The sequence below is a fragment of the Sminthopsis crassicaudata genome, chromosome 2 (genome assembly GCF_048593235.1).
Source record: "Sminthopsis crassicaudata isolate SCR6 chromosome 2, ASM4859323v1, whole genome shotgun sequence".
NCBI classification, from domain to species: domain Eukaryota; kingdom Metazoa; phylum Chordata; class Mammalia; order Dasyuromorphia; family Dasyuridae; genus Sminthopsis; species Sminthopsis crassicaudata.
In genome coordinates this window covers 127226627-127504126 of record NC_133618.1, presented here as the reverse complement: position 1 = coordinate 127504126, position 277500 = coordinate 127226627, and the positions used below count along the sequence as shown (strand labels likewise).

General features: G+C 33.9%; 1 pseudogene; it reads left to right on the top strand.

Annotated features, from left to right (window-relative positions):
- Positions 1-75131: 75131 nt before the first annotated feature.
- Positions 75132-191131, top strand: LOC141552678 (GDP-L-fucose synthase pseudogene; annotated as a pseudogene).
- The last annotated feature ends 86369 nt before the right edge of the window (positions 191132-277500 follow it).

The window sequence follows — 277500 nt, the reverse complement described above, 5'->3', positions numbered from 1 at the left end:
GACTCTGGGAAAGTTGGTAAAAGGGTTTTAATCACAGCAAATTAATAACTAAGACCCTCAGTCCTGACTCAGTAGAATAACAGACCATTGGGGGGCAGTTTCTAGTTCTATCTCAGAAAGCAAATTCTGGGAAACCAGGCTGTTTGCTGAAAAGAACAGGCAAAGCTACCCCTGCAAACACAAACCTCAATTCCAAGGCTCAAAATTTGCACAGGAAATTTGGGACAGCACACCTTTTATCCCAGGACCAAAGTTCAGTCATAAAAGTAAAAAAAAAAATAAAATAAAATAAAAAATAGGAAATACCAAAAGAAAAGGAAAAAACAATGACCAAGAAACAGAAAAGAAACTTGGCCAAACACAAACTCAGAAAAAGACAGAATGTCCACAGAACAAATCTCAAAAAGTGATATGAATTGATCTGAAGCCCAAGCAGATTTCTTGGAAGTACTCACATAAGACTTTAAAAGGCAAATAAGAGAGGTAGAAGAAAAGATGAGGAAAAAAATGAGAAGTATGCATGAGAGAGCCAATAGTTTATAAAAGGAAGAAAAAATTTGAAGAAAATAACTCCTTAAAAAAGTAGAATTCATTAAATGAAAAAAGAAATAAAAAAATCTAACTGAAGAAAATCACACATTAAAAATTAGAATGGAGCAAATGCAAGCTAGTAACTCTGTGAGACAGCAAGAATCAGTCAAACAAATGAAAAATAAATAAAAAATGGAAGAAAATGTGATATAACTCATTGGAAAATAATCAACTTGGAAAAATATTCAGAAGAAAAAAAAAAGGCCTTCCTGAAGGCTATAAGCAAAAAAGAGCATGGATAATATTTTTAAAGAGATCATTAATGAATATTTACCTAAGATTCTAAAAAAACAGAAGGGAAAATATACATTAAAATAATCCATCTGTCACATCTGGAAAGAGATCCCACAAAGAAAGCCACAAGGAACTGTGAAATTTGTGAATCTCCAGAATTAAAATCTCAAAGAAAAAAATACTGCAAGCAGTAAGACAAAATCCAAAATTAAGCAGCAATAGTCAGGATTATCCATGATGTAGCAGCTTCTACGATCAAGGATAAGAGTCATATTTCAAAAAAGAAAGGATGTAGAATTACAACCAAAAATTAACCCCCCAAGCAAGACTCAGCATCATATTTCAGGGAAGGAAATGGATCTTCCATGAAGAAAGAGCTTTTCAATTATTTCTATTGAAAAAGTCAGAATTAAATAGAAAATTTAATATACAAACACATGACTCAAAGAAACATAGAGAAGTAAGCAGGAAAATATACATTATGTAAAGATTAAATTCAATGGAAAAATGATACATATAACTGTTAAGAATTATATCTGACTCTGGAGCAGACAGACAGAGGCATTACATGGACTGAGAGTATGGTTGTGAAAGGACTCTGATGTAATGACATCAAAAAAAAAATTTTTATTGAGTGATAAAAAAGGTCTGTATTGGGAAAAAGATTAAAGAGGAAGTATAATAGGACAATTAGTTCATATAAACTGGTACAAAAGACCTATTATAATTGAGGGAAAGAAGATGGTGAGCATTGCTTAAAATTGATTTCATCAGTTTGGTCTCTAAAAGGGAATAACTTAATCATTCAGTTCAGTATAGAAATTTATCTTACCCTATAAGGAAGTAGGAGAAGAAAGGGAAAAGAAAAGAGAGGAATATAGGGGGCCAGAAACAATAGGATAAAAAAAGAGAATGGGGTAAGGGGTGATAGAAGATAAGGTAGAGAGTGGGGTGAGAAAAAATGCTAGTAAAAGAAGGGAGAGTAGTGATAGGAGATAAAGTAGTGGAGGGGGGATAAAACACATGATTAAGGACAAAGTGGAAAAAGAGAAGAAAAGTATATACAGGGGACTAAATTGGATGGAGGGAAATTCAAACTTAGTAATCATAATTATGATTGTGAATGGAATGAACTCTCCCATAAAACAGAAGCAAATAGCAGACTGGATTTTAAAATACTACAATATGTTGTTTGCAAGAAACACATTTAGCACAGAAAGATACAAATTTATTATGCTTCAGCTGAAGTAAAAAAAAATAGGTGTTGCAATTCTAATCTCAGACAAACAAAATTAAAAATAGATCTTTTTTAAAGAGATAAGAAGGGAAAGTACATCTTGATAAAGAGGACCAAAAATAATGAAGCATTAACATTACTAAATGTGAATGCATCAAGTGATAGAAGTTAAATTCAAACAGAAGATTTTAAGTTAGTTACAGGAAGAAATAAATAGCAAAATTATTCTAGTGGGAGACCTCAACCTTTGCCTCTCAGAATCAGACAAATCTAATAACAAAATAAGACAGAAAGAAACTGGGGAGGTTAATAAAATCTAAGAAACCTTAGATATCATAGACTTCTGGAGAAAATTAAATAAGGACATAAAGAAATACACATTTTTTTATCAGCAGTACATGGCACCTACACAAAATTGATCATTTATTAGGGCATAAAAACTTCACAATTAAATGAAAAAAAAAAAAAAACAGAAATAGTGAATGCTTCCTTTTTCAGACCACAATGCAATAGAAATTTTATTCAATAAAGGGGAAGGAAAAGATAAACTAAAAACCAAATGGAAATTAAATCATTCTAAAGAATGAATGGATCAAACAACAAATCACAACAACAATCCATAATTCATCCAAGAGAATAACAATAATGAGACAACATACCAAAACCTATGGGATGCAGCCAAAGAAGTAATTAGGGGAAATTTTATATCTCTAAATAGCTATATAAAAAATAGAAAAATAAATCAATGAATTAGTCATGTAACTTAAAAAGCTAGAAAGAGAACAAATTATAAACTTTCCATTAAATATCAAATTAGAATATTTGAAACTCAAAGCAGATATTAATAAAATAGAAACTAAGAAATCTATTAAACTAATAAAGAAAACAGAATTGTTTGTATTAAAAAAAATTAACAAAATGCATAAATTGTTGGTTATTTTGATAAAAAAAAAAAAAGAAAGAAAGAAACCAAATTACCTGCATCAAAAAAATGAAAGGAGTGACAAAAAAAAAAAATTAAAGCAATTATTAGGAGCTATTTTGCCTAACTGTATGGCAGCAAGTGTGACAATCTAACTGAAATGAATGAATAATTACTGAAATACAAATTGCCTAGATTAATAGAAAAGGAAATAAATTACCTAAATAGACCCATTTTAGAAAAAATGATATTGAACAAGTCATTAATGAACTCCTTAAAAAATATTTCCAGAGCTGGGACACAGATACATTGTTGATGCAGATGTGAACAAATGAAACCAATCTGGAGAGCAATTTGGAATTACGCTCAAAAAGTTATCAAACTGTGCATACCCTTTGATCCAGCAGTGTTACTACTGGGCTTATATCCCAAAGAGATCTTAAAAGAGGGAAAAGGACCCACATGTGCAAAAATTATATATATTTGTGATACCCCTTTTTGTAATGGCAACAAACTGGAACCTGAGTCAATGCCCATCAGTTGGAGAATGGTTGAATAAGTTATGGTAAGTATATGAAAGTTATGGAATATTATTGTTGTGTAAGAAACAACCAACAGAATGCTTTCAGAGAGGCCTGGAGAGACTTACATGAACCGATGCTAAGTGAAATGAGCAGAACTAGGAGATCATTATACTTGGCAATAATAAGACTAATTGATGATCAATTATGATGGATGTGGCTCCCTTCAACAATGAGATAATTTAAACCAGTTCCAATTTCTCAGTAATGAAGAGAGCCATCTACACCCAGAGAAAGGACTATGGGAACTGAGTGTGGATCACAATATAGCTTTTTCACTCTTTTTTGGTATTGTTTGTATTTTTGTTTTCCTTCTCAGGTTTTTTTTTCTAGATCCAATTTTTTCTTGTGCAACTAGACAATTGTATAAATATTTATACATATATTGGATTTAATATATATTTTAACATATTTAACATGTATTGGACTACCTTCTATCTAGGAGAGGGGATGGGGGAAGAAGGGGAAAATTTGGAACAGAAGACTTTGCAAGAGTCAATGTTGAAAAAATTACCCATGCATATATTTTGTAAATTAAAAAGTGATAATAAAAAAGAAAGAAAAAGAAAATATCTCTAGGACCAGATGGATTCACCAGTGAATTCTGCTAAATATTGAAAGAACAATAAATTCTAATGCTATAAGTAAAAAAGGAGTACTGACGAATACCTTCCATGACACAAATATGCCACTGTTACCTAAACCAGGAAGGGCCAAAACAGAGAAAGAAAATTATAGACCATTTTCTCTAATGAATGTAGAAGCAAGCATTGTGAATAAAATATTATCAAAGAGATTACAGCAAATTATCAGCAGGATAATATACTATTGCCAAGTGAAATTTACACTAGGAATGCAGGGCTAGTTCAATGGCAAGTAAACTATTAACATAATTGACTATCACTATTGAAACCAACAGAAAACATATAACAACCTCAATATCTGCAGAAAAAGCTTTTGACAAAACACAGCACCCATTCCTATTTAAAAACACTAAAGAGATTAGGGATAAAGAGAGCTTTACCTATAATAATAAGCAGTATCTATAGAAGCATTATTTGTAATGGAGAGAAGCTGGATGCATTCCCAATAAGATCAGGTATGAAACAAAAATGCCTATTATTTCCACTTTTATTCAACATCTTAGAAAATAAACAAACAAACAAACAAATACATAAATAAATAAATAGATAGATAAATAAATAAATAAATGTTGTCTTTAACATTAGAAAAGAAAAAAAAATAAAGGAATTAGAATAGGCAGCACGGAATTAAAACTATCACTCTTTGCAGATGATATGATAATGTACTCAGAGAATTCTAGAAAATCATACCAAAACCCACTGGAAACAATTCATAATTTTGGCAAAGTTTCAGAATATAAAATAAATCCTCACAAATCATCAGCGGTTTCTATATATTACTGACAAAGCCAATTAGTAAGACATAAAAAGAAAAATTCCATTTCCATTCTGTAGAAAAAATAAAATATTTGAGGGGTCTACCTGCCAAGACAAACCCAAGGTCTATATGAATACAATTCTCACATTAGTAAAATCAGATTTAAGCAATTGAAAAAATAGCACCTTTTCATGACTAGGCCAAGTTAACATAAAATGACAATTTTGCCTAAATTGATCTAGATGTTCAGTACCATACCAATCAAACTGCCAAAACATTATTTTATAGAATGAGAAAAAATAATAACAAAATTCATTAGTTATTATAAAAGGTCAAGAATATCAAGGGAATTAATGAAAAAATAATAAAAAGGATGGTAGCTTAGCACTACCAAAACTAAAATTTTATTATAAAACAGCAGTCATCAAAACCATTTAATACTCACTAAGAAATAGAGAGGTGGATCAGTGGAATAGATTAGATACACATAATACAATCATTAAGACCTATAGCAATCTAGTATTTGATAAATCCCCAAACTCCTGCTTCTTAAATAACTTACTATTTGACAAAAATTGCTAGGAAAACTGAACATATATCGGAAAGTAAGTATAGATTACATCACACACTACATACTAAAATGGATGCATAATTTGGGCAGAAAGGATGATATCATAAACAAATTAGCAGAATAAGGGATAATTTACCTTTCAGACTTTTGGAGAAGAGAGAAATTTATGACCAAAGAAAAATTAGATAACATTATGAAAGGGAAAATGGACAACTTTGATTACATTAAATTTAAAAGGTTTTGCATAAAGAAAACCAATAGAAATGAGATTAAAAGGGAAGTATAAAGCTGGGGAAAATGTTTACAGACTATTTCTGCTAAAATTCTCATTTCTAATTAGATATGGATCCACACTTAACACCATATACCAAGATAAGATCAAAATGGGTCCATGATTTAGGCATAAAGAGGGAGATAATGAATAGATTAGAGGAACAGAGGATAATCTACCTCTCAGACTTGTGGAGGAGGAAGGAATTTATGACCAGAGGAGAACTAGAGATCATTATTGATCACAAAATAGAAGATTTTGATTACATCAAACTAAAAAGTTTCTGTACAAATAATACTAATGCAAACAAGATTAGAAGGGAAGTAACAAATTGGGAAAATATTTTTAAAAACAAAGGTTCTGACAAAGGTCTCATTTCCAAAATATATAGAGAACTGACCCTAATTTATAAGAAACCGAACCATTCTCCAATTGATAAATGGTCAAAGGATATGAACAGACAATTCTCAGAGGAAGAAATTGAAACTATATCCACTCACATGAAAGAGTGTTCCAAATCACTACTGATCAGAGAAATGCAAATTAAGACCACTCTGAGATACCACTACACACCTGTCAGATTGGCTAAGATGACAGGAACAAATAATGACAAATGTTGGAGGGGATGTGGGGAAATTGGGACACTAATACATTGCTGGTGGAGTTGTGAAAGAATCCAGCCATTCTGGAGAGCAATCTGGAATTATGCCCAAAAAGTTATCAAACTGTGCATACCCTTTGACCCAGCAGCGCTACTACTGGGATTATATCCCAAAGAAATACTAAAGAGCGGAAAGAGACATATATGTCCCAAAATGTTTGTGGCAGCTCTTTTTGTTGTAGCTAGAAACTGGAAGATGAATGGATGTCCATTAGTTGGAGAATGGTTGGGTAAATTGTGGTATATGAAGGTTATGGAATATTATTGCTCGGTAAGAAATGACCAGCAGGAGGAATATAGAGAGGCCTGGAGAGACTTAAATCAACTGATGCTGAGTGAAATGAGCAGAACCAGAAGATCACTGTACACTTCAACAACAATACTGTATGAGGATGTATTCTGATGGAAGTGGAAATCTTCAACCTAAAGAAGATCCAACTCACTTCCAGTTGATCAATGATGGACAGAGGTAGCTACACCCAGAGAAGAAACACTGGGAGGGGAATGAAAATTGTTAGCACTAATATCTGTCTGCCCAGGTTGCATGTACCTTCAGATTCTAATGTTTATTGTGCAACAAGAAAATGATATTCACACACATGTATTGTACCTAGACTATATTGTAACACATGTAAAATGTATGGGATTGCCTGTCATTGGGGGGAGGGAATAGAGGGAGGGGGGGTAATTTGGAAAAATGAATACAAGGGATAATATTATAAAATATATATATATATATAATAAAAAAAAATTCTCATTTCTAAAATATATCAAAATCTATGTAAAATGTATAAGACTACAAGTCATTCCCCAACTGATAAATCATCAAAGGATATGAACAGACAAATTTTAAATGATGAAATTAAAAGCATTTATTGTCATATGAAAAAATGTTCCAAATTGATTATTGATTAGAGAAATACAAATTAAAACAATTCTGAGATATTACTTCACACCTCTCAGGTCGGCTAAGATGATAGGAAAAGATAATGATAAATATTGGAGGGGATATGGGAAACCTGTCACACTGGTGCATTGTTGGTGGAGTTGTAAAATTTTCCAACTGTTCTGGAGAGCAATCTGGAATTATGTCCAAAGGGCTATAAAACTGCTTGACCTTTGATCCAGCCATTACTGTGCCTGTATCTCAAGGAAATCATAAAGGAGAGTAAAAGTCCCATATTTGCAAAAAATATTTGTAGTATGTCTTTTTGTGGTAGTAAAGAATTGGAAAAAGAGAGGATGCCCATCAATTGGGGAATATCTGAAAAAGTTGTGCTACATAGGGTAATGGAATATTATTGTTCTATTAAAAAAAAAAAAAAAAGATGAACAAGCTGATTACGGAAAGGCCTGAAAATATTAAGTGAACTTATGCTGAGCAAAACAAACAGAACCAAGGCTACATTGTACTCAATAACGACAAGAATGTGCAATAATCAACTATGAAAATCTTGCTTCTTCTTAGTGGTTTAGGAATCCAAAGCAATCCCAATAGACTTTGGACAGAAAATGTCATCTGCTTCCAGAGAAAGAACTAAGAAGACTGAGTGTAAATCAACGCATGCTATGTTCACTTCTTTATTCTTTATTTTTTTTATCTCTCCCATGGCTTGTCCTCTTTTCTCTAATTTTTCTCTCCCAATATAATTCATTAAAAAAATTGTATTTTAGGGACACGTAGGTGGTGCAGTGGATAGAGTACCAGCCCTGAATTCCAAAAGATCTGAATTCAAATCTGACCTCAGATACTTAATACTTCCTACCTGTGTGACTCTGGGCAATTCACTTATTCCCAATTGCCTCAGAAGAAGAAAAAAAAAAAAAAAGAAAGAAAGAAATTTTGTTTCAACAAAGCCAAAAAAAAAAAAAAATAAAATTGTACATTCTGCAAAAGTTGGCAAATATTTAAATTTTATCAAAATGCTTAAAGAAAAGTTATAGTGCTTTCTGTTGCTGCCTGAATAGAAGCTGATTTCAGAGTATTGAGCTTCTTCTGTAAAAGTTGGAGATATCTTTATAGAAAATAGCAGGTTGTATTCCTAAGTGGTAATGATGTCATCTGCTAGCTGTCAGAAATTACAAGAAGTTCACACTAAGACCTTGGCAAGAAAGTCAAGGAAGAATTGATTGGTGTTGTTGTTAGTTAATTAGTTAGTTAATGTACCTTCTTGATGTAGTGAATCTTAACAAGCATTTGGAATTCAATCCTTTATTAAAAGGGATTTACTGTGTGTTTAGCTTATACTGGAGCTACCAGACCAACTGATAGGACTATGTCATTATTAGCACTATTTATTTTCTGCTTTGGAAAGCTCATTTCCTTCCCAAATTACTGAGCATAAATGGAGGCATATGAAAATTCCTGCTGAACTATTCAGAGGTCTTAATGAAGATTTAAATGTGCTAAAAAAAAGTCTATTGGGATTGCACTGAACTGCTGAAAAGAACCAAGTATTTCATAGTTGACCATTGCACATTCTTACTGTTATTGTATACAATGTGCTTCTCATTTTGCTTGTTTCACTCAGCATCATTTCATGTAAATCGTCCCAGGCCTTTCTATAATCAGCTTGTTCATTATTTTTTATAGATGAATAATATCCCGTTACTTTCATGTACGACAGTTCCTTCAGCTATTTCCTAATTGATGGCAACTACTCATTTTCCATTTCTTTGCTATTAAAAAAAGAATTGCTACAAACATTTTTGCATATGTCAGTTTTTTTCCCTCCTTTATGATTTCTTTGTTATACAGACCCAGTAATGGCACTGCTGGGTCAAATGTTATGCATAGTTTTATAACCCTTTAGGCATAGTTCCAGATTCTTCTCCAGAATGGATGGATCATTTCACAACTCTAACAACAATGCATTAGTGTCCTAGTTTTCCCACATCCCCTTCAACAATTATCATTATTTTTCCTATCATCTTAGCCAATCTGAGAGGTGTGAGGTGGTACCTCAAAATTGTTTCAAATTGCATTTCTCTAATCAATAGTGATTTAGAGCATTTTTTCATATAACTATAAATGTCTTAATTTTATCATCTGAAAATTATCTGTTTATATTCTTTGATCATTAATCAACTGGGAAATGACTTGTATACTTATAAATTTTACACAGTTCTTTATATATTTTAAAAAGGAGATCTTTATCAGAAACATTGTAAAAAATTTTCCCAGCTTTGTACTTCTCTTTTAATCTTGTTTCTGTTGGTTCTATGTTTGTGCAAAATCTTTTTAATTTAGTGCAAAGTCCATTTTGCCTTTCATAATATTCTCCAGTTCTTATTTGATCATAAATTTCTCCATTCTCCAAAGAAAGATCTTTGTAAAATGTCACCTTGTTCTCCTTATTTGTTTATGCTATCATCATTTATACCCAAATCATGTGTCCATATTGATCTTTTTTTTTTTGGTATGGCTTGTGAGATGTATATTTGTGCCAATTTTCTGACATTATTTCCCAGTTTTTCCAGCAATTTTTGTCAAATAGTGAGTTATTATTCCAGAAGCTGAAGTTTCGGGATTATTGTTTTGTGTATATCTAATCTATTCTACTGATCCACTACTCTATTTCTTAACCAGTATCAAATGGTTTTGATAGGACTCCACTTGTATTACTATTTGTGCATGGCATAAATAATTTTCAGATGTAGACATATTTACTCAGTTTACCATGAATAAGAATTCTCCCCAGACTATTCTGGTTAGATTTCTTTCTGGTTTTCCTAGATTTTTCATAGTTTCCCAAGTCTCTATTTTAAAATAGTGAGTAAAAACAATAAGATAAAAAGAAACATCTTGACATTTCTTTTTTTTATTATCCACATGAACTGCATATGTATTTATTTGAATGCTGTGTGTATCAGAATATAGGACTGTGAAGAGGAGAGATTGTGCCCATATCATTCTTTTTTTTGGTAATTCCTAATGTAAGAAATACAGTTATATGTGAAATTAATGTTCATTGTTGTATTTCAATGAAAATTATTACAATATGCCCAAGACAAGAATTACCACAAGGCATTCATTTACCCTTAATACATTTTTATTATATATATTTGTATCAATTACATTTTTAAAAATATCTCACACATTTCTCCCTCAAAAAGAATAATTTAGTATAACAAAGTTTTAAATCAATATAGAACTCTACATTATGGAAACAGTAAAAAAAAAAATTCTGATATTATATATAGTGTTCCACACAACTGCAAACTCATTTCAAATTCAGAGAGGTCATTTCTCATATTTGATCTTTGAATAAAACTCAGTTATAATCATTTTCTGCTTTCCTTCTAATTTTGATGGCATTGGATTTGTCAATAAACTTTTTTAATGTAATCAAATTATCTAATTTTCATTTTTATATTGTTCTCTATTTTTAATCGTAAATCTTTCACTTTTCCATAGATATGACAAATACATCATTCCTTGTTCTCCTTACTTTCTTATGGTTTTACCCTTTACATCTAAATTATGTGCCCATTTTGATCTTATTTAGGTATATGGTGTGAGATGTTGATCATTGCCTAGTTTCTGCCATACTGTTTTTTCAACATTCCCAGAAATTTTGATCAAATAATATGAGTTCTTATCTGAGAATCTGGAGTCTTTAGATGTATCAAACAGTAGATGAGTATAATCTGATTATTTTGTGTTGTATACCTAAACTATTCCATTAATATACAATTCTACATCTTAGTACCAATTTGTTTTCATGATTGCTGCTTTATAATATAGTTTTAGATCTAGGTTATTTTCCTTTGCAGTTTTAATTTTTATTTCACTTTATATTCTCAAATGTTTGCTCTTTCAAATTAATTTTATTATTTTTTCTAGCTCTATAAATATTTTGGCATTTTTATTGGTATAGGTACTGAATACAAATTAATTTACTTAGAATGATAATTTTAAAGGGGAGTTGAACTGTGTATATCATTTGATCCACCAATACCACTATTAGTCTGAATCCCAAAGAGATCATTAAAAATGATCATAAACAATATTTATGGAACATGTTTCTGTGGTGGCTGTAATTTAGAAGTGATGCAAAAATTGAAATTTAAAGTGATGGCCATCAATAGGGGAATAGTTGAACAAGTTGTGGTATATGAACATAATAAAATACTATTGTACTATAAGAAATTATGAGCTGATATAATTTAGAAAATCCTGGAAAAAATTACATGAACTGACACAAAATGAAAGTTAATTGAGCAGAACCACCAGAACATTGTACACAATAACAGTGACACTGGGTACTGATCAAACATGACTAACCTCTCTTTTCAGAAATACAATGATCCAAGAAAATTTGATAACACTTAGGATACAAAATGTCATACACAACTTGATAAAGAAGTGATGGAATCTGAATGCAGATTAAATCATATTATTTTCATTTTATTTTTAATGTTTTCTACATACCTTGTTTCTTCTTTTACAACATAATTAAAATGAGAATATGTTTTACATGCTTGTGTGTATGTGTGTATATATATATATATATATATATATATATATATGTTTATAATGTTCAATTACTTACTGTAAGGATAGGGGTTAATAAAGTGAGGGAGAAAAACTGTATAAATATTGAAGGTTTAAAATTATCTTTACATATAATTGAAAAAAACTATTAAAAACATAGAATGTTATTACATAAAAGTGCTTTTAGAGATTATCTTTTCAAATTTATATAGAAAAGGAAACTGAGCCCCAGGGAAGGAAATAAATTAATGAAAATCACAAGTCATCTGTTCCCTCTACATCTTCTTTTAAATTTCTGTATGTGAGGAGGCGGAGCCAAGATGGCAGAGAAGATACATGCGACTCTGTGAGCTCCCTCCTTCCCTCAGTACCAATTAGATAAATTCAGCCTCAAAAATAGCACTGGACTGATAGAAACGACAAGGACTGGAAGCACGACTTACCAGCTGAAGAGAAGTTTCAACAGGAAAGGTCAGTTCCCAGGGGAGGAAGAAGAAAGGCCAGCACAGACAGTTGGGTGGTGGCACGCTGCACCGATCGCGATGGGGAGGGCTCTGGGATCAGAGAAGCCGCTGTGATAGAAGAATCTGGCATAGGCTGTTAGCTCTTCTCTGCTTATAAAACAGCAGTTCAGAAGAGAAATCAAGCCACTTTAAAATTTAAAGCCAGAGACTGGATCTTCCCCAATCCTGAGGGTGACTCACCAGATCTTGGCACTGTGGGTGTGGCCGACTTACTCTGTCCAGGCATTCACCTGGGGATAGTTAAGAGATTGAAAAGTGAGCAGACATGGGCAAAGGTAACACATAGTGCCTTGCTTGGCTGGAGGCTGTGGAACTCAGCCCCGGAAGTCCCAGAGAAGCAAAACCTTTGAAATAGGGACCGCGGTTTCAGGGCAGACACTTCCAGTTTGAGCGCAGGGGCTTTTCACATCATCTTCTGCTGACATCCACGCCCCACTGGGACAAATAGGCTGGGCTTGTATCGTCTTTACTATTCAGTCTTAAACCTCAGGAAAGTTGCTAGGACACAGCGCCCTCAAAGCACAGAAGTGCTAATCACCTCTGAGGCACTTCCAGGGAGGAGGTGGGGAACTCTCTCTCAGAGCTCTCTCTTAGCTCAGGAGTAGGAACCTCTGCATCCATCCAGTCTGGGAGGAATCTGGTAAAGAAATAAATAAATAATTTCCTACCCCAGGGACAGACCCCAAAAGATTTTTTAAGTATGAGTAAAAAGCAAAAAAGAAGCATTGATTCCTTCTACACAGAGAAAGAATGGGTATCCAACCCCGAGGAAGTTAACAGCAGAGAGTCAGCAGATAACAGCCTAAAGGGGAACAATACCTACCCCACATCACATAACTATCTCCTAGAAGAGACCATTAAAAAATTAAGAGAGTTTGAAGAAAAATGAGGAAAGGAAAAGGAAGCTATGATAGAGAATAACAACATCCTGAAATTGGAGTTGGAAAAAATAAAGAATTCACAGGAGGTGCAGGGAAACAAAATTTGTGAATAAGAAAAGGTTAAAAAATCACAGGAAAATAGGATTTCTGAATTGGAAAAGACAAAATAGTCTCAAGAAAATAGGATTTCTGAATTGGAAAAAGAAAATAATTCTCTAAAAAAATTAGGGAAATGGAAAAAATTCAATAGAGCAAAATAATTCATTGAAAAACAAAATCGGGCATTTAAAAAAAGAACTAAAAACTGTGAATTCAGAAAATAACTCCTTAAAATTCAGGATGGAACAAATAGAAATGAATGATTCATTGAGAAACCAACAATCAGTTAAACAAAACAAAAAAAAAAAAATGAAAAGCTGGAGAATAACGTCAAATACTTACTGGGAAAATCTATAGACCTGGAAAATAGATCTAGGAGAGATAATCTGTGGATCATTGGACTTCCCAAAAACTATGACCAAAAAAAGAGCCTAGATTCTATTTTACAGAAAATTATCAAAGAGAACTGTCCAGAGATAATAGAAACAGAAGGGAAAGTAGATGTCAAAAGAATTCATCTAACTCCTTCTGAAATAGACCCTAAAAATAGAACACCATGGAATATGGTGGCTAAGCTGCAGAATTACCACACAAAGGAGAAAATCTTCAAGCAGCTAGAAAAAAACAATTTAAAGACCAAGGTGCCACAATAAGAGTCACTCAAGATCTGGCTGCCTCCACATTAAAAGATAGAAGGGCCTGGAACCTGATATTCCTTAAGGCAAAAAATCAAGGACTGCAACCAAGAATAAACTACCCAGCTAAGTTTAGCATCTTTTTCCATGGAAGAAGATGGTCATTCAATGAAATAGAGGAATTCCATATGTTTCTAAGAAAAAAACCAGACTTAAACAAAAAATTTGATCTACATCCACAAGACTGAAGAGAAACAGAAAAAGGTACACAGAACCCTTGAGAACTGTAACTCTGTTGTGGGTATATAGAAAGTACGCATTGATAATTTGATTTTACTGATATAAAAGAAAAAAGGGGGGTGTAGTAAAGGGAAGGGGGTAGTATCGGAAAAAGGGGAAGGAATGAAAAAAGAGGGAAACTACATCCCTGGAAGAGGCATAGAAAATACACCATATCTGAGGGAATTTAGAGAGGGGGAGAATCATTGTGTAAATCTTAATCTCATCAGAAGAGGCTGAAAGAGTAAATAATTGTCATATTTGTTTTTCAGAGAATTCTCTCTCACCTCATTAAAAGGGGGGAGAGGAAAAGGGAAAAGGAAAAGAAGAATAAGGGAAGGGACTTGGAGGGAGGGGGAGGGATACTACAAAAAAAGGGAGGGCTATGCGTCACAAGTTGGGTCTGTAAATTAAACATCTGGGAAGGGGTTCAGGGGGGTCAAGGAAAAAAAGCATAATCTGTGGATAATATGATGGCAGGAAATACAGATTTAGTAATTTTAGCTGTAAATGTGAATGGGATGAATGCTCCCATCAAATGGAGACAGATAGCAGACTGGATCAAAAATCAGAACCCTACAATATGTTGTTTACAGGAAACACACTTAAAGCAGGGAGATATATACGGACTAAAGGTAAAAGCTTGGAGGAGAATCTATTATGCATCAGGTAAAGCCAAAAAAAGCAGGGGTAGCTATCCTTATCTCAGATCAAGCAAAAGCAGAAGTTGATCTAGTTAAAAGAGATAAGGAAGGAAACTATATCCTGATGAAAGGTAGCATAAATGATGAAGCCATGAGGGGCAGAGCCAAGATGGCGTAGAAGATACACGCCACTGTGTAAGCTCCTTTCTTCCCTCACAAGCAACTAGATTTAATCAGCCTCAGAAATAGCGTTGGACTGATAGAATCCACAAGGACTGGAAGCACGACTTACCAGCTGAAGAGAATCTGGAGTTTCAGCAGGAAAGGTCAGCTCCCAGGGGAGGAAGAAGAGAGGCCAGAACAGACTGTGGGGTAGTGGCACACTGCGCCGGTCGCACTGGGGAGGGCTCTGGGATCAGAGAATCCACTGACATAAAAGTATCTGGCACAGGCTGTTAGCTCTTCTCTGCTTATAAAACAGCAGATCAGAGGAGAAATATAAACCACTTTAAAATTTAAAACTAGATTGGATCTTCCCAGATCCCAGGGGTGACTCAGCAGATCTCGGCACCGGGACATAGGCAATCCAGGCTTATGCATCGGGGTAGTTAAGAGATTGAAGAGTGGGCAGGGCGGTAACTCATAGTGCCTGGCTCTGCTGGCGGCTGTGGAACGGAAGTCGCAGAGAAGCAGAACCTTTGAACTAGGGACTGTGGTTTCTGGCAGACACTTCCAGTTTGAGCGCAGGGGCTTTTCACGTCACCTGCTTCAGACATCCACGCCCCACTGGGACGCCTAGGCTAGGCTTTGAGTCCCCTTTGCTGTTCAGTCTCAACCTCAGGGAAGCCGCTAAAACACAGCTCCCTCGGGGCACAGCAGTGCTGGTCACTTCTGAGGCATTTCCAGGGAGGGGATGGGGAACTCTTTCCCAGAGCTCTCTCTTAGCTCAGGCACGGGGGCCGCTACATCCATCTGGTCTGGGAGGAAGCTGGTAAAGAAGTAAATAAATAATTTCCTACCCCAGGGACAGACCCCAAAAGATTTTTTAAGTATGAGCAAGAAGCCCAAAAAAACCATACATTCCTTCTACCCAGAGAAAGAGCGGGGCAGCTAGGTGGCACAGTGGATAGAGCACCAGCCTTGAATTCAGGAGGACCGGAGTTCAAATCTGGTCTCAGACACTTAACACTTCCTAGCTGTGTGACCCTGGGCAAGTCACTTAACCCCAGCCTCAAAAAAAAAAAAAAAAAAAAAAAAAAAAAAAAAAAAGAGAAAGAGCGGGTATCAAACCCCGAGGAAGTTAACAGCAGAGAGTCAGCAGATAACAATCTAAAGGGGAACGATTCCTGTGCCCCATCACATAACTCTCTCCATGAAGAGCCTATTAAAAAGTTAAGAGAGTTTGAAGAAAAATGGGGAAAGGAAAGGGAAGCTATAATAGAGAATAACAACATCCTGAAATTGGAGTTGGAAAAAATAAAGAATTCACAGGAGATGTAGGGAAACAAAATTAGTGAATTAGAAAAGGTAAAAAAATCACAGGAAAATAGGATTTCTGAATTGGAGAAGATAAAAAAGTCCCAAGAAAATAAGAGTTCTGAATTGGAAAAAAAAAATAATTCTCAAAAAAAAAAAAATTAGGGAAATGGAAAAAAATTCAATAGAGCAAAATAATTCGTTTAAAAATGAAATTGGGCATTTACAAAAAGAACTAAAAACTGTGAAAGAAGAAAATAACTCCTTAAAAGTCAGGATGGAACAAATAGAAATGAATGATTCACAGAGAACCCAAGAATCAGTCAAACAAAACAAAAACAAACAAGCAAAAAAAAACAAAACGAGAAGTTGGAGAACAACATCAAATACTTACTGGGAAAATCTATAGACCTGGAAAATAGATCTAGGAGAGATAATCTGTGGATCATTGGACTTCCCGAAAACTATGACCAAAAAAGAGCCTAGATTCTATTTTACAGGAAATTATTAAAGAGAACTGTCCAGAGATAATAGAAACAGAGGGGAAAGTAGATGTTGAAAGAATTCATCGAACTCCTTCTGAAATAGACCCTAAAAAAAGAACACCACGGAATATTGTGGCTAAGCTGAAGAATTACCACACAAAGGAGAAAATCCTGCAAGCAGCTAGAAAAAAAAAATTTTAAATACCAAGGTGCCACAACTAAGGGTCACACAAGATCTGGCTGCCTCCAAATTAAAAGACAGAAGGGCCTGGAACCTGATATTCCGTAAGGCAAAAGATCAAGGATTGCAATGAAGAATAAACTACCCAGCTAAGTTTAGCAACTTTTTCCATGGAAGAAGACGGTTATTCAATGAAATAGAGTAATTCAATATGTTTCTAAGAAAAAAACCAGACTTAAACAAAAAATTTGATCTACATCCACAAGACTGAAGAAAAACAGAAAAAGGTACACAGAACCCTTGAGAACTGTAACTCTGTTGTGGGTATATAGAAAATACGCATTGATAATTTGATTTTACTGATATAAAAGAAAGAAAAAAGGAGGGGGTGTAGTAAAGGGGAGGTAGTATCAGAAAAAGGGGAAGGAATGATAAAAATAGGAAACTACATCCCAGGAAGAGGCATAGAAAATACACCATATCTGAGGAAATTTAGAGAGGGGGAGAATCATTGTGTAAATCTTAATCTCATCAGAAGAGGCTGAAAGAGTAAATAATTGTCATATTTGTTTTTCAGAGAATTCTCTCTCACCTCATTAAAAGGGGGGAGAGGAAAAGGGAAAAGGAAAAGAAGAATAAGGGAAGGGACGTGGAGGGAGAGGGAAGGGATACTAAAAAAAAAAAGGGGAGGGCTGTGCGTCACAAGGGGGATCTATAAATTAAATATTGGGGAAGGGGTTCAGGGGGATCAAGGGAAAAAGCATAATCTGGGGATAATATGATGGCAGGAAATACAGAATTAGTAATTTTAACTGTAAATGTGAATGGGATGAACGCTCCCATCAAACGGAGACGGATAGCACACTGGATCAAAAATCAGAACCCTACAATATGTTGTTTACAGGAAACACACTTAAAGCAGGGAGATACATATAGAGTAAATGTAAAAGGTTGGAGCAGAATCTATTATGCTTCAGGTAAAGCCAAAAAAGCAGGGGTAGCTATCCTTATCTCAGATCAAGCAAAAGCAGAAGTTGATCTAATTAAAAGAGATAAGGAAGGAAACTATATCCTGATGAAAGGTAGCATAAATAATGGACCCATATCGATACTAAACATATATGCACCAAGTGGTATAACATCTAACTTTCTAAAGGAAAAGTTAAGACAGTTGCAGGAAGAAATAGACAGTAAAACTATAATAGTGGGAGATCTCAACCTTGCACTCTCAGATTTAGACAAACCAAACCACAAAACAAAAAAGAAAGAAATTTAAAAAGTAAATAGAACATTAGAAAAACTAGGTATGATAGACCTATGGAGAAAACTGAATGGCAATAGAAAGGAATGTACTTTCTTCTCAGCAGTTCATGGATCCTATACAAAAATGGACCATATATTAGGACATAAAGATCTCAAAATTAAATGTAGGAAGGCAGAAGTAATAAATACCTTCTTCTCAGACCACAATGCAATAAAATCTACATTCAGTAAAAAGTTAAGGATAAATAGACCAACAAGTAATTGGAAACTGAATAATCTCATCTTAAAGAATGACTGGGTGAAAGAGCAAATTATAGAAACAATTAATAATTTCACCCAAGATAATGACAATGATGAGACATACCAAAATCTGTGGGATGCAGCTAAAGCAGTAATAAGGGGAAATTTTATATCTTTAGAGGCTTATTTGAAGAAAATAGAGAAAGAGAAGATTAAAGAATTGGGCTTACAACTTAAAAGGCTAGAAAAAGACCAAATTATAAACCCCCAACCAAAAATTAAACTTGAAATACAAAAATTAAAAGGAGAAATCAATAATATTGAAAGTAAAAAAACTATTGAATTAATAAATAAAACCAAGAGTTGGTTTTATGAAAAAGCCAATAAAACAGATAAACCTTTGGTAAATTTGATCAGAAAAAAGAAAGAGGAAAATCAAATTGTTAGTCTTACAAATGAAAAGGGGGATCTTTCCACCAATGAAGAGGAAATTAGAGAAATAATAAGGAATTACTTTGCCCAACTTTATGCCAATAAATTTGATAACTTATGTGAAATGGATGACTTCCTCCAAAAATATAGGCTTCCTAGATTAACAGAGGAGGAGATAAATTGCTTAAATAGTCCCATTTCAGAAAAAGAAATAGAACAAGCTATTAATCAACTCCCCATGAAAAAATCCCCAGGACCAGATGGATTTACATGTGAATTCTACCAAACATTTAAAGAACAATTAACCCCACTGTTATATAAACTATTTGAAAAAATAGGGGATGAAGGTGTCCTACCAAACTCCTTTTATGACACAGACATGGCACTGATACCTAAACCAGGTAGATTGAAAACTGAGATAGAAAACTATAGAAAAATTTCCTTAATGAATATTGATGCTAAAATCTTAAATAAGATATTAGCAAAAAGACTTCAGAAAATCATCCCCAGGACAATACACTATGACCAAGTAGGATTTATACCAGGAATGCAGGGCTGGTTTAATATTAGGAAAACTATTAGTATAATTGACCATATTAATAATCAAATTAATAAAAACCATATGATCATCTTAATAGATGCAGAAAAAGCATTTGACAAAATCCACCATCCATTCCTATCAAAATCTCTTGAGAGTATAGGAATAAATGGATTATTCCTTAGAATAATCAGGAGCATATATTTAAGACCGTCAGTAAGCATAATATGCAATAGAAATATACTGCAACCTTTCCCAGTAAGATCAGGAGTGAAACAAGGTTGCCCACTATAACCATTACTATTCAATATAGTACTGGAAATGCTAGCCTCGACAATAAGAGCCAAGAAAGAGATTCAAGGAATTAAAGTAGGAAATGAGGAAATTAAACTATCACTCTTTGCAGATGATGTGATGGTATACTTAGAGAACCCCAAAGACTCTGCTAAAAAGCTATTAGAAATAATTCAGAATTTTAGCAAAGTGGCAGGATACAAAATAAATCCACACAAATCCTCAGCATTTTTATATATCACCAACAAAATGCAACAGCAAGAGATACAAAGAGAAATTCCATTCCAAACAAATGTTGAGAGTATAAAATATTTGGGAATCTATCTATAAAAGGAGAATCAGGAATTATATGAACAAAACTACGAAACACTTGACACAAAAATAAAGTCAGATTTAAATAATTGGAAAGACATTCAGTGCTCTTGGATAGGCCGAGCAAATATAATAAAGATGATAATACAACCCAAACTAATCTATTTATTTAGTGCTATACCAATCAGACTCCCAAGAAACTATTTTAATGACCTAGAAAAAATAACAACAAAATTCATATGGAAGAATAAAAGGTCGAGAATTGCAAGGGAACTAATGAAAAGAAAAAAAAAAAAAAAAACTCAGAGGAAGGTGGTCTAAGTGTACCTGATCTAAAGCTATATTATATAGCAGCAGTCACCAAAACCATTTGGTATTGGCTAAGAAATAGACCGGTAGATGAGTGGAAAAGATTAGACACAAAGGACAAAAAAGGGTACATCTATAGCAATCTAATCTTTGACAAACCCAAAGATACCAACATTAGGGACAAAAATTCATTATTTGGAAAAAAAAAAGTGTTGGGAAAACTAAAAATTAGTATGGCATAAATTAGATATGGATACACACTTAACACCATATACCAAGATAAGATCAAAATGGGTCCATGATTTAGGCATAAAGAATGAGATCATAAATAGATTAGAGGAACAGAGGATAGTCTACCTCTCAGACCTGTGGAGGAGGAAGGAATTTATGACCAGAGGAGAACTAGAGATCATTACTGATCACCCTAATTTATAAGAAATCAAACCATTCTCCAATTGATAAATGGTCAAAGGATATGAACAGACAATTCTCAGATGATGAAATTGAAACTATATCCACTTGTATGAAAGAGTGTTCCAAATCACTACTGATCAGAGAAATGCAAATTAAGACAACTCTGAGATACCACTATAAACCTGTCAGAATTGGCTAAAATGACAGGAACAAATAATAATGAATGTTGGAGGGGATGTGGATACATTGTTGGTGGAGTTGTGAAAGAATCCAGCCATTCTGGAGAGCAATTTGGAACTATGCCCAAAAAGTTATCAAAAAGTGCATACCTTTGACACAACATTGCTGCTACTGGGCTTATATCCCAAAGAAATACTAAGGAAGTTAAAGGTACCTGTATGTGCCAAAATGTTTGTGGCAGCTTGTAAGAGCCCTTTAAAGGGGCGCCACAGTGCTTTGGGAGATTGAGTGGTCCAGAAGTAATTTCTGTGGATATTAGGACTGCCTTGTAGGTGGGATCCTGTCCATGATGAGATAGCTTCGTAATGGATTACTCTCGCTGATTGGCTGTGTGTGTGACCTCACAGGCCCTATATAAGCCCACTGCAGGCAGCAGTCGCTCTCTTTAACCTGGCGCTCTTCACCCTGGCTCCCTATACTGGGTGGCCAAGCCAAGATGGTTAGCCAAAAGAGGTAAAGAACACATGGGTCTTCTTACCAGGTGTTCACTTGAGAACCAACAAGTCAGGGCATCAGTCAGGGCATTATGTGAGTATGTATAATAAACGATTTTAAGATTACATGTGGCTGTTCTTGAGTGTGCTACCGGTTATTAAGCTATAGATTCAAGAGATTGTGGCCAGAGACCTTTGAAGGCCTCAGAGGAGGCGAGCCAGGTAGAGTTCACACTGCTAAGCACAGTGGTCAAAGGTACTCTGGTGGGTATAGGACAGACTAGTAATAGTAACTGCCAGGAGAGCATGTTACAGCAGCTCTTTTTGTTGTAGCTAGAAACTGGAAGTTGAATGGATGCCCATCAATTAGAGAATGGTTGGGTAAATTATGGTATATGAAGGTTATGGAATACTATTGCTCTGTAAGAAATGACCAGCAGGAGGAATTCAGAAAGGCTTGGAGAGACTTACATCAACTGATGCTGAGTGAAATGAATAGAACCAGAAGATCGCTGTACACTTCAATGTTGTATGAAGATGTATTCTGATGGAAGTGGATATCTTCAACATCAAGAAGATCCAACTCACTTCCAGTTGATCAATGATGGACAGAAATATCTACACCCAGAGAAGGAACACTGGGAAGTGAATGTAAATTGTTAGCACTACTGTAAATTGTTAGCACTACTGTCTATCTACACAGGTTACTTATACCTTTGGAATCTAATACTTAATGTGCAACAAGAAAATGGTATTTACACACATATATTGTATCTAAGTTTTATTGTAACACATGTAAAGTGTATGGGATTGCCTGTCATCGGGGAGAGGGAGTGGAAGGAGGGAGGGGATAATTTGGAAAAATGAATGCAAGGGATAATATTATAAAAAAAATTACTCATGCATATATACTGTGAAAAAAAATTCTAAATACATAAAAAAAGAATATAAAAAAATTTCTGTATGTGCAAGTACATGTTATTTTTTCAATTAATAAATATTTTATTTTATATTCTAAGTACATCATCTCTCTACATATATATATATATATATATATATATATATATATATATATATACAGAGAGAGAGAGAGAGAGAGTTTCAATTTCATCATCTGAGAATTGTCTGTTCATATTGTTTGACCATTTATCAATTGGAGAATGGCTTGATTTCTTATAAATTAGTCAGTTCTCTATATATTTTAAATATGAGGCCTTTATCAGAACATTTAACTGTAAAAATGTTTTCCAAGTTTGTTACTTCCCTTCTAATTTTGTTTGCATTAGTTTTGTTTGTACAAAAAGCTTTTTAATTTGATACAATCAAAATTTTCTATTTTGTGATCAATAATGATCTCTAGTTCTCCTTTGGTCACAAATTCCTTCCTCCTCCTCCAGAAGTCTGAGAGGTAAACTATCCTATGTTCCTCTAATTTATTTATGATCTCATTCTTTATGCCTAAATTATGGAACCATTTTGATCTTATCTTGGTATGTGGTGTTAAGATTGGGTCCATGCCTAATTTCTGCCATACTAATTTCCAGTTTTCCCAGCAGTTTTTCTCAAATAATGAATTCTTATATCAAAAGTTGTGATCTTTGGGTTTGTCAAAGACTAGATTGCTATAGTTATTCATTATTTTGTCCTATGAATCTAACCTATTGCACTGATCGACTAGTCTATTTCTGAGCCAATACAAATGTTTTTGGTGACTGCTGCTTTATAATATAGTTTAGTTTTAAATCAGGTATAGCTAGGCCACCTTCATTTGATTTTTTTTTTCATTACTTCCCTTGAAATTCTCGATGTTTTGTTTTTCCATATGAATTTTGATGTGATTTTTTTCTAGGCCATTAAAATAGTTTCTTGGGAATCTGATTGGTATAGCACTAAATAAATAGATTAGTTTAGGGAGTATTGTTATCTTTATTATATTCGCTCAGCCTATCCCAAGAGCACTTAATATTTTACCAATTATTTATATCTGACTTTATTTTTGTGACAACTGTTTTGTAATTTTGCTCATATAATTGCTGACTTTCCTTTGATAGACAGATTCCCAAATATTTTATACTATTGATAGTTATTTTGAATGGAATTTCTCTTTGTTTCTCTAGCTGTTGGGTTTTGTTGGTAAAATTCTGAGGATTTATGTGGATTTATTTTGCTGCAACTTTGCTAAAGTTATAAATTATGTCTAATAGCTTTTTAGTGGAATCTTTGGGGTTCTCTAAGTATACCATCATATCATCTGCAAAGAGTGATAGTTTGGTTTCCTCATTACCTACTCTAACTCCTTTAATCTCTTTCTTGACTCTTATTGCTGAGGCTAACGTTTCTAATACAATATTGAATAGTAATGGTGATAGTGGATAACCTTGTTTCACTTCTGATCTTAATAGGAAAGGTTCCAGTTTATCGCCATTACATATGATGTTTACTGACGGTTTTAAATACATGCTCCTGATTATTTTAAGGAATTGTCCCTTTATTCCTATACTCTCAAGTGTTTTTAGTAGGAATGGATGTTGTATTTTATCAAATGCTTTTTCTGCATCTATTGAGATGATCATATGTTTTTTTTGTTAATTTAGTTATTGATATAGTCCATTATGCTAATAGTTTTCCTAATATTGAACCAGCCCTGCAGTTCTGTATAAATCCCACTTGGTCATAGTGTATTATCCTGGCAATGATTTTTTGTAGTCTTTTTGCTAATATTTTATTTAAAATTTTAGCATCAATATTCATTAAAGAGATTGGTCTATAGCTTTCTTTCTCAGTTTTCAATCTACCTGGTTTAGTTATCGGTAACATGTCTGTGTCATGAAAGGAATTTGGTAGGACTCCTTCATTCCCTATTTTTTCAAATGGTTTATATAACATTAGGGCTAATTGTTCTTTAAATGTTTGGTAGAATTCACATGTAAATCCATCTGATACTGGGAATTTTTCTTATGGAGGTGAATAACTTGTTCTATACCAAACACTATTTCATTGAATTCCTATACCATAATTCATTCAGTCATTCCCAATTGATGATATTTCCAAAAATTTTACTCATATACTTCTACAATAGTTACTATGAATATTTTTTTGTAAAAATAGTTCTTTTTTTTCTCTTTCTTTTTTGGGGGATAATGACATAAAAACTGTGAAGTCTTATTTTGGGGCCAAAGTATATGCACAATTCGCAACATTTTTTTTATTACAGATCCAGAAAAATTATACAAATTAACAGTTTCAATAAAATTGTAACATGTGCCTGTTTTTCACAAAATTCCTGACACACTTGTCATTTCCATTGTTATCAATTTTATAAATCAGATGCAGGTGATGTAGAACCTCAGAGTCATTTTAACTTTCACTTCTCTGGTTATTAATGACTTGGAGAATTATTTTTTCATTTGTCTATTGATAGTTTGAATTTTCCTTGGACATTTCCCTGTTCATATGTTTCTCCCTTTACCAACAGGAGAATGGCTTTTATTCTTTTAGATTTCAAGTAGACTCTTATATGACTTAGAAAGAAGAACTTAATTAATGAAACTTGCTACAAAGACTTTTTCCTCCAATTATGTTTCCCTTCTATTTTTTATTTATTTTTTCCAAATGTGGTTTTCTAATCTACATTTTATAGATATAGGAAGGTAGAAACAATGTTTTCTAATTTTATTTTACATTTTTTTAATTTTAATTTCCCCTTGGAATAATGAATTAATTTGACTTTCAGGGGAATCTCAATATATTTACTTATTAACTACGACCTGTTAATTTCTTCCTACTCTTTGCCATCCATTACATATCCTGTATCTCTAACTTGAAATAAAATACTTTCCAGGCTCTACAGAATTTCATTTCTGTTGGAGAAATGCTCAGGAAAAAGCCCCTTTATGGTAGTAATAAGAGGAAAGTCCTAAATCAAAAAAGCAAAAAGAAGAGTAAGGGATTGAAACTCCTTTTTAATCAAAACTTTCAGTAATCAGAACCTCAAACCATGTGGGACTGTTTTGTAGCCTTTATTGTACAGTAATTTCACAGATTTGACTTTTATTTGTTGTAACTTAGATTTGACTGGTAGGTTTTTTCTAGTCTGTCCCACCAACCTGTGTTGGAAACAGTTTTTGAAGTAAATTAAAGATATATCAGTTGCCTAGAGCAAAAATAATGTTTGCCACCTCTCTGTACCAAAAGCAAGAGCGGGACACTAATGCGATTTTATTTAAGTGTAATAAAAACAGCTGACATATTTAGAGAGTCTTTGCCAGTTGAATAACTGAACATATTTTTCCTGGGTCATCTTGCCTGATCATTTAAAGCCTATGGGATCTGTGTTTAGAGATTCTGAGGATGGGCAGGTAACATTGTGATCAGTCATAATGGGAATAAGAGAGCATATTATTTATTTCATTTCTAGGAAAACACATCCCTATTCAAGAGTTTACTTTTGGTGAAATTTCATGGCTAAGAGAGATGGGCTGAAATGGCATAATGTAAGATATTGCATTTTCCAATGCAAGATAAAACAGAGTCTACCTGTATTTTGGAAGAGGAAAGCAATATACTTGGAACATGACAGTTCATAAATATGATGGTCATTTCAGTGAGCATTATAACATGAATCATCTTTTTTGTAGGAACTATAAGATGTTCATTTCTGTACAGAAAATTTAATCACAGTGAACCCACTTAAAAGCTATGGTGTTTCAATAGATATCCCCAAGGATATCACTGTTCCTTCACCCAGAAAAAATTTCAACCCCAGGGCTAATTGTTAAAATGGGTTTCCCATTCAATGAATTACTTTCTTTTTCTGCAGTATTTCTGGTCTACTTCAGGAGGAGGTTCATAAATTTTCCCTCTGCTGATGGGCTGCTTAATTCTCCAGCCACTATGTGAGGAGTTGGAAATTTATGAGAAAGAAACTACACCAGATGCTCTCCCCATTTGGTTGAATGGGACTCCATTTAGATAATTAACTGTTTTAAAAGGGGATGGCAAATAAGCAGTGTAAACTGTTAGGAAAGAAAACACCAGTGACATGTGCTGTGAATTTCAGAGTTCCAAATCACTATGATGGTGGATAGACAGTTTGTAGAAGTACTTGTTTCTGGAGATTTTGAAGCCAATGCCATGGATGTTTTGTCTGCTACTAATTTATATACTCTTATGAGCTTCTGAGAAAGGAGCAGGCATGGCTCAATGGAAAAAGTACAGGTCTCAAAGGCAGAAAACAGTTTTTTATTCTGGCTCTATAATTACTTTGTGACCTTGTGAAAGTTATTTTTTTCTTTCTAGGACTCAATTTTCTCAGTTGCAATGTAAAGAAGATGAGCTGAGGGAACTCTAAAATCCTTTCTTGTCCTGATATTCTGTCTATTTGTGATTATGTTTGGACCTTTCTTCTTGCTCAAAAATTTTAAAATAGTCAGTAAAGGGAATTAACCCTAGATGCATAGGATTTTGTATTTATTCTATTCAATGTGAACCCACTTGAGAAAAGGGGTTAGGGTATGGAGATAAAAAAGAGGTATATGTCATTAACTTCAAAGGGCTTGATATGAAAAATATAAGTCAGGGGGCAGAGCCAAGATGGCGGAGAAGATACACGTGAATTTGTAAACTGCCTTCTTCCCTCAATACCAACTAGTTAAATCATCCTCAAAAATAACACTGGACTGAATAAAAACCACAAGGATTAGAAGCACAACTTACCAGCTGAAGAGATTCTGGAATTTCAACAAAAAAGGTCGGTTCCGAGGGGAGGAAAAAAGATCAGCAAGGACAGGGTTAGGTGCTAGCACACTGTACCAAATGAGCTGGGGAGGACTCTGAGAAGCCACTGAGATAGAGGAGTCTGGCACAGGCTGATAGCTCTACTCTGCTTATAAAACACCAGATCAGAAGAGAAATCAAGCTACTTTAAAATATAAAGCCAGATTGTAGACCCACCCCAATCTGGAAGTGGCCTAGCACCAATCTCAGCATGGCTGTGCAGCCGCCTTCTGCTGCCTGGGGCTTCTCCTTGGTGTAGTTGAGAGCCTAAACAGGGGTGACACAGCATGGAGAAGCCCATAATCCACATAGTGTGGGGCTCAGCCTGAGGCAGTGGAATTCTAGCAGCAGCAGAAGTCCCAGAAAAGTGGAAACTTTGAAGTAGAGACTGTGGTTTCCAGGCAGACAATTCCAGTTTGAGTGCAGGGACTTTTTGTATCATCAGTTGATATCCACAGGCCCATGGAAGGCTTTGGCTGGGGTTTGTGACACTTTCACTGTTCAGCCTTAAACCTCAGGGCAGTTGCTAGGTCACACAGCAGGTGTCCTTCACTTGGCATTCTTCACAGAGCAGCAGAGCTAACTGCCTCTGAAGCATTTCTGGGGATGGGGGAGGGGAACTCTCTCCCAGAGCTCTCTTTTAGCCCAGGCACAGGGCTGTTGCATTCTACCCCTGGTCTGAGAGGAAGCTGATAAATAAATTTCTTATACCAAGGGCAGATCCCCACAGAGTGTTAAAAATGAGTGAGAAGCTGAAGAGAACGATTGACATTTTCTATACAGAGAAAGAGTGGGTATCCAACCCCGAGGAGGCTAACAGCAGAGAGTCTCCAGATAATACCCTAAAGGGGAATGATACCTGCTCCCCATCACATAACTCTCTCCTAGAAGACACTATTAAAAAGTTAAGAGAGTTTGAAGAAAAACAGGGAGAGGAAAGAGAAGCTATGATAGAGAATAACAATGTCCTGAAATTTGAGTTGGAAAAAAATAAAGAATTCACAGGAGGTGCAGGGAAACAAAATTTGTGAATTGGAAAAGGTTAAAAAATCACAGAAAAGTAAAATTTCTGAATTGGAAAAGATAAAAAATTCTCAAGAAAGTAGGATTTGTGAGTTGGAAAAAGAAAATAACTCACTAAAAAAATAGTAAAATGGAAAAAATTCAACAGAGCAAAATAATTCATTTAAAAATTCAATTGGGCATATACAAAAAAAAAATAAAAAAATATGAAGGAAGAAAATAACTCATTAAAAATCAGGACTGAACAAATAGAAATTTATGATTCATTGAGAAACCAAGAATCAGTCAAACAAAACAAAACAAAACAAAACAAAAAAGAAAAAAAAAAAAAAGCTAGAGAATAACATCAAATATTTACTGAGAAAATCTATAGACCTGGAAAATAGATCTAGGAGAGATAATCTGAGCCTAGATTCTATTTTACAGGAAATAATCAAAGAGAACTGTCCAGAGATAATAGAAACAGAAGGGAAAATAGGCGTTGAAGGAATTCATCCAACACCTTCTGAAAAAGACCCTAAAAGGGAGCCAAGATGGCGGAGAAGAAACACACGACTCAGTGAACGTCCTCACTCCCTCGCAACCAATTAGATAAATTAAGTCTCAGAATTAGCCCAGGACTGACAGATACCACAAGGACTGGAAGCACGACTTACCAGCTGAAGAGAATCTGGAGTTTCAACAGAGAAGGTCAGTTCTCAGGGGAGGAAGAAGAGAGACCAGCACAGACGGTGGGGTAGTGGCACACTGCGCCCATTGCGCTGGGAAGGGCTCTGGGATCAGAGAAGCCACTGAAGTAAAGGAATCTGGCACAGGCTGTTAGCTCTTCTCTGCTAATTATTTAGCAGTTCAGAAGAGAAAGCCAAAATATTTTAAAACTCAGATTAGATTTCCCCCCCCGCCCCCCCATCCTGCACCAGGAGGCGTGGCCTCAGCTACCACCTGAGAATAGTTAAGAGATTGACAAGTGGGTGGATACGGCCCAAGGCAACACACACTGCCTAGCTTAGCTGGAGGGAGTGGAACTCAGCTCCAGGAAGTCCCAGAGAAGCAGAACCTTTGAACTAGGGACCACGGTTTCTGGCAGATACTTCCAGTTTGAGCACAGGGGCTTTTCATGTCACCTGCTGCAGACATCCACTCCCCACCCGGACACTTAGGCTGGGTTTTGTGCTGTCTTTACTATTCTACGCCCTCGAAGCACAGTAGTGCTAATCACCTCTGAGGCACCTCCAGGGAGGGGGTGGGGAACTCTTTCCCAGAGCTCTATCTTAGCTCAGGCGCAGGAGCCGCTGCATCCATCCGGTCTGGGAGGAAGCTGGTAAAGGAGTAAATAAATAATTTCCTACCCCAGGGACAGACCCCAAAACATTTTTTAAGTATGAGCAAAAAAGGCAAAAAAACTATAGATTCCTTCTACACAGAGAAAGAGCGGGTATCCAACCCCGAGGAAGTTAACAGCAGAGAGTAAGCAGACAACAACCTAAAGGGGAACGATTCCTGCCCCCCATCACATAACTCTCTCCTAGAAGAAGCTCTTAAAAAATTAAGGGAGATTGAAGAAAAATGGGGAAAGGAAAGGGAAGCTATGATAGAGAATAACAACGTCCTGAAATTGGAGTTGGAAAAAATAAAGAATTCACAGGAGATACAGGGAAACAAAATTTATGAATTGGAAAAGGTTAAAAAAACACAGGAAAGTAGGATTTCTGAATTGGAAAAGATAAAAAAGTCTCAAGAAAATAGAATTTCTGAATTTGAAAAAGAAAATAATTCTCAAAAAAAAAATTAGGGAAATGGAAAAAAATTCAATAGAGCAAAATAATTCATTTAAAAACGAAATTGAGCATTTACAAAAAGAACTAAAAACTGTGAAAGAAGAAAATAACTCCTTAAAAGTCAGGATGGAACAAATAGAAATGAATGATTCACAGAGAACCCAAGAATCAGTCAAACAAAACAAAAAAAATGAGAAGCAGGAGAACAACGTCAAATATTTACTGGGAAAATCTATAGACCTGGAAAATAGATCTAGGAGAGATAATCTGTGGATCATTGGACTTCCCGAAAACTATGACCAAAAAAAGAGCCTAGATTCTATTTTACAGGAAATTATCAAAGAGAACTGTCCAGAGATAATAGAAACAGAAGGGAAAGTAGATGTGGAAAGAATTCATCGAACTCCTTCTGAAATAGACCCTAAAAAAAGAACACCACGGAATATTGTGGCTAAGCTGCAGAATTACCACACAAAGGAGAAAATCCTGCAAGCAGCTAGAAAAAAACAATTTAAATACCAAGGTGCCACAATAAGGGTCACCCAAGATCTGGCTGCCTCCACATTAAAAGATAGAAGGGCCTGGAACCTGATATTCCGTAAGGCAAAAGATCAAGGACTGCAACCACGAATGAACTACCCAGCTAAGTTTAGCATCTTTTTCCATGGAAGAAGATGGTCATTCAATGAAACAGAGGAATTCTATATGTTTCTAAGAAAAAAACCAGACTTAAACAAAAAATTTGATCTACATCCACAAGACTGAAGAGAAACAGAAAAAGGTACACAGAACCCTTGAGAACTGTAACTCTGTTGTGGGTATATAAAAAGTACTCAAGGATAATTTGATTTAACTGATATAAAAGAAAAAAAGGGGGGTGTAGTAAAGGGAAGGAGGTCAGTTCAGAAAAAGGGATAGGAATGATAAAAAGAGGGAAACTACATACCAGGAAGAGGCATAGAAAATACACCATATCTGAGGGAACTTAGTGAGGGGGAGAATCATTGTGTGAATCTTACTCTCATCAGGAGAGGCTCAAAGAGTAAATAATTAACATATTTGTTTTTTAGAGAATTTTCTCTCACCTCATTAAAAGGGGGGAGAGGAAAAGGGAAAAGGAAAAGGAGAATAAGTGAAGGGATTTGGAGGGAGGGGGGAGGGATCCTAAAAAAAAAAAAAAAAAAAAAAACGAGGGAGGGTTGCGCGTCGCAAGGGGGGTCTGTAAATTAAATATAGGGGAGGGGGATCAGGGGGGTCAAGGGAAAAAGCATAATCTGGGGAATAATACGATGGCAGGAAATACAGAATTAGTAATTTTAACTGTAAATGTAAATGGGATGAACGATCCCATCAAACGGAGACGGATAGCAGATTGGATCAAAAAGCAGAACCCTACAATATGTTGTCTACAGGAAACACACTTAAAGCAGGGAGATACATACAGAGTAAAGGTAAAAGGTTGGAACAGAGCCTATTAAGCTTCAGGTAAAGCCAAAAAAGCAGGGGTAGCTATCCTTATCTCAGATCAAGCAAAAGCAGAAGTAGATCTCGTTAAAAAAGATAAGGAAGGCAATTATATCCTGCTGAAAGGTAGCATAAATAATGAAGCCATATCAATACTAAACATATATGCACCAAGTGGTATAGCATCTAACTTTCTAAAGGAAAAGTTAAGAGAACTGCAAAAAGAAATAGACAGTAAAACTATAATAGTGGGAGATCTCAACCTTGCACTCTCAGATTTAGACAAATCAAACCACAAAACAAACAAGAAAGAAATTAAAAAAGTAAATAGAACATTAGAAAAACTAGGTATGATAGACCTTTGGAGAAAACTGAATGGCAATAGAAAGGAATAAACTTTCTTCTCAGCAGTTCATGGATCCTATACAAAAAGAGACCATATATTAGGACATAAAGATCTCAAAATTAAATGTAGGAAGGCAGAAATAATAAACGCCTTCTTCTCAGATCACAATGCAATAAAAGCTACATTCAGTAAAAAGTTAGGGGTAAATAGACCAAAAAGTAATTGGAAACTGAATAATCTCATCTTAAAGAATGACTGGGTGAAAGAGCAAATTATAGAAACAATTAACAATTTCACCCAAGATAATGACAATGATGAGACATCATATCAAAATCTTTGGGATGCAGCTAAAGCAGTAATAAGGGGAAATTTTATATCTTTAGAGGATTATCTGAAGAAAATAGAGAAAGAGAAGATTAACGAATTGGGCTTACAACTTAAAAGGCTAGAAAAAGACCAAATTATAAACCCCCAACCAAAAATTAAACTTGAAATACAAAAATTAAAAGGAGAAATCAATAATATTGAAAGTAAAAATAGTATTGAATTAATAAATAAAACCAAGAGTTGGTTTTATGAAAAAGCCAATAAAATAGATAAACCTTTGGTAAATTTGATCAAAAAAAAGAAAGAGGAAAATCAAATTGATAGTCTTACAAATGAAAAGGGGGATCTTTCCACCAATGAAGAGGAAATTAGAGAAATAATAAGGAGTTACTTTGCCCAACTTTATGCCAATAAATTTGATAATTTAAGTGAAATGGATGACTTCCTCCAAAAATATAGGCTCCCTAGATTAACAGAGGAGGAGATAAATTGCTTAAATAGTCCCATTTCAGAATAAGAAATAGAACAAGCTATTAATCAACTCCCCAGGAAAAAATCCCCAGGGCCAGATGGATTCACATGTGAATTCTACCAAACATTTAAAGAACAAGTAGTCCCAATGTTATATAAATTATTTGAAAAAATAGGGGATGAAGGAGTCCTACCAAACTCCTTTTATGACACAGACATGGTACTGATACCTAAACCAGGTAGATCGAAAACTGAGAAAGAAAATTATAGACCAATCTCCTTAATGAATATTAATGCTAAAATCTTAAATAAGATATTAGCAAAAAGACTTCAGAAAATCATCTCCAGGATAATACACTATGATCAAGTAGGATTTATTCCAGGAATGCAGGACTGGTTTAATATTAGGAAAACTATTAATATAATTGACCATATTAATAATCAAATTAATAAGAACCATATGATCATCTCAATAGATGCAGAAAAAGCATTTGACAAAATCCAACATCCATTCCTACTAAAAACTCTTGAGAGTATAGGAATAAATGGACTATTCCTTAGAATAATCAGGAGCATATATTTAAGACCTTCAGTAAGCATAATATGCAATAGAAATAAACTGCAACCTTTCCCAGTAAGATCAGGGGTTAAACAAGGTTGCCCACTATCACCATTACTATTCAATATAGTACTAGAAACGCTAGCCTCGGCAATAAGAGCCGAGAAAGAGATTCAAGGAATTAGAGTAGGAAATGAGGAAATTAAACTGTCACTTTTTGCAGATGACATGATGGTATACTTAGAGAACCCCAAAGACTCTGCTAAAAAGCTACTAGAAATAATTCAAAATTTCAGCAAAGTGGCAGGATACAAAATAAATCCACATAAATCCTCGGCATTTTTATATATCACTAACAAAATGCAACAGCAAGAGATACAAAGAGAAATTCCATTCCAAACAAATGTTGAGAGTATAAAGTATTTGGGAATCCATCTACCAAAGAAAAGTCAGGAATTATATGAGAAAAATTACAAAACACTTGCCACAAAAATAAAATCAGTTTTAAATAATTGGAAAGACATTCAGTGCTCTTGGATAGGCCGAGCGAATATAATAAAGATGACAATACTCCCCAAACTAATCTATTTATTTAGTGCTATACCAATCAGACTCCCAAGAAACTATTTCAATGACCTAGAAAAAATAACAACAAAATTCATATGGAAGAATAAAAGGTCGAGAATTGCAAGGGAACTAATGAAAAAAAAGTCAGAGGAAGGTGGTCTAAGTGTACCTGATCTAAAGCTATATTATATAGCAGCAGTCACCAGAACCATTTGGTATTGGCTAAGAAATAGACCGGTAGATCAGTGGAACAGATTAGATACAAAGGACAAAAAAGGATACAGCAACCTAATCTTTGACAAACCCAAAGATACCAACATTAGGGATAAAAATTCATTATTCGGAAAAAACTGTTGGGAAAACTGGAAATTAGTATGGCAGAAATTAGATATGGATCCACACTTAACACCATATACCAAGATAAGATCAAAATGGGTCCATGATTTAGGCATAAAGAGGGAGATAATAAATAGATTAGAGGAACAGAGGATAATCTACCTCTCAGACTTGTGGAGGAGGAAGGAATTTATGACCAGAGGAGAACTAGAGATCATTATTGATCACAAAATAGAAGATTTTGATTACATCAAACTAAAAAGTTTCTGTACAAATAATACTAATGCAAACAAGATTAGAAGGGAAGTAACAAATTGGGAAAATATTTTTAAAAACAAAGGTTCTGACAAAGGTCTCATTTCCAAAATATATAGAGAACTGACCCTAATTTATAAGAAACCGAACCATTCTCCAATTGATGAATGGTCAAGGGATATGAACAGACAATTCTCAGAGGAAGAAATTGAAACTATATCCACTCACATGAAAGAGTTTTCCAAATCACTATTGATCAGAGAAAAGCAAATTAAGACCACTCTGAGATACCACTACACACCTGTCAGATTGGCTAAGATGACAGGAACAAATAATGATAAATGTTGGAGGGGATGTGGGGAAATTGGGACACTAATACATTGCTGGTGGAGTTGCGAAAGAATCCAGCCATTCTGGAGAGCAATCTGGAATTATGCCCAAAAAGTTATCAAACTGTGCATACCCTTTGACCCAGCAGCGCTACTACTGGGATTATATCCCAAAGAAATACTAAAGAGCGGAAAGAGACATATATGTGCCAAAATGTTTGTGGCAGCTCTTTTTGTTGTAGCTAGAAACTGGAAGATGAATGGATGTCCATCAGTTGGAGAATGGTTGGGTAAATTCTGGTATATGAAGGTTATGGAATATTATTGCTCTGTAAGAAATGACCAGTAGGAGGAATACAGAGAGGCCTGGAGAGACTTAAATCAACTGATGCTGAGTGAAATGAGCAGAACCAGAAGATCACTGTACACTTCAACAACAATACTGTATGAGGATGTATTCTGATGGAGGTGGAAATCTTCAACATAAAGAAGATACAACTCACTTCCAGTTGATCAATGATGGACAGAGGTAGCTACACCCAGAGAAGAAACACTGGGAAGTGAATGTAAATTGTTAGCACTAATATCTGTCTGCCCAGGTTGCATGTACCTTCGGATTCTAATGTTTATTGTGCAACAAGAAAATGATATTCACACACATGTATTGTACCTAGACTATATTGTAACACATGTAAAATGTATGGGATTGCCTGTCATCGGGGGGAGGGAATAGAGCGAGGGGGGGTATAATTTGAAAAAATTAATACAAGGGATAATATTATAAAAATATATATATAATAAAAAATTATAAAAAAAAAAAAAAAAAAGAAAGAAAAGAAAAAGACCCTAAAAAAAGACCTTCATGGAATATTGTGGCTAAGCTGCAGAATTACCAAACTAAGGAAAAAATATTGCAAGCCTGTAAGAAAAAAACAATTCAAATATCAAGGTGCCACAATAAGGGTCATGCAAGATCTGGCTGCCACCACATTAAAGGATCAAAGGGGCTGGAACCTGATATTCCGAAAGGCAATAGAACAAGGATTGCAACCAAAATTACCAAGCTAAGTTTAGCATTTTCTTCCATGGAAGAAGATAGTCATTTAATGAAACAGAGGAATTACATTTGATTCTAAGAAAAAAAAAAAAAAAACAAACTTAAAAAAAAATTTGATCTACATCCACAAGACTGAAGAGAAGCAGAAAAAGGTAAAAAGAACTCTTAAGAACTGTACCTCTGTTGTGGATATACAGAAAGTCCACATGGATAATTTGATTTTACTGATATAACATAAAAAAGGGAAGTAGTAAAGGGAAGGGGATAGTATCAGATAAAGAGAAAGGAGAGATAAAAAGAGGGAAACTAGATCCCAGGAAGAGGCACAGAAAATCTACCACATCTGAGAGAATTTAGAGAGGGGGAGAAACATTGTGTAAATCTTACTCTCATCAGAGTAGGCTCAAAGAGTAAATAATTGACATATTTGTTTTTCAGAGAATTCCCTCTCATCTAATTAAAAGGGAGGAGAGGAAAAGGGAAAAGGAAAAGGGGAATAAAGGAATGGTACAAGAAAGGGGAAGGGACTTAAAAGGAGGGAGGAGGGATACTAAAAAGGGAGGGCTGTACGTCACAACTGCGGTCCATAAATTAAATACTGGGGAAGGAGTTCGGGGGACAAGGGTAAAAAAGCATAATCAGGGGATAATATGATGGCAGGAAATACAGAATTAGTAATTTTAACTGTAAAGGGTAATGGGATGAACTCTCCCATTAAACAGAGGTGGATAGCAGACTGGATCAAAAGTCAGAACCTACAATATGTTGTTTACAGGAAACACACTTAAAGCAGGGAGATACAGACAGAGTAAAGGTAAAAGGTTGGAGCAGAATCTATTATGCCTCAGGTGAAGCGAAAAAAGCAGGGGAAGCCATTTTTATCTTAGATCAAGCAAAAGCAGAAATTGATCAAATTAAAAGAGATAAGGAAGGAAACTAAACTATATCCTGCTAAAAAGTAGCATAGACAATGAAGCCATATCGATACTAAACATGTGCACCAAGTGATATAGCATCTAACTTCCTAAAGGAAAAGTTAAGAGAGACACAAGAAGAAATAGACAGCAAAACTATAATAGTGGGAGATCTCAACCTTGCACTCGCAGAATTAGATAAATCAAACCGCAAAACAAATAAGAAAGAAATTAAAGAGGTAAATAGAACCTTAGAAAAACTAGCCATGATAGATCTTTGGAGAACACTGAATGGTGATAGAAAGGAGTATACTTTCTTCTCAGCAGTTCATGGAATCTATACAAAAATTGACCACATATTGGGACATAAAGATCTCAAAATTAATGCAGGAAGGCAGAAATAATAAATGCCTTCTTCTCAGATCACAATGCAATAAAAACTACATTCAACAAGAAATCAGGGGTAAATAGACCAAAAAGGAATTGGAAACTAAATAATCTCATCTTAAAGAATGACTGGGTGAAACAGCAAATTATAAAAAAATTAATAATTCCGTCAAAGATAATGACAACGATGAGACATCATACCAACATTTGTGGGATGCAGCTAAAGTGGTAATAAGGGGAAATGTTATATCTTTAGAGGTTTACTTGAATAAAATATAGAAAGAAAAGATTAATGAATTGGGCCTGCTACTAAAAAAGCTAGAAAAAGACCAAATTAAAAACCTCCTACCAAAAACTAAATTTGAAATTCTAAAATTAAAAGGAGAAATAAGTAATATTGAAAGTAAAAAAATATTGAATTAATAAATAAAACTAGGAGTTGGTTTTGTTAAAAAGCCAATAAAATAGATAAAACTTTGGTAATTCTGATCAGAAAAAGGAAAGAGGAAAATCAAATAGTTAGTCTTAAAAATGAAAAGGGGGATCTTTCACCAATGAAGAGGAAAGGAGAGAAATAATGAGTTACTTAGCACAACTTTATGCCAATAAATTTGTTAACTTCAGTGAAATGGATGACTACCTCCAAAAATATAGGCTTCCTAGATTAACATAGGAGGGGATAAATTGCTTAAATAGTCCCATTTAAGAAAAAGAAATAGAACAAGCTATTAATCAGCTCCCCAGGAAAAAATCCCCAGGACCAAATGGATTTACATGTGAATTCTACCAAACATTTAAGAACCATTAGCCCCAATGTTATATAAACTATTTGAAAAAATAGGGGATGAAGGAGTCCTACCAAACTCCTTTTATGACACAGACATGGTACTGATACCTAAACCAGGTCGATCGAAAACAGAGAAAGAAAATTATAGACCAATTTCCTTAATGAATATTGATGCTAAAATCTTAAATAAGATATTAGCAAAAAGACTTCAGAAAATCATCCCCAGAATAATACACTATGACCAAGTAGGATTTACACCAGAAATGCAGGACTGGTTTAATATTAGGAAAACTATTAGTATAATTCACCATATTAATAATAAAATTAATAAAAACCATATGATCATCTCAATAGATGCAGAAAAAGAATTTGATAAAATACAACATCCATTCCTACTAAAAACGTTTGAGAGTATTGGAATAATGGACTATTCCTTAAAATAGTCAGGAGCATATATTTAAGACAATCAGTAAGCATCATATGTAATGGGGATAAACTAGAACCTTTCCCTTTAAGATCAGAAGTGAAACAAGGTTGCCCACTATCACCATTACTATTCAATATTGTATTAGAAATGCTAGCCTCAGCAATAAGAGTCGAGAAAGAGATTAAAGGAATAAGAATAGGTAATGAGGAAATCAAACCGTCACTCTTTGCAGATGATATGATGGTATACTTAGAGAACCCCAAAGACTCTGCTAAAAAGCTATTAGAAATAATTCACAACTTTAGCAAAGTTTCTGGATACAAAATAAATCCACATAAATCCTCAGCATTTTTATACATCACCAACAAAATGCAACAGCAAGAGATACAAAGAGAAATTCCATTCCAAACAAATGTCAAGAGTATAAAGTATTTGGGAATCCAGCTACCAAAGAAAAGTCAGGAATTATGTGAGCAAAATTATAAAACTCTTGCCACAAAATAAAGTCAGATTTAAATAATTGGAAAGACATTCAGTGCTCATGGATAAGCTGAGCAAATATAATAAAGATGACAATACTCCCCTAACTAATCTATTTATTTAGTGCTATACCAATCAGACTATTTTAATGAACTAGAAAAAATAACAACAAAATTCATATGGAAGAATAAAAGGTCAAGAAATTCAAGGGAATTAATGAAAAAAAAGTCAGATGATGGTGGTCTTGCTATACCTGACCTAAAGCTATATTATAAAGCAGCAGTCACAAAAAGCATTTGGTATTGGCTAAGAAATAGACTAGTCGATCAGTGGAACAGATTAGGTACACAGGACAAAATAGAGTACAACTATAGCAATCTAGTGTTTGACAAACCCAATGATACCAACATTTTGGATAAGAATTCATTATTTGAAAGAAAAAAAAACTGTTGGGAAAACTGGAATTAGTATGGCAGAAATTAGATATGGACCCACACTTAACACCATATACCAAGATAAGATCAAAATGGGTCCAAGATTTAGGCATAAAGAATATGGTCATAAATCAATTAGAGGAACAGAGGATTGTCTACCTCTCAGACCTGTGGAGGAGGAAGGAATTTATGACCAAAGGAGAACTAGAGATCATTATTGGTCACAAAATAGAAGATTTTGATTACATCAAATTAAAAAGCTTTTGTACAAACAAAACTAATGCAAACAAGATTAGAAAGGAAATAACAAATTGGGAAAATATTGTTAAAGTTAAAGATTCTGATAAAGGCCTCCTTTCCAAAATCTATTGAGAACTGATCTTAATTGAAAAGAAATCAAACCATTCTCCAATTGATAAATGGTCAAAGTATATGAACAGGCAATTTTCAGATGATGAAATGGAAATTATATCCATTCATATGAAAGAGTGTTCCAAATCTCTACTGATCAGAGAAATGCAAATTAAGAGAACTCTGAGATACCACTACACACCTGTCAGATTGGCTAAGATGACAGAAACAAATAATGATGAATGTTGGAGGGGATGTGGGAAAACTGGGACACTAATGCATTGTTGGTGGAGTTCTGAAATAATCCAGCCATTCTGGAGAGCAATTTGAAACTATGCACAAAAAGTTATCCAAATGTGAATACCCTTTGCTCCAGCAGTGCTACTATTGGTCTTATATCCCAAAGAAATACTAAAGATGAGAAAGGGACCTGTATGTGCCAAAATGTTTGTGGCAGCTCTTTTTGTAGTGGCTAGAAACTGGAAAATGAATGGATGCCCTTCAATTGGAGAATGGTTGGGTAAATTATGGTATATGAATGTTATGGAATAATATTGCTCTGTAAGAAATGACCAGCAGGAGGAATTCAGAAAGGCTTGGAGAGACTTACACCAACTGATGCTGAGTGAAATATATAGAACCAGAAGATTGCTGTACACTTCAACAACAATACTGTATGAAGATATATTCTGATGGAACGATGTCTTCACCATAAAGAAGATCCAACTCACTTCCAGTTGATCAGTGATGGACAGAATCAGCTACACTCAGAGAAGGAACACTGGGAATTGAATGTAAACTGTTAGCACTACTGTCTTTCTACCCATGTTACTTATGCATTCAGAATCCCAAATCTTAACGTGCAACAAGAAAATTGGATTTACACGCATATATTGTATCTAGGTTATACTGTAACACATTTAATATGTATGGGATTGCCTGTCATCTGGGGGAGGGAGTAGAGGGAAGGAGGGGAAACTTTGGAAAAATGAATACAAGGGATAATGTTATTGAAAAAAATTACTCATGCATATGTACTGTCAAAAAATTTTATAAATATAAAATTTTAAAAAAATAAAAATATAGGTTAAGGAGATAGGCATATTTAGGGATAATAATATAGTGGTTATAAATTACAAGAGTCAAAGAGGCATTTACAATAGAAAGTAACAAATCTACACTGGTATTTCAATACAAAATATGAAAATGGTCTCAGATAAAGGTGATTTATTTATGCAGAACGGCTAGTAGTTAGCAGTAGAGAAAATAGAACTAAAATTTTAGAGCTTGAAGAGGATTTGGGATCATCAAATCCAATTCCCTCACTTCAATGATGAGAAAATTGAGAGAGTCAAAAGATGAAGAGACTTCTCCAAATTCATAGGGAAAATTTTCTCAACTCCGAATCTAAGGGTATATAGATTATATCACACTTCTTCAGCTTTCTGAGGCAAAGATGGAAACAAAGTCTATAGTCAAAGTCACACTAAAAATGGCAAAACAGAAAGGAATGATATGAACTTGTGCAAATAAACTGCTGTATTTTGGCACATTTGTTGCAATAACAATTAGAAGAAGATTGATTTCCAATGCAAGAAATATTTTCAATTACATTGAGGAGGGCACTAGCCTTTCTGACATTTGAAGGTTGTCTGCAGCCAATTAAAAAAAAATGTGAGGGGAAAGGGGAGCATGTTTCGTTGTCTAGCATTTAGTTGGCAGTAGTATAGCTGAGTATCTTGATAAGAAAAAGATCATGAAAGCCAGATGAAATAACTTTTAAGCAGAACAGTGCAGCTCAGTCGCCAAGCTACTAAGGTAGTTTTCCAGATACTTGTGTGCATGTGCATGTTTGTGTGTGTATAAGTGTAAGTGTGTGTGTGTGTGTGCACATGTGTGTTTTTAGATTTTCCTAGAAAGATGTGAACTAAGCTCTGCTGAAATTCTCCAAGAATTATTAGGCACAGAAAACACTTAGGGATTAGCAGATGGAATCTTATAGGATAGTAGACCATTGGAGGAATCCAGGGCAAAGCTAGTTTCCTAATTACCTTTACTAAAAACTCCAAATGGAGTTATCACCTCACTAATTTCAAATTTCTAATATCTCTGGTTTAGCCATACTCAAGACAAGGCAGAAAGACTTAGAAGTTTTCATTAAGAATACATGAGACCTTGTGATGGACAAAACTTACTGGTCTACCCTCTTCTGTTTCTTATTTGCCATCTTATGTGATCTAGCTCTTTTCTTCCACTTTGTTAAGACTAGAATGCTCTGCTTTCTCTACTCCCCCTACTGACTTCTCTAACTTTCATTAGTTAGTACATTCAGAGCACTGTGTTAAGCATGGAGGGAGATAAGCTTAGAATAGACATTGTTTCTGCCCTTATAGTGCTTAAAGTTCAATACTGTGATAAGTTATAAATGTAAGCCAGTACTATAGAATACCCAATATTACATATAGGATACGAAAGTGATAAATGAGCTTCAAGGCAGAGCTATTTAAGAAGTGGCATTTGTTTAGCATACTTTAAAAGCATTTTAAAACATATTAATCACATTCTAAAAAGCAGGGGGAAAAAAAGGAGAAAAAAAATCTAAACAAAAGGCAAAGTATGAGGAAATTAAGAGAGAAAGTGGGAGTCATGTTTGGAAGTCATAGATTAATTTAATTATATTTTAATACAGAATATGAATGAGAGCAATACAGAGAGCTTAGATTTTTATAGCCTTTTATGTATAGTTTCATTTCATTTGAGCTCAACCATATAAGGTAAATATTATGAGTATTATTGCTCTCATTTTACAAATGAAGAAACTGAGGATTAAAGAAGTAAAATGACTTACTCAAAAAAAACCTGACAGGATTTCAAGAAATTTTATACTTCCTCTGTGATTTCTTATGCTAAAAATTTCCTGAACTGAGGAGTTAAATGACTTGTCCATCATTACAGAGCAAGTATGTATCAAAATTCAGTTCTTCCTAGTTGAGGGAAGAGTATGCTAGCATTCTTAGCTCTCCATCTCTCTCTATTTCTCTCTTTCTGTTTCTCTGACTCTGACTCTGTCTGTCTCTCTCTCTCTCTGTCTCATTCTGTCTTTCTCTCTCTTCCCTCCTCTTCTTCCCTCTTCAACCATCCATTCATCTCTCAATCCTTCCTTCATTTGGAAAACTCCTGATATGAGACCACCATCCTTGAGAATTGTTTGGGGGTAAAAACAGGTTAAATAGTTTCCCCGGATATCACAGCTAATGTCAGTCATAGGGCTTAAACCCATCATAGCCTAAAGAGCATCCACTGTATTTATTCAGATGGAAAGAAGGAAGGAAGAAACAACAAAAGAATGACAGAAAGAAAGGAAGAAAGATGCATTTTTTCTCATCTCTACTCTTTATTTTTATCCATTTTCTTCTTGTTCTGTCTACAACATGTATGATTTTAGACTACTAAAGGATTTAAGGATTTTCTGTGTATAAAATTTGGGAGGAAAAACCTATCCATGTTCAGATAAATATTTTTGTCCAACTTCACTGAGTTATCTTCAAGATGAATTTGAACCCTCTTTTGGTTTGTGTGGTTTAGGATATGTTCACTATATGCCCAAAATGTATACATATATAGGAAGACAAGATATATAAATTTAAAAAAAAACTGAATATAGAAATTTAGGATAAATGGCTTTACCTATATCATAACAAATGTAAATCATACTCAAGGTCATGGCATGAATAGAGAATAGAAATAGGTTTAGGAAAAATTTATATACATTTTTAGATAGTAGATTCCTCCAATAATGTCGTTATAATCAACAGTTAAGCTGGTTAAAAACAACGCATGAAGACTACTAAGGCACAAAGGGGTCATTATGTATACTGGAGAAAATCATAGATTTCTGGATTATTGAAGTAGAGTAATTATAAGTTGTTAAGAGCATTTTCTTTATCAACATTTTGCTGAAAGCAAGTGCATTGTAAGATTCTGTATTAGAGATATTGTTTTATACCTTAATTGCTGGACATTATGGGGAAAAAGTTAAATTTTCTCTGCCACATTCAGGAGAGAACTCAGAACTAAAAAAGCTTTGCAGCAGTTCTCTTTAAACTATTTGTCCTTTTCTCTTTCATCTGACTTGGAACCATTCATGGTAAGTAAGCTGGTGCCAAAGGTATGGAAAATCTGAATTATAATTCTCAACATTATCAGCAACAATAGAAATGAAATATTGAGATTTGATTATGTGGAGAGGACTAGAAGAGCAAAATGGCACTGCAAAATGAAATCTTGAACTAGTAGTCAGGAGTTCTATCTGAACGTAGAACCTGAGTTCTATCTTCAATTCTTACACAAACTTTCTGTGTCACGGTAACCCATGGGGCATACTCCCAAATGAATTGTGTATAGTGTGATTTTTCAATTTTTCACATTACTTCAGATAAAATTATCAATGCATGTAAACTTTCCCAGTTCTAGAGCATGCAATTATATATTCAACAATGCAAAATCAACTCTTCTAGAAACAAAACATTGATCTGATTCCAAATGTCCCAGTAAGTGTGTCCTTCTATCCAGCCAAAGGTCATATGTCTCTCTCCATGGTGGCATCCTGATAAGATTCCTGCACAATGATAACATTCTGCACAAATCTCAGGCAAAAACAAATAGGTTAAATGCATGAATACAAAAAATGTAGGAGTCTACCCTTGTTGCACACATATAGTAGACTAATTACTAGAGTCTCTGGTATATTTTTGAAGTTATGGCTAAGCATATTTACAAGTTAGATAAAATTACTTGTTGTTTCTCACCTAGGTTTATGATGACAGAAAACTATCAATCAAAAATTTAGTTTCCTAACATCCATACAAGTGTTAGTCAGTTGTTTACTACTCTTGAGGAATATACATGTTTCCTAATAGGTTATCAGTTATTAAACAGATTTGGGGAAGACTTACACTATTGCCAAACTCTACTCAAATACTTGTATTAGAGAAAGAAAAATTACATAACTACTTGGTTACAAAATGAAGGTTTAAAACAAAAGAATTGCAAATGCTAAATTAACATACTTATTACAACTATGAAGTGACAGATTAAGGACTACTAGTCCCAAAACATATATGTGATTTCCAACTTGCCTCCATAGAGATTTTTTCCCCTCGGATGAGACAAGTGACTCTCTATCTTAGTTACACTTAGATATTTCACTGAGATGAAAAATTCTCTAGATTGGCTCATATTTTCTAATATTTTTAAGTTCTTTGATTTCTTTTTTTGTTATTTAGTGTTATGAACTGGTTCATTTCTTCTTAATTTTGTGATAAATTTTTGTGTAACATTTAGCAGGATTTAGTCAGTCCTTAGGATATAAGCTTGGAGTAACCCTTGTACTTAAAGGAATCATTTAAGGATAGTGACTAGGTAACCAATTTGAACCTAAAAATCAATTCTTCTAGAGTAATGATATTGGGATGGGGAGGCATACATATCTCTTTTCAATCTGATATGCCCTACTCTGAGGAGAGCAAAACAGTCATTCTAGTTTCCCCTAAGTCTTGGTCCCTTCTAGGAACAAATCACAGTTTATATTGGAGAAAGGCTGATGATCTTCTTGATATATTTAATCAGGCCTCCCTGTAAACCAAATTTAAACAACCCATGTGAATATATATAACATATCTGAGTGACATGCACACTTTATATTTATAACAGGCAGTATGACAAATGATAGAAATAGAAAGAAAGCTTGGAAAAGTCACCATCTAGGAGTTTACTTTCTAATGAAAGAAACAACATGTAAATAAGCAAGTATGTATAAGATATACACCATATGAATTGAGCATCTCAGAGGGAAAAGCACTAAAAACTGGAGAGACTGGGAAAGGTCTTTTATAGCTCTAACATTTGAAGAATCTGAGAAAAACCAATTCAATTTCTTCTAAATTGAAGGTGCTTCCCGATAGCAGAGAGCAATATGAGACTAGAGAAAGCTGAGAGAAGTCAGCTTTCATGAAGAATTTTGACATAGATAAGAAGTGGCTAGAATGCACCCTGGAGCCTATGATAACTTCGGAGTGTTTTAATGAAATGACAACTCTTGTTTTGTAAAGCTACTAATGGGTTGACAAGAGAATCATAGCTTCCATAGAAGCACACTAGCAGCTCCAATGAGTCTTTAACTTATTCACTGAGCCTGTCATATCCTCAGAATGCATGTTAGGAGCTGTATTCGACCAAATTCTTAATAAATTCAATAATCTTTTTACTAAATGTATTATCAATGCTCAGCCATGGTCTTGCAGGATGGTATTACTTAGATTACTTAATTAATCAATTAGAGGCAGCCCAATTGTTTCAAGTGAGTAGGAAAAAGAGACTATGCACTAATTGGTAGTAGTTCTTTTGGATTAGGATAAGGGCAACAGGCTTTACTGAGATGAAATTATTAAATTCAAATAAGTGTTTCAAATAAAAGTCCACCACAAAACTTTTGTTCAAAGGATTAGAAAAATAATTAAATAAAAACTTGGCCTTTCCTAATTGTTATCTATTGCCTGCTTCACAAAATAGGGTTGTACTTTTGCAAAGGGGGACTCAATGAGACTTTTCCCAATAATCAAAAGGCAAAAAATAGGGGTCTCTAAGCTTACAGTCAAAGTTTCAGTGTCTTCCTGTACTCTTAGATGACGGACAAGAGAATTTAAACTAATCTGTTAAAATAGTATTTGCTATGCAAATTTCCACTGGCCTATTGAACAAGGACTCAAAATGAGAGATTTTTTTTTACAAGCAAAAGGGGCATAATAAAATAATTTCAATATTGAAAGGCTGTAGAGTATCATTAAAAAAAGACACAAAAGTTAGTCAGAATATTTCATCTTAAGTCACAACTATTTGCAAGTTACTATCTCTGACTATCTGTTTCCTTAACTAGAAAATGAAGGCATTACTATTTACACTATGTATCCAATGGAATTATTGTTAATAATGTTTTACAGAGTTTTAAATATGTTAGATGTAAGATGTCATTCCCATCATTGTTATCATCAGTGGAGGGAGAGATCTAATAATACATTCTAGATCATTTTCTTTGGTCAAGTTCTTTTTAATATTTTTACTCATCCCATCTTTCCAATCTTCCACCTTGTTCCCTGACCCATACTCTTCAATCCAGTGTTACTTGTCTCCTTGCAGTTCCCCAAACAAGAAATTTCATCTCTATACTCAAGACCTTTTATTTGGCTGTTCCTCATGCATCTCATCTCACCTCTCCTCATCTCTATTTGTTGAATTTCCTAGTCTTTCAAACCTCAATTAAAATCCTATCTTTTATAAGAATCTTTTTCTGATCCCTCTAATGCTAGTACTTTCCTTAAGTAAATTATTTCCTATGTTTCCTATATATACCTGTTTTTTATAAATATTTGTTTGCTTGTTTTACCCATTAGATTAAGAGCCTTTTGCAATATGACTGTCTTCTGCTTCTCTTCTGTATACCCAGTGTTTTGCATAAATACTGCACATAGTAGGTATTTAATAATTGTTTATTGATTAATTGACCAAATGATCAGTAACTTCAATGAAAGAAAATGATGGCATACATACTAAATTTACAGATAAACTAATGGAGGGGAAAGTTACTATATATATATATATATATATATATATATATATATATATATATATATATATATATATGTATATATATATATATATATATATATATATATATATATATATATATATATAAATATATACAATATACTGGATAAAATAATGAATATCCCAAAAGAGCTCCACAAAATATGGACTGAGGCTAATAATATTAAAAATAGGATATAAAAATTTTGAGTATTATACCTAACCTCACAAAAATCAATAGTAAAGTTACAGTATTGTACAAGTATAGTATTGAGGGAATATAGTCAGGTAATTCATGTGAAAAATGTCTGGTAGTTTTCACTGTGCTACCGGCATGGTAAAAGTAAACATTGTAACATGGTAGCCTGAAAAACTACTGTTTCAAATTCTGTCACTTCTCTGATCTCAGTTTCCTCATTTATAAAATGAGGATTATGTATTAAATGGATTCTACATTTCCTTTGAACTCTAGATCTAAGATATCATGATCTAAAGTTACATTAAGAATACAAATAAATGATATCAAGATAATGCTTTATTGTTCACATAGGTTATAAAGTATATAATTAGCTAATTATTGTATATAATATGCTATATTTTGTGAAGTACAATTTCATTTGAGACTAACAGTAATTCTGTATAATAAATATACAGACATTATTATTATTACTTTACAAAAAGCCTTATATAGAGGTTAAGTTAATTTTCTAACTTTCTTTTTTTCTTTATTTCTTACTTCATGTCCAATGTTTTCTTCACAATGTTAATGTTCATAGTGAAAGAGTTTGATACAACTACTATATTCTACTCTGCTCCAAGTATCTCTGGTTTACTGTGCTTAGTTCTGAGGATCTTAATTTAAATATTATAAGTATAAATTGCAACCCAGTCCAAAGTCTCACAAATTCTTCATTGAAGGAATTATGAAATATTATTCTCCTATAGGAGAAATTCATTTTAATAATCTTAGCCATAATGAAATCAGGGTATGGTAGCTTTAGAAAAGTGATTAGGCAACATCTGGTATAATGTCTTCTCTTAAAGAGAGGGAAAATAAGACCCAGAAATGTAAATGTCCTCATCTGAGATCATAGAGATCATTGGTGGCAGATCTGGAATTGAAACTGAATTATTGCTTCTAAATGCATGATTCGTTGCATTTCAATATCTAAAATAACATATAATCATTACAGAGGTTCCTAATGAGAGCCCTTAAGCCCTGCAATGTCCTTAGACCCAAGGAAAAAAAAATGAAGCTTCTTTTAGCTTCCTTTCAGAAAACTTCTTTTCAAAAATTCCAATATGGCACAAGGGAAACCTCACAATGCTTGGTTCTTTCTGGGTTGTCTCTGTTATAACCAATTTTATCACCTTAGTATAAGCAGCTGTAGTAATGTAAAATATAAATAGAAATTAAAGTAAAATGGCCAGGATTCCAATTTGGACAAATCACTTAACCTCCCAGGGCCTCTACTTCCTCATTGATTAAAAATGACAATGTTGAACAATCTCTAGGGTCATATCCAGCTGTAGATCCTATGATTGTCTTTTCCAGTTCTAAAATTCACTCAGTTGCCTATGTTACATCCTTCCTTCCTTTGTGCTTCTGGTTATGTGCCTACTTGAGCAACTACAGGGAAAAACATATAAAACAAATTGGTCTCTGTTTCATAACATACAACTTTTAGTTAAAGAAGGATTGGGGAAAGGGGATTTCCTTGTTACCTTCAAATTGGTCTAGCAATCTCAACTTGCAGTGCAAATGCCTTCGAAATCCCCTCAGCATGCTTTTTAATATCCAAACACTATGAATCAATCCTGTCATTATGGCACGTATGTTCCCACTTATATATCATGTTGGTCCAAATATAAAGCACATTTAAATATAGCCAATGCTTGTAAAATAATTTCCTTTCCAAAGGAAGAGAAATGGAGGAGACAAGCATGGAGAGAGGGAGAGAGAAGAAGAAAAAGAAATGGATGGAGAAAGAAAGATAGACAGAGACAGAAACAGACAGAAAAAGACAGGCAGAGAAACAGAAAAAGGGGAAGAGAGAGAGAGAGAGAGAGAGAGAGAGAGAGAGAGAGAGAGAGAGAGAGAGAGAGAGAGAGAGAGTGAGAGAGAGAGAGAAAGAGAGAGAGAGAGAGAGAGAGAGAGAAAGAGAGGGAGAGAGAGAGGGGAAAGGAGGGAGGGAGAGAGATTTTATAGAAGCCAAACTTGAGGGGAAAGCACTGCATTTATTGACACCACATGGTATTTCTCTGTTATCACAGCCTGCATAGTCCAGAAGAGCTACTAAATAAGAGAAGGAATTCGAGGTGAGGCTAGGGGTATAGGAGAAAACATTTTACCTAATATATTTTCAATAAACAAAAGCATTGGCATTTATAGTTATCAAGACATGCAGTTGCAGTAGAGCAAGGAGGAAAAAGCTTTTCTAATCCACCAAAATGTCTATTTTCTTCCAACACAAATAATTGGATTACATATCCGATTAAATCAGAAAATGGGAAAAATCTTTGGATGTTCAACACCCTGAGTTTGCTAACTTAACCTACTACCTTACTGACAACTGGTAATATAGCAATTAGTGCCAGCAAAACTATATTTGCTTATAGACCTAATTAGAGATCAAGAGAGTGGTTCATTTTTGATAATTACATGGCCGTGGCCCATCTATCAACCATTGTTAAATTGTTGTTATATTAATGTAAAGCTTATAATCACTGCTGTTCTAAATTGAATAAAATGTTCTTGCCAATTCTCCAGTGCAATTAATTTACATAAAAGCCTCTGGAACCAAAATTAAAATGATATACATCTCTGCAAAGGCTTCAGTTAAAACAAAGCTAAGTAATAAGGAAATCATACATCTTTCCCCCCTGAATTTTTATGTTTACCCAAGTTAATGGCCAAACAATCGTTAAAATGGACCTAAAACTAATTTAGAATTGTTATAGTTGTACCTCATTTGCTATGTTCTGTGATTTATTATTCAAAACATTAATATTTTAAATTCCTTGTTCCAGAGTCAGGGGAGATTCCAGACAATGAAGATGGGGGTCAGGAGTTCACTTTACTTCCAGTAATCTGCATATAAATCACATTCATCTTGTTCAGGCAATTGATATTGGCTGTGAAGAACTGATGATCAGGTGCAGGATGGCCTTGTGCTTTGGCCTGTTTAAACTAACAAGCTAAAATAAAAACTGGGTGTCTCATCCTCAGAAGAGTTGTCCAAGGTTGATGGGCAAGAAAATTTACAAATGTTATCTGATCTAAGCCAAGCCAATAAGAATACATTAAGCACCTATTGTATACAAACCATTATGCTAAGCATTGAGAATAGAGAGACAAATGTTAAATTTCATTATTCCCACATTAAAAAATGTAATTTAGAAACTTTGCTTTCACATAATGAATTTTTAACATAATACAATCCACCCTCTTCTCTCACCTCACTTTTGCCCATCTCTTATATCAAACAATAAAAAGAGCAAAGAATTTATTTTTTTATATTTTAATAGTTTTTACTTACTAGATATATGCATGGGTAATTTTACAACATTGACAATTGCCAAACCTTTTGTTCTAATTTTTCCCCTCCTTCCCCCCCCCCAGATGACAGGTTGACCAATACATATTAAATATGTTAAAGTATAAATTAAATATAATATGTGTATACATGTCCAAACAGTTGTTTTGCTATACAAAAAGAATCAGACTTTGAAATAGTGTACAATTAGCCTATGAAGGAAATCCAAAATGCAGGCAGACAAAATTAGAAGGATTGGGAATTCTATGTAGTGGTTCATAATCATCTCCTACAGATCTTTTTTGCTGGGTGTAGCTGGTTCAGTTCATTATTGAAGAGCACAGAATTTAAGTGTTACTCAAAGGATGGAATATGTAAACAGATCAATAAATATATACATAATCAGAAGACTAAGAACAAACAATCAGGGAAATCAGGACTGGCTTCTAGTAGATGTTCCACAGGAGCAAAATTTTAAATACAATAACTTAGGGAATTTAAAGGATAGTGGGAAGAGAGTACATTCTAGGTATAAGTGACATCTTATGCAGATATAGTGTCTGGACATGGGATGCAATGTTTTAGGATGAGAAAATAGGACAATTTGACTTAGAATGAATGGGAAGAGTATATAATACATTTCTATGGTTAAACTAGAGTCAGATTTGTTAGAAGTTTTAAATGACAAGAGGAAGATTTTTGTATTTTATCCAAGAAGCCATATGGTTATTGATCAGGGAAATAACAATCAGATATATGCACTAGAAAATATATTTTGGCAGGGCTTGTAGAGAAAGGGTTAGAACATTAGATAGTGTAAGTCAGAAATCAATTAGAGATTCTTTTATGATTTTACCAAATTTCAACAATCTAACAAAGGGAGCTATAGGCTATATTTCCAGCTTAATCAGTGAACTAGCCTATATTATATATTTTTTTCTCTGCATCTTGACCTCTGGCATAGAGTTTGAGAACTTCAAAAATCTAATAATGTAGTCCTCCAACATACTCAAGTCTGGCAAACTCTATCTCCATTTTATTCACATTGGGATGATTCTCAGTGATGAAATTTCACTACAAAAGTCCACTTCTTCCATTTGATTTCTTTCAAGTTATTCAAATTAAACTTGATTTTTAATCTCATTATGATCTCTGGTCTTTTAGTCCTCTTCATATTCTTCTATATCTCCCCAATTATGGCTTTCTTGAATAAATTAACTAATAGTATTTATTAAGAACATATGATGTGTCTAGAATTATATGTTGCATAGCAGCAATATAAAAACAAAACTGAGGCAGTTCCCACCATAAAGGATTATATTCTGATAGAATTATATCTTTTTCTTTTTAATTTGTATGTCCAGCAATTAGCATAGTACTCATTTACAAAGAAAAATAATGATCAGAGAAAGAAGTTTTAGTCAAAGAAATCAAGGGGATGGTGCATGCCCTTTCTGGAAGCAATAGTAGCATTGATTCTATTATGCTTCCAAAAGCAAAAAGTTGAAGGTAGTAAAAAGAATAGGACAGAGTAGATCACAAGAACCTGACTGGATATGCTATGAGGGATTAGTTAGTCTATTCTGTAGAAAACTGTGAATTTGGTGGAAAATGGCAATTTATTCCTGTACTCAGGAATAGCATGAACAAGCACATACATAATTTAGTAGCATTTTATGATTCTTAATCTACCTTTTTCATATTATATCTATTTCACTTAATCCATCACTAACCTGTTGTTTCTCATCTTCTGCTAATCACTATCAGATTTTCCCTTATCTGTCCTCTGTCCCACTGTCTCTTCTCATATCTTCTCTTCTGCACCACTCTCCTTGCCTCTCCTCCATACTCCTCTCCCCTACTTTTCTTTTTCCATTCTCCTTTCCTCTCCTCTCTCTTCTTCTTCTTCTTCTTCTTTACCTCTTCCTTCTTTTCCCCTTTCTTCCCTTCTTCTCTCCTATCCTGCTCCTATAATTTGAAGTCTCCCAGACCCTTACTTCTATCCAGTAACTATTCAATGTTTAGGGATTTAGGGATTCCCCGGCAAGTCTCTCTCTCTCTCTCTCTCTCTCTCTCTCTCTCTCTCTCTCTCTCTCTCTCTCTCTCTCTCTCTCTCTCTCTCTCTCTCTCTCTCTCTCTCTCCTCAGAGCTGCCAATTCTATCATTTGTCCTTTTTTAAGGTTCATAAGGCCTACTTCCTACTTGATTGAGATAAGGCCATTGTCTCTCTTTATTCTTCAAAGCTGAAGTTTTTAACCCCTTTCCTCTCCTGTCTTAAAGAATGAAATAGTCTTTCTTCCCAGTAAGCTTTATTTCCCTCCATATATCCTTGATTCTAATGCTTCCCAAGAAGGCACAGTAGTTAAAGTGTTGGAATTATTTCAGGAAGTTCTGAAGCTGAATCTTTCTACTTACCAGTTGTATAGGCCTGGCAAGCCAGTTGTCATTTCTGGGTTTTAATTTTTTATCTATAAAATGAGGGGGTTGCATTTGGTGGCTTTTAAGGTCCCTTCCAATTTGTTCTTAGCATTATTTCTCCTATCCTATGATATTCCCATAAGTCATATATTATATCTATTATCAAATATATTTTCAATCTCTATTTACTTCACATGATTGCCATACAAACCTGTTCATTTTCAGGTTTCTCAATTTTTAAGAAGTTTCTACTGTGACCTTTCTATATCTTTCAACTGCTTTTTATCCTTTTTTCCTTCTCCTCATTGACAACTTGAAAAAGTTGTCTAAAACTTTTGTCTCTACTGCTTAACTTCCCATTCCTTCCTCTAACCCAGAGAATATTGCTTCTATTCCAATAATTTTACTGGTATTAACCTTCTAAAGGTCATCAATTACCTTCTAATTGTTAAATTCAAAAGACCTTTTCTTTCAGTCCTCATCCTACATTACTTGACCTTTCTACTGTTTTTGGCAAATGACCACCACATCCTTATAGATATAATGTCTTCCTTTTCCTTCAGAGAAATAACACTTCTCTCTCTTCCTCTCCCTCTAAATACACTTACATTGGCTCTTAAGAATTCCTGAAATTTGCATATTCTTGAGTATCCAATTCTTACTATTTGTCTCTTCTTTTTCTGCATATCCTTCCATGAGAATCTCCTTCACTCTTACAGATTACATTAGTATTTCTACACAAAAGACTCCCATTCATATAATTCCAGCTTTGACCTTTCTTCTTAACTAGACATCAGACATATTCATCAGGAAGGTACACAGTCACCTCAAACTAAATATGGTGAAAACTATACACTTTATCTTTATTTCCAAACCTATTCATGCTTCTGAATTTCCTTTTTCAAAATTTGTTACACAATTCACCTAGTCACTCATTTTGAGACCTTGGTGTAAGCTTTGATTTTCTTCCTTCTGCCTTATCTATTTTATACAATAAATTGTCAAGGCATACAATTTATATGGTTTCAATATCTCTATGTTCATGTGAAAGTGGTTTTAGGTAACCAAAATCTTAGCATATTTTCTCTTCTAATCCTACCATTGTACTATATATATATATATATATATATATATATATATATATATATATATATATATATATAACTATCATTTCAACAGGATAGAAATAGAAAGGATTGAGACACCCAAATTTTTTATTTCAAAGGTGAGGAAGCTAAATATAGCAGTGATTTGTCCAAGTACATACAGAGTCAGCAGTAGAGACAAGAACAAAACTTGGCACTCTTGACACCCACTATAAGTCTCCTTGCCTGAATATCTCAAAAAGAATTCTCCGATTTCTATTCAGCTTCCTTTCTTTCTTCAGGTTTTTGCTTAGAACAAAGGTAAGTCAAATTGAAATGACCACTTTATGATATATTAGGATACCTAAAGGTTTTATCATGACTTAGAAAATTATATTAACATAATTTATATTCTATTTATTTTAACTTTTTTTGGTTAAATATCTTTCAATTGCAATTTCATCTAGTCTTTCACTGGGAATGATACTGGGCTAACCACAACCAATTATTTGGCAGTATGCTTAAAATGCCATCATAGTGCATATGTTGGACTGGGCCACTTTAGTGTTTGATAGATCACCTAAAAGTCATTCTTCCCCTCTCCCTCAACTGGGAGAGTCTCAAAAAATAAACAGGGCTTCCATTCCTACATATGATCATGTATTCTAGGTTATCACATAGAAAATTGGATTATAACAAAAGTACTGGCTACTTCCATCTAGCCATAGTGACAGTTCTTGAATACCCTAATTGTCAATTGTCTAGACTTAAATGTCTAGACTTATAATGTAGAATAAACTTTTAAAATGTGACCTGTAAATAGTTTTTTTTTTTCCAGAGATCTAATTTTTATTTTTAGTTTTTTGTTTTTGTTTTTTACTTTTTAAAATACATGCAAAGATAGTTTTCAACATTCACCAAAAACTTGTAGTCTAAAAATTTCTACCTTCTTCCCCCCTTCCCTAAACAACAAGTAATCCAATATATGTTAGAAAGGTACAATTCTTCTCATGCTACACAATAAAAATCAGTTCATCAGGAAGGGGAAACACGAGAAAGAAGAAAAAAAAAAAGCAAGTAAATGACAACAAAAACAAAAAAGGTGAACATACTATGCTTTGATTCACATTCAGTGTCCATCATTATCTCTCTGGATGAAGATGGCTCTTTCCATCACAAGTCTATTAGAATTGCCTTCAGTATCTTTTATATTTTAGAAATGAAGCATTTATCAGAAACACTGGATGTAAATTGTTTCCCCAGCTTTTTGTTTTTCTTCTAATCTTGACTACTTGACTACATACATGGTTGGTTTTGTTTTGTTTTGTTTTGTTTTGTTTTTGACCAGAACCTTTTAATTTAATATACTCAAAATTACAAATTTGAGCTTCTGAATGTTCTTTAGTTCTTATTTGGCCATAAATTCCTCCCTTCTCCACAGATCTGAAAGGTAAATTATCCTTCATTCTCTTAATTTACTTTTACTGTCACTTTATATCTAAATCATGAATCCATTTTGACCTTATTTTGGTATGAGATGTTAGAGGTTGGTCATTACTGAGTGTCTGCTGTACTATTTTCCAGGTTTCCCAGCAATTTTAATCAAATTATGTGTTCTTATTCCAGAAGCTGGAGTCTTTGGGTTTATTAAATGTTATATTACTATAGTCATTTACTATTGTGTCTTGTGAACCTAACATACTTCACTATTCACTATTCTATTTCTTAGTCAGTACCAAATAGTTTTGATGGATGACTGCTACTTCATAAAATGGTTTTAGGTCAGATATCTAATTATTAAACATTTACTGGCAACCCCTGTAGCTAATGAATATATTTGGCTTAGTTAAGCCTCTATATAGGCTTTGAACTGATTTTTCTATGCTTGTTTCTATATCTGAGCTTAGAAGACTCACCATTAATGTGGGGTTATCTGATCAAATATATGTACTATTGAGGAATTTGTGAATTTCAGAGTTTCACCTCTTCCACTTCATTGAAAAGTGAGAGGGAAGGAGTAAGCTAAGGGGAAGGGAATACAGAAATTGTGAGGAAAAGGGGTAAAATAAGGGGAGAAACTTTAAGGTGGGGGAGGGATACTAAAAAGGGAGGGCTGTGAAAAGCAAGTGGTATTCACAAGTTTAATGCTGGGTAGGGGGGTAAGAGGGAAGGAAAGGGGAAAAGCATAAGTAGTGGTTAATAGGATGGCAAGCAATATAGAATTAGTCATTCGAACCATAAACATGAATGGGGCAAACTGCCTCAAAAAGAGGAAGCAGTTAGCAGACTGGATTAAAAGTCAGAATCCTACTATATGTTGTTTACAGGAAACAAATCTGAAACAGGGTGATACATTCAAACTAAAAGTAAAAGGGTGGAGCAGAATCTACTTTGCTTCAGGCAAAGCTAAAAAAGCAGGGTAGCCATCCTCATCTCAGATCAAGCAAAAACAAAAATTGATCTAATTAAAAGAGATAAGGAAGAGCATTATATCCTGCTAAAGGGCAGCATCAATAGTGAAGCAGTATCAATATTAAACATATATGCACCAAGTGGTGCAGCATCTAAATTCTTAAAAGAGAAATTAAAAGAGCTGCAAGAAGAAATAGACAGCAAAACTATAATAGTGGGAGATCTCAACCTTGCATTCTCAGAATTAGATAAATCAAACCAAAAAATAAATAAGAAAGAAGTCAAAGAGGTAAATAGAATACTAGAAAAGTTTGATATGATAGATCTTTGGTGAAAGCTAAATGGAGACAGAAAGGAATATACTTTATTCTCAGCAGTTCATGGAACCTATACAAAAATTGACCATATACGAGGGCATAAAAACCTCAAAATCAAATGCAGTCAGGCAGAAATAGTAAATGCATCCTTTTCAGACCACAATGCAATCAAAATTACATTTAATAAAAAGCCAGGGGAAAATAGACAAAAAAATAATTGGAAACTAAATAATCTTATACTAAAGAATGATTGTGTAAAACAGCAAATCATAGACATAATTAATAACTTCACCCAAGAAAATGACAATAATGAGACATCATACCAAAATGTGTGGGATACAGCCAAAGCAGTGATAAGGGGAAGTTTTATATCTCTAGAGCCCTACTTGCATAAAATAGAGAAAGAGAGGGTCAACAAATTGGGCTTACAACTAAAATTGCTAGAAAAGGAACAAATTAAAAAACCCCAAACAAACACGAAACTTGAAATTCAAAAAATAAAAGGTGAGATTAATAAAATTGAAAGTAAAAAAACTATTGAATTAAATAATAAAACTAAGAGTTGGTTCTATGAAAAAAACCAACAAAATAGACAAACCCTTAGTAAACCTGATTAAAAAAAGGAAAGAGAATTTCAGAGTTTCAGAGGTTTTATATCATTCAAACAGAATTGAGTCATGGCAGAGGAAATTTCTGGATTGGAAATAGCCAGAAAAAAAGAAGGAGCACAACTAATACCTGGCCTAGTCATCAGCCATTGACTAATGTGGCACATTGCAGAGTAGAAATGTTCAGCACAGGAATGAGTTATCCAAGTATATACAGAATCAGCAAGAACACATCTAGGTTCTCTTGTCTCCCACTTCAAAAGTCCTTGCTTGGATATCTCAAACAGAATTCTCCTACTCCCTTTATTTTCCCTTCTTCCTTTACTCTCCCTCTCCTCAGGGTATTCCAAATAGCAGGAGTATCAAACTATAAATGAAATATGACCACCAAATGATAAATAAGAAATAGTCTCAAAAACAACTTTATGTTTTGATAAGTGAACGTTTCAATCACTTGGTTCATTATAGATTATTATTACTGCTGCTCTTTCTTTAGTCGGCTATTTTAAGTTCTCTGTCAAAATGGGCTTGTGTTTTATCTTTAACATGTGTCTTTTTGTGAAAAATAAATATCTCCCCTAAACCTGATTCCTGTTTTGCATTAAGTACATTTCTACTGTTCTTTTTTGAGAACACCTTGCTAAGGAGCCACAGGATGATTTAACCAAATCAGTGTAGCAATATTAATAAGATGAAGACATAAAGAAGGAAGTATAAGTCTTCTCAGAAGCAAAGCTTCCTCAAAAATGTACCAGGAATGATGTATAGATGCAAGTTAGAAGGACCTTTTTTATTGTATAGTGAATGGTTTACAATGCCCTAGTCTTTTGGCCCAGAAGCAAGCTTTTAATATTAGATATCTTTATCTCAAAATTATCATTCTGAGCCCCCTTTGTCATGCTTTTTTACTGTAAAAATCTTATTCAAGAAAGCAGCCAGTGAAACATAGAATGTCAGTTTCATTCTTCAATATAAGAGAGCACCACCACAGCTTCATCTCATGTAGCAAAATAACTAATAATCAATAGAAAACACTTCCCACCTGTCTTTACTATACACACCCCTAACCTTCCATGTTCCATCAGGAGACAACATTTTCCAAAACAACAATACTAAGAGGCTGTGGTTGAAAGAGGTACAAAAGAGAAGAAAAAAAAAAAATCTAGCATTTTTGATCAGCCAAAGAAGTGTATTTACTCACACCAACAGCTGACCTTTACTGAAAAGGACATCCTTAGAAAGGTGATATTCTTGCTAATGGTGAATTGCCATTCTGTTCCTGGCTTATAGGCCTGCTCATATATCCTGTTGGTGTATGAATGAATAGCCTTGAGCAATTTAGAATAGAATGGAAATTTACCTAATATTTGTCTTTCCCATTTGAATTTCTGTCTCTTCTTTGGCAATGTGACTTGGCCGAAAGCTCTCACATTTCTTTATAACTCCATATATAGTGAATGACCCAGGGACAGGCTTGAGGCACTGATCCTCTCAGATCACATATGACTACTATCATCTTACCCTCAATGAGACTTTTATATTAAACGAAGAACAGAAGGGGCTCTAAGGTGTCAGAATGTCTACATTCAAGTGTAGATCACAGGCTCAAAATCAGGGGAAAAAAAATATTTTCCCCAGGAAAGGAATCTTAGAAATGTTTGCTAGACATTTGAAGGAATATGTATAATCCAGGGGGAAAGGTTGCATGAAAACTATACAATTTAGAGTCCTCTATATGGAGGAGCTATTTGAATTACATGAAAGTCATTGAGTCAGGTGGATTGGATTCTTGTCCTACTTCTGCCTCTAACTTCTGTGAAACCCCACACAGATCATTTCTTATATTAAATTGGTGTTCCCAAACTTGTTAGTCAAGTACCCTGAGGAGCTATGGAGTTATTACAAGGATAAGTGATTCCATATACACCTCAAGAACTGGTCATTTTGCTCTCTCTTTAGCTCCATGAAAATATACAGTATGATATAATAAATAAAAAAGCAAAAATAACTTCAGGAGAATTAATAAATAATATAGTCAGAACAAATATACATATATACACATAAAGATACATACATATATACATACATTCATACACACCTATATATATGCATAATTTTTAGCTATTATTGTTATTGTGATTAATAATAGATAAACTGGTTTTAGTGGCTATTAGATTCATATCAGAGTTATTTTTTTGCTTTGGTTTCATTTGGGGTTTTTTTGTGGTTGTTGCAATACATTTTTCTCAATCGTTGGATATTTAATAATGCAATTGTTAGTATGTGGGAGTCAATGACATTTTTAATGTTACATAAGGGGATAATGTTTATACATTTCTTGAAATAATCTTTATAGGCATAAAATCGGGAATTCATGTTTAAATAGTACTTTATCCTAAAGAGCAGAAAGGGACCTGTATGTGCCAAAATGTTTGTGGCAGCTCTTTTTGTTGTAGCTAGAAACTGGAAGTTGAATGGATGCCCATCAATTGGAGAATGGTTGGGTAAATTATGGTATATGAAGGTTATGGAATACTATTGCTCTATAAGAAATGGCCAGCAGGAGGAATACAGAGAGGCTTGGAGAGACTCACATCAACTGATGCTGAGTGAAATGAATAGAACCAGAAGCTCGCTGTACACTTCAATACTGTATGAAGATATATTCTGATGAAAGTGGATATCTTCAACATAAAGAAGACCCAACTCACTTCCAGTTGATCAATGATAGACAGAAATAACTATACCAAGAGAAGGAACACTGGGAAGTGAATGTAAATTGTTAGCACTACTGTATATCTACCCAGGTTACTTATACCTTCAGAATCTAATACTTAATGTGCAACAAGAAAATGGGATTTATCGTCAGTACGGTAAAAAACTGTTGGGAAAACTGGAAATTAGTATGGCAGAAATTAGATATGGATCCACACTTAACACCATATACCAAGATAAGATCAAAATGGGTCCATGATTTAGGCATAAAGAGGGAGATAATAAATAGATTAGAGGAACAGAGGATAATCTACCTCTCAGACTTGTGGAGGAGGAAGGAATTTATGACCAGAGGAGAACTAGAGATCATTATTGATCACAAAATAGAAGATTTTGATTACATCAAACTAAAAAGTTTCTGTACAAATAATACTAATGCAAACAAGATTAGAAGGGAAGTAACAAATTGGGAAAATATTTTTAAAAACAAAGGTTCTGACAAAGGTCTCATTTCCAAAATATATAGAGAACTGACCATAATTTATAAGAAACCAAACCATTCTCCAATTGATAAATGGTCAAAGGATATGAACAGACAATTCTCAGAGGAAGAAATTGAAACTATATCCACTCACATGAAAGAGTGTTCCAAATCACTACTGATCAGAGAAATGCAAATTAAGACCACTCTGAGATACCACTACACACCTGTCAGATTGGCTAAGATGACAGGAACAAATAATGACAAATGTTGGAGGGGATGTGGGGAAATTGGGACACTAATACATTGCTGGTGGAGTTGTGAAAGAATCCAGCCATTCTGGAGAGCAATCTGGAATTATGCCCAAAAAGTTATCAAACTGTGCATACCCTTTGACCCAGCAGCGCTACTACTGGGATTATATCCCAAAGAAATACTAAAGAGCGGAAAGAGACATATATGTGCCAAAATGTTTGTGGCAGCTCTTTTTGTTGTAGCTAGAAACTGGAAGATGAATGGATGTCCATCAGTTGGAGAATGGTTGGGTAAATTGTGGTATATGAAAGTTATGGAATATTATTGCTCAGTAAGAAATGACCAGCAGGAGGAATACAGAGAGGGTTGGAGAGACTTAAATCAACTGATGCTGAGTGAAATGAGCAGAACCAGAAGATCACTGTATACTTCAACAACGATACTGTATGAGGATGTATTCTGATGGAAGTGGAAATCTTCAACATAAAGAAGATCCAACTCACTTCCAGTTGATCAATGATGGACAGAGGTAGATACACCCAGAGAAGAAACACTGGGAGGGGAATGTAAATTGTTAGCACTAATATCTGTCTGCCCAGGTTGCATGTACCTTCGGATTCTAATGTTTATTGTGCAACAAGAAAATGATATTCACACACATGTATTGTACTTAGACTATATTGTAACACATGTAAAATGTATGGTATTGCCTGTCGTCGGGGGGAGGGAATAAGGGAGGGGGGGTAATTTGGAAAAATGAATACAAGGGATAATATTATAAAATATATATATATATATATATAATAAAAAAAAAATTTAAAAAAAAAAAAAAAAAAAAAAGAAAATGGGATTTGCACACATATATTGTATCTAGGTTTTATTGTAACACATGTAAAATGTATGGGATTGCCTGTCATTGGGGGGAGGGAGTAGAGGGAGGGGGGGGATAATTTGGAAAAATGAATACAAGGGATAATATTATAAAAAAAATTACTCATGCATATATACTGTGAAAAAAATCTAAATAAAAAAAATAGTACTTTATATGACAAAGATCTAAGAGTTTTAAGTGAATTGTTATATTCAACATAAATCAACATCATGATATGTTATACAAACAAACAAAAAAAAATGCTAGCACAACTTTGGGCTGCATTAAAAACAATATAGCTAGCTTCCAGGAATAAGGAAGTGATAGTCTGATTATACCTTGGTCTGATCAGATCTCTTCTGGAATATTATCTTCATTTCTGAGCTCTATATTTTAGAAAACTTATTGCTAAATTAGAAAACTTCCAGGGGGTAGAGCCAAGATAGCAGAGAAGATACACGTGAACTTCTAGGCTCTCCCTTATCCTCAATACCAATTAATTAATTCAGCCTCAAAAATAATGCTAGACTGGTAAAAATCACAAAGATTAGAAAACAACAACTTACCAGCTGAAGAGAATCTGGAACTTTGTCAGGAAAGGTCTGTAATGAAGGGAGGGGGAAAAGGAACAGCACAGACGGAGAAAGAGAGATTAAAGACTAGCTTACTGTGTCGATCAGGCTGGAGAGGTTTGGGGGATTAGAAAAGCTACTAAGACAGAGAATTCTGGCATAAGCTGATAGCTCTACTCTGCTTGCAAAAGAACAGACCAGCAGAGAAGCTAAGCCACTTAAAAAAACAAAACAAACAAACAAACAACAACAACAACAAAAAAGCCAGAAACTGCCTATAGCTACCCCAAACTGGAAGTGAGAGCACAAATTGTGGCACGCCTTCTGCTGTCTGGGGCTTTTCCTTGGGGAAATTAAGAACTGCAAGGCAGTGGTGGGGACACAGCCAGGGGCAGCCTCTAATGCCACAGTGGGGGGCTCAGCCCGAGGCAGTGAAACTTCCACAGCAGTGAAACCCCGGCAACAGTGACTGTGCTTCCCAGGGTGGAGACACTTCTGATCTGTGCACCAGGGCTAATATCCATGTCCCCACAGGGGCTTTGGCCTAGGGTTGTGAAACTTTCACTGTTCAGCCTCTAGCCTTAGGGCAGTCATGGGGCTACAAAGCTGGGGTCATTACTGGGCACACACACAGCCCAGCTCTGAACCACTTATCGGAGGAGGTGGAGGGAACTCTCTCCCAGAGTTGTACCTTTTCCACCCAGATCACAAAATAGCTGCCTTTCATATTTCTGTTCTGTAGAGGAAGCTGGGAACCCCTTAATGAGAAAGCATACCCCAAAGTTATTTTTAAAATGAGTAAGAAATTGAAGAAAATGATTGACAGCTTTCTGTATAGAAAAGCTGATCTTTAACCCTGAGGAGCTAACAGCAGACAGTCTCCTGAAGGGGAATGTTACCTGCCCCCCATCACATAACTCTCTCTTAAAAGAGACTATAAAAGACCTGAAAAGAGAGTTAGAATATAAATGAGCAAAGAAAAGAGAAGCTATGCTAGAGAGTAACAATGTCCTGAAATTTGAATAGGAAAAGATAAAGAATTCACAGGAAATGCAAGGAAACAAAATTTGTTAATTGGAAAAAATTAAAAAAACGCAAGAAAGTAGGATCTCTGAATTGGAAAAGATAAAGAACTCTCAAGAAAGTATGATTTGTGAATTGGAAAAAAGAAAATAACTCATTAAAAAATTAATGAAATGGAACAAAAATTCCACAAAGCAATATAATTCATTTAAAAACTCAATTGGATATATACAAAAATAATTAAAAATATGAATGAAGAAAATAACTTATTGAAAATCAGTACTGAACAAATAGAAATGAATGATTCATTGAGACACCAAGAATCAGTCAAACAAAATCAAAAAAATGAAAAGCTGGAGAATAATGCCAATATTTAATGGGAAGATCTATAGACCTAGAAAATAGATCTAGGAGAGATAATTTGAGAATCATTGGACTTCCCGAAAATTATGAAGAAAAAATAGAGCCTACATTCTATTTTACAGGAAATCATCAAAGAGAACTGTCCAGAGATAATACAAACAGAAGGGAAAATAGGCATTGAAAAAATTCCTTGAACACCTTCTGAAAAAGACCCTAAAAACAAAACAAAACAAAACAAAACAAAACAAAACAAACAAAAAAAAAAAAAAACACAAAAAAAACTCCATGCGGTATTGTGGCTAAGCTGCAGAACTATCAAACTAAGGAAAAAATATTTCAAGCAGTCAGGAAAAAAACAATTTAAATATCGAGGTGCCACAATAAGGGTCACTCAAGACCTGGCTGCAAAGACATTAAAGGATCAAAGGGCCTGAAATCTTATATTCCAAAAGGCAAAAGAACTTGGAATGCAGCCAAGAATAAACTACCCAACTAAGTTTAGCATTTTCTTCCATGGAAGAAGATGGACATTTAGTGAAACAGAAGAATTCCATTTGTTTCTAAGAAAAAAAACAGACTTAAACAAAAAAATTGATCTCCCTCCACAAGACTCAAGAGAAGCAGAAAAAGGTAAAAGGAACTCTTGAGCACTGTATTTCTATTGTGGATATACAGAAAGTCCACATGTATAAAGTGATTTTACTGATATAACATAAAAAGGGAAGTAGTAAGGGAAAGGGAATAGTATCAGAAAACAGGAAAGAAGAGATAAAAAGAGGGAAACTACATCCCAGCAAGAGGCAAAGAAAATTTACCACATCTGAGGGAATTTAAAGAGGGGGAGGAACATTGTGTGAATCTTACACTCATCAGAGTAGGCTCAAAGAGTAAATAATTGACATATTTGTTTTTCAGGAATTCTCTCTTTCCTCATTAAAAGTGGAGAGAGGAAAAGGGAAAAGGAAAAGAGGAATAAGGGAAGGGTACAAGAAAGGGGAAGGGACTTAAAAGGAGGGGGGAGGGATACTCAAAAAGGAGGACTGCGTTACATAAGTGGAGTCCAGAAATTTGATACTGGGGAAGCAGTTCATGGGGGACAAGGGGAAAAAAGCAAAATCAGGGAATAATATGTTGTCAAGAAATATAGAATTAGTAATTTTAACCGTAAATGTGAATGGGATGAACTCTCCCATTAAACAGAGGCTGATAGTAGACTGGATCAAAAGTCAGAACCCTACAATATGTTGTTTATAGAAAACACATTTAAAACAGGGAGATACTTACAAAGTAAAGGTAAAAGGCTGGAGCATAATATATTATGCTTCAAGTGAAGTAAAAAAAAGCAGGGGTGGCCATCCTTATCTCTGATCAAACAAAAGCAGTAAATGATCTAATTAAAAGAGATAAGGAAGGAAACTATAAATTTCTAAAGGGAAGCATAGACAATGAAGCCATATCAATACTAAACATATATGCACCAAGTGGTATAGCACCAAACTTCCTAAAGGAGAAGTTAAGAGACTTGCAAGAAGAAATAGACAGCAAAACTATAATAGTGGGAGATCTCAACCTTGCACTCTCAGAACTAGATAAATCAAACCACAAAACAAATAAGAAAGAAATTAAGGAGGCAAATAGAATATTGGAAAAATTAAGTATGATAGATTTTGGGAGAAAACTGAATGGTAATACAAAGGAGTACATTTTCTTCTCAGCAGTTCATGGAACCTATATAAAAATTGACCATATATTGGGACATAAAGATCTCAAAATTAAATGCAGGAAGGCAGAAATAGAAAATACTTTCTTCTCAGATCACAATGCAATAAAAGCTACATTCAACAACAAGTTAGGAATAAAGAGACACAAAAAGTCATTGGAAACTAAATAATCTCATCTTAAAGAATGATTGGGTGAAGCAGCAAATTATATAAACTATTGATAATTTCACCCAAGATAATGACAATGATGAGACATCATACCAAAATCTTTGGGATGCAGCTAAAGCGGTAATAAGGGGAAACTTTATATCTTTAGAGGCTTACTTAGATAAAATACAGAAAGACAAAATCAATGAATTGTGTCTGCAACTTAAAAAGCTAGAAAAAGACCAAATTAAAACCCCCCAACCAAATACTAAACTTGAAATTCTAAAAATAAAAGGAGAAATCAATAATATTGAAAGTGAAAAAAACTATTCAATTAATAAATAAAACCAAGAGTTGGTTTTATGAAAAAGCCAATAAAATAGATAAACTTTTGGCAAATCTGATCAGAAAAAGGAAAGAGCAAAATCAAATTGTTAATTTTAAAAATGAAAAGTGGGATCTTTCCACCAAGAAAATTAGAGCAAAAATAAGGAGTTACTTTTCCCAACTCTGTGCCAATAAATTTGATAACTTAAATGAAATGGATGACTATCTCCAAAAATATAGACTTTCCTAGATTAACAGAGGAGGAAGTAAATTGCTTAAATAGTCCCATTTCAGAAAAAGAAATAGAACAAGCTATTAATCAACTCCTAAAGAAAAAATCCATAGGACCAGATGGATTTACATGTTAATTCTACCAAACATTTAAAGAACAGTTACACCAATGTTATATAAACTATTTGAAAAAATAGGGGATGAAGGAGTCCTACTAAACTATTTTTATGACACAGACATGGTAGTGATACATAAACCAGATAGGTTGAAAATGGAGAAAGAATACTATAGAACATTCTCCTTAATGAATATTGATGCTAAAATCTTAAATAAGATATTAACAAAAAGACTTCAGAAAATCATCCCCAGGATAATACACTATGATCAAGTAGGATTTATACCAGGAATGCAGGGCTGGTTTAATATCAGGAAAACTATTAGCATAATCGACTATATCAATAACCAAATTAACAAAAAACATAGGATCATCTCAGTAGATGCAGAAAAAGCAATTGATAAAATGCAACATCCATTCCTACTGAAAACACTTGAAAGTATATGAATGAATGCCCAATTCCTTAAAATAGTCAGGAGCATATATTTAAAACTGTCAGTAAGCATCATATGTAATGGGGATAAACTGGAACCTTTCCCAGTAAGATCATTCAATATTATATTAGAAATGCTAGCCTTGGCAATAAGAGTAGAGAAAGAGATTAAAGGAATAAGAGCAGGTAATGAGGAAATCAAACTATCACTCTTTGCAGATGATATGATGGTATACTTAGAGAACCCCAGATTTCTAATAAAAAGTTATTAGAAATAATTCACAACTTTTGCAAAGTTGCTAGATACAAAATAAATTCATATAAATCCTGAGCATTTTTAAACATCACCAACAAAATGCAATAGCAAGAGATACAAAGAGAAATTTCATTCAAAACAACAGTCGAGAGTATAAAATATTTGGGAATCCATCTACCAAAGAAAAGTCAGGAATTATATGAGCAAAACTACAAAACACTTGCCACAAAAATAAAGTCAGATTTAAATAATTGGAAAGACATTGAGTGCTCTCGGATAGTCCGAGTGAATGTAATCAAGATGATAATACTTCCAAAACTAATCTATTTATTTAGTGCTATACCATTCAGACTCCCAAGAAACTATTTTAATGACCTAGAAAAAATAACAACAGAATTCATATGGAACAACAAAAGGTCTAGAATTTCAAGGGAATTAATGAAAAAAATATCAGATGAAAATGGTCTAGCTGTACCTGATCTAAAGCTATATTATAAAGGAGCCATCACCAAAAGCATTTGGTATTGGCTAAGAAATAGACTAGTTGATCAGTGGAACAGATTAGGTTTACAGGACAAAATAGTGTGCAACTATAGCAATCTAGTGTTTGACAAACCCAAAGATACCAACTTTTAGGATAAGAATTCGTTATTTGGGGAAAAAAAATTATTGGCAAAACTGGAAATTAGTATTGCAGAAATTAGATATGGACTGACACTTAATGCCATATACCAAGATAAGATCAAGATGGCAAAATGGGTTCATGATTTAGGCATAAAGAATGAGATCATAAATAGATTAGAGGAACATAGGATAGTTTACCTCTCAGACTTGTGGAGGAGGAAGGAATTTATGACCAAAGAAGAACTAGAGATCATTATTGATCACAAAATAGAGGATTTTGATTACATCAAATTAAAAAGCTTTTGTACAAACAAAACTAATGCAAATAATATTAGAAGGGAAGTAAGAAATTGGTAAAATATTTTTACAGTTAAAAGTTCTGATAAAGGCCTCATTTCCTAAATATATAGAGAAATCAGACCATTCTCCAGTTGATAAATGATCAAAGGATATGAACAGGCAATTTTCAGATCATGAAATTGAAACTATTTCCACTCATATGAAAGAGTGTTCCAAATCACTATTGATCACAGACATGCAAATTAAGACAATTCTGAGATACCACTATACTCCTATCAGATTGGGTAAGATGACAGGAACAAAAAATAATGAATGTTGGAGGTGATATGGGAAAACTGCAACACTGATGAATTGTTGGTGGAGTTGTGAAAAAATCCAACCATTCTGGAGAGCAATCTGGAATTATGCCCAAAAAGTTATTAAGCGGTGCATACCTTTTGATCCAGCAGGGCTACTATTGGTCTTATATCCCAAAGAAATACTAAAGAAGGGAAAGGGACCTATATGTGTCAAAATGTTTGTGGCAGCTCTTTTTGTAGTGGCTAGAAACTGGAAAATGAATAGATGTCCATCAATTGGAGAATTGTTGGGTAAATTATGATATATGAATGTTATAGAATATTATTGTTCTGTAAGAAATGACCACCAGGAGGAATATAGAGAGGCTTGGAGAGACTTACATCAACTGATGCTGAGTGAAATGACCAGAACCAGGAGACCACTATACACTTCAACAACGATACTTTATGAAGATATATTCTGAATGAAGTGGATATCTTCAACATAAAGAATATCTAATTCACTTGAATATCTAATTCACTTCCAGTTGATCAATGATGGACAGAAACAGCTACACCCAGAGAAGGAACACTGGGATTTGAGTGTAAACTGTTTGCACCATTGTCTTTCTACACAGGTTACTTATACCTTTGGAATCCAATTCTTACAGTGCAACAAGAAATTTGGTTTTACACACATATATTGTATCTAGGTTATACTGTAACACATTAAATATGTATTGATTGCTTGTCATGTAGGGGAAGGAGTAGAGAGAGGGAGGGGAAAATTTGGAAAAATGAATACAAGGGATAATGTTGTAAAAAAAATTACCCATGCATATGTATTGTCAAAAAAATTATAATTATAAAATTGTTTAAAAAAATAGAAAAAAAAAATTTCCAGAAAGGGCTTATATCCCAAAGAGATCTTAAAGAAGGGAAAGGGATCTGTATGTGCAAGAATGTTTGTGGCAGCCCTCTTTGTAGTGGTCAGAAACTGGAAACTAAGTAGATGCCCATCAATTGGAGAATGGCTGAATAAATTGTGGTATATGAATATTATGGAATATTATTGTATTGTAAGAAATAACCAACAGGATGATTTCAGAAAGGCCTAGAGAGACTTACATGAAATGATGCTGAGTGAAATGAGCAGGACCAAGAAATCATTATATACTTCAACAACAATACTCTATGGTGATCAATTGTGATGGATGTGGCCATCTTCAACAATGAAATGAACCAAATCAATTCCAATAGAGCAGTAATGAACTGAACCAGCTCTACCCAGCCAAGAACTCTGGGCGATGACTATGAACCACATATAGAATTCCCAATCCCTCTATTTTTGTCCGCTTGCATTTTTGATTTCCTTCACAAGCTAATTGTACACTATTTCATAATCTGATTCTTTTTGTACAGCAAAATAACTCTTTGGACATGCATACATATGTTGTATTAAATTTATACTTTAACATATTTAACATGTATCGGTCAACCTGCCATCTGAGGGTTGGGGGGGAAGGAGGAAAAAAAATTAGAACAAAAAGTTTGGCAATTGTCAATGCTGTAAAATTATCCATGCTTATAATGATAAATAAAAACTATAAAAATAAATTAATTAATTAAAAAGAAAAAAAGAAAAAAAAAAAAAAAAAAGAAAATTTTCAGAGAAAGAAAAAGAGAATGATAAGCACTCTGAACCTATACCATGTGGGCATTGTTTCACTGTGAAGACCCTCCACACTTCATATCTGGATTATTTTAATTGTGAACTTATTTATTTCTCTTCCTCAGGGCTCTTCTAACTCTAATCTATCTTCTACTCAGCTATCCCAGTGAACTGATCATATTATGCACACATACACACATACACGTGCGCACACACACACACACACACACACACACTTTTCAGTTCAATAGACTCCAAGAGCTCCCTGTTACATCAAAGATGGAATATAATATTCTGTTTGGCTTTCAATCCAATCTCTTCATATCTTACCAGTCAAGTTAAACTTTACTCCCCCTTTACTTACTCTGCAATTCATTGACACTGGCCTCCTTGATAGTCTTTTTTAATGATAATCTCATAACTGGTTTTTCTCTATGCCTGAAATATTTTCTCCCTCATTTCTCAGATTTCCTCACTTCCTTCAATTTTTAGCTGTCACATTTTCTTCAATTAGCCTTTCCCAGTAACTTTATTTATTTTATTATTTTTTTTTTATTTACAAAGCAGATGCATGGGTAATTTTTCCAACATTGATACTTGCATAACCTTTTGTTACAAAATTTCCACTGGCTTTTTTGGTCAGCTGTTTGTGCTAAGATGCCTCCCTCCTGTTTCCAGTTGAAAGATCTTTTCTGGCAATCTTTAAAATTATCTTCTGTTGATAATTTGTTGCACTCCCAATATCTGTAGGTTCCACTGGTCCAGAGCTAATTCAGAGGCTGGATTTCATAATTAGAGTGAGGGTTGTAGATAAAGTTGGAAAGAAATGTGTGTCATCTCTGCCATCTTGATTTTGCCCCTGGAAATTGAGCCCCGGTCACTTTTAAATTGTGTCCTATCCCAAACTTGTCAGTTTTGTAGACAGGTAAATAAATAGAAAATTCAGTTTTACATAGTTTCACATAGTTGTCTGTGCCATTAGACTGAACTCCTAAAGGGAAAGGACTAATTTTCTTTTTTGTTTTCTTTTTTGGCTTTTTTTTTTTTTTTTTTGCATTCCTAGACCAATACAGTGAATGGAATAAAGTTCATAGTTAAATGCTGCTGATTGACTAATTGACTGACTGAAGGAATTAGGTATAACATGACAAAAATAAATTTAAGGGCTCAGAGGAATATGATAGCTATCTTTAAGCTCTTGAAAAAGATGTCAAGTGAAAGTAGTTAGACTTGTTCCACTGAACTCAAAAAGCAGGACTATATGGTTAACTAAATAAGGTTTAATTTAAGAAACAACTTTCTAATACTTAGAACCTATTTTTTTTCATTCTTTGTTTTTTGAAGGCAACCTGTGACTTAATTGTGTATTTAAAGTGAGACAGTTGTCAGACTTACTCCCTCTTTCAGAATCAAATAAATCCAATGCCAGGACAAAAAGCCAAAACTTCTTGCTATGGCCCCTACCGGATGACTTTGGTGTCTTTCACATTTGACCAAGCTCTAAGTGCTCCACAAAACCTGATTCAGCTACTTAATGGCTATTAGAATGAATTGTTCTCATCCATGCAATTCACTAGTAGAAATCTTCACATGTTTGAGGTTTGCAATACTCACTGGTGGGTTTGAGGCATATCGGTTTCCCTAACTGATTTAGTCCATCTGCTCAGGGGGTTTACCAGTATATGACTCCTGAGCATGCTTCTGGGAATCAGAAGTATGCTCTGTCCCTCAGAGCTACCATTTTGAGTGATCTCAAAGTGGAATAGTCAATTTAGGGATATGGTGGGTTCAAGTAATGCTGGATTTATTTGGGGGACTTTTTTCCTTCCAAATTGAAATTCTTGGCTCTGTTTAGATGTGGACAAGAAAGACACTTTCTTAGGTTTAAGGTTTCACATTTCTAAAAGAAAAAGTTGCGACTAGATAGCTTTGGAAGTCCCTTTCACCTAGGAATCCATTAATTTATCAGCTTTTCTTCATTATCCAAAGAGTTGGTAACCACTTATCTATATGGCTCAAAGAGCAAATCCAACTGTGATATTCTTCAGTTCTAACTTAATTTTTTTTTGGAATTTTATCATAATTAAAATAATGTTTTTATATTGGAAATCATGTTAAAATTCCAGTATAGCTCTAACAAATCCAAATGGTAATCAGAAATGATCAGTGACATGGGCAATTTTTAAATACATATAGTTTCATTTTATGATTTAAGATATAGTTTTGAGTCAAGATATTTTCTATAGAATCATATTAAGCCATTTCATTTTTATGACCATAATGACTATTAGGATTTTAGGACATTCATTTCAAATCAAATGGAGTTGTAGGGTACCTGAAATTTGTAATAGAGATTGGAAAAATAACTTTTTTGAAAGTGCAAAATTACATTAGTATGGCAGATATTTTCTTCATTATAGATAAAAACTTGGAGGCAAAACTAAGCCCCAAATGAAGGCAAGATTGTCATGGTGCTGATGCTATTTTGAAATTGTGAATACTCTGTCCACAGATATTAACCATAGTTCACTATGTTTTAATAAATGGTCATTCCTGGCTTCATGTAGCCAAACAATATTTTATTTTACAAAAACATACTCAAGGAATATTTAGTCTTGTCATGAAAAAAAATGATTCTAATAATTAAAATTACACAACAGTAGAATGTGTTGGGTTTAGAGATATTAAGGTATTTTTCACTTGTGGTTTCACATACAAACTTTAATAACAAAATTGAATAGATAATATAGGAGATTTTCTTATTTAGTTATAGATTGTGTTAGACAGGGAGATATTGGACTTAGGATCAGAAAGACCTGAATTGGAATCCTGCCTCAGACATTTATTTTCAAGAACCTGTAGAAGAACCAGGTGTTTAAACACAGATTCCAGACAAGAAGTTCAAGATTGGTCATAAATTAAAATAAATGTATCACTGAGTTTGTCTCATTTCTACAACACCTAGCACAGTAAAGCTATACCTCAATTGCTCAAGTCTAGAGGCATAATTGAAAAAAGGCTGACTGTGGTGAACAGATGGATAAAGAGAGCAGAGGTACTTACTGCAAAGAATGAGAATGAGAAAGAGATTGAGATGGTCAAGGAATTGCTTCCACAAATTAAAGAAAATTCTCAACCTTAGTTTCCTCATGTGTAAAATAAGGATTATAATAAAACCTCATTCATAGATTTAAAGTGAAAAATAAAACTTTGGAAATATTAAAGAACAAGACAATAATATTTATTAATAACTAATATTTATTTAGCACAAACTATGTACCAGACACTTTGCTAAGAAAATGTTTTCATATTTATTCTTCCCAACAATTCTAGGTGGAAGATGCTTTTTAATGGGGTGAGAGAAGTTTCTCTGTTAAAAAAAAATGTCAATTATTTTTTCTTTGAGCCAACTCTAATGAGAGTAAGATTCACACAACATTCCTCCCCCTCCCTAAATTCCCTCAGATATGATAGATTTCCTTTGCCTCTTAGTGGGATGTAGTTTCCCTCTTTTTATCTCCTTTTTCCATTTTTCTGACACTATCCCCTTTCCATTTCTACTTCCTTTTGTATATTATATCAGTAAAATCAAATTATACACTTACTCTTTATGTATATCCACAACAGAAATACAGTTGTCAAGAGTTCTTTTTACCTTTTTCTGCTTCTCTTGAGTCCTATAGTTGGAGATCAATTTTTTTTGTTCAAATCTGTTTTTTTTTTTTTATTTGTGTGTTTGTTTTTCCCCTTAGAAACAAGTGGAATTCATCTGTATTATTAAATGTCCATCTTGTTCCATGGAAGAAAATGCTCAGCTTAGTTGGGTAGTTTATTCTTGGTTGCATTCCAAAATCTTTTTTTCTTTTGGAATATCAAATTCTACACCCTTTGATCCTTTAAAGTGGAAGCAGCCAGATCTTGAATGATTCTTATTGTGGCACCTGAGTATTTGAATTTTTTTTCCTGGCTAATCATTATTTTTTTTTCCTTAGTTTGATACTTCTGAAATTCTGACACAATATTCCTTGGAGTTTTTATTTTTGCATCTTCTTCAGAAGGTGTTCAATGAATTCTTTCAATGTCTATTTTACCTTCTGATTCTATTACATCTGGGCAGTTCTCTTTGATGATTTCCTATAAAATATTATCTAGGATCCTTTTTTCATTATAATTTTTGGGAAGTCCGGTGATCCTCAGATTATCTCCCCTAGATCTATTTTCCAGGTCTATTGTTTTTTCAAGTAGATATTTAATAATTTTTTTTTGGTATTGCTTGACTGATTCTTGATGTCTCAATGAATCATTCATTTCTATTTGTTCAGTTCTGATTTTTAATGTGTTATTTTCTTCATTAGCTTTTTTCTTTCTTTCTTTCTTTTTTTCTTTCTTTCTTTTTTTTTAACTTCTTTTTGTATATGTCCAAATGAGTTTTTAAAAGAGTTGTTTTGCTATATGGAATTTTTTTCAATTTCCTTATTTATTTATTTATTATTGAGTTATTTTCTTTTTCCAATTCACAAATCCTACTTTCTTGGGAGTTCTTTATCTTTTCCAATTCACAAATCCTGCTTCCCTGGAAGTTATTTACCTTTTCCAATTCACAAATTCTGTTTCCTTGCATTTCCTAGAACTTTTCTAATTCACATTTCAGGAAGTTGTTTCTCTCTTGCATAGCTTCTCTTTCCTTTCCTTTTTCTTCTACTTCTCTTTTAAGATTTTTTTATAATTTCTTCTAGGAGAGCCTTTTGTGTTGGGAACCAACAATTGACTGGAGACTGTCTGTTATTAGTCTCCTAGGAGTTAAAAACTGCTCTCTTTCAGTATAGAAGCTATTGATGGTTAACTTATGCTTTGCTTTTTTTACTCATTTTTCAAAAGCCCTTAGAGTCTGCCTTCAGGGTAAGGAGGTTACCAACTTCCTCTACAGAGCAGGTATAGATATATGGATAGTATATCTATATATACTATATATCTATAAATCTATATACATAGATATATAGATATATAGTATATCTATATGGACAGTAGCTATCCTTCAAATGGGCTTCTTCAAATGCAGCTGAGCAGTGGAAGTGCCCTTGAAAGAGCCCTGCACCAAAATGGTTTCTGCCCTGGCAAGCAGCCACACTGTGGAAGTTCTATTTGCCTGGATAGAGCCCTCCTGCTGTGCAGATTTGTGGCTTTCCCAGGCAGACCTACCCCACTTTCCCTGTGCAGATTTGAGGCTGCCCCAGCAGAGCCCTTTTGCAGTGCAAAAGTTGGCTGCCTCATGCAAAAGCCTCGTGCTGCAGAATGGGGCCGCATAACTGTGCTGTGGTCTGTGCTGAGTCACTTCCTGGTGCAGGGTGGGTATAGCCAAATCATTTTAGATTCTGGCACTTTTTGGAGTACACTCTACCTTTGGCTTTTTTGTAACTACTTTGCTGATCTAATGCTTTGCATCCAAAGCAGAGCACCCAAGATTCCTCCCTGTAAGATCTCCTCACTTGGACACTCAATGTGCTAGCCTCTATGTTCTACCTCCCTGTCTATGCTGGCTATGCTGGTCAATCAGGACAAACATTTTCTGGTGATATTCCAGATTATCATCAGCTGGTAATTTCTTGTACTCCCAATATTCATGGATTTCACCAGTTAAACACTATTTCTGAGGCTGAATTTGGTAATTAGTGGTGAAGGAAGAAGAAGAGCTTAGAATGATGGTGTGTCTTATATGAAAGAGTGTTCCAAATCACTACTGATCAGAGAAATGCAAATTAAGACAACTCTGAGATACCACTACACAACTCTCAGATAGGCTAAGATGACAGGAACAAATAATGATGAATGTTGGAGGAGATGTGGGAAAACTGGGACACTAATACATTGCTGGTGGAGTTGTGAAAGAATGGAACTATGCCCAAAAAGTTATCAAACTGTTCATACCCTTTGATCCAGCATTCCTGCTATTGGGATTATATCCCAAAGAAATAATGAGGAGGGGTTAAGGGACCTATATGTGCCAAAATGTTTGTGGCAGCTCTTTTCATAGTGGCTAGAAACTGGAAGATGAATGGATGTCCATTAATTGGAGAATGGTTGGGTAAATTATGGTATATGAAGGTTATAGAATATTATTGCTCTGTAAGAAATGACCAGCAAGAGGAATACAGAGAGGCTTGGAGAGACTCACATCAACTGATGCTGAGTGAAATGAATAGAACCAGGAGATCATTATACACTTCAAGAACAATACTGTTTGAGGATGTATTCTGATGAAAGCGGATATCTTCAACATAAAGAAGATCCAACTCACTTCCAGTTGAACAATGATGGACAGAAACAACTACACCCAGAGAAGGAACACTGGGAAATGAATGTAAATTGTTAGCACTACTGTCTATCTACCTAGGTTACTTACACCTTCAGAATCTAATACTTAATGTGCAACAAGAAAATGGGATTTACACACATATATTGTATCTAGGTTATATTGTAACACATGTAAAATGTATGGGATTGCCTGTCATGTAGGGGAGGGAGTAGAGGGAGGGAGGGGATAATTTGGAAAAATGAATACAAGGGATAATGTTATTAAAAAATACTCATGCATATATACTGTCAAAAAATTTATTTAAGGGGGGCGGAGCCAAGATGGCGGAGAAGAAACACATGACTCAGTGAACATCCTCACTCCCTCACAACCAATTAGATAAATTAAGTCTCAAAATTAGCTCAGGACTGATAGATACCAAAAGGACTGGAAGCACGACTTACCAGCTGAAGAGAATCTGGAGTTTCAACAGGAAAGGTCAGTTCTCAGGGGAGGAATAAGAGAGACCAGCACAGCCGGTGGGGTAGGAGCACACTGCGCCCATTGCGCTGGGAAGGGCTCTGGGATCAGAGAAGCCACTGAGGTAAAGGAATCTGGCACAGGCTGTTAGCTCTTCTCTGCTAATTATTTAGCAGTTCAGAAGAAAAAGCCAAAATATTTTAAAACTCAGATTAGATTTTCCCGGATCCTGGGGGTGACTCAGCAGAGACTCAGCACCAGGGGGTGTGGCCTCAGCTACCACCTGAGAATAGTTAAGAGATTGACAAGTGGGTGGATACGGCCCAAGGCAACACACACTGCCTAGCTTAGCTGGAGGGAGTGGAACTCAGCTCCAGGAAGTCCCAGAGAAGCGGAACCTTTGAACTAGGGACCGCGGTTTCTGGCAGACACTTCCAGTTTGAGCACAGGGGCTTTTCATGTCACCTGCTGCAGACATCCACTCCCCACCCGGACACATAGGCTGGGCTTTGTGCTGTCTTTACTATTCTACGCCCTTTAAGCACAGTAGTGCTAATCACCTCTGAGGCACTTCCAGGGAGGGGGTGGGGAACTCTCTCCCAGAGCTCTATCTTAGCTCAGGCGCAGGAGCCACTGCATCCATCCGGTCTGGGAGGAAGCTGGTAAAGAAGTAATTAAATAATTTCCTACCCCAGGGACAGACCCCAAAAGATTTTTTAAGTATGAGCAAAAAAGCTAGAAAAACCATAGATTCCTTCTATACAGAGAAAGAGAGGGTATCCAACCCCGAGGAAGTTAACAGCAGAGAGTCAGCAGATAACAACCTAAAGGGGAACGATCCCTGCCCCCCATCACATAACTCTCTCCTAGAAGAAACTCTTAAAAAAAGAGGGAGATTGAAGAAAAATGGGGAAAGGAAAGGGAAGCTATGATAGAGAATAACAACGTCCTGAAATTGGAGTTGGAAAAAATAAAGAATTCACAGGAGATGCAGGGAAATAAAATTTATGAATTAGAAAAGGTTAAAAAAACACAGGAAAGTAGGATTTCTGAATTGGAAAAGATAAAAAAGTCTCAAGAAAATAGAATTTCTGAATTGGAAAAAGAAAATAATTCTCAAAAAAAAATTAGGGAAATGGAAAAAAATTCAATAGAGCAAAATAATTCATTTAAAAACGAAATTGGGCATTTACAAAAAGAACTAAAAACTGTGAAAGAAGAAAATAACTCCTTAAAAGTCAGGATGGAACAAATAGAAATGAATGATTCACAGAGAACCCAAGAATCAGTCAAACAAAACAAAAAAAAAAAAAAATGAGAAGCTGGAGAACAACGTCAAATACTTACTGGGAAAATCTATAGACCTGGAAAATAGATCTAGGAGAGATAATCTGCGGATTATTGGACTTCCAGAAAACTATGACCAAAAAAAGAGCCTAGATTCTATTTTACAGGAAATTATCAAGGAGAACTGTCCAGAGATAATAGAAACAGAAGGGAAAGTAGATGTGGAAAGAATTCATCGAACTCCTTCTGAAATAGACCCTAAAAAAAGAACACCACGGAATATAGTGGCTAAGCTGCAGAATTACCACACAAAGGAGAAAATCCTGCAAGCAGGTAGAAAAAAACAATTTAAATACCAAGGTGCCACAATAAGGGTCACCCAAGATCTGGCTGCCTCCACATTAAAAGATAGAAGGGCCTGGAACCTGATATTCCGTAAGGCAAAAGATCAAGGACTGCAACCACGAATGAACTACCCAGCTAAGTTTAGCATCTTTTTCCATGGAAGAAGATGGTCACTCAAGGAAACAGAGGAATTCTATATGTTTCTAAGAAAAAAACCAGACTTAAACAAAAAATTTGATCTAAATCCACAAGACTGAAGAGAAACAGAAAAAGGTACACAGAACCCTTGAGAACTGTAACTCTGTTGTGGGTATATAAAAAAATACTCAAGGATAATTTGATTTTACTGATATAAAAGAAAAAAAAGGGGGGTGTAGTAAAGGGAAGGAGGTCGGGTCAGAAAAAGGGGAAGGAGTGATAAAAAGAGGGAAACTACATCCCAGGAAGAGGCATAGAAAATACACCATATCTGAGGGAACTTTGTGAGGTGGAGAATCATTGTGTGAATCTTACTCTCATCAGGAGAGGCTCAAAGAGTAAATAATTAACATATTTGTTTTTCAGAGAATTTTCTCTCACCTCATTAAAAGGGGGGAGAGGAAAAGGGAAAAGGAAAAGGAGAATAACTGAAGGGACTTGGAGGGAGGGGGGAGGGATCCTAAAAAAAAAAAAAAAAGAGGGAGGGTTGCGCGTCACAAGGGGGGTCTGTAAATTAAATATCGGGGAGGGGGATCAGGGGGGTCAAGGGAAAAAAGCATAATCTGGGGATAATACGATGGCAGGAAATACAGAATTAGTAATTTTAACTGTAAATGTAAATGGGATGAACGATCCCATCAAACGGATTGGATAGCAGATTGGATCAAAAAGCAGAACCCTACAATAAGTTGCCTACAGGAAACACACTTAAAGCAGGGAGATACATACAGAATAAAGGTAAAAGGTTGGAACAGAGCCTATTATGCTTCAGGTAAAGCCAAAAAAGCAGGGGTAGCTATCCTTATCTCAGATCAAGCAAAAACAGAAGTAGATCTCGTTAAAAAAGATAAGGAAGGAAACTATATCCTGCTGAAAGGTAGCATAAATAATGAAGCCATATCAATACTAAACATATATGCACCAAGTGGTATAGCATCTAACTTTCTAAAGGAAAAGTTAAGAGAACTGCAAGAAGAAATAGACAGTAAAACTATAATAGTGGGAGATCTCAACCTTGCACTCTCAGATTTAGACAAATCAAACCACAAAACAAACAAGAAAGAAATTAAAAAAGTAAATAGAATATTAGAAAAACTAGGTATGATAGACCTTTGGAGAAAACTGAATGGCAATAGAAAGGAATATACTTTCTTCTCAGCAGTTCATGGATCCTATACAAAAATTGACCATATATTAGGACATAAAGATCTCAAAATTAAATGTAGGAAGGCAGAAATAATAAATGCCTTCTTCTCAGATCACAATGCAATAAAAGCTACATTCAGTAAAAAGTTAGGGGTAAATAGACCAAAAAGTAATTGGAAACTGAATAATCTCATCTTAAAGAATGACTGGGTGAAAGAGCAAATTATAGAAACAATTAACCATTTCACCCAAGATAATGACAATGATGAGACATCATATCAAAATCTTTGGGATGCAGCTAAAGCAGTAATAAGGGGAAATTTTATATCTTTAGAGGCTTATTTGAAGAAAATTGAGAAAGAGAAGATTAACGAATTGGGCTTACAACTTAAAAGGCTAGAAAAAGACCAAATTATAAACCCCCAACCAAAAATTAAACTTGAAATACAAAAATTAAAAGGAGAAATCAATAAAATTGAAAGTAAAAAAACTATTGAATTAATAAATAAAACCAAGAGTTGGTTTTATGAAAAAGCCAATAAAATAGATAAACCTTTGGTAAATTTGATCAAAAAAAAGAAAGAGGAAAATCAAATTGATAGTCTTACAAATGAAAAGGGGGATCTTTCCACCAATGAAGAGGAAATTAGAGAAATAATAAGGAGTTACTTTGCCCAACTTTATGCCAATAAATTTGATAACTCAAGTGAAATGGATGACTTCCTCCAAAAATATAGGCTCCCTAGATTAACAGAGGAGGAGATAAATTGCTTAAATAGTCCCATTTCAGAAAAAGAAATAGAACAAGCTATTAATCAACTCCCCAGGAAAAAATCCCCAGCACCAGATGGATTCACATGTGAATTCTACCAAACATTTAAAGAACAATTAGCCCCAATGTTATATAAATTATTTGAAAAAATAGGGGATGAAGGAGTCCTACCAAACTCCTTTTATGACACAGACATGGTACTGATACCTAAACCAGGTAGATCGAAAACTGAGAAAGTAAATTGTAGACCAATCTCCTTAATGAATATTGATGCTAAAATCTTAAATAAGATATTAGCAAAAAGACTTCAGAAAATCATCTCCAAGATAATACACTATGATCAAGTAGGATTTATTCCAGGAATGCAGGGCTGGTTTAATATTAGGAAAACTATTAATATAATTGACCATATTAATAATCAAATTAGTAAGAACCATATGATCATCTCAATAGATGCAGAAAAAGCATTTGACAAAATCCAACATCCATTCCTACTAAAAACTCTTGAGAGTATAGGAATAAATGGACTATTCCTTAGAATAATCAGGAGCATATATTTAAGACCTTCAGTAAGCATAATATGCAATAGAAATAAACTGCAACCTTTCCCAGTAAGATCAGGAGTGAAACAAGGTTGCCCACTATCACCATTACTATTTAATATAGTACTAGAAACGCTAGCCTCGGCAATAAGAGCCGAGAAAGAGATTCAAGGAATTAGAGTAGGAAATGAGGAAATCAAACTATCACTTTTTGCAGATGTCATGATGGTATACTTAGAGAACCCCAAAGACTCTGCTAAAAAGCTACTAGAAATAATTCAAAATTTCAGCAAAGTGGCAGGATACAAAATAAATCCACATAAATCCTCGGCATTTTTATATATCACTAACAAAATGCAACAGCAAGAGATACAAAGAGAAATTCCATTCCAAACAAATGTTGAGAGTATAAAATATTTGGGAATCCATCTACCAAAGAAAAGTCAGCAATTATATGAGAAAAATTATAAAACACTTGCCACAAAAATAAAATCAGATTTAAATAATTGGAAAGACATTCAGTGCTCTTGCATAGGCCGAGCGAATATAATAAAGATGACAATACTCCCCAAACTAATCTATTTATTTAGTGCTATACCAATCAGACTCCCAAGAAACTATTTCAATGACCTAGAAAAAATAACAACAAAATTCATATGGAAGAATAAAAGGTCGAGAATTGCAAGGGAACTAATGAAAAAAAACTCAGAGGAAGGTGGTCTAAGTGTACCTGATCTAAAGCTATATTATATAGCAGCAGTCACCAAAACCATTTGGTATTGGCTAAGAAATAGACCGGTAGATCAGTGGAACAGATTAGATACAAAGGACAAAAAAGGGTACATCTATAGCAATCTAATCTTTGACAAACCCAAAGATTCCAACATTAGGGATAAAAATTCATTATTTGGAAAAAACTGTTGGGAAAACTGGAAATTAGTATGGCAGAAATTAGATATGGATCCACACTTAACACCATATACCAAGATAAGATCAAAATGGATCCATGATTTAGGCATAAAGAGGGAGATAATAAATAGATTAGAGGAACAGAGGATAATCTACCTCTCAGACTTGTGGAGGAGGAAGGAATTTATGACCAGAGGAGAACTAGAGATCATTATTGATCACAAAATAGAAGATTTTGATTACATCAAACTAAAAAGTTTCTGTACAAATAATACTAATGCAAACAAGATTAGAAGGGAAGTAACAAATTGGGAAAATATTTTTAAAAACAAAGGTTCTGACAAAGGTCTCATTTCCAAAATATATAGAGAACTGACCATAATTTATAAGAAACCGAACCATTCTCCAATTGATAAATGGTCAAAGGATATGAACAGACAATTCTCAGAGGGAGAAATTGAAACTATATCCACTCACATGAAAGAGTGTTCCAAATCACTACTGATCAGAGAAATGCAAATTAAGACCACTCTGAGATACCACTACACACCTGTCAGATTGGCTAAGATGACAGGAACAAATAATGATAAATGTTGGAGGGGATGTGGGGAAATTGGGACACTAATACATTGCTGGTGGAGTTGTGAAAGAATCCAGCCATTCTGGAGAGCAATCTGGAATTATGCCCAAAAAGTTATCAAACTGTGCATACCCTTTGACCCAGCAGCGCTACTACTGGGATTATATCCCAAAGAAATACTAAAGAGCGGAAAGAGTCATACATGTGCCAAAATGTTTGTGGCAGCTCTTTTTGTTGTAGCTAGAAACTGGAAGATGAATGGATGTCCATCAGTTGGAGAATGGTTGGGTAAATTGTGGTATATGAAGGTTATGGAATATTATTGCTCTGTAAGAAATGACCAGCAGGAGGAATACAGAGAGGCCTGGAGAGACTTAAATCAACTGATGCTGAGTGAAATGAGCAGAACCAGAAGATCACTGTACACTTCAACAACAATACTGTATGAGGATGTATTCTGATGGAAGTGGAAATCTTCAACATAAAGAAGGTCCAACTCACTTCCATTGATCAATGATGGACAGAGGTAGCTACACCCAGAGAAGAAACACTGGGAAGTGAATGTAAATTGTTAGCACTAATATCTGTCTGCCCAGGTTGCATGTACCTTCGGATTCTAATGTTTATTGTGCAACAAGAAAATGATATTCACACACATGTGTTGTACCTAGACTATATTGTAACACATGTAAAATGTATGAGATTGCCTGTCATCGGGGGGAGGGAATAGAGGGAGGGGGGGTAATTTGGAAAAATGAATACAAAAATAAAAAAAAAAGAAAAAAGAAAAAAGAGAAAAGAGAATTACTAGCACAAAAAAAAATTTATTTAAAAAAAATGATGAAATAATGTTGAAGATATCCACTTCCATCAGAATATATCTTCATACAGTATTGTTGTTGAAGTGTATAGTGATCCTCCTGGTTCTTGCTCATTTCACTCAGCATCAGTTCATGTAAGTTTCTCCAAGCCTCTCTGTATTCTTCCTGCTGGTCATTTCTTACAGAACAATAATAATCCATAACATTCATATATCACAATTTACCCAGCCATTCTCCAATTGATGGGCATCCATTCATTTTCCAGTTTCTAACCACTACAAAAGGGACTGCCACAAACATTTTGGCACATATAGGTCCCTTTCCCTTCTTTAGCATTTCTTTGGAATATAAGGCCAACAGTAGCACTGCTGGATCAAAGAGTATGCACGGGGGGGGGTGGGGGGGGGTGGGAGGGGAGAGCCAAGATGGCGGAGAAAATACACACGATACTGTGAGCTCCCTTCTTCCCTCAGTACCAATTAGTTAAATCAGCCTAAAAATAACGCTGGACTGATAGAAACCACAAGGACTGGAAGCATGACTTACCAGCTGAAGAGAATCTGGAGTTTCAACAGAAAAGGTTGGTTACCAGGGAGGAAAAAAAGAGGCCAGCACAGATGGTTGGGTGGTGGCACACTGCACCGATCGCACTGGGGAGGGCTCTGGGATCAGAGAAGCCACTGAGATAGAGGAATCTGGCACAGGCTGTTAGCTCTTCTCTGCTTATAAAACAGAAGTTCAGAAGAGAAATCAAGCCACTTTAAAATACAAAGCCAGATACTAAAACCACCCCAATCAGGAAGTGACCTAACAGATCTTGGCACTGTGGGTGTGGCTGACTTAAGCTGTCCAAGCTTTCACCTGGGGGTAGTTAAGAGATTGAAAAGTGGGAGGACACAGCCCAAGGTAACAGATAGTGCCTGGTTCGGCTGGAGGCTGTGGAACTCACCCCTGGAAGTCCCAGAGAAGCAAAACCTTTGAAATAGGGACTGCGGTTTCAGGGCAGACACTTCCAGTTTGAGCGCAGCGGCTTTTCACGTCAGCTGCTGACATCCATGCCCCACTGGGACACATTGGCTGGGTTTTGTGTCCCCTTTACTGTTCAGTCTTAAACCTCAGGGAAGTCGCTAGGACACACAGCACCCTCAAAGGGCAGTCCTGCTAATCACCTCCGAGGCACTTCTAGGGAGGGGGTGGGGAACTCTCTCCCAGAGCTCTCTCATAGCTCAGGCGCAGGAGCCGCTGCATCCATCCAGTCTGGGAGGAATCTGGTAAAGAAATAAATAAATAATTCCCTACCCCAGGGACAGACCCCAAAAGATTTTTAAAATATGAGTAAAAAGCCAAGAAAAACGATCAAGTCTTTCTACATAGAGAAAGTGTGGGTATCCAACCCCAAGGAAGTTAACAGCAGAGAGTCAGCAGATAACAGCCTAAAGGGGAATGATTCCTGCCCCCCATCACATAACTCTCTCCTAGAAGAGACTATTAAAAAATTCAGAGAGTTTGAAGAAAAATGGGGAAAGGAAAGAGAAGCTATGATAGAGAATAACAACATTCTGAAATTGGAGTTGGAAAAAATAAAGAATTCACAGGAGATTCAGGGAAACAAAATTTGTGAATTAGAAAAGGTTAAAAAATCACAGGAAAGTAGGATTTCTGAATTGGAAAAGATAAAAAAGTCTCAAGAAAATAAGATTTCTGAGTTGGAAAAAAATAATTCTCTAAAAAAATTAGGGAAATGGAAAAAAATTCAATAGAGCAAAATAGTTCATTTAAAAACTGATATAAAAAGGGGGGGTGTAGTAAAGGCAAGGGGGTAGTATCAGAAAAAGGGGAAGGAGTGATAAAAAGAGGGAAACTACATCCCAGGAAGAGTAATAGAAAATACACCATATCTGAGGGAATTAAGAGAGGGGGAGAAACATTGTGTGAATCTTTGGCTATTGAAATAGTCAATTATGCTAATGGTTTTCCTAATATTGAACCAGCCTTGCATTACCAGTATAAATCCTTCGTGGAATGATTTTCTGTAATCTTTTTGCTAATATTTTATTTAAGATTTTTTCATCAATATCCATTAGGAAGATTGGTATATAATTTTCTTTCTCTGTTTTCAACCTGCCTAGTTTAGCTATCAGTACCATGTCTGTGTCATAAAAGGAATTTGGTAGTACTCCTTCAATCCCTAATTTTTCAAATAGTTTATATAGCATTGCAGTTAATTGTTCTTTAAATATTTGGTAGAAATCACATGTAAATCCATCTAGTCCTGGGGATTTTTTCTTAGGAATTTGGTTAATAGCTTATTGTATTTCTTTTCCAAAATTGGGACTGTTTAGACCAGGGGTTCTCAAACTACAGCCTGCGGGCCCACCAGGTTATAGCAAATGGACTGAGGGGTGGAGACAAAATTTGAGCTCATACACATTAAATTAGCAAACATGCTCAAATATGAAACTTCAAATGATGAGGGGCCAATGGAATAATATTTTATTAGTGGACCTCTGAACTGATGTATGTATTCTCAAAAACAAATTTCAATTGTACTCATTCACTAAATTTTTTGTGACCATTGATCCAGGGAAATTACTATTAAGCATATATTCACTTAAAGTCAGCAACAAAGGAAAAAAAAAAAACATAACAACAAATATTTGTAAGAAAAGTCTTCTCTGTGCCAGCAAAATATGAAAAAAGATTGCCCATGAAATGAAGACTGGTTGACTAAATTTTGTCATGTGGATGTAGTGGAATGTTTTTATGTTATAAGAAATGCAAAAATAGACATACAAAAAGCAAAGAATTCATAGTAATTCATGAAACTTTATTCTTCAACAACTCTGAAAATTTGACTTGAGGAATTTGGGGAGTCCTCAAGACACTTTCAAGAGAGCTGGGAGGTCAAAGACTTTTACAAGATTACAAAGACTTTTAAAATTTCAATATAGTAAATATAAATAGTTAAAATCCATATTAAAAAAGGTTTTTGCTGTCTTCAATAATTTTAAGAACATAAAGAGTTCCTGAGACAGGTTTGAGAATCATTGTTCTATACTGAACTGATTTGAGGAAAGAAAAATAGAACCAAGAAAATAATTTATACAATGTCTGCCATAATCAAGTTCTCATTTGTGAAGTACTTATTCTGTACTAAGCACTGTGCCAAGCACTATGCAAAGCACTGCAAAATATTATGTATTGAAAAATGACCAATGTTTTGCTTTGGCAATTGGGGTTAAGTGACTTGCCCAGGGTCACACAGCTAAGAAGTATTAGGTGTCTGAGGCCAAATTTGAACTCAGGTCCTTCTCACTTCAGAACTAGTGCTCTATCCACTGCACCTGCTAACTGCCCCTGCGCCATCTAGCTACCCCCCCAAAAATGACCATTTATAAAATATCAACAGAACATTTTTGAAAAGAAAATCTCAGAATCTTTCAGACTGCTAACCCTTACTTAAAGACACAAGTTCTTTTATCAATCTTGAATTGACTTCTATCACAATCCTTTCCAAGGAACAATTCAAATCATTCTCTTTCTTGGGGTTGCCAACTCAATCTCTAGTACCTCTAGAAGAGATTGTATCTATATAATAAGGAAATTATTGCTTTCTTTAGCATGCTACCGGATCTCTCCTTCTTTACATCTTTACCCATTCCAATGGTCATTCTCCTTGCTAAAGGTAATTTCCCTGAATGTGCTCTTAACTCTATCCACCATTATTTCATCTTATCTTCTCTAGAATTTTTGCAACACCTTTTTCATTTTATAATTTGTTGTTCTATGTCCATTCCAGTAGAAAAATTAAGATTTCATCTATCCTAAAAAAAAAAAAAAAAAAAAAAAGATAAGCAGAACTTTTTTTTGAACCTGTCATTTTTTAAAGCAATTCTTTTCCATTTTCCCACTGTTATAAACTCCTAAAAAATTTATTCAGTTACCAAAATCTTGTTTTTTATTTGTGAAAATTCTATTTTTTTCTCATAAAGGTTACCCCTTTCTAAAACTTTACCTCTACTTGTATTTTTTATATTCTTATCCTCTAAGATTATTCTTCACTTTTTATTACTGATCATTCTCTCCCCTTGGATAGCTGTTATATTCTATTATTATATTCTATTTCACCTTCTGAAATATTACTCTGGTAATATTGTTCTTTCTTATTTTCCTCTTACCATTTTGAATGCCACTAATTCTTCTTCATTGACTTATCATTTTTCTCTCACTTCCAAACTCTAGCTATCTTCTAAGTTGTTATTTTTTCCTATTTTTTTCTTTCCATTTTCTTTTTTCATATTTTCTAACTTGAAAATTTCCTCAGTTTCCAAGGTCTTAATTATCACATTCAGATGCCTTCTAAATATCTTTAGTCGTGCTAGTATATCATCTTCAAATGGAAACTTGGGATTTCATTTGGATATCTTTTTACCATTAGTAACTCATCTTGCCCATATTGACCTCATCAGTTTTTTTCCTTCCAATCTTTTTTCTTCCAAGCCTCCTTTTGTTCTGTTGTCATAATCACTGCCCTCTTAATCAGACAGTTTTATTTTATTTTTTTAATTATAACTTTTTTATTGAAAGTACATATGCATGGGTAATTTTTTACATTATCCCTTGCACTCACTTCTGTTCCGAATTTTCCCCTCCTTCTTTCCACCCTTCCTCTAGATGGCAATCAGCCCCACACATGTTAAATATGTTATAATATATCATATATATGTGTGCAGAACTGAATTTCTTGTTGCACAGGAAGAATTGGATTCAGAAGGTAAAAATAACCTGGGAAGAAAAACAAAAATTCAAACAGTTTACATTCATTTCTCAGTGTTCCTTCCCTGGGTGTAGCTGATTCTGTCCATCATTGATCAATTGGAGTTGAATTAGATCTTCTCTTTGTTGAAGATATCCACTTCCATCAGAATACATCCTCAAACAGTATTGTTGTTGAAGTGTATAATGATCTCCTGGTTCTGCTCATTTCACTCAGCATCAGTTGATGTAAGTCTCTCCAAGCCTCTCTGTATTCATTCTGCTGGTAATTTCTTACAGAACAATAATATCCCATAACATTCATATAACACAATTTACTCAACCATTCTTCAATTGATGGGCATCCATTCATTTTCCAGTTTCTAGCCACTATGAAAAGGGCTTCCACAAATATTTTGGCACATATAGGTCTCTTTCCCTTCTTTAGCATTTCTTTGGGATATAAGCCCAGTAGTAGCACTGCTGTATCAAAGAGTATTCACAGTTTGATAACTTTTGGGGCATAATTCCAGATTGCTCTCCATAATGGTTGGATTCGTTAACAACTCCACCAGCAATGCATCAATGTCCCAGTTTTCCCACATCCCCTCCAACCTTCATCATTATTTTCTCCTGTCATTTAACCAATCTGACCGGCATGTAGTGGTATCTCAGAGTTGTCTTAATTTTCATTTCTCTGATCAATAGTGATTTGGAACATTCTTTCATATAAATGGAAATAGTTTCAATTTCATCCTCTGAAAATTGTCTGTTCATATCCTTTGACCATTTATCAATTGGATAATGGCTTGATTTCTTATAAATTAAAGTCAATTCTCTATATATTTTGGAAATGAGGCCTTTATCAGAATCTTTAACTGTAAAAATGTCTTCCCAGTTTGTTGCTTCCCTTCTAATCTTGTTTGCATTAGTTTTATTTGTAAAAACGTCTTTTAATTTGATGTAATCAAAAGTTTCTATTTTGTGAGCAATAATGATCTCTAGTTCTTTGGTCACAAATTCCTTTCTCCTCCAGAAGTATGAGAGGTAAACTATCCTATGTTCCTCTAATTTATTTATGATCTCGTTCTTTATGCCTAAATCGTGGACACATTTTGATCTTATCTTAATATATGGTGTTAAGTTTGGATCCATGCCTAATTTCTGCCATACTAATTTCCAGTTTTCCCAGCAGTTTTTGTCAAATAAGGAATTCTTATCCCAAAAGGTGGGATCTTTGGGTTTGTTAAATGCTAGATTGCTATAATTATTGACTATTATGTCTTTTGAACCTAACCTATTCCACTAATCAACTAGTCTATTTCTTAGCCAATTCCAAATGGTTTTGATGATTAATGCTTTATAACATGGTTTTAGATCCAATACAGCTAGGCCACCTTCATTTGTTTAATCAGAGAATTTTAGAACTGCAATCATTTCTGCAACACTCTCTTTCATCACTTACATCAAATTTGTAACTAGATCCTCTTTTATTCTAAATTATTATACTTTTCAATTATATATTCCCTTGCATTATGTCAACATATTTTAAAATCATCCAAACAATTAACATTTATTAACTTTCTACTATATCTCAATTTTTTTTTGCTTCTCAGTAAGCTAAATTATTAATTTCTTAGGTTTTTTTTTTTCTCCAGTCTTTTCCTTTTCCATTCTATCAATTACATTACTACCAAAGGAATCTTACAAAGGCAAAGATCACTATCCTCTTTAAAAAATCTTCAGGGAGAAGATGGCGGAGAAGAAACACACGACTCAGTGAACGTCCTCACTCCCTCACAACCAATTAGATAAATTAAGTCTCAAAATTAGCTCAGGACTGATAGATACCACAAGGACTGGAAGCACGACTTACCAGCTGAAGAGAATCTGGAGTATCAACAAGAAAGGTCAGTTCTCAGGGGAGGAATAAGAAAGACCAGCACAGATGGTGGGGTAGGGGCACACTGCGCCCATTGCGCTGGGAGGGGCTCTGGGATCAGAGAAGCCACTGAGGTAAAGGAATCTGGCACAGGCTGTTAGCTCTTCTCTGCTAATTATTTAGCAGTTCAGAAGAGAAAGCCAAAATATTTTAAAACTCAGATTAGATTTTCCCGACCCTGGGGGTGACTCAGGCACAGATCTGGGCACCAGGGGGTGTGGCCTCAGCTACCTCCTGAGAATAGTTAAGAGACTGACAAGTGGGTGGATACGGCCCAAGGCAACACACACGGCCTAGCTTAGCTGGAGGGAGTGGAACTCAGCTCCAGGAAGTCCCAGAGAAGCGGAACCTTTGAACTAGGGACCGCGGTTTCTGGCAGACACTTCCAGTTTGAGCGCAGGGGCTTCTCACGTCACCTGCTGCAGACATCCACTCCCCACCCGGACACATAGGCTGAGCTTCTTGCTGTCTTCACTATTCTACGCCCTCAAAGCACAGCAGTGCTAATCACCTCTGAGGCGCTTCCAGGGAGGGGGTGGGGAACTCTCTCCCAGAGCTCTCTCTTAGCGCGGGCGCAGGGGCCTCTGCATCCATCCGGTCTGGGAGGAAGCTGGTAAAGAAGTAAATAATTTCCTACCCCAGGGACAGACCCCAAAACATTTTTTAAGTATGAGCAAAAAAGCTAGAAACACTATAGATTCCTTCTATACAGAGAAAGAGCGGGTATCCAACCCCGAGGAAGTTAACAGCAAAGATTCAGAAGATAACAACCTAAAGGGGAATGATTCCTGCCCCCCATCACATAACTCTCTCCTAGAAGAAGCTCTTAAGAAATTGAGGGAGATCGAAGAAAAATGGGGCAAGGAAAGGGAAGTTATGATAGAGAATAATAACGTCCTGAAATTGGAGTTGGAAAAAATAAAGAATTCACAGGAGATGCAGGGAAACAAAATTAGTGAATTAGAAAAGGTTAAAAAAACACAGGAAAGTAGGATTTCTGAATTGGAAAAGATAAAAAAGTCTCAAGAAAATAGAATTTCTGAATTGGAAAAAGAAAATAATTCTCAAAAAAAAAAAAATTAGGGAAATGGAAAAAAATTCAATAGAGCAAAACAATTCATTTAAAAACGAAATTGGGCATTTACAAAAAGAACTAAAAACTGTGAAAGAAGAAAATAACTCCTTAAAAGTCAGGATGGAACAAATAGAAATGAATGATTCACAGAGAACCCAAGAATCAGTCAAACAAAACAAAAAAAATGAGAAGCTGGAGAACAACGTCAAATACTTACTGGGAAAATCTATAGACCTGGAAAATAGATCTAGGAGAGATAATCTGCGGATTATTGGACTTCCAGAAAACTATGACCAAAAAAAGAGCCTAGATTCTATTTTACAGGAAATTATCAAAGAGAACTGTCCAGAGATAATAGAAACAGAAGGGAAAGTAGATGTGGAAAGAATTCATCGAACTCCTTCTGAAATAGACCCTAAAAAAAGAACACCACGGAATACTGTGGCTAAGCTGCAGAATTACCACACAAAGGAGAAAATCCTGCAAGCAGCTAGAAAAAAACAATTTAAATACCAAGGTGCCACAATAAGGGTCACCCAAGATCTGGCTGCCTCCACATTAAAAGATAGAAGGGCCTGGAACCTGATATTCTGTAAGGCAAAAGATCAAGGACTGCAACCAAGAATGAACTACCCAGCTAAGTTTAGCATCTTTTTCCATGGAAGAAGATGGTCATTCAATGAAACAGAGGAATTCTATATGTTTCTAAGAAAAAAACCAGACTTAAACAAAAAATTTGATCTACATCCACAAGACTGAAGAGAAACAGAAAAAGGTACACAGAACCCTTGAGAACTGTAACTCTGTTGTGGGTATATAAAAAATACTCAAGGATAAGTTGATTTTACTGATATAAAAGAAAAAAAGGGGGGTGTAGTAAAGGGAAGGAGGTCGGTTCAGAAAAAGGGGAAGGAGTGATAAAAAGAGGGAAACTACATCCCAGGAAGAGACATAGAAAATACACCATATCTGAGGGAACTTAGTGAGGGGGAGAATCATTGTGTGAATCTTACTCTCATCAGAAGAGGCTCAAAGAGTAAATAATTAACATATTTGTTTTTCAGAGAATTTTCTCTCACCTCATTAAAAGGGGGGAGAGGAAAAGGGAAAAGGAAAAGGGGAATAAGTGAAGGGACTTGGAGGGAGGGGGGAGGGATCCTAAAAAAAAAAAAAAAAAAAAAAAGAGGGAGGGTTGCGCGTCACAAGGGGGGTCTGTAAATTAAATATCGGGGAGGGGGATCAGGGGGGTCAAGGGAAAAAAGCATAATCTGGGGATAATACGATGGCAGGAAATACAGAATTAGTAATTTTAACTGTAAATGTAAATGGGATGAACGATCCCATCAAACGGAGACGGATAGTAGATTGGATCAAAAAGCAGAACCCTACAATATGTTGCCTACAGGAAACACACTTAAAGCAGGGAGATACATACAGAGTAAAGGTAAAAGGTTGGAACAGAGCCTATTATGCTTCAGGTAAAGCCAAAAAAGCAGGGGTAGCTATCCTTATCTCAGATCAAGCAAAAGCAGAAGTAGATCTCGTTAAAAAAAGATAAGGAAGGAAACTATATCCTGCTGAAAGGTAGCATAAATAATGAAGCCATATCAATACTAAACATATATGCACCAAGTGGTATAGCATCTAACTTTCTAAAGGAAAAGTTAAGAGAACTGCAAGAAGAAATAGACAGTAAAACTATAATAGTGGGAGATCTCAACCTTGCACTCTCAGATTTAGACAAATCAAACCACAAAACAAACAAGAAAGAAATTAAAAAAGTAAATAGAACATTAGAAAAACTAGGTATGATAGACCTTTGGAGAAAACTGAATGGCAATAGGAAGGAATATACTTTCTTCTCAGCAGTTCATGGATCCTATACAAAAATTGACCATATACTAGGACATAAAGATCTCAAAATTAAATGTAGGAAGGCAGAAATAATAAATGCCTTCTTCTCAGATCACAATGCAATAAAAGCTACATTCAGTAAAAAGTTAGGGGTAAATAGACCAAAAAGTAATTGGAAACTGAATAATCTCATCTTAAAGAATGACTGGGTGAAAGAGCAAATTATAGAAACAATTAACAATTTCACCCAAGATAATGATAATGATGAGACATCATATCAAAATCTTTGGGATGCAGCTAAAGCGGTAATAAGGGGAAATTTTATATCTTTAGAGGCTTATTTGAAGAAAATTGAGAAAGAGAAGATTAACGAATTGGGCTTACAACTTAAAAGGCTAGAAAAAGACCAAATTATAAACCCCCAACCAAAAATTAAACTCGAAATACAAAAATTAAAAGGAGAAATCAATAAAATTGAAAGTAAAAAAACTATTGAATTAATAAATAAAACCAAGAGTTGGTTTTATGAAAAAGCCAATAAAATAGATAAACCTTTGGTAAATTTGATCAAAAAAAAGAAAGAGGAAAATCAAATTGATAGTCTTACAAATGAAAAGGGGGATCTTTCCACCAATGAAGAGGAAATTAGAGAAATAATAAGGAGTTACTTTGCCCAACTTTATGCCAATAAATTTGATAACTTAAGTGAAATGGATGACTTCCTCCAAAAATATAGGCTCCCTAGATTAACAGAGGAGGAGATAAATTGCTTAAATAGTCCCATTTCAGAAAAAGAAATAGAACAAGCTATTAATCAACTCCCCAGGAAAAAATCCCCAGCACCAGATGGATTCACATGTGAATTCTACCAAACATTTAAAGAACAATTAGCCCCAATGTTATATAAATTATTTGAAAAAATAGGGGATGAAGGAGTCCTACCAAATTCCTTTTATGACACAGACATGGTACTGATACCTAAACCTGGTAGATCGAAAACTGAGAAAGAAAATTATAGACCAATCTCCTTAATGAATATTGATGCTAAAATCTTAAATAAGATATTAGCAAAAAGACTTCAGAAAATCATCTCCAAGATAATACACTATGATCAAGTAGGATTTATTCCAGGAATGCAGGGCTGGTTTAATATTAGGAAAACTATTAATATAATTGACCATATTAATAATCAAATTAATAAGAACCATATGATCATCTCAATAGATGCAGAAAAAGCATTTGACAAAATCCAACATCCATTCCTACTAAAAACTCTTGAGAGTATAGGAATAAATGGATTATTCCTTAGAATAATCAGGAGTATATATTTAAGACCGTCAGTAAGCATAATATGCAATAGAAATAAACTGCAACCTTTCCCAGTAAGATCAGGAGTGAAACAAGGTTGCCCACTATCACCATTACTATTCAATATAGTACTAGAAACGCTAGCCTCGGCAATAAGAGCCGAGAAAGAGATTCAAGGAATTAGAGTAGGAAATGAGGAAATTAAACTATCACTTTTTGCAGATGACATGATGGTATACTTAGAGAACCCCAAAGACTCTGCTAAAAAGCTACTAGAAATAATTCAAAATTTCAGCAAAGTGGCAGGATACAAAATAAATCCACATAAATCCTCGGCATTTTTATATATCACTAGCAAAATGCAACAGCAAGAGATACAAAGAGAAATTCCATTCCAAACAAATGTTGAGAGTATAAAATATTTGGGAATCCATCTACCAAAGAAAAGTCAGGAATTATATGAGAAAAATTACAAAACACTTGCCACAAAAATAAAATCAGATTTAAATAATTGGAAAGACATTCAGTGCTCTTGGATAGGCCGAGCGAATATAATAAAGATGACAATACTCCCCAAACTAATCTATTTATTTAGTGCTATTCCAATCAGACTCCCAAGAAACTATTTTAATGACCTAGAAAAAATAACAACAAAATTCATATGGAAGAATAAAAGGTCAAGAATTGCAAGGGAACTAATGAAAAAAAACTCAGAGGAAGGTGGTCTAAGTGTACCTGATCTAAAGCTATACTATATAGCAGCAGTCACCAAAACCATTTGGTATTGGCTAAGAAATAGACCGGTAGATCAGTGGAACAGATTAGATACAAAGGACAAAAAAGGGTACATCTATAGCAATCTAATCTTTGACAAACCCAAAGATTCCAACATTAGGGATAAAAATTCATTATTCGGAAAAAACTGTTGGGAAAACTGGAAATTAGTATGGCAGAAATTAGATATGGATCCACACTTAACACCATATACCAAGATAAGATCAAAATGGATCCATGATTTAGGCATAAAGAGGGAGATAATAAATAGATTAGAGGAACAGAGGATAATCTACCTCTCAGACTTGTGGAGGAGGAAGGAATTTATGACCAGAGGAGAACTAGAGATCATTATTGATCACAAAATAGAAGATTTTGATTACATCAAACTAAAAAGTTTCTGTACAAATAATACTAATGCAAACAAGATTAGAAGGGAAGTAACAAATTGGGAAAATATTTTTAAAAACAAAGGTTCTGACAAAGGTCTCATTTCCAAAATATATAGAGAACTGACCATAATTTATAAGAAACCAAACCATTCTCCAATTGATAAATGGTCAAAGGATATGAACAGACAATTCTCAGAGGAAGAAATTGAAACTATTTCCACTCACATGAAAGAGTGTTCCAAATCACTACTGATCAGAGAAATGCAAATTAAGACCACTCTGAGATACCACTACACACCTGTCAGATTGGCTAAGATGACAGGAACAAATAATGACAAATGTTGGAGGGGATGTGGGGAAATTGGGACACTAATACATTGCTGGTGGAGTTGTGAAAGAATCCAGCCATTCTGGAGAGCAATCTGGAATTATGCCCAAAAAGTTATCAAACTGTGCATACCCTTTGACCCAGCAGCGCTACTACTGGGATTATATCCCAAAGAAATACTAAAGAGCGGAAAGAGACATATATGTGCCAAAATGTTTGTGGCAGCTCTTTTTGTTGTAGCTAGAAACTGGAAAATGAATGGATGTCCATCAGTTGGAGAATGGTTGGGTAAATTGTGGTATATGAAAGTTATGGAATATTATTGCTCAGTAAGAAATGACCAGCAGGAGGAATACAGAGAGGGTTGGAGAGACTTAAATCAACTGATGCTGAGTGAAATGAGCAGAACCAGAAGATCACTGTACACTTCAACAATGATACTGTATGAGGATGTATTCTGATGGAAGTGGAAATCTTCAACATAAAGAAGATCCAACTCACTTCCAGTTGATCAATGATGGACAGAGGTAGATACACCCAGAGAAGAAACACTGGGAGGGGAATGTAAATTGTTAGCACTAATATCTGTCTGCCCAGGTTGCATGTACCTTCGGATTCTAATGTTTATTGTGCAACAAGAAAATGATATTCACACACATGTATTGTACTTAGACTATACTGTAACACATGTAAAATGTATGGTATTGCCTGTCGTCGGGGGGAGGGAATAAGGGAGGGGGGGTAATTTGGAAAAATGAATACAAGGGATAATATTATAAAATATATATATATATAATAAAAAAAAAAATAAATAAAATAATAAAAAAAAATCTTCAGGGATACCTTCATTTCTTTAAGATAAAATGGAACTCTTTAGAACAGAATTTAAGGATCCATATTTTTAGCTCACATATGCTTTTTCAAAAATGCTATTCTACTTCATAGTTGCCTCTTTCTAGAAATATAGTTATTTCTAGTTATCATTTAACTTGTTAACTCTTGCCCATATGTGATATTATAACCAATGTGATATTATAACCAATTCTAAGCCAATTTTTTTTTCATGCCCATTTCTTCCTATTAAAATTTTATCTTAAGGTTCAGTTAAGGGGCAGTCTCTTCTATGTAATCCTAATATCACCCAATTGAACGTACTTTTATAAATTTCCCAAGAATACTTTATCTGATTTTTCTGTGCTCTTATAATACAGTATATTGCATTATATTCGAAGCTTCCATGTTTTCGATACTTTGAAATTTAAATAGTCAACTTGACACTTTGCAACTTCCATCGTGCATTACTGGCTTTTTGCTGAATATCTCCACTGATATGTTTTATAGACTCAAATTTAGTATGACTAAATCAAAAGTCATCATATCACTCCACAATGTTTGATCCCTTAATTCACTATTTATGTTGTGGGTACTACAATCCTTCCCTTAACTTTATAATTTCAAAAATCTCTGGCTCATTCTTCTCCCTTACTCTGTTCTCAATAATATAATGTGTTGTAAAAAACAAACAAACAAACAAAAAAAAAATGAAACAAAACAAAACAAACAAACAAAAAAAAAACAAGCATAACCTTGGAAAACTATATCTATTTTCCTCTTTTTTAAAAAACAGAGAAAACCATTCATGAACTTGAAATGAACTTCACTGAGATGTAAAAGAAATATACTAGATTTTCATCAACCTCTTTATATAGAGTCAATTTTATTTTTTGCCAACATCACCTGAAAAAGATAGGTTGTTGATTGTGCAGTAAGCAAATGTCTGCTTGAAATAAAGAGGTGAGGGCAGGAGCCCTTCAGGTTAGAAATAAGGTATGAATGTCACAAAGCTGAAATGAAGCAAAAAAAAAAAAAAAAAAAAAAGAATAACAAGATGTAACTAAATGATCTTTTCTCCTTAGCTGGTATAAAAGAGATAGTTTTTGTACAGTTCAGTTAAAGTATGATTCTAAGATATTTTAATTTAAAAAGTATAGAAATAAAATGAAAATAAAGTTTCATTACTTTGTTTCCTTTAAGGCTAAAATATTCAAAAGGAAATGAAGACTCAATGATTTCAATTCTGCCAACCAATATTATCTATTATAACGGATTTCCACCTGCACATACTAAACAGATTTCATAGATATTCTCCAATAAGTTTAGAGTAAATATTATAAAGGCCTTTCTCACTTTCTCCTGATGTCACAATAATACTTTCTCCCCACACTCTACATAAAGCTCTCCTTTATTTCTTTTTTTTTGAAATTCCTCATCTGCTATGTGTTGCAGCACACACTCACCCACCTGCCTCTCCACTGTCCTCCATATGATATATTTAAATATTCGGATTTCCTTTAAGTTTTATTTCATTTATTTCATCCTTTTCAGATCACGATGCAATTAAAATTACATTTAATAAAAAGCCAGGGGAAAATAGACCAAAAATAATTGAAAACTAAATAATCTTATACTAAAGAATGATTGGGTAAAACAGCAAATCATAGACATAATTAATAACTTAACCCAAGAAAATGACAATAATGAGACATCATACCAAAATGTGTGGGATACAGCCAAAGCAGTAATAAGGGGAAGTTTTATATCTCTAGAGGCCTACTTGCATAAAATAGAGAAAGAGAGGGTCAACGAAATGGGCTTACAACTAAAATTGCTATAAAAGGAACAAATTAAAAACCCCCAGACACGAAACTTGAAATTCTAAAAATAAAAGGTGAGATTAATAAAATTGAAAGTAAAAAAAAACAAAACAAAAAAAAAACCTATTGAATTAATTAATAAAACTAAGAGTTGGTTCTATGAAAAAAAAACAACAACAACAACAACAAAATAGACAAACCCTTAATAAATCTGATTAAAAAAAGGAAAGAGAAAAAGCAAATTGTTAGTCTTAGAAATGAAAGGGAAAACTCACCACTAATGAAGAGGAAATTATAACAATAGTTAGGAGCTACTTTGCTCAACTTTATGCCAATAAATTCGATAACTTAAATGAAATGGAAGAATACCTTCAAAAATATAGCTTGCCCAGATTAACAGAGGAAAATGTAAGTAGTCTAAATAGTCCCATTTCAGAAAAAGAAAGAGAAAAAGCTATTAACCAACTCCCTAAGAAAAAATCCCCAGGACATGATGAATTTACATGTGAATTCTACCAAACATTTAAAGAACAACTAACTCCAATGCTATATAAACTATTTGAAAAAATAGGGATTGAAGGAGTCCTACCAAATTCCTTTTATGACACAGACATGGTACTGATACCTAAACCAGGTAGATTAAAAACTGAGAAAGAAAACTATAGACCAATCTCCTTAATGAATATTGATGCTAAAATCTTAAATAAAATATTAGCAAAAAGACTACACAAAATCATCCCCAGGATAATAGACTATGATCAAGTAGAATTTATTCCAGGAATGCAGGGCTGGTACAATATCAGGAAAACTATTAGCATAACCAACTATATCAATAACCAAATTAACAAAAATCATATGATCATCTCAATAGATGCAGAAAAAGCACTTGATAAAATCCAACATCCATTCCTACTAAAAGCACTTGAGAGTATAAGAATAAGTAGACTATTCCTTAAAATAATAAGGAGCATATATTTAAAACCATCAGTAAACATCATATGTAATGGCAATGAACTGGAACCTTTCCCAGTAAGATCAGGAGTAAAACAAGGTTGCCCTCTATCCCCATTACTGTTCAATATAGTACTAGAAACACTAGCATCGGCAATAAGAGCCGAGAAACAGATTCAAGGAATTAGAGTAGGTAATGAGGAAATCAAACTATCACTCTTTACAGATGACATGATGGTATACTTAGAGAACCCCAAAGACTCTGATAAAAAGCTATTAGAAATAATTCAGAACTTTAGCAAACTTGCAGGATACAAAATAACTCCACATAAATCCCCAGCATTTTTATACATTACCAACACAATTTAACAGCAAGAAATATACAGAGAAATTCCATTCAAAATAACGGTCAATAGTATAAAATCTTTTGGGAATATATCTACCAAAGGAAAGTCAGGAATTATATGAGTAAAATTATGAATACTTCCTACAAAAACAAAGTAAGATTTAAATAACTGGAAAGACATTGAGTGCTCTTGGATAGGCCGAGAGAATATAATTAAGATGACAATACTCCCTAAACTGATCTATTTATTTAGTAGTATACCAATCAGACTCCCAAGAAACTCTTTTAGTGACCTAGAAAAAATAACAATAGAACTCATATGGGACAACAAAAGGCCGAGAATTTCAAGGGAAGTAATGAAAAAAAAAATTAAATAAAGGTGGTCTAGCTGTACCTGATATAGAACTATATTATAAAGCAACAGTCACCAAAACCATTTGGTATTGGTTAAGAAATAGACTAATTGATTAGTGGAATAGGTTAGGTTTACAGGGCAAGATAGTGAATAAAAATAGCAATCTAGTATTTGACAAAACCAAAGATCCAAACTTTTGGGATAAAAATTCATTATTTGACAAAAACTTCTTGGAAACCTGGAAATTAGTATGGCAGAAACTAGGCATGGACCTATATTTAACACCACATACTAAGATAAGATCAAAACGGGTCCAAGATTTAGGCATAAAGAATGAGATCATAAATAAATTAGAGGAACATAGGATAGTTTACCTCTCAGACTTGTGGAGGAAGAAGGAATTTGTGTCCAAAAGAGAACTAGAGATCATTATTGATCACAAAATAAAAAAAATTGATTACATCAAATTAAAAAGCTTTTGTACAAACAAAACTAATGCAAACAAGATTAGTAGAGAAGTAACAAATTGGCTAAACATTTTTACAGTTAAAGGTTCTAATAAAGGCCTCATTTCCAAAATATACAGAGAATTGACTTTAATTTATAAGAAATCAAGCCATTCTCCAATTGAAAAATGGTCAAAGGATATGAACAGACAATTTTCAGAGGATGAAATTGAAACTATTTCTACTTATATGAAAGTGTTCCAAATCACTATTGATCAGAGAAATGAAAATTAAGACAACTCTGAGATACCACTACATGCCTGTCAGATTGGCTAAGATGACAGGAACAAATAATGATGAATGTTGGAGGAGATGTGGAAAAACTGGGACACTGATGCATTGTTGGTGGAGTTGTGAAAGAATCCAACCATTATGGAGAACAATCTGGAACTATGCCCCAAAAATTATCAAACTGTGCATACCCTTTGATCCAGCAGTGCTACTACTGGGCTTATATCCCAAGGAAATATTAAAGAAGGGAAAGGGATCTGTATGTGCCAAAAGTTTTGTGGCAGCTCTTTTTGTAGTGGCTAGAAACTGGAAAATGAATGGATACCCATAAATTGGAGAATGGTTGTGTAAATTATGTTATATGAATGTTATAGAATATTATTATTCTGTAAGAAATGACCAACAGAATGAATACAGAGAGGCTTGGAGAGACTTACATCAACTGATGCTGAGTGAAATGAGCAGGATCAGGAGATCATTATACACATCAACAACAATACTGTATGAGGATGTATTCTGATGGAAGTGGATATCTTCAACATAGAGAAGAGCTAATCCAATTCCAATTGATCAATGATGCACAGAATCAGCTACACCCAGAAAAGGAACACTGGGAAATGAGTGTAAACTGTTAGCATTTGTTTTTCACCCCAGATTATTTTTACCTTCCGAATACAATTCTTACTTTGCATCAACAACAACAGAGTTCGGTTCTGCACATATATATTGTACCTAGGATATACTATAAGATATTTAATATGTATGGGAATGCCTGCTATCCACGGGAGGTAGTGGAGGGAAGGCGGGGAAAAATTCAGAACAGAAGGGAGTACAAAGGATAATGTTGTAAAAAAAATTACCTATGCATGTGTATTGTAAAAAAAAAAAAATTATAATTATAAAATTAATTTAAAAATACAAAATAAAAAAAGTTTTATTTAATTTAACAAATTTTTATTTTTTAATTTTGATTTCAAATTTAACTTCATAAAACTTGCCTCCAAAAGAAATTAGTGGGAATATAATGATATGGAAATATCAATATATTTTGTATAGGTATGAAAAGACTTCATACAAGGAAATTATTAAATATTTAGGAAACCTGTTGTTTTTATTGGTGTTTAGTCATTTCATTTATGTCTGATTTTTGTGTCCCCATTTAGAATTTTCTTGGCAAATATATTGGAATGATTGTCATTTCCTTCTCTAGCTCATTTTACAGATATGGAAACTAAAGCAAAAAGGTAAGTGACTTACTCAGGGTCACACCACTACTATGTATCTGAGGCTAGATTTAAACTCAGGAAAATGAACGTTTGTGACTTTAGGCCTACCAGTCTAAAACTATGCTATCTGGCTTCCCTTATTTATATTTTATAATTCAGCTAAAGGATGAAATATCATAAAAATGATTTTATTTTTATTTAAGTGAATATTAAACTTTAGTCATATAGTAGTCTTGAACAGCCTATAAGACATTACAAATGAATAATTGTATAAGAGAAGACATATCAAGGTTGCCATATAATAGATGTGTAGCCAAAAAGGAATGGATAGGACATATAAAAATAATGAAAAATGACAAGGAATGGTCCATATGTTTCACTTGTGTTCATATAAAATTAGAATTACTCAAAGGGGAAGAAATGGGTCAAAGCTTACCTCCTTAGTTCCATAAACTGTATGTTTTATGAATTAGCATCTGTGGAATTCATGTTCTCATTTACAAAATGTGTGTACCTATATCTAAATATCTTCTTCATAGGATTGCTACGAAACTCAAAGTATTTTAAAATGATATATTTTTAAGGAATTCCTTTTATTATTTAGTGTTCTTAGCCTGTTATTCAGAATGTGAATTCAGCCTTCTTCTTCCTTCTACTAGATATCCCTACATTCCAGTAAAACTGGAAGACTAGCCATTCTTTAACCTTGACCTGTTTTTTTTTTTAAACTGTGCATGTCAGTGTAAGCCATTTGTATCTCATACCTGGAATGAACTCTTACATATAGCCACTTTTCAATATTTTACTAATATTTCAAGAAATAATCCAGGTGATGCTTCCCCCCCTCCATTTACTCATTTCCTTATCCTTTGACCACCTTTTCTACTTTTCTAATAGCACTTTAGACTTCTGCTCTACTCTTGGTTCTTAACCATTTTACCCTTTTCTAGTTTTCTTATAGTACCTTGGAACTCTCTCTATCCTCATCATAGAAGAGAATATGGCAGTTTGCCTCAGTATCCCTAAAGAATATTTAATGTTTAACAGATGATTAATGAGTAGGTTTTGAAATGATTTGAATGATGGATAAATCTTTTTTTTTAAATCCCAGGCCTTTGAGAGAAAATACCATAGTATAGAGTCTTTTCTCATCTTTGCATCTCTATATTTTTCAAATAAGATAAAATTAATATCAATATATTGTGTCATAAATTATGGCTATGTTAGAAAAAATCTTCAAGATCAACTAGTGCAAATCCTTTATTTGAATTGAATAGATTAAAAGATCTAATTGGAATGATTTTTTTGTGAAATTGATTTTGTATTTATATTGTGTATAAAGAAGCTCAACATCACAGAATTGGACAGATATGACAATTGATGACTGTTAACCTCTATATCAAATAGCAAAAAGAAAAAATGAATCAGAAAGGCTGAGCATTAAACATATGGCCAATTATAATCCCATCAGAGCCTTCTTTATTTTTTCAAGTCTAATAGGGCATAAGAAGATCATAAGCAATAATCACCAATATCCATTATGATGTCCTAAAGATAGTGTGCAAGTTGAGTAGGTTGTTTATAATCCTTTTGGGGAATGATTAGTGTAGCAAAAAAGCTTTATACTGTTGAAAACATAACCTATTACTACTTGGGGCTATCTTAAAATGACAGCATTCCAAAAATATACCAAAACTAAACAATACAAGACCAAAAAAAATTTTTTTAAGAAAAATAAAAAAAAAATCATTAATTTTTGGACTTAAGATAAAAATAAGACATCAAGATAAGGTGAATTTTATAATCTCATCCTTTCTATATTCAGTCATTAGGGATAAGTACAATCTATTCACCAGAAAGCAGGAACACCAGTTTTCACATGTCAAATACAGATATTCATTAGGTTCATTTATACATCTGGTAGTGTTCCAAAGAATACATATTTTAAATAAATTCTAATTGGGCTGCATAATTTTGTATGAAGCAAGATTAAAAGTTAGATAGCAATTCAGGAAATTTTTCAAAATGGCTTATAATACCACCTTTCCCAAATAATAAAAGCAAATTTTCCCTTCTGGGTAATCAGTCCTATTCCCTCTCTATATTTTCTTTCTTTTTACCCTTTTTGACTTCAAAAATAGGGAAGAAATTGCATTTTCTTCCAAGTTGCCTAACCCTGTCAATTTTGCTATCAGCAACAATTACCTCTTCATACTATCCTACATAAGCCTGAGGGAAAACATTTCCACACCACCAAACAATGGAAACAACTGCTCCTCCAGTCCACAGCTGAACCTAATAAAAGCATTAATGTTAGAGCTTGCCAAGTTGCTTCCCAGGAATGCCACTTGCATAAAATCCTTCCATTCTGGCCATGGATGGCATTTTACTCTCCTCCTTATGTAGAACTATGCCATCTGCTAATAGACTAAATATATCACATGCCAGGTAACAATTTCCTTTAAATTCATTTTTGTCTGGGTATGTATGTAAATGTGTGTGTCTCTATATATTATTATAGATATAGACATACATAATAAATATATATATATACATATGTACATATGCTTGCATACACATATACAAATGCATATTCAATAATATAATGCATACCACAAATATATGTGTATTGCAATGCAATTGTGTGAGTATTACAATGCAATTGTGCATGTATTGCAATGCAATTGTGTATGCATAAGAACATCTATATACTGTCATATGTACATACAGAAATATATACATATATATTTATATGAGTTACTATAGTATATATGCCTATTTTGTACTTATATACATTACATATGTATATATATATTATGTATAGTATATACATGCATATATGTGTATATATACATATACATATACATATACATATATATATATATATATATATATGTGTGTGTGTGTGTGTGTGTGTGTGTGTGTGTGTGTGTGTGTGTGTGTGTATGTCTTCACCCAACAAGACAACATCTTGAGGAGGGAAAGAGCAAAAGCAGATCCAAATCCCACAAAGAACTGATCTCTGGCTCTTTGCTATTTATTAAGGAGTTGGTGTGTAATTTATGAGCAGGTATCCATGGAAATAAGTTTTTAGTTATGTAATAAAAAGCTCTGAGATCTGCTGTTCTAATAAACTGAGGAATAACTGTGGAGCTGAATTTAAAAAAAAAACAAAGAAAGAAGAATGTATCATTAAATCAAGAACATTGAGGTCTGATGGAACTATGCTGAAGACAATAATAAAGTTTTATAGTGACTCAAGTATGGGAACAAGTCATTACATGTGGCAAGTGATGGCAAAAAAAAAAATTACATCTGATGCATTTGACAGAACAAAGTAGATGATGGAGAGAAGTTGTCTAAGCTCTCCTGAATTTCTGTCTATATTGATATAAATGTAGATACAAACACACACACACACACGCATAGACATACAAATATATGCATGCACATTGATACATATTCACACTATAAATATGTGTATATTACACATAAATGTATGCTCATGTTTGTATGTGCATATTTATACACACAAATACACACATTTAACAAAATCCACAAAAAGACAGAATGAAACAGCTTCCCAAACAAAGATAACTTAGGACTTTAGGAAAGTTCTGTCTCACTTCAGTAAAGAGAAATATAGCCCAGCTTAGGCTGTGTCTGGACAAACTAGTGGGAGACTCTTAGACACAGCAGAGATTAGAATTTGAGATTCCATGGTCCTGGCCAATAGCACAGCAGATCAGAGGTATAGCAAGCTAAATATAAGGACCTAATTGTCCAGCCTCAGCACAATAGAGAAACTGATAGTCCTGTAAGCCAGTTCACATGAGATGACTAGTCTGTATCACCCTAGTGCAGTACACAAGCAATATCTCCAGAAGCACTGATGCAGAAAAATGACCAGGCCCCTGATCCTCAGTGAAAGAATATTGGGAGAGTGACCACAGGAGTAGAGCTCGACTTTTTAAAAATGAGAAAAAAAAAGTGCCCTGGCCATTAAAAAACTGCTTTGGAAAAAAAGAAACACAAACTCAGAAAAGCAAATCCCTACATGTGAAGCCTCAAAGGGGAATATGAATTGGTCCCAAACCCAAAAAGTCCTATCTTATAATCAAAAAAGAAAGATAGAGGAAAAAATTGGGAAAAGAAATGAGATTATGCAAAATATTTATTTTTAAACAGTCTACTGTTTGGAAAGGAAGCACAAAAACTGATTGAAGATTACTTAAAAATAGAATTGGGCAAATGGAAAAGTAAGTTGAAAAACTTACTAAAGTCTTTCTTAAAAGTTAGAATTGGGCAAGTAGAAACTAAAGACTTTGAGAAACATCAAGAATCACTCAAAAAAAATCAAAAGAGTGAAAAAAAGAGAAAAAAATAAAATGCTTTATTGAAAAAAAATAAAATAAATGATCTATAAAATAGATCTAGGACAGAAAACTTAAGAATTTTGGGGAAGCAGAAGCAAGAGGGTTGATAAAAGGCATGTATTTGCCTAAGTTCTTCCCAAAACCACTCAAAACACTTTTAATATTAATATAAAGTAATTCCTGAAGTGGAAGAACCCATAAAAGGATACAGTGAAAACAACTCAAAAACAACTAAAAAATGGGGCAGAGGCAAGATGGAAGAGAAGACACACCTGTCATTCCAAGCTCCCCTTCTATCCTCACTACTAATTACCAAATTCAGCCTCAGATATAGTGCTTGACTGATAAAATCCATAAGTATTGGAAGTACAACAGATTACCAGCAGAAGATAATCTGGAAGATCGCCAGCAAAGGTTTGCTCTGAGTAATGGGAGCAGGCCAATGCAGGCAGGAAAGCAGAACACAGAGGCTAGCAAACTGAGCCGATGGGGGTAGGGACAATCTCCATGCGTGGAAAATTTGCAGGGAGAACTCTACCACAGATTAACTGTTCTGCTTTGGTTCCAAAACAGTAGATTAGAAGAAAAGTTACACAAACACAAAAGGTAGAGTGTACTCCAAAAAACACAAGAATTTGACAGGATCTGGATACACCTAGAATGAGATTGTAAATAAATTAGAAGAACATAGGATGGTTTACCTCTCAGATCTGTGGAGGAGGAAGGAATTTGTGACCAAAGCAGAGCTAGAGACCATTATTGGTCACAAAATAGAAATTGTTGATTTTATCAATTTGAAAACTTTTGTACAAACAAAACTAATGCAAACAATTCTCAGGTGAATAAATTGAAATTATTTCTAGCCATATGAAAAGATGCTCCAAGTCATTATTAATCAGAGAAATGCAAATTAAGACAACTCTGAGATACCACTACACATCTGTCAGATTGGCTAGAATGACAGGGAAAGATATGCGGAATGTTGGAGGGGATGTGGGAAAACTGGGACACTGATACATTGTTGGTGGAACTGTGAATACATCCAACCATTCTGGAGAGCGATTTGGAACTATGTTCAAAAAATTAACAAACTGTGCATACTTTTTGATCTAACAGTATTACTAATGGGCTTCTATCCCAAAGAGATCTTGAAGAAGGGAAAGGGACTTGTATGTGCCAAAATGTTTGTTGCAGCTCTTTTTATAGTGGTTAGAAACTGGAAACTGAGTGGATGCCCATCAATTGGGGAATGGCTGAATAAATTGTGGTATATGAATATTACGGAATATTATTTTTCTGTAAGAAATGACCAGTAGGGTGATTTCAGAAAGGACTGGGGAGACTTACATGAATTGATGCTGAGTGAAATTAACAGGATTAGGAGATCATTATATACTTTAACAACAAAATTATATGATGATCAATTCTGATGGATATTGTTCAACAAAGAGATGAACCAAATCAGTTCCATTTGTTTAGTAATGAAGTTAGCTATATCCAGCTAAAGAACTCTGGGAAATGAGTCTGAACAACTATATAACATTTCCAATATCTTTGGTTTTGCCTGTTTGCATTTTTTATTTCCTTCACAGATTAATTGTATATTATTTCAAAGTCTGATTCTTGTTGTGTAGCAAAATAGCTGTATGGGTATGTATACTTATATTGTATTTTACATATATTTTAACAAAAAAAATAAAACATTGATTATTAGTGTTTCCTAGAATATTGAGAAAATTGCCCAACCAGCATAAATAGATAGATGCCTCTATAGATGTAAATATTTATCAGACACATAGGTTTTCCTTACTCCAAGGACACCTTTCTCTCTTTCCACTATTCTGATAGGATATTGGGATACAGAATCACTGAACCTCCTAATATATTAGTTTTCCAGGACTCCCCATATGATCCACAAATTTTGGAAAGAGGGGGTTTGACTCCAAAAATATGTTGGGATTTCAGGCTGACGTCCAAAAGTGTCTCAAAAAAAATTTTAGGGAAACCATATCTAAATCAAGAGGGAAAAGATTCTATTATTATGCCATTGACTGGTATGCTAAGTTCTAAAAGGGATTTGGCCATTAAGAAGGGAAGGACACACAATAAAATTCTTAGAAAAATCCATCATCAATTAGGGGGAAGACATTAGGCAGACTGTTCCAATAAACTTGCTGCCTTATGACCAATGGTCCTTTTTTTTTTATATATAATATTATCCCTTGTATTCATTTTTCCAAATTATCTGCCCCTCCCTCTACTCCCTCCCCCCGATGACAGGCAGTCCCATACATTTTACATGTGTTACAATATAACCTAGATACAATACATGTGTGTAAATACCATTTTCTTGTTTCACAATAAGCGTTAGATTCCAAAGGTACATGTAACCTGGGGAGACAGATATTAGTGCTAACAATTTACATTCACTTCCCATTGTTTCTTCTCTGGGTGTAGCCACCTCTGTCCATCATTGATCAACTGGAAGTGAGTTGGCTCTTGTTTATGTTGAAGATTTCCACTTCCATCAGAATACATCCTCATACAGTGTTGTTGTAGAAGTGTACTGGTTCTGCTCATTTCACTCAGCATCAATTGATGTAAGTCTCTCCAAGCCTCTCTGTATTGCTCCTGCTGGTCATTTCTTACAGAGCAATAATATTCCATAACCTTCATATACCATAATTTACCCAACCATTCTCAAACTGATGGACATCCATTCATCTTCCAGTTTCTAGCTACAACAAAAAGAGCTGCCACAAACATTTTGACACATACAGGTCTATTTCTGCTCTTTAGTATTTCTTTGGGATATAAGACCAGTAATAATACTGCTGGGTCAAAGGGTATGCACAGTTTGATAACTTTTTGGGCATAGTTCCAAATTGCTCTCCAGAATGGCTGGATTCTTTTACAACTCCACCAGCAATGCATTAGTGTCCCAGTTTTCCCACATCCCCTCCAACATTCATCATTATTTGTTCCTGTCATCTTAGCCAATCTGACAGGTGTATAGTGGTATTTCAGAATTGTCTTAATTTGCATTTCTCTGATCAGTAGTGATTTGGAACATTTTTTCATATGAGGGGATATAGTTTCAGATTCATCATCTGAAAATTGTCTGTTCATATCCTTTGACCATTTGTCAACTGGAGAATGGTTCGGTTTCTTATAAATTAGGGTCAGTTCTCTATATATTTTGGAAATGAGAACTTTGTCAGAACTTTTGCTTTTAAAAATATTTTCCCAATTTGTTACTTCCCTTCTAATCTTGTTTGCATTAGTATTGTTTGTACAGAAACTTTTTAGTTTGATGTAATCAAAATCTTCTATTTTGTGATCAATAATGATCTCTAGTTCTCCTGTGGTCATAAATTCCTTCCTCCTCCACAAGTCTGAGAGGTAAACTATCCTCTGTTCCTCTAATCTATTTATTATCTCCCTCTTTATGCCTAAATCATGGACCCATTTTGATTTTATCTTGGTATATGGTGTTAAGTGTGGGTCCATAACTAATTTCTGCCATATTAATTTCCAGTTTTTCCAAAGTTTTTTCCAAATAATGAATTTTTATTCCTTATGTTGGTATCTTTGGGTTTGTCAAAGATTAGATTGCTATAGATGTACCCTTTTTTGTCCTTTGTATCTAATCTGTTCCACTGATCTACTGCTCTATTTCTTAGCCAATACCAAATGGTTTTGGTGACTGCTGCTATATAATATAGCTTTAGATCAGGTACACTTAGACCACCTTCCTCTGAGTTTTTTTTTTCATTAGTTCCCTTGCAATTTTTGACATTTTATTCTTCCATATGAATTTTGTTGTTATTTTTTCTAGGTCATTGAAATAGTTTCTTGGGAGTATGATTGGTATAGCACTAAATAAATAGATTAGTTTGGGGAGTATTGTCATCTTTATTATATTCGCTCGGCCTATCCAAGAGCACTGAATGTCTTTCCAATTATTTAAATCTGACTTTATTTTTGCGGCAAGTGTTTTGTAATTTTTCTCATATAATTCCTGACTTTTCTTTGGTAGATGGATTCCCAAATACCTTATACTCTCAACATTTGTTTGGAATGGAATTTCTCTTTGTATCTCTTGCTGTTGCATTTTGTTAGTGATATATAAAAATGCTGAGGATTTATGTAGATTTATTTTGTATCCTGCCACTTTGCTGAAATTCTGAATTATTTCTAATAGCTTTTTAGCAGAGTCTTTGGGGTTCTCTAAGTATACCATCATGTCATCTGCAAAGAATGATAGTTTGATTTCCTCATTTCCTACTCTAATTCCTTGAATCTCTTTCTGGGCTCTTATTGCCGAGGCTAGCGTTTCTAGTACTATATTGAATAGTAATGGTGATAGTGGGTAACCTTGTTTCACTCCTGATCTTACTGGGAAAGGTTGCAGTTTATTTATATTGCATATTATGCTTACTGACGGTCTTAAATATATGCTCCTGATTATTCTAAGGAATAGTCCATTTATTCCTGTACTCTCAAGAGTTTTTAGTAGGAATGGATGTTGGATTTTGTCAAATGCATTTTCTGCATCTATTGAGATGATCATATGGTTCTTATTAATTTGATTATTAATACGGTCAATAATACTAATAGTTTTCCTAATATTAAACCAACCCTGCATTCCTGGAATAAATCCTACTTGATCATAGTGTATTGTCCTGGGGATGATTTTCTGAAGTCTTTTTGCTAATATCTTATTTAAGATTTTAGCATCAATATTCATTAAGGAAATTGGTCTATAATTTTCTTTCTCAGTTTTCGATAGACCTGGTTTAAGTATCAGTACCATGTCTGTGCCATAAAAGGAGTTTGGTAGGAATCCTTCATCCCCTATTTTTTCAAATAATTTATATAACATTGGGGCTAATTGTTCTTTAAATGTTTGGTAGAAGTCACATGTAAATCCATCTGGTCCAGGGGATTTTTTCCTGGGGAGTTGATTAATAGCTTGTTCTATTTCTTTTTCTGAAATGGGACTATTTAAGCAATTTATCTCCTCCTCTGTTAATCTAGGGAGCCTATATTTTTGGAGGAAGTCATCCATTTCACTTAAGTTATCAAATTCATTGGCATAAAGTTGGGCAAAGTAACTCCTTATTATTTCTCTAATTTCCCCTTCATTGGTGGAAAAATCCCCCTTTTCATTTGTAAGACTAACAATTTGATTTTCCTCCTTTTTTCTGATCAAATTTACCAAAGGTTTATCTATTTTATTGGCTTTTTCATAAAACCAACTCTTTGTTTTATTTGTTAATTCAATAGTTTTTGTTTTTTTTTTTTACTTTCAATATAATCGATTTCTCCTTTAAATTTTTGTATTTCAAGTTTAATTTTTAGTTGGGGGGGTTTTAATTTGGTCTTTTTCTAGCTTTTTAAGTTGCAGGCCCAATTCGTTAATTTTCTCTTTCTCTATTTTCTTCAAATAAGCCTCTAAAGATATAAAATTTCCCCTTATTATTGCTTTAGCTGCATCCCACAGATTTTGGTATGATGTCTCATCATTGTCATTATCTTGGGTGAAATTATTAATTGATTCTATAATTTGCTGTTTCACCCAGTCATTTGTTAAGATGAGATTGTTCATTTTCCAATTACTTTTTGGTCTATTTACCTCTAACTTTTAACTTAATGTAGGTTTTATTGCATTGTGCTCTGAGAAGAAGGTATTTATTATTTCTGCCTTCCTACATTTAATTTTGAGATCTTTCTGTCCTAATATATGGTCTATTTTTGTATAGGATCCATGAACTGCTGAGAAGAAAGTATATTCCTTTCTATTGAAATTCAATTTTCTCCAAAGATCTATCATACCTAGTTTTTCTAATGTTCTATTTACTTTTAAAATTTCTTTCTTATTTGTTTTGTGGTTTGATTTGTCTAATTCTGAGAGTGCAAGGTTGAGATCTCCCACTATTATAGTTTTACTGTCTATTTCTTCTTGCAATTCTCTTAACTTTTCCTTTAGAAAGTTAGATGCTATACCACTTGGTGCATATATGTTTAGAATTGATATGGCTTCATTATTTATGCTACCTTTCAGCAGGATATAGTTTCCTTCCTTATCTTTTTTAACTAGATCAACTTCTGCTTTTGCTTGATCTGAGATAAGGATAGCTACCCCTGCTTTTTTGGCTTTACCTGAAGCATAATAGGCTCTGTTCCAACCTTTTACCTTTACTCTGTATGTATCTCCCTGCTTTAAGTGTGTTTCCTGTAGACAACATATTGTAGGGTTCTGATTTTTGATCCAATCTGCTATCCGTCTCCGTTTGATGGGAGCGTTCATCCCATTCACATTTACAGTTAAAATTACTAATTCTGTATTTCCTGTCATCATATTATCCCCAGATTATGCTTTTTCCCTTTACCCCCCATATCCCCTTCCCCAATATTTAATTTATAGACCCCCCCTTGTGATGCGCATCCCTCCCTTTTTTTTAGTATCCCTCCCCCCTCCCTCCAAGTCCCTTCACTTATTGTCCTTTTCCTTTTCCCATTTCCTCTCCCCCCTTTTAATGAGGTGAGAGAAAATTCTCTGAAAAACAAATATGTTAATTATTTACTCTTTGAGCCTCTTCTAATGAGAGTAAGATTCACACAATGATTCTCCCCCTTATTAGTTCCCTCAGATATGGTGTATTTTCTATGCCTCTTCCTGGTATGTAGTTTCCCCCTTTTTATCATTACTTCCCCTTTTTCTGAAACGACCTCCTTCCCTTTACTACACCCCCCTTTTTTTCTTTTATATCAGTAAAATCAAATTATCCATGAGTACTTTTTATATACCCACAACAGAGTTACAGTTCTCAAGGGTTCTGTGTACCTTTTTCTGTTTCTCTTCAGTCTTGTGGATGTAGATCAAATTTTTGTTTAAGTCTGGTTTTTTTCTTAGAAACATATAGAATTCCTGTATTTCATTGAATGACCATCTTCTTCCATGGAAAAAGATGCTAAACTTAGCTAGGTAGTTCATTCTTGTTTGCAGTCCTTGATCTTTTGCCTTTTGGAATATCAGGTTCCAGGCCCTTCTATCTTTTAATGTGGAGGCAGTCAGATTTTGAGTGACCCTTATTGTGGCACCTTGGTATTTACATTGTTTTTTTCTAGCTGCTTGCAAGATTTTCTCCTTTGTGTGGTAATTCTGCAGCTTAGCCACAATATTCCGTGGTGTTCTTTTTTTAGGGTCTATTTCAGAAGGAGTTCGATGAATTCTTTCCACATCTACTTTCCCTTCTGTTTCTATTATCTCTGGACAGTTCTCTTTGATAATTTTCTGTAATATAGAATCTAGGCTCTTTTTTTGGTCATAGTTTTCGGGAAGTCCAATGATCCGCAGATTATCTCTCGTAGATCTATTTGACGTTATTCTCCAGCTTCTCATTTTTTTTTTTTGTTTTGTTTGACTGATTCTTGGGTTCTCTGTGAATCATTCATTTCTATTTCTTCCATCCTGATTTTTAAGGAGTTATTTTCTTCTTTCACAGTTTTTAGTTCTTTTTGTAAATGCCCAATTTCGTTTTTAAATGAATTATTTTGCTCTATTGAATTTTTTTCCATTTCCCTAATTTTTTTTGAGAATTATTTTCTTTTTCCAATTCAGAAATTCTATTTTCTTGAGACTTTTTTATCTTTTCCAATTCAGAAATCCTTCTTTCCTGTGATTTTTTAACCTTTTCTAATTCACAAATCTTGTTTCCCTGCATCTCCTGTGAATTCTTTATTTTTTCCAACTCCAATTTCAGGACGTTGTTATTCTCTATCATAGCTTCCCTTTCCTTTCCCCATTTTTCTTCAAACTCTCTTAGCTTTTTAATAGTCTCTTCAAGGAGTGAGTTATGTGATGGGGGGCAGGAATCATTCCCCTTTAGGTTGTTATCTGCTGACTCTCTGCTGTTAACTTCCTCGGGGTTGGATACCCGCTCTTTCTCTGTGTAGAAGGAATCTATAGTTTTTCTTGCCTTTTTGCTCATACTTAAAAAATCTTTTGGGGTCTGTCCCTGGGGTAGGAAATTATTTATTTATTTCTTTACCAGCTTCCTCCCAGACCAGATGGATGCAGAGGCTCCTGTGCCTGAGCTAAGAGAGAGCTCTGGGCGAGAGTTCCCCATCCCATTCCTGGAAGTGCCTCAGAGGTGATCAGCACTTCTGTACTTTGAGGGCGCTGTGTTCTAGCGGCTTCCCTGAGGTTTGAGGCTGAACAGTAAAGGCGACACAAAGCCCAGCCTATGCGTCCTGGTGGGGCATGGATGTTTGTAGCAGGTGACGTGAAAAGCCCCCGTGCTCAAACTGGAAGTGTCTGCCAGAAACCACGGTCCCTAGTTCAAAGGTTCTGCTTCTCTGGGACTTCCACAGCCTTCAGCTGAGCTAGGCAGTGTGTGTTGCCTTGGGTCGTGTCAGCCCACTTCTCAATCTCTTAACTAGTCACAGGTGAGAGCTAGGGGCCACACCCAACCTGCCGAGATCTGCTGAGTCACCCCAGGATCCGGGAAGATCTAATCTATCTTTGAATTTTTAAAGTGGTTTAGATTTAGATTTCTCTTCTGAACTGCTGTATTATAAGCAGAGAAGAGCTAACAACCTGTGCCAGATTTCTTTATCTCAGTGGCTTCTCTGATCCCAGAGCCCTTCCCAGCGAGATAAGCGCAGTATGCTAGCACCCAGCTGTCTGTGCTGGCCTCTCTTCATCCTCCCCTGGGAACTGACCTTTTCTGTTGAAACTCCACATTCTCTTCAGCTGGTAAGTCGTGATTCCAGTCCTTGTGGTATCTATCAGTCCAGCGCTATTTCTGAGGCTAATTTATCTAATTGGTTGTGAGGGAATAAGGACGTTCACAGAGTAATGTGTATCTTCTCCGCCATCTTGGCTCTGCCCCCCGGATCTCTTTAATGACCAATGGTTCTTAATGAACCCAGTACCCCATAACGGGTTTAAATTCCTTTTAAAAGTAGTTTGCAGGGAGATTAGAGTACTAGTAAATTATTTTAGAAGAGAAAAAACAACTCAAAAGTGCAGCAGGAAAAGTCTGCCAGCACCTGCATAAGTGGAAATCACTGTACAGACTGGGACCCAGTAAATCAGGAGCCGGCCTTGGGAGCTATTGAAACAGCAATGGTACCAGTTGCTTCCAGAGCTCCCAGTCCACAGATGGTAGAGAAAGTGAAAAACTGATTCAAATTGAACAAACCATCAGTGAAGAATAAAATCTTGAGGACAACATGGATTTATAAGTGAATTCTACCAAAAACTTAAAGAACAATTAATCCAATTCTATATAAATTAATTTAAAAAAAAAGGTGAAGAAATCCTATGAAATTCATTTTATGATATGGTGCTGATATCTGTAATGGGCAAACCAGGGAAAGAAAAATGTAGACTAATTTCCCTAAGGATTATTGCTACCAAAAATTAAAATATTAACAAAGAGATTACAGAAATTGACCACTAGGATAATGCACTATGACCAAGTGGGATTTATATTATAAATGCAGGACTGGTTCAATATTAGAAAAATTATCAACATAATTGGCTATATCAATAACAAATCCAACAAAAATCATTTCATTTTCTAAATCAATGCAGAAAAAGCGTTTAACAAAATAGAGCACCCATTATTATTAAAAACATGAAAGTATAACGATAAATGGGTTATGAAATCTAAGTGCGGATCAAAGAATATTATTTTCACTTTTTTTTGTCCCAGTTTTCCCAGATCCCCTTCAACATTCTGCATTATCTTTCCCTGTCATTCTAGACAATCAGACAGGTGTGTAGTGGAATCTCAAAGTTGTCTTAATTTGAATTTCTCTAATTAATAATGACTTGGAGCACCTTTTCAGAATTGTCTGTTCATATCCTTTGACCATTTATCAATTGGAGAATGGCTTGATTTCTTATAAATTAGAGTCAATTCTCTACATATTTTGGAAATGAGGCCTTTATCAGAACATTTGACTAAAAATGTTTTCCCAGTTTATTACTTCCCTTCTAATCTTGTCTACATTAGTTTTATTTCTACAAAATCTTTTTACTTTAATATAATCAAATTTTTCTATTTTGTGATCAATAATGAACTCTAGTTCTACTTTGCTCATGAATTCCTTCCTTTTCCACAGGTCTGATAGGAAAACTATCCTATGCTCATCTAATTTATTTATAATCTCATTCTTTATGCTAGGTCATGAACCCATTTTGACCTGAGCTTGGTGTATGGTGTTAAGTGTGGGTCAATGCCTAGTTTCTGCCATACTGATTTCCAATTTTCCCAGCAATTTTTGTCAAACAGTGAGTTTTTATCCCAAGAACTGGGGTCTTAGGGTTTGTCAAACACTAGATTATTGAAGTTATTGGCTGTTTTTTCCTTTGAACCTGACCTATTCCACTGATCAACTAGTCTATTTCTTAGCCAATACCAAATGGTTTTGGTAACTGCTGCTTTATAATATAATTTTAGATCTAGTACAGTAGCTAGATCATCTTCATTTGAATTTTTTCATTAATTTCCTTGAAATTATTGACCTTTTGTTTTTCCATATGAACTTTGTTATTATTTTTTCTAGGTCATGAAAATAGTTTTTTTTTTAGGAATCTGATTGGTATAGCGCTAAATAAATAGATTAGTTTAGGTATTATTGTCATCTTTATTGTATTTGCTTGCCCAATGCAAGAGCATTTAATATTTTTCCAATTGGTTAGATCTGACTTTATTTGTGTGGAAAGTGTTTTGTAGTTTTGCTCATATCATTTCTGATTTTCCCTTGGCAGATAGATTCCTTAATGTTTTATACTATCAGTAGTTACTAAAAATGCAATTTCTCTTTGTAGCTCTAACTGTTGGATTTTGTTAATGATATATAAGAATGCTGATGATTTATGGGGGTTTATTTTGTATTCTGCAACTTTGCTAAATGTGTGGATTATTTTTAATTGCTTTTTTAGTAGAATCTCTGGGTTCTCTAAGTTTACCATCATGTCACCTGCAAAGAGTGATAGTTTGGTTCCTCATTACCTATTCTAATTCCTTTAATTTCTTTCTCATCTCTTATTGCCAAAGCTAGAAAATCTAATACATTTTTGAATAGTAATAGTGAAACCTTGTTTCATTCCTGATCTTATTGGGAATGGTTGCAGTTTATCCCCATTACATATGATGCTTACTGATGGTTTTAAATAGATGCTACTGATAATTTAAGGGAAAGTCCATTTATTCCTATACTCTCAAGTGTTTTTAATAGGAATGGATGTGGATTTTATCAAATGCTATTTTCTGCATCTATTGAGATGATCCTGTGGTTTTTGTTAATTTGATTATTAATATGGCCTATTATACTGATAGTTTTCCTAATATTGAACCAGCCCTGCATTCCTGATATAAATCCTTCTTGATCATGGTGTATTATCCTGGGGATGATTTTCTGTAGTCTTTTTGCTATTTTTACTATTTTAATAGTTTTTAGTTGATTCTCTAGGGCTAAGTATAACATCATATCATCTGCAAAAAGTGATGCCTTTTTTTAAAAAAATTATAATTTTTTTATTGACAGAACGTATGCATGGGTAATTTTTACAACATTATCCCTTGTACTCATTTCTGTTCCAACTTTTTCCTTCCCTCCCTCCACCCCTTTCCTTAGATGGCAGGCAGTCTTATACATGTTAAACATGTTAAAGGATATCCTAGATACACTATATGTGCGTAGATCTGTACAGTTCTCTTATTGCACAAGAAGTATTGGATTCAGAAGGTAAAAATAACCTGGGAAGAAAAAACAAAAATGCAAGTAGTCCATATTCATTTCCCAGTGTTCCTTCTCTGAGTGTAGCTGATTCTGTCCATCATTAATCAATGGGAACTGAATTAGATCTTCTCTTTTTCAAAGATATCCACTTCCATCAGAATACACCCTTATACAGTACTGCTGTTGAAGTGTATAATGATGTCCTGGTTCTGCTCATTTCACACAGCATCAGTCGATGTAAGTCTCTCCAAGCCTCTCAGTATTCATTCTGCTGGTAATTTCTTACAGAACAATAATATTCCATTATATTCATATACCACAATTCACCCAACCATTCTCCAATTGATAAGCATGCATTCATTTTCCAATTTCTAGCCATTACAAAAAGGGCTACCACAAACATTTTGGCACATACAGGTCTCTTTCCCTTCTTTAATATTTCTTTGGCATAAAAGCCCAGTAGTAACACTGCTGGATCAAAGGGTATACACAGTTTGATAACTTTTGGGGCATAATTCCAAATTGCTCTCCAGAATGGTTGGATTCGTTTACAATTATCAGTATCCCAGTTTTCCCACATCCCCTCCAACATTCATCATTATCTTTTCCTGTCATCTGAGCCAATCTGACAGTGTGTAGTGGTATCTCAGAGTTGTCTTAATTTACATTTCTCTAATCAATAGTGATTTGGAACACCCTTTTATATGAGTAGAAATAGTTTCAATTTCATCATCTGAAAATTCTGTTGCATTTTTTGAGATAATTATAATTTTTTGTTAATTTGTTTATTGATATAGTTAATTATGCTATACCTTTTCCTAATATTGGAACAGCCCTACATTCCTGGTATAAATCCTATTTGGTCATGGTATATTATCTGGGGGATGATTTTTTGTAATCTCTTTGTTAATATTTTAAGACTTTTGCATCAATATTCATTGGAATATTTGTCTATAATTTTCTTTGTTTTTGCCCTACCTGGTTTAGGTATCAGAACCATGTCTGTATCATAAACGTAATTTGGTAGGAGCCTTTCATTTGTATTTCTTCAAATAGTTCAAATAGTTTCCTACTTATTCAAATATATTATTGTAATTAATTGTGGTTTTTTTTAATTGTTTGGTAGAATTCACATGTAAATCCATCTGGTCCAGGGAATTTTTTCTTAGGGGGTTGATTAATATCTTGTTTTATTTATTTTTTCTAAAATGGAACTATTTAAGTAATTTATTTCCACTTATATTAATTTAGGCAATCTATATTTTTTGTAGGTGTTCCTCCATTTGACTTCCATTATCAAATTTATTGGCATAAAGTTGGGCAATAACTCCTAATAACTGCTCTAATTTCTTCTTCATTGGAGAACTTCAAAAAGTTCTCCCCTTTCATTTTTGATGCTAACAATTTAATTTTCCTCTTTGTTTTTTCTAATCAAATTAACTAAAGGTTTATCTATTTTTTTGGTTTTCTATAAAACCAACTCTTAGTTTCATTTATTAATTCAATAGTTTTTTTTTTTTTTTTTACTTTCAATTTTATTAATCTCTCCTTTTATTTTTTTAGTGTTTCAAGTTTGATATTTGATTGGGGGGGGTTTCAATTTGTTCTTTTTCTAGCTTTTTAAATTGCAAAATCATTCGTTGATATTCTTTTTTTCTCTATTTCATACAAGTAAGCATCTAGGGATATAAAATTTCCCCTTATTACCACTTTGGCTGTATCCTCCAAATTTTAGTATGTTGTCTCATTATTGTCATTTTATTGGATTAAATTATTCATTCTGTCTATGATTTGCTGTTTCATTCATTCATTCTTTAGAATGAGAATAATTTGTTTCCAATACTTTTTGGTCTATTTTCTTCTGGTGTTTAATTTAATCTAATTTTTATTGTATTGGAATCTGAAAAAAAATGTGTTTACTATTTATGCTTTTCTGCATTTGATTTTGAGGTCTTTATGTCCTAATATATGGTCAATTTTTATACAGGTTCCATGAACTGCTGAGAAGAAAGTGCACTCCTTTCCGTCTCCATTCACTTTCCTCCAAAGATCTATCATATTTAACGAATATTCTATTTACCTCTTTAATTTCTTTTTTATTTATTTTGTGGTTTGGTTTATCTAGGTCTGCAAGTGCAAGGTTAAGATCTCCCATTATTATAGTTTTGCTGTCTATTTCTTCTTGCAGCTCTCTTAATTTTTCCTTTAGAAATTTCCACGCTATGCCACTTGATGTGTATATGTTTAGTATTGATATTGCTTCATGATCTATGGTACCCTTTAGCAGTAAATATATAGTTTCCTTTCTTATCTCTTTTAATTAGATCAGTGTTTGCTTTTGCTTGATCTAAGATCAGGATGGCTATCCCTGCTTTTTTAACTTCACCTGAAGCATAGTAGATTCTACTCCAGTCTTCTATCTTTACTCTATGTATCACTCTGCTCTAAATGTGTGTCTTGTAAACAGTAAATGTTAGGATTCTGGTTTTTAATCCAGTGTGTTATAAGCTTATGTTTTATGGGAGAGTTCATTCCATTCACATTTATGGTTAAAACTATTAATTCTGATTTTCCTGTCATCTTATTAACCCCAAATTATACTTTTCTCTTTTTTTTCCCCCCTTTTCCCCTTCTTCCCAGTGTTTTACTTATGAGCACTACTTGCCTCAAGCAGCCTTCTCCCTTTAGAATCCCTCCCCCTTTCTTATCCCTTTTCCCTATTTTGGTTTTCCCTTCTATTAGCCTTTCCTATTTCTTTTCTTCTTTCCCCTTTCACTTTTCTATAAGGTGAGAAAAGTTTCTCTGTGAAATGAGATTCGTCTTATAGTTTCTCTTTGAGCCAAATCTGATGAAAGTAAGATTCAGACAATGTTCATTCCCCTCACTCATTTTCCCCAATTATAATAGGTTTTCTTTACCTCTTCCTGAGATATAATTTCTTCCATTTTACCTCCACTTTCCCCTTTTTTTAGTACAATCCCCTTTTCACCTTCTTTTTTATATTATAAAAGTAAAATCAAATTATACATGCACTCTCTATGTGTACCCATAACAGAAATACAGTTCTCAAGAGTTTTTTGTTGTTGTTGTTGTTGTTTGTTTGTTTTACATTTGAGCATAGATTCTGAATGCAGGCAGTGCAGAGTCCCAGGGAAGTGTGCACCAGAGAATATATGGGGAGGAATCTACAGCAGTGTTGGCTACTATGCCATGGTTGCAAGTCAGTATAAATCAGCAGAGAAGTTATAAAACATCCAACACAAACACAAAAGATCAATAGTCAACACCCAAATGCCACTGCCTGAATTCAGAATCTATGCTCAGCCAGCTTGCACTTTGCTGGCCTCCCTCTGTGCCTGATTGAAACAGATATTTTTGGGCAATCTTCAAAATTATTTTCTTCTGGTAATTTGTTATACTCTCTGTATTCATGGATTCTGCTGTCCAGAGCTAATTAAAAGTCTGGCTTTGCTAATTAGTGTGAGAGTCTTGGGAGAGGTCAGAAAGAAATGTATGTCCTCTCTGCCATCTTGGCTCTGCCCTTAGAAACTTTAGATAGATAGATAGATCTGTGTATATGGAACTTCCATTTTGAAAAGTTTACTACATTTATACAATTAAGCAACAGGCATCATAGAATGGAATTAATTTTTAAAATAAAATTTTATCTTCATAGCTCTGATTATTGATAATCACTGTTACCCTAAGAAGGAAAAATTTGGTCCCTTACATCAATTCTTTGTATCCAATCTGCAGGAGAACTTATCAGTATAGATACATTTGCCTATCATTCCAATTTACACTTTATAACCCTGTCGCTTAGGTGTTTTTTTTTTTTTTTTCTGATACTTCATAAAGTTCTGTATAGCCCAGAGAAAATGTTCAAATTATCTTCTGTCAATAGGTTTTCTTTTTTCTAGGGTAATTCAAACACCTTTCTACAGAGAATTTAGGGGAACAAGAGGAACAGCTATTGGGAAGATTGTTGCTTCTAGTGACATGGGTGAGATTAACTAGTTTTCTTACAGGTACAATGAGTTCTGCTTTGCATAAGAATAAGGAATCTTTTGGCTCATCTGAGAGCCATTTTGATTTTAAATCTCTTTAAAATGTATATTATTTATAAAACTTTCATACAGAGGGGTTATACCATTAGTAGAAAACTATTAAAAAACAAACAAACAAAAAAAAAAGCATTTTTATTATTGGGTTCTTATGAAGAGATGACATTTGGTCATTGTGTGACAGAACATCAAATGGGTGGTAGAAAGTAATAAATCTAAGTGCCAAAATAGGCAAAAGGACAGGTTACATTCATGATGCTTATGACACTTTTGCTGTTTTATTCAAATAATCCAAAATTATGATAGAGTAGGTGAATGGTGATAAGTATTTTGTCATCTATTCAGTGTCTTTAATACTTCTAACCATCATAATTATTTCATCCAATAAAGACTTTATGAATTGACTCTATCACTTCCTTATTGATGTCATCATATTCTTTTATATTTTTGTTCTATAACTTGTACTAAACTCTTCCTTCAGTGTTGCTTTTGCTTGTTGTTGTCGTCTTTCTCTATATATAATATATATAGTGTGTATATTGTTTCTATTTAAATATACATACATGTACACATATATACATTCATGTATATATACATAGTGAATATGAATATACATATTATACACACACAAACACACACACACACACACACACACACACACACACACACACACACATATATATATATATATATATATATATATGTATATATATATATATATATATATATATATATATATATATATATATATATATATATATATATATATATATATATATATATATACACATATACATATACACATAGTGAAAGGATTATGGACTCATAGGGAGTTGAAATGAGAAGCTTCTCCTTGCCTCTCTTATCTTGATGCTCTTAAATAAAATATTTCCTGGCTAATTGTTTTTATTTTCTAAGAATTAAGTTGTGTTCTTATAACCATATATCTTTTTAATTGATTCTTTATATTCTCACTTATTAAAGTTGACTTTAATTCCACAGGTGTTTATTACATTATAAAGATTGAAGCTGCTTCAATTTGGTGTATGACAAATGGCATCCTAGAAAAGATGGAGAAAGTGTTGAAGGAAATGATTATTCTAGGATTTATTCTGATCAGTAATTGAAGACAAATTATTGGCATGGACATGACTTTAAATCACAGGAAGAAGAAGAAAGTTCAGATTAGAGACAAAAGATAGTCATAGATAATTAAAAATATTTTCTATTTTAGGTTTTATATAGAGTTTTACATGTACAATTTCATGTGATGTTCACAAAAACCATGAATGAACCAAGCTTACTCAGAGAATGAAGAGATTTACCCACAATGACCCAGAGTTTACATGCCTGAGATAATAGTCAAATTAAGGTCTTGCTGATTACAAGTTCAAAGTTTTATCTATCACATTATCTACCCTTAGAAGAGAAGATTTAAAAGAATTTACACAAAAGACAGATTGTCTGCTGTAGATTAAAATTCCTTATGGGAAGAGATCCCAAAATAGGTAATATGAGTGAAATTATGAACATACCAACTAATGGTTCTGATGGAGGAAGAAAGAGACAAAGGAATTTGAAATTTATATTTAGACTTAAGAAAATCATAGCAAAGATGCATCTATATAAAGCAACATAAAGATTAGGTGAGTGAGAATGTATATAAAATGATATCATGACATTCTAAGAATAAGGCTTGGAAATGTAAAGATTGTAATGAATCTTTTTTTTTTATTTATTTATAATATTATCCCTTGTATTCATTTTTCCAAATTATCCCCCCCCTCCCTCCACTCCCTTCCCCCAATGACAGGTAATCCCATACATTTTACATGTGTTACAATATAACCTTGATACAATATATGTGTGTAAATACCATTTTCTTGTTGTACATTAAGTATTAGATTCCGAAGGTATAAGTAACCTGGGTAGATAAACAGTAGTACTAACAATTTACATTCACTTCCCAGTGTTCCTTCTCTGGGTGTAGTTATTTCTGTCCATCATTGATCAAGTGGAAGTGAGTTGGATCTTCTTTATGTTGAAGATATCCACTTCCATCAGAATACCTCTTCATACAGCATTGAAGTGTACAGCGATCTTCTGGTTCTGCTCATTTCACTCAACATCAGTTGATGCAAGTCTCTCCAAGCCTCTCTGTATTCCTCCTGCTGGTCATTTCTTACAGAGCAATAATATTCCATAACCTTCATATACCATAATTTACCCAACCATTCTCCAATTGATGGATATCCATTCATCTTCCAGTTTCTAGCTACAACAAAAAGAGCTGCCACAAACATTCTGGTACATAAGGTCCCTTTCTGCTCTTTAGTATTTCCTTGGGATATAATCCCAATAGCAGCAATGCTGGGTCAAAGGGTATGCACAGCCCGATAATTTTTTGGGCATAGCTCCAAATTGCTCTCCAGAATGGCTGGATTCTTTCACAACTCCACCAACAATGTATCAGTGTCCCAGTTTTCCCACATCCCCTCCAACATTCATCATTATTTTGTTCCTGTCATCTTAGCCAATCTGTAATGAATCTTAAGACTATGAATCAATATTAAAGCCCCCCCCAAAAAAAATACCATCTTCTGGTTATATTGGGACAAGGGAATGATCAAAAAGAGAATAATTATAATCTTTGGAGAATCTATGACAGGAGTTATTAGAAAGACAAGGCATAATAGGCATTCAAATCTTAATTGGTTCTACTTTCTTTACCAAATACAGTGATCTTCACTATGGAAAAATACTTGATGAAGGATTAAAAGTGAAGATAAATAAGATCATATTAAATGACATAATTAATTTCCAGTATGTTCCAGTCATAAGGTCTAGAATATTTCTATTTTGTTTATATCTATAGAATTTACCAATTAGATACTGAGTACAAATTATGGGATCTAAGTAAACTGAATTGAATAAAGTTATAGATGCCACACTTATGAAATTTGTGCATGACCCGAACTCAGAGGAGTAATTAGTAATATTGTGTGACAGGAAAAAAAAATAAATATCTTAAGACCTAAGTTGCTTGTCTAGTTTCAGAAAACTTAATGTTACTGTATTAAACAGAAAGGGGTTACTTTATAAAATATAAATCCTATTTAGGTATGTATTGAGAATATCAGAACTATAATTGATCAAGCTATTTAGTATAAGAAGTGAATCTAAAATTATATGTAGGATTAACAATAACTACTCACTGGAATATCACACAAGGAGATTCAGATGAAAATTTCATCTTAAAATTAAAAAAAAAAAATAGCCTATACGCTGTAAATGGCAAACCACTCCAGTATGTTTGACAAAAAATCCCCAAATGAGATCATAGAGTGGGATAGGATTGAAACCACTGAAAAACAACAACATTTAGTGTATATTAGAGAAAAAAATCATCTTGGAAAGCAACTACAAAAAGATTTATCAATTACTATACATGTTTATATATATATATATGTATATATATATATATATATATATATATAAATGCATACTTATATTCCTCACAAAGATGTAAAGTGGCATAATTATTAGTATTCTCATTTAATTTTCATTTCATAGATGATTAAATTGTGACTCAATATAATTCACATAGCAAGTTTCAAATATAGAAATTAAATTCACATCTCTCAATTCAAAAAAATTCCAAGTTCATAAAATCTTTCTTTCTTTCTTCTTCTTCCTTTTTGCTTTTAAGAAAATATAAAAAAATAATAATCAAAACAATAAGTGTCATAGAGATTTAGAAATGTTGGGATAATTGAAAAAAATTAAAAGGCTTCTATTGTTAATTAAAAAATAAAAAGATTAGAACATCTGCAATCTATAGAACCACATCCACAATGAGAAAAATAAACAGATAGTTGACTAGAACTAGATCCCTTATAATTATTCTCGTCTACTATTCAACATAATTGTATTCATCTCTGGGAGAGCACAATTGCATAGATTATTAACTACATAGACAGTAATTTCACTAAGAATATACTTTTTTAGAGTTTAGAGGGTTCAGCTGGAGTAGAAATTTCATGTAGATGTTGTGTGTTATGTAGCCTTAATGGTCTCTGAAAACACTTTTTTTTTTAAACCCCTTTAGATTCACTGTAGCTCTCATTCTGTGATTTCAAAATTATTTGGCCTATTCAGTCATTAAAGACCCATGGTTCTTCAGAGTTACTTAGATAATAGTTCAACCTACAAACTCCAAGAAGATGAAAATTTAAAGTAGCAATGTTTCAACCAGAACCACACAGCTGCTGATCAGACAATGCCTATTGATTATGCTTCTGGTATTGCTAGTTATGATATGCTTGAGAAAGGAGGCATGAAAAAGCTCTCTGCAATATTACTGTTAGACTCTTTTTTTTCCAAAATCACAAAACTATTTTTTTCCAAAAGCATAAGGAAATATTTACTTTTGAACATGGTAATAAACAGATATTTCTAAACAGGCAGAAATTATCACATTTGAAATTTCATTCTCAATTTTAGATAAAAAATATCGCTTTTGTAGTATAAACCATTGCCTTTGGAAGAACTAAAGAACAGGGAAATAGTGGTAGAGGTGTACCATAGAGATGAAGAAAATCAAATCAAATTCAAACTTCAGAGAAAAATTCTATACAGTTCTAAGAAGTTATACATATACTTCAAATTAGTAGAGGAAAATAAGAAACAAAATATCTAAAACTACAAAAATGTAATCCCAATATAATTTGTAAATTGGGTTTAGATGACCTGCTGGTCACATCTTTTTCAATAGTAACTATATTCCGATGTTTCTCCAGAATCTAAGTGAGTTTTGGATCAATTCAGAAGTTTATGGAATATTTGAATATTATTATCATTATTCAAAACTGAACCATTACCTCTGCTCACTTGTTATCATGTTTCTAGCCTTGAAAACATAAAAAAATTCTGTCTTCCTCAGTCTTCATTCTTCTTGATCTCTGCTGCATTTGACAATATTTACCACCAATTCCTCTGAGACATTCTGTATTTATATTGAAGGAATTGTTTTCCTGTCTACTGTATTGTTACTCAAAGAATTAAGTTTGGGCCCACACTTTCCATCCCACCATATATCCAATCAATTTCCAAATCTAGTTTACATTTTTTAACATTATCCCTTTTATTCATTTTCCCAAAATTTTCCCCTCCCTCCCTCTACTTCCTCCCCTAGATGACAGGCAATCCCATACATATTAAATGTTTTACAGTATAACCTAGATACAATATATGTGTGTAAATACAATTTTCTTGTTGCACATAAAGAATTGGATTCCAAAATTATGAGTAACATGGATAGAAAGAGAGTAGTGCAAACAGTTTACATTCAATTCCCAGTGTTCCTTCTCTGGGTGTAGATGTTTCTGTCCATCATTGATCAACTGGAAGTGAGTGGGATCTTTATGTTGAAGATATCCAATTCCATCAGACTATATCTTCATGCAGTATTGTTGTTGAAGTGTATAGTGAATAGTGATTCACTCAGCATCAGTTTGTGTAAGTCTCTCCAAACTTCTCTGTATTCATCCGGCTGGTCATTTCTTACAGAGCAATAATATTCCATAACATTCATATACCATAATTTACCCAACCATCCTCCAATTGATGGACATCCATTAAGTTTCCAGTTTCTAGACACTACAAAAAGAGCTGCCACAAACATTTTGGCAAATACAGGTCCCTTTCTCATCTTTAGTATTTCTTTGGGATATAAGTCCAGTAGTACCACTGCTGGATCAAAGGGTATGCACAGTTTGATAACTTTTTGGGAATAATTCTAGATTGCTCTTCAGAATGGTTGGATTCTTTTACAACTCCACCAACAATGCATTAGTGTCCCAGTTTTCCCACATCCCCTCCAACATTCATCATTATCTTTTCCTGTCATCTTAGCCAATCTGACAGGCATGTAGTGGTATCTCAGAGTTGTCTTAATTTGCATTTCTCTGATCAGTACTGATTTTCATATGAGTGGATATAGTTTCAATTTTATCATCTGAAAATTGCTCCTATCCTTTGACCATTTATCACTTGCAGAATGGTTTAATTTCTTATAAATTAGAGTCAGTTCTCTCTATATTTTGGAAATGAGGCCTTTATCAAAACCTTTAACTGTAAAAATATTTTCCCAATTTGTTACTTCCCTTCTAATCTTGTTTGCATTAGTTTTGTTTGTACAAAAGCTTTTTAATTTGATGTAATGAAAATCTTCTATTTTGTGATCAATAATGATCTCTAGTTCTCCTCTGGTCATAAATTCCTTTCTCTTCCACAAGGTCTGAGAGGTAGACCCTCCTCTGTTCCTCTAATCTATTTATGATCTCATTCTTTATGCCTAAATCATGGACCCATTTTGACCTTATCTTAGTATATGGTGTTAAGTGTGGATCCATATCTAATTTCTGCCATAGTAATTTCCAGTTTTCCCAACAGTTTTTTTTTTCAAATAATGAATTCTTATCCCAAATGTTGGTATCTTTGGGTTTGTCAAACACTATATTGCTATAGTTGTACCCTATTTTGTCCTGTGTACCTAATCTGTTCCACTGATCAACTAGTCTATTTCTTAGCCAATATCAAATGGTTTTGGTGATTGCTACTTTATAATATAGCTTTAGATCAGGTACAGCTAGGCCACTTTCATCTGACTTTTTTTTTTCATTAATTCCCTTGAAATTTTCGACCTTTCATTCTTCCATATGAATTTTGTTGTTATTTTTTCTAGGTCATTAAAATAGTCTGATTAGTATAGAACTAAATAAATATAATATTTTGGGGAGTATTGTCATCTTTATTATATTCACTCGACCTATCCATCCATGAGCACTGAATGTCTTCCCAATAATTTAAATATGACTTTATTTTTGTGGCAAGTGTTTTGTAATTTTGATCATATAATTCCTGACTTTTCTTTGGTAGATGAATTCCCAAATATTTTATACTCTCGACAGTTGTTTTGAATGGAATTTTTCTTTGTATCTCTTGCTGTTGCATTTTGTTGGTGATGTATAAAAATGTGAGGATTTTTTGTACCCAGCAACTTTGCTAAATTTGTGAATTATTTCTAATAACTTTTTATTAGAATCTCTGGGGTTCTCTAAGTATATCCATCATATCATCTGCAAAGAGGGGCAGTTTGATTTCCTCATTATCTACTTTTATTCCTTTAATCTCTTTCTTTACTCTTATTGCCGAGGCTAGCATTTCTAATACAATATTGAATAATAATGGTGATAGTGGGCAAACATGTTTTACTCCTGATCTTACTGGGAAAGGTTCCAGTTTATCTCCATTACATATTATGCTTGCTGAAAGTCTTCAATATATGCTCCTGACTATTTTAAGGAATATTCCATTTATTCCTATACTCTCAAGCATTTTTAGTATGAATGGATGTTGGATTTTATCAAATGCTTTTTCTGCATCTATTGAGATAATCATATGCTTTTTATTATTTTTTTATTAATATGGTCAATTATACTAATAGTTTTCCTAATATTAAACCAGCCCTGCATTCCTGGTATAAATCCTACTTGATCATCGTGCATTATCCTGGGGATGATTTTCTGAAGTCTTTTTGCTAATATCTTACTTAACATTTTAGCATCAATATTCATTAAGGAGATTGGTCTATAGTTTTCTTTCTCAGTTTTCCACCTACCTGGTTTAGGTATCAGTACCATGTCTGTGTCATAAAAGGAGTTTGGTAGGACTCCTTCATCCCCTATTTTTTCAAATAGTTTATATAACATTGGGGCTAATTGTTCTCTAAATGGTTGGTAGAATTCACATGTAAATCCATCTGGTCCTGGGGATGTTTTCCTCAGGAGTTGATTAATAGCTTGTTCTATTTCTTTTTCTGAAATGGGACTATTTAAGCAGTTTACCTCCTCCTCTGTTAATCTAGGAAGCCTATATTTTTGGAGGTAGTCATCCATTTCACTTAAGTTATCAAATTTATTGGCATAAATTTGGGCAAATTAACTTATTATTTCTCTAATTTCCTCTTCATTGGTAGAAAGATGGCCCTTTTCATTTTTAAGACTAATAATTTGATTTTCCTCTTTCTTTTTTCTGATCAGATTTACCAAAGGTTTATCTATTTTATTGGCTTTTTCATAAAACCAACTCTTATTTTCATTTAATTCAATAATTTTTTTTTACTTTCAATATTATTGATCTCTCCTTTTAAAATTAGAATTTCAAGTTTAGCTTTTGGTTGGGCGTTTTTAATTTGGTCTTTTTCTAGCTTTTTAAGTTGCAGGCCCAATTCATTAATCTTCTCTTTCTCTATTTTATTCAAGTAAGCCTCTAAAGATATAAAATTTCCCCTTATTACCACTGCATTCCCACAAATTTTGGTATGATGTCTCATCATTGTCATTAATTGAGTGAAATTATTAATTGTTTCTATAATTTGCTGTTTCACCCAATTCTTTAAGATGAGATTATTTAGTTTCCAATTACTTTTTGGTCTATTTATCCCTATCTTCTTGTTGAATGTAGTTTTTATTGCAATGTGATCTGAGAAGAAGGCATTTACTATTTCTGCCCTCCTGCATTTAATATTGAGATCTTTATGTACCAATATATGGTCAATTTTTGCATAGGTTTCATGAACTGCTGAGAGGAAAGTACACTCCTTTCTGTCTCCATTTATCTTTCGCCAAAGATCTATCATATCAAACTTTTCTAGTATTCTATTTACCTCTTTGACTTCTTTCTTTTTTATTTTGTGGTTTGATTTATCTAATTCTGAGAGTGCAAGGTTGAGATCTCCCACTATTATAGTTTTGCTGTCTATTTCTTTTTGCAGCTGTCTTAGTTTCTCTTTTAAAAATTTACATTCTGCACCACTTGGTGTGTATATGTTTAATGTTTTATTATTTATGCTACCCTTTAGCAGGATAGAATGTCCTTCCTTATCTATTTTAACTAGATGAATTTTTGTTTTTTCTTGATCTGAGATGAGGATGGCTACCCCTGCTTTTTTGGCTTCACCTGCAGCATAGTAGATTCTGCTCCACCCTTTTACTTTTAGTTTGAATGTATGACCCTGTTTCAGGTGTGTTTCCTATAAACAACATATAGTAGGATTCTGTCTTTTAATCCAGTATGCTAACTTTTTCCTCTTTATGAGGGAGTTTACCCCATTCACATTTATGGCTAGAATGACTAATTTTATATTGCTTGCCATCCTGTTAACCCCTGCTTATGCTTTTCTCCTTCCCTTCCCTCTTATCCCCCTACCCAGTATTAAATTTGTGAACACCACTTGCTTTTCACAGCCCTCCCTTTTTAGTATCCCTCTCCCACCTTAAAGTTCCTCTTCCTATTTTACCCCTTTTTCTCACAATTTCTGTATTGCATTCCCCTTAGCTTATTCCTTCCCTCTCACTTTTCAATGAAGTGGAAGAAGTTTCACCATAAATCAAATATGTCTATTGGTGCACACTATGTTTATCTCCATCCTTTCTTTCTCTCAGATATAATAGGTTACCAAGTATGACTGGCTATGGGATAAAGAAGCAAGTTATTTCAGGGTAGAGGAGAGTGAATAGTTGCAGTGGCTGACTGTGTGCAGAGGGAGGAAATTAAAGGCACAATACAAAAAATGGATTAGCCCAGGGGATGGTGTGAAAAAGCATTAGGTTCAGAAGAAATTAGACCTGAGTGTTTCAGGAAATATACAAATATATATTAAGGTCTTCACATGTGAGGACTTATGGTTTAGGCAGAAAGTAAGAGTTTGAATGAAGTGCTTAACTCATGGAAACAGAAGGACAATGACTTAGAGAACTATTAATGCATAATGAGAAAGCATGAATCTTTTGCTCTCCAGACTTTGGCTCAGGAAAGAAAAAGTGAATAAATTTTTTGAACTTTTAATAGCTATATGATCATGATCAAGTTGCTTAAACTCTCTGTCCTTTGGCTTCCTTTTCAGTAAAGTGATACTAAAATAAATTTCACAGGATGGTTGTGAAGAAAATGCTTTTTAAATTTAAGCCCTGAGTGTTATATAAATGAGATTTTTATTATTAATTAAACAACAAATTGGATCAATATCCTTTCTATCTTTCTTTTTCAAGGCAACTGCCCTTCTTACATGATTTCTTTTCAAAATTTCTATGTACAAATAGCCAACTTGATCCCCTTTTACAGAAACAAAAATTTCTTTGCTTTTTTTCATATTAGTCAGTCTGAATTTTTTATGACCATTTGTTCACTTTCAGTTTCCCAGGATACAGTAAAGTTCAACTACAGCTTCTCTCTCTCTCTCTCTCTCTCTCTCTCTCTCTCTCTCTCTCTCTCTCTCTCTCTCTCTCTCTCTCTCTCTTTCTCTCTCTCTCTCTCTCTCTTTCTCTCTCTCTCTCTCTCTCTCTCTCTCTCTCTCTCTCTCTCTCTCTCTCTCTCTCTCTCTCTCTCTCTCTCTCTCTCTCTCTCTCTCTCTCTCTCTCTCTCTCTCTCTCTCTCTTTTATTAGAACGTATAAAAAAAGGAGAGGAAGAATCAGAATTAGTTCCCTCTTTTTTTCAACTCCCTAAAAGTGTTAGGTAACTGATATCATGTTATCTGAAGTGATAGCCTCTCTTTCTTCCTTAGTTGTTATCATGATTTCCCTTCCACCATCTTCCTATGTCCCATTCCTCATTAACTCCAAGCTAGATTTCATTTTTGCCAGTGAAACGGCTTCTGTCAATCTTCCTGCAGTAATTATCTTAATTCCCACAGAAAGCTCTTTTCTTCCTAGCAGGTCAGATACCTAATCTGTGGAAATAATTGTGATTTCTTTTCAGGATTTTGTGATGCTTTGTTCAGCATTTTTCTAGGTGACTATAAAATGTATGTCCCTAACTAGAGACACATAATTAAGTCAAAGACTAGGCAAGCATTCCTTGAATTGCCTATTTCATCAACTCTATTTTCTGATCTCCCAAGAAATAGCATAGGACTCTTCTCCTTACTCTATTCCAATAGAAAATGAGCTTTTTGGCATGGGGAGTGGAGGACTAAGAACTGAAAAGAACCAAAGACATCAAGTGACTTACCTCAGTCTACATAGGAAATGCAAAACACCCACAGGATTCCACTCAGTGCTTCAGGATCAAGAATTTTTTTATTTGTTTACTATATACTGTGTTTACTAAACACTGAGATTAGAGCTATAAATGGAAAAGAAGCAAACATCCTTTTGAAAGAACTTACATTTTATGAGTGGAGCTAATATGTATGAATAGATGAATACACATATACATGCAAATACACACATATATATATGCATGCATACATATGTACATATATTTGTATGTGGAGAAAGGAAGAGAGCAAGAACAAGGAGAAAGGGAGGGAGAGGAAGAGATGGAGAGAAAGAAAGGGAGACAGAGAGACAGAAACAGACATTGTAGATGGCTGGACCTGAAAAGGTGTACTTACATCTAGGTCAGCTAGGTATTTATAGTTAAGTATATACTTAGTATTTAGTATGGTGATATAAGGGTTGCTCATGCTCAGTGTGTTGTAGTGATGTAATCATACTGAAGAATTTAAGGATTTGGACAATTGGGAATGCTCTTTCAGCCACAGCTCTCAGCCACAGACACAAGAGAAGATGCCAGATTCCAGACTCCATCTTTGACCAGCCACATGATCCTGAGGTCCTCCAGAGAGCTACTCTGGACATTACAAAACACACATAGAGACAGAGACAGAGAGACACAAATATGGAGAGAGGAACAGAGAGACAGAGAGAGGACAAGATAGAGATACGCAAATAGAGAGAGACAGAGACCACAGAGATAAACAGAGAGACACAGAGAGACACACCTAGAGAAAGGCAGAGATAGAGAAATGGGGGGAGAGAGAGAAAAAGAGAGAGAGAGAGAGAGAGAGAGAGAGAGAGAGAGAGAGAGAGCCAGAACCAGAGAACCAGCTTTAACCTAAATCTTGAAAGAAGTGAAGAATTCTGTGGCAAAGATGAGAAGGCAATGAATTCAAGGAATTGCAATGGAATGGAGACAGGAGATGAAGTGAAATTGTGTGAGGCACAGAACGAAAGACAATTTGGTTGAATTGTAGTGTTTTGTAATGGAAGAAATATATAATGTGGTAAGAAAGATATCTTGGACCATATGGAGAAGGGCTTTTAAACTCAAACAAAAGATGTTAAATTAGATTCTAGAAACAATAAAATGCACTAAAATTTATTATAGAAAAATGATATGATTATGTTTTTGTTCCATGAAAATCATTTGGATGTAGAGATTGAAGTGAGAGGAAAGTCACGTTAAATATTTAGGAAGTTATTGCAATAATATAAGTAAAAATGATGAGGTCTTGAAGGAAAGAGGTTGTGAGAGTAGAGAAAAGAAGGTACTGTGGAGTTAAATACAAGATTTGGGGAGGGCGGAGCCAAGATGGCAGAGAAGATACACACAAATTTGTAAGCTCCCTTTTTCCCTCAATACCAACTAGTTAAATCAGCCTCAAAAATATCATTGGATTGATAAAAAACCACAAGGATTAGAAGCACAACCTACCAGCCGAAGAGAATCTGGAATTTCAACAGAAAAGGTTGGTTCCGAGGGGAGGAAAAAAAGACCAGCACAGACAGGGTTGGACTAGGAGCTAGCACATTGTGCCAAACAGGCTGGGGAGAACTTTGGGGTCAGAGAAGCCAATGAGATAGAGGAATATGGCATAGGGGGATAGCTCTACTCTGCTTATAAAACAGCACAACAGAAGAGAAATCAAACCACTTTAAAATAAAAAATAAAAAGCCAGATCCTAGAACCATCCCAATCCAGAAGTGACCTAACACCAATCTCGGCAAGGCTGTACAGCCTCCTTCTGCTGTCTGGGGCTTCTCCCTGAGGCAGTTAAAAACCTGAACAGTGGGGGACACAGCCCAGGGCAGCCTCTAATGCACATAGTGTGGGGCTCAGCCTGAGGCAGTGCAATTCTAGCAGTGAAACTTCCAGTAGTGAAACTCCAGCAGCAGTGGAACTCCCACAGCAGTGGAACTTTCACAGCAGGGACTGTGCTTCCCGGGCAGAGACTTCCAGTTTGAGTACAGGGGCTTTTCATGTCAGATGCTAATATCCACAGCCCCAGGAGAGGCTTTGGCTGGGGTTTGTGATGCTTTCAATGTTCAGCCTTAAACCTCAGGGCAGTTGCTAGGCTACACAGAGGGGTTCCTTACTGGGCACTCCTCACAGCACAGCAGTGCTAACCACCTCTGAGACATTTCTGGGGAGGGGGAAGGGGAACTCTCTCCCAGAGCTCTCTCTTAGCTCAGCCACAGTATTGCCATTCTATCTGGGAGGAAGATGGTAAAATTCCTACCCAAGGGTAGACCCCTATAGGGTTTTAACATTGAGTAAGAAGCTGAAGAGAAAGATTGACACTTTCTACACAGAGAAAGAGTGGGTATCCAACCCTGAGGAGGCTAACAGCAGAGAGTCTCCAGATAACATCCTAAAGGGGAATGATACCTGACCCCCATCACATAACTCTCTCCTACAAGAGACTATTAAAAAGTTAAGATAGTTTGAAGAAAAAGGGGAAAGGCAAGAGAAGCTATGATAGAGAATAACTGAAATTTGAGTTGGAAAAAATAAAGAATTCGCAGGAGGTACAGGGAAATAAAATTTGTGAATTGGAAACCGTTAAAAAAAACACAGGTAAGTGGGATTTCTAAATTGGAAAGGATAAAAAATTCCAAAGAAAGTAGGATTTGTGATTTGTGAAAAGAAAATAACTCATTAAAAAATTCATCAGAGAAAATAATTCATTTAAAAACTCAATTGGACATATACAAAAAAAAAAAACTAAAACTAAAAAAAGTGAATGAAGAAAATAACTCATTAAAAATCAGGACTGAACAAATAGAAATAAATGATTTATTGAGAAACCAATAATCAGCCAAATAAAACAAAACAAAAAATAAAAAATGAAAATCTGCAGAATAATGTCAAATATTTACTGGGAAATACTATAGACCTGTAAAATAGATCAAGAGAGATAATTTGAGGATCATTGGACTTCCTGAAAATTATGATGAACAAAAGAGCCTAGATTCTATTTTACAGAAAATCATCAAAGAGGACTGTCCAGATATAATAGAAATAGAAGGGAAAATAGGCGTTGAAAGAATTCATCAAATACCTTCTGAAAAGACCCTAAAAAATAATTCCATGCAACATAGTGCCTAAGCTGCAGAACTAGCAATCTAAGGAAATAATATTGCAAGCAGCTAGGAAAAAACAATTCAAATATCAAGATGCTACAATAAGGGTCACTCAAGATCTGGCTGCCTCCACATGAAAGGATCAAAGGGCCTGGAACCTGATATTCCAATAGGCAAAAGAACTAGGATTGCAACCAAGAATAAACTACTCAGCTAAGTTCAGCATTTTCTTCCATGGAAGAAGATGGTCATTTAATGAAACAGAGAAATTCCATTTGGTTCTAAGAAAAAAACCAGACTTAAACCAAAAATTTGACCTACATCCACAAGACTCAAGAGAAGCAGAAAAAGGTAAAAAGAACTCTTGAGAACTGTATCTCTGTTGTGGATGTACAGAAAGTCCACATGGATAATTTGATTTTACTGATATAACATTAAAAAGGGAAGTAGTAAAGGGAAGGGGATAGTATCAGAAAGAGGGAAAGGAGAGATAAAAAGAGGGAAACTACATCCCATGAAAAGGCATAGAAAATCTACCACATCTGAGGGAATTTAGAGAGAGGAAGAAACATTGTATGAATCTTACTCTCATCAGAGTAGGCTCAAAGAGTAAAAAATTGACATATTTGTTTTTCAGAGAATTCTCTCTCACCTCATTAAAAGAGGGGAGAGGAAAAGGGAAAAGGGAAAGGGGAATAAGGGAAGGTTGCATGAAAGGGGAGGGACTTAAAAGGAGAAGGGAGGGATACTAAAAAGGGAGGGCTGCACATCATAAGTGGGGTCCATAAATTAAATACTGGGGAAGGGGTTCGGGGGGACAAGGGGAGAAAAGCATGATCAGGGGATAATATGATTGCAGGAAATACAGAATTAGTAATTTTAACTGTAAATATGAATGGGATCAACTCTCCCATTAAATGGAGGCAGATAGTAGACAGGATCAAAAGTCAGAACCCTGCAATATGTTGTTTACAGGAAACACACTTAAAGCAGGGAGATACATAGAGAGTAAAGTTAAAGGTTGGAGCAGAATCTATTATGCTTCAGGTGAAGCCAAAAAAACCGGGGGTAGCCATCCTTATCTCTGATCAAACAAAAGCAGAAATTGATCTAATTAAAAGAGATAAGGAAGGAAACTATATCCTTCTAAAAGGTAGCATAGACAATGAAGCATATCAATACTAAATATATATGCACCAAGTGGTATAGCATCTAACTTCCTAAAGGAGAAGTTAAGAGAGTTGCAGGAAGAAATAGACAGCAAAACTATAATGGTGAGAGTTCTCAACCTTGCACTCTCAGAATTAGATAAATCAAACCACAAAACAAATAAGAAAGAAATTAAAAAGGTAAATAGAACATAAGAAAATCTAGCCATGATAGATCTTGGGAGACAACTGAATGAAGACAGAAAGGAGTGTACTTTCCTCTCAGCAGTTCATGAAACCTATGCAAAAATTGACCTATATTGGTACATAAAGATCTCAATATTAAATGCAGGAGGGCAGAAATAGTAAATGCCTTCTTCTCAGATCACATTGCAATAAAAACTACATTCAACAAGAAGATAGGGATAAATAGACCAAAAAGTAATTGGAAACTAAATAATCTCATCTTAAAGAATTGGGTGAAACAGCAAATTATAGAAACAATAATTTCACTCAATTAATGACAATGATGAGACATCATACCAAAATTTGTGGGAATGCAGCTAAAGTGGTAATAAGGGGAAATTTTATATCTTTAGAGGCTTACTTGAATAAAATAGAGAAAGAGAAGATTAATGAATTGGGCCTGCAACTTAAAAAGCTAGAAAAAGACCAAATTAAAAACGCCCAACCAAAAGCTAAACTTGAAATTCTAATTTTAAAAGGAGAGATCAATAATATTGAAAGTAAAAAAAAATTATTGAATTAAATGAAAATAAGAGTTGGTTTTATGAAAAAGCCAATAAAATAGATAAACCTTTGGTAAATCTGATCAGAAAAAAGAAAGAGGAAAATCAAATTATTAGTCTTAAAAATGAAAAGGGCCATCTTTCTACCAATGAAGAGGAAATTAGAGAAATAATAAGTTAATTTGCCCAAATTTATGCCAATAAATTTGATAACTTAAGTGAAATGGATGACTACCTCCAAAAATATAGGCTTCCTAGATTAACAGAGGAGGAGGTAAACTGCTTAAATAGTCCCATTTCAGAAAAAGAAATAGAACAAGCTATTAATCAACTCCTGAGGAAAACATCCCCAGGACCAGATGGATTTACATGTGAATTCTACCAACCATTTAGAGAACAATTAGCCCCAATGTTATATAAACTATTTGAAAAAATAGGGGATGAAGGAGTCCTACCAAACTCCTTTTATGACACAGACATGGTACTGATACCTAAACCAGGTAGGTGGAAAACTGAGAAAGAAAACTATAGACCAATCTCCTTAATGAATATTGATGCTAAAATGTTAAGTAAGATATTAGCAAAAAGACTTCAGAAAATCATCCCCAGGATAATGCACGATGATCAAGTAGGATTTATACCAGGAATGCAGGGCTGGTTTAATATTAGGAAAACTATTAGTATAATTGACCATATTAATAAAAAAATAATAAAAAGCATATGATTATCTCAATAGATGCAGAAAAAGCATTTGATAAAATCCAACATCCATTCATACTAAAAATGCTTGAGAGTATAGGAATAAATGGAATATTCCTTAAAATAGTCAGGAGCATATATTGAAGACTTTCAGCAAGCATAATATGTAATGGAGATAAACTGGAACCTTTCCCAGTAAGATCAGGAGTAAAACATGTTTGCCCACTATCACCATTATTATTCAATATTGTATTAGAAATGCTAGCCTCGGCAATAAGAGTAAAGAAAGAGATTAAAGGAATAAAAGTAGATAATGAGGAAATCAAACTGCCCCTCTTTGCAGATGATATGATCTTATACTTAGAGAACCCCAGAGATTCTAATAAAAAGTTATTAGAAATAATTCACAAATTTAGCAAAGTTGCTGGGTACAAAAAATCCTCACATTTTTATACATCACCAACAAAATGCAACAGCAAGAGATACAAAGAAAAATTCCATTCAAAACAACTGTCGAGAGTATAAAATATTTGGGAATTCATCTACCAAAGAAAAGTCAGGAATTATATGATCAAAATTACAAAACACTTGCCACAAAAATAAAGTCATATTTAAATTATTGGGAAGACATTCAGTGCTCATGGATGGATAGGTCGAGTGAATATAATAAAGATGACAATACTCCCCAAAATATTATATTTATTTAGTTCTATACTAATCAGACTATTTTAATGACCTAGAAAAAATAACAACAAAATTCATATGGAAGAATGAAAGGTCGAAAATTTCAAGGGAATTAATGAAAAAAAAAGTCAGATGAAAGTGGCCTAGCTGTACCTGATCTAAAGCTATATTATAAAGTAGCAATCACCAAAACCATTTGATATTGGCTAAGAAATAGACTAGTTGATCAGTGGAACAGATTAGGTACACAGGACAAAATAGGGTACAACTATAGCAATATAGTGTTTGACAAACCCAAAGGTACCAACATTTGGGATAAGAATTCATTATTTGAAAAAAAAAACTGTTGGGAAAACTGGAAATTACTATGGCAGAAATTAGATATGGATCCACACTTAACACCATATACTAAGATAAGGTCAAAATGGGTCCATGATTTAGGCATAAAGAATGCGATCATAAATAGATTAGAGGAACAGAGGATAGTCTACTTCTCTGACCTGTGGAAGAGAAAGGAATTTGTGACCAGAGGAGAACTAGAGATCATTATTGATCACAAAATAGAAGATTTTGATTACATCAAACTAAAAAGTTTCTGTACAAACAATGCTAATGCAAACAACATTAGAAGGAAAGTAACAAATTGGGAAAATATTTTTACAGTTAAAGGTTTTGATAAAGGCCTCATTTCCAAAATATATATAGAACTGACTCTATAAGAAATCAAACCATTCTCCAATTGATAAATGGTCAAAGGATATGAACAGACAATTGTCAGATGATGAATCTGAAACTATATCCACTCATATGAAAGAATGTTCCAAATCACTACTTATCAGAGAAACGCAAATTAAGGCAATTCTGAGATACCAGTACACACCTGTCAGATTGGCTAAGATGACAGGAAAAGATAATGATGAATGTTGGAGGGGATGTGGGAAAACTGGGACACTAATGTATTGTTGGTGGAGTTGTGAAAGAATCCAGCCAATCTGGAGAGCAATTTGTTACTATGCCCAAAAAGTTATCAAACTGTGCATACCCTTTGATCCAGCAGTGGTACTATTGGGCTTATATCCCAAAGAAATACTAAAGAGTGGAAAGAGACTTGTGTGTGCCAAAATGTTTGAGGAAGCTCTTTTTGTAGTGGCTAGAAACTGGAACCTTAATGGATGTCCATCAATTGGAGGATGGTTGGGTAAATTATGGTATATGAATGTTATGGAATATTATTGCTCTGTAAGAAATGACCAGCAGGATGAATACAGAGAGGTTTGGAGAGACTTGCATGAATTGATGCTGAGTGAAATGAGCAGAACCAGAAGATCACTATACACTTCAATAACAATACTGTATAAAGATATATTCTGAAGGAAGTGGATATCTTCAACATAAAGGAGATCCAACTCACTTCCAGTTTGTCAGTGATGGACAGAAATATCTACACCCAGAGAAGGAACACTGGAAATTGAATGTAAACTATTAGCACTACTGTCTTTCTACCCAGGTTACTTAAACCTTCAAAATCTAATTCTTAATGTGCAACAAAAAAATTGGATTTACACACATATATTTTACCTAGGTTATAGTGTAACACACTTAATATGTATGGGATTGCCTGTTATCTAGGGAAGGGATTAGAGGGAGGGAGGGGAAAATTTGAAAAAATGAATACAAGGGATAATGTTATAAAAAAAATTACTCATGCATATTACTGTCCAAAAAAATTATAATTATAAAATTAATAACAAAAAAATTTTCCCCAAAAGTTTTATTTAATCTTTTTTTTTTGAGGGGCAGCTGCGGCATTTGAGGTTAAGTGACTTGCCCAAGGTCATACAGTTAGGTAGTGTTAAGTGTCTGAGATCAAATTTGAACTCAGGTCTTCCTAGACTTCAGAACTGGTATTCTATCCACTATGCCACCTAGCCTCCCTATTTATTTTTTTTATACATCATTGCTTCTTTCTTGGCTTCCTTCATTCATGCCCAGTTCTTACTTAGACTTTAAATAGCTTATTTGAACTTCTTATTCCTTAAAAATAACATTCCATGTTCCCTCTCCCTTTCACACTGATTTCTTCCTAGCTGCCCTCTAATCATACCCAGTTCATACCTAGCTTTAAGGAAGCTTATTTGAACCTATTATCTCCTGAAACTAATGTCCCATATACCCATGTCTCTTTCATAGTTAAAATCCTAGGGGAATAAAACTGCATATACTCCTTGCTTCCTCTAAACATCTTGAATTATGATTTCTAACCTACCACAGAAATGAAATTGCTCTCTATTACCAATAATCTCTTAAACTGTCCAATCTAATGTTTTTACTCAGCACTCATTCTCAAACTGTTGAATAACATAGGGCTAAGTACAAATCTTCGGGTTACTACAGTAGGTATTTCTGTTCACTAATTATCACTCTTCATTTTCTGTCATTCAATTTGAAACAAATTTTTCATCTAGCTCAATCTGTACCATTTTAGTCACATGGATATGCAAGACTTTATCAAATGCTATATCTGTGCTATGTCATGATGTATCATTCTATTAAATTTGCCAGTAAATAAAATCTGATTAAGGTTAAGTGACCTGTTCTTAATAAAGGTATACCAGTTGCTAGTCAACTCTGAATACCTTTTTGAATACTTATAGACTAATGCTTTTATTAATATAGTTTCAAAATTACTAAGAAAAAAAGTCAAACTTCTTTGTCCAAAAAGTTTTCATTTTTTTTTTTTCACTTTAAGAGGGGACATATAAATTACATATACCTGTCATAAGATTCTCTCATGCTCCAAGACTTTTAAAAGGTTTTGTTGTTGTTGTTGTTGTTGTTTACTTTACTACAATTTTACTGCTCATGGCTATGCTTTATTGCCTTTGTTTTAGGAATATTGTTCTGCTTTAGTTCACTAATATGATTGTCCATTCATTTTTAGTTTCATCTGTTGTTGATAAACTGTCCTATTAAATTGAAAGATCCTTGAGGGCTTTAGCACCTTTTTTAACTTTAGTTATTAGAATAGTGACTGACATATAGTAGGTGTTTAATAAATATTTTTGATTGATTGATCCTTTCCCTTAAAAATGTGTTTTCCTCAAGGTATAATATTGATCTTTACCTTCATTCTTTTTTTTTTTTTTTTTTTGGTTTTGGCAATATCTTCAGCATCTATGGGTTCATTTATCTCTCTGCAGAGGATTCCTAAATCTACATATATACATTGGTAGAAGAAATTTTCTCACCCTAATTTTTCCTAGACTAATGAAAAATGCAAATTCGGACATAAATTTTATATTATTCCCTGCCATGTCCTCTATATTACATTCAGAATTGGCTTATTTGCTGTACCTGAAAAATTCAGAATTGTAATTCCATATTATGGGTTGTAAGCTTGACATTTTCATAAATATGTACATATGCATGGCATGTTAAATTATCTTTTGCCATAAATGTATCCTTATGTTGAATGTCCCCATTTCTATTATCATTCTAGTTGTTCAAGACCCTAAAGAGATAAGATTCAAGATTTAGAGTTTAGAATTATTTCAGTGGCTTAGCCCACTCAGCTCCCTTTATTTTCTAGATAGAAGGGGTAGATTTCCATTGTTCTTTTTTTGTAAGTGTAATAAAATGCACAAATACTTTTTCAACATTGACCCCTGAATAGTGTTGTGTTCCAAATTTTCCCTCCTTCCCCCCACTCCCTCTCCTAGATGGCAAGTAAGCCAATATATGTTATACATGTTAAAATCTATATTAAATCTAATAAAAGTAAACATTTATACAATTATCATTGCTACACAAGAAAAATCAGATCAAAAAAGAAAGTGAGAAAGAAAATAAAGTGCAAATGAACAACATCAAAAAAGAGTGACAATATTATGGTGTGATCCATACTCAGTTCCCACAGTCCACCCTCTGGGTGAAGATGACTCTCTTCATCACAAGATCATTGGAATTGGCTTCAATTATCTCATTGTTGAAAAGAGCCATGATTTGATCCTCATACAGTAATCATATTGAAAGGCATAATGATCTCCTAGTTCTGTTCATTTCACACTAAAACAGTTCATGTAAGTCTCTCCAGGGCTCTCTAAAATCATCCTGCTGGAAACTAGGCATTGACCCATATTTAAAGCCATACACCAAGATAAGGTCAAAATGGGTTCATGATCTAGGCATAAAGAATGAGATCATAAATAAATTAGAAGAACATAGGATAGTTTACCTCTCTGACCTGTGGAGGAAGAAGGAATTTGTGACCAAAGAAGAAATAGAGATCATTATTGTTCACAAAATAGAAAATTTTGATTATATTAAATTGAAAAGCTTTTGTACAAACAAAACTAATGCAGACAAGATTAGAAGGGAAACAATAAACTGGGAGAACATTTTTACAGTCAAAGGTTCTGATAAAGGACTCATTTCCAAAATATACAGAGAACTGATTCTAATTTATAACATTCTTATTTATAAGATTTAGATAAATCTATAATTTATTGGAGAATTACAAGCCATTCTCCAATTGATAAATGGTCAAAGGATATGAACAGACAATTTTCAGATGAAAATATTGAAACTATTTCCAGTCTATGAAAAGAAGCTCCAAGTCATTTAAACAGAGAAATGCAAATTAAGAAAACTATGAGACACCAGTACACACCTTTCAGATTGGCTAGGATGACAGGGAAAGATAATGCTGAATGTTGGAGGGGATGTGGGAAACTGGGACACTAATACATTGTTGGTAGAATTGTGAATACATCCATCCATTCTGGAGAGCAATTTGGAACTATCCTCAAAAAGTTATCAAATTGTGCGTACCCTTTGATCCAGCAGTGTTACTACTCATCTTATATCCCAAAGAGATCTTAAAGAAGGGAAGGGGACCTGTATGTGCAAAAATGTTTGTAGTGGCCAGAAACTAGAAAATGAGTGGATGCCTATCTGAATGAATTGTGGTATATGAATATTGTGGAATATTATTGTTTTGTAAGAAATGACCAGCATGATTATTTCAGAAAGGCCTGGAGAGACTTATATGAACTTATGCTGAGTGAAATGAGCAGGCCCAGGAGATCATCACATACTTCAAAACAATACTATATGATGATCAATTCTGATGGACATGGTTCTTTTCAACAATGAGATGAACTAAATCAGTTCCATTCGTGCAATAATGAATAAAACCAGCTACACCCAGTGAAAGAATCCTGGGAAGTGAGTGTGAACCACTACATAACATTTTCAGTCCCTCTGTATTTGTCCACCTGCATATTTGATTTACTTCTCAGGTTGATTGTACATTATTTCAAAGTCCAATTTTTGTTGTGCAGCAAAATAACTGTTTGGATATGTATACTTATATTGTATTTAACATATACTTTAACATATTTAACATGTATTGGTCTACCTGCCACCTGGGGGAGAGAGTAAGGAGAGGGGAAGTAGGGGAAAAATTGGAATCAAAAGTTTTGTGAAACAAAATGTTTTGCAATTGTCAATGCTGAAAAATTACCTATGCATATATCTTGTAAATAAAAAGCTATAATAAAAAATTAAAAATAAAAATAAAATCATCCTGCTGATGGTTTCTTAAAAGACAATAATATTCCATATCATTCATATACCATAACTTATCCAGCCATTCTCAAACTGATGGGCATTCACTCAGTTTCCAGTTTCTTGCCACTACAATAATGGCTGCCACAAACATTTTTGCACATACAGGTCCCTTTCCCTTCTTTAAATATAGGCCCAGTAGAAACACTGCAGGGTAAAAGGGTATGCACTTTGATAAATTTTTGAGCATAGTTCCAAATTGCTCTCCAGAATTGTTGGATCCATTCATAATTCCAGCAACAATGTATTAATATCCCAGTTTTCCCACATTCCCTCCAACATTCGCCTATTTTCCTGTTATCTTAGCCAATCTGAGAGGTGTATAGTGGTGTCTCAGAGTGTCTTAATTTGCATTTCTCTGATCAATAGTATTTAGAGGACCTTTTCTTATGATTAGAAATGGTTTTAATTTCTTCATCTGAAAATTGTCTGTTCATATCCTTTAACCAATTATCAACTGGAGAATGGTTTGAATTCTTATAAATTTGATTCAATTCTCTATATGTTTTAGAAATGAGGTCTTTATCAAAACTCTTAAATATAAAAATGTGTTCATAATTTTTCCTTCCCTTCTAATCTAGTCTGCATTAATTTTGTTTGGACAAATTCTTTTTTTAGCTTAATATAATCAAATTATCTATTTGGTGTTAAATTATGAGCTCCACTTATTATTTGGTTAGAAATTCCTTCCTTCACAGATATGAGAAGTAAACTATCCTATGTTTTTCTGCTTTGTTTATAATATCACTCTTTATGTCTAAATCATAAACCCATTTTGATCTTATTTTGGTACGTGGTGTTAGGGGTGGGTCATTGCCTAATTTCTTCCATACTAGTTTCCAATTTTCCCAGTTTTTGTCAAATAATGAGTTCTTATACCAAAAGCTGGAGTCTTTGGGTTTGTCACACACTTGATTGTTATAGTTATTGACTATTTTGTCCTGTGAACCTAACCTATTCCACTGATTGACTATTCTGTTTCTTAGCTAGTACTATATGGTTTTGATGACCGCTGCTTTGTAAGTTTTAAGTCTGGCACAGTTAAACCATCTTTATTTACTTTTTTCATTAATTTTCTTGAAATTCTTGAAAGTTTATTCTTCCAGATGAACTTTGTTATTATTTTTTTCTAGGTCTATAAAATAATTTTGGGAATTTGATTGTTTTGATAGTTTTCCAATTGTTTAGATCTGATATTGGGTGGAAAGAATTTTATAGTTTTTTTTTATTTTTTCGTCTAGCTCCTGACTTTCCCTTAGCAGATAGATTCTTAAATAATTGGTACTATTAACAATTATTTTGAATGGAAATTCTCTTTCCATCTCTTGCTGTTGGACTTTGTTGGTAATATATAAAAATTCTGATGATTTCTGTGATTTATTTGATATCATGAAACGTTGCTAAAGTTATGAATTGTTTCTGTTAGCTTTTTAGTTGATTCTCTGGGGTTCTTTAAGAATACCTTCATATAATCTGGAAAGAATAATTTGGTTTCTTCATTATCTACTTTAATTCCTTTAATCTATTTTTTCTCTTATTACCAAAGTTAATATTTCTAATACATTATTGAATAGTAATGTTTATAGTAAGCAATCTTGTTTCATACCTGATCTTATTGGGAATGGTTCCAATTTATTCACATTACATATGATGGTTGCTGATGATTTTAAATATATGCTACTGATCATTTTAAGGAAAAGTCCTCTTATTCCTATACTCTCTAGTGGTTTTTTTAATTTTTGTTTTATAATTATAACTTTTTTTGTTGACAGTATATATGCATGGGTAATTTTTACAACATTATCCTTTGTACTCACTTCTGTTCCAATTTTTCCCTTTCTTGCCTCCACCCTTTCCTCTAGATGTCAGGACATCTTATACATGTTAAATATGTTATAGTATATCCTAGATGAAATATATGTGTGTGCAGAACTGAATTTTTTGTTGCACAGGAAGAATTGGATTCAGAAGGTAAAAATAACCTGGGAAGAAAAACACAAATGTAAACAGTTTACACTCATTTCCCAGTGTTCCTTTTCTGGGTGTACGTGATTCTGTCCATCATTGATCAATTGGATCTGAGTTAGACCTTCTCTTTGTTGAAGATATCCACTTCCATCAGAATACATCCTCACACAGTATTGTTGTTGATGTGTATAATGATCTCCTGATCCTGCTCATTTCACTCAGCATCAGTCTCTCCAAGTCTCTCTGTAATCATCCTGCTGGTCATTTCTCATAGAACAATAATATTCCTAACATTAATATACCATAATTTACCCAACTATTCTTCACTTGATGGGCATCCATTCATTTTCCAGTTTCTAGCCTCTACAAAAGGGGCTGCCACAAACATTTTGGCATGTACAGGTCCCTTTTCCTTCTTTAGTATTTCTTTGGGATATAAGCCCAGTAGTAGCACTGCTGGGTCAAAGGGTATGCACAGTTTGATAACTTTTTGGATATAATTCCAGATTGCTCTCCAGAATGCTTGATTCTTTCACAACTCCACCAAAAATGCATCAGTTTCCCAGTTTTTCCACAGCCCCTCCAACATTCAGCCTTATTTTTTTCCTGTCATCTTAGCCAATCTGACAGGTGGGTAGTGATATCTCAGAGTTGTCTTAATTTGCATTTCTTTGATCAATAGTGATTTGGAACACTTTCATATGAGTGGAAATAGTTTCAATTTCATCATCTGAAAATTGTCTGTTCACATACTTTGACCATTTATCAATTGGAGAATGGCTTGATTTCTTATAAATTAGAGTCAGTTCTCTATATATTTTGGAAATGAGGCCTTTATCAGAACCTTTAACTGTAAAAATGTTTTCCCTGTTTGTTACTTCCCTTTTAATCTTGTTTGCATTAATTTCGTTTGTACAAAGGCTTTTTAATTTGATGTGATCAAAATTTTCTATTTTGTGAGCAATCATGATCTCTAGTTCTTCTTTGATCACAAATTCCTTTCTCCTCCAGAAGTATGAGAGGTAAACTATCCTATGTTCCTCTAATTTATTTATGATCTCATTCTTTAGCCCTAAACCAGGGACCCATTTTGATCTTATCTTGGTGTTAAGTGTGGGTCCATTCCTAATTTCTGCCATTCTAATTTCTAGTTTTCCTAGAAGTTTTTGTCAAATAATGAATTCTTATCCCAAAAGTTGAGATCTTTGGGGTTGTCAAACACTAGATTGCTATAGTTGTGGACAATTTTGTCTTGTGAACCTAATCTATTCAACTAATCAACTAATCTATTCTTAGCCAATACCAAATGGTTTTGGTGACTGCTGCTTTATAATATAGTTTTAGATGCAGTATTCTAGGCCACCTTCTTTTCATCAATTTTCTTGAAATTCTTGACCTTTTGTTCTTATATATGAATTTTGTTGTTATTTTTTTCTAGGTCATTAAAATAGTCTCTTGGGAGTCTGAGTGGTATAGCACTAAATAAATAGATTAGTTTAGGGAGTATTGTCATCTTTATTATATTCGCTCAGTCTATCCAAGAGCACTTAATATTTTTCCAGTTATTTAAATCTGACTTTATTTGTGTGGAAAATATTTTATAATTTTGCTCATATAATTCCTGACTTTCCTTTGGTAGACAGATTCTGAAATATTTTATGCTATCGACAGTTATTTTGAATGTAATTTCTCTTTGTATCTCTTGCTGTTGGACTTTGTTCATAAAATTGCTCATGATTCTTGTGGACTTATTTGATATCATAAAACTTTGCTAAAGTTATTAAATGTTTCTGTTAGTTTTTTAATTGATTTTCTTGGGTTCTCTAAGAATACCATCATATCATCTGGAAAGAGTGATAATTTGGTTTCCTTGTTATCTACTTTAATTCCTTTAATCTCTTTTTCTTCTTTTATTGCCAAAGCTAACATTTCTAATACAATATTGAATGGTAATGTTGATAGTGAGCAACCTTGTTTCATGCCTTATTTTATTGGCAATGGTCCCAGTTTATCCCCATTACATGGTTTATACCCATGATGGCTGCTGATGATTTTAAATAGATGCTACTGATCATTTTAAGGAAAAGTCCACTTTTTCCTATAATCTCTAGTGTTTTTAATATGAATAAATGTTGGATTTTATCAAATACTTTTCCTGCATCTATTGAGATAATCACATGATTTTAATAGATTTTACTGATATATTCAATTATAATAATAGTTTTGCTAATATTGAACCAGCCCTACATTTTTTATATAAATCCTAATTGTTATTGCGTGTTATCCTGTGGAATGACTTTGTGTAATCTCTTTGCTAATATTTTTTTAAGAATTTTGCATCAACTGAGTGAAATGAGCAGGACCAGGAGACCATTATATACTTCCACAGCAATACTGTATGATGATCAATTCTAATGGACGTGGCCCTCTCCAACAATTAGATGAACCAAATCAGTTCCAATAGAGCAGTAATGAACTAAACTAGCTTCAGCCAACGAAAGAACTCTGGGAGATGACTATGAACCACTATATAGAATTTCCAATCCCTCTAATTTTGTCTGCCTGCATTTTGGATTTCCTTCACAGGCTAAATGTACACTATTTCAAAGTCTGATTCTTTTTGTTCAGCAAAACAATTGTTTGGTCATGTATACATATATTGTATTTAATTTATACTCTAACATATTTAACATGTATTGGTCTACCTGCCATCTGGGGGGGAGTAAGAAGGGGAAAAATTGGGAAAAAAAATTTTGGCAATGGTCAACATTGTAAAATTACCTATGAAAATATCTGGTAAATAAAAAAAACATTTTTATTAAAAAAAAAAAAAGTACAGGGGGGTAGCAGGGATTTAGGAGAAGAAAAAGAGATGCTCTTTCTTGAGCTAAGAGCTGAATTATTCATTTAAAAATGAGGGCAGGACATGCATAATGAAGCTTGATGCACCAAAAGTAAGAGAATGACAGGCATTAGAAAGTTTAGGTGTGATCTCAGGAAAATAAAAGGGGGGAACTGATGAATAAAATATTGAAACATACATTTTTATGAAGCCCTAAAAAAAAAAAAAAGAATTTTGCATCAATATTCATTAGGGAAATTGGTCTATAACTTTCTTTCTCTGTTTTCACCCTACCTGATTTAGCTATCAGCACCATATTTGTGTCATAAAAGGAATTTGGTATGAGTTCTTTTTTTTTCCTTATTTTTTCAAATAGTTTATATGATATTGGAATTAATTATTTTTTAAATGTTTGATAGAATTCACATGTAAATCCATCTGGCTCGAAGATTTTTTTCTTAGGAGCTTTATTAATAGCTTTTTTTCCCTTTCTTTTTCTAAACTGGAACTATTTAAATAATTTTTTCCCCTTCTGTTAACTTGGGCAATCTATATTTTTGGAGATATTCTTCCATTTCACTTATATTATCAAATTCATTAACATATATCTTAATTATTGCTCTAATTTCCTGGTCATTGGTGGAAAGTTCTCCCTTTTCATTTTTGAGACTAACAATTTGATTTTCTTCTTTCCTTTTTCTAAACTAGTTTACTAAAGGTTTATTGATGTTTTTTGCATAAAATCAACTCTTAGTTTTATTAATTAATTCATTAGTTTTCTTATTTTCAGTTTTATTTATCTTCCCTTTTATTTTCAGAATTTCAAATTTGGTATTTAATTGAAGGATTTTAATGTGTTCTTTTTCTAGCTTTTTTAGTTTGTACGCCCAATGCACTGATCTTTTCTTTCCCTATTTCATGCAAGTAACCATCTAGAGATATAAAATTTCCCTGTATTACTACTTTGGCTGCATACCACTTATGGTATTTTGTCTCATTGTTGTCATTTTCTTGGATGAAGTTATTGATTGTGTCTATGCTTTGCCCATTCATTCTTTAGGATTAGATAATTTAGTTTCCAATTATTTTTGGTCTGTTTTCCTCTGTCTCTTACTGCATGTGATTTTTATTATATTATGACCTGAAAAAAGACATTTACTATTTCTGTTTTTCAGCATTTGATTTTGAGGTTTTTATGCCCTAATACATGGTCAATTATTGTATGGATTCCATGAACCACCAAGAAAAAAAGTGCACTCCTTTCTGTCTCCATTCACTTTCTCCAGAGATGTATATACCTAACTTCTTTCTTGTTTATTTTGTGTTTTGATTTATCTCCTTCTGAGAAAGCAAGTTTGAGATCCCCCCACTAGTATAGTTTTGCTGTCTACTTCTTCTTGAAACTTTCTTAACTTCTCCTCTAGGAATTTGGATACTACACCACTTGGTGCATATGTGGTTAGTATTGATATTTTATCATTATCTATGGTATCATTTAGCAAAATATAGTTTCCTTCATTATCTCTTTTAATTAGATCTATCTTTGTTTTTACCTGATCTAAGATAAAAAATTGCTAACCCTCTTTTTTTTTTTTTTTTTTTTTTTTTACATCACCTGAAGCATAATAAATTCTGCTCCAGCCTTTTACGTTCACTCTGTATGTATCACTCTGCTTAAAATATGTTTCTTGTAGACAAAGTTTTGTAGGATTCTGGCTTTTACTCAAGTCTTCTATCTGCTTCTGTTTTATGGGAGAGTTCATGCCATTCACATTAACAGAAGATAAAAAAGCCATTGAAAAATGTCAACAATCACCTCCTAAAAGAGATTCCAAAATGAAAAGTCCAATGAATCTTATGTCTAAATTTTAGATGGTTTTCTTTTATGATTTCCTGTGAACTACCATTTTTTCCCATTTCCCAAATTCTGTTTTTCAATAATTGATTTCTTTTTCATATTTATTTTGCAAGGAGTTATATGCTTTTTTTTCATTTCATTAAATCTATTTTGTAAGGAGCTTTCTTGTAAGGATATAATTTCTGTTTTTCCTTTTCCATTCCTCTTGCAAAGATCTCATTTCCTTTCTTTGTTTTTCTTCAAACTTGAATTTTTCCAAGAGAACATTGTGAAATAGGCACTAGCTCATATCACCCTTTGGGAATTTATCTGTAGCTGATTTGCATATGGGAATCCTAGGATTTGAGGTCTGTTCTTTACTCTCTCCATAAAAGCTGTCTATGGTCAAAGATTTTTTTTTGCTTCTATGCTCGTTTTTTAAAGCTTTGAGGTCTGCTCTTAAGGCAAATGGGTAACAGCTACTTTAGTTTGCCCTGGGACTGTTCTGCTGACTTACTTCTTGGTGCTGGATAATTGTAACCAGTGCTGGGTCCTTCCAGTGCTAGGTAGCTTACAATTTTCCTTTTGTATTTGTTTTTGGGTGTCTCATGGGAAATCTGCTAAACTGACAGCTTGCAACCAGGACATAGTAGCCTAAGAGTGTCAGAGTAGATTACCTGATATGTGGAGGCCAAAACACTGGTTTCTGCCTCAGTTCCTTGCCCCAGGCTCCCTGTGCTGTGGTCTGGGCTTGGCAGCCTCTCCTCCTGTCTGATTGAAATAGACCTGTTTTGAACTTTTTCCAAAATATCTTCTACTGGAAATTTATTGTACTTCAACTATTTATGAGTTCTGTGACTCCAAAACCAATTCAGAGGCTTAATCTGCTATTGATAAGAGGGAAAACTCAGAGAAGGTCAGATGACAGCCATGTCTACTCTCCACCACCTTGGCTCAGCCCTTTTATTTTTTTTAAATTACTATAGGTTTTTATTGACAAGACATATGCATGGGTAATATTTCAGCATTGACCCTTGCAAAATCTTCTGTTCCAACTTTTCCTCTCCTTTTCCCAAGCCCCTCTCCTAGATGGCAGGTAGACCAATACATGTTAAATATGTTAAAGTATATGTTAAACACAATATATGTATACATATCCAGAGTTATTTTATATATTATTTTATATATTTTATAATCATCCTGCTAGTCATTTCTTACAGAATAATAATAATCCATAACATTCATATACCACAACTTATTCAGTCATTCTCCAATTGAGGACATCCATTCAATTTCCAGTTTCTAGCCAATACAAAAAGTTTAGCCCTTCTTTCTATTTATTAAGAGATAATGGTAGTAAAAAGCAGCCTGTGCTTTAGGATTTGGGTTTTGGAGGTAGATGTAGATACTCATTTTTAAAAACAAAATAAAACATAGCACAGCATATAATACAGAGAGATTTCCTAAAACATACATAGTTTTTAACACAATTATGTACATCTTATTTGGTCCATGTGCTTGCTTATATTTTCCAAAAATATAAATTTTCAGTCTTGGAGTAGGGGAAAGATGGAAACAGAGTCAGACCTGCTGTTTAAGAGAATGACTTTAGCAATTTAGGGAAAGAGAAGATGCCCAAAATTATTTGGAGATCAGAATTTATTCTGATTGTTTTTTGGATCAAGTAAAAAAAAATCTAAAGATAGAAAGCATACTCTAAAGCTTCTCCATTCAGGATATTGATCTTCAACAATCAAATAAAATGAAGTTTAATGTAAATAAATGTAAATCCACTTATTTATATTCAAAATACAAAAATATTCAACATAGTAAGATGGTGGATAGAGTAAGATGGTGGATAGATGCCTTGAAAACAGTATTATAGAAAATACCTTAGGATTTAGTAGACTACAAGCTTCATATTATTTGATATTTCAATTATTTGATATTGCCAGTAAACATGTCAATAGAATCTAATATTGCATTTACAAAAGATATTTTCCTTGAACCCTACCCAATCAGAAATATTATGGCATTTAATGGGACAAATTCTAGGGTTCCTCTAGCTAGTCACCTTCACCCATTCTGTGGTCCAGTAATATTGGTCTCACTATTTATTTTCTCTTGATCAGGAAACTATACTTTTATCATATTAGATATTGAATACAATTTTAACAAACAATCCTCTATCTCCATTTCTTATTCAAGACTTGATTATAGTAAATTGTTTTTCTTTTTTATATTTTACTTTTACTCAATCACATATTAAATAATTTTACCATTTATTTTATTTTTAATTTTGAGTCCCAAATTCTCTCTCTCTCTCCACTACATCTTCTCCTCCCCAATGACAAGCAATATTTATATGTGAGCAGTCATGCAAACATATTTCCTGATTACTCATGTTGTGAATAAAAAAATAACAAAAAGAATAAAACTTGAAAAAATGAAAATACTATGCTTTGATCTGCATTCTTACTCCATTAATTGTTTCTCTGGAAGTAAATAATATTTTCCATAATGAGTATTTTGTAATTGTTTTAAATGATTGCATTTCTGATGCTAACACAACATAATGCTGTTGTTATTGTGTTCTACATTTCTTGTTCTACTTACTTTGTACCAATTATCTGTCTCTCCAGATTTTTCTGAAATCATCTTGCTCATCACCTCTTGTAGCACAACAATATAATCCATTACAATAATGTACCATGTTTTGTTTAGCCATTCCCCAAAGGATGGGCATAATTTTAATATTGACTCCATTGTCACCACAAGAGGTGTTATAAATATTTTGTTACATATAAATCCTTTTCCCTCCTTGCTATTTCTCCTAGATATTCCTCCTTCCAAGTATGAATCATTACTGGCTCATTTCCCCCCACAAGACCAGCCTGAAATTCTCTTCCTCTATTCCCCTGCCTCCCAGTTTCCATAGTTTCTTTCAAGTGCCCTACTTTTGGACAAGAATTTCCCCATGCTCTTTTATTTTAGTCCTTGGAGGTATTTCATATGATCTTCTATTTTTCTTTCACTTTTTTTGGTTTTGTTTGATTCTTGAAATCTTATTGAGTCATTAACTTCCATTTGTTCAATTCCAATTTTAGTGTATTATTGTCTTCAGTTAACATTTTTAACTCCTTTTGTACTTGGTTAATTGATTGCTTTGTTCACAGCATTTTTTCCATTTCAAAAATTCTGTCTTTCAAATAATTACTATCTTTTTATATCTATTTTGTAAGGAATTATAAGCTTTTTTTTCATTTCATCAAATCTATTTTGTAGGCAGTTATTTTCCTGTCATCTTGGTCAACCTGAGAGGTGTGAGGTGGTGCTTCAGAGTTGTTTTAATTTGTATTTCTCTAATCAATAGTGATTTAGAGCACTCATAACTATACATGCTTTAATTTCATCACCTGAAAATTGTTTTTTCATATTCTCTAACCATTTATCAAATGGTGAATAACTTACATTTTTTTTATAAATTTGACACAATCCTTTATATTTAGGATATAAAACTTTTGTCTGAAATATTGTCTGTAAGTATTTTTCCCATCTTTCTACTTTTCATTTAATCTTGTTTCTGTTTGTTTTGTTTGTGCAAAAACTTTTTAGTTTAATTTAATTAAAGTTGTCCATTTCATATTTCATGTTGTATTCTAGTTCCTTCCTTCTCTAAAGATCTGATGGGTAAACTATCACTTGCTCTCCTAATTTGTTTATGTAGATCTATACTAAGTTTTTTAAATATTATCTTCCAATTTTCCCAGCAAATTTTGTCAAATAGTGGGTTCTTATTCCAGAAGCTAGAGTTTGAGGGTTTATCAAGTATTAGATTGCTATGGCCTTGATTATTGTGTCATGTGTATCTAATCTATTCCATTAATTTATCACACTATTTCTTAGCTAGTAACAAATGGTTTTAATGACTGCTGCTTTGTAATGTAGTTTTAGGTTTGGTACTGCTAAGCCATATTCTTTTGTATTTCTTCATTAATTTCCTTAATATTCTTGACTTTTTTTTCTTCTGATAATTCCTATTATTTTTCTAGTTCTATAAAATAACATTTAGGAAGTTTGATTGGTATGACACTGAACAAGTATATCAATTTAGGCAGAATTTTCATTTTTATTATATTAGCTCAGCCTAGTCATGAACAATTTGAATATTTCTTCTTGTTTTGACTTAACTTCCTTAAGAATTTGGATGCTCTACCACTTGGCACTAAAGTACATTTAATATCAATACTACTTCAATGTCTATAGTACCCTTTCACAAGATGCAGTTTCCTTCCTTATCTCATTTAATTAAATCTATTTTAATTTTTGCTTTATCTGAGATAAGAATATGCTACCCCTGTTTTTTTTTTTGTTTTGTTTTGTTTTTTTGTTTTGTTTTGTTTTAGCTGAAGCATAATAAGTTCTGCTCCAAACTTTTATGGATTCTTTTTAGGTTTCTCTCTATTTCAAATGTGTTTCTTGCAGGCAACATATTGTAGGATTCTATTTTTTAATCCAATTTGATTTTTACTTAAATTTTATGGGAGAGTTCTTCTCATGCTCATTCACAGTTATGATTACTATATGTACATTTTCCCTCCATCCTATTTTCTCCCTTGCATATTTTTGTTGTTTCTTTCCACTCTTTCCTCCTTAGTAGTGTTCTTTTTGTAACCTATCCTTTCTTTCTAATATTCCTTCTCTTTTCTCTTATTCCTCTTAGTGCTTCTGTTCTCCCTTTGATATAGTCCCTCCCTTTTCTTTCCCCTTTCTCCATCTACTTCCTTATATGGTAAGATAAATTTTTATACCTAATGGAGTGAATGTTATTCCCTCTCTGGGCCAAAATCAATGAGATTATTCTTCAGACAATGATCATAGTCCTCCTTTCTTTCCCTCTATTGTGACTGTATTTTTGTTCTTCTTCATATAATCTATTTTATCTCATTTTATTTCCCCTTTCTTCTTCTCCCAATACAATCATTTTTCCACCTCTTGATAACTTTTACCCTTGATAGCATCACATTACAGTCAATTCATACCCACACTATCTGTCCATATATGCTGATTCTAACTGCCCCAACAAAAATATAGTTCTCAAGATTTACAAGTATTATTGTCCCATCTAAAAATGTAAACAGTTTAATGTTTAAACCACTTTAAACAACAGTTGTGATTCTTGTTGTTTTTACTGCTTACCCTCTATGCTTTTCTTTTTTTATTTTTATTTTATTTTTTAAAAAAACATTTTAAAGCTTTTTATTTACAATACATATGCATGAGCAATTTTTCTACATGAACCCTTGCATAAGTTTTTGTTACAAATTTCCCCCTTCTTTCCCCTACCACGTCCCCTAGCTGTCAGGTAGTCCAATACATGTTAAATATGATGAAATATGTGTTAGATTATATATACATACATACATACATATATATATGCATATATATATATATATATATATATATATATATATATATATATATATATATATATACACAGTTATCTTGTTTCACAAGAAAAATCAGATTGAGAAGAAAAAGAAAAACTGAGAAAGAAAACAAAATGCAAGCAAATAACAACAGAGAGAGTGAGAATGCTATGTTGTGTTCCATACTCTGTTCCCAGGGTTCTCTCTCTGGGTGTAGATGGCTCTCTTTATCACTGCACTGGTTTGAATCATGTCAATGTTGAAGAGAGCCACGTCCATCAGAATTGATCATCATATAGTCTTGTTGTTGCTATGTATAATGATCTCTTGGTTCTACTCATTTCACTTAGAAGCAGTTCATGTTGGTCTCTCCAAGTCTCTCTGAAATCATCCTGTTGATCATTGCTTACACAACAATAATATTCTATGGCATTCATATGCCATAATTTATTCACGCTTTCTCCAATTAATGGGCATTCGTTCAGTTTCCAATTTCTTGCCACTACAAAGAGGACTAACACAAATATTTTTGCACATGTGGGTCCCTTTCCTTCCTTTAAGATCTCTTTGGGTTATAAGCCCAGTAGAAACATTGCTGGATCAAAGAGTGTGCACAACTTGATAACTTTTTGAGCATAGTTATAAATTGCTTTCCAGAATGGTTGGATCCTTTCACAATTCCACCAACAATGTCTCAGTGTCCCAGTTTTCCCACATCCCTTCCAAAATTTGTCATTATCTTTTCCTGTATCTTAGCCAGTCTTACAAATATGTAATGGTATCTCAGAGTTGTCTTAATTTGCATTTCTCTGATCAATCATGATTTGGACACCTATTCATGTGGCTACAAATAGCTTCAATTTTTTCATCTGAAAATTCTGTTCATATCCTTTGACCATTTATCAATTGGAGAATGGCTTGACTTTGAGTTAATTCTCTATGCATTTTAAAAAATGTGACCTTTATCAGATCCTTTGGATGTAAAAATGTTTTCCTACTTTATTGTTTCCCTTCTAATCTTGTCTGCATTAGCTTAGTTTGTACAAAGGCTTTTTAATTTGATGTAATCAAAATTATCTATTTTATGATCAATAATAATCTCTACTTCTTCTTTGGTCACAAATTCCTTCCTCCTCCACAAATCTGAGAGGTAAACTATCCTATGTTTTTCTAATTTGTTTATAATATTATTCTTTAATTCTACATCATGAACCCATTTAAACCTTATCTTGGTATATGGTGTTAGGTATGGGTCTATGCCTACTTTCTGCCATACTAGTTTCCAATTTTCCCAACAATTCTCGTCAAATAGTGAATTATTATCCCAAAAGGTGGGGCCTTTCAGTTTTTCAAATACTAGATTATTATGGCCATTGGCTATGTTGTTCTGTGAACCTAACCTATTTCACTGATCATCTAGACTATTTCTTAGCCTGTACCAAATGGTTTTGATCAACATTTCTATTCTTTTTTTGAATTCTGTGTTTGAAGGTCAAATTTTCTGTTTAGTTCTAAGGTTATTTTAATAGCAATGATTGAAAGTCCTCTACTTCTTTGAAGATCCATCTCCTCCCCTGACAGATAATGCTTAATATTACTTGGTAAGTTATTCTTGTTGTAATCCCAGGTACTTTACCTTCAGGAATATGGTATTCCAATCCTCTGGTTCTTTATGTTAAAAGCTACCTGAGGGGCAGAGCTAAAACAGCAAAGAAGAGATATTTCTTTATCTGACTTCTTCCTGATATCCCTCAAATTGACACCAAATTAAGCCTTCAAAGTGCTTTTGGAGTTACAAGACCTACAAATATTTGGAGTGTAACAAATTTCCAGCAGAAGTTATTTTGAAATAACTTCAAAAAAGATTTGTTTCAATAAATTGTGGAGGAAGGGGCCAAGGGCAGGTAAGCACAGAGACACAGGGGAGTATAGCATCCCAAAAGACTAGGGAATATAACTGAAAGAATCTACATTAGTGTTGGCTACTATGCCCTGGTTGCAAGGAAGTATATCAGATTAGCTGCAAGACATCCAACACAAATACAAAAGGCAAATAGTGAATCCATAAACCCCAAATTAACTTAGAACCTGGCACACCCAACTAGTACAAGAAGTTTTCAGCATCAACCAAGCAGAGCCACTGTCTCCTGTAGCAAAAATCTCCCTTTACCCTAAAAACAGATTTCAACTTTTTAAAAAATAAGCAAAGAAGCAAAAAGAACTCTGATCATACATAGTTTGTTTGTTTGTTTGTTTGTTTGTTTGTTTTTGGGTTTTTTGTTTTTTGTTTTCTTTTTTTTGTAGAAAGAGTAAAACAGATTTCAAAGCTTGAGGACACCAAAAACTGATCATCTCCTGATGAAGTCCCAATGAGTTATATGAATTTGTTCCCATCTCACAAGGATCTCCTAGAAGAATTAAAAAAAAAAAAAAAAAAAAAAAAAAAAAAAAAAAAAAAAAAAACATTGAAAGAGAGTTAGAAGAAAAATTGGGAAAGAAAATGAGGATTTTGCAAGAAAGTTTGGAAAAGGAAACACAGAAATTATTTGAAGAAAACTCCTTTAAAATAGATTTAGTGAAATGTAAAAAGGAAATAACTCCTTACAAAATAGATTTGATGAACTGGTAAAAGGATGTAACTCCTTTTAAAATAGATTTGACAAAATGGAAAAAGAAAGCGGCACCTTGAAAAACAGAACTTGGGATATTGAAAAAAAAAATTCATTGGAAAAAAAAAACCCATTTAAAAATATAATTGGTCCAAGCTCGGGGGGCGGAGCCAAGATGGCGGAGAAGATACACGCCACTGTGTAAGCTCCTTTCTTCCCTTACAACCAACTAGATTTAATCAGCCTCAGAAATAGCGTTGGACTGATAGAATCCACAAGGACTGGAAGCACGACTTACCAGCTGAAGAGAATCTGGAGTTTCAGCAGGAAAGGTCAGCTCCCAGGGGAGGAAGAAGAGAGGCCAGCGCAGACAGTGGGGTAGTGGCACACTGTGCCAATTGCACTGGGGAGGGCTTTGGGATCAGAGAATCCACTGACATAAAAGAATCTGGCACAGGCTGTTAACTCTTCTCTGCTTATAAAACAGCAGATCAGAGGAGAAATATAAGCCACTTTAAAATTTAAAACTAGATTGGATCTTCCCGGATTCCAGGGGTGACTCAGCAGATCTCATCACCGGGACATAGGCAATCCAGGCTTTCTCCTCAGGGTAGTTAAGAGATTGAAGAGTAGGCGGGGCAGTAACTCATAGCGCCTGGCTCGGCTGGCTGGAGGCTGTGGAACGGAAGTCCCAGAGAAGCAGAACCTTTGAACTAGGGACCGCGGTTTCTGGCAGATACTTCCCAGTTTGAGTGCAGGGGCTTTTCACATCACCTGCTGCAGACAGCCACGCCCCACCGGGACGCATATGCTAGGCTTTGAGTCGCCTTTGCTGTTCAGTCTCAACCTCAGGGAAGCCGCTAAAACACAGCTTCCTCGGGGCACAGCAGTGCTGGTCACCTCTGAGGCATTTCCAGGGAGGGGGTGGGGAACTCTTTCCCAGAGCTCTCTCTTAGCTCAGGCGCAGGGGCTGCTGCATCCATCTGGTCTGGGAGGAAGCTGGTAAAGAAATAAATAAATAATTTCCTACCCCAGGGACAGACCCCAAAAGATTTTTTAAGTATGAGCAAGAAGCCCAAAAAAACCATAGATTCCTTTACATAGAGAAAGAGTGGGTATCCAACCCCGAGGAAGTTAACAGCAGAGAGTCAGCAGATAACAAACTAAAGGGGAACGATTCCTGCCCCCCATCACATAACTCTCTCCTTGAAGAGACTATTAAAAAGTTAAGAGAGTTTGAAGAAAAATGGGGAAAGGAAAGGGAAGCTATGATAGAGAATAACAACATCCTGAAATTAGAGTTGGAAAAAATAAAGAATTCACAGGAGGTGCAGGGAAACAAAATTAGTGAATTAGAAAAGGTAAAAAAATCACAGGAAAATAGGATTTCTGAATTGGAGAAGATAAAAATGTCCCAAGAAAATAAGATTTCTGAATTGGAAAAAGAAAATAATTCTTAAAAAAAAAAATTAGGGAAATGGAAAAAAAATTCAATAGAGCAAAATAATTCATTTAAAAACGAAATTGGGCATTTACAGAAAGAACTAAAAACTGTAAAAGAAGAAAATAACTCCTTAAAAGTCAGGATGGAACAAATAGAAATGAATGATTCACAGAGAACCAAAGAATCAGTCAAACAAAACAAAACAAAACAAAACAAAAAAAAAAAAAAATGAGAAGTTGGAGAACAACGTCAAATACTTACTGGGAAAATCTATAGACCTGGAAAATAAATCTAGGAGAGATAATCTGAGGATCATTGGACTTCCTGAAAACTATGATCAAAAAAAGAGCCTAGAACTGTCCAGAGATAATAGAAACAGAGGGGAAAGTAGATGTTGAAAGAATTCGTCGAACTCCTTCTGAAATATACCCTAAAAAATAAATAGACCCACGGAATATTGTGGCTAAGCTGCAGAATTACCACACAAAGGAGAAAATCCTGCAAGCAGCTAGGAAAAAAAAAATATTAAATACCAAGGTGCCACAATAAGGGTAACACAAGATCTGGCTGCCTCCACATTAAAAGATAGAAGGGCTTGGAACCTGATATTCCGTAAGGCAAAAGATCAAGGATTGCAACCAAGAATAAACTACCCAGCTAAGTTTAGCATCTTTTTCCATGGAAGAAGATGGTCATTCAATGAAATAGAGGAATTCCATATGTTTCTAAGAAAAAAACCAGACTTAAACAAAAAATTTGATCTACATCCACAAGATTGAAGAGAAACAAAAAAAGGTACACAGAACCCTTGAGAACTGTAACTCTGCTGTGGGTATATAAAAAATACTCAAGGATAATTTGATTTTACTGATATAAAAGAAAAAAAAAGAGGGGGTGTAGTAAAGGGAAAGGGGTAATATCAGAAAAAGGGGAGGGTGTGATAAAAAGAGGGAAACTACATCCCAGGAAGAGGCATAGAAAATACACCATATCTGAGGGAATTTAGAGAGGGGGAGAATCATTGTATAAATCTTACTCTCATCAGAAGAGGCTCAAAGAGTAAATAATTGTCATATTTGTTTTTCAGAGAATTCTCTCTCACCTCATTAAAAGGGGGGAGAGGAAAAGGGAAAAGGAAAAGGAGAATAAGGGAAGGAACGTGGAGGGAGGAAGGAGGGATATTAAAAAAAAAAAGGGAGGGCTGTGTGTCACAAGGGGGGTCTATAAATTAAATATTGGGGAAGAGGTTCAGGGGGGTCAAGGGAAAAAGCATAATCTGGGGATAATATGATGACAGGAAATACAGAATTAGTAATTTTAACTGTAAATGTGAATGAGATGAACGCTCCCATCAAACGAAGACGGATAGCAGACTGGATCAAAAATCAGAACCCTACAATATGTTGTTTACAGGAAACACACTTAAAGCAGGGAGATACATATAGAGTAAAGGTAAAAGGTTGGAGCAGAATCTATTATGCTTCAGGTAAAGCCAAAAAAGCAGGGGTAGCTATCCTTATCTCAGATCAAGCAAAAGCAGAAGTAGATCTCGTTAAAAAAGATAAGGAAGGCAATTATATCCTGCTGAAAGGTAGAATAAATAATGGACCCATATCGATACTAAACATATATGCACCAAGTGGTATAGCATCTAACTTTCTAAAGGAAAAGTTAAGAGAGTTGCAAGAAGAAATAGACAGTAAAACTATAATAGTGGGAGATCTCAACCTTGCACTCTCAGATTTAGACAAATCAAACCACAAAACAAACAAGAAAGAAATTTAAAAAGTAAATAGAACATTAGAAAAACTAGGTATGATAGAGCTTTGTAGAAAACTGAATGGCAATAGAAAGGAATATACTTTCTTCTCAGCAGTTCATGAATCCTATACAAAAATTGACCATATATTAGAACATAAAGATCTCAAAATTAAATATAGGAAGGCAGAAATAATAAATGCCTTCTTCTCAGACCACAATGCAATAAAAGCTCCATTCAGTAAAAAGTTAGGGGTAAATAGACCAAAAAGTAATTGGAAACTGAATAATCTCATCTTAAAGAATGACTGGGTGAAAGAGCAAATTATAGAAACAATTAATAATTTCACCCAAGATAATGACAATGATGAGACATCATACCAAAATCTGTGGGATGCAGCTAAAGCAGGAATAAGGGGAAATTTTATATCTTTAGAGGCTTATTTGAAGAAAATAGAGAAAGAGAAGATTAACGAATTGGTCTTGCAACTTAAAAGGCTAGAAAAAGACCAAATTAAAAACTCCCAACCAAAAATTAAACTTGAAATACAAAAATTAAAAGGAGAAATCAATAATATTGAAAGTAAAAAAACTATTGAATTAATAAATAAAACCAAGAGCTGGTTTTATGAAAAAGCCAATAAAATAGATAAACCTTTGGTAAATCTGATTAGAAAAAAGAAAGAAGAAAATCAAATTGTTAGTCTTACAAATGAAAAGGGGGATCTTTCCACCAATGAAGAGGAAATTAGAGAAATAATAAGGAGTTACTTTGCCCAACTTTATGCCAAAAAATTTGATAACTTAAGTGAAATGGATGACTTCCTCCAAAAATATAGGCTCCCTAGATTAACAGAGGAGGAGATAAATTGCTTAAATAGTCCCATTTCAGAAAAAGAAATAGAACAAGCTATTAATCAACTCCCCAAGAAAAAATCCCCAGGACCAGATGGATTTACATGTGAATTCTACCAAACTTTTAAAGAACAATTAGCCCCAATGCTATATAAACTATTTGAAAAAATGGGAATGAAGGAGTCCTACCAAACTCCTTTTATGGCACAGACATGGTACTGATACCTAAACCAGGTCGATCGAAAACTGAGAAAGAAAATTATAGACCAATTTCCTTAATGAATATTGATGCTAAAATCTTAAATAAGATATTAGCAAAAAGGCTTCAGAAAATCATCCCCAGGATAATACACTATGATCAAGTAGGATTCATACGAGGAATGCAGGGCTGGTTTAATATTAGGAAAACTATTAGTATAATTGACCATATTAATAATCAAATTAATAAAAACCATATGCTCATCTCAATAGATGCAGAAAAAGCATTTGACAAAATCCAACATCCATTCGTACTAAAAACTCTTGAGAGTATAGGAATAAATGGATTATTCCTTAGAATAATCAGGAGCATATATTTAAGACCTTCAGTAAGCATAATATGCAATAGAAATAAACTGCAACCTTTCCCAGTAAGATCAGGAGTGAAACAAGGTTGCCCACTATCACCATTACTTTTCAATGTAGTACTAGAAATGCTAGCCTTGGCAATAAGAACCCCAAAGACTCTGCTAAAAAGCTATTAGAAATAATTCAGAATTTTAGCAAAGTGGCAGGATACAAAATAAATCCACATAAATCCTCAGCATTCTTATATATCACCAACAAAATGCAACAGCAAGAGATACAAAGAGAAATTCCATTCCAAACAAATGTTGAGAGTATAAAGTAGTTGGGAATCCATCTACCAAAGAATAGTCAGGAATTATATGAGAAAAATTACAAAACACTTGCCACAAAAATAAAGTCAGATTTAAATTATTGGAAAGACATTCAGTGCTCTTGGATAGGCCGAGCGAATATAATAAAGATGACAATACTCCCCAAACTAATCTATTTATTTAGTGCTATACCAATCAGACTCCCAAGAAACTATTTTAATGACCTAGAAAAAGTAACAACAAAATTCATATGGGAGAATAAAAGGTCAAGAATTGCAAGGGAACTAATGGGAAAAAAAAGTCAGAGGAAGGTGGTCTAAGTGTACCTGCTCTAAAGCTATATTATATAGCAGCAGTCACCAAAACCATTTGGTACTGGCTAAGAAATAGAACGGTAGATCAGTGGAACAGATTAGATACAAAGGACAAAAAAGGGTACATCTATAGCAATCTAATCTTTGACAAACCCAAAGATACCAACATTAGGGACAAAAATTCATTATTCGGAAGAAACTGTTGTGAAAACTGGAAATTAGTATGGCAGAAATTACATATGGACCCACTCTTAACACCATATACCAAGATAAGATCAAAATGGGTCCATGATTTAGGCATAAAGAATGAGATCATAAATAGATTAGAGGAACAGAGAATTGTCTACCTCTCAGACCTGTGGAGGAGGAAGGAATTTATGACCAGAGGAGAATTAGAGATCATTATTGATCACAAAATAGAAGATTTTGATTACATCAAACTAAAAAGTTTCTGTACAAACAATACTAATGCAAACAAGATTAGAAGGGAAGTAACAAATTGGGAAAATATTTTTAAAAGTAAAGGTTCTGACAAAGGTCTCATTTCCAAAATATATAGAGAACTGACCCTGATTTATAAGAAACCAAACCATTCTCCAATTGATAAATGGTCAAGGGATATGAACAGAAAATTCTCCGATAATGAAATTGAAACTATATCCACTCATATGAAAGTGTTCCAAATCACTACTGATCAGAGAAATGAAAATTAAGACAACTCTGAGATACCACTACACACTTGTCAGATTGGCTAAGATGACAGGAACAAATAATGATGAATGTTGGAGGGGATGTGGGAAAACTGGGACACTGATACATTGTTGGTGGAGTTGTGAAAGAATCCAGCCATTCTGGAGAGCAATTTGGAACTATTCCCAAAAAGTTGTCAAACTGTGCATACCCTTTGACCCAGCATTGTTGTTATTGGGATTATATCCCAAAGAAATACTAAAGAGTGGAAAGGGACCTGTATGTGCCAAAATGTTTGTGGCAGCTCTTTTTGTTGTAGCTAGAAACTGGAAGTTGAATGGATGTCCATCAGTTGGAGAATGGTTGGGTAAATTGTGGTATATGAAGGTTATGGAATATTATTGCTCTGTAAGAAATGACCAGCAGGAGGAATACAGAGAGGCTTGGAGAGACTTAAATCAACTGTTGCTGAGTGAAATGAGCAGAACCCGAAGATCACTATACACTTCAACAACAATACTGTATAAGGATGTATTCTGATCTAAGTGGAAATCTTCAACATAAAGAAGATCCAACTCACTTCCAGTTGATCAATGAAGGACAGAAATAACTATACCCAGAGAAGGGACACTGGGAAACGAATGTAAATTGTTAGCACTACTGTCTATCTACCCATGTTATTTATTCCTTCGGAAGCTAATAATTAACGTGCAACAAGAAAAAGGTATTTACACACATATATTTTATCTAGGTTATATTGTAACACATGTAAAATGTATGGGATTACCTGTCATTGGGGGGAGGGAGTGGAGGGAGGGAAGGAGGGGATAATTTGGAAAAATGAATATAAAAAGTAAATAAATAAATAAATGAAATATAAAAAAAAATAATAAATAAAAATAAAAATATAATTGGCCAAATACAAAATGAGCTCAAAAAGGTAACTGAAGAAAATTATTTGCTAAAAATTAGAATTGAAAAAATGGAAATAAATAACTCAATGAGACATCAAAATCAGTCAAACAACAAGAAAACAATCAAAAAAATAGAAGAAAATGTAAAGTACCTCATTAGAAAAACCAATGACCTGGAAAATAGATCTAGTAGATATAAGGATTATTGAACTACTTTAAAACCATCAAGAACCAACATTCCTAGGCATTCAACTTTCAGGAAATTATCAAAAAAATCTACCTGATATCCTAGAATCAGAAGGTAAGATAGCCATTGAAAGAATTTACCCATGACCTCCTGGAGACCCCAAAATGAAAATTCCAAGGAATATTGTAGCTAAATTTCAGAATTATCAAACTAAGGGAAAAAAATATTGCAAACAAACAGTCAGAAAGAAACAATTCAAATACTGAGGAGCCACAATCAGGATTGTTCAGGACTTAGCAGCTTCCAACTTAAAGGATCCAAGGGACTGGAATCTGGTATAAGAAAGGCAAAGAAACTTGGATTTCAACCAAGAATCAACTATCCAGCAAAATTGAGCATTATCTTTCAGGGAAGTAGATGGACATCCAATGATACAGGTGAATTTCACTTATTTCTAATGAAAGGACCAGAGCTGAAAAAAAAAAAATGATCTCCAAATACAATATGTTGTTTACAAGAAATACATTTAGAGTAGAGTTGCATAAAGGTAAAAGGCTGGAGCAGAATGGAGCAGAATCTATTATGTTTCAGGTAACGTAAAAACAAACAAACAAACAAACAAACAAACAAGGGTAGTGATCCTGATTTGAGATCAAACAAAAGCAAAAATGAATCTAATTAAAAGATAAGGAAGAAAATTATATCTTACTAAAGGGTGCCATAGATAATGAAGTAATATCTATAATAAACATGTATACACAAGTTGTGTACCATCCAAATTCCTAGGGGAGAAGTTAAGAGAACTGCAAGAAAAAATAGACAGCAAAACTCTATTCGTTGGGGATTTCAACCTTGCTCTCTCAGAATTAAATAAAATGAACCACAAAATAAATAAGAAAGAATTTAAGAAGATGAATAGAATTTTAGAAAAGTTAGGTATGACAGAACTTTGGAGATCCTTGAATGAAGATAAAAAGAAGTATACTTTTTGTTCCCCCAGTGCTTCATGGAACCTATAAAAAAATTGACCATATATTGGGGCATAAAAACCACAAAATCAAATGCAGAAATGCAGAAATACTAAGTGCATTCTTTTCAGATCATGGTACAATAAAAATCACAAGTAATAAAGAGCCAGAGAAAAATAAATCAAAAATTAATTGGAAAACTAAGTAATCTGATACTAAAGAATGAGTGAGTGAAACAACAAATCATAGACACAATTGATAATTTCATCCAAGAAAATGACAATAATGAGACAATATACCAAACTTTATGGGATGCAGTCAAAGCAGTTCTTAGAGGAAGTTTTATATTTCTAGATGCTTACTTGCATAAAATAGAGAAAGAGATCAATGAATTGGGCATGCACCTAAAAAAATTAAAAAATTAAAAAAAAAACTAGAAAAAGAACAAATTAAAAAACCCTAATTAAATACCAAATTTTAAATTCTGAAGATAAGAGGAGAGATTAATAACATTGAAAGTAAAAAAAAAAAAAAAAAAAAAAAAAAAAAAAAAAAAAAAAAAAACAAACTATTGAACTAATAAACAAAACTAAGAGCTGGTTTTATGAAAAAAAAAAAAAAAGGTAAACCTTTAGTTAATTGGATGAGAAAAAGAAAAGAAGAATATCGAAAATATCGAATTGTTAATATCAAAAATGAAAAGGATGATCTTTCCACCAATGAAGAGGAAATTGGAGTAATAACTTGGAACTATTTTCTCCAACTGTATGCTAATAAATATGATAATCTAAGTGAAATGGATGAATATTGACAAAAATATAGATTGTCTAGATTAACAGAGAAGGAAATGAATTATTTAAATAATCCCATTTTAGAAAAATAAATTGAAAAGCTATTAATCAAGTCCCTAAGAAAAAAATCTCCAAGGCCAGATGGATTTACATGTGAATTCTACCAAACATTTAAAGAACAATTAATTCCGATGTTATGCATACTTTTTAGAAAAAATAAGGAAAAAAGGAATCCTACCAAATTCTTTTTATGACACACATGGTACTGATACCTAAACCAGATAGGGTCAAAACAGAGAAAGAAAATTATAGACCAATTTCTCTTATGAATATTGATGCAGGGGCAGCTAGGTGATGCAATGGATAAGAGCATCAGGCTTGAAGTCAGGAGGGCCTGAGTTCAAATCTGGCCTTAGACATTTAACACTTCCTCGCTGTGTGACTCTGGGCAAGTCACTTAACCCCAACTGCCTCAGCAAATAATAATAATAATAATAATAATAATAATAATAATAATAATAATAATAATAATAATAATAATAGTAATAATATTGATGCAAAAATCTTAAATGAAGTATTAGCAAAGAGATTACAGCAAGTTATCTCCAGGATAATACAATCTGACCAAGTAGGATTTATAATAGGAATGCAGAGCTGGTTCAGTATTAGGAAAATCATTAGTATATATTGACTATATCAGTAACAAACTAACAAAAATCATACAATTATCTCAATAGATGCAGAAAAAAGCATTTGACAAAATACAACACCTATTCCTATTAAAAATAATAGAGTATAGTAATAAATGAGTTTTACTTAAAATGATCAATAGCCACTATTTAAAGCCATCAGCAAGCATCAGATATGTAATGGGAATAAATCAGAATCAGAGGTGAAACAAGATTGCCCATTATCACCATTACTATTCAATATTTGTATTAGAAATGTAGCTTTGGCAATAAGAGAAGAAAAAGAGATTAAAGGAATTAAAATATATAAGAAGGAAATCAAATTATCACTCTTTGTATCATGATACAGTTGAAGAATTCTAGAGAATCAACTAAAAATTACTAGAAACAATTCTCAGCTTTAGCAAAGTTGCAGGACACAGAATAAATCCATATAATCAGGATTTTTACATATTAAAATAAAGTCCAGCAACAACAGATATAAAGAGAAATTCCATTTAAATAATTGTATATAATATAAAATTTTTGGAAGTCTACCTGCCAAGGCTAAGCCAAGAACTATATTAATGCAATTACAAAATACACACAAATAAAGTCAGATCTGATAGAAAAATATCAAGTGCTCATGAGCAGTCTGAGCAAATTTAATAAAAATGACAATACTACCTAAATTAATCTTATTTAGTTCCATACAAATCAAAATCCCAAGAAATTACTTCACAGATCTAGTAAAAATAATAATAAAAAAAATTATCTAAAAGAACAAATGGTCAAGAATTTCAAGGGAATTAAGGAAAGAAAATGCAAATGAAGGTGATCTAGGTGTACCAGACCTAAAACTATATTATAAAGCAACAGTCATCAAAACCATTTGGTATTGGCTAAGAAATAGAGTAGAATAGGTAAGATGCACAAAACAAAATAATCAATTAATATTAATCTAGTCTTTGATAAATATAAAACCTCAGCTTTTGGAATAAGAACTCACTATTTGACAAAAAATGGTGGGAAAATTGGAAATTAGTATGGCAGAAACTAGCCATTGACCCACACCTAACATCCTATACCAACATAAAGATAAAATGGATTCATGATTTAGACATAGAGTGAGTGATATTATAAACAAATTAGAAGAACAAAGGATAGTTTATATCTGAGATCTGTGGAGAAGAAAAGGATCTGTTATCAAAGAAGAACTGGAGCTCATTATTGAACAGAAAATAGATAACTTGGATTGTATTAAATTAAATAGTTTTTGTACAAACAAAACCAATGCAGAAAAGATTAGAAGAGAAGAAATAAACTGGGGAATTTTTCCCCAAGGGTCCTAATAAAGGTCTCATTTCTAAAATATCTAGATAATTTACTCAAATGTATAAGAATTCAAGCCATTATCCAACTGATAAATGATCAAAGGAAATAAATACACAATTTTCAGATGAAGAACTTTCTAGTCATTTTAGTCATATGAAAAAATACTTAAATTATTATTGATCAGAGAAATTCAAATTAAGACAACTCTGAAGTACTACTACATATCTCTCAGATTGGCTATAACAGGAAAAGATAATGTCAAATATTGGAGGAGATGTAGGAAAACTGAGACACTAATGCATTGTTGGTAGAGTTGTGAAATGATCCATCTATTCTGGAGAATAATCTGGAACTATGCCCAAAAGGTTATCAAACACTGCATACCCTTTGGCCCAGCAGTGTTACTACTGGGCTTGTATCCTAAAGAAATCATAAAGAGCAAGGGACCCACATGCACAAAAATGTTTATGGCAGCCCTTTCTGTACTAGAAAAAAAGTGGAAATAGCTCATCAATTGAAAAATGGCTGAACAAGTTATGATTTATGAATGTTGTGGAATATTATTGTTCTATAAGAAATGATTAGCAGGGTGATTACAGAGAGGTCTGGTGAGACTCACATGGATTGATGTTAAGTGAAATGAATGGAACCAAGAGATTGTATACAGCAACAGCAAGATTATATGATGATCATTTCTGATGGACATGGATCTCATAAAAAATGAGGTGATTCAGACCAGTTCCAATGATCTTATAATGAAGAAATCCATCTGAACCAGAGAAAGAACAATGAAAACTGAATGTGAACCGTAACATAGTATTTTCACTCTTTTTGTTGTTGTTCACTTGCATTTTGTTTTCTTCTCATTTTTTTTCCCTTTTGGATCTGACTTTTCTTATACAGAATAATATTTGTGGAAATATGTATAGAAGAACTGGATATGCTTAACATATATTTGCTCACTTGACAACTAGGGGAAAAGGAAAAGGGAGGGAAAAAGTTATAACAGGGTTTTAAAGGGGTGAATGGCAAAAATTATCATTGCCTTTTGAAAATAAAAAGCTACAACAACAACAACAACAACAACAAAGAATCTACCTCTTCTGGGTAATCCTGATGTTCCTTGATACTTGAATTGCTTTAAACTATAATAGTGGGAGATCTCAACCTTGCACTCTCAGAATTAAACAAATCAAACCACAAAACAAATAAGAAAGAAATTTAAAAAGTAAATAGAACATTAGAAAAACTAGGTATGATATACCTTTGGAGAAAACTGAATGATGATAGAAAGGAGTATACTTTCTTCTCAGCAGTTCATGGAACTTATACAAAAATTTACCATATATTAGGACATAAAGATCTCAAAATTAAATGCAGGAAGGCAGAAATAGTAAATGCCTTCTTCTCAGATCACAATGCAATAAAAAATACATTCAATAAAAAGTTAGGGGTAAATAGACCAAAAAGTAATTGGAAACTGAATAATATCATTTTAAAGAATGAGTGGATAAAACAGCAAATTATAGAAACAATCAATAATTTCACCCAAGATAATGACAATGATGAGACATTGTACCAAAATTTGTGGGACGCAGCTAAAGCAGTAATAAGAGGAAATTTTATATCTTTAGAGGCTTATTTGAACAAAATAGAGAAAGAGAAGATTAATGAATTGGACCTGCAACATAAAAAAGCTAGAAAAAGACCAAATTAAAAACTAAACTTGAAATACTAAAATTAAAAGGAGAAATCAATAATATTGAAAGTAAAACAACTATTAAATCAATAAATAAAACCAAGAGTTTGTTTTATGAAAAAGCCAATAAAATAGATAAACCTTTGGTAAATCTGATCAGAAAAAGGAAAGAGGAAAATCAAATTGTTAGTCTTACAAATGAAAAGGGGGATTTTCCTACCAATGAAGAGGAAATTAGGGAAATAATAAGGAGTTACTTTGCCCAAATTTATGCCAATAAATTTGATAACTTAAATGAAATGGATGACTTTCTCCAAAAATATAGGCTTCCTAGATTAACAGAGGAGGAGATAAATTGCTTAAATAGTGCCATTTTAGAAAAAGAAATAGAACAAGCTATTAATCAACTCCCCAGGAAAAAATCCCCAGGACCAGATGGATTTACATGTGAATTCTACCAAACATTTAAAGAACAACTAGCCCCAATGTTATATAAACTATTTGAAAAAGTAGAAAATGAAGAAATACTGCCAAACTCCTTTTATGACACAGACATGGTACTGATATCTAAATCAGGTAGATCAAAAACTGAGAAAGAAAACTATAGACCAATTTCCTTAATGAATATTGATGCTAAAATCTTAAATAAGATATTAGCAAAAAGACTTCAGAAAATCATCTCCAGGATAATACACTATGATCAAGTAGGATTTATACCAGGAATGCAGGGCTGGTTTCATATTAGGAAAACTGTGAGTATAATTGACCATATTAATAATAAAATTAATAAAAACCATATGATCATCTCAATAGATACAGAAAAAGCATTTGATAAAATCCAACATCCATATCTACTAATGGACTTAGAATAGTGAGGAGCATATATTTAAGACTGTCAGTAAGCATAATATGTAATGGGGAAGAACTGGAATCTTTCCCAGTAAGATCAAGAGTGAAACAAGGTTCTCCACTATCACCATTATTATTCAATATTGTATTAGAAATGCTAGCCTCAGCAATAAGAGTCAAGAAAGATTAAAGGAATAAGAGTAGGTAATGAGGAAATCAAACTATCCCTCTTTGCAGATGATATGATGGTATACATAGAAAACCCCAGAGAGTCTAATAAAAAGTTATTAGAAATAATTCACAACTTTAGCAAAGTTGCTGGGTACAAAAAAATCCTCACATTTTTATACATCACAAACAAAATGCAATAGCAAGAGATACAAAGAAAAATTCCATTCCAAACAAATGTTGAGAGCATAAAATATTTGGGAATCCATCTACCAAAGAAAAGTCAGGAATTATATGAGCAAAATTACGAAACACTTGCCACAAAAATAAAGTCAGATTTAAATAATTGGAAAGACATCCAGTGCTTGTGGATAGGTGGAGCGAATATAATAAAGATGACAATACTCCCCAAACTAATCTATTTATTTAGTGCTATACCAATCAGACTCCCAAGAAACTATTTTAGTGACCTAGAAAAAATAACAACAAAGTTCATATGGAATTTCAAGGGAATTAATGAAAAAAAAAAGTCAGATGAAGGTAGTCTAGGTATACCTGATCTAAAGGTATATTATATAGCAGCAGTCACCAAAACCATTTGGTATTGGCTAAGAAATAGACAGGTCGATCAGTGGAACAGATTAGGTACAAAGGACCAAAAAGGGTACAACTATAGCAGTCTAGTGTTTGATAAACCCAAAGATACCAACATTTGGGAAAAGAATTCATTATTTGAAAAAAAAAAACTGTTGGGAAAACTGGAAATTAGTATGGCAGAAATTAGATATGGATCCACACTTAACACCATATACCAAGATAAGATCAAAATGGGTCCATGACTTAGGTATAAGCAATGAGATCATAAATAGATTAGAGGAACAGAGGATAGTCTACCTCTCAGATCTGTGGAGGAGGAAGGAATTTATGACTAGAGGAGAGCTAGAGATCATTATTGATCATAAAATAGAAGATTTTGATTACATCACACTAAAAAGTTTCTGTACAAACAATACTAATGCAAACAAGATTAGAAGGTAAATAACAAATTGGGAAAATATTTTTGCAGTTAAAGGTTCTGATAAAGGTCTCATTTCCAAAATATATAGAGAATTGATCCTAATTTATAAGAAATCAAACCATTCTCCAATTGATAAATGGTCAAAGGATATGAACAGACAATTCTCCGATAATGAAATTGAAACCATATCCACTCATATGAAAGAATGTTCCTAATCACTACTGATCAGAGAAATGTAAATTAAGACAACTCTGAGATATCACTACACACCTGTCAGATTGGCTAAGATGACAGGAACAAATAACGATGAATGTTGGAGGGGCTATGGGAAAACTGGGACTCTGATGCATTGTTGGTGGAGTTGTGAAAGAATCCGGCCATTCTGGAGAGCAATTTGGAACTATGCCCAAAAAGTTATCAAACTGTGAATATCCTTTGATCCAGCAGTGCTACTACTGGGCTTATATCCCAAAGAAATACTAAAGAGGGGAAAGAGACCTGTGTGTGCCAAAATGTTTGTAGCCGCTCTTTTCATAGTGGTTAGAAACTGGAAGATGAATGGCTGTCCATCAATTGGAGAATGGTTGGGTAAATCCTGGTATATAAATGTTATGGAATATTATTGCTCTGTAAGAAATGACCAGCAGGATGAATTCAGAAAGGTTTGGAGAGACTTGCATGAACTGATGCTGAGTGAAATGAGCAGAACCAGAAGATCACTATACACTTCAAAACAATATTGTATGAGGACGTATTCTGATGGAAGTGGATATCTTCAACATAAAGAAGATCCAATTCACTTCCAGCTGATCAATGATGGACAGAAACAACTACACCCAAAGAAGGAACAGTGGGAATTGAATGTAAAATATTAGCACTACTGTCTATCTACCCAGGTTACTTATACCTTCGGAATCCAATACTTAATGTGCAACAAGAAAATTCATTTACACACATATATTGTATCTAGGTTTTTACTGTAACACATGTAAAATGTATGGGATTGCCTGCCATCTAGGGGAGGAAGTAGAGGGAGGGAGGGGAGAATTTGGAAAAATGAATACAAGGGATAATGGTATAAAAAAATTACTCATGCACATATACTGTCAAAAAAATTTATAATTATAAAATTAATAAAAAAACAAAGAAAGAAAGAAAGGAAAGAAACCAAGAAAGAAACAAAGAAAGAAAGAAAGAAAGAAAGAAAGAAAGAAAGAAAGAAAGAAAGAAAGAAAGAAAGAAAGAAAGAAAGAAAGAAAGAAAGAAAGAAAGAAAGAAAGAAAGAAAGAAAAGAAGATACTTCAATTGCTTTTTCCTGGCAGCTTGCAGTATTTTTCCTTGAGATTACAGTTTTGCAATTTTGTGATAATGTTCCTTGGGGGTTTTGTTATGGATTTTAAATAATGTTGTTATTGTTGTTAATGATGATTTTACTCTTTACCTTTCTATGCTTCTCTTGAGTTATGTGTTTGAAAGTCAAATTTTCTATTTATTTTTTTAATAGAAACAATTGAAAGTCTCCTACTTCATTGAAGATCCATCTCCTCCCCTGAAAGATGAGGCTCAGTCTTGCTTGGCAGTTTATTCTTGGTTGTGACCTAGGTCCCTTGCCTTTCACACCCCCTAATTCTTTATTGTACAAGCTGCCTGTTCCTTGGTAATCCTGCCATTGCGCCTTGACACTTGAATTTTTTTCTGGTAGTTTGTAATATTTTTTTTTTTGTTGAGTCTATAATTTTGGAATTTGCAACAGCATTTCTTGGGGTTTTGTTGTGGGATCTCTTTCTGGAGATGATTGATGGATTCTTCTAATGACCATTTCCCCTTCTGGTTCTAGTATATTAGGAAAGTTTTCCTTGATGATGTCTTGAATAATGAATGTTATTCATGCTCCTGTTTTGGTCATGGCCTTTAGGTAGTTGAATGATTTTTAAATTATCTCTCCTGGATGTATTTTCCAGGTTAGCTCTTTTTACAAAGAAATATTTTATATTTTTCACTTTTTTTTTTTGGTTTGTTTTGCTGATTTTGAAGTCTTATAGAATCATTTAATGTATGATTTTTTTCAGTTAGGTTTTGCATCTTTTTCCCATTTGATAAATTCTATTTTCAAGGTGTTTTCTTCAATAGATTTTATTTTTTTGGCATTTGGCTTATGTTTTTAATAAATTGTTTTTCATTTCCAAGTTGTTGACTTTCTCTCGTATACTTTTTGTTTCATTTCCCAATTTTTCTATGCCTTCCAAAATCTTTTATGAGTACTTCTAATCAGCCTCTTTGGGCTTGAGACCAATTCATACCATTTTTTGAGATTTCCTGTGTAGGCATTTTGTATTCATCTGAGTTGGTGTTTGAGTCTTCCCTCTCACCATAGTTGATTTCTTTAATTAAAGTTCTTTTCTGTTTCTTGCTAATTTTCTTTCTTTCTTTCTTTTTTTTTTTCTATTTTGTGATTTTTAAGGTCAAGTTCTTCTTCTAGTGTAGAGTGCACTGTCCCAAGCTTCTTGGCCTTTGGTTGGAGAAAAGGTCCCTTCGTGTTTGTTGTCTCACAGCTCTTTCCAAGTGACAGCCTGGTTTCCCAGGCTACCAAGTTCCCTTCCGAGCTGGAACAAGAGACTGCCCCATTGGTCTCTCCATTACTAAGACAAAACTGAGGGTCTCAATTGATGATCTGCTATATTAATACTTTCTTCCTGACTTTCCGTAGACACCATGCCCAGACACTAGGCTGAACACCTCTTTCACTCAAATGAAATTGATCTTTCTTGAAGTCCTTCTAATCTATCTTGAGCTGGAAAGTAGTTTCATTTCATCAGATACTGTCCAAAGGTTTGATTTCATGTGATTTTTAAAGGCTCCTCGGAAAGCTCAAGTAGCTTCTTGTTTTCACTTTACCATCCTAGCTCCCCATGAAATGCTTCTGACACATATAGAGACTTTATGTACTATGGAATAGTTTCTAAACTGCATGTAGAGAGCGCTTCCTCACTAATGATTTTTGTACTGTAAATTAAATCACAAGATTGGACATACATTTCATATTATCCCCTTTTGCATACTCCATATTCCAGGATAAATTGCCTTGTCTTCCATTTCCCAAATTCTGCATCTCTATTCCTTTACTACAAGTATCCCTTTGCCTGACCTGAAAAGTAATCCTCTTATCTCCACCTTATGGAATACTTAACTTCCTTCAGCCCTCACTTTAAGGCAACATTTTCCATTTGAAGACCTTTCTATCCACCCCTTCCCATTCCCACTACAATGTTGATGCTCTCTCCCTCCTGAAATTACCTTATATTTATGTAACACTTTTTGCAATGGAGGCATAATTTGGGGATATTGCTACATACTAGGGGAAGGAGGGACCATGACTCAGAGAAGCTGTCAAGTCTCTAAGACACAATTGGCGCTTATAGTTTTAATTATTCTAGTTCATCTAAAATATATGAATGAACCCAGCCAAAACCCAATCTTTGGCTATTAGCTTATGAGCATGAGCATTCCATAATCTATTCTAATGCTCTTGGGTTTAATAATCAAAATTCAAGGAAATAGAGTATTTGTAAAGATGATAACTGGCATACTCAAACATTCACAGAAAGAAAACTGTGTAGCCTAACTTCTCATTAAGTCTGTTCCACATAGAAAATGTATCAAATCAAATTCTGATTTGAAAAGTGATACTAAAGTCACAGTGAGTCATTTTCTAGGCCAGGATGTTTTGAGAAGGTAGGCAGAGAAATATAAAGACACTAAATTGAAATGCAGATAGGAATAGGTATGGTAAAGAACATTGTAGTGTTCATAGAACACAAAAGAACTGAGATAGACCATCAGTATTGGAAATTATGGGACAGAAAGAGGTGCCAATGAATCCTTAAACTAGAACAACAGGTACAATATGGTTGGTTAGTTGCCTAATGTCCAGTTCAAGATTATAGATCCAGAAAAGTGCATTTGGAAATATAGGCTCTATCCATATACTGACAATGATGGGTTCCCTTAGCAAAATATAGCTAAGTGGCCCTGGTCCCTTAGAAAGAGTATATCAATAGCCCATCATGGAAGCCTGGAATAGAATATCCAGTATAGGAGACTCAGGCTTAAGAGAATTTAGTATTTCTGTTTCTTTGAACCTGGAAAAATTCGAGCAAGCTAATCCTGCCTGACTACAACAGTCTGCAGAAACTCCCAAACAGGAAGAATTTTTATATCCAAATTTGTATCAGGAATTCACAGAGCTCAGACCTCAACCTAGATCACACAATTTTAATAGTTTTGAAAACTTTCAGGTACCAAGCCTAAGAAGTAAAAGCAGCAGAAGGATCAAAGCTCAAGATAAATACTACTCCCCCCTAAAAAAGTACAGAGCTTAGCATTACCACAAAGTTCTAAGTCAAGAAATAAACTGAAGAAATGAACAAACAAAAAAGAATCTCATGATAAAGAACTATTATGGCTAGAGGGAACCTCAGAATATAAACATGAAAGAAAAGATTAATTTTTTAAAAATACTTACCAGCAAACTCCCAGAGAAAAATGCAAACTGGATACAAATACTATAAGAATGTATACAAGAGTTAAAGCAAATGTTAAAAAAAAAAATCAAATAAAGCTAAAGATGTTTTTAAATACCAACCAAAAAAAAAAAAATCAAATAAAAATCAAATACAGGTAGTAGAGAAAAAATAGAGAATGAAGCCACATTTTTGATATCAAACAAGGCAAAATCAAAACTAGGTATAATTAAAAGAGATAATCAGGAATATCACATTTTGCTAAAAGATATCATGGGCAATTAAAAATAATACTAAACATATATTTACCAAATGGCACAGTAATTAAATTCTTAAAGGAAAAATTAACTGAGTACAAAATAGAAATACATATTCAAAAAACTGTAGCTCTCTAGTACCTCAATGATTTCCTCTTAGAAGTAAATACATTTAGCCTAAATAAATAAATGTATATGAAAGAAGTTAAGATCTTTTAAAATGAATGACCTTTTTAAAGTCCTCTAAATTTAACATATCTAGACAATACTGAAAAGGAATAAATAGGAGCATGCTTTTTTTTTTTTTTTTTTTTTTTTTTCTGGTGAGGCAACTGGGATTAAGTGACTTGCCAAGGTTCATCCAGCTAAGAAGTGTTAAGTATATAGAGGCTGGATTTGAACGCAGGTCCTCCAGTGCTCTGTCTACAACACCATCTGGCTGCCCTAAGTATGCCTAATTTTCAGCTGTGGATTGAACATTCAGGAAAATTGACTATGTATAGAGAATTTTAAAATTTATAAATAAATGCAGGAAAGCAGATATATTAAATTCATTTTCCCCAAAATATAATAGAAATTACATTCAATAAAAGGACTTGGAAACAAAAATTAAAAATTAATTGGAAGCCAGATATTCCAATCCTAAAGATTAAATAGATCAAAAAAACATAGAAAAATTAATATTAATATATCTTAAAATTTTTTTTTATTTTTTTTATTATATATATATTTTTTTTTTATAATATTATCCCATGTATTCATTTTTCAAAATTATTCCCTCCCCCCGATGACAGGCAATCCCATACATTTTACATGTGTTACAATATAGTCTAGGTACAATACATGTGTGTGAATATCATTTGCTTGTTGCACAATAAACATTAGAATCCGAAGGTACATGCAACCTGGGCAGACAGATATTAGTGCTAACAATTTACATTCACTTCCCAGTGTTTCTTCTCTGGGTGTAGCTACCTCTGTCCATCACTGATCAACTGGAAGTGAGTTGGCTCTTCTTTATGTTGAAGATTTCCACTTCCATCAGAATACATCCTCATACAGTATTGTTGTTGAAGTGTACAGTGATCTTCTGGTTCTGCTCATTTCACTCAGCATCAGTTGATTTAAGTCTCTCCAGGCCTCTCTGTATTCCTCCTGCTGGTCATTTCTTACAGAGCAATAATATTCCATAACCTTCATATACCACAATTTACCCAACCATTCTCCAACTGATGGACATCCATTCATCTTCCAGTTTCTAGCTACAACAAAAAGAGCTGCCACAAACATTTTGGCACATATATGTCTCTTTCCGCTCTTTAGTATTTCTTTGGGATATAATCCCAGTAGTAGCGCTGCTGGGTCAAAGGGTATGCACAGTTTGATAACTTTTTGGGCATAATTCCAGATTGCTCTCCAGAATGGCTGGATTCTTTCGCAACTCCACCAGCAATGTATTAGTGTCCCAATTTCCCCACATCCCCTCCAACATTTATCATTATTTGTTCCTGTCATCTTAGCCAATCTGACAGGTGTGTAGTAGTATCTCAGAGTGGTCTTAATTTGCATTTCTCTGACCAGTAGTGATTTGGAACACTCTTTCATGTGAGTGGATATAGTTTCAATTTCTTCCTCTGAGAATTGTCTGTTCATATCCTTTGACCATTTATCAATTGGAGAATGGTTTGGTTTCTTATAAATTATGGTCAGTTCTCTATATATTTTGGAAATGAGACCTTTGTCAGAACCTTTGTTTTTAAAAATATTTTCCCAATTTGTTACTTCCCTTCTAATCTTGTTTGCATTAGTATTATTTGTACAGAAACTTTTTAGTTTGATGTAATCAAAATCTTCTATTTTGTGATCAATAATGATCTCTAGTTCTCCTCTGGTCATAAATTCCTTCCTCCTCCACAAGTCTGAGAGGTAGATTATCCTCTGTTCCTCTAATCTATTTATTATCTCCCTCTTTATGCCTAAATCATGTATCCATTTTGATCTTATCTTGGTATATGGTGTTAAGTGTGGATCCATATCTAATTTCTGCCATACTAATTTCCAGTTTTCCCAACAGTTTTTTCCAAATAATGAATTTTTATCCCTAATGTTGGTATCTTTGGGTTTGTCAAAGATTAGATTCCTATAGATGTACCCTTTTTTGTCCTTTGTATCTAATCTGTTCCACTGATCTACCGGTCTATTTCTTAGCCAATACCAAATGGTTTTGGTGACTGCTGCTATATAATATAGCTTTAGATCAGGTACTCTTAGACCACCTTCCTCTGAGTTTTTTTTCATTAGTTACCTTGCAATTCTCGACCTTTTATTCTTCCATATGAATTTTGTTGTTATTTTTTCTAGGTCATTGAAATAGTTTCTTGGGAGTCTGATTGGTATAGCACTAAATAAATAGATTAGTTTGGGGAGTATTGTCATCTTTATTATATTCGCTCGGCCTATGCAAGAGCACTGAATGTCTTTCCAATTATTTAAATCTGATTTTATTTTTGTGGCAAGTGTTTTGTAATTTTTCTCATATAATTCCTGACTTTTCTTTGGTAGATGGATTCCCAAATATTTTATACTCTCAACATTTGTTTGGAATGGAATTTCTCTTTGTATCTCTTGCTGTTGCATTTTGTTAGTGATATATAAAAATGCCGAGGATTTATGTGGATTTATTTTGTATCCTGCCACTTTGCTGAAATTTTGAATTATTTCTAGTAGCTTTTTAGCAGAGTCTTTGGGGTTCTCTAAGTATACCATCATGTCATCTGCAAAAAGTGATAGTTTGATTTCCTCATTTCCTACTCTAATTCCTTGAATCTCTTTCTCGGCTCTTATTGCCGAGGCTAGCGTTTCTAGTACTATATTGAATAGTAATGGTGATAGTGGGCAACCTTGTTTCACTCCTGATCTTACTGGGAAAGGTTGCAGTTTATTTCTATTGCATATTATGCTTACTGAAGGTCTTAAATATATGCTCCTGATTATTCTAAGGAATAGTCCATTTATTCCTATACTCTCAAGCGTTTTTAGTAGGAATGGATATTGGATTTTGTCAAATGCTTTTTCTGCATCTATTGAGATGATCATATGGTTCTTATTAATTTGATTATTAATATGGTCAATTATATTAATAGTTTTCCTAATATTAAACCAGCCCTGCATTCCTGGTATAAATCCTACTTGATCATAGTGTATTATCTTGGAGATGATTTTCTGAAGTCTTTTTGTTAATATCTTATTTAAGATTTTAGCATCAATATTCATTAAGGAGATTGGTCTATAATTTTCTTTCTCAGTTTTCGATCTACCAGGTTTAGGTATCAGTACCATGTCTGTGTCATAAAAGGAGTTTGGTAGGACTCCTTCATCCCCTATTTTTTCAAATAATTTATATAACATTGGGGCTAATTGTTCTTTAAATGTTTGGTAGAATTCACATGTGAATCCATCTGGCCCTGGGGATTTTTTCCTGGGGAGTTGATTAATAGCTTGTTCTATTTCTTTTTCTGAAATGGGACTATTTAAGCAATTTCTAGGGAGCCTATATTTTTGGAGGAAGTCATCCATTTCACTTAAGTTATCAAATTTATTGGCATAAAGTTGGGCAAAGTAACTCCTTATTATTTCTCTAATTTCCTCTTCATTGGTGGAAAGATCCCCCTTTTCATTTGTAAGACTATCAATTTGATTTTCCTCTTTCTTTTTTTTGATCAAATTTACCAAAGGTTTATCTATTTTATTGGCTTTTTCATAAAACCAACTCTTGATTTTATTTATTAATTCAATACTATTTTTACTTTCAATATTATTGATTTCTCCTTTTAATTTTTGTATTTCAAGTTTAATTTTTGGTTGGGGGTTTATAATTTGGTCTTTTCCTAGCCTTTTAAGTTGTAAGCCCAATTCGTTAATCTTCTCTTTCTCTATTTTCTTCAAATAAGCCTCTAAAGATATAAAATTTCCCCTTATTACTGCTTTAGCTGCATCCCAAAGATTTTGATATGATATCTCATCATTGTCATTATCTTGGGTGAAATTGTTAATTGTTTCTATAATTTGCTCTTTCACCCAGTCATTCTTTAAGATGAGATTATTCAGTTTCTAATTACTTTTTGGTCTATTTACCCCTAACTTTTTACTGAATGTAGCTTTTATTGCATTGTGATCTGAGAAGAAGGCATTTATTATTTCTGCCTTCCTACATTTAATTTTGAGATCTTTATGTCCTAATATATGGTCTATTTTTGTATAAGATCCATGAACTGCTGAGAAGAAAGTATATTCCTTTCTATTGCCATTCAGTTTTCTCCAAAGGTCTATCATACCTAGTTTTTCTAATGTTCTATTTACTTTTTTAATTTCTTTCTTGTTTGTTTTGTGGTTTGATTTGTCTAAATCTGAGAGTGCAAGGTTGAGATCTCCCACTATTATAGTTTTACTGTCTATTTCTTCTTGCAGTTCTCTTAACTTTTCCTTTAGAAAGTTAGATGCTATACCACTTGGTGCATATATGTTTAGTATTGATATGGCTTCATTATTTATGCTACCTTTCAGCAGGATATAGTTTCCTTCCTTATCTTTTTTAATGAGATCTACTTCTGCTTTTGCTTGATCTGAGATAAGGATAGCTACCCTGCTTTTTTGGCTTTACCTGAAGCATAATAGGCTCTGCTCCAACCTTTTACCTTTATTCTGTATGTATCTCCCTGCTTTAAGTGTGTTTCCTGTAGGCAACATATTGTAGAGTTCTGCTTTTTGATCCAATCTGCTATCCGTCTCCGTTTGATGAGATCGTTCATCCCATTTACATTTACAGTTAAAATTACTAATTCTGTGTTTCCTGCCATCGTATTATCCCCAGATTATGCTTTTTTCCCTTGACCCCCCTGATCCTCCTCCCCGATATTTAATTTACAGACCCCCCTTGTGACTTGCAACCCTCCCTCTTTTTTTTTTTTTTTAGGATCCCTCCCCCCTCCCTCCAAGTCCCTTCACTTATTCTCCTTTTCCTTTTCCCTTTTCCTCTCCCCCCTTTTAATGAGGTGAGAGAAAATTCTCTGAAAAACAAATATGTTAATTATTTACTCTTTGAGCCTCTCCTGATGAGAGTAAGATTCACACAATGATTCTCCCCCTCACTAAGTTCCCTCAGATATGGTGTATTTTCTATGCCTCTTCCTGGGATGTAGTTTCCCTCTTTTTATCACTCCTTCCCCTTTTTCTGACCCGACCTCCTTCCCTTTACTACACCCCCTTTTTTTCTTTTATATCAGTAAAATCAAATTATCCTTGAGTATTTTTTATATACCCACAACAGAGTTACAGTTCTCAAGGGTTCTGTGTACCTTTTTCTGTTTCTCTTCAGTCTTGTGGATGTAGATCAAATTTTTTGTTTAAGTCTGGTTTTTTTCTTAGAAACATATAGAATTCCTCTGTTTCATTGAATGACCATCTTCTTCCATGGAAAAAGATGCTAAACTTAGCTGGGTAGTTCATTCTTGGTTGCAGTCCTTGATCTTTTGCCTTACGGAATATCAGGTTCCAGGCCCTTCTATCTTTTAATGTGGAGGCAGCCAGATCTTGGGTGACCCTTATTGTGGCACCTTGGTATTTAAATTGTTTTTTTCTAGCTGCTTGCAGGATTTTCTCCTTTGTGTGGAAATTCTGCAGCTTAGCCACTATGTTCCGTGGTGTTCTTTTTTTAGGGTCTATTTCAGAAGGAGTTCGATGAATTCTTTCCACATCTACTTTCCCTTCTGTTTCTATTATCTCTGGACAGTTCTCTTTGATAATTTCCTGTAAAATAGAATCTAGGCTCTTTTTTTGGTCATAGTTTTCTGGAAGTCCAATAATCCGCAGATTATCTCTCCTAGATCTATTTTCCAGGTCTATAGATTTTCCCAGTAAGTATTTGACGTTGTTCTCCAGCTTCTCATTTTTTTTGTTTTGTTTGACTGATTCTTGGGTTCTCTGTGAATCATTCATTTCTATTTGTTCCATCCTGACTTTTAAGGAGTTATTTTCTTCTTTCACAGTTTTTAGTTCTTTTTGTAAATGCCCAATTTCGTTTTTAAATGAATTATTTTGCTCTATTGAATTTTTTTCCATTTCCCTAATTTTTTTTTTGAGAATTATTTTCTTTTTCCAATTCAGAGATTCTATTTTCTTGAGACTTTTTTTATCTTTTCCAATTCAGAAATCCTACTTTCCTGTGTTTTTTTAACCTTTTCTAATTCATAAATTTTGTTTCCCTGCATCTCCTGTGAATTCTTTATTTTTTCCAACTCTAATTTCAGGACGTTGTTATTCTCTATCATAGCTTCCCTTTCCTTTCCCCATTTTTCTTCAATCTCCCTCAATTTTTTAAGAGTTTCTTCTAGGAGAGAGTTATGTGATGGGGGGCAGGGATCGTTCCCCTTTGGGTTGTTATCTGCTGACTCTCTGCTGTTAACTTCCTCGGGGTTGGATACCTGCTCTTTCTCTGTATAGAAGGAATCTATGGTTTTTCTAGCTTTTTTGCTCATATTTAAAAAAATCTTTTGGGGTCTGTCCCTGGGGTAGGAAATTATTTATTTACTTCTTTACCAGCTTCCTCCCAGACCTGATGGATGCAGCGGCTCCTGCGCCTGAGCTAAGATAGAGCTCTGGGAGAGAGTTCCCCACCCCCTCCCTGGAAGTGCCTCAGAGGTGATTAGCACTACTGTGCTTTAAGGGTGTAGAATAGTAAAGACAGCACAAAGCCCAGCCTATGTGTCCGGGTGGGGCGTGGATGTCTGCAGCAGGTGACTTGAAAAGCCCCTGTGCTCAAACTGGAAGTGTCTGCCAGAAACCACGGTACCTAGTTCAAAGGTTCCGCTTCTCTGGGACTTCCTGGAGCTGAGTTCCACTCCCTCCAGCTAAGCTAGGCAGTGTGTGTTGCCTTGGGCCGTATCCACCCACTTGTCAATCTCTTAACTATTCTCAGGAGGTAGCTGAGGTTACACCCCCTGGTGCCGAAATCTGCTGAGTCACCTCCAGGGTCCGGGGAAAATCTAATCTGAGTTTTAAAATATTTTGGCTTTCTCTTCTGAACTGCTTAATAATTAGCAGAGAAGAGCTAACAGCCTGTGCCAGATTCCTTTACCTCAGTGGCTTCTCTGATCCCAGAGCCCTTCCCAGCGCAATGGGCACAGTGTGCCACTACCCCACCGTCTGTGCTGGTCTGTCTTATTCCTCCCCTGGGAACTGACCTTTCCTGTTGAAACTCCAGGTTCTCTTCAGCTGGTAAGTCGTGCTTCCAGTCCTTATGGTATCTATCAGTCCTGAGCTAATTCTGAGACTTAATTTATCTAATTGGTTGTGAGGGAGTGAGGACGTTCACAGAGACGTGTGTTTCTTCTCCGCCATCTTGGCTCCGCCCCAATATATCTTAAAATTTAAAATATATCAGCATACAAAAATTTTCAGGAGGCCATCAAACTAAAAGTTAGTGGGACATTCTTATCTTCAAAATAATTCAAAACTTTCTTGTCAGATATGCCCCTAAACACTTGGATGTATAATATTTTCATTCCTCAGTATATCCCCAAAGAATATAATTTTTTTAACTTGACATATAGGATAAAGAAAATTATCATAGAGCAATGAAATTAGACAGCTAAATAGTTTAGCAGGATATGTTAGCATCCTGGATTTATAATTAGAAATAATTCAAATACTGCTTTAGACATTTACTATCTGTGCAACCTTGATCAATTCAGTAAACTCTTTAAAACCATTTCCTAAAGAATGGAAGAAAAAAAGCAGTATATACCTCACAGAGTTATTAGGTGAATCTGTGTAAGGATAAGCATTTATAAAATCTCTACTATTTTCCAGAAACTGAAGATAGAAAAAAAAAAATGGTTATTTAACCAACAAATATTACCTGTTATCAAAGATCTCATGTCATACTGAAAAAGGCATCGTGGAAACATACAGAATAAATTGGAAATAATCAATAGATGAAATGTATTGACATTGAAAAGAAATAGGAAAGACTTCATTTTTACAAATGTGCAAATCTTAAAATGCTATTTAAAGTATCTAAATCTAAAGTATTATTTATCATTGTCTTTCAGTGAGTTTAGCATAACTATAAAATCCGAATTGATAAGTGATGGACAAACCTGATAAAGGTGAAGTTTCAATTCCCCCTACCTTATCTTCTCTATCTTATCTTCACTATTACCATGGCACATATGTACCTGAAGTATATTTATGAAGGGATCCTTTCAAACATGTTTTGTCCCACAGTTATGGGAGGGATGTGTATGTGTTTGGGGAGGGAGGAGATGGTGCAAACTACTTAAAGACATTTTAATTCATTCATTGATGTTCTGAGTAGAATGTACTTTGCTTATGGATGATATATGCATATTTCATTAAGGTTATGGTAGAAAATTTCTACTTCCACTCCTCCTGTGACCTCCTGCTCAGATAATCTCAGTCTATTTCTCCACAATGTGCTATATCCAGAGTCTAGAATGAGTCATCCCTTTAATACTTATCTTATGTGGTCCATAACATCAAACATCTTCTCTTCATTTCTTTCTTCCTGATACTTTGTAGCTGCATGCAGAAGTCTGAGAGAGAGTGAACAACCCAAAGCACTCTTGATTGCCTTTTTGGTAAGTCTACTAGGTAAATATCAAATTAAACTGTACCATTTGAGCTTTTTTTTTTTTTTTGGTAGTCTCTTTCTTTTAAGCAATTCTACTCTTCCCTTCATTCTGCTTGCTGTCCAAAACATAGAATAACAAGGGGAAAATGGGTATGTAGTAAGTAGCAAGAAGGCATAGCAACATGAGTTACATCTATATATCATTGTATATTTTGTAGCTTCAAGTATAAGTCCCTTTAGAGCAAGTACTATCTTTCTTTTCTTCTTATCTTATCTTTCTATCCCCAGCAAATCATTAGGACCCCTACTAATCTTGGAACTTATTAATGTAGGAGATATGTCTTAGCAAATTTGCCATTACCTTTCCAAATAAACTTTGCCTTGGATCCTCGATCATTTATATCTCTTCTTACTATGAGATGCCATCCATATGATGCTTCCTGATTTGAAAAATATTTTTCAGACATCCCTTTTATGTCTTATGATATTCCTGTGAGGTAGATTCTACATATATTATTATCCCCAATTTACAATCACAGTAATGATGCTCAGAAAGCTGAAATGACTTATTTATGATCACATTTTGTCAAGCAAAAGATCTATTTTGTCTTCTTTTTAAAAATTATTTAAATGTTAAACACAAATTTAACATTCATTTTAAAAACGTTGAGCTTCAAAATCTCTTCCTTCCTTCTTTTCTTCATTTTTACCCCATTCTTACTCTTTATTTAGAAAGCAAGCAACACAACATGTCATATATGTAGCATCATGAAAAACTTCCATAACACTCATGTTGTAAAAGCAATTACAGACCAAAAAAATGTTTAAATCTGTGTTCAGACAGTAGTTCTTTCTCTTCAGATGGATACCATTTTTCAATATAAGTCATTTAGAGTTGTCTTGTATCAGTGTATTGCCAAGAATAGCTATATCATTCGCAGATGGTCATCTTATACTATTGCTGCAATTTGTATACATTACATTTCACATTGCCTGAGTTAATGAAAGCCTTTCCAGGTTTTTCTGAGAGCATCCTGCTTATTATTTCTTATAACACAATAGTATTCCATCATAATCACATATCACAATTTGTTTAGCCATTCTCCAATTGATGGGCATCCCCTCAATTTCCAATTCTTTGTCCCTCTAAAAGAACTTCTATAAATATATTTGTATGTACAGATCTTTTCTTTTTCTTTTTTATCTCTTTTGGGAAACAGACCTACCAGTGGTATTACTAGATCAAGGGTATTTATGGCTTTATGATACTTTCAGCATAATTTCAAATACCTCTAATTGTGAATTAGTTCACAGTTCCACTAAGGATATATGCTTCATTTTTCCCACATCCTCTTCATCATTTATCTTCTTTTTTCTGTCCTATCTAATAGGTATGAGCTAGCACCTCAAAATTGTTTTAATTTTCATTTCTCAATCAATAGTGACAGAAATTTTAACATGATTATAGTTTTGATTTCTTCACATGAAAACTTTGTAACTTTTTATCATTTTTCAACTGGGGAGTGACTGTTATTTTTGTGAATTTGACTCAGTTTTCTTTATGTTTGAGGAATAAGTCCTTTATCAGAGACACTAGATTCCATTTTTTTCACAGTTACATTTGTTAATTGTATTTCCTCTATTTTATTTTTCATTATTTTCTTTCTTTCCTCTTACCTTATTTCTCCTAAGTGTTTTGCTTCTGACTAATCTCTCCCCCAGTCTATGTTCCTTTCTATCATCCCTCCTCTATGCCCTTATGCCCTTCTCCTATTTTCTGATAAAGTGAGATAGATTTCTATTCCCAAATGAGTGTGATACTATTTCCTCTTTGAACCAATTCCAATGAAAGTAAAGTTCAAAGATTCCTTGCCAACTCCCCGATCATCCTCTCCAATGCAAAAGTTATTTCTTTTCTTTTTTATATGAGATAATTTAATCTATTCTACTCATTTTTTCATTCTCTCATACATTTCTCTGTCAATTTTATTTTTTATCTTAATTTTATTTTTAAGATATTATCCCTTCATATTCAATTCACGCTTCTAACTTTGATCTATATGTACTTCTTCCAACTGTTAATGATGTGAATGTTTTTATAAGTTAGAAATATTATCTTCCAAATGTAAATAATTTACCCTTATTAAGTACCTATGATTTCCTTTTTCTGTTTGACTTTTTATGCTCTTCTTGAGTCTTGCTTTTGAAAGCCAAATCTTCTATTTAGAACAGAGAGTTTTTCATCAAGAATGATTGAAAGACTTATATTTCATAGAATTTGTTTTTAATACCTCAAAGATATAACCTATACTCCTGGAGAAAGAACATTTAGATCAACATCAATGTCTTGCACTCATCTTTTGAGGTGGGCACCCAGAAGGTGATCTCTTGCCTCTACACCTGTATCTTCCCTGAGAAGACCACCTATCCCATCGATGAGACCATGATTCACAGTGGACCCCCACACAACAGCAACTTTGGCTGCTCCTATACTAAGTGCATGATCAACATGCAAAACAGGGCATACTTTCAGCAATATGGCTACACCTTCACTGCTGTCATCCTCACAAACACTTTTGGACCCCATGACAACTTTAACATTGAAGATGGCCATGTACTTCCTGGCCTCATCCATGAAGTCTGCCTTGCAAAGAAGAATGGCTCTGCTCTGACTGTGTGGGGCACTGGGAAGCCTCAAAAGGAATTCATCTAATCCTTGGACCTGGCTTGCCTTTCCCTCTGGGTCCCTTGAGAATACAATGAGGTGGAGCCTATCATTCTGTCAGTGGGTGAAGAGGATCAGGTATTCATCAGGGAGGCAGCTGAGAACATCGTGGAGGCCATGGTCTTCCAAAGGAAACAACTTTGACACAACCGAGGCAGATAGACAGTTCAGGAACAGCAACAAGAAGTTGAAGACCTATTTTCCAGACTTACAGTTTATACCCTTCAAACAAGCTGTGAAGGAGACATGTGCCTAGTTGAAAAAAAAAAAAAAAAAAAAAACTATGAGCAATCCAGGAAGTGATCCCAACACGAGGGAGAGAGGACAAGTCCCAGAAAGAGAGTGGGCCCTGGAAGGAGCTGGGATAGATGTCCTTCTACCTTCTCTAGGTCCAGCCCTCAGTGTCCATAAAGGCTGTCTTAAGGAAGACTTAGTGAGTCTCAATTGAGCATCTGGCCTTGCCTTTGTTTCTGTCCTGGACCCAGTCACTGCAGTTCAAATTCAAATTGTATACAGACTTCCCTGTGCCTGCCAGGCTGGTTCTATATAATTCCCCTTAGGGAAAACTCCTATGCTAAGATCTTGGGAAATCTGACTACCTCATAGTTCCCCTGTCCTTTCTTCTGATCATTCTCCGAAAATTCAAATAAAATACATTTTTGCAGAAAAATAAAAATAAAAAGTTTTCCTGTGTAAGTGATGTTTGGCTGCAGTTATAGCTTCTTTGCCTTTTAGAATGTCATATTCTAAGCCCTTTAATGCTATATGATACTATACTATGCAAGCTAATTAACCTTGTTTTAACCTGGCTATGGCTCCATGATATTTTTTTTCTTCTTTTCCTGACACTTCTGGTATTTGACTATAACATTCCTGGGAATTTTCATTTTGGAATCTCTTTTAGAAGGTGATCTGTGAATTCTTTCCATTTCTATTTTACCCTTTGCTTCTAGAATATCAGGACAATTTGCAATTTCTTGAAAAAATACATATAGGCTTTTTTTAAATCATAGCTTTCAAGTAGCCCATTATTTTTAAATTATCTCTCCTGAATCTATTTTCCAACTCAATTATTTTTCCATGAGATATTTCATGTTTTTTTCTATTTTTTATTCTTTTGATTTTGTATTATGTTTCTTGATTTTTCAAAAAGTCATTAGCTTCCTTTTGCTCAGTTATAATTTTTTAGAAATTATTTTCTTCAGTCAGATTTTCTACCTCCTTTCCCATTTGTTCAATTCTATATGAGGTTTTTTTCTTCAGTGAATTTTTGTCTGCCTCTTTCCATTTGGCCAATTCTGCTTTTTGTTAAAGCATTTTTCTCTTCATTGTATTTTTACATATTTTTTACCTTTTTGCCTAGTTGGTTTTTTTAGTTTTTGTTGTTATTGTTGTTGTTTTTGCTGAGGCAATTGAGGTTAAGTGACTTACCCAGTTTCACACCTTCAAGAAGTGTAGTATTAAGTATCTGAGGCCAGATTTGAACTCAGGTCCTCCTGACTTCAGGACTGGTGTTCTATCCACTATATCAACTAGTCCCTTAAGGTGTTATTTTTAACAGTATTTTTGTTTGTCTATTTTATTGAGCTTTTGACCCATTTTTCATAATTTTCTTGTATTATTCTTTTTTTCTTCCCAATTTTTCCTCTACTTCTATTACTTGCTTTTCAAAATCCTTTATGAACTATCTTATGACCTAAGTCTAAGTCATATTTTTCTTGGAGGCTTAGAGACTTGGAGGAACTTTGACTTTGTTAATTCTTTCTGAGTTTGTGTTTTGATCGTCCTGGTCATCACAATACTTTTCTATGACCAGAAATTTCTTGTTTTTTTTCTTTTCCCCAATCTATTACTTAACTTTGAACTCTTTGAACTCTTCTTCCAGGTTTGATGGTGTATTATCTTAACTTTCAGAGTTTTTGTGGAGCTATTTTCAGAGATGTTTCTAATGACCTGAAATTTTTCAGTTCTTCCAATGTGGCATGATCTAAAGAGTAGTGTGTTTATTAATCTCTTAGATTGTTCTCAGGTTTGTGAGTGGCCACAAGGACTCTTTTCTACCCTGCAACTATAAGAAGTCACATTGTTGTTACAAACTCTGGTGTACTAGTACTTCTCCTTGCCTTGGATTTGCAGCCAAATCTGCATATGAACAAAACAACAGAGTGCTGACCCCAGTGCCAGAAAACAAAACAAAACAAAACAAAACAAAACAAAACAAAACAAAACAAAACAAAACAAACAAACAAACAAAAACAATCTTCTTCTGACCAGTTGTTCAACCTCCTTACCTTCTCTGGACTGGGAGCTGTGGAAAAAGCTTCTGTCACTATAGTGGCTCCCAAGGCCTGCTCTTGCTTTTTTGGATTGGGGCTCTGCTGGTTTGGCCTGCACTAGACTGTGCTCTTCTCTTATTGAGGTGCAATAAACTTTTCCTGCAAATCTTCTACATCATCTTTGGTGTTTGTGGACTGAGAGGTCTAGAAGTCACCCCTGTTTCCACTGACTTAATCACCCCAAGGTCTGCTTCTGGTTTCTTAGTGGTATCTGCACTGTGTTCCACTCTTACTCTGATGCAATAGAACTTTGCAGTCAATCTTCCAAGTTGTCTTCGGGTATAAAAAAAAATGCTATACTTTTATGGGTTCTTCTTATGGGTTTTGCCATTATAGAATTTGTTTAGAGTCATTATTTTGAAATATTTGGAGGGGCTTGGGGGAGAGTTCAGGTAAGTTCCTGCCCCTATTCTGCCATGTTGGGTACCCAAGGGAAGGATTTGACCCAGAAATTCTTTGCTCAAAGTCCAATAGTCTGTTTACTACACTGTGTTAACTTAAATAAATAAATAAATAAATTAATTAATTAATTAATTAATTAATCCACTAGAAATGAATGCATTTCAAAAAGAAGATATTTCATAGCATGTCTAAGCATTGGGTTGACAAACCATGTGATAAATGTATAAAATTCTTTGGGTCCTGGTAACTGATATAAGTGTCACAAATGATGCAGATCCTCATTAGATGCCATAAATAAATGCATGAAGGGTGAATGCATTTCTGATTCTAGGGCCATCAAGTTTCTGTGAATTGGAGTTAGACTCTTCCCCCAGCTCCTTACTGGGTTATGATCATTATTTACCAATTTCATGGTGGTTTACAAAATGAATTTGAATACTTCAACAATTAATGCAGCTGCTTTTCCTTAAAAATGCTATTTCAGGCACAAAGAGGGTAAATAGAAACTATCAACCTGCAGGACCAAATTTAAAATGACTTCTGGAGGAGTGAGGGGAAGAAGCCAATTTAACAAGAGATTGCAAGCAAATAAATAAATAAATCCCCCAAACGAACGCTTCACTTTTACTGAATCCTGGAAATTATAGTGGGCTAATAAAATGAACTTGTCATATATAACACACCACAATATTGTATAAATCATGAATAATACAACAGACAAAAAATGAGAGACTAAAATGCCATCAAACCTATAAGGACATAAATAAAACATACAAACAAAATAACAGTCATATTACCTCTATTGATAAAATGTGCAGATGGGGGGCACTTCAGTAAATGAATGTAAGATTAGAAGCTACACAGGTCCATAAAAGAGGTCATAATTAATAAATATGTAATTTATAGATCAGGTACTTTGAAGGGGAAAACCATAAATATACAGTAACACAGCCAGATATTCAGTCAAATAAGCATTTATTAAGGTCTTATTATATGCCATTCACTATACTAAGGGCTGGGGATACAAAGAAAGGTAAAGAAAGTATGATGAATAGGTCATTAAGAATGAGTTGTGGTGGGAGGGTAAGGGTTTGGCAAGAATATGGCTTTGATTCCCATTGGTACCTTTTGGATTGGCTACTATATAGAGATTGATTTTTATCACTTTTAGAATACTGGAACATTGAAATTAAGGCTTTCTTTTTGCTAGAAAAATGCAAGACTCAAAAAAACTCCTCCCTGGAGACAATCAGACAAGACATATTTAGCATCATTCTCCTGCCTCCTAGTGCTGCCTCAACATGAATAATTGTTTATATGATTAGTGTGATGTTTTCTTATGTTTGTAATTCACTTTTTATCATTTTTGTAACTGACTAATAATGGGAAGGGAAAGGGAACAAGCATTTATTAAGTGCCTACTATATGCCATGCAGTAAGTTAAATACTTTATAAATATTATCTCATTTGATATCTGGATTATTGATGTAAAGAAATTAATGTCCCAATCACAGATGATCTCCTGTATGGGATCTGAATATCTAGCCAATTAACACTCTACGAAATAGTATAGTAGATTTATGTTCAAGTTGATTATGTCTCAGAAGTTCATGATTTAGAAATGAAATATCTTCCTTTCTACCCCAACTAAAGGTAGATTGTTGAAATGATAACAGAGGCAGAGAGGTTGGCTGAAGACTAAGAGGAGAATGGGATTTTGAACTTTATTCAATAGTCCATCCCTCATGAGCCATATAGCACTGTCAGATCATGTCTCAGTGATTTCCCTTGTGGTGAGACTATTTAAATGGCTTTTGGAGGAATCAATGGTCCTCTTATGTGACCCACTTTTCACCTTTATTAATCTGTCCCAAAGTCAGGGCAGGTCCAGGCTGGGGCAACTTATAAGACATTTATTTGTCAGAATTAAATTTTTCAACCAGATTTTTAAAGATGTCACACAGCATTTAGTGATCAATGATTGCACAAGTGGTTTTGCTCTAAGTGAAGAGAGATGAAGTCTCACTTTTTAAACAGTATTTTCTAGATACATGAAAAAGACTCAAAAATATATTTTCCCAAAGTATACTATCTACAAAAGCAATTCAGCGAATTATAGTATGAATTTTGGTGGTCTGGTAGTGAAAATTCAATCTAAATGTTCTTATTTGTAGGACAAACCAAATTCTTTGCTGCATTCAAATAATATAGGGATGCCAACATGATAAATGCAGGTCCAACTCAATTAGAGTAATAATTAAAGAAAACTGTCAGTGGATGGCTCTGACAAAAGTAAGTTTATTTCCTAAATGGTTTTGTTTCAGACTACAGTATATTTACCATTTCTAAACATATACTCAATAGAACAATGGTGGGGATAAATCCAAAGTAAAGAAACTAACCATTACAGAGCACTTGAGGCATAATGATAAATCCAAAATTCTGGTTCTGATAGAGAAAATTAATTTGATGTACATTACAACACATAATCCCTGTCTAAGTCCACCAGTAGGTTATCTTTTTGAGAGGAGGGGTTGGTGGGATTTCTTAATGACCTTTTTTTGGTGGGGGTATAGAGTTGGTAGAAAAAAATTAGTAGGGTAAAAAAAGAAAATAACAGTCTAGAACTGATCTTGCTCCTTTGTGCTTCCTTGATATTTGAATTTTGACCTGCTTATTTTGGATTTAAGTTCATTTTTTCCTGCTTTGACCTTTATTCTGAGATTTAACTGCTTAGTAACTTTGTCTTTTGGAATGTTTACCACAAGTGTGGTTATGGGTTTAGTCTTATTGATTCTGTCATGCATAGGTCTGTAGTTACCATCTGATGTTCACTTGCTAAGCATCCCGTATTAATACTGCTCATCTTAACAACTCTATAATAATGCTTAAATTTTGTAAATTTTGTAAAAGAGATTTTGGCAACAATCCCTTTTCATCCAAGAAATTTTATGCATCCCTGAATAAATAGGTACATAAAATAGGTATATAAAGCGAACATTTACTGATAATAAATCATAATTTCATGACTCTCAAATTCAGTTACAAAATCCCAGATGCAGTCTAAAACCACAGTTCAAGTAGTTGGGCTACAGAAAATGCACTAATATCAATATTAAACATAAATTCAAACAAACAAGAAACAAACTAAGGAATAAATAAAATATTAGGTACCATAAATAAATTAGAAGAGCAAGTACTATTCTACCTGTCATATATATGAAAGTTGTAAAATTCATGATGAAACAAGAGATAGGGAACATTACAAAATGCAAAGTAGATAATTTTGATTGTTAAATTAAAAATATTTTATTTAAACAAAACTAATGCAACTAAAATTAGAAAGAAAGCAGAAATCTGGGAAATAAGCTTTACAAAAAGCATCTCTAATAAAGGCCTCATTTCTTAAATATGTAAAAAACTGAGTCAAATTTATAATAATACAAAGTATTCTTCAACAGATAAATTATCTTTTATTTATTAATTTTATAATTATACCATTTTTTTGACAGTACAGATGCATAGGTAATTTTTTACAACATTATCCCTTGTACTCCCTTCTGTTCTGAATTTTTCCCCTCCTTCCCTCCACCCCATCCCCTAGATGGCAGGCCTCCCCTTACATATTAAATATGTTAGAGTATATCCTAGGTACAATATATATGTGCAGAACCGAATTTTGTTGTTGTTGTTGTTATTATTGTTGTTGCAGAGGAAGAATTGGATTCAGAAGGTAAAAATAATCTGGGGAGAAAAACAAAGAAATGACAACAGTTTACATTCACTTCCCAGTGTTCTTTTTCTGGGTGTAGCTGATTCTGTCCATCACTGATCAATTGAGATTGGATTAGCTCTTCTCTATGTTGAAGATATCCATTTCCATCAGAATACATCTTCATACAGTATCATTGTTGAAGTGTATAATGATCTTCTAGTTCTCCTTGTTTCACTCAGCATCAGTTGATATAAGTCTCTCCAAGCCTCTCTGTATTCATTCTGTTGGTCATTTCTTATAGAAAAATAATATTCCATAACATTCATATGCCATAATTTACCCAACCATTCTCCAATTGATGAGTATCCGTTCATTTTCCAGTATCTAGCCACCACAAAAAGGGCTGCCACAAACATGTTGGCACATACAGGTCCCTTTCCCTTCTTTAGTATCTCCTTGTGATATACGCCCAGTAGTAGCTGGATCAAAGGGTATGCACAGTTTGATAACATTTTGGGAATAATTCTAGATTGCTCTTCAGAATGATTGGATTCTTCCACAACTCCACCAACAATGTATCAGTGTTGTTTCCTTCTGGGGGCGGAGCCAAGATGGCGGAGAAGAAACACACTACTCAGTGAACGTCCCCACTCCCTCACAACCAATTAGATAAATTAAGTCTCAAAATTAGCTCAGGACTGATAGATACCACAAGGACTGGAAGCACGACTTACCAGCTGAAGAGAATCTGGAGTTTCAACAGGAAAGGTCAGTTCTCAGGGGAGGAATAAGAAAGACCAGCACAGACGGTGGGGTAGGGGCACACTGCGCCCATTGCGCTGGGAGGGGCTCTGGGATCAGAGAAGCCACTGAGGTAAAGGAATCTGGCACAGGCTGTTAGCTCTTCTCTGCTAATTATTTAGCAGTTCAGAAGAGAAAGCCAAAATATTTTAAAACTCAGATTAGATTTCCCCCCCCCCCACCCTGGGGGTGACTCGGCAGACTCGGCACCAGGGGGTGTGGCCTCAGCTACCTCCTGAGAATAGTTAAGAGACTGACAAGTGGGTGGATACGGCCCAAGGCAACACACACGGCCTAGCTTAGCTGGAGGGAGTGGAACTAAGCTCCAGGAAGTCCCAGAGAAGCGGAACCTTTGAACTAGGGACCGCGGTTTCTGGCAGACACTTCCAGTTTGAGCGCAGGGGCTTCTCACGTCACCTGCTGCAGACATCCACTCCCCACCCGGACACATAGGCTGAGCTTCTTGCTGTCTTCACTATTCTACGCCTTCAAAGCACAGCAGTGCTAATCACCTCTGAGGCACTTCCAGGGAGGGGGTGGGGAACTCTCTCCCAGAGCTCTCTCTTAGCGCGGGCGCAGGGGCCGCTGCATCCATCCGGTCTGGGAGGAAGCTGGTAAAGAAGTAAATAATTTCCTACCCCAGGGACAGACCCCAAAACATTTTTTAAGTATGAGCAAAAAAGCTAGAAAAACTATAGATTCCTTCTATACAGAGAAAGAGCGGGTACCCAACCCCGAGGAAGTTAACAGCAAAGATTCAGAAGATAACAACCTAAAGGGGAACGATTCCTGCCCCCCATCACATAACTCTCTCCTAGAAGAAGCTCTTAAGAAATTGAGGGAGATCGAAGAAAAATGGGGCAAGGAAAGGGAAGTTATGATAGAGAATAACAACGTCCTGAAATTGGAGTTGGAAAAAATAAAGAATTCACAGGAGATGCAGGGAAACAAAATTAGTGAATTAGAAAAGGTTAAAAAAACACAGGAAAGTAGGATTTCTGAATTGGAAAAGATAAAAAAGTCTCAAGAAAATAGAATTTCTGAATTGGAAAAAGAAAATAATTCTCAAAAAAAAAAAATTAGGGAAATGGAAAAAAATTCAATAGAGCAAAATAATTCATTTAAAAACGAAATTGGGCATTTACAAAAAGAACTAAAAACTGTGAAAGAAGAAAATAACTCCTTAAAAGTCAGGATGGAACAAATAGAAATGAATGATTCACAGAGAACCCAAGAATCAGTCAAACAAAACAAAAAAAATGAGAAGCTGGAGAACAACGTCAAATACTTACTGGGAAAATCTATAGACCTGGAAAATAGATCTAGGAGAGATAATCTGCGGATTATTGGACTTCTAGAAAACTATGACCAAAAAAAGAGCCTAGATTCTATTTTACAGGAAATTATCAAAGAGAACTGTCCAGAGATAATAGAAACAGAAGGGAAAGTAGATGTGGAAAGAATTCATCGAACTCCTTCTGAAATAGACCCTAAAAAAAGAACACCACGGAATATTGTGGCTAAGCTGCAGAATTACCACACAAAGGAGAAAATCCTGCAAGCAGCTAGAAAAAAACAATTTAAATACCAAGGTGCCACAATAAGGGTCACCCAAGATCTGGCTGCCTCCACATTAAAAGATAGAAGGGCCTGGAACCTGATATTCCGTAAGGCAAAAGATCAAGGACTGCAACCAAGAATGAACCACCCAGCTAAGTTTAGCATCTTTTTCCACGGAAGAAGATGGTCATTCAATGAAACAGAGGAATTCTATATGTTTCTAAGAAAAAAACCAGACTTAAACAAAAAATTTGATCTACATCCACAAGACTGAAGAGAAACAGAAAAAGGTACACAGAACCCTTGAGAACTGTAACTCTGTTGTGGGTATATAAAAAATACTCAAGGATAATTTGATTTTACTGATATAAAAGAAAAAAAGGGGGGTGTAGTAAAGGGAAGGAGGTCGGTTCAGAAAAAGGGGAAGGAGTGATAAAAAGAGGGAAACTACATCCCAGGAAGAGACATAGAAAATACACCATATCTGAGGGAACTTAGTGAGGGGGAGAATCATTGTGTGAATCTTACTCTCATCAGAAGAGGCTCAAAGAGTAAATAATTAACATATTTGTTTTTCAGAGAATTTTCTCTCACCTCATTAAAAGGGGGGAGAGGAAAAGGGAAAAGGAAAAGGGGAATAAGTGAAGGGACTTGGAGGGAGGGGGGAGGGATCCTAAAAAAAAAAAAAAAAAAAAAAGAGGGAGGGTTGCGCGTCAAAAGGGGGGTCTGTAAATTAAATATCGGGGAGGGGGATCGGGGGGTCAAGGGAAAAAAGCATAATCTGGGGATAATACGATGGCAGGAAATACAGAATTAGTAATTTTAACTGTAAATGTAAATGGGATGAACGATCCCATCAAACGGAGACGGATAGTAGATTGGATCAAAAAGCAGAACCCTACAATATGTTGCCTACAGGAAACACACTTAAAGCAGGGAGATACATACAGAGTAAAGGTAAAAGGTTGGAACAGAGCCTATTATGCTTCAGGTAAAGCCAAAAAAGCAGGGGTAGCTATCCTTATCTCAGATCAAGCAAAAGCAGAAGTAGATCTCGTTAAAAAAGATAAGGAAGGAAACTATATCCTGCTGAAAGGTAGCATAAATAATGAAGCCATATCAATACTAAACATATATGCACCAAGTGGTATAGCATCTAACTTTCTAAAGGAAAAGTTAAGAGAACTGCAAGAAGAAATAGACAGTAAAACTATAATAGTGGGAGATCTCAACCTTGCACTCTCAGATTTAGACAAATCAAACCACAAAACAAACAAGAAAGAAATTTAAAAAGTAAATAGAACATTAGAAAAACTAGGTATGATAGACCTTTGGAGAAAACTGAATGGCAATAGGAAGGAATATACTTTCTTCTCAGCAGTTCATGGATCCTATACAAAAATTGACCATATACTAGGACATAAAGATCTCAAAATTAAATGTAGGAAGGCAGAAATAATAAATGCCTTCTTCTCAGATCACAATGCAATAAAAGCTACATTCAGTAAAAAGTTAGGGGTAAATAGACCAAAAAGTAATTGGAAACTGAATAATCTCATCTTAAAGAATGACTGGGTGAAAGAGCAAATTATAGAAACAATTAACAATTTCACCCAAGATAATGATAATGATGAGACATCATATCAAAATCTTTGGGATGCAGCTAAAGCGGTAATAAGGGGAAATTTTATATCTTTAGAGGCTTATTTGAAGAAAATTGAGAAAGAGAAGATTAATGAATTGGGCTTACAACTTAAAAGGCTAGAAAAAGACCAAATTATAAACCCCCAACCAAAAATTAAACTCGAAATACAAAAATTAAAAGGAGAAATCAATAAAATTGAAAGTAAAAAAACTATTGAATTAATAAATAAAACCAAGAGTTGGTTTTATGAAAAAGCCAATAAAATAGATAAACCTTTGGTAAATTTGATCAAAAAAAAGAAAGAGGAAAATCAAATTGATAGTCTTACAAATGAAAAGGGGGATCTTTCCACCAATGAAGAGGAAATTAGAGAAATAATAAGGAGTTACTTTGCCCAACTTTATGCCAATAAATTTGATAACTTAAGTGAAATGGATGACTTTCTCCAAAAATATAGGCTCCCTAGATTAACAGAGGAGGAGATAAATTGCTTAAATAGTCCCATTTCAGAAAAAGAAATAGAACAAGCTATTAATCAACTCCCCAGGAAAAAATCCCCAGGGCCAGATGGATTCACATGTGAATTCTACCAAACATTTAAAGAACAATTAGCCCCAATGTTATATAAATTATTTGAAAAAATAGGGGATGAAGGAGTCCTACCAAACTCCTTTTATGACACAGACATGGTACTGATACCTAAACCTGGTAGATCGAAAACTGAGAAAGAAAATTATAGACCAATCTCCTTAATGAATATTGATGCTAAAATCTTAAATAAGATATTAGCAAAAAGACTTCAGAAAATCATCTCCAAGATAATACACTATGATCAAGTAGGATTTATTCCAGGAATGCAGGGCTGGTTTAATATTAGGAAAACTATTAATATAATTGACCATATTAATAATCAAATTAATAAGAACCATATGATCATCTCAATAGATGCAGAAAAAGCATTTGACAAAATCCAACATCCATTCCTACTAAAAACTCTTGAGAGTATAGGAATAAATGGATTATTCCTTAGAATAATCAGGAGTATATATTTAAGACCGTCAGTAAGCATAATATGCAATAGAAATAAACTGCAACCTTTCCCAGTAAGATCAGGAGTGAAACAAGGTTGCCCACTATCACCATTACTATTCAATATAGTACTAGAAACGCTAGCCTCGGCAATAAGAGCCGAGAAAGAGATTCAAGGAATTAGAGTAGGAAATGAGGAAATCAAACTATCACTTTTTGCAGATGACATGATGGTATACTTAGAGAACCCCAAAGACTCTGCTAAAAAGCTACTAGATCATATGTTTTTTTGATAATTTAGCTATTGATATAGTCGATTATGCTAATAGTTTTCCTAATATTGAACCAACCCTGCATTCCTGATATAAATTCCACTTGGTCATAGTGTATTATCCTGGGGATGATTTTCTGTAGTTTCTTTGCTAATATTTTATTTAAGATATTAGCATCAGTGTTCATTAGGGAGATTGGTCTATAATTTTCTTTCTCTGTTTTTGGCCTACCTGGTTTAGGTATCAGTACCATGTCTGTGTCATAAAAGGAATTTGGTAGGACTCCTTCAATCCCTATTTTTTTCAAATAATTTATACAGCATTGGAATTAGTTGTTCTTTAAATGTTTGGTAGAATTCACATGTAAAGCTATCTGGTCCTGGGGATTTTTTCTTAGGGAGTTGGTTAATAGCTTGTTCCATTTCTTTTTCTGAAATGGGAATATTTAAACTATTTATTTCTTCCTCTGTTAATCTGGTAAGCTATATTTTTGAAGGTATTCTTCCATTTCGTTTAAATTATCCAATTTATTGGCATAAAGTTGAGCAAAATAGCTCCTAACTATTGTTCTAATTTCCTCTTCATTAGTGGTGAGTTCTCCCTTTTCATTTTCAAGACTAACAATTTGCTTTTCCTCTTTCCTTTTTTTAATCAGATTTACTAAGGGTTTATCTATTTTGTTGTTTTTTGATACAACCAACTCTTAGTTTTATTAATTTATCCAATAGTTTATTTTTTACTTTCAATTTTAATAATCTCACCTTTTATTTTTAGAATTTCAAGTTTCATGTTTGTCTGGGGGTTTTTAATTTGTTCCTTTTTCTAGCATTTTTAGTTGTAAGCCCAATTCATTGACCTTCTCTTTCTCTATTTTATGCAAGTAGGCATGTAGAGATATAAAACTCCCCTTATTACTGCTTTGGCTGTATCCAACACATTTTGGTATGATGTCTCATTATTGTCATTTTCTTGGGTGAAGTTATTAATTATGTCTATGATTTGCTGTTTTACCCAATCATTCTTTAGTATAAGATTATTTAGTTTCCAATTATTTTTGGTCTATTTTCCCCTGGCTTTTTATTAAATGTAATTTTAATTGCATTGTGGTCTGAAAAGGATGCATTTACTACTTCTGCCTTATTGCATTTGATTTTGAGGTTTTTATGCCCTAGTATATGATCAATTTTTGTATAGGTTCCATGAGCTACTGAGAAGAAAGTATACTCCTTCCTGTCTCCATTTAGCTTTCTCCAAAGATCTATCATATCAAACTTTTCTAGTATTCTATTTACCTCTTTGACTTCTTTCTTATTTATTTTGTGGTTTGATTTATCTAATTCTGAGAGTGCAAGGTTGAGATCTCCCACTATTGTAGTTTTGCTGTCTATTTCTTTTTGCAGCTCTCTTAATTTCTCTTTTAAGAATTTAGATTTTGCACCACTTGGGGGCATATATGTTTAATATTGATACTGCTTCATTACCTATGCTACCCTTTAGCAGGATATAATGCCCTTCCTTATCTCTTTTAATTAGATCAATTTTTGTTTTTGCTTGATCTGGATGAGGATGGCTACCCCTGCTTTTTTGGCTTCACCTGCAGCATAGTAGATTCCGCTCCACCATTTTACTTTTATTTTGAATATGTCACCCTGTTTCAGGTGTTTTTCCTGTAAACAACATACAGTAGGATTCTGGCTTTTAATCCAGTCTTCTAACTGCATCCTCTTTATGAGGCAGTTTTCCCCATTCACATGTATGATTAGAATGACTAATTCTATATTGCTTGCCATCCTTTTAACCTCTGCTTATGCTTTTCTCCTTTCCTTCCCTCTTACTCCCCTACCCAGTATTAAACTTGTGAACACCACTTGTTTTTCACAACCCTCCCTTTTTAGTATCCCTCCCCCACCTTAAAGTTCCTCTTCCTATTTTACCCCTTTTTCTCACAATTTCTGTATTACCTTCCCCTTAGCTTACTCCTTCTCTCTCACTTTTCAATGAAGTGGAAGAAGTTTCACCATAAATTGAATATGTCTATTGATACACACTATGTTCATCTCCCTCCTTTCTTTCTCTCAGATATAATAGGTTACCTTTGCCTCTTTATGGGATGTAGTATCACCACTTTACCCTTTTTTATGATATAATTTCCTTTCCACCTCTAGTTTCTAGGACAAATTATACATGTGTTTACATATCTTTTTGGCAGAAACATAATTCTCAAGATTTCTTTTTACCTTTTTAGAAATCTCTTAAGTTCTGTATTTGAGATCAAACATTTTATGTAGATCTGTTTTTTTTTTTTTTTTTTTTTTTTTTTTTTTTTTTTTTTTTTTTTATCAAGAATAGATGGAATTCATTTATTTCGTTAAATAGCCTTCTTCTTCCCTGAAAAACGATGTTCATTTTTGCTGGGTAAGTTATTCTTGGCTGCATACCAAGTTCCTTAACCTTTCGGAATATCATATTCCAAGCCCTTCATTCTTTTAATGTGGACACTGCTAGATCCTAGGTTATCCTTATTTTGGCTCCTCCATATCTGAATTGCTTTTTTCTAGCAGCTTCTAATATTTTTTCCTTCATCTGATAGTTCTTGAACTTGGCCAGTATATTTCTTGGTGTTTTGATTTTAGGGTCCCTTTCAGTAGGTGATTGATGAATTTTTTCAATGTCTATTTTACCCTCTGTTTCAAAAACAATTGGGCAGTTCCCTTTGATAATTTCCTCGAAAATAGTGTCCAGGCTCTTTTTTTCCTCACATTTTTCAGGGAGTCTGATTATTCTCAAATTGTCTCTCCTGGATCTGTTTTCCAGGTCTATTGTCTTTTCAATAAGGTACTTTACACTATTTTCAATTGTTTCATTTTTCTGGTTTTGTTTGACTATTTCTTGGTTTCTCCTTGAGTCATTCATTTCTACTTGTTCAATTCTAATTTTCAATGATGTATTTTCTTCACTCACTTTTTTTATTTCTTTTTGTAATTTTCCAATTGAAATTCCAATCTTCTATGGAATTTTTTTCCATTTCACCAATTTTATTTTTTAGAGAGCTGTTTTCTTTTTCCAACTCATTAATTTTATTTCTCAGTGATTTGATTTCTTTATCCACTCTGTCTTTAAATACCTGGGATGACTTCTCCAGACTCTCTTGCCAAGCTTCCCTTTCCTTTTCCCATTTCTCTTCTAGCTCTCTTGTGAGAGCCTTTCTGATTTCCTCACTGAGATTCTTATGTATTGAGGAGCAGATCATATCTCCCTTAGGGGATTCCTCTGGAGACAATCTGCTTTTAGTCTCCTAGCTCTTCTCCTCAAAAAGCTCTTTCTCAAAAGAAAGTGGGTATAGCTCAGTCAGTAGAGCATGAGACTCTTAATCTCAGGGTTGTGGGTTCGAGCCCCACGTTGGGCGCCAATTTGTAGAGTTCTTGAATTGTGAGGATCTGGTTGTCTGCTCAATTGTAATCCTTCTCTGGGAGGAGATCTGTAAAATATTTTCTTCTGTGCACAGGTTTCTTGGGAGCTCTGAATCTCTTCCAACTCTTGTCCTTTCTCAAATCAGACTGATCTCCTTTCAGCCTGCCTGGCGTCAAGACTTTATCCCAGAGTCCATTCTCCCAGACCCAATGCTGCCCTTCTTTTATCTTCCCAGAGAATGGGCATGGGATAATGCAAGGGCTTCTGGGAAGAAGTACTTCAACCAATGAGCTTGCTCCTCCTAAGCATGCAAGCTCTTCTCCAGGAAATGCCGGAACTAGAGAATTGTCAAGCACCGACTTAGCACTTAGTAAGAACCTAACATCACTTAGTAAAAACCCAATATCTCATTATCTCATTAGTACTTAGTAAGAACCTAACAGTCTCCTCAGTGTTTGAAGTCTGCTCTCTCTCCATACAGAAGCTGTCAATGGTTAGAGCCCTTTTAAATTTTTTGTTCATTTTTTCAGAGTAGGAATAGAAGAAAACAAATTGACAAGAGAAACAATTGGTCTGGTTTTTTTTGGGGGGATGGGGCTGGATGGTGTAATGGGGCTTCTTCTACAGACTGCAGGAGACAGCAGTGAGGTACTAATAGGACAGTGATGGCTGTACTGGGTCTGTGCTGTGAGGCTCTAAGAACCTGCTGAGTTACTTTGGGTGGGGGTAGGGGTGGCCGGGTCCTGAGAGATGCTAGCTTTCTGGGGTTTTATTCTTCACCTCCAGGGTTTATAACCTCTCCACTGCTCTTGCCTTGCTGCTAAGAAGGAACATCCACACTTGGGTAAAAGACTTTTCACAGAAACAGAAGAGATCACACCCCTCCCCCCCTTTGGTCTGAGCTATGTGAGCTCCCTGCCTTGCTCTCTCTTCTTGCCCTCAGTCTGCGCCCAGTCTGTTTGTCCCCTCCCCCGAGCAAAGACAGACCTTCTCTGGCAAATTTCAAGGATGTCTTCTCTTGGTGATTGTTTGTTGGTTTCTTTTCTGCTCAAGCATTAATTCCAAGGCTTGTCATGAAGTAAGTCCTGAGAGAAAATGCCAAGCTCAAGTAGCTGTCTGCTTCCATGTCACCATCTTGGCTGGAAGTCAACAGATAAATTTTCATGGAATATGAACAGGTAGCTTTCATTTGAAGAAATCAGAGCTTTTCATTGGTATATGTGGAAGTTCTCTAAGTCTGTTTTGATTACAAAAAATACAAATTAAAACATCTCTGAGATACCATCTCATAGTTATTAGATTGGTCAATATAGCAAAACAAAACAAAAAAACAAAACAAAACAAACAAACAAAAAAAAAAAAAAAAAGGAAAGGGATTTAGTGTTGGAGCAGATGTGGGGGCATTAATGTATTGTTGGTGGAGTTGTCAAGTGATCTAAGCATGTCTGTAACTATGCCCAAAGAGAAATCAAACTGTGAAATACTATTATTATGTCCGTATCTCAAAGAGAAAAAGAAAAGTTTTTACATGTGTAAAAATATTTATAACAGCCCTTTATGTGGTGACAAATATTAGAAACAGAAAAGATTCTCATTAACTTTGGAAAGACTGAACAATGGTATGTGAATGTAATAGAGCACTACTGTGCATTAATAAATGATGAATAGGCAAATTTCAGGGGAAAAAACTGTATATGTATGAATATGTATGGAACTGATGCAAAAGGAAATGTAAAGAACTAGGAAAACAATTGGATACAGTATCAGCAACATTGTGTGATGATCAAATATAACTGACTCAGTCTTGTCAATTTACCATAACCAAATCAAGAACTGATAGACTCTGAGTATAGATCAAAGTATTTTCTCCATTTACTTTATTCTTGTTTTGGCTCTATCATAAGTTAGTGGTATTCAAAAACTAAATAGGGCAGCTAGGTGTCATGGTATATAGAATGCATTATTTAAAATCAGGAAGCCTTTCTTATGAACCCTGCCTCAACCTCCTATTAGATGTATGATCCTGGGTAAATCATTAGGTTTCTTTGAATTTTGTTTTACTTGCCTATAAAATGAATGGGATTGAACTTAGGGGACCAAAGGTGACTTCCAACTCCAAAATTTTGCTGCAATGATCCAATGTAAGGACACAAAAAGTTGGAAAAGTAGGCGAGATAGTTATATAGTAAAAGATAGCCTAGTGAATTAATCTTCATGGAATGCTCAGAAACCTAAAGAAAGACTTCCAATCCAATAGATAGTTTCTCTAGGCACAATTTAGAGGTATAAAAATCAATCAGAATGAGATGACATAGATTGATATCCACGCAGATAGAGGAAAAAACCCACAGTGATGAGTTCATGGAAGCACTGGAGCAATATACCATTGAATGATAAATGACTCACTTTTTTTAGTGCTTTATACTTACAGAACACTTTCATATCCTTTAAATCATTTGATACTCCCAAAAATCCTGTGATGCAGATAGTGTTGGTGGTATTATTCTCATTTTACAAACTGACATGATTTGAAATGCAGAATGTTAAAAACTCAGACTCTTAAGACCAATCATTCAAATACAAGAAGATAGGCAGTGAGAACTTCACACTACAAGTAGGAAAATAGCAGTGCTAAGATGCAAATGACTTGAATTGCAATAAAGTCCTGCTTCTAATAGAGAATTGTCAAAATGGAAAGTCAGGATCAATGCTATTATAATGTGAAATATAACTGAATGGAACATGCAAAAAAACATACAGAGGCATCTCTCTTTTTTCTATAGTATTTCAAGGTTTACCAATGGATTTGCATGCAACAATCCTGGAAATTAAATAAAAAGTATTAATACCACCATCTTACAGATAAGGAAAATGAGGCTCTGGGAAGAGAATTAACTTTCTCAATGTAACATTAGCTAATAAATGTTAAAACTACTTTTTAAATCTCATAAGTTTATCTATCCATATTCATGACATCATTAATTCATTCATTCAGATAATGAGGTTTGAATTAAGGGGGAAAATTCTGAACATCTAAAATATACCAATTAATCAATTTCAACCTGCTTCAATATTGTAATTTTTCTAAGGACATAAATGCTGATTCCTTTTAATTTTGCTAAGCTAGATACTGACTTTATTTTGTCTTATCCCAGAGGGTAGCAATAGTACCAACAGATGAAAGTTATAGATGAAAGCATACTTCATTTCACCATAAAGAGAAGACATTTTGAGTCTTCAAATAGAAAAAGAATACGTGTCCATTGGAAATGTAGATGAGGGAGTTCCTGTTCCAAGCCTCTGGTATCCCTCCATCAATGAAGAATATATTCTATGATGCTATGATTACATTTTCCAGGAAACTTCCTGAAAATGTGAAACAGGTCACCAAAAATAATAAAATAAATAAAAACAAAGTGATTAGAAAAATTTAAAAATTGACATTTTGAAAGACAAATGTATAAGTAGGAAAGATTGAAATTGACAAGAGATCTAATTAATTCTATATATCCCAAAGTTATCTACATATGATTTGCTATTCTGGTGATAATCAGTTCTCTAGTTTGCCCAACCAGAAATACTCAGATCTTAAAGTTTTTCAGTATCATTATAATGTTATGTGATTTTTAAAAATAGCATGATGCATTTAATTGAGATTCACATTCTTGGTGTCATTTTGGGGGATTAATTCACTTGTTTTAAAGATGCTATTTTTCAAAACATTCGGTATTTGTGACTAATGCTTTTTTATATGTCATGAAATTTAAGATTGAAAATATTAACAATAACAACCAAAACCTAAACAAATCTGTATCATACAAATATATCTGAATTGTAGTATCCAAGACATAGTAAAAATAAATGATGAAAAACTAATCAATCAATAACTAAGGCAGTATTAGCACAAAATTATACATTTTCCAGGAATGTTATTGCCTGGGATCATAGTACATATGAACCATTTCCCCTACTAGAACACATGATCCATTAGAATAGGGACTTCACATCTATATTTAATCTTTATCTCCCACAGCTCATAGTACAATCCTTGGCTATATCATGCCATTATTATTAAAACCATTGCCCTAGAATCAGTAATTATATTCAATCCCTATAATATACATATTATTTGGTCTATTTCACTGATAGACTACTACTAATATGCAAGACTGACAGCAGTTTCTCAGTACTTGAAGTCATTTTTCTGGCTCCTTGCTATATATGTGTGTGTGTGTGTCTGTGTGTGTGTGTGTATACACACACACACACACACACACACACATACATATATATATATATATATATATATATATATTTTTTTTTTTCTTTCACTTGGATGCTCTGAATTTTAGTCATAATACTTCTTGGATATTTTATTTTGAAAATTTTTTTTTCATGAGGAGACCAATGAATTCTCACTATTTTAACTTCAGCCTCAGTTATGAGATGTATAACAGTTGTCTTTTAAAAATTCTAAATGCAATGACTTTTTTAAAATATTTTTTGGCTTTCTAGTAGTCCAATGCTTTATGCTAAGAGATCTCATATGTTTTATTGTATTTTTTCATCTTTATGAGTTTTAATATTTCTTACCATTTTCAAAGTGTTAGCTCTAATTTCAGAATTGATTTTTCTATTAGATAAAGTTTTATATCTTTTCTAACCCATTAATTCTCATTTGAAACCATTTTCCCATAAATCTCATTTTATTCATTTTTTTCTCAATTTTTTTTTTTTGTTTTGTTTGTTTGTTTGCTATTGTCTTGCTGAAGAAATTGAAATTAAGTGACTTAGCCAGGGTCATACAGCTAGAAAGTGTTAAGTTCAAATCTGAATGAACTCAGGTCCTCCTGACTTCAGGGCTGGTGCTCTATCCACTCAATTTGTTTTGTAATATGTCATCTATTAAAAGAAAAAACAAAAACAAAAACAAAAAACTTCTTGCTTCATTTGACCTAGGAATTTTATTTGAACTCATTTGTCTGTTTTTATTTAAGGCTTTGCCTATATTTGATTTGAAACCATTATCTTTTCCTGGGTTTGCTTCTTGGGCCTGTTACTATAATAGCCCTTTATGTAGATATTATTAATATTTTTGCTTATTATTCCAGCTTACATCTTACTTTGGATTTTATGTTATAGTTTGGCTCTATATATCTGAGAATATCATGGCTAAGCTTTTTGTCTTTATAAGTTCTTCGAATGCTTTCTAGGAAACTGAATGTTGTATATACTTAATACAGGGAGGTTGAAAACCTGCAAGCTTTCATTTTTTGCAAAATGGTATGATTCAGGGGAAATTATGAGCTTTGCTCTGCTACTCTGAACCCAGAATGTTTCTGAACTAGATTTGAGTATGAACAAAGTCTTATGGGCCTATGGCTTCAGACTGATCTGACTGTTAGAGCTCAGACTCCACTACTCTCAAGATCAAACCTTCACAGTTGTTGCTTGATTATGAACTTGTTCTTACCTCAGTAAATAATCTAGAGCCCATAAATACTCTCTTCCCCACAATTTAACACCAAATTTAATTCCCCTTTTCAGTCTGTTTTAGAGCTATGATCCATAACTGAGTCCTAAGTGACAAAGCTGTCAGTTATCTTCTGTCTCCAGCTCCCTGGTATGGACCTGAGACCTCATCATGTCTTTTAATAAGGCCTTATTTGCCTTTCATTCCCTGAGCAAAAAAATGCTTCACAGGGTCTGCTTCTGGCCATCCACAACTGTACATCCTAGAGTGCATCACCACCTATAATGTACAGTATAGTGGCCTAAAGTGTACTGCAATGACAATTCATTGTCCTGCCTAAATAGATTTTTCTTCTAAATGTTCTCCAACTTATTGTATTTACCTCTAGTTTTTTAAATTTCCTTATGTGAGTTTATCTTTTTTTTAAATTTATTTTTAATCAACAAAATTCAATTTTTTCTTCCTGCCATATCCCACTAATAAATGAATAATATATAGAGAAAGGGGTAAATGTGTTAAACTTGCATAGTCAAACTTGCAAAAAAAATCTCAGTACACTGAGTCAGTCATATCTCTCTAAATAGATAGATAACATATTTCAACATAGGTCTTTTAAATTTCTATTTGGTTATCATGTGAAAAAAAACCCTGTTTTTCAGAATTTTATTATTTTATAAACATGAGATGTTAAGTTTTGTTTCTACTTATTTCACTGTGCATTAGTTCATAGAAATTTCCTCATGTTTCTTTTAAATAGTACCTTTGTAATTCCTTACATCACAACAGATCATGATTTATTTAATCAGCCATTTCTCAAGTCATGACCAGTCCATTATTTCTAGGTTTTTAATGGCCACAAAAAGAAAAATATGAATATTTTCTATTAATATGTGCCCTTTACCACTTTCTGTGATTTCTTTGGAGGTATATATCTATTGAGGATATTTATGGGTTAAGTGATATGCAGAATTTAATAAATTTTGACATATATTTTCTAATCATTTCATATAATTGCAAAACCAATTCATAGATCTATGAACAATACATCAATGTACCTGTCTTTCATGGTCCTACAACATTTGTAACTCTTATTTTTGTCAATTTTTCCAAGCTAATGAGTATGAAGTGAAAATTTAGACTGACTGTAATATGAATTTTTCTAGTTATTAGTGAAGTACAGGTTTTTAAAACAATTATTGATATCTTGTGTTATTACTATGAAAAAATGCCCATTTACATGATTTGACTATCATGAGAATGGTTTTTATTTTTGTACATTTGAATCAGTTTCTGATTGATTTAAAAAATAAAAATGTTAGCAAAGAAAATTTCTTTAAAGATGTTTTTGTCCAAAATAATCAATAACTCTAATAACCTAGTGTTTGACAAACCCAAGGACCCCAGCCTTTTGTATAAGAACTCAATGTTAGACAAAAATTGCTGGGAAAATTGGAAATTAATATGGCAGAAACTAGGCATTGACCCACACTTAACACCGAACACCAAGGTCAGGTCAAAATGGGTTCATGAGCTAGGAATAAAGAATGAGATTCTAAATAAATTAGAGGAACATAGGAGAGATTTCCTCTCAGACCTGTGGAAGAGGAATGAATTTATATCCAAAGAAGCACCAAAGATCATTATTGATCACAAAGTAGAAAACTTTGATTATATCAAATTGAAAAGTTTTTGTACAAACAAAACTAATGCAGATAAAATTAGAAGGGAAACAATAAACTGGGAAAAAATTTTTACAGTCAAAGGTTCTGATAAAGGCCTCATTTCCAAAATATAGAGAGAATTGACTCTAATTTATAAGAAATCAAGCAAATCTCCAATTGATAAATGGTCAAAGGATATGAAGAGACAATTCTCAGATGAAGAAATTGAAACTATTTTGAGTCATATGAAAAAATGCTCCAAGTCATTATTAATCAGAGAAATACAAATTAAGACAACTCTGAGATATCACTACACATCTGTCAGATTGGCTGGAATGACAGAGAAAGATAATGCAGAATGCTGGAGGGGATGTGGGAAAAAGGTACACTGATTCATTATTGGTGGAATTGTGAATATATCCAGCCATTCTGGAGAGCAATTTGGAACTATGCTCAAAAAGTTATCAAACTGCATATCCTTTGACCCAGCAATGTTACTACTGGGCTTATATCCCAAAGAGACCTTAAAGAAAGGAAAAGGACCTGTATGTGCAAGAATGTTTGTGGCAGCCCTCTTTGTGATGGCCAGAAACTGGAAAATACTTGAATGCCCACCAAATGGAGATTGGCTGAATAAATTGTGGTATATGAATATTATATTATTGTTTTGTGAGAAATGACCAACGAGATGATTTCAGAAAGACCTGGAGAGACTCACATGAACTGATGCTGAGTGAAATGAGCAGGACCAGGAAATTGTTGTATATTTCAATAACAATGCTTTATGATGATCAGTTCTGATAGATGTAGCCATTTTCAACAATGAGATGAACCAAATCAGTTCCAATAGAGAAGTAATGAACTGAACCAGCTACACCTAGCAAAAGAGCTATAGGGGATGATTATGAACCACTACATAGAGTTCCCAATCCCTCTAATTTTATCCGTCTGCATTTTGGATTTCCTTCACAGGCTAATTGTACAGTATTTCAAAGTCCGATTATTTTTGTACAGCAAAACAACTGTTTGAACATGTACACATATATTGTATTTAATTTATATTTTAATATATTTAACATGTATTGGTCAACCTGCCATCTTGGGGGGAGGGTGGGTGAAGGAGAGGAAAAATTAGAACAAAAGGTTTGGCAATTGTCAATGTTGTAAAATTATCCATGCATATTTCTGGTAAATAAAAACTATTAAAATAAAAAAAAAAAAACAACGATGTTTTTGTCCAGTTGTAAATTTTCCATATAATTTTAGCTACATTGGTTTTGTTTTATATAAAGAAAGTATTTTCTACTGATACCTAAACCAGGTAGATTGAAACGTGAGAAAGAAAACTATACACCAATTTTCTTAATGAATATTGATGCTAAAATCTTAAATAAGATATTAGCAAATAGACTTCAGAAAATCATACCCAGGATAATACACTATGACCAAGTAGGATTTATACCAGGAATGCAGGGCTGGTTTAATATTAGGAAAACTATTAGTATAATTGACCATATTAATAATCAAATTAATAAAAACCATATGATCATCTCAATAGATGCAGAAAAAGCATTTGATAAAATCCAACATCCATTCCTACTAAAAATGCTTGAGATTATAGGAATAAATGGCCTATTTCTTAAAATAATGAGCATATATTCAAAACCTTCAGTAAACATCATATGTAATGGCGATAAACTAGAACCTTTCCCTATAATATCAGGAGTGAAACAAGGGTTGCCTACTATCACCACTACTATTCAATAGAGTACTAGAAACTCTAGCCTCGGCAATAAGAGCCGAGAAAGAGATTCAAGGAATTAGAGTATGTAATGAGGAAATCAAATTATCACTCTTTGCAGATGACATGATGGTATACTTAGAGAAGCCCAAAGACTCTGCTAAAAAGCTATTAGAAATAATTCAGAATTTTAGCAAAGTTGCAAGATACAAAATAAATCCAGATAAATCCTCAGCATTTTTATGCATTACCAACACAATCCAACAGCAAGAGATACAAAGAGAAATTCCATTCAAAATAATGGTCGATAGTATAAAATATTTGGGAATATATCTACCAAAGGAGAGTCAGGAATTATATGAGCAAAATTACAAAACACTTGCCACAAAAATAAAGTCAGATTTAAATAATTGGAAAGACATTCAGTACTCTTGGATAGGCCGAGCGAATATAATTAAGATGACAATACTCCCTAAACTAATCTATTTATTTAGTGCAATACCAATCAGACTCCCAAGAAACTATTTTAATAACCAAGAAAAAATAACAACAAAATTCATATGGGAGAACAAAAGGTCAAGAATTTCAAGGGAAGTAATGAAAATAAATTAAGTGAAGGTAGTCTAGCTGTACCTGATCTAGAACTATATTATAAAGCAACAGTCACCAAAACCATTTGGTATTGGCTAAGAAATAGACTAGTTGATCAGTGGCATAGGTTAGGTTCACAGGGCAAGATAGTGAATAAAAATAGCAATCTAGTGTTTGACAAACCCAAAGATCCCAAATTTTGGGATAAGAATTCATTATTTGACAAAAACTGCTGGGAAAACTGGAAATTAGTATGGCAGAAACTAGGCATGGACCCACATTTAACACCACATACTAAGATAAAATCAAAATGGGTCCAAGATTTAGGCATAAAGAATGAAATCATAAATAAATTGGAGGAACACGGGATGGTTTACCTCTCAGACTTTTGGAGGAGGAAGGAGTTTGTGTCCAAGGGAGAACTAGAGAGCATTATTGATCACCAAATAGAAAATTTTGATTACACCAAACTAAAAAGTTTCTGCACAAACAAAACTAATGCAAACAAGATTAGAAGGGAAGTAACAAATTGGGAAAACATTTTTACAGTTAAAGGTTCTGATAAAGGCCTCATCTCCAAAATATACAGAGAATTGACTTTAATTTATAAGAAATCAAGCCATTCTCCAATTGATAATTGGTCAAAGGATATGAACAGACAATTTTCAGATGATGAAATTAAAACTATTTCCACTCATATGAAAGAGTGTTCCAAATCACTATTGATCAGAGAAATGCAAATTAAGACAACTCTGAGATATCATTACACACCTGTCAGATTGGCTAAGATGACAGGAACAAATAACGATGAATGTTGGAGGGGCTGTGGGAAAACTGGGACACTGATGCATTGTTGGTGGAGTTATGAAAGAATCCAACCATTCTGGAGAGCAATCTGGAATTATGCCCAAAAAGTTATCAAAATGTGCATTCCCTTTGACCCAGCCATACTACTACTGGGCTTATATCCCAAGAAAACACTAAAGAAGGGAAAGGGACCTGTATGTGCCAAAATGTTTGTGGCAGCCCTTTTCATAGTGGCTAGAAGCTGGAAGATGAATGGATGTCCATCAATTGGAGAATGGTTGGGTAAATTATGGTATATGAATGTTATGGAATATTATTGTTCTGTAAGAAATGACCAACAGGAGGAATACAGAGAGGCTTGGAGAGACTTATATCAACTGATGCTAAGTGAAATGAGCAGAACCAGAAGATCATTATACACTTCAACAATGATACTGTATGAGGATGTATGCTGATGGAAGTGGATATCTTCAACATAGAGAAGAGCTAATCCAATTCCAATTGATTAATGATGGACAGAATCAGCTACATCCAGAAAAGGAACACTGGGAAATGAGTGTAAACTGTTATTTTTACCTTCTGAATCCAATTCTTCCTGTGCAACAAGAAATTCGATTCTACACACATATATTGTATCTAGAATATACTGTAATATATTTAACATGTATAAGACTGCCTGCCATCTGGGGGAGGGGGTTGGGGGAGGAAGGGAAAAAATCTGAATAGAAGCAAGTGCAAGGGATAATGTTGTAAAAAATTACCCATGCATATGTACTGTCAAAAAAAAAAAAGTTATAATTATAAAATAAAATAAAAATTAAATAAATAAAAAAAGAAAGCAAACCAAAAAAAAAAAAAAAAAAGAAAGAAAAAAAATTAAATGAAGGTGGTCTAGCTGTACCTGATCTAGAACTATATTATAAAGCAACAGTCATCAAAGCCATTTGGTATTGGCTAAGAAATAGACTAGTTGATCAGTGGCATAGGTTAGGTTCACAGGGCAAGATAGTGAATAAAAATAGCAATCTAGTGTTTGACAAACCCAAAGATCCCAAATTTTGGGATAAGAATTCATTATTTGACAAAAACTGCTGGGAAAACTGGAAATTAGTTTGGCAGAAACTAGGCATGGACCCACATTTAACACCACATACTAAGATTAGATCAAAATGGGTCCAAGATTTAGGCATAAAGAATGAAATCATAAATAAATTGGAGGAACATGGGATGGTTTACCTCTCAGACTTGTGGAGGAGGAAGGAGTTTGTGTCCAAGGGAGAACTAGAGAGCATTATTGATCACCAAATAGAAAATTTTGATTACACAAAATTGAAAAAGTTTCTGCACAAACAAAACTAATGCAAACAAGATTAGAAGGGAAGTAACAAATTGGGAAAATATTTTTACAGTTAAAGGTTCTGATAAAGGCCTCATCTCCAAAATATACAGAGAATTGACTTTAGTTTATAAGAAATCAAGCCATTCTCCAATTGATAATTGGTCAAAGGATATGAACAGACAATTTTCAGATGATGAAATTGAAATTATTTCCACTCATATGAAAGAGTGTTTCAAATCACTATTGATCAGAGAAATGCAAATTAAGACAACTCTGAGATATCATTACACACCTGTCAGATTGGCTAAGATGACAGGAACAAATAACGATGAATGTTGGAGGGGCTGTGGGAAAACTGGGACACTGATGCATTGTTGGTGGAGTTATGAAAGAATCCAACCATTCTGAAGAGCAATCTGGAATTATGCCCAAAAAGTTATCAAAATGTGCATACCCTTTGATCCAGCCGTTCTACTACTGGGCTTATATCCCAAGGAAACACTAAAGAAGGGAAAGGGACCTGTATATGCCAAAATGTTTGTGGCTGCCCTTTTCATAGTGGCTAGAAGCTGGAAGATGAATGGATGTCCATCAATTAGAGAATGGTTGGGTAAATTATGGTATATGAATGTTATGGAATATTATTGTTCTGTAAGAAATGACCAACAGGAGGAATACAGAGAGGCTTGGAGAGACTTATATCAACTGATGCTAAGTGAAACGAGCAGAACCAGAAGATCATTATACACTTCAACAATGATACTGTATGAGGATGTATGCTGATGGAAGTGGATATCTTCAACATAGAGAAGAGCTAATCCAATTCCAATTGATCAATGATGGACAGAATCAGCTACATCCAGAAAAGGAACAATGGGAAATGAGTGTGAACTATGAGCATTGTTTTTGTTTTGTTTTGTTTCTCTTCCCAGATTATTTTTACCTTGTGAATACAATCCTTCCTTTGCACCAACAACAACAACAACAAAATTCGGTTCTGCACATATATATTGTACCTAGGATATACTATAAGATATTTAATATTTATGGGAATGCCTGCCATCCAGGGGAGGGGGTGGAAGGAAGGAGGGGAAAAACTCGGAACAGAAGGGAGTACAAGGGATAATGTTGTAAAAAAAAAAAAAAAAATACCTATGCATATGTACTGCCAAAGAAAATGTTATAATTATTAAAAAAGAAAAAAAAAAAAGAAAGTATTTCAATTTTACATGTCCAAAATTGTCAATTTCGTATTCTGTGCTCTAACTTTCTGTAAAGATGTTTTTGCCCAGTTGTCAGTTTTCTATCTAATTTTAAGTACATTGATTTTGTTTATGTAAAATATTTTCAATTTTACATATCCAAAATTGTCAATTTTGTATTCTGTGCTCTTCTCTAATCTTTGTTTCATCATAAGCTATTACATTATACATAGATCTGAATGTTTTTTTTCTTGTTTCTCTGATTTGTTTATGATGTCATTTTTTCCTGTTATTTATACTTTTGATGTTTTTCTTGGTTTATACTATGAAGTATTGTTCTGTATTAATTTCTACTATACAGGTTTCACATTTTCCCAGCACTTGTACCTTCTTAATTGCTAATGTTATCCCACACTGTCTTTCATGTATCCTGACATTTTATTACAATGTATATTTTCAGAAACATATTCTACTCATAGATATTGTGCAACCAAATTTCAGTGGCATTTTGAAGTTATATTTGCCTCCCTATACTTGGAGATCTAGATTATCTTGTCTTATTTACTTTATCTTTTCATATCAACACATGATGCCAGAGGTATATTATTGAGTACATTTTTGGATTTTGTGAACTTCTAGATCTTTTTTATAGCATTTTTTCTATACTGTATTTTAGGTAATCTCAATGGCATAGGGCTCAGTATGAAGTTAGTCACAGGTTTCTTTTACTCATGCTTTCATTTTAAAGCTGAAAAATTATATTTGTAAGATTTCAGGCCAAAAAAGAAATAAAACCTTTTGTTTACATCCATTCTATTCCAGACCAAAAATCCTTTATTCCTCTAGTTTAAATGATGACTCAGAAATTTAAATCCCATTCTTAACATTAGAGTTTTTATTGAAATTGTTTCTTTGGAAAATCCTGGGCAGGATTTCTATAGGCAAAAATGTGGGGAAAGATCTTCTTAAACATCAAAGACAGTCCATGAAAATATCAAGCTGTTAATGTTTCATTAGGATTTTATGTTTTTTATTAGACTTTTTTTTTTAGTTTGTTCCTATACTATGAATTTCTTCATAATGCTTTTTATAGTCATTATCTTAAATGAGTTCATTATCTTAATTTCTTTCTAATCCTGAAATGTACTTTCTTTAGGTTCCTTATTTTTGTGATTTAAATAGTGTGATTTCAAACATAATTGTTTTTATCCATCTCTTTGCTTATTTCTATTTCCTCTCTTCCACATTTCAGCTCAGAATCATGTTCAAATTTCTCAATCTCTATACACCCACCTTTAACTTGGTGAAGTTATGTTAAAGACAATGGGATCAAAATAACCATCAGTGACTACTTTTAGGGCACATTTTTCCTAAACTGACTGCACATTACTTCCCAGTAATCTGACATAATTTCCTTTGTTTTAATTATCTCTTTATTTAATCTCTTTCCCTTAATCTAATTTTCTCCTAGATCTTTATCAGTTCTCTTTAGAAGGTAAAACATTTTCCCAAGGGCACAATTTACTACAAAGAGGGAAGACCTCAGGTGAATGCTTCCAACATAAATTCAGTAGGGCAATTTATCTGATCCACAGAGCAATAGTTATTCTGATTTCTATCATTCTTCTGTCTTTGCTGTGAATATTTGCATAAATCTAGATAACACTACTGATCATATTGCAGGCTTTTACATCCCAGAAAATTACTCTACATGGTGATCTACTTTTAACTTTAAATTAAACATATCTCTGGAAGGGCCATATAGAATTTACCCCCCCAAAACTAGAACCTAGGATAGCCCACAGTTATAATGTTAATAACAACTTAGATCAGAAATTGTTCCTAGATCTCAGTTGTACCACTCCACTATTTTCTTTTCTGCTCTTAATTGACACTTTGCCAAATTCAGAGTAACTATCAAACTTATACTACTGAAATACAAACAAGTGCATGCCGATTATGTACCATTTCTACTTGAATAGGTTTCAGCATTATTTTTTATTAGACTCAGCAGTTCTTTACTCTTCCCTCCCTTAGCTTCCTTGTCTAAAAGTCTAACATTTCTCCCTTCAGGCAAAAGTTTGTCTCACTTTTCAACTTGTTCAACTCCCTTTGTAACAAGCTTAGACTATGAATGATTTTGTCTTCTGTTTTTGTCTTTTTACTTGAATTTTATTTTCTCAATTTCTTCCCCCATTCCACATTTACCAGATCTTGTTTCTCTTGATCCTTTGATCTGAGGTAAAAATACTGGCCTTTAAGCATTTACCTCTTATTGTATTTCAAAAAGGAACTGACACTAATGGATGACTTTATTTTCTCCATTTTCCTCTTTTTTCATTAACTACTGAAAGACATGATCACTTGAAGAAGTTGTATTCAGTTAGTCAATATAATTTGTTAAATCACTAAGGGACTTCTGAGTCCCTTATACAGAGAAAATAAATACCTGTTCTGGAGTTCATACTCTAATGGATAAAGACAACATGTAAATAACTACATACTAATAAAATTTGGAAAAAAAGAAAAGATAAATTTGGCTAATCAACAGAGGGGAGGAACTGAAATTAAGGTGCTTTGACAAATACTTTTTTGTAGAAGACAGGTTCACAGCTCATAGGCAAAATGTAATGTTAACAATAATGAAATAATATAAAATGGGATTAAAACCCATTAAGGACAATTGTACTAGAATCCATTTACAATTAGGATGCCAATTGTTAAACAGGATTTTCCTGGGAGCTTTAAGGAAAGAGGCCCTTTAAAAAAAAAAAAAAAAAAATCTTACTTTATAGCCAGTTGCAGTAAATGAGAATGCAGTAATGAAAGCTAAATTTCATTTTATCCAATTATGGATAATAGGAAAAACCTATTTCCAAAGAGTATAGGACTTCTTCTTTCTCTTCCATATAATATATGAACACATTGCTACATGACCTGTTCACTGGTTTTGAAGGACCATGTCATACTAAATTAAGGTGAATTAAAAGTCAGTGTCACTATGTCATCAATTAATTTTGAGATCACTTCCATCATAAGAGGTATTTATTCTATTTGGTCTCCTTTGGACATGTCAAGAGTCATTGGAATATAATCTATGAAAATATTAATAAACATTATTGTAACATTAATAAAAGTTAAAATAGTAGAAGACAAAATTTGTATTTTCTCTGATCCAAGATATATCACATCTAATTCTTAATTTCCTTACCTATAAAATGAGATTTATCACAGAACCATGTAATTTGAGATCAATTGATTTGAAACCAATAATTGAGCCATCTAGTTCAACCCATATATGGCAACCACTCTCTGCTTGAAGACCAGCAAGATACATGACATGTCTAAGCACTGTTTCATTTTGTATGTTTGTAATTTGTAAGAATTTACTGATGGGAGGCAGGGGGTCCCTGTCATTGGTTTAAAATTAATCAATCAATTTACTTCTTTTACTTATTGGGTAGAAACTCCTATTTGGGGCTCCTGGAATCAAATAGAACTAGGTTAATTCATCTTCCAGATAATATCTCTTCAAATACTTAAAGGCAGTCAAGAATCTTAAATCTTCTCCAGCTAACCATGCCAGTTTCATTCAGTTGGTTATTACATACTATAGTCTCAGGGCCTTAGTTAGTCTCATTGACCTCTGAATACTCTCTGACTTATGAATGTCTTTCAATGGCAGTGCCTAGAATTGAACATAACATTCCAAAAGATATTTGTAAGAGCCAGATAGTGCCTACTAAGGGCTAGTACAAACAGATCATTATCTCATAATGATCACAGCCTAAGATCACAGATCACATAAGGAATGCTTGTTTTGGTCTGCTTTTTTTTTTTTTTCTTCCATATCTCATTGCTAACTCATACTGATATTTCCCAACCTTTTTTGAAAATGTGCTAATTATGCTATCCTCCTTTTACACTTGTGAAGTATAAAACAGCAGGTACCACCTACTGTGGTATCAGGTGCAAGCCTTTACATTTACCTTATTGTTAGATTTTGTCTTTTGGACCCTGATTCTTCCATCCAAAGTAATAGATAGCCCTCCTAGATTTGGGTCACCTGCAAATTTGATGAGTAAAGAATCTATTCCTCTATTCAACTCAGTGATAAAAATGTAAATCCCACAGAGTCTAGCAGACATCCCTGGGGTACTCATCTAGACACATGCACATAAACTTTGAATAATTAAAGAGTTATCTTTGATTTCAGGCCTCTAACCAGTTATAAAGCCATCTGATTGTACTATCATCTAATTTATATTTAACATTTCCTCCACAAGAAAAAATATGAGATACATTAATAAAAACTTTGATAAAATCTAGGTAAACTAGAACCATCACAATCTCTTCATTGACTAGTTAGTAATCCTATAGAAAAAAAGAAGGAAAAGAGATAAGTTCGATCTTTGATGAAGTCATACTGGATTTTAGCATTAATTATTTCCCTTTCTAAATATTAAGTAAAAATCTTCTTGATGAAATTCCCTAGAATTCCCCCCCAAAAAAAGCAGCTTCGTCATCCTATAATTTTCACTATATTTTGAATTCCATTATTTTCCCTATTTTAAAAATCTGAACAAAAATATTTTCCCCTCCCTAATCTTTTGGTATATTTCTTTTATCCCATAATTTCTTGAATACCACTGAAAGTGACTCTGCAAATACATCTGTCAGGTTTTTTTTTTTTTTTTTTTTTTCCCCTTAGGTTATTCTGGAGAGGTGATTTGAATGCCTCAGGTATAGTTAGGTCATGTGTTACTATCTCTTTGGTAATCCTGGTTATAAATTCCATGATAGTCATTTTCATTCTATCCCTTCAAATAGACAATTAATTCTCTTTTCCAGAAAAACAAAATTAAAATTGAGCCTTCCCTGACAATTAACATTATAGCATATATTATATCAGATTTGCTACTGTCCATCTAGTTCCTCAGGTTTCTTCTCATTCAACTTCTCATTATCTATCACTCCCCTATACTTCTATCTAGACCATTGCTAAAGACTATCTCTCTCATTTTTTCAACATCTCATGAATGTTTCCTCTAAATCCCTGTTATCTGGTATACTTAAAGAACTCCAGATAACAAACTAAAAAGCTATTAGAAATAATGCACAACTTTAGCAAAGTTGCAGGATACAAAATAAATCACATAAACCATCTGCATTCTTATACAATACTAACAAAATCCAACAGCAAGAGATATAAAGAGAAATTCCTTTAAAACAACTGTTGATAATATAAAATATATGGGAATTCATCTGCCAAAGGAAAGTCAGGAATTATATAAGCAAAACTACAAAACACTTGCCACACAAATAAATTCAGATCTAAGCAATTGGAAAAACATCAAGTGCTGGTAGATAGGTCAAGTGAATATAATAAAGATGACAATACTCCTTAAACCAATCTATTTATTTAGTGCTATACCAATCAAACTCCCAAGAAACTATTTTATTGACTAGAAAAAAATAACAATAAAATCCATCTGTAAGAACAAAAGGTCAAAGAAAAGAAAATTTTCAAAGAAATTAATGAAGAGAAAAGCAAATGAAGGTAGCTAAGCTGTGCCAGATCTAAAAATGTATTATAAAGCAGTGGTAATCAAAACCATTTGCTACAGGTTAGGAAATAGATTAGTTGATCAATGGAATAGGTTAGGTTCACAGAACAAAATAGTCAATGACTATAACAATCTAGTATTTTACAAACCAAAAGGCTCCACCTTTTGGGATAAGAATTCACTATTTGACAAAAACTTCTGGGAAAATTGGAAACTAGTCTGGCAGAAAGTAGGCATAGACCCACACCTAACACCATATACCAAGATAAGATTTAAATGGGTTCATGATGTAGAATTAAAGAGTGATATTATAAACAAATTAGAAAAACATAGGATAGTTTACCTCTCAGATTTGTGGAGGAGGAAGGAGTTTGTGACCAAAGTAGAACTAGAGACTATTTTTTATCATAAAATAGATAATTTTAATTATATTAAGTTAAAAAGTTTTTGTACAAACAAAACTAATGCAGATAAGATTAGAAGGGAAGCAATAAACTGGGAAAATGTTTTTTTTTTACATCCAAAGGATCTGATAAAGGCCTCATTTCTAAAATATATAGAGAATTGACTCAAATTTATAATAGTTCAAGCCATTCTCCAATTGATAAATGGTCAAAGGATATGAACAGATAATTTTCAAATGAAGAAATTGAAACTATTTGTAGCCATATGAAAAGGTGTTGCAAATCACTATTGATCAGAGAAATGCAAATTAAGACAACCCTGAGATACCATTACATACCTGTCAGATTGGCTAAAATTACAGGAAAAGATAGTGATGAGTGTTGGAGAGGATGTGGGAAAACTGGGGCACTGATACATTGTTGATGGAACTGTGAACAGATCCAACCATTCTGGAGAGCAATTTGGAACTATGCTCAAAAAGTTATCAAGCTGTGCATACCTTTTGATCCAGCAGTGTTTCTACTGGAATTATGTCCCAAAGAGATCTTAAAGGAGGGAAAGGTATCCTCATGTGTAAAAATGTTTGTGGCAGCCTGTAATATTCTGGTTAGCTATTTGGAGGTCTTAGGACCAGCCATGAGAATAGCCAGGGATAAAGTCTAAAACTCCTTATTGTCTCCTTCCCAGTCTATCTCCTTGTCTGGGGCTCTGCTAGCTTTCTGGAAGCCCTCTGGAATGAGTCTTAGTTTCAGTGGAAGAATGCAGTAGAGCAACCAAGATGGTCTCTATCTTCAAGTCTGTCTCAGTCTGACAGTTTGAGCTCCAATCTCCAGTCTTCTCTACCTATCTCCAAGTCTGTCTCCTAGTCTGAAACAGTCTCTCCCAAAGTGAAGGAAGCAGGAGAGCCACTGGGAGTCTCATCAAAGATGGAATGTCTCTTTCCCAGTCCTTATTGGCTCTTTTATACTCTATGATAAGTACATTATCACAGGTATCAATCTTGTAGAAATATATTAAATATTAAGTACATGTAAACTAGAGAATCTTAATTCCACTGAGTTAACATCTTGTTTCATGTATACTTCTCCAGAATTCTGCCCTTTACTGCAGTGCTCTTTGTAGTGGCAAGAAACTGGAAACTGAATGAATGCCCATCAATTGGAAAATGGCTGAATAAATTATGGTATATGAATGTTATGGAATATTATTGTTCTGTAAGAAATGACCAGCAGGATGATTTCAGAGAAGCTTGGAGAGATCAACATGAAGTGATGCTAAGTGAAATGAGCAGAACCAGGAGATCATTTTACATAGCAACAAGAAGGCAATATAATAATCAATTCTGATGGACCTGGTTCTCTTCAACCTTGAGATGATTCAAACCAGTTCACTTGTGCAGTGAAGAAGAGATCCATCTACACCCAGAGAGAGAATCATGGGAACAGAGTGTGGAACAGAACATAGCATTCTCACTCTCTCTGCATTTTGTCTCCTTGGATTTTGTTATTTGCTTGCATTTTGTTTTCTTTCTCAGTTTTTCTTTTTCTTCTTTCTTGATCTGATTTTTCTTGTGAAACAAGATAACTGTGTAAATATGTATACATATATTAGAGCTAACATGTATTTCAACATATTTAATATGTATTGGACTACCTACCAGCTAGGGGAGCAGGTGAGGAGGAAGGAGGGGAAAATTTGGAACAAAAGGTTTTGAAAGATCAATGTTAAAAAAAAAAAAATTATTCATGCATATGTTTTGTAAATAAAAAAGCTTTATTAAATAAATAAATAAAAAAAAAGAAAGAAAGAAAAGAAGAAAAAAAGTAAAATTAAAAAATAGCATTGCCATCATCCATACATGCTCCCCTCCTCCTCATGTCTGGATCATTGCAATCACAGGCAAAATTATGCCTAGTTTTCCTTTCTGCCATAGATTTATCCCCACTACAATCCATCCTTCCCTCAGCTGTGAAAGTGATTTTCCTATAGCAAAAATCCTTTGCATGTCATTTTCCTACTAAACTTTAGTGGATACCTATCACCTCCAAAATAAATTTGAAACCTTTTGTTTGGTGTTCTAGGCACTTTATAAACCAGCTCTCCCCCAACCTTTCCAGTCTTCTTACATTTTATATCCCAACATGTATTCTGTGATGCAGTGATTCTGGACTCCTTGCTTTTCATTGAACAAGGCATTCTACCTCATGGCTGCATTTTCATTAGTTGTAACTCATGCCTGGAATGCTCTCCACCTTTTGATTTTACTAGTTTCCTAAAAGTCTCAGGTAAAATCCTACCATCTACAGACTTACTTTTTCATTTCCTCTTAATTCCAATGCTTTCCCTCTGTTGATTATTTCATATATGTATATATATATGCTTGCTTGAATATTGCTTCTTACACTGAGCACCTTGAGAACAGGCTCAATCTTTTGTCTTTTTTTGAATCTCTACCTCTTAGCAAAATGTTTGGTACATAACTGGCATTTAATAAATACTCATTGACTATTCATTCTTTGATCCACATTTTCTTTCAAAATAGCAAATAGTTGAAAAACCATTTTGCTATGATTTGGTTATTATAATATTTAACATTTCTGACACTATTTTATCTTATCTATGCCCCACTCATATCCATAGTACTCTAACATAATTTTGTTTACTTTTTAAAAATCATACTTAGCAGCTGAGCCCTGCATTCATCATGTTATCATAAGGCAAATAATTTTTTTTCCTCATTGAAATTGTTTTTCTTTGTGTTTTCAGAAATTCATTGTCAATTTCTTAGACTACCTTTCTTTGAAACATTCTACTCCACAGCATTCTATATTTCTTTTTTTCTAAATTATTTTAAATCTGATTTCTCAAAATCTGTGTACATTTCTTTCATTCCCTATTACAGTTTCTATGGTGGAATGACCACTTCCCTCAAGGAGCAAATCATTTTCACTCTGTGTGCCCATTCCACATTTTGATGAGAATTTCAGCAAAATATATTTTTCCCTTATTGCTTGCTTTACATTTTCAAGAGAATATTATACAGAGTAACAACAATATTGTTTTAAGAATAACTTTGACTAAGTCATTTTGATTATAATAAATATCCAATTTAACTACAAGGAGCATGTGAAGGAAGATATTAATTGCATTCACAGAAAAAAAACAAAACAAAACAAAACAAAAAACACTGATTGGTAAAATCAGTATATAGAATATATAGAATAATTTTACATTATATGGAAGTTGCATGTGGCAGGGAGAAGGAGAGAAAGAGGTAGGAAGAAAAAAAAAAGAAATGGTAGCCATTTGGGGAGGGAGAAAAAAGGAAAAATATTACATGATTATTATATATTTCTTTTTTATTTATATTTTTTCACAGTATATATGCATGAGTAATTTTTTTTATAATATTATCCCTTGTATTCATTTTTCCAAATTATCCCCTCCCTCCCTCTACTCCCTCCCCTTGATGACAGGCAATCCCATACATTTTACATATGTAACAACATAACCTAGATATAATATATGTGTGTAAATACCATTTTCTTGTTGAACATTAAGTATTAGCTTCCGAAGGTATAAGTAACCTGGGTAGATAAACAGTAGTGCTAACAATTTACATTCACTTCCCAGTGTTCCTTCTCTGGGTGTAGTTGTTTCTGTCCATCATTGATCAACTGGAAGTGAGTTGGATCTTCTTTATGTTGAAGATATCTACTTCCATCAGAATATATCTTCATACAGTATTGTTGTTGAAGTGTATAGTGATCTTCTGGTTCTGCTCATTTCACTCAGCATCAGTTCATGTAAGTCTCTCCAAGCCTCTCTGTATTCCTCCTGCTGGTCATTTCTTACAGAGTAATAATATTCCATAAGATTCATATACCATAATTTACCCAACAATTCTCCAATTGATGGACATCCATTCATCTTCCAGTTTCTAGCTACTACAAAAAGAGCTGCCACAAACACGGTCCCTTTCCCCTTCTCAGTATTTCTTTGGAATATAAGCCCAATAGCAGCATTGCTGGATCACAGGTTATGCACAGTTTGATAACTTTTTGGGCATAGTTCCAAATTGCTCTCCAGAATGGCTGGATTCTTTCACAACTCCACCAACAATGTATCAGTGTCCCAGTTTTCCCACATCCCCTCCAACATTCATCATTATTTGTTCCTGTCATCTTAGCCAATCTGACAGGTGTGTAGTGGTATCTCAGAGTTGTCTTAATTTGCATTTCTCTGATCAGTAGTGATTTGGAACACTTTCATATGAGTGGATATAGTTTCAATTTCATCATCTGAGAATTGTCTGTTCATATCTTTTCACCATTTATCAATTGGAGAATGGTTCGGTTTCTTATAAATTAGGGTCAGTTCTCTATATATTTTGGAAATGAGACCTTTGTCAGAATCTTTAACTTTAAAAATATTTTCCCAATTTGTTACTTCCCTTCTAATCTTGTTTGCATTAGTATTGTTTGTACAGAAACTTTTTAGTTTGATGTAATCAAAATATTCTATTTTCTGATCGATAATGATCTCTAATTCTCCTCTGGTCATAAATTCTTTCCTCCTCCACAGGTCTGAGAGGTAGATTATTTTCTGTTTCTCTAATCTATTTATTATCTCATTCTTTATGCCTAAGTCATGGACCCATTTTGATCTTATCTTGGTATATGGTGTTAAGTGGGGATCCATATCTAATTTCTGCCATACTAATTTCCAGTTTTCCCAACAGTTTTTTCCAAATAATGAATTTTTATCCCTAATGTTGGTATCTTTGGGTTTGTCAAAGACTAGATTGCTATAGATGTACCCTTTTTTGTCCTTTGTATCTAATCTGTTCCACAGATTGACCGGTCTATTTCTTAGCCAATATCAAATGGTTTTGGTGACTGCTGCTATATAATATAGCTTTAGATCACGTATACTTAGAGCACCTTCATCTGACTTTTTTTTCATTAGTTCCCTTGCAATTCTTGACCTTTTATTCTTCCATATGAATTTTGTTGTTATTTTTTCTAGGTCATTAAAATAGTTTCTTGGGAGTCTGATTGGTATAGTACTAAATAAATAGATTAGTTTGGGGAGTATTGTCATCTTTATTATATTTGCTCGGCCTATCCAAGAGCACTGAATGTCTTTCCAATTATTTAAATCTGACTTTATTTTGGTGCCAAGTGTTTCGTAATTTTTCTCATATAATTCCTGACTATTCTTTGGTAGATGAATTCCCAAATACTTTATACTCTCAACATTTGTTTGGAATGGAATTTCTTTTTGTATCTCTTGCTGTTGCATTTTGTTGGTGGATTATTATATATTTCAAAAGGAATAGCAAGTTGTATATAATAGATTTCTAGTTCCATGTCCAACCATCTTTTTTTTCTAATTTTATTGTGTAATGGAAAGGTTTGTCTTATTTCTCAAGTTCAAAGTAAAATAAATATATTATAAAGAAGATTATTAGTTGTCTTTGGAAGCAAAAGGATTCTAACAGCTGATTAGAGAGGATTAAAATACCTAGTAGTATTTATATCATGCCTCAGTTCAAAATTTGTGATCTGTTCCCCAAATTCCTCATCTTTCTCTTCCCTCTGTCCAGATGTTTTGTAATATACTTCAAATAACACTTCTATTTTCTCCACTTTTCATCTTTATGTAAATATGCTCTGTCACTCTTCCTCTAATGTGAATCCCAGATTTCCTCAGGTGAGCAGAAAGACCCATTATTAGTTTTAAACCACCAAGTCGTAAAAAATATATTTGAGGTCAAATTTGTTCCCTGGTTATGGGACTTCACTTTCCTTTTGATATTTCTCTACAAAACATCAAATTTAAAAAAAAAAAAAAAAAAAAAAAAAAAAAAAAAAAAAAAGACTCTTGAAGCCATGAAGTATTGATTACTTTCTTGGATTTTTTTTTTTCCTCTTAGAATGTTCTGGATGTCCCAGCTATTATTCTTTCTTCTTTGGGGCCACCCTTTATAGTCTCTAACTTTATAGATGCATATAAGTATTTTTTCCTTTTCATCTTTCTTAGCTTAAAAACTTTTTGTTAGATTTGCAAGATAACTCGAAAATAGTTTCTTACCAACTCTTGTTATGTTTACCCACCTCTGGCTAAGAATCTCTCAACCCTATATTTTAAGTCATGATCCACAAATCAAAAACCCATTCTTAAACCCCACCTTCTTAAACAAATATTCCCTTTCCAAAGTATTTTTTTTTCCTTCTACACCTTTTCCCTTTCATCAGCAAAAGTGAGGAAAATGCCTTGTGTTCTTCTAATCTTCCTCTCTTGCCCAATTCTTCATGGTCACTGGAAATAGTTTTCCAAACATCCTACGTACCCTACTTGTACTATCTGTCTTAAAGGAATGTTATGAGTAAATCAATTTGTAAACATAAATGTAACGTGCTGTTGTCTCCAGAAGCTGCCGATCGCTCTCTGGGAGGAGATCTGCTGTGTCAACTCAAATCTCTCTGTCAGATTCTTCTTCCTGTAGAGAACCGTTGTCTCCAGACAGTTGCCATTAACTCTTGTCCAGAGAAGTGACTTCCCTTCCTGCAGAAAGCCATGTCAAGCCTGGTCTAAAGCAGAGAGACTCTCTATCTCTGGAGTGCTGCCCTCTTTATCCTCATAGAGAATGGGCGTGGGATAATGCAAGGGCTTCTGGGAAGAACCACTTCAACACTTCAACCAATGAGCTTGCTCCTCCTAGAATTCCTAAGGTGTAAACTCCCTTTAAAGGCACAAACCAAAGGTCTGAGCCAGGGAACTGTCAAATCAACCTGAATTCTCACCTTGTCACTGTCCAGACAACCTGAGTTCTCACCTGATAATCCTAACACATAAAGTAGCTATATAAATGTTATTTATGATATAATTATTATGAAAAAAGTAATTATAGGAATTAATTCTAAATATGTCTCACAGATTTATCACTATTATTGTTAATCATACTAGAAATAATAAGGCCCAACCTATTTAAAAATCTAATGGTTATGCAAAACACAGAATGAATAAAAGTAGAGATGTTGAATCTGAACAGCATTTTTTTTCCATAGGAAATTTTGACTAAGAAAAACCAACCTTTGATACAATGGAGAAAAAAGAAAGAAAGAAAGAAAACATTTCATCCTGAAAACACTTCAGCTAAAGGTTTACAATGCAAGTTAATTATCACAACAAAAGAGTGATGAAAGACTTTGGGCAGTATTGCCTCAGAAAATAATAAAAAATATAGGAAAGAAGTGAATATTATTTTGTGGAGGTAAGTAAGTGAAGAGTGAAACATAGCCAAGCTGCATTATCCTAAGAGTGTAGATTAAACTGGAATAAATAATAACATATGTGAAATCAAACACTTTGTCCTAATTTCTATTATGATGTAGTCTAGTCATCAATGACAGTAGAGCCACTACAATTGTACATCAGTGCTTCATTATTCATGCAATAAGAGAAAGTAGAAATAGTATTAAAAGTGGGAATGAACAACTGAACCAGAGGAAAAACATAATGGGAAAAAAAGTTTTTGCTTAGGCATAATTGTAGAGGTGACTAGAAATTTATTTTCAAGATATTCCAATTTAAAAAAAAAAATCTGTGGAGTGGGGGAGGGGGGAATGACAGATTCGAGTAGTCAAAGTAGCCTTTTCTAGCTTTCACTAGGATTCAAGTTATTGAAAAAGCTGAGCACATGCTTGGGCCATTTCTTGGGACATGTATTCTGTCTCAGCAATGAAAGATTTTTACTTTGAAGAAGACATTATATTAACTCCTAATCAGTGTCCATGGATTTGAGTTTTGAGATGGTGAAGCTATTTCCTAATAAGCTTTTCAGTCCCTATGATGGTGACAAAATTTTAGGAGTTCTATGCCAAAGAGGACTTATTAAGAAGCATCACTCAGTCAGTACACTTAGAATAAATGTTTATCACTCCAGCTGTCTTTTACCTCTTCTCTGTGACTTGAAAGAAAGTGATTTTTCTCCACTTCTTAATCCTCAGTAGTTGCTACAATAGTTATTTTTACAAGGCAGGGAGAATATATAATTTCTAAGTGATTTAGAGAATAGAATTTAAGACCCTAATGCTTTCTTCTATTTCTTCTATTTTTTCTTTCTGTGTTTTTTTCAATATGCATCAATGATAAACCCACCATCCTGATAAATGAACTTTTTTTTTTTTTTTTTTTTTTTTTAACATGATGACTACTTCAGGAGGTCCTGATCAACTTAATCAATGCTTATTGGCTTGTGGAAGATAATCCTTACAGATACACCTTCTCAGAGAAGACAATTACCAGGAAGATAAGCCATGTGTTATTGCCAGAATATCCAGTATTTGGACAGTGTCAATCTGAAGTAAAAATGAAATGCTTCATGCTCTAATTTTTTTTTTTTAATGTGCAAACACCCTGGTAAAATATTGTGTTTAATTTCATGCTTAAAGTATTTATCAGTACATACTTAGGTGTGTTTTTTGCTTTTATTATTTCTTTTGTGGTGGGAGAAATAGTTTACCTATGACTGATCAACTTTTTACACTGAGTGCATTTCTAAAACATATCTTACAAATTCATGTTATGAAGGTCTAACATGTAAGTCAAATCTATGCTTTAAGAGAGTTATCCCAGGATTCTTGAATGCAAGCATAATGAACCAAAGTGTGCAAAAAGAATCTGACACCATGTCTGGAATCTGTGGGGCTTATCATAATAAGAATAGAAAAAAATCAGGTGCAAAGACATTTGCCAAAAAGAAAAAAAAAAAAAAAAACAGATAAAGAACATTTGTACATATTTCTACTTTCTCACCTTTTTGAAAAGTTTTATGAAAATGGTATGTGAAGAAATGTTGATGAAAACATAAGAATCAAGATACAAGAATCAAAAATAATTAACTGTGTACAGAAGACCACATTTTCTAGTCACATATTTGTGCAAAAGGTAAAGAGAATATACAATTGTGCTTTGTTAACTGTTTTAAAGCTGTTATCTTCTGTGTTTTTTTTTTATTTTACTGTTTAAAAGATGTCTACAACATAATATCAGCTAAATTTATTCACTAGGAATAACTTCGTTAAAGGCTGTTTTGATGCTCAAAAGCAAGTGAATCATAAAAAAGGGAGACATATGCTTTCTGAATGTGATCGGCAATATCACAGGGGATGTCTTACTAGAATCTAAATGGAAGAATTCCCTGTATGTAGGGAAGTCCTCCAGAATCTGCTTTTTGAGGATAACAATGTCATACTGACCTTGAGATTTCAATAATATTGAATCAGATGCATGTACTCTCAAAAGATGTTAGCTATCAACTTAGGCAAAGAAAATAAAATGACTGATGGATTGTGTTGTCCATTTTATGACAAAACTATTATTGATCAAAGTAATAGCAATAGTTTGAAATTTACAAAAGTGCATTTATTTATTATGGAAGGGTTCTTAAAATATTGAGGGGAAAGAAGAAAAATATGCCCATTTAACAGATCAAAAAATTGAGGTTTAGCAATATAAATGATTAACCCACAGCCATTCCATTAATAAAGGTCAGAGATAAAGTCTTTATTTGCCCTCTAGAGAATTCCTCCTCACCACTGAGGCTCTGGTTTGCCACCTTAAAGAAAAAATATTGCTGCTATTTTGTTAGATACATAGGAATCAACATTCTCTATAGAAAAGCATAATGGGATAAAGAATGAAGGACATGACTTGGAGTCAGGAAGAAATGGATTCTAATCCCATTTAAATCCCAGATTTACTATCTATCTGTGCAAGGCACTCAACCTCACCCTCATTTTCTCACCTATAAAATGCAGATAATTATGCAGATCTAATAAATTATGTATATAAAATGTTTTGCAAACCTTAAGGCACAATACAAATGTCAGCTATAATTATTATTATTTATGAGATTTGGAAAAGCACCTCTGATACCATTGGTATAGGGAATTCTGTGTAAGGAAACTCATTACCAATGTTGGTCAGCACATTCTCTGCAACTATCAGAGGGTTGTCTCAGGTCACTGAGGGATTTGCCCAGGGTCACACAGTCAGTATATCTCAAAAGTAGATTTTGGACCCAGGACTTTCTAATTCCAAGGACAGGTTCCTATTCTTTACGCTTCACTGCTTCTTTTTTATTTAATCAGGAAAGAGAAAGAAATATACCTCAAATTAAAATAGCAGGAAAACAGTTTATTCACAAGTTTCCATTTCCCTCCTTTCCTTGTCATTCTACACCTTGCTTTCTTGATGATTTGGGAGATTTTACCCTGACCATCACAATTCAGAATGTCTAGCAAGAGACATTTGAAACACTATTCAAACAATCATAGCAAGCTCATTGAAGCTTCCCCAGTTGTGAATGCAACATTGCATAAAGAGTCACAAAATACTGAAATGAGATTGCCCTGAGCACTGAAGCTACTGCATTTTGTATCAGTAATAACTACTTTGTAACTTGATCAAGTTCTCAGAAAAAGAAGCAATTGCTCAGCTGAGGCTTGCTTTTTTAAAGACACTTTCCAAATGCTGCAGATCAGCCCTGCTAACAGGGACTGTGAATACAGTGCCCAGGCAAAACCTTCCTGTGATAAACGGTTCCAAGAGACTGAGCAAATAAAATTCTTTGAGAGGGAGCGCACTAGAAGTGGGAACTGATGCGTGTGTGGGCATTAAGATGGGTCTTTACCAAGATGAATATTGCATGTGGGTGTCACTGTATATTGTTTTAAAGAGAGCTCTTGTCAAAGCATCCCAGACACTACAGCAACAGTCATGTCTGAAAGATATACCAAAGATAGCTAACAACTTCTCTCTTGTGCCACTATTCTCCCAAGAATTGCACAGCCATTCACAGCTATCATTCAGTTCCTCCTTTCAAAACCATAATCTGAGCTTTTATGCATAAATTTGATACACAATCAGAACCTTTTTTATAGATAGGGGTGGGGAAATAAGGCACAGAGAAGTTGAATAGAACAATGGATAGAGTCCCAAGTCTAGAGTCAGGAAGACCTGAGTTCAAATAACCTCAGAAACTTATTAGTCAAGTGACTCTAAGCACATGACTTTAATTTCAATTTCCTCATTTATAAAATGGAGATAATAAGGACTTATAACTTCCAAGTTTGTCATGAGGCTCCAATCAAATGATAATTGTAATGTGCAGTACAGGATCTGGTACGTAGCAAATGCTATAGAAATTTTGGAGTTATTATTGTTGTTAAGTGGGCAGTTTAGTAGTTTCCTCTCTCCATTTAGTTCAGTAAAAAGTCACTGTAGATTTTCTCATTTTTTTTTTTTTGCCATAACTCAAGGGAAGAAGTAAATCTGCTCCTTTTATATTTGTTTTTATTTTTACAAGGCACCCCAGATTAAATGACTTGCCCAGAGTCACACAGCAAATAAGAATTAAATGTCTGAGGCCAAATTTGAATTCAAGTTTTCCTGATGCCAGGGCTGGTGCTCTATCCACTGTACCATCTAGCTGTTTGTGTCTATTCCTTCACAAGTTAAACTTTTGTTTCTTCTGATCTTTTCAGTCTTCTCTGTTCTTGCTGCAGCAATTGTCTTTTCACTCTCAGTCATTTATTGAAGGATAATTACAGATGTTCTATTCCAAACTTCCCATTTAACAATTGAGAAAACTGAAATGCACAGGATTAAAATGACACACCTAAGCTCATATAATCAATGATTGGTCAAGCCAGGAGGCAAAGCCAGGATTATATGACTTGTAATCAATCTATCTTTACATATTTTCACACTACACGCTGTTGTAAAAAGACTGTGCATGACTTGTATCTAGGAAAACTAGAATTTGTATCCCACTTCCAACAATTACTAGCAAAATGACCAGAGAAAAATCCATTAAATAATTTGACTTTCAGTTTTCTAATATATAAAAGAGGAATGATTGTCACAACCACAATACACAGAGTTGTTGTGACGATCAAATGAGAAAAGGAATTTAAATTATTTTGCTAAACTAAAAGTACTATCAAAATGTCACCTATCATTTTTTATGACACTAGCTGTTTGCTTTTCAAATCCTCCTTTCTCTAACAAAGTAGCAGTTTTTATCAGAATGATGACATACCTGCTAAGTCAGTCAATTTGCTATCTAGGACATCCAAGGCTTTGGAGATCCAAGTTTTTTCTGTATTGATTGTTTATTCTCAGATGAATGAAGGAAGAGGGTGAATCAGTTTATGGACATACATATAGGCTCTCCCTTACATCTTAGATGTTACTGAATGGAAATATGCCCCTTAATTACATAGACCACATTCCAGCATAAAGTACTACATTTGAAGTCAGAAGACCCGAGTTCAAATGTGACCTCAAATATTAACTAGTTATATGACTATGTGTAAGTTACTTAAGTATGAAGAGCTGCCACTTCAATGATAACAGCACAGTTAATAATGCTCACAATATTTTGGGGAATTAAAGCAAGTAATAAAATGCAAAGTGCTATCAATTACGAGTAATTGTTATTGTGGCCAACCATTTCCATGGTCCTAGAAGGAAATTGCTCTATGCTAGGATTATTTTCACTTGCTAGTGACTACTCTTTCTTTACTTTTCTATTCTTTTTTTCAAAGTTTGTGGTTATTTCATTTTTTTAACATCACAAATTTCCATTTTCTTCATTTCTCAACTTCTTGACTATGTCTACAACTCCCTGCCAGCTCTCTAGAACTTTAAATTATTTTACTGTCTTAACAGATTATACCATCCTTTCTAAGAAACCCAGAAGGTAGGGAGATATTTATCAAATCCTTGCACCTATTTTTGTAGCAGAGGTACCAACTTGCATTTATAGTACATGTAATTAGGAACGTATACATTACACATAGCCTGTAGGTCAGTGAAACTGTCCCCCTGAGTATAATTCCTGCATTTCAGAAGGAACTAAAGTCTCTGTTTCCTCAGAAACAGTAAGAATTATAGAAACTGAGATCTGAAAGGGACCACAGAGAGCATCTAATTGGTCTTCTTGTTGCTGTTCTCTCCCCTCTCTAATCTATCATCAACAGAGCTACAAATTGATGTTCCTAAAACAGATCTGACTCTGTCACCACTCTTCTCAGAAATTATCAGTAATTGCTGCTGAGATAAAATGCAAACCCCTCAGTCTAACATTCATAGCATTCCACAATCTGAGTCCTATCTATATTCCTATTCATTTTTTCTTATTCTTTATTTTAAATGGGCCCACAAGTTCTTACCATAAAGAACAGATCATCGTCTCTCTTTGCTCAAATGGATTCAAGAACATACAAAGCACTATTTTCTTGTTTCTGCCTTGTAGTATCTTTTTCTTCTTGTTTGTCTTTGCATCTTCTATGCATTGTTCCTACTTCTACACTCTGGGTCCAATAGAACCTCAGTCCCACTCCCACACTCTTTTCTTCTTCATACTAACCTTTCCAACTCCTTTAATATATTCTTTGTTAATAAACCATTTCAATATCTCGGTAAATCTAGATCTCAATATAATCACTTCTAATCTTGCCACTATGCTACTAACTCCAGGTTTAATTAATTCTACCTCAATCAGTCTCTTTAACTGGCTGATCAAATGAGCTGGAGAATAAGTTCCAAATTTCTGCCTGTGCCTTCTTGTATGGAAGAAAAAAATGTGAATTGTCAGATCAATTCACTTTGTATCTGATACCCTTTTTGGTTTCAATTCCCCTTGATCATTATGTCAACCTCTCCTGTATTCCGGGCTCCTTTTGTGGATTAGCTCTTTCAGTTAGATTGTAAATTATGTAAGGGCAGGGACTATCTTTCTTTTCATTCATTGTATCCTCAATACATAGCACTATGCCTGGCACATTATAAGTACTTAACAAATATTTGCCAGGGGAGGGGTGATAGGGGAGGAGGGAGACAGGAGGGGAGTGGAGCCCAAAATGGGAGAGTAAAGGTAGGATCTCACCCAACCTCTTCTCCAAACACTCCAAATTCCTTTAAATAATGATTCTAAAAAAAATTCTAGTGCATCAGAACATCCCAAAAGATGGAGTAGAACACTTTTCAGTCAAAGGTGCTTTAAAAGCTCAGGAGAAAAAGTTGACACCAGGGTGGGAATCCAGCTTGTATATCTGGTGTGGGTGACATCAGCATAGTCCCAGACCTAGTCCAGTAAAGCAGGAAGAGGTCTTGGGACCTCTGAATCAGCATCAACACAGGAGATCACTAGACTTCTCAGCTGAGAGACACTAAAGATTACTTGGAAGGGCAAGACAAAAGGGATCCCCTTAGCAACCCCTGCAAATTGGGCCGGTGCCATCCTGGCCCCAGGATCAGCAAAGCAGGACATCTGAATCAGCATCAATATTAATGATTTCCAGACTTCTCAGCCCAGAAATATCAAAGAGGACTTGGAAAGTCAGCAGAAAAGATCTGTGGCAACAGAGTGGGTATTCATGCAATCCCAATGCAAACCTCACTAGTATAGGTTCTAGAACAGCCCCAGCTCCAACATCAGCAAAACAAAATCATTTTGTTTTAGTATACTGTTAAAGGTACATTAGGAAAAAAACACTCCTAACAGTTCCAGGGCAGAAAAGATTACATTTTTTCAGGTCCCTAAAAGGATCTCTGAAAATAGCTGTACAAAATCCCTGAAGCATGGGACAGTAAGACCTCCACCATAGAAATAGAGTCCCACTTTAACAAAGTTAAAAGCCAAGCAGTAGGCTGGGAAAATGAGCAGACAAAAAAAAAAAAAAAAAACAAAAAACTCACTGACCATAGAAAGTTACTATGGTGACAAGGAAGATCAAAACACAACTCACAAGATGATAACAAAGTCAAAGCTCCTACATCCAAAGCTCCCAGAAAAATAAAAATTGATCTCAGATTACAGAAGAGGTGAAAAGAGAAAATCAAATAAAAGATATACAGGGAAAATAAGAAAAAAAATTGAGAGTAATGCAAAAGAAAATATAAAAAGCTAATAAGAGAGAGAATACCTTTAAAAGCAAAATTGGCCAAATGGGAAAAGAGGTACAAAAGTTCACTGATAAAAATAATTGCTTGAAAATTAAATTTGATCAACTGGAAGGTAATGACTTTATGACAAATCAAGATATAAAGATATAATAAACAAAACTAAAAAAAGAAAAAAGGAAAAAAATAGGTTGAAATGTGAAATATCTCATTAGAAAAACAACTGATTTGGAAAAAAAAAAAATCTAGGAGAGATCACTTAAAAAGTATTGCTCTACCTGAAAATCATAATTGAAAAATGACTTTGGATATCATCTTTCAAGATATTATCAAGGAAAACTCTTCTGATGTTTTGGGAGCAAAGGGTAAAATAGAAATTGAAAGAATTTACCGATTATCTCCTAAAAGAGATCTAATTCTGAGAAGAAGCCAGTTACAGGAAGTAGAAAACAAAGCTGTACTATACTTATAGTGGACCTCAACATTCCTTTCTCAGAATCAGACAAATCTAATCACAAAATAAACAGGAAAGAAACTAGGGACATTAATAGAATCCTAGAAAATCTATATATGATAGATCTCTGGAAAAAAAATGAATAGGGACACAAAGCAATACATCTTTTTTTTTTTTTTTTTTTCCCAGTAGTACATGGCATCTACACAAAAAACTGACCATATTAAGGCACAAAAGCCTCACAATCAAACACAGAAAGCCAGAAATAGTAAATGCTTCCTTTTCAGACAACAATGCGATAAAAATATATTTAATAAAGAAGCAGGAAAAGATGGACTAAACATCAATTGGAAATTAAATAGTCTAATAGTAAAAAACGAGTGGGTCAAACAACATATCACAGAAACAATACATAATTTCATTGAAGGCAATAACAATAATGAGACAATATACCAAAATTTATGAATTCAATCAAAGTAATTCTCAGGGGAAAGTTTATGTCTCTAAAGAGCCATATGAATAAAATAAAGAAAAAGGAGATCAATAAATTGAAAATGCAACTAAAAAAGCTAAAAACAACAAATTAAAAGCCCTCAATTAAATACCAAATTAGAAATTCTGAAACTCAAAGCACAGATTAATAAAATTGAAACTAAGAAAGCTATTAAACTAGTAAAGAAAACTAGGAGATGTTTTTTATTTAAAAAAAGACAAACAAACAGCTAAATAGATAATAAACCTTTAGATAATTTGATCAGAAATAGGAAAGAAAAACAAAACAAAACAAATCACCAGCATCAAAATGAAAAGGGTGAACATACCACCAATAAAAAAGAAATTAAAGCAATAATAAGAACCTATTTTGCCAAACTGTATGGCAACAAGTCTGACAATCTAACTGAAATGAATAAATATTTACAAAAATATAAATTGTAGAGATTAACAGAAGAGGAAATAAATTATCTAAATAGTCCCATTTTAGAAAAAGAAATTGATAAAAAGCTATTAATGAACTCCCCAAGAAAAATCTCTAGGGCTTGATTGATCCACAAGTGAATTTTGCCAAACATTTAAAAACCAATTAATTGGATTACAATGTATATTATTTAGAAAAATAGGTTAAGGAGGCATATCAAGTTCCTTCTATGATACAAATATGGCACTGATACCTTAACCAGGAAGAACTAAAACAGAGAAAGAAAATTATAGATCAATTTCCTTAATGACTATTTATGCAAAAAAATTAAAGAAAATATTAGCAAAGAGATTACAGAAATTTCTCAGCAGGAATAGACATTATAAGTAAATTGGATTTATACTAGAAATGCAGGTCTGGTTCAATATCCGGAAAACTATTGCCATAATCTATCATATCAATAACAAAACAGAAATCACATGATAATCTCAATAGATGCAGAAAAAGCATTTGACAAAATATAGCACCCATTCCTATTAAAAATACTATAGAGCATAAGGATAAAAAGAGATTTCCTTAAAATAATAAGCAATATCTATCTAAAACCAAGAGTAAACATTATTTGTAATGGATACAAGCTGAATGCATTCCCAATAAGATCAGGGATGAAACAAGGATGCCTATTATAATCACTATTATTCAACATTATATGAAAACAATTTTGGCTAATAAAAAAGAAAAAGAAATTAAACAAATTAGAATAGGCAATGAAGATATACAACTATCATACTCTGCAAATTATATGTTGATATATTTAAAGAATTCTAGAACATCATCCAAAAACCTTCTTGAAACAACACCATTAGCAAAGTTGCAGAATATCAAATAAACCCACAGAAATCAGCATTTCTATAAACTACTGACAAACCCATAAGCAAGAGATAGAAAGAGAAATTCCATTTAAAATTTCTGTAGATAAAATAAAATACTTGGGGTCTACCTGTCAGGACAAACTCAAGAAATCTATGAACATAATTACATAACCCTTCTCACACAAATAAAATCAGACAAATTTATAAGAATCTAAGCCATTCTTCAATTGATAAATCGTCAAAGAATATGAACAGACAATTTTCAGATGAAGAAATTAAAACTATTTCTAATGATATGAGAAGATGCACTAAATTACTATTAATCAGAGAAATGCAAATTAAGACAACTTTGAAATACCATTAAGCACCTCTCAGATTGGCTAAGATGACAAGAAAAGACAAGGATGAATATTGGAGGGAATGTGGAAAAACCTGGACACTAAAGCATCATTGATAGAGTTGTGAATGGATCCAGCCATTCTGGAGAGCAATTTGGAACTATGCTCAAAAATTTATCAAACTGTGAATACCTTTTGATCCTTCAGTGTTTCTACTGGGCCTATATCCCAAAAAGATTTTGAAGGAAATGGACCTACATGCACAAAAATGTTTGTGGCAGCCCTTTTCATGTGACAAGAAATTGGAAACTGAGTGGATGCCCATCAGTTGGAGAATGACTGAATAAGTTATAGTATATGAATGTTATATAATATTATTGTTCTGTAAGAAACAACCAGCATAAATTTATTAATAGCTTGTTAAATTTATTTTACCAAAATGGGACTATTTAGGTAACTTATTTTATCTTCTATTAATCTAGGCAATCTATAATTTTGTAAGTATCCATCTATTTCACTTGGAATATCAGATTTATTGACATACAGTTGGGCAAAATGCCACTTAATTATTCCTTTAATACCCTCTTCCCTTGTGGAAAGTTCATTCTTTTCATTTTTGACACTAACAATTCAATATTATTCTTTCCTTTTTCTTATCAAATTAACTAAAGGTTTACCTATTTTGTTAGTTTTTTTTTTTTTTTTTTCATAAAACAAGTTCTCTCTTTTTTTTATTAGTTCAATAGTTTTTTTTTTTTAACTTTCAATTTTATTAATTTCCTCTTTTATTTTCAGAATTTCAAATTTGGTATTTAATTGTAGGGTTTTAATTTGTTCTTTTTCTACCTGTTTTAATTGCATGCCCAATTCATTGATCTTTTCTTTCTCTATGCAAGTAAGCATTTTGCGATATAAAACTTCCTCAAAGAACTGCTTTGGTTGCATTCCATAAATTTAGTCTGTTGTCTCATTATGGTCATTCTCTTGGATGAAATTATGATTTTTTATTCACCTACTCATTCCCAAGGATTAGATTATTTAGTTTCGAAATAATTTTGGTCTATTTTTCCCTGGCCTTTTGTTCCATGTGATTTTTATTGCATCATGACCTGAAATTGCATTTACTATTTCTGTTTTCTGCAGATTTTCATGCCCTAATACATGTTCAGTTTTTGTATAGGTTCCATGTACTATCACGGAAAAAAAATATATTATTTTCTGCCTCCATTCAATTTTCTCCAAAGGTCTATCATACTTAACATTTCTAGAATTTGATGTACCTTCTTAACTTCTAATTTATTTTGTGGTTTGATTTATCTAGTTCTAATATAGCCAGGTTGTGATCCCCCATTAGCATATTTTTACTGTTTATTTCTTCTTAAAGCTCTCTTAAATTCTCCTCTAGGAATGTGGATGCTATACCACTTGGTGCATATATGTTTAGTATTGATATTACTTCATTATGCATAGTATAATGCAAGTAGTTTCCTTTCTTATCTCATTTAATAAGATCAATTTTTGCTTTTACTTGATCTGAGGTTAGGACTGTTACCCCTGCATTTTTATTTTTACTTCAACTGAAATAAAATAGATTCTGCTACAGCCTTTTGCCTTTACTATGAATGTATCACTCTGCTTTAAAAGTGTTTCTTGTAAACAACATATTTTAGGATTCTGGCTTTTAATCCAGTCTGCTATCCACTTCCATTTTATTGGAGAGTTCATCCCCTTCACATTCACAATTAAAATTAGTAACTCTGCATTTCCTACCATCTTGTTTTCCCCAAGTTATATTTTTCTCCTTCCTTTCCCCTTTTCCCTCTTCCCTAGTATTTTGCTTCTGATTACCCACCCTTTTTACAGACCTTTCCACTTTCTTATACTTTTCCCCTTCTATTTCTGTTCTCCCTTCTATTAACCCCCCTTCTTTCCTTTCCCCTTTCCCCTCCTACTTCCCTATAGGGTGATATAAGTTCTCTTTGAATTAAATCTGATGAGAGTAAGATTCACACAATGTTTGTTCCCCTTCTTTCTTTCCTTCAATTGTAATATGTCTTTTTTATTTCTTCATATGATTTAATTTACCCTGTTTTAACTACATTTTCCTTATCTTCCAGTAAAATCCCCTTTCCTCTTGTAAGTTTCTTTTTTATATCATCACAATAAAATCAATTTGTCCCTGGACACTCAAAGTATACCCATAATAGATGTAGATCTCAAGAGTTAAACATATTATCTTGCTCTATAAGGATGTAAACTTTTTAACTTTAAAAAAGAACGTTGTTTTTCTTTTTTTTCTTTTTACTTTTTCATGCTTCTCTTGAGTTTTGATTTGAAGACCAAATTTTCTGTTCAGCTCTGGTATTTTTATCAGAAATAAATTAAACTCATCTGTTTCATTGAATGTCTATCTTTTTCCCTGCAAGACAATACTCAATTTTGCTAGATAGTTGATTCTTGGTTTCAATCCAAGTTCCTTTGCCTTTCATAATATCAGATTCGAGGTTCTTCAATCCTTTAACCTCTTGGTTCTGGGTAATCTTGATTGTGGCTCCTCAATATTTGAACTGTTTCTGGTTGCTTGCAATATTGCCTCCTTGATGTGATAAATCTGAAATTTAGCTATGATGTTTCTCAGAGTTTTCATTTTGGGATCTCTTCCAGGAGGTGAATTTGTTCAATGCCTATTTTACTTTCTGCTTCTAGGATATCAGGGCACTTTGTTTTATGATTTACTGAAAGATGATGTTTATGGTCTTTTTTTTTTTCATTTTGATTTTCAGGAAGTCCAATAATTCTTAAAATGTCTCTCCTGCATCTATTTTCCAGGTCAGTTGTTTTTCTAATGAGGTATTTTACAGTTGATTTTATTTTTCTTTATTTTTTTTAGTTTTGATTGTTGATGTCTTATTGAGTTATATACTTCCATCTGTTCAATTTTAATTTTTAGTGAATTATTTTCTTCATTTAGCTTTTATATCTTCTTTTACATTTGGCCAATTGAATTTTTAAATGAGGTGTTTTGTTTATTAGATTTTTTTTTCCATTTCACAAATTCTGTTTTTCAATGAATTGGTTTCTTTTTCAAATCTATTTTGTAAAGAGTTACATGCTTTTTTCCATTTCATTAAATCTATTTTAAGGAGTTTTCTTCAGATAATATTTGTGTTATCTTTTCAAACTCTCTTGCAAATTTCTCATTTCCTTTCCTTATAGAGGGTCACATATAGTGGGGAACCCTAGGTTTATTCCAGTAAAAGAAACTCTGCTGACATGTCTGATTTGGCTCTCCTTCTCCCCTAGGGGTATCTTGGCCTTCCTAGAAGGCAGGGGACATGACAACCTGTGTTGTAATTAAAATAGAGTTATACTAAAAGTGGCAAGTTGTTTATATGTTTATATGGTCCCACATTTACAGTATCCTATAATTAGCACATTCACAGTGAGCTATAGTTACATAAGTTTATTAGGGTATATAAGGCTGAGAAAATTTTGAATAAATGGACTCCTATTTGACCATCTGTGTGAGTTCTTTTCTTTCACTCCTCACCCATGATCAAAATTAAGACTAGTACTAAAATCTTTTACTGAGCAGGTCCAGACATTTCCACATTTTTCTTCTAACTCTTTTAAGATACTTTTTGAATTCTTCCAAGAGAATCTTGTGGGAGGGGGACAAACATATCACTCTTTAGGGCTTCATCTGGAGGTGATCAGCCTTTAAGATCATCAGGGATTGAGATCTTTTCTCTGTCTCCATAAAAGCTATCTATGATTAAATTTCTTTTTGTCTTTTTGCTCATTTTTTATAGATAGAAGTCTGCTCTTAGGGCACAAGGGAAATAGTCTTAAACTTCCTGTACAGGCAAGCAGCTTTACAATGTCCTGGGCCAGTGCTGCTGACTTCCTTTCTGTGCTGGGTAGACGTGACCAAGGCCCACCTTATTCTTGGGCTCAGAGACTCACTATTTTCCTTTTCTATTTCTGTTAGATATTTGACAGATAATCTGCTGATCCACTGTTTTGTTACCAGAACAGAGTAGCCAGCACTATTATATTTTGGCTAAGAGATTTCCAGTAGCTTTCTTAGTTGTGGTTGCCACACCACCCTGAGTCCCTGTGCTGCACCTGCAATCAGTTGTCTCTCCCATGTCTGACTCAAACAGATCTTTTCTGAAGTTTTTCCAAAATATCTTCTGCTGGAAATTTGTTATACTCCAAATATTTGTGGATTCTGCCACTCCATAAGCAGTTCAGAGACTTGATCTGGTGTTGATCTGAGGGATGCCAGGAAAAACTCAAATAAAAACCTGTCTTCTCTCTACCATCTTGTCTCCTCCATCCCCATAGTCAGTATTTCTGATAAAGGTTTCATTTCTAAAATATATAAAGAAATGTATCAAATTTGACATATTCATATATATATACATATATATATATATATATATATATATATATATATATATAAATGATCAAAAGAAATGATAACAGATAATTTTCAGATGAGGAAATTAAAGCCATCTATAATCATATGAAAAAAGACTCTTAATACTGATTAGAGAAATGTAAATTAAAGCATCTCTGAGATACCACCTCATACCTCTGAGAGCTAAGATGACAGAAAACGATAATGATAAATGTTGGAGAGGATGTGGGAAAACCAGAACACTAAGGCATTGTTGGTGCAGATGTGAAATTCTCCAACCATTCTTGAGAGCAATTTGGAACTATTCCCAAAGAACTATAAAACTGTGCATGGCCTCTAACTTAGCAGTTTCATTACTGGGCCCGTATCCCAAGAAAATCATAAACAAAGGAAATGGAGCCACATGTGCAAAAATATTTGTAGCAGTTCTTTTTGTGGTAGCAGTAAACAAATAAATAAATTAAATAATTGGCTGGACAAATAGTAGTATATGAAAATAATAGAATATTGTAATAGAATTAAAAAAATGATGAACAAATTGATTATAGAAAGACCTTGAAACATTTACATCAATTAATTCTGAGTAAAATAAGGAGCAGGAAGAAATACTGTACACAATAATAGCAAGAACGTGCAATGATCAATTATGAAAGACTTGATTTTTCTCAGTTGTTCAGTTATCCAAAGAAGTTCCATTAGATTTTGGCTAGAAAAATGCTATCTGGAGACTAAATGTAAATCAACACATGTTTTGTTCACTTCTTTTTTCTGGGTATTTTTTTCCCTATCCCATATTTTTGTTTTTGTTTTTGTTTTCCCTTTTCCTCTGATTTTTATCTCTGAACATGATCCATAAAGCAATATATACTGAAAATAAATAAATTTACTAGAAATAAATAAATAAAATAAGAGTAATATTCTAATTGATAAACTATCGAAGATATGATTTATATGCAAAGGGCTATAATTTGTACACATCCTTTGACACAACAATACCACTATTAGGCATGAATACCAAAAGAGATTAAAAAAAAAAAAAAAAAAAGAAAAGAAAAGAAAGAAAGAAAAGGACCTATATATACGAAAATACTTGTAGCAACTCTCTTCTCAGGGTAAAAATATTGGAAATTTAGGGGCTGTCATTTAGGAATGATTAGATAAATTGTGTTATATGGTTTTCATAGAATATTATTGCTTTATAGGAAATGATGAACAGGACAAAAACCTGGAACACCCTTCATGAACTCAAAGAAAATATATACAAAGTAATAGAGATCCCCTGGGATGTCCAGCAGAATTGATTTTGCTATTCTCAGCAGTACAATGATACATGACTGCAATGAAGGACTTACAAGCCATACCCAAAAAAACAGATTATATCTGAATACAGATTGAAGCATGTTCTCTCTCTCTTTTTGTCTCTGTGTTTCTCTTTCTTTCTGACTTTCTCTCTTAATTTGTTGAGATTTGTTTTTCGGGTGGTAGATTGATGTTTTCTTTCACAACATGACTTTTATGGAAATGTGTTGTGCAACTTCAGAATGGTTTTTTAATGGGCACTGGGGATGAGGTTAAGGGGAACAATTTGAAATTCAAAAATTTTAAACACAAATGCAAAAAAAAAAAAAAAAGCTTTTAAATATAACTCCGGAAAATATTAAAGAAATATCTTTTTTTTTTTTTTTAATGTTTACTGGAGTGGATATTGCATTGAATTCTTCTGGATCCATTCCAATTTATCAATGGCCTTCCTAAACTGTGGTAAATAAAACTGAATAGAGTAATTCAAGTTTGGTATGACTAGGCTAGAATGTAGTTATGTAAGTTTCTCCTTCTCTCTTCAACTTTTCTTCTAAGCCTAAAAACATTATCATTTTCTCACAATGGAAAAGACTAAAATGCTTCAAATTACTGTCCTATTTCTTTTATCATCAAATTTACTGAATGAATAATTCACTCTTACTGTCTCTTATTTCCTCATTCCTTTCCATTCAATATTTAAATTCTTTTACTCTCATTTCTTTCCCCCACCACTCAACTGTTGAAACATTTCTCTCAAAGATCATAAATGACCTTTCAGCAGCCAAATATTTTGACTATTTCTAATTCTTGTTCTGGGCCATTCTTTTTTGGGGTATCATTTAATGTTTGACAGAAGTATGGGATTTTCAGAGAGGAAAAGCATCTTTAATGTGAGTGTTTCCAAGCCTTTTTTAGGACTGCTTATCTACCTTTGCTACTTATCTTTCATCCAATTCTCACCATGGCTCCAGAGCTGCGGCATGCACAATGGTGCCACCCTAGTAAAACTGATTTGAAAGGGTAACCAACAGGACTCAAAAAAACTCTTAGTGAGTTGGGGGAATGTCTACCCAGAATATGTGAATAAGTGTATGAGAATTATCTGTTCAGACAAACAGGCAGATAAAGCAGATGCTCTGCAGCTTTTAGAATTTGGTCAGACATCAAAGATGGCAAGGTCATTCACTGCATCCCAAATCGTCAAAAGTCATTTTGACTTTTGTCTTGCCAATGTATTTCAATGACTCTGGAAAAGTGAAGCTCCGATCTTTGTGCAATTCTGCTCTGATTAAATCCAATTAGTGCATGGGTCTGTGCTGTCATTAGCTCTCTTCAAAATAAAGGATTAACAAAAACAACATTTTATTCTGTCAATTATTCATATTTTAAAAGATTTAACACAAATGGTCCTACCAATGACCTTCTAGCTGTGCTTTCTTTACCTCATTTAATTGTCTTCATTTTCCTTTACAATATTATTGATCCCCATGGTTTCTATAATTTATTCTATTTTCTTCCCTCTTAACACTAAATCATTTGATCATGTCATCTACTCTCATGTTACTTTATCTGTAGGGTGAGTTTCCTTTCTTGGTTCTAGTCTACCTTTCCAACTACTGTAGGAAATTCCTACATGCATATTCTTACTTCAGATTTCGCATGCCTCAAACAGAAATGACCATTAGTCATTCACAGCCTTTCTCTTCTAATAATAACTTTCTTTCTTTTAATGGTACCACCATTCTTCTCACTTATTGAGGTTGGTTCAAATTTGAAATACAAAATCATAGATCTTCAACTATAATGAACTTGGCTCTTTTCAACAATGAGATTTTTCAGGCCAGTTCCAAAAGACTTGTGATGGAGAGAGCTTTCTGAATCCAGAGAGAGGGCTGTGGGGATTAAAAGTGGATAACAAAATAGTATTTTTACCTCTTTTTGTTGTTGTTTGCTTGGCTGTTTTTTGCTTTGTCATTTTTTTCCTTTTTGTTCTGATTTTTCTTGTGCAGCAAGATAAATGTTGAAATATGTTTAGGTATACATGTGTTTAACCTATGTTGGATTGTTTGCAATCTGGGGGAGAGGAAAGATAAGACGAGAGGGAAAAAAATTTGGAATAGAAGGTTTTTCAGGGATGAATGTTGAATGTTGAAAACTATCTTTGTATGTATTTTGGAAAATAAAAAGCTATTATAAAAAAAAATCATAGCTCTTGGAGCTAAAGATTATTTGATCAACTTTTGTACCTAAAGAGAGATATTGTAATCTAGATATTTTAAATAAATAAGTTAACTGAGATCTAAAGGGAACACAGGATCATTTTACAAATAGACAGCTGAATGGAAACTTGAAATGATTTCTTTTTCCTCATGACATTCTAGGCAATGGCAGCCACTGTTGCTATCCAAATATTTTATGATTGACATCAAGAATTTCATAGGCTCCTCCTTAAGTCTTTTTCTAACTACATTTTTACTATTCTTGCAATTCTCCTTGGATTTCGCCTAGATGAATGTTATCATACTCAAATGGGAATGAGGACATTAAAATATGCATGAGGATCCCTAAACCACATATTTTACCTCTCTGGTCTATACTACATAGTATTCACAAAACATAACCTGAATGTTCCCATTCATATATCATTGCTCAGGTTTTGCCTGAATGTTCTTATTCTTTATTTTTACTAAGTAAAACCCCATTTATCTTTCAATGTAGAGCTCAACTGTATCCTTCATGATGCCTTCCACTGTGATTTCAAGTAGAAGTGATTCTCCCATTTATTATGTTCCTAAAAGAGGTAGCTTATTTTATTCTCGTGGTATTCCTTATATACTATCTTTCTTATAAATTCAGTATTTCAGAATTTGTGAACAAACATATATCAAGGTCCTACTATGTGTAAAGTATTCTTTAAGTGTTAGTACTAGGTAAAAATGATTTAAGAAAAAAAACTTATTTCAAGGTTCTTATATAAAAGGCAAGATAAGACACTTACTTTAATACTTCTAGAGATCTATGACCTAGTCAATCTGAATACTTCTTCCAATGGTTCAGACTGTAATCTAGCTAGTTCTTCTCATCTTGTGTTAACTCTTTTATATACTTAACTTAAATTCTGAATGCTTACTCAACATTCTGGGACTATTCATTTTATATCTTGATATCAGCATTTGGGTAACAGTGTAGCAATTGGATTTTTTAATTTGTCAAGTCTCCCTCTTTCTACATGATCACCCTAACTACTTTTCTGGCTCTACAATTCTAATATTAAACATTAGTTGCTGAGTGAAACGAGCAGAACCAGAAGATCATTATACACTTCAACAATGATACTGTATGAGGATGTATGCTGATGGAAGTGGATTTCTTCAACATAGAGAAGAGCTAATCCAATTCCAATTGATTAATGATGGACAGAACCAGCTACATCCAGAAAAGGAACACTGTTATTTTTACCTTCTGAATCCAATTCTTCCTGTGCAACAAAACATTCGGTTCTACACACATATATTGTATCTAGAATATACTGAAATATATTTAACATATATAAGACTGCTTGCCACTTGGGGGAGGGGGTTGGGGGAGGAAGGGAAAAAATCTGAATAGAAGTAAGTGCAAGGGATAATGTTGTAAAAAATTATCCATGCATATGTACTGTCAAAAAAATGTTATAATTATAAAATAAAATAAAAATTAAAAAAAAAAAAAAAAACATTAGTTATATCCTGTTAGGTTCCTTACTAGGTGGTAAGTTGGTACTTAACAATTCTCTACCTCAGAATTCACACCTTTAGTTCACATCTTTAAAAGGAGTTCACACCTTTAAGGAGTTAGCTCATTGGCCCCTTAAGGAGTTCCCACAAGCCCTGGCAGTACCAACAAGCCCATTCTCTGGGAGGATTTAAGGAGCCAGGATTCAGGAAGAAGAGGATTCAAGACTCTATTGTAGTGCTGACTGGGGACACTTGTACAAGAGCAGATTCACAAGAACTAAAGGAAAAGCCTCCTCATGAAGATTCACAACTAGGATTGACTTCTGGGAAACCCATAATCCCACACTCTTGGAGGCAGAGTCTGATTCATTCCCACATCTACCTTCGTTATGGCTGGAGGCTCCAGATGCCTCCCAAGAAACCTGCTCCCAGAGAAAAGGATTTACAGAAAAGAAACCTCCTCCCAGAGAAGGATTATAATTTAGAGACTACAGAACATTACATTTTGGCACCCAAGTTGGGGCCAGGACTTTTGCTTATACTAACTCTGGCTGATTCTGAGCCCTTTAGGGACCTAGCCCGGACTTTACAATATCCCATTATGAATATATCTATTTTTTGCATTTTTCATAACTCTGCCCATTGAAGTTCTCAGTACTCTATAATTGCTAAGCAATATAAAAAAAAAAGCAAAACTGCTATATCATTGATATTAACATTGATTTTATTTCAGGAAGAAACTTAAAGTTATTGAAAGAATTTGCCATTTTCCCCAAAAAACATCCAAGGCATTCACATTTCTATTCAGTTCATGGTTTCAATCAATGTCTATCTAGAATAAGTGTCCAATAGTTTTAAAATACCAAACAAGTGTGCTAAGTTGATCCATCAAAATGACTATGACAATCTGGATACTAGGCGATCTTTCTTTCATTGGTTTACTCCTGAGGCAGTACTTAGGGTGAATTTTTAAAAGTGCATTTAGATTTCACTTTTAGATGATTCTATAATGTCCCAAGACATGATACACTTATTTCAACATTATCAAACAGAAAAATCTAGATTCTACACAAGGTATCTTCTATAACAGTGGGAGAAAGGGAATGTGGATGGGAATATATCTATTATATGCCAAAAAATTGTGATAAGTACTTTGGCAAATACTGTTTCATTTGATCTTCCAACAACCCTCCAAAGCAGGTACTGTTATCATCCCTATTTTACATTTCAGGAAACTAAGGCGAATAGTATTTAAATAAATTGCCCAGAGTCATACAGCTGAGAATTGTCTGAAACTGAATTTGAACTCAGATCTTCCTGACTTGAGGCCCAGCATTCTGTCCACTGAATAGTTTAGCTATAGTGGTAGGTGATATTACTGTTTAGGAGCACATATTTCCCTCTTTTAAATTGTTCTAATCATGACAAAATCATAAACAAAATCATTTCTATTATATATAGGAAGAATTTTTTTGTGATATACTTGAGACTAGGTTTCAATTTAGTATGTATGAAACACACATGACTATGACATGTGTGCACAACTGTAAATGCAAGAAATTATGTTACAAATTCAAATGACAAATACAGAAAAAAAAAAATACTTTGAGAAATTTGAGGTAGCAGAGATCATTTTTTACTGGTTAAAGGGAGATCCTTCATAAATCAAGTGATATCCAAGGTGAGTCCAGAAGACTGAAAAAACATGGATGAGTAAAAGTTTAGGGAGTTTTGAAGGGAAACCCCTTGGAGGAAAACAGAAGAGCAAATAAGTGTAAAAACAGAAGAGTAAGAAGGTAAAGAAGACAAGCTTCCTAATAAGACTCCTTTTCAAAGACATAGAAATTGTCAGCTTGAGTTCTGATTGGAAAATCCAAGGGAAAAAACAAACAAACAAACAAACAAACAAATGATTCATATATGTAGCACAGTTTAACATGGTAGTAAACATTAGGGATTAGGGTTGATTCTGAGAAGGAAGGTTTGAGGTCCCCAACTAGAATAGTTTTGCTGTCTATTTCTTCCATAACTGGTTTAAAATCTTCTCTAGGAATTTGACTGCTCTACCATACATATTTAGTATCATTTTTACTTCATTATTTACCATACTCTTTATCAAGATGTCCTTTCTCTCCTTATCTCTTTTAATAAAATCTATTTTTATTTTTGCTTTATCTGAGATCAAAATTGCTACTCCTGTTTTTATTTTTTTACTTCACCTGAGGTACGATAAATTCTATTCCAACCTCTTACCTTTACTGTGTATGTGTCTCTCTGTGGCAAATGTGTTTCTTGTAAGCAACATATTTTAGGATTCTGATTTTTAATCCACTCTGCTATTGCTTATGTTTTATGGGAGAGTTCATCCCATTCTTATTAACAGCTATAATTATCAGCTTTATTTTCCCTCCGTCCTATTTTCTCCCCTATATATACTTTTATTTTCTCTTTCCACCCTATCCTCGTTATTTTTTTAACCCACACAACCTGTGTCCTAACACTCCTCCCTCCTTTACATATCTTTTCACTTAGTGCTTCTGTCCTTCCTTCTATCCATTCTCTCCATTTTATTTTCCTCTTCTTTCTACTTCTTTGTAGAATTAAATAAATTTCTGTACCCAAATGAGTGATTAAAATGTTCCCTCTTAAAGCCAAACTATAGATGTCAAGCTTCAGACATGCCTCTCTTCATTCTTTCCCTCAATTGTTATAAATCTTTTACATTTTTTCTTTCTTTTTTTCCCCAGTATTAACCTTTTCCAACCCCTTAATGTTTGTTTTTCTTTGCTATCATCATATCAGAGTCCATTCATAACCACACCCTCAGTTCATATGATTCCCTCTCTGTTTACCTTTTTAATGATTCCCTTTTGTCCTGTTTGTTGATTAAATTTTCTAATTTAATTCTAGTTTTGTTTTTTTTTTTAATAGAAATAATTAAAAGTCTCTTAATTCATTGAAACTCTATCTCCTCCCCTAAAAGAATTAATTCTTGGTTGCAATCCCAGGTTTTTTTGCTCTCCTGGAATGTGGTATTCTAGGCCCTCCACTACTTTATTGTAGAAGCTGCCAGATCTTGTGTAATCGTTACTATTGCTCCTTGAATTGTTTTTGCCTGGTAGCTTGAAGCATTTTTTCCTTAAGATTTTAGTTCTGGAGTTTAACTACATCTTCTTTGAATTTTTTTTTTTTTTTTTTTTTTTTTTTTGTAGGATCTCTTTCCAGAGGTAATGGATGGATTTTTTCTTTTTTTTTTTTCCTTTTTATTTTTTATTCATTTTTCCAAATTATCCCTTCCCTCCCTCCACTCCCTCCCCCCGATGACAGGTAATCCCATACATTTTACATGTGTTACAATATAACCTAGATACAATATATGTGTGTAAATACCTTTTTCTTGTTGCACATTAAGTATTAGCTTCCGAAGGTATAAGTAACCTGGGTAGATAGACAGTAGTGCTAACAATTTACATTCACTTCCCAGTGTTCCTTCTCTGGGTGTAGTTATTTCTGTCCATCATTGATCAACTGGAAGTGAGTTGGATCTTCTTTTTGTTGAAGATATCCAGTTCCATCAGAATACCTCTTAATACAGCACTGAAGTGTACAGAGATCTTCTGGTTCTGTTCTTTTCACTCAGCATCAGTTGATGTAAGTCTCTCCAACCTCTCTGTATTCCTCCTGCTGGTCATTTCTTACAGAGCAATAATATTCCATAACCTTCATATACCATAATTTACCCAACCATTCTCCAATTGATGGGCATCCATTCAACTTCCAGTTTCTAGCTACAACAAAAACAGCTGCCACAAACATTTTGGCACATACAGGTCCCTTTCCACTCTTTAGTATTTCTTTGGGATAAAATCCCAATAGTAGTACGGCTGGGTCAAAGGGTATGCACAGTTTGATAACTTTTTGGGCATAGTTCCAAATTGCTCTCCAGAATGGCTGGATTCTTTCACAACTCCACCAACAATGTATCAGTGTCCCAGTTTTCCCACATCCCCTCCAACATGCATCATTATTTGTTCCTGTCATCTTAGCCAATCTGACAGGTGTGTAGTGGTAATCTCAGAGTTGTCTTTATTTGCATTTCTCTGATCAGTAGTGATTTGGAACACTCTTTCATATGAGTGGAAATAGTTTCAATTTCATCATCTGAGAATTGGCTGTTCATATCTCTTGACCACTTATCAATTGGAGAATGGTTTGATTTCCTATAAATTAGGGTCAGTTCTCTATATATTTTGGAAATGAGACCTTTGTCAGAACCTTTACTTTTAAAAATATTTTCCCAATTTGTTACTTCCCTTCTAATCTTGTTTGCATTAGTTTTGTTTGTACAGAAACTTTTTAGTTTGATGTAATCAAAATCTTCTATTTTGTGATCAATAATGATCTCTAGTTCTCCTCTGGTCATAAAATCCTTCCTCCTCCACAGGTCTGAGAGGTAGACTATTTTCTGTTTCTCTAATCTATTTATTATCTCATTCTTTATGCCTAAATCATGGACCCATTTTGATCTTATCTTGGTATATGGTGTAAAGTGTGGATCCATATCTAATTTCTGCCATACTAATTTCCAGTTTTCCCAACAGTTTTTTCCGAATAATGAATTTTTGTCCCTAATGTTGGTATCTTTGGGTTTGTCAAAGATTAGATTGCTATAGATTATAGATTGAAAAAATAGGGAATGAAGGAGTCCTTCCAAACTCCTTTTATGACACAGACATGGTACTGATACCTAAACCAGGTCAATCGAAAACTGAGAAAGAAAATTATAGACCAATTTCCTTAATGAATATTGATGCTAAAATCTTAAATAAGATATTAGCAAAAAGACTTCAGAAAATCATTCCCAGGATAATACACTATGATCAAGTAGGATTCATACCAGGAATGCAGGGCTGGTTTAATATTAGGAAAGCTATTAGTATAATTGACCATATTAATAATCAAATTAATAAAAACCATATGCTCATCTCAATAGATGCAGAAAAAGCATTTGACAAAATCCAACATCCATTCCTACTAAAAACTCTTGAGAGTATAGGAATAAATGGATTATTCCTTAGAATAATCAGGAGCATATATTTAAGACCTTCAGTAAGCATAATATGCAATAGAAATAAACTGCAACCTTTCCCAGTAAGATCAGGAGTGAAACAAGGTTGCCCACTATCACCATTACTGTTCAATATAGTACTAGAAACGCTAGCCTCGGCAATAAGAGCCGAGAAAGAGATTCAAGGAATTAGAGTAGGAAATGAGGAAATCAAACTATCACTCTTTGCAGATGACATGATGGTATACTTAAAGAACCCAAAAGACTCTGCTAAAAAGCTATTAGAAATAATTCAGAATTTTAGCAAAGTGGCAGGATACAAAATAAATCCACATAAATCCTCAGCATTCTTATATATCACCAACAAAATGCAACAGCAAGAGATACAAAGAGAAATTCCATTCCAAACAAATGTTGAAAGTATAAAGTATTGGGAATCCATCTACCAAAGAATAGTCAGGAATTATATGAGAAAAATTACAAAACACTTGCCACAAAAATAAAGTCAGATTTAAATAATTGGAAAGACATTCAGTGCTCTTGGATAGGCCGAGCAAATATAATAAAGATGACAATACTCACCAAACTAATCTATTTATTTAGTGCTATACCAATCAGACTGCCAAGAAACTATTTTAATGACCTATAAAAAATAACAACAAAATTCATATGGAAGAATAAAAGGTTGAAAATTGCAAGGGAACTAATGAAAAAAAAGTCAGAGGAAGGTGGTCTAAGTATACCTGATCTAAAGCTATATTATATAGCAGCAGTCACCAAAACCATTTGGTACTGGCTAAGAAATAGAACGGTAGATCAGTGGAACAGATTAGATACAAAGGACAAAAAAGGGTACATCTATAGCAATCTAATCTTTGACAAACCCAAAGATACCAACATTAGGGACGAAAAGTCATTATTCGGAAAAGACTGTTGGGAAAACTGGAAATTAGTATGGCAGAAATTAGATATGGATCCACACTTTACACCATATACCAAGATAAGATCAAAATGGGTCCATGATTTAGGCATAAAGAATGAGATAATAAATAGATTAGAGAAACAGAAAATAGTCTACCTCTCAGACCTGTGGAGGAGGAAGGATTTTATGACCAGAGGAGAACTAGAGATCATTATTGATCACAAAATAGAAGATTTTGATTACATCAAACTAAAAAGTTTCTGTACAAACAAAACTAATGCAAACAAGATTAGAAGGGAAGTAACAAATTGGGAAAATATTTTTAAAAGTAAAGGTTCTGACAAAGGTCTCATTTCCAAAATATATAGAGAACTGACCCTAATTTATAGGAAATCAAACCATTCTCCAATTGATAAGTGGTCAAGAGATATGAACAGCCAATTCTCAGATGATGAAATTGAAACTATTTCCACTCATATGAAAGAGTGTTCCAAATCACTACTGATCAGAGAAATGCAAATAAAGACAACTCTGAGATTACCACTACACACCTGTCAGATTGGCTAAGATGACAGGAACAAATAATGATGCATGTTGGAGGGGATGTGGGAAAACTGGGACACTGATACATTGTTGGTGGAGTTGTGAAAGAATCCAGCCATTCTGGAGAGCAATTTGGAACTATGCCCAAAAAGTTATCAAACTGTGCATACCCTTTGACCCAGCCGTACTACTATTGGGATTTTATCCCAAAGAAATACTAAAGAGTGGAAAGGGACCTGTATGTGCCAAAATGTTTGTGGCAGCTGTTTTTGTTGTAGCTAGAAACTGGAAGTTGAATGGATGCCCATCAATTGGAGAATGGTTGGGTAAATTATGGTATATGAAGGTTATGGAATATTATTGCTCTGTAAGAAATGACCAGCAGGAGGAATACAGAGAGGTTGGAGAGACTTACATCAACTGATGCTGAGTGAAAAGAACAGAACCAGAAGATCTCTGTACACTTCAGTGCTGTATTAAGAGGTATTCTGATGGAACTGGATATCTTCAACAAAAAGAAGATCCAACTCACTTCCAGTTGATCAATGATGGACAGAAATAACTACACCCAGAGAAGGAACACTGGGAAGTGAATGTAAATTGTTAGCACTACTGTCTATCTACCCAGGTTACTTATACCTTCGGAAGCTAATAATTAATGTGCAACAAGAAAAAGGTATTTACACACATATATTATATCTAGGTTATATTGTAACACATGTAAAATGTATGGGATTTCCTGTCATCGGGGGGAGGGAGTGGAGGGAGGGAGGGGATAATTTGGAAAAATGAATAAAAAATAAAAATAAAAAAAGATTAAAAAAAAAAAGACATGAACAGTTTTCAGATGAAGAAATACATATAATCATGTAAAATTTATCTAAATCACTATTGATTAGAGAAAAACACTCTATCTATATAAGTACGATCTATAAAATCAGCTGATATGACAGAAAAAATACTGACAAATATTTTATAAAATGTGTAAAAATTGCGACAAATATAAAGTTTGATTTTCATGATGTAAAATGTTGCTCCCCTCCAGAGAAAGAATTAACAATGATTAAATGCATATCATACTTTTTTTTTTAACTTTTTTTATTTGTTTCTTTTATCATATGACTAATATGGAAATATATTTTGCATGACTAAACATATAGTTGCTTGTGTTCCTGAGGAGGTTCAGGTGAGGGAGAGAGGAAAACAATTTGGAACTAATTTTTTTAAATGAATATTTTAAAATTTTCATGTAATTAGAAAAAATATATTTTTTAAATCTTCAAAACAGGGAGAATTTCTGGATAATGTGCTTGAGCGCATCCTTCAAATCTGAGTACAACAGATGAGCAAAATGACAGAGGTAAATTTCCAACCACATGTATCTATAGATTTTTATGACTCCAAGATCATTATTACATACCAAAAAAGATGTATTTTGTTTTAAAAAGTACCCATTAGCAGATGCTATAAAAGAGGGGACCTATGAGAGTATTCCCTTTTCTCACATTATCCATTATGATAAACCATACTTTGACCCAAAATCATTTCTTTCCCCTTCAAAAATTCAATGTCTCTTCAAAAGACCCTTCTTATGATTAAATTTCTCAAACTGTTACTGCATTAACTTCAGTTCTCTATCTTTTTTTTGCCAAATTACTATCATCAAACCATTAAAAATGGATTAAATATGCTCAGAAAAGCCTGCTGTGAATGAGGAAGAACTCAAGGCTAAAAACCTTTGGAAATCTTCAATTAAATCAGGGGTTCCTAAACCTGGAACCCATGTAATTTTTTTTTTTTTACAGAGACACACAAAGACAGACAACACATATAAAATAATTGATTTTCTTTATAATTCTATATATTTGATCTTAATGTGCACTTAAAATGAGGTGGGGAGTATAGGATTCCTCAACAGATTACAAAAGGGATACATGACACACAAAATGGTTAAGAAACCCTCAGCTTGAATGGAACTGATTTGATGAAGTATTTCTCAGTATTGCGTCACATTATCCCTGTTCCCAGAGCTGGGACTCTGAGGGGGTCAAATGATTTCTGGAGGGATGAACTTTGAATCCTAACAGGAAGTGAGTGACCGGTGGGAAGCAGAAAACATTGGTAACCTTTGGTCAAAAAATGATTACGTCCTTTTAGTATATCCAAAGAGAAGGTTCAGGTCTTTTGCTTTTAAGTCCTGGACAAGGAAGAAGCTGTCCAGGTTCCAGGACCACATGCAAAGTTGAGATGGCTCCTAGGTATGTCTGGGCTTTTGCCTACAAGGATTAAAGAAATGTTTTTTCTTTATACCTGAAGATGCCTCTGATTGGTTAATTTGGGAAAGGGGGGGGGTCTTACACCTAGCCCACATAAGCTAGAGGAAAGGGAGGGGATGAAATACTGAGTAAAAGGAAGATAATGGCAGACAGTGAAGAAGAAAAAAAAAAAAAAGGAAGAAAACTTATTGAGAAAAATGAGCTTTAAAAATTAGGTTATGTCCTTCAAGTTGGTAGGTTCATATGGCACAATTGCATATGTTGGACATTTAATATTTCTTCATATATTTAGCTTGAGTTGCAACTTCTCACATTTAATGAAGTGAAACTCTCTCATCCTGTCTTGAGAGATATATAAGCATGAAAACTGAGTAATTTACAACTTTAGTGACCTTATTATAGTGTATTTCATGCTTGGCTGCACTTTAGCCTTATCAAGGCCATAACTGAAGACTCCACAGAATACAGAACTTTCTCTGCTGCTGGACTTGAACAGCCTTTGTCTTCCAGGGGGAGGGCTATGGGAAGGGGAGTGAGATAGAATATTTTATCTTAACTCATAAAAAAAATCAAAATAGCAAAGTGTTCTTTGAAGGTCTAATATGCATCTGAATGGTGATGATGAGCTTGACTCTCCATTACAAATAAGCAACTCCAGCTTTGGTTGAGTGGCTTCTAAAGATGGGCTAATTGCTCTGACAGCCAGCATAACAATAAATATTCTCCAAGGACTGATGAATAGCTCTTGATTCAGAGATGCCTAACCTACATCTGTGCTTTGGAGATGGAATAATAGGATCCAAACATGATCAAAGTTGCCAGATGTCAGCTCCTACTGGGTGGGTTAAGGGTTCCTTTGGCTTGATGAAGCTTGTAGCCAGGAGTTGGATATTGTAGAGTTTATTCCACAGTACACTGAACAGAAGATAATAAATGCTTGCTGACTGATTAATTGCCCAAGGTCACACAGATAAGTAGGACATAAGAGGAAGTAAAGCCTAGAACTTCTGACTTCTTAAACAAACCTGCCATTTCAGTGAGAACTTGTTAGGTAGAGCTCACTTTGTGGTATGCAATAAGATCCAAGATTATAGATCTAAAAAGGTGTTTTTCTATGAAAGTTTTTGCCACTAATATAGTAGCAAGTCAAGTCCACAAAGTAACTTTTTTTTTTTTTGAGACCAATCTGCCATCCCAAATTCTATGTGAGACAGGGAGAGAAAACAAGCATGATTTCTTAAAATAAATCATAATATTTTAAATGAGAAAAGATCTGAAATTACCCATCCTGCAATTCCCTTATTTCATAAGAAAAGTAAAAGTTAGACCCACAAAAGGGAAGTGACTGACCAAAAGTGAGTAAGATAACATAACAGAGCCAGAATCCTATTAGTATCCTGAAGCTTGATTATACTAACAAACTTTAGTCCATGAAATCCTTATAAGCTTCATTATGAAGCATATATAAAATGATTGTAAATGATAAACTGCTTAGGGTTATTTTCCCCTAGAGATACTCAAAGATATTTTATGAATTCTATATATTTACTGATTTCCTTTAAGCAGGAGCAATGAACATCATTAAAGCTTGTTGGGTAAAGTTTTCAAAAATATGTATGAAATAAGAGTCATGATATGAGAAGATGCCAAAAGGCAGAAAGAAAGAAAAAAAAAAAAAAAAAAAGAATTCCTAGAGGCTGATGATAAAACACATGTAAGAGGTAAGACTATGGTTGATTCATTAAGCAAGAATATCTTCTGTGAAACAAACCAAAATGCTATTCCTTTAAATGATACTTTTGGAAAATTAATCTTCTTTGGAAACCATGCCAGATAAAGTCTACTTTGACTGAAGGGGACTCTTCTGCCAACCTGTGTGGCAAAACTGTTTTGTTCATATCAGCCTGAGGCTAATCAGTTTTTAAGCTTCCTACTCAAGTTGTTAAAGAACTACTGCTACTCTCTGGCAAACTTTATCAAATATCCCTGTTCAAATCCCATATCCCTTTTACTGGCATTTTCTTGTGCTTCCTCTCTTTCTTCTTGATATATTATGTGTAAACAGAACCTGTGGCTATTCTAATGAGCTCTGCTCTTCCAGTTTGACTCACACAGGGATGCTACAGCTCATGACATTGTTTATTGCATCCCTATGGGGAATAAGTAGGACTAGTAGGTAGAAGTTCTAGGAAAGCAGATTTTGATTCAATACAATTCAGTTCAACAAACAGCATGTTGCAGTTGGACAAAAAAAAAAAAAAAAAAAGAAAGAAAGAAAGAAAGAAAGAAAGAAAAGGATAGGTTCTGTGGTCAGAACCTCTTCTATGGGAGACAGGGAGAAAACAAATTCCAACTCTCTTATTATATGGTTAACCTTAAGGAAGCTATTGATCTCAATCTGGAAATTGAGGAGTTTGGACTAAATAGCTATTGAGGTATCTTCCAGCTCTAGATCTGTAAACAGGATTTGTTCATCTCAGAGGTTCTTTTCCTGAGATTCACATAACCCCATTGGGAGTGTAAGGGAATTAGGATAGATTATTGGAATTCATTCTAGTTCAGATAGATAATTAAATAGATAGATAGATAGATTATAGATATAAAAATATGTAGAAATAAATATATTTCAGCAAAACTGATTCCTTCATAATTCTTTGGGTTTTTTATCTGTTTGTTTTATGCAATTAAAAACATTATTCTGAAGGGAGATTCATAGATTGAACAACACTGCCAAAGGAATTTATGACTCCCTAAAGGTTAAGAATTCCTGATTCATCTTCTTCTATTCTAATAAAAGGAAATCATATTTCATACCATTTACTAACCTCTTTTCTCAGTACAAACATAATTTAAATATTAAAAGGATTATTTGATGAGGGAACTGAGACTAAGGTAGATTTAATAGTTTACTCACATAGCTAGCACTATCTTTGGTGCTATTTAAAAAGGAAAAAAACAAACAAACAAACAAACAAAAAAACCAGTCTAACAATTAGTATTATCCAAATGGAATAGATTGGATGCTAAGGGAAAATCACCGGAGTAAAACAATTACTTCTCTGGAATATTAAAGTGAGGATTCATGAATCAGGGAAGTTACCTTTCATGTTCCTTCCAACCTTGAGATTTTTTTTCTCTTTTTTGGACATTTACATATTGTTTCATATTTTACAAAGTATGTTTACATATATTATCTAATTTGAAATTTGCTATAACTCTGTGAGGTATCAGAGCTACTGTTTTCAACATTTTATAGATAAAGAAACTAAAGCTTATTATATATATATATATGTTGGTTTATTTATTTCCTTTAAGACACCTCTAATGCAAAGCTTCTTAAACCCCATATGGGTAACTGAATGTGTGCTTATGAAATTATAATTTATTATCAATAAATGTTTGATTTGTCTACCTATTGCACATACCCAGGATGGCATAACAATGCCCCGCTTTAGTGAATGTTACCATGAAAATCCTATCTCTTTTTTTATCATAATAAAAAGTAATACAAAGTGATAGGAGTAGAGGAGATTTACTTGAAAGTCTATTAATGTGCTATTGTAGTTTGTTGACTAGAGCATTTATTAAGGATTTATTGATATTAAGTTACTTATCTAATGGACTGGTAAGGCAAAGCAGAGTAGGATGGGAGGGAAGATATAGACATGGCCAAATGAAAGTATATGTCTTCTGAAATAAATATTTCAAATATCCTAAGATAGCAATATTTCAATGATCCCTGATTTTAATAACAGATAACAATCTGTTGACTTAATAGAAAGTCCCCAGGAGTTTTTGTAACTGAATGAGATGAGGTGAGATCTTTCAAGACAGTTGTGAAAATCGAGTAAGGCTTCATCTACTTCAGAGTTCGAGTAGGCCTGAAGGACTCTGAAGTTCGAGCAAAGGGCATTGCCTTCCCCTCTATGACATCTCCCTATTTCAACTATGTACTTATTGGTCAAGTTCAATTTCATGGGTAGACCTCATGTTTAGAATGTAAGACTCTCAGCCAATGAGGATGAGGGTCAGTGGTGGGAGGGGGCGTTTTGCATTAGGGATTAAAGGTGCTGTCCTGCCCACAGGAGGTGCTTCCTCTCTTTGATAGTCTACTCGAAGAGTGGGACGCCCTTCTCTCGAGAATGTACAATAAACTTTGCTTTTCTCTAGAGCTCTCTTCAGCTTTTTTATTAAATAGTGACCCCTCACCATTTCCGTACCACACATAGCTAAAAGATTCAGTACCCAATGACTAACCTGGAGACGAGCTTCTTTGATTTGGGTCTAGGTTCATTTTGTGACTTCAGATTTTCACTTTGGTAACTGCAGAAAGCCTTCCTACTTAAAAGGATCTGGTAGAGCATGTAGCCTCAGATCACTTAGGTCACTCTCATACCATGGTGAAACAGTGAGACAGGATTGCACTGGCAAATTCTGAGACCAATTCAATGTGAAAATATATCACTTTTCTGTTTTGTGTTGTTTTCTTTTTGCTGCTTTGTAAAAAAAAAAATAAATAAATAATGAGCCTTCTCCTCTGCATATGTTCATCATCTATTCTAGAAATAGTATATAGTATATACTAGAAGTAGTATAAATCTCCCCATTTTAAACTACAGCAAAAGGAAACTGAATGGCAACATACTATAGTGGATAAAATATTTGGATTTGGGTAAGGAATCTAGGTTCTGTAATGCCAGGAGGAACTGAGCAAGATAGAAATTAGAGAACAATTTAATAATGTATTTAAAAGGGAGAGGTTTACTGGGACTAAATGGATCCATAGTTTGGTCCCAGGGCTGAATGAGACCATTGTTTCAAAGAATCCAGCAGTGAACATCCCATATAAGATTCTTTTCTAGTGTTACCAAAAAAAAAAAAAAAAAAATGATATAATGGGGGAGGTAACTGGATGGGGATGTCCTAATGGGGGGAGGAACCTAGGATGAGGATGACATAATGGAGGCAGGAATAATAGAGGGAAGTACGGGTGAGGCTCCTGATATTCTAATGATGTCTAAAATGGATAAAGACCTTAATCCCATCAAACATTAAGAGGGAATGACTATAGTCTAAGGTCTCATATCTTAGACCTTAATCCTAACATTAAGAGGAAATGGTTATGTCTAAGGCAGAGTAACTAAATAGGACAATTAGGAAAACTGGGTCAGGACATTAAAAGAGAACTGTGGCAGGGGCAACTAGGTGGTGCAGTGGATATAGAGCACCAACCTTGAATTGGTCTCAGACACTTAACACTTCCTAGCTGTGTGACCCTGGGCAAATCACTTAACCCCAGCCTCAGTGAAAAAAAAAAAAAAAAAAAAAAAGAGAGAGAGAGAACTGTGGCACAACGGTTCAAATCCTACCTCTCTAATATTTACTAGATGTGAGACCCTTGCTGATTCACTTATCCCGAGTCTCAGTTGTAGTGTTCTCTCCAAAATGTAATGTTCTCTTTTTTGGTTTCCTTGGAGGGTCTCTGGAGGTCTTGAGAGCAGCCTTTATTTCAATTCAGTAATCACCACAGGAGTACTGCCAGGTGTTGAAGTCTGAATCCTTTATTATCTCTTTAAATCTTGTCTCCTTTCCTGAGCTTTCTTATAGTCCAGATCCTTTATTATCTCCTTCCTGGGGCTGGGCAGCTTTCTGGAGAGCCTTTCAGTCTGGGCTTGGTGTGCAGGAGTCTAGGCCAGCCACCAGGAAGATCAAAGCTTGAATTGAATTTCTCCCCTTGGTTCTGAAAGCTTAAGCTCCTACTACCATTCCTTTGCCTTCTCTCCAAATATCTTTGAATCTCCCAGGCTGAGGTTTCTAGCTTATATGCTCCACACTGAGTACAAACCAATCATTATATCACTAGGAAACCATTATTTGTTGTAGGATTAAATCCTACTAGATTTAACCAGTGTCTCCTCAATTCCACTTAGTACCTAGTTTCAAGTTCTAGCCCATAACATCTCCTTGTAGGATTAAATCACTTAACCATGCTAAATTAAGTAACTATTGTCTCTATCTATTCCACTGACAGTACCTCCTAAGAATCCTTTGTTTCAAGTTAAGAATTCTGGCCCATAACACTCAGTTATCTAATCTTAAAATGAGATAGTTAAACCAGATGGCCTCTGGATCTTTTCCAGCTTTATGTATGTAATCCTGTGACAGGGCTCTCCTTTCTACTCCAAAATCCTGGACTTAGACCCAGTAAAATGGGTCTAAATAATTAATTCCCAGTAGCTATTTAGTAAAAATGAATGAGAAATCAAAGTTGATGGCTAGGGTAATGCTTTCTATTGTTGTTTATATTTTAATATTTTTGTTCCATCTCTCCAATCAGGATGTGAACTCCCAGAGGGAGTCTTCAATGTCTTAAACTTCTTTGCATTTCCATTGTCCAAAACTATGCTTTTTGAATTATCAATTTTTAGAATCATTGAATCATCGTGCTTGAAGAAACCTTAGGAATCATCCAAATCAACTTGTTCTTAAACTTGAATGCTTTCCAGAACAGCTTTAATTGCTTGTTACCCAATCTCTACTTGAAGATTGTCTGGGGATGGATAGCTTACTATGAGGTCAGTCCATTTCATTTTCAGATGGTTTTAATTTTTAGGAATTATTTGTTTTTTGTTTGTTTTAAATTATTTTAAGCCTAGATCTGTTCCTTGATAGCTTCTACTTATCTCTTTTTGTTCAACCCACCGAAACCAAGTCCAAAAGTTGAAACACTCTTTCATATAATAGTCTTTCCAAATATATTTGAAGACAATGGTCACATCTCTCTGAAGTTCCAGAGAGACAGATTTCAATTTGATATAAGGAAAAGCTACATAGTTTTAATCATTACCAGAAAGTGGAAAGTTTCCCCTCATAAAAGATTTTGAAAGGGCAGCTGATAACTTTTGGGGGATGCTGTAAAAAAAAGGACCCCCTGTTAATACATAGGTAAAACTAGGTGATCCCAGAATAATGAAGTCCTGAGTAACTAGGTAGGGTTGGCAGAGAAAGCCTGAAGTACTGGTAAAATAATAATATTCCTTGAGGCAAGTAGGAAAGGGCATTGATGGGGATCAGCTCAACTTTATAGAACCACCCCCAGTGGAGGTCTTGGGAAATCCAGCCTTATTGTATCCAGTCTGAAGGACAAGTTATGTTGTCAAACCCCCAAAGTTAAATTTCCCCCATAAAGCTACCCATGGCTTACTCTATCTTTGCTGAATCTCTTTTGTGGTTAGCCCACTAAGATGTTCTATCTTGTGGTATTTTTCTTCTTACCCTCCCCCCATGCCTCTTGGTATCTTTCTTCTTGTTGTAGCTGAGTAACTCATAAGAGTATTTAACTCCTGTATGCCAGTCAATGGTGTACTCCCACTTCATGGTTATTCCTTCTCCTGGTTCCACTGGAAAACTTGTCTTTTCATTGTTAATTTTTATAACTTTTCTTGATAACTAAATGTTCTCCCAAACCTATTTCATATTTACCACTCTTGGTGTCTATTTTAACCTCTTTACTTTGTCTATAACCTCTTCTCATAAATAAAGGTACCTTTTGAAAAAGAATGCCTTTGTGAATTCTTCACATGTACCATGTTTCTTACATGCACTTCCTATTTCAAATTAAGGAGTCTTACCCTGACCTCATCATTTGGTGTCCAATCAATGAGGCCTTCCTGCCTTTAAAAAAATCTACAAAACAATAAATGCATTATGCAAATAAATGTATTGCAAATGAATTATAATAATAACAATAATACATTATCACTAAAAATTAAAATAACTTTCATATGTCATTATAGAGTTGTTGATTCGATTTGGCAATCCTAAGGCCTTTTCTGAGCTTAAATCTATTATTCTTTGGCTTTTTTTAGGGTGGCCATTTTATATGTCAGATCTACATTTAAGTTTCTTTAAAATGGGACCAAACTTTTAGTTTACAAAAACTTGCAACTCTATATCACTATAGATCATGAGGTTTTAGAGTCACCTTACTTTCCTTTCTTTTCATCAATAGACCCAGAGTTTAGCTGCCAGACTCCAGGATCTTACCATCAAAGACTACATGTTCCAAATGACACATTTTGCCAGGAGAAATCTAAGTGAGCACTGAATTCAAGTTTTATGGTTCTGCTTGGGAAAGTTATAGGATCATTCATAAACCTAAACTGTAACTCCATAGCTTCAAGAGGTCATTCTAACCTCTTATTGTCAATTTACAGGGACAAAATATAAATAGACTATTAAATGCAAAACTGAAGAGTCAACCCTCCATCCATACTCTGATCTTCAGTAATAACAACCCCAAAGACAATTGGAATCAACTAATTTATAAAAATATAATCAATCTTAAAATTTTTTGGCAGTAGTGGGGAATGGATTGCAAAATAGGATACATTTGGGTATTTTTTACTTCTACCTAAAGAGAGTTTAGAGAGGAGAGAATAAATGTTCAAATCACTACTGTAGTTTGAAGCCAAGGGAAGGAGAAATTGTCATAGAGACTTTTTCTCTAATCTGCTATTATGGATGATATCTACATAGGGAAGCCACTATTTTCCACTTCACAAAACATGCTCTGCCATGTTTACTGGTCTCTAAGGACATAATTGTGCTTCTTCTTTATTCTCAGTGTCCCATAATTCATAGCTCCTGCAAATTCTTATTCTCTCCCACTTCAAACCCTGCACAACCATGATAGCTCTCTAAATAGGAAAGTTCAAAACAACTCATTCTTACAATGAACTATCTTATTAATCTATAGAAGCTTGTCCAAGAGATTGTAAAGATATAAAGGAAGGAGAGAGAAACTAAGAGAGAAGTAAACAAATGTTTGTTGTTTGTTTTCAAGTATAGTATGTGAAGAATATATATATATATATATATATATATATATATATATATATATATATATATATATATATACGTATATATACATATATATATATATATACGTATATATACATATATATATATATGTATATATGTATATGTATGTATGTGGAAAGAGACAGAAAGAGAGAGACATTATAATTTTTTTCCTGTATAGTGAAGACCAAGCAAAGGAAATACTTAAAGCAAAAATTAGTCTAGTTAAACATTATGAAAAGTTTGAGCATAAGAGTTATAAATGTCATAACAAGACATCATTGTCTCTAGCAACCTTTTAAAAATAGAATAAATTTCCTCATGCCTTATTAGATGTCAGAATGCTTGGAGACAGGGAATGGAAGAGATGATTTCTGGGCATTTCTTCTCATTCTGTAAATCTGATTGTCCCTAGGTATGATTTTGGACTGAACACCTGGCATTTCTCTGCCTTAGTTTCTCTCCTCAACAGCAAAGGGGGGATTATGACATCCTTCCACTTCTGTTCTCATGAGGCTGTTGAAAACACTAATACAACTTGAAATGAATTCATAAAACACACAAAGCTCCTCATAGTTGGGAACCATGTAAATGTTAGAGTACACATTATCCAAGCTGGCACTTGAAACATAGACATTCTGGTTACTGTTGCATTTAATTTAGCCTGTGGCACTAAAGCAGCCAACCAAATAGTATTCAACCACAGTAAGAGCTCTTCTCTTAACTTTTCTAATCTGTGTAACAAGTTTAAAAAGAGATTTGAATGTTTATGTCTAGTGGGTATTTTGTCCAAGTCTGCTTCCTGGTTGCCCTGAGGAACCCCCACAGTTATTCAGTTGTTTTGTACTATTCTTCATGATGTAAACTGCAAAATGGTGACCAAATTGATATGCTTGAGTTCTCCTGAACAGAGCCAAATTATATAAATGGAATTGAGATGTCACTTAATACTCCAGAATTAAAAATTAAAGCAGGAAAAAATACTATAGATTATAATGTCCTTTAGATAATGTTGTTAACTTACCATTACTTCAATTCAAACAATATCAATTTAGTAATTAAGATTTTTCAAGATACCATATTCTATAGTGGGCATACAAATACAAAAAAGAAAAATTCCAGCCCTCAAAGAGCTTGTATTCTGCAGAAAAAGGAGTATACAAAATTCCTATAATAAAGAGAATTGAAAATAAATGGAAAGTATTAAAAATCAATTTTAACAGGGAGAATTCCAATAGCTGAGAGGACTAAGGAAGGCTTAAGCAGGTGGCATCTGAACAAAGGTGGCAGTGGGTACTTTAAAATTGTGAGTTTCAAGCCTACAGTGATCTCATAGGATAGAGAAAATGTGATTATGATAGCATCTTATTCATAAGATCCCAAGATGTGAGTTTAAAAACTCCTGTGATCCAGAAGGAGTACATGGAATAGAAGACTATAAATGAGTGTTATTGATTTGGATTTAGAGGATCCGGGTTCAAATGTCATCTCTATCACTTGCAGTGTAATTGTAGACAAATCACTTTTCTTCTATGGACCTATTGATATCTGTACCTGTACTTAATGATGCCAATAATCCCGTGATCCTATGACTTAGATTAAAAAGCCTCTGGTGAATGATAGAGCCAGAATTGTACACATACCTTTATATATAATAATGAGGCCTCCTCTGTCACTATGATAAAGTTACCATATGAGATAATCATTTGGGCTACACCATAAGCTTGTTTGTTTTTTGTAATAGGCAAATATTCAGCTTAAGCCAAAATGAGGTGAGGGACTCCAGATTTCTAAAAATAGCATTAGCCACCTAATTTTAGTGCTAAGGCTCATAAATAACAAAATTAAACCTAATAAAATACATAATTAATTGAATCTGACAATGGCAAGGGTGAAAAAAATGTAGAAAGCATTGTGGGAAGGTGATACAAAGGTTTAACCTTTGGAAGGTATTCTAAGTAGATAAAGTGTGAAACTTGGGCAAGTCTGGAACTGGCTAAATATAAGAGCTTATGACTTTATAAAACAACAACAACTTTCTCCCTAAACTACAAACAAAGCATCACAGACCTAGGGTAGAAACCTTCCCTGGAGGTGAGTGAATAAAAAGTCCCAAGGATTGGGATATGTTGGTACATGTTCAATAATCACCTGGCTGAAAAAAAAAAAAGTCCCCAAATTTTAAATTTAATCTGAATTATTACTAACATTTTCTCCATCCCTTTCTTAAGTCTAAATCATGGGGGAAAAAAATTAACCCTTATATATAGCATGGGCCAAATTTTTAAGATGTCAATATTAACAATGAAAACCTAACAACTGGTTCTCTTGAGCTGGTGTAAGCTTGCTCCATCACATTCTGAATGTAAATCACTTATTGAATACTTATTTTCTATCAGGCACTGGGTTAGCTACCAAAAATATAAAATAGAAAGTGAAATTTTTAGAGAGGAGATGATATATTCACATTATATACAAAATAAATATAAGGTTAATCTGAGAGAAGAGAATACTAGTAAATAGGGATCCAGAGAAGCCTCATGTAAGACAATGCTTTGTTGAGGGGGAGAGGAAAAAATCTTCAAGAAGTAAAAAGGAAAAGAGAGTGCATTCTAGGTATTCTAGTAATGCAAAGGCAGAGAAGTTGGAAGAGAAAAATCAAAAGGCTCAGTTTGACTGAACTTAAGTATATGGGAATCAATGGGTCAATCAGGAAGCACGGGTATATCAGAACTGTGCTAAGAATACACTAAGGTGAAAATTTGTATTTAAAAAGATTAGGTTCTATTGAAAAGAAGCAAAGTTTGATAGGGTTAAAGAGGTTGAAGGCAAGTGTCAAAGTCTTGCCACACATCAGAACTAATGAGGTCATTAAGGGATTGTACAGCAAGAAGAGAGAATAGAAACTCCATCAGAAAGGCTAAAAGAGGAAGGAGTGTCCTATAAGAGAGGATAGTTGATGGTATCAAAAATTGCAAAGGGTCAAGAAGAATGAGGCCTAAGAAAAGGCAACGGATTTGGCAGTTAAGTGATCCAGATTGCTTGTAGTTTTCTTCACAGATTTAAAAAAAAAAAAAAAAAAAGCATCTGTTATGTGGGAAGTTCACAGGCTGAAGAGCATATTGTATAGACAGCCTTACAAATGGCTATGTTGATTTTAGATTTGAAGATATGTTTACCAGCTGTGGGTCTCTTAGAACTGAGAAACTGGGAAATGACAATTTAAAATGGATTCAAAGGTGACCAGCTCAGTACTATTATGCTAAATGGGAATTTTAAAAGTCAACTTAAAAGTCAACATTTATTATATTCCAAATACTGTGCTAAGAGAATAGCAATATCAGACTGTTGTCCCTTGTTTGCTACTTTCATCCATTTTTCATCTCCCTCAGCTTAGAGTCCAATTTAGCAAACAAGTGTAAGACCCAATTTTAATTTGGAATAATACCAATAGAAGCATATTTATTTGTTTGTTTTTTTGCAGAGCATCTTCTTTCTTCTGTGTATTGATTGTGCACATAAAAAAGAAATGAAAAAAGGGAAGTGGAAAGATCCAGATCTATCCTTTTAAAGAAGACTCAATTGGGTCTAACCAGCAGACAAATTTCATCAGCTTTAAGTCCTCTTAATAGTATGACAAGTCTAGTATTCAAATCCTCATGGTTTGACCCCAAGACCAGTGTAATTTATAATAGACATCACTTTCTAATGTCAAGAAGTTATTTTCTTATATTGAGCCCAAATCTTTTCCACTCCATAATTTCCAGTCAATGCTCCTAATTCTGCCCTTGAGTCAGGCAAAAGAAGTCCAATGTCTCTTCCATGTAACAACCACGTAAATAATCCAAAAAATTCTTTTAAGTTTTTTTTCCTCTTTAGTTAAACACCGTTAAGCTTATAAAATTTTAAAGTTAGAAAAGACTTGATAACTCTCATCTAGTTTATATATACATATATATATGAAATATATGTTATATATTTCATATATATATGTATGTATATATAAAATCCCTCTAGAAATGGCTTAAAAGTGATCATCTAGTCTCTTTTTGAAGACCTTTGGTGAAGGAGAAACCATCCCAAAATCCAAACCCTCAAAACCAATTTCATATTTGCACAGCTCTAATTTTTAGGAAGTTGTTTTTATTTTTTTTTTCCTCTGAATTCAGACCAAATTTTCCTTTTTTTCCCCTTCTAGAAAAAACTGGAATAAAATTATCCTTCTCCTAAATGACAGCACTTAAAGTATTTGAAGACAGATCTTGTGCGTTAATTCACACATACACACACACACACACACACACACACACACACACACATACACACACACACACACACACACACACACACACACACACACACACACACTACCTTTTGTTCCCACAGTTTTCTCTTCTTTAGGCTAAGCAATCCCAATTCTTTCTACCTATTCTCATACAAAATGATCTCCAGGCTTTCTACCAATTGGCTTGCCTTTCTCTGGATACTTTCCTAGTTATTAACATTTTTAAAATGTGGTGAATAGATCTTAACAGAATACTCTAAATATGATCTGACCAAGATAAAATAGAGGTACGATATCACCCCTATATTTCAGGAAGTTTCTTTGACTAAGCTTCAAATATTATAGCTATCTATATGTGACCAAATGGAATTTAGGATATTGAAGGAAATGATAATGAAAGAGACAGAAATAAGAACATTCTTTCAGAAATATTTAAAAACATTATTTTTAAAATTTTACTTATTATTTTTATATTATTATGTCATTTCATAACTGAATAGGATTGTTATTCTCTTTTTTAAAATATCATGAAAATTTTAGTCTAATAGTATGGTATTTTCTTTAGAAATCTTCATGGTAGTACATGACATTAGAACTGTTTTCCTGTTAGTCTGTTGTATTCTTTATAGTATTATACCCACCTCATGTATGGAGTTACCATTTTCATTATTTCTATTAACTGAAGGGTGGTTTTATGTAAGTGTTAAAACATTATTGCTTTTTGACTTCCTGGATCTATCAAATCCCAGCTTGTGCTTTATGGACTGACAGGGAATAATCATATGTTAACAAGGCCCTGATATACACAGAAAATTAAACTAGTATTGGTTGTCTTTAAATGTTAAAAACATGCTCCTTTCTGATAGCTTTTCACTCTGAATATTGCCAAAGAGAAAGACAGAAATAAGCAGAATCTTTGAAGACTCAGATATGGAGTGAAATGGATGAATGGTTATTGAAAATCTGGTCCTATCTCAGAGGGACAAACCCAAAATACACACAGGGAACGGAGGAGGCTTAGCTACAATTCCAAGATCTGTGTAATCAAAGTTGGAAAGTATGGGACTCTTTTCTTCATTAGTGGCCATCAATTACCTACACCTATATGAGAGGTGAGGTAAATCGATGAGATAAAAGAGCTCCAGTCTCTTTATTCTCATGTTTTTTTTTCTTTTAATATCTTCAACCTTGATGAAATTCCTGTATTCTGATAGAAAATCTGGCTGTTTCTAGGACAAATATTCATATTCATAGAGAGGTTTCCTTTAGCAGAATTATTCTCAGCCAACACCCTTGCTCTTGGCTTACATTTCAATTCTTCCTGTCATTTTTAATGACTCAGTTTTCTTATCTGAAAAATAAAATGTACTTCAACAACAATACTATATGATTATCAATTCTGATGGACATGGCTCTCTTCAACAATGAGATGAAGCAAATCAGTTCCAATAGAACAGTAATGAATTAAACCAGCTACACCCAGCTGAAAAAAACTCAGGGAAATGAGTGTGAACTACTACATAGAATTCCCAATCCCTCTATTTTTGTCTGCCTACATTTTCCATTTCCTTCACAGATTAATTGTACACTATTTCAAAGTCCAATTCTTCTTGTGTAGCAAAATAACTGTATGGACATGTATACATATATTGTATTTCACATATTCTTTAACATATTTAACATATATTGGTCTACCTTCCATCTGGGGGAGGGAGTAGGGGAAAGGAGGGGAAAAATTGGAACAAAAGGTTTTACAACTGTCAATGCTGAAAAATTACCCATGCATATATCTTGTAAATAAAAAGCTATTATAATTAAAAAAAAAAAAAAAGAAAAGAAAAACAAATGAGTTACATTAGAGTTCACAAAAAAGTGAAAAAAATAAATGAAATCGAGTAAATTTGATAATTTCTGAGGTCCCTTAGAGGCCTAATCAATTATCTTATTTCTTCTATAATTTTAATTTTTTTTCTTTTTTTCTTTTTTTCTTTTTTTTATTTTATATATATATTTTATAATATTATCCCTTGTATTCATTTTTCCAAATTACCCCCCCTCCTTGTATTCCCTCCCCCCGATGACAGGCAATACCATACATTTTACATGTGTTACAATATAATCTAGGTACAATACATGTGTGCGAATATCATTTTCTTGTTGCACAATAAACATTAGAATCCGAAGGTACATGCAACCTGGGCAGACAGATATTAGTGCTAACAATTTTCATTCCCCTCCCAGTGTTTCTTCTCTGGGTGTAGCTACCTCTGTCCATCATTGATCAACTGGAAGTGAGTTGGATCTTCTTTATGTTGAAGATTTCCACTTCCATCAGAATACATCCTCATACAGTATTGTTGTTGAAGTGTACAGTGATCTTCTGGTTCTGCTCATTTCACTCAGCATCAGTTGATTTAAGTCTCTCCAGGCCTCTCTATATTCCTCCTGCTGGTCATTTCTTACCGAGCAATAATATTCCATAACCTTCATATACCACAATTTACCCAACCATTCTCCAACTGATGGACATCCATTCATCTTCCAGTTTCTAGCTACAACAAAAAGAGCTGCCACAAACATTTTGGCACATATATGTCTCTTTCCGCTCTTTAGTATTTCTTTGGGATATAATCCCAGTAGTAGCGCTGCTGGGTCAAAGGGTATGCACAGTTTGATAACTTTTTGGGCATAATTCCAGATTGCTCTCCAGAATGGCTGGATTCTTTCACAACTCCACCAGCAATGTATTAGTGTCCCAATTTCCCCACATCCCCTCCAACATTTGTCATTATTTGTTCCTGTCATCTTAGCCAATCTGACAGGTGTGTAGTGGTATCTCAGAGTGGTCTTAATTTGCATTTCTCTGATCAGTAGTGATTTGGAACACTCTTTCATGTGAGTGGATATAGTTTCAATTTCTTCCTCTGAGAATTGTCTGTTCATATCCTTTGACCATTTATCAATTGGAGAATGGTTCGGTTTCTTATAAATTATGGTCAGTTCTCTATATATTTTGGAAATGAGACCTTTGTCAGAACCTTTGTTTTTAAAAATATTTTCCCAATTTGTTACTTCCCTTCTAATCTTGTTTGCATTAGTATTATTTGTACAGAAACTTTTTAGTTTGATGTAATCAAAATCTTCTATTTTGTGATCAATAATGATCTCTAGTTCTCCTCTGGTCATAAATTCCTTCCTCCTCCACAAGTCTGAGAGGTAGATTATCCTCTGTTCCTCTAATCTATTTATTATCTCCCTCTTTATACCTAAATCATGGACCCATTTTGATCTTATCTTGGTATATGGTGTTAAGTGTGGATCCATATCTAATTTCTGCCATACTAATTTCCAGTTTTCCCAACAGTTTTTTCCGAATAATGAATTTTTATCCCTAATGTTGGAATCTTTGGGTTTGTCAAAGATTAGATTGCTATAGATGTACCCTTTTTTGTCCTTTGTATCTAATCTGTTCCACTGATCTACCGGTCTATTTCGTAGCCAATACCAAATGGTTTTGGTGACTGCTGCTATATAATATAGCTTTAGATCAGGTACACTTAGACCACCTTCCTCTGAGTTTTTTTTCATTAGTTCCCTTGCAATTCTTGACCTTTTATTCTTCCATATGAATTTTGTTGTTATTTTTTCTAGGTCATTAAAATAGTTTCTTGGGAGTCTGATTGGTATAGCACTAAATAAATAGATTAGT